This window comes from Plutella xylostella, chromosome 15 (genome assembly GCF_932276165.1).
Source record: "Plutella xylostella chromosome 15, ilPluXylo3.1, whole genome shotgun sequence".
Lineage (NCBI taxonomy): Eukaryota > Metazoa > Arthropoda > Insecta > Lepidoptera > Plutellidae > Plutella > Plutella xylostella.
The window spans coordinates 3,003,387-3,246,030 of record NC_063995.1 but is presented as its reverse complement, the minus strand read 5'-3'; the positions used below and the strand labels follow the sequence as shown (position 1 = coordinate 3,246,030).

General features: G+C 40.6%; 13 protein-coding genes and 1 long non-coding RNA gene across 17 annotated transcripts; 5 read left to right on the top strand and 9 right to left on the bottom strand.

The window, feature by feature from the left end:
• Positions 1–964: 964 nt before the first annotated feature.
• LOC105398554 (ZZ-type zinc finger-containing protein 3) lies at positions 965–2,282 on the bottom strand. The gene is made up of 2 exons (XM_011570673.3): positions 2,147–2,282; positions 965–1,978 (listed from the first exon to the last, which is right to left on the bottom strand). Exon 2 carries the CDS (start codon positions 1,968–1,970, stop codon positions 981–983), a length of 990 nt encoding a protein of 329 aa, XP_011568975.3. The 5' UTR covers positions 1,971–1,978; positions 2,147–2,282; the 3' UTR covers positions 965–980.
• Positions 2,283–9,912: 7,630 nt separating this feature from the next.
• On the top strand, positions 9,913–84,984 carry LOC105398608 (GTPase-activating Rap/Ran-GAP domain-like protein 3). The gene is made up of 24 exons (XM_038107839.2): positions 9,913–10,434; positions 45,274–45,343; positions 61,686–61,778; positions 62,537–62,618; positions 65,202–65,308; positions 68,492–68,611; positions 69,579–69,705; positions 69,823–69,921; positions 70,001–70,104; positions 71,376–71,481; positions 73,776–73,918; positions 74,595–74,717; positions 75,915–76,074; positions 76,596–76,736; positions 77,355–77,618; positions 77,833–77,936; positions 78,061–78,174; positions 78,265–78,373; positions 78,670–78,759; positions 79,072–79,193; positions 80,540–80,676; positions 81,148–81,287; positions 81,849–81,975; positions 82,369–84,984. The coding sequence occupies exons 1-24, from the start codon at positions 10,262–10,264 to the stop codon at positions 82,454–82,456; spliced, it is 2,943 nt and encodes a 980-aa protein (XP_037963767.2). The 5' UTR covers positions 9,913–10,261; the 3' UTR covers positions 82,457–84,984.
• Positions 84,985–91,097, bottom strand: LOC105398553. The gene is made up of 5 exons (XM_048625908.1): positions 89,349–91,097; positions 89,178–89,238; positions 88,833–88,957; positions 85,444–85,625; positions 84,985–85,193 (listed from the first exon to the last, which is right to left on the bottom strand). The coding sequence occupies exons 1-5, from the start codon at positions 90,974–90,976 to the stop codon at positions 85,093–85,095; spliced, it is 2,097 nt and encodes a 698-aa protein (XP_048481865.1). The 5' UTR covers positions 90,977–91,097; the 3' UTR covers positions 84,985–85,092.
• Positions 91,098–91,709: 612 nt separating this feature from the next.
• LOC105396385 (39S ribosomal protein L30, mitochondrial) lies at positions 91,710–92,988 on the top strand. The gene is made up of 3 exons (XM_011568380.3): positions 91,710–91,891; positions 92,405–92,531; positions 92,629–92,988. The coding sequence occupies exons 1-3, from the start codon at positions 91,779–91,781 to the stop codon at positions 92,923–92,925; spliced, it is 537 nt and encodes a 178-aa protein (XP_011566682.3). The 5' UTR covers positions 91,710–91,778; the 3' UTR covers positions 92,926–92,988.
• Positions 92,989–93,352: 364 nt separating this feature from the next.
• LOC105398607 lies at positions 93,353–94,120 on the bottom strand. Its single transcript, XM_011570751.3, has one exon. The coding sequence runs from the start codon at positions 94,042–94,044 to the stop codon at positions 93,400–93,402; it is 645 nt and encodes a 214-aa protein (XP_011569053.3). The 5' UTR covers positions 94,045–94,120; the 3' UTR covers positions 93,353–93,399.
• A 233-nt stretch (positions 94,121–94,353) lies between these two features.
• On the top strand, positions 94,354–94,960 carry LOC119691198. The gene is made up of 2 exons (XR_007267105.1): positions 94,354–94,490; positions 94,844–94,960. It is a non-coding gene; the product is annotated as an uncharacterized LOC119691198 (long non-coding RNA).
• A 4,052-nt stretch (positions 94,961–99,012) lies between these two features.
• On the bottom strand, positions 99,013–150,259 carry LOC105398606 (probable E3 ubiquitin-protein ligase HERC2). Its single transcript, XM_048626012.1, has 79 exons — positions 150,172–150,259; positions 149,715–149,812; positions 148,912–149,067; positions 148,659–148,761; positions 148,464–148,578; positions 148,028–148,256; positions 146,548–146,692; positions 145,961–146,058; positions 145,795–145,862; positions 145,520–145,683; positions 144,966–145,162; positions 144,517–144,733; positions 143,944–144,187; positions 143,486–143,656; positions 140,996–141,241; positions 140,548–140,710; positions 139,791–139,909; positions 139,345–139,520; positions 138,572–139,128; positions 138,368–138,492; positions 137,906–138,282; positions 137,660–137,826; positions 137,326–137,465; positions 136,786–136,972; positions 135,087–135,317; positions 134,014–134,132; positions 133,548–133,734; positions 132,725–132,876; positions 131,600–131,693; positions 131,130–131,281; positions 130,295–130,436; positions 129,699–129,821; positions 129,286–129,468; positions 128,925–129,023; positions 128,701–128,802; positions 128,508–128,623; positions 128,165–128,284; positions 126,951–127,019; positions 126,478–126,649; positions 125,553–125,648; positions 125,036–125,190; positions 124,677–124,889; positions 124,202–124,321; positions 123,831–123,935; positions 123,431–123,586; positions 120,206–120,367; positions 119,680–119,910; positions 119,306–119,429; positions 118,953–119,071; positions 118,502–118,657; positions 118,007–118,229; positions 117,057–117,196; positions 116,552–116,698; positions 114,981–115,094; positions 114,555–114,690; positions 113,883–114,035; positions 113,394–113,561; positions 113,064–113,161; positions 112,519–112,675; positions 112,065–112,234; positions 111,672–111,961; positions 111,093–111,313; positions 110,736–110,830; positions 110,500–110,606; positions 110,199–110,376; positions 109,843–109,966; positions 108,893–109,022; positions 107,167–107,273; positions 106,698–106,825; positions 106,213–106,362; positions 105,604–105,726; positions 105,103–105,313; positions 103,047–103,241; positions 101,678–101,850; positions 101,266–101,396; positions 100,738–100,901; positions 100,029–100,183; positions 99,629–99,741; positions 99,013–99,248 (listed from the first exon to the last, which is right to left on the bottom strand). The coding sequence occupies exons 2-79, from the start codon at positions 149,731–149,733 to the stop codon at positions 99,098–99,100; spliced, it is 12,333 nt and encodes a 4,110-aa protein (XP_048481969.1). The 5' UTR covers positions 149,734–149,812; positions 150,172–150,259; the 3' UTR covers positions 99,013–99,097.
• Positions 150,260–151,164: 905 nt separating this feature from the next.
• On the bottom strand, positions 151,165–151,926 carry LOC125489628 (E3 ubiquitin-protein ligase HERC2-like). The gene is made up of 2 exons (XM_048626011.1): positions 151,697–151,926; positions 151,165–151,420 (listed from the first exon to the last, which is right to left on the bottom strand). Exons 1-2 carry the CDS (start codon positions 151,909–151,911, stop codon positions 151,276–151,278), a joined length of 360 nt encoding a protein of 119 aa, XP_048481968.1. The 5' UTR covers positions 151,912–151,926; the 3' UTR covers positions 151,165–151,275.
• Positions 151,927–158,085: 6,159 nt separating this feature from the next.
• On the top strand, positions 158,086–171,459 carry LOC105397273 (cyclic AMP-dependent transcription factor ATF-6 alpha). 2 transcript variants are annotated; one of them, XM_038108250.2, is made up of 13 exons: positions 158,086–158,221; positions 158,736–158,931; positions 159,078–159,190; positions 159,283–159,392; positions 164,437–164,515; positions 164,634–164,884; positions 165,198–165,394; positions 165,708–165,858; positions 168,631–168,728; positions 168,851–168,942; positions 169,190–169,393; positions 169,680–170,048; positions 170,433–171,459. In XM_038108250.2, exons 1-13 carry the CDS (start codon positions 158,179–158,181, stop codon positions 170,783–170,785), a joined length of 2,256 nt encoding a protein of 751 aa, XP_037964178.2. In that variant the 5' UTR covers positions 158,086–158,178; the 3' UTR covers positions 170,786–171,459. The 2 variants fall into 2 exon arrangements, with proteins under 2 accessions (XP_037964178.2, XP_037964177.2); XM_038108249.2 differs by having other exon boundaries at positions 164,631–164,884.
• Positions 171,460–171,985: 526 nt separating this feature from the next.
• Positions 171,986–178,229, bottom strand: LOC105397275 (leucine-rich repeat-containing protein 57). 2 transcript variants are annotated; one of them, XM_011569290.3, is made up of 4 exons: positions 177,871–178,229; positions 174,233–174,376; positions 173,708–173,875; positions 171,986–173,063 (listed from the first exon to the last, which is right to left on the bottom strand). In XM_011569290.3, exons 1-4 carry the CDS (start codon positions 178,028–178,030, stop codon positions 172,900–172,902), a joined length of 636 nt encoding a protein of 211 aa, XP_011567592.1. In that variant the 5' UTR covers positions 178,031–178,229; the 3' UTR covers positions 171,986–172,899. The 2 variants fall into 2 exon arrangements, with proteins under 2 accessions (XP_011567592.1, XP_037964179.1); XM_038108251.2 differs by lacking the exon at positions 177,871–178,229 and adding an exon at positions 174,958–175,334.
• A 2,785-nt stretch (positions 178,230–181,014) lies between these two features.
• LOC105398604 (PDZ domain-containing protein 8) lies at positions 181,015–207,597 on the bottom strand. 2 transcript variants are annotated; one of them, XM_048626009.1, is made up of 17 exons: positions 207,237–207,597; positions 202,991–203,158; positions 200,707–200,889; positions 200,107–200,299; positions 199,307–199,404; positions 198,557–198,669; positions 196,479–196,644; positions 195,654–195,854; positions 193,212–193,301; positions 192,335–192,448; positions 191,354–191,967; positions 190,766–190,979; positions 190,237–190,342; positions 187,726–187,842; positions 182,563–182,686; positions 181,566–181,758; positions 181,015–181,194 (listed from the first exon to the last, which is right to left on the bottom strand). In XM_048626009.1, the coding sequence occupies exons 2-17, from the start codon at positions 203,138–203,140 to the stop codon at positions 181,030–181,032; spliced, it is 2,841 nt and encodes a 946-aa protein (XP_048481966.1). In that variant the 5' UTR covers positions 203,141–203,158; positions 207,237–207,597; the 3' UTR covers positions 181,015–181,029. The 2 variants fall into 2 exon arrangements, with proteins under 2 accessions (XP_048481966.1, XP_048481967.1); XM_048626010.1 differs by lacking the exons at positions 181,015–181,194; positions 181,566–181,758 and adding an exon at positions 187,238–187,303 and having other exon boundaries at positions 207,237–207,595.
• Positions 207,598–209,299: 1,702 nt separating this feature from the next.
• Positions 209,300–213,812, bottom strand: LOC105398548 (phosphoglycerate kinase). The gene is made up of 10 exons (XM_038108450.2): positions 213,653–213,812; positions 213,370–213,573; positions 212,739–212,965; positions 212,383–212,500; positions 212,124–212,262; positions 211,613–211,747; positions 211,026–211,147; positions 210,744–210,844; positions 210,282–210,380; positions 209,300–209,565 (listed from the first exon to the last, which is right to left on the bottom strand). The coding sequence occupies exons 1-10, from the start codon at positions 213,712–213,714 to the stop codon at positions 209,525–209,527; spliced, it is 1,248 nt and encodes a 415-aa protein (XP_037964378.2). The 5' UTR covers positions 213,715–213,812; the 3' UTR covers positions 209,300–209,524.
• A 499-nt stretch (positions 213,813–214,311) lies between these two features.
• On the top strand, positions 214,312–219,705 carry LOC105398547 (WD repeat-containing protein 5). Its single transcript, XM_011570667.3, has 8 exons — positions 214,312–214,656; positions 214,791–214,887; positions 215,444–215,589; positions 216,539–216,683; positions 217,002–217,104; positions 217,421–217,652; positions 218,078–218,280; positions 218,957–219,705. Exons 1-7 carry the CDS (start codon positions 214,528–214,530, stop codon positions 218,264–218,266), a joined length of 1,041 nt encoding a protein of 346 aa, XP_011568969.1. The 5' UTR covers positions 214,312–214,527; the 3' UTR covers positions 218,267–218,280; positions 218,957–219,705.
• Positions 219,706–221,783: 2,078 nt separating this feature from the next.
• Positions 221,784–228,116, bottom strand: LOC125489601. Its single transcript, XM_048625878.1, has 2 exons — positions 227,548–228,116; positions 221,784–227,167 (listed from the first exon to the last, which is right to left on the bottom strand). Exon 2 carries the CDS (start codon positions 227,082–227,084, stop codon positions 222,267–222,269), a length of 4,818 nt encoding a protein of 1,605 aa, XP_048481835.1. The 5' UTR covers positions 227,085–227,167; positions 227,548–228,116; the 3' UTR covers positions 221,784–222,266.
• Positions 228,117–242,644: the final 14,528 nt, after the last annotated feature.

Genomic DNA, 242,644 nt, shown 5'->3' with positions numbered 1-242,644 from the left:
TGTCCTCAGCTTTCCTCATCCAGCCACTTAGGTTGTCGGCCAATCGGGTACCTATGAGGTCAACAGAGGACACTATCTCAATACTCAATCTACTGGGTTTTACAATAAAATACCTATATATAAAATTCGCGAAAACAAAAACATTCTCCATAGTAAAAAGTCACGTGACCAACTAAGTTTCTATGGAAAATGTTTTTTTTTCACGAATTTTGAAATGCTGATTTCATTTTTGGGCTTAGATATAACATGCTGGTTTCGCCTTAGTATACCGTTTTTGCAGCACTTTGTATAGGTAATAAATTCACATTCGTACTGGTAGCTCAATCCCGGGCGATTGATGGCAATACTGATGGAGATCGTCCCGTTCCGAGCGGGTGCACGCTATCTCTGCAATCAACCAGACGCCACGCCTTTTGTCTGTACTACTGTTTTAATATACAGGCAATTGTTCAAAAATACACAAATCGTGGATTGGACTAAAAAAAATACGTGGATGAGTAATTTAAATACGAAGTTGGCAAACACTTACTTACTCGTTAATTACTAAGTATCTTACTAAACCTACATCAAAAATTTATCGTATTAATGTTATTATTTATAGAAACTTCGATTTATTTTTAGACATCATGAACTCTCCTCCCCTTCGACCCCAAGACGGTTTACGGCTAAGCGTTATGATAGGAGGCACCCCTATTCCACACAGCTGGGTATGATAGCGCTATTGGTGTCGTCCCGTGTGCAGTGTTCCGGCCCACTGGGCCTCAGCAGCGGCCGCGGCGCCCCCACGCCGCCCGCAGTCTATGCCAAGCCTCCCGACACTCATTGCTATCGGCAAATACGCAAATAATGCAAAAAAAAACAGATGAAAACGTAGTACAGATTAGAGTGTGATGTGACCAGTGCAGTGCTGTTGATATAATGTACCTTACCTATCTATGTCCAGTGTTCAGAAAAGTAAAACCAATTTATTTTATAAGTATTTATTGATATCTAACAGGAATTAGTTTCTCTGATGGCAGTAATTTCACAACACAGTCTGTACAGTAGTCGGTGCCAGCATTATCAGTCCATCTTGCACCAAGAAATTTAGTTTTTTGACAACCCACACACATCGTTTTTGTCTGCCACACGGGTGATTTCTCATCAAGTAGTCTTTGTTCTTTGGCGGCTTTCAATAACTCCAACATGGCTCTCTCTCCACTCTTTGATTCCATGGAGGATTTGCTCTCACACACCTCGCCGCTGCTGTCGTAGGGATCCTCCATCCTAACTGGGACATGTAACTGTGGGAAAAATGTAGATTTCTTGTAGAAAATACTTGATCTACTTCTATCTTTGGTCAAAAGACCTTTAGGAATTCTGCCTGGTATAGGGAGTCCTGCTTTTGCTAATTTGGCAAAGTACTTCTGTATTCTGCTCATGACTTGAGCCGGGGTCCGTGTGCCAAGTGCTTTAGCTATCTTTTTATACCTCCGAGCTTCAATAGGTTCTTCTGGATACTCTACTAGTAATTCTTCTAGTCGCTTTTGTTCTGCACAAGACCAGAGCTGATTAAATGTTTCAGGTTTGTTATCGGTAAATACCCGACCCCTCACTTTTGTGGTTGAATCAAAACTGTCATCACTACGTTTGATATCACCAAGATCTTCTGTTTCCAGAGTCGAGTCAATACCATATTGGTCCCAGTCAATTTTGGGCAAGTCTGCGATGGACTGCCTTGGTGGAAAGTTAACTTTGCTTTGTTGTAGATCTTGAACAAATTGAAGAGGGTCTTCTAGAGCTCTATTCTGTGCTTCGGCCAAGTCTTCCACATCTTTTAGGGCAGTAACTTTCTGTGCTTCCAACTTGACAATGTACTTGAGCAGTTTGCCGTAGTCGCTGTTGCCGCGCAGCGCGAGGTGATCTGTTTCAAAACAGAACTCATCTTCAGGTTCCTGAGGTAATTCGTCTTCCTGATTCATATCTTCCATTTTAGAACCTAAAAAAATATATTTTCAATGTAATTTTTCTACCGAAGTGATGTAAAGTAAATAAAGTTCTATTAAAATGATATCAAACGTGAAAGTAAGCATAAGTCCGAAGCGGCTCAGTGTAAAGATAAAAAATAAACTACACAGTGCACAACAGCAACACAAGAAATGCAAACCTGAATATCGCAGCTCGTCACTTGAAGGATGGTCCAGCCGGTAAGCATCTGAGTTATAGAATATTTACACAGTATTGTAGTGAATTAAGTTAATAATTACTTAAAATCAAAATTAAAGCAAACATTATCAATCAATCAATCAATCTTTGGTTGTGGCACTATGCCGTGTATAACATTATCAACAAAACATGAAAACAATAAATTGAAATGACAGTCGAAAGAACGTAAGTCAACTGTCATTGTCAAAAAAGTTCATGTTACGTTTGTTCGAATACCAATAACGCAGTTCAAAAATAATGATAACAAAAACGCAATAGGTCTAAATAATAAACCTTTATTAAAACTACTTATCTTAAAATAAGTCATCCACTCAAAAGTAGCCCAAAGAAATCGCTTTTTGCAATAAACTAGTCTATTGTACTATACTTCTTTTTTTTATTTCAATGTGATATAAAAACGCACAAGCGCTTCTACCACGCCATCTCTTGATTTCTTATTGTACTGCGTTTAAAGTAGTTTTAGATTAATCTAGATGGCGCTGTCTCTGTACTTAGTGAATGTGAAACAGTGCCATCTATGGTTTTCATCCCTGAAGTCATTGTAACTGAAGTAAACCACTGAAGGGTCGTAGCTGTGTAGCCGTAGCTCGTAGTAAACGCGTAGCCAACGCGTAGCATATTCGTAGCAATTTTTTCACTTGTTGTCAACAGATGATGTTAAAGTGCAATACTGAAAAAAATGCACAAAGTTGGTCTGAGGTATGAGGAAACAAGACTACAGTGCCACAAACTTATCTGTTCCGGTGACAGCTCACGTAAATGTGTAATATTTCTTCATTCTTTTAGATTTTAAGTTTGCCAGTAGTGGTAATTCGCTCTTGTAGTTTCAATAAACCCATCTAATCTATATCAATACATAATTCATTAGTAAATAATGAGATATGGATCAATTTAGTTCGCTCCCACCGGAACAGATAAGTTTGTGACACTGTACGGTTCTTTATAACGAACGTTGGGTCTGTTCACTCACATCATAGCCACAGACAACACAGCTGGCTCTTGAGATTCCATATTTGGAAAGTAGGTTCCTTGGAGATTTGAGGGTTCAACAATTAAAAAGGACGTTTTAAAATGCGGGGTGCATTATCTACACAAAGGGGCGTTAAACGAAGGTATACAGTTTGGGAAGACGATTAGATTAGTAAGACAATTTTGTTGAAAAGTTCATGCTTTCCTACGAATGAATTAACACGCTTCAGTATTTTTTTCTGAATTTTCCCACTAAATGGTTGAAATGGAGCGACAAAGTCTGTAAAGCGCCATAGTTACACCGGTACATGGCTTGTATTGTGCAGTTTATCGGGTCGCTGGTTACGAAAACAACAACGATTTCAAAATAGGTTATACCTACTTATACTTACTTAAGTAAAAAAAAAAAAACACGCACTCACGCCTTGTACTAATGTACTCCCTTGCGGGGTAGGCAGAGGTGCATTGCTGCACCCACTTTTCGCCAGAGTGTATGTTAGTCCCAATGTAATAGGGGGCGGGCCTATTGCCATTTTTACGGGCACATCCAAGACCCGAGAACAAATATCTGTGATTAAACAAATATCTGCCCCGGCCGGGAATCGAACCCGGGACCATCGGCTCAGTAGTCAGGGTCACTAACCACTACGCCATTCGGTCGTCTTACGTAGTACTTAAGTAGTAAATAACTATTGTACTAATAGTTTTTTTTTAGGAAAATCGATATTTAAGGTATTTATATTAACTGTGCTCCTACAAGCTGTTTTTTATGTTATCACTTGTAACCATAGGCCATTACTTTCCGTACCTACTTGCAAACTACAAAGGGAACAAAAACAAGCCATCATGTGTACAACATTTGAACCGCTGTCGATACTTCAAACGCAGTGGCTTGAGGAAATTGACGTAAATCAAGTTATTTCTTGAAGGCATGCAGTGTCCAAGCTCTTCAGCGGGAATTTTGGGATTAGACTTGGCGGGAGAAGTAGGTAGTTACCTATATTATGTGTTGTAGACATGAAAAAGGTAAGTACCTCAAGTACATTTAGGTAAAATTACGGGCTGTCTCTAACAAAGATGGAAGCAGCAGTTTTTCGTGCCATAAAATTTTACACACACACACTCACGCCTTGTACTAATGTACTCCCTTGCGGGGTAGGCAGAGGTGCATTGCTGCACCCACTTTTCGCCAGAGTGTTATGTTAGTCCCAATGTAATAGGGGGCGGGCCTATTGCCATTTTACGGGCACATCCAAGACCCGAGAACAAATATCTGTGTTTAAACAAATATCTGCCCCAGCCGGGAATCGAACCCGAGACCATCGGCTCAGTAGTCACCACTACACCATTCGGTCGTCTAAAATTTTAAGATATTTATTATACGCAATAGTAATAACATTCGAAAGCTAATCCGGTATCTAGAGTAGTATAATCATGAGAGACGTCTCATAACAGCTAGTGCTCGGCAGCAGCGCCCGCCTCCACGTGCATATATCTAAATAAACAGTGTTTGAGCGATGGCTTGAGGATTCCAAAAGTTTTATACCACATAGGCCATATAGGTTAGAATATGGGTATAATTCTGTTGTTGATAGAATATGTTTAAATACATACATTGTTCAGTAAAAAGGTGGCGAAGAAATAACAGTAGGTACGTGGTTGTTTTGGTGTTGTCGCGGTCATGGTCCTCTGGTCCCCAGGCGAGGCTGGCTGGTCGCCAAACTATGTGACCGAACTCCAAGTGAAATAGCTCACCGGATCGCTGCTAACGGTCCGTGTGGCAGGTACAGCTAGCAATACATTACGGAAAGTACGAATTAAGTTGTCCGTGCACCCCACTCGGTGATACGACAAGAAAAACTTAGGAAAACTTTTAAAAAGATTGCGATAAAAATACCAGGGTACAAAAAAAACTTTCTCTAACGGTTAAATATTAGGAATCACACATGTATACATTCCACGGTCTAACAAAACGTAGGTATGCATTGAGTAAAGTTGTCCGTTACCTATAAAGCACACTATAAGTATCTATAAGCCACACTCTCTGATGGTATTCACTTCTGTAAATACTAGTCGTACCTACCCGTACCACAAAATAGTTCGACTGTCTGAAACTTCTTCGAACTTTAGTTTAAGTGAATGTACCAATTAGCTAACTATGCAAAGCAAGTTCAGCCACTTAAGGCCAGGTTCGATTGCCCCGCGCCGTGTTGTGAACACCTCCATGTTTACAAACTCTATTATAAGTTGCTTTCACCTGTCAGGTGCACGAGAAGGGTTCGACAAATCCAATTTCGCAGAATGAAACTTTGACTAGAAGTTTTATAAACACTTTCATTTTAAATTGAAACCAATCGCCAGCGCTTGCTTGACATTTTAATATTATATTTGCATAACTTAATTAAACTTGAAACAAATCAATGGCGCACAGAATACAAGAGTAATTTGCGATGTTATTTTACATACGTACGTAGGTAGGTAGGTAACTATGTCCCATTTATGACATCGTACATGATCTAGAGATAAGACCCCTCTCACAAGATACCCATATATACTTATGCCAATTTAAAACTGGGATAGTTATATTAAAGTAGGGCACTGAATCAGAGCATATTCCAACCAAGTTCCAACAGAAGTTGCGGCTAGAATCAAATATTGGAATTAGTTTGATAATTGGATGGTATTCTTTTGCTACGTTCGAATTTAAAAAGGCTGTGAAAAAACCAGTGGCGGCTCTTGCAGTCTCTTGGACAGGTGCCAAGATAGCGGGCGCTCGTGAAATTTCATACAAGTAGACAGTAGACGGCGCGCCGGCTGCTTATCGCCCTCGCAAAAACTTATTAGCGCCCAGATACAAACTTGCACTTTACTCGAACAAACTAAGTACAACTTGGTGGTGTTTATTTTTTGTTTCCGACGTTGCTACTATTAGTCCTACCTATACAAACATTTGTAGGTAAGTGAGTATTGATATGCAGTGTTTGTTTATGGGACGTTAGCGGTCGAGTGGCCACACGATTGATTAAGCTGCCCAAGGCCAGAGCATGAATTGTTTGTTTATTGAACACCATTCAATAGTAAATTGTCCCTATTCAGGCTAGGCAAATAAAAAACCACATGAAGCATAAAAATAAAGGTGAAATTTGATGAGTTGCAGCTGTGCGGTAATCACTTCTCGATAACTCTATCGTCAACCTTTATTTGTTTATTGTTATGAGTAGAAAATTTTGCCTTTTCTACAAAATTATACGGCAATCATGATAGAACCTAAGTCGTTACGATAAAGCACATACTGACTTGAAGAAAATGAATAACAAAAGAATGGGTAAGCAATGGGTATGCCTGCTGGCAATACCCAATTTTGATTCGAAAAAAAAAATATCTTGCTAGAAAGATTCTAGAAATAATATAATGTATGGAGTTCTTCGCGCTATCATTACAGTGTGTTGTCAAGTGAGATATATAGATCAAAGCGGGAAGCTCGCAAGGGGTCGCCCGTGATCTCGCTATATTCTATATGGACTTTATGTTATGTTATATACGTTATTCAATTTGCAGTAAATACATATAGGTACGAAATAGTTCGCCACTGTAAAGAAAAGATACATCGGTATCTGTTATCGTAGAATTTTCAAAATATATTATTTTTCATGGTTATAAAATAGTATAAGTACCTAGATAATATTTATTATTAGTATCTGAGGGCGGCGGTTGTGGCCGCGTGAGCCGCCGGCCGGAGCTCAGTCTGTGGCCGGCATGTAAATGGGGCTAAATGTCTCATGCGGCTGCTGGCTTGACAAACCAGATGGATTACCTGAAACAGATCTTGTCGATAAAGTTGTTTGGAACCGTTCCCAGTTTGTTTAAGTTTTTCATGTTTGCAACTATGCTTATAGCTAGTCAAGCACATACTATAATAATTTAATTTAATAATAATAATTTTATTAATAATAATTTACTTAACACCTGTATATTGCTTCTCGGCATTTTGGCTAAGATCAAAGTGTAGTACTTATCTGTTCATTTCAACTTAACATCCTGTATAGTTTTATACAGAGAGTCTTACTGTACTACCACAAAAAAACTTTAAACACTGTTTAAAAAGGGTTTTTTTTTAAATAAATGATTATCACTCCACAGACTTTATGTCCGTGCCTTTTGAAGAGTGGTAATTTAACAAGTGTTTAAAACGAAATCTGACAAATTTTGTAGGCGTTTGACAGCGCTAAACACCTCTTAAATATATACCCCCTTATTCATAGACAAGTTACAAAACGTTTTAACTAAAAAACTGTTTTGTCCCTCTCGGACAAAGAACAATTTGTTCTTTGACAGAGAGAGACAAAACAGTTTATTAGTTAAAACGTATTGTAACTTTTCTATGAATAAGGGGGATACTGTCTAAGTTTTTGTGGTAAGGCCTATATTGTTTATAAATAATATCAAGCCAAGAGTGTTTAGAACAAAAGTAAACAATCACAAGAAACACGAACGATGTTCTCACCCGACGTATCCAGATGTCGTCACATGTCATGTTGTGTGTCCGAAATAACGAACCAATTACATGCGAGCGTCCGAGACCCGTCATTCACTGTCGCTACAGTTATACCATGTTATAACTAGGTACTCAGTTGTTCCATCAAATAGTTGCAAAACTTTATTATAAACTGTTTATTATAGCTGTTCCCGAGAGCTTTGCTTCGCCTTAAAAAGTTTTCCCATGGGAATTCCGGGATAAAAAGTAGCCTATGTTCTTTGTCAGGGTCTATATGGTCTACTTAATTTAATTCAAATCCGTTCAGTAGTTTTGGCGTGAAAGAGTAACAGACAGACACTACTTTCGCATTAAAAAATTAAGTTAGAATAATCGGAAAGGTGGTCACAACACTTTGAATAACTTACGTCTTACAACTAAAGGAAAATGCGGGAAAAACCAGAATCAAAAACTCGTACAGTGTAAAGCGGGCGCCCAAAACTTTCATCAATAAAACAAGATTGCAGTGCATGCGTAGAGGCTATATTAGAGTTTTCTGGCAAATTTCCCATGGAGGAAGTTGCACAGAGTGCGTTGACCTCTCTTCGCGGCCAAGTGTCTCTCACTCAGTAATACCTTCTTTACCTGTAGTTATTATTTATAGATAAAAAAAACCTATAGAAATAAGCTCAATAAAAGCTACATGAAGGTATGAAACATTTTTAAGAAGTAATTAAATAAGTAGGTAACTAGTGCATTTTTTTCTAATTATTGTTAAGATCCGATTAAAAGATTATTTGAGTTATCCATGAGCCTCCTGCTGGTAGAAATTGTTGAAGATATCATAAAACTTTAGTAAACTAAACTAAGTAGATTTTGAAATAACATTTTAGCTTTGTTATTTTTACCAACACTTGCACTGCAGCATTTCTTAATTAAACTCATGCACGTATCTGCATTCATCTTCTCTGCTCTTAGGATCGGCTTTGCTTCTTAATCCGGTTTTGGCAACGATTATAGAAGTTTATTTTCGCGTCCAAAGCTATGCAACTATGTTGCAAAATAATGAGAGTTGCATTGTACCAAGTTGCAATTTGAAATTCAAATTGGACAAAAATATCAAATCTTTTTGGTTTGCAAAGGTAGCACGCTATTTTTAATAAGACAAGTATACATTTTGTTTACCTCCTTTTATTGTACTGAAAAGAGTGGGGGCCCACAGGCACTTGCACCACGCTGCCAAAAGGCTGTCAAATTCCTCTTTGCCAAAAAATATGTACAATTGCACCCGTTAAACTTGGTTTATTTAAATTGCTTTGATAGTAAGTGAATATTCACAATATTTTTCGTCCTCGGTTTGATTTACGAACTTTTCCGTTTGTGGTACTTGTACCGAATTATAGGCAATCAAACCCCAACCCCCGAATGACAATGTTGACCATGTTTACACAACAAAAAGATTGAGTAATGAGGGCAACACCCAATTGTTTATGAGGCTGAAGGCTGGCCGTGCCGCCGGGTGGCGTCTCCATAGTTGCAGTAGTATAGCGTCCGGGGGCTCGCGCGGCGCCTCAGGCAGTCGCGGCGTGACGCCCGCGTGCGACGCATCTCAACCGCCCCTCGACGCCGCTCCACATTCGAACTGAAAAGGCGCGGGAAAAACCAAACCATAACCAATTATTTTCTTTCACGTTCCAATTTTAAACAAATGAATTTCCACTTTACAGTGATTGTTTGGATGTGCTAAAGTCCTATAGTAAACAGTTGCAGGCAGTTAACGAGTTTGCCCTATTTACTAATGCGATTCCTTCCCAGCGGCTTGACGTATCGCCGCGCACGTGAGGAAAACACGCGCCGTGCCGTGTTTTTCATTAATGCACTTTATGGAACTCGTGAAAATGCCACTTTTTCATCATAACAAGGTGTAAAATTACGTAAGATTAACGTTCATGTTTACTTACCACTAAAGAAGTGAACAATATTACAACGAAATAAATATATAAGGAACATTTAGATATATAATGCAGTATATTAAGCAGTACATTAGCGTCAGCGCACACCGAACTGCAAAATGCTCGCGCATGGTCGAGCAAACTTTAGAACGCATACTCGAACATTTACTAGAAAGCTCGAGCATGGTCGAGCATCAAGTTGGGACGTGTATTCAATTTTGAAATGTATGGAATTATCATAAGATTAATTTTTCAATGATTTCACAATATGCTCTGCTCTGCTCTGCTCTTGGTGTGCGCTGACCCTTATGCAGTAGATTTCAGTGTAAATTTATCTGTAATAAACTATGTCCCAAGTTAACCGATATACTTACTCTAAGTAAGGGCAGTGAGGCGTGAAACAAGACGGGACAGAATATGTAGTTGACGGCTTATTGGATTAAGCCTGGCTTCTCACTTCAAGCTATGCTAAGCATGCGCTTATAAGATAAGACTCTTCAAGTACAGCAACCAATAATGTGATCGTGGAAAAAAGCACCCGAAGATCTTAAATCTCCTTCATCATGTCGTCGCTTGACCAGTGGTAACATTTACCTTGAACCGTGGACATACAAGTGCAGTGTGCACGGCGGTGCAGTGGTAGGCCGGCGGCCTAGCACGGATGGTGTGCGATGGTGGCGCCATGCTGTGCCTGGAGTCGCTGATGGCGCGCTGGCGGGAGCGCGGCGGCGAGCGGGACAGCGAGGCCGAGCAGCGCGCTCGCTCGCACAGCCTCTGCTCCTCGACCGACGGCAGCCTGCTGCAGCTACTGCACCGGAGGGCCAGCAGCGCCATGTAAGATGCCATTCATTATGTCAGATGTTAAGGGCTAGTAGCACGAGGCGCATTTAAGACGTGACAAAAGTTTTGCAACGCGCTCACTCACATCGCGCAGCCTCAAGAACTAGTGCGACGGAGAACTTTTGTCATTTCTTAAATGCGCTCCGTGCTAGCCCTTCTGGTTGTGTTAGGATACTTGACCAATGGACAGGGTTCTTACACTGACTGAGGAAAGTAGACTATTGGGAACAATGACTATCGAGGAATAAGGATAATCAGGTTTGAAGACTAGCTGGACATCTTCTGTACTACCACAAAAAACTTTAAACACTGTTTAACTAGTGTTTAAAACGAAATTTGACAGATTTTGTAGGCGTTTGACAGCGCTAAACATCCGTTAGATACTGTCAAAGTTTTTGTGGTAAGGCCCTTTATATCCAGCAGTGGGCGATTATTAGACAGTATTTATTGTTAGTACCTAGACATTTGAACTGTAATTTTAGCAAGTGATTTTAAAAAAGTGATGCGCCATTTTTTATTTACATATCTCCAGAATAAGGAAATACAGCGATGAGAATTCCTCCGGAGAGCTATTTCCAGAGTCGAGGCAGGCCGTATGTCTCCATACTTTATGCAAATTCCGCAAGTTTGGAACTTGGTTTGCACTTGTGCCATTCTTTACTGTCTAGTCGCAAATTGTCGTCACGGAAATCTTAATAAACCACAAGTTTTATAAGTTTTACTTACTCACAGATTAGATATAGCCCGTCTACTGGATCACTTCACTAGGGACATTATAGCCTTCCTTCAATAATAAAGGTCTTATGGCATAATCTCCACGTTTAGAAATGGTACACAAAACACCCCTGTACGGTGTACGCATATCAGTTCCTAGAAATATCTGCCCTGGCCGGAATTCGCTCCTAATATGTGGAAGTATGGCAGTCACTGCGCACTGCACCCTACATGCTTCATGTTTTTTTTATCTTCACAACTGCCAAACTCCAAATATCGTTATACTTCTTTCATCCGAATGACCCAGTTAATAAAGGCTAAAGTGGGGCATTTTCGCAGCGCCAACAAACTTGCAAGTTGGCTTTAGTATGCCGATAGTTTATAGCTTCTGTTCTTTATTTACATATGCGCCTTGTCTATCATAGTCGCTATTAGTATTACTATGTTGGAAATAGGTTGAAGAGTTTTTGAGACACTTTGGCAATGAATATAAGTCTTAAGGAAATCTTGTTGCAAGAATCATTTATCAAACTATCAAGCCAAAGCAAATTTAAAATTATAAGAACTTATAGGTTCTTTATTTGATGCGAATATGCGATGCAAACGTACTCAACTATTTTTTTTGTTACATGCACAGACATAAATGGGTGAATTTCCCGCGGCCAAAAATTGCGTGGCATCAATGAAATCGGTACTAAAAAACCAAGTTATAATTTTCTAATATTTTTTTCCGGTTAAGTGAAATAGTTATCTATGTGTAGCACTAAATATTTTATTAATAGGATTAATGGATATTTTTAAAAAAAATATTAAACCCCCAAATCTTTCATTGCCGTGTCTGTCCCCACGTTACCACGTTTTGTACTATTCTTCATTGATGAAAAAATATTGAGTATTGATAGTTAAACTTAGTTTCATTTGATACCTTAATAGTTAAAGTATTGTTACGGAATACATTTATTGAAATATATAAAGAATATAATGTGGTGTATACCTAGTTATAAGATCTACTTAGTTACTAATACATATATTATCTACCTATACCTATACTATTCGTGCGCACGTATGTAACCTTATGACTAATAAATCAGTATCTACTCAGTACTCGCGGGTTTCACTCCTCTCCTCTAGCTACCTCCTTACATGGCGACCTCTGCCATTGGAGATGAACCTAACGCGCTAAGTGTGTGCGGACAATTAATTAAATAATGCAGATTAATTAAATATCAAGTAACCATGGGCAATACAGCTACAACTACGAGACCGCCTACAGAAAATCAAGGAATCAGTCGTCAGGATATTTTGACTCAAATTGGGCATACAAATACCATGATGCAGCACAACGTGGAAATCTTGGAGCATACGAGTCACATGAAGACATATATGTCAGGACTCCTTTATGCAGTGATTCTTCTTGGAGTATTCTTCATGATGCGCTACTTCGTGAAGTTCCTGAACCGGCGCATTGACCAGAGAGCAGCCGCGAGCGTGATGCAGATGAGGCGCATCGAGGCACCTTTGTCGGGTGTTAATACGGTATAAAAAATATGATGTGTTTAGTGCAGTGAATAAAAAATATATAAAAATAAGTGAATAGTGCGAATATAAAAAATCATAACGAACGTGACGCGATACGACAAATACGGACACTGGTATGAAAACAACTTCCATAATTATTGCGCTTCGAGCTAATGAACTCTATTCTTGAGACGTTTGAGAGACTTTGGTAATACTTATAGAGATATAACTATGTAATATTCATTATTATTGATCCTTAAATAACTATCGTAATTGCTTATAAAAATAAAAGTAAACTGCTATTATTCATTATTGATTAATCAAATTATATAAGGTATATTTTACTATGTAGCATACTCTAACAATAATATTATGATAATACGACTAAGAAAAATATATGAGGAATTAAAAGAGATACGTACTTACTTAATAAAAATAGGCTCAAGTAGGAGACAAGGACAGATATTAATTAAAAAATCTGAGGAATGTTCTATAATTCTTACACGATATAATAGCTTATTACAGGAATTAAGTAATTTAATTTTAGAAGGGAAATTAGATAAGAAAGACATTAGTTTATGCAACGAGTTGAGTTCTCAATTTCAAATATTATATAAAGAAGTACAAAGTTTGTGTCAAGTGGAGACGGAGGAATTTTCTTTATGTGAGGATTTTAAACAAGATAACAAAATGTCTTCTTTTGATTTAAAAGTGGCTTTGAATCTTTTACCTATAATGAACGATTGTGACACCATTACCAAGCAATTGATAGACGGTATAGAATACTATAATACTGTTTTAACCAAGAATGAATGTAAGAAAAACTGAATTCAGTTTGTTATTAAGAGCAGATTATCTCAAAATGCCAAGTTAAAGCTTTCTTCAGACTATAATTCAGTTGAGGAGCTTGTGAAAGACATGAAATGCCTTCTTTTACCACAAAAGTCAGCAATGGCCATACAAACTAAATTACAGAATATTAAGCAACACGAAAGGTCAATTGGTGACTATGGCAGGGAAATTTCTGATTTAATGAACGACTTGACGATTTCTCAAGCCAGCGGAAATTCGGAGTGCTATAATATTTTGAAACCGATTAATGAAAAATTTGCCATAAAGCGTTTTTCCGATGGCCTTAGAAATCGTAAGCTGAGCACAATTATTACAGCTAGGAACTATGAATTCCTTAAGGATGCCATCCAAGCTGCGCAGGACGAGGAAGTCTCTTCTTCTTCAGTAAATAATGGTGAAATACTAAGTTTTCAGAGGAATAACCAATCATTTTATAATTACAGAGGAAGGTCACAGTCTCAGGTAAGACAGCCCCATGCAGCTAATCCGTTTAGAGGACAAACAAGGAGTTTCTACAACAGTCAGTTTTCCCGACCCCAGCGACGGCCGTCCGGCTATGGCTACGGAGGAGGTGCGAGAGGTTCCTACGCCCCACGGGGTGCGCGAGCCCCGACGGCGGCGCGAGGAGCACCGCGAGGGAGCATGCGAGGTAGGTACTCTAATAATAATTATAATTATCGACAGAATAACGGACGTAATATCAGGATGATGTCAGCAGATGAAGCGGAAAGGAGAGAGCCAGAGGAAAATTACAATGAGTTTTTTCGTGAATAACTCAGACCATGTTATTTTTTCATGCAGTAACTCATTATTTGCGTCATTAAAAATTTTCCACAACGATTTTATATGGCTTGTTGATACAGGAGCATCGATTTCAGCTATCAAGTATAAACAATTGTTGGAACTTGGTATACCTTACCATAAAGAGACAAGTATTATAAGAGGTATCGGCGGCAATGTAGAAGCAATTGGATATGTTTACCTTACATTTATAGTGAAGGATGAGTTGTTCGAGCATAAGGTTTATATTTTCAACACGTTACCGTGTTCGGCCACAGGCATAATTGGTAACGACTTTCTAAACAAATACAAATCGGTCATTGATTATGAAAACAAAACTTTATCTTTGAGGACAGTCGACAACAAAAGTGTTTCAATTAAATTGACTTCAGATCAATATAAAAAATATATTGTACCATCGAGGTCAGAGAGTATTCACTACATCGAAACATATTTAAAAGAGGATATTTTAGTATGTACGGATGAAATTAGTGACGGAATTTTAATTGCAAGTACTATAGTTAGACCAAAAAACGGCAGAATTCCAGTTCAAATATTAAATACATCTGAAAAAACAATTTGTCTGAACGAAATAAATCCAAAATTAGTTCCATTAAAAAATTATGAAATGACAACATTCAGTAAATGTACTAGTTTTAATTCGGAAAGAGTTCATAAATTATTTAAGGAATTACATTTATCACATCTAAACAAGGAAGAACGGTTATCGATAGAACAGTTATGTGCTAAATATGCGGATATCTTTCATTTAAGCGGTGATAAATTGTCTACAACAAACTTATACGAACAATCCATTTCAATTAAACCAAACACACAACCAATTTTTGTAAAAAATTCTAGATTACCATACGCTCAAAGACAAGAACTAGAAAAACAAATTGAAAAATTATTGGATGATGATATTATAGAGCCAGCGTGCAGTGAGTGGTCTAGTCCGGTACTATTAGTTCCCAAAAAATCTGATAAAAATGGAGAAAAAAAGTGGCGTTTAGTTATTGACTATCGCAAACTAAATGAAAACATAGTGGATGATAAGTTTCCGCTACCTAATATTACGGAAATATTAGATTCTCTTTCTGGAGCGATATATTATACACATTTAGACCTTTATTCAGGCTACTACCAACTTAGCTTAAATAATGACAGTAGAAAGTACACAGCCTTTTGTCCAGGATACATACCACAATCTCAAAAAACAGTACAATCAAGCAGAAAAGTTTGTTCGGGACAGTACCAATTAAAAAGATTACCAATGGGACTTAAGACTTCGCCTAATGCTTTCAGTAGAATGATAACGCTAGCAATGTCAGGACTAAACTATAAAAAGTGTTTCGTTTATTTGGACGACCTTATTGTATTCGGAAGGAATTTAAATGACCATAATAAAAATTTATTAGATATTTACAATCGATTAAGAGAAGTGAATTTGAAGCTTAATCCGGCTAAATGCGAATTTCTCAAAAAAGAAATACTTTACCTAGGTCATTTAGTGACGGGTGATGGAATTTTACCAGATCCTGAAAAGATTAGAATTTTACAAGAATATCCAAAACCAAAAAACAGTGACGATGTAAAAAGATTCGTTGCGTTTGCAAACTATTACCGAAAATTCATACAAAATTTTGCTCAATTATCGTATCCCTTAAATCAGTTGTGTAAGAAAAACGTGCAATTTATTTGGAAAGAAGAACAAGAACAAGCATTTCAAAAATTAAAACAAGCACTTATGTCACCACCTGTACTTCAATATCCCAATTTTTCAGAGACAAATATATTTCAGTTGCAAACTGACGCTTCAGGCTTTGGATTAGGAGCGATTTTATCTAATGAAGACGGACGTCCTATTGCATATACTAGTAGAAGTCTTAACAAAGCCGAAATGAACTATCCTACTATCGAAAAGGAACTTTTGGCGATAGTGTGGGCAGTTAAGTACTTTCGACCCTATTTATACGGACGGAAATTCAACATTTACACAGATCATCGGCCGTTAGTGTACTTATTTAATATGAAAGATCCCTCAAGTAGATTATTAAAGTTTCGTATGGTATTAGACGAATATGATTTTACAGTAAATTACGTAAAAGGTTCCGAAAATGCAGCTGCAGACGCATTGTCGAGAATCAAATTAACATCTATGGAATTAAAGGAGATGAATGAAAGGGTTATGAATGTGATGACAAGGAAGCAACGAAAGGAGATGGAAGAAAGAGAAAAAATAAACACGGATTTGTCAAATTCATCAAATGACTTAGAAATAAGCATTAACAATGATGATAATCGGTCAGGCCAACCGAGAATTGTCGATATGCATACAAAACCAAAGGAATCAGTGGAGTTAAGTTTTATAACAAAAACTGAATTAAATAAACTATTTAAAAAGGAAGAAGAACTTAAAGAAAGTAAAACTTTTATATATGTTCCTAGGAAGAAAATATTATACATAAATCCTAATGCTCAATCGCAAATTACGCGAGACGAATTTGTGAGAGAATTAGAGATAGTTTGTGAGAAGTTAAACATTGAAAAGATATATTTTATAAAAAATAAAAGTAATAATAAATTTATAGAGAAGCTTATAAGTGGAATAAAACAAGTAAAAGTATGGAATGGTCCAACTTTTATAATATTGCCAGATGTAATAAAAATTGATAATAATGATGATAAGAAAGTTATTTTAAATGATTTTCACATACTACCCACAAGCGGACATGCAGGTGTAAGACGCATGTATAATAACATTAAAAAGTACTATTATTGGTCAGGGTTAGATGATGATATTAAGAAATATGTTAGGAAATGTGATAAATGCCAGAGAAATAAACATGACTTAAAAACGAAACAACCAATGGAAATAACGACAACTGCATCTTCAGCATTACAAAAGATTTACTTAGATCTTGTTGGTCCTTTAGATCGCGATATTAATAATTACAGCTATATACTGACACTACAGTGCGAATTAAGCAAATATGTCGAGGCGTACCCTTTGATAAACAAAAGTAGTAAAGAAGTAGCAAAAGCGTTTGTACAAAACTATATTCTTAGATTCGGAGTGCCCCAGGAAATAGTGACCGATAGAGGCACCGAGTTTATGGCGTCAACGATGAATGAGGTATGTAATTTACTTAATATTAACAAAATTAACTCAACAGCTTACCATCATCAGACATTGGGTGCTCTAGAGAACTCCCACAAGCACTTAGGAGCATATCTACGTAACCAAGCAGGTAATCATCTAGAGAGCTGGAGTGAATGGATTCAGTTCTGGTGCTTTTCTTACAATACGTCTGTACATTCAGAGAGCTGCTACACGCCTTATGAGTTGGTGTTCGGTAAGAAATGTAGTTTACCAAATAATTTATGTTATCAAATTGATCCTTTGTACTGCCACGATGATTACGCGAAAGAACTTAAATTTCGATTGCAAGTTTCAAATAAAGAGGCAAGAGATAATCTTCTCCAAAGTAAATTGAAAAGAAAAACGTACTATGATAGTTATACTAAACCTATTCATTATAAGCCTAACGATAAGATATTATTAAGAAAAGAAAACTGTAGTAAAATGGAAAGCTTATATAGTGGACCATATATAGTAATCGAAGATATATCACCTAATGTTAAGATATTAAATAAAGGTAAAATAGATACAGTCCATAAAAATAGGACAAAACTTTATATAGAGGAATAAGAAAAAAAAAAAATTATGTGTCTTAATTTTTTTTTAATATAATAAGGGAGATGTGGTGTATACCTAGTTATAAGATCTACTTAGTTACTAATACATATATTATCTACCTATACCTATACTATTCGTGCGCACGTATGTAACCTTATGACTAATAAATCAGTATCTACTCAGTACTCGCGGGTTTCACTCCTCTCCTCTAGCTACCTCCTTACAATAACGAACGGTAAGTGAAAATTCATGTGTCCCTGAACTTCTGTTCATCGCCGTGTCCTAAACATGATCAAGGCTATTGTTTTACCTATGAACTTGGGTGCCCCCCTCAGTACGCTAATCGTTTCTTACAAGTGTCGCCTAACTGCTCGACGTGGAAGGAGGTACATCGGTGCCCGCGTTTTTGCGCTATAGTGAAAATCAGTAAAAATTTTGGGGACTGGACATTTTTTCTTTCATTGCCGTGGATAGATATAACTTCTATAAAATTAAGTTTGTCTTCTAGAGTAAGCATTCAAAAGAAAGCTTTTTGAAAATATTTACCTTATAAAGTGTTTATTTCTTCGAATAGTTAATACTTTTTTAGTTATTTATATTTAATGCCTTGATTCTCATCGCCGTGCTTTCATTTCCGTGGCTTCCGTGGCCAATATTTGCTATGGCAATGAAAAAAAAGCCACGGCAATGAAAAAAATTTCATTGCCATGTCTTGTAAAATAATTTGTATTCATTGCCGTGGTTATGTTATTCATTTCCGTGGCCAGGTTATTCATTTCCGTGACTTATGTTTTCATCGCCGTGGTATGTATGATTAGGCAAAGTAACAATATCTTTTACCTGTAATACAGGTAATACCGATCACTGACATTACCTACAGAACTAGTCAAATTACCTCTTTTTGCAGTGCGTTAAAACGGGTGCGTATCGCGATGTATAAAAACGAAATATATAATATTACATTAATAATAACAATCACAACAATTTGTTTAAACACAGATATTTGTTCTCGGGTCTTTGATGTGCCCATAAAATGGCAATAGGCCCGCCCCCTATTACATAGTCATAGCTCAGTCGGGTAAGCGCCCGCTTCCCACTCCAATAATGCGGGTGCGAATTCCGGCGCTGACATGTACCAATGTGTTCCTTAAAATTTAAATACAATGTATACCATCGCTCTTACGGTGAAGGAAAACATCGTGAAGAACCCTGCATATCTACCTATAGATTTAGCACATCTAGATAATAATATGTGAACCCACCAACTCGCTGTGGACCAGCGTGGTGGGAAATGGTCCAAGCTTAGAAAGGCAGCAGCTTAGACCTTGGGGATATGCACATTGCACAAAGGTCCCATTCAAGAGAGCCAGATGCAGGTACTTACACCTCCCACAGATAGTAGAATAGAATAAAATAGAACATACATCTCTGCAGGAACTCATCTGGATGCTAAGTGGCCTTAATGCTGCTTGCAACGTGTAGGCCTCCGTATGAACTTGGGCAAGACAAAAGTCATGTAGAATGTTCACATAAAACCGGAGCCGGTGATCGTTCGTGAGACAACTATCGAAGTTGTGCAATAATATGACTACTTGAGGCAGACTATTCGGCTAGGCAGAAGCAACTTCGACAAGGAGGCTGAAAGGCGCATCCAACAGTCTTCAACCATTGCGCCCTGCCAGTTATGACATATGGTGCAGAGGGTTTTACCTTTTTTGGCCTAAGATTTATTTGCCTAATCTCGTATTGCATAGTAACGTTTGGTCAAAGTCTCGTTTCGCCGAAAATTGTATGGCATAAATCTCGTTTAGTAAAAAATTATTTCGGTATGGTCAAATCTCAAATAGCCTAACAATACTATGGCAGAGCTTATAAAAACTACTAATATTCATTTGGCTTTAACTTTGACGAAGCGTCTCCCTATATAGCGCAAACTAGTGCCTTGCATTAGGTATTTAATTTTCCGCTATGTGGGTAACGCTCCGCTCGGCTTCGCAATTATAATGGTCATTCACTTTCGATATTTTGATCATTCATTTTCGGGATGTAGGAGAAAAATACCACAATTTGTACATTTAAAACATACTGAATATAGTATTTATTAAGATAATATTAGGAGAAACAAGATTATACCAATACGAACAATTTGAGCAAACGAGACTTAGATGTTTCAAGTTTGTGCCAAAAGAGTTTTAGACGAAACGAGTCTTATGCCACATAAGTCTTGGCAAAGTGATGATTCTACCAAAAAAGTTTAGACCGAAGCGAACCGAGTTATGCGAAATGAGTTTAGGATAATAAAGATTAGGTGAGATGAGGGGAACCCGGTGCAGAGACCTGGACACTGATGGTGGGACTGGTCCACCGATTTAAAGTCACTCAGCGTGCTATGGAGAGAGCTATGCTTGGGGTTTCTCTAATGGATGGTATCAGAAAAGAAGTTATACGTCAGAGGACTAAGGTTACCAACATAGCTGTCAATATATGCAAGTATAGGCAGGTAGCCGGTAGTGGCTGGATTCGGAAGACCGAGGACCGAGTGTTGTGGCGCTCCTTGGGAGAGGCCTATGTCCAGCATTGGATGATTATAGGCTGATGATGATAACATGTACATTTCATATTATTATACCAATTAAAATATACTATGATTTAGCATAAAGTTCATAAAATATTCTATCATATCACATAATGTGTGTTAAATGAACAGAATACATATTGGGTATTATACCTTATAAAAATATAGATGTTAAAGGTAAGGTTTATTATATGTTGTGAACGTTATTAGTGTGAAATGAAACATTTTGTTTTATACGTCGCAATACGGACCCCACAATGCTACTTAGAGAATTCCATACTATATTCTTATTTTTTTATACATACTGTCGTTCTTTCTTTCCTTCCAATATCTATCCAAATATTTCTGCCATACATGCCTGTCTAAGTTTGCGTTTCCCTCACAGTCTTTTTTAAAAATTGCAGTGGATTGATTCTTTCATTTCCATTGTATACAGTTCTTTCATTGCCGTGGAAGTTTGTTTCATTGCCGTGGGCCTTTGTTTCATTGCCGTGGACGCTTGTTTCATTGCCGTGAACGCATGTTTCATCGCCGTGGCACGAAATTTTTAATCATCCGTATCTCGTTAAGTTTTTAAATTATCTGCTACCCATTTAGTAAGAACACTAACATTAACAAAAACTTTAATAAAAGCGTTTTACTAATATAAAAAACCTTAAGGGTCTGCAAGGGGTAATCGAGGGTTGGCATTGTCATAGAATTATGTAGTAAACGATGCTCTACAACCTTGAAAAAAATCACACAGGTAGTCGAAGAGTTTAGCTAGGTGCTGAATGATTCGAATTTAAGTAAATGCGTATGGATAACTGTAAATAAAATTCAGAATATCACGAAAAACCAGAAAATCACACCCCCGTATTGTAACAACTGTTTCGTAATTACTATGAATTTTCATATGATTTTTATCATATTATAAAGTTAAAGGCTTGGACTAGGCGCTAAATACCTTGTTTTTTAATAAACACACACTTATTTTGTGTAAATTAATCCCAAACTAGAGCAATTTTTTTCCCTCAAATCTTCATACAAATATCTATGGCGGCTTTCTGTGTTATAAAATCATAAACACAAGTGACGTTTGACTCAGTTGGCCGCTGGCCTCCAAAGAAGGGTCACGTCGGTTTAGGCAGCACTGACAGCTCGCGATCTTATCGTGTACAGATACAAAATCACTGCACATTGGTTGTCATTGCACTTTTTCAACTTTTAAGACACCAACATAATTTGATTTGAAATTGAGGAAGCATAATTCTTCCAGTATATTCAATACATTAAATTAAATTAGATAGTGTGCAATATTCTCGTGACATTACAGTCTCGTAAAGGTCTGATGAAGAGCAGGAATATAGCGAATGGATCTAAGTGATGACAATGACAAACGCACGAACATTAGGTTAGGGATCAAAAATACAGTCTCTTGGTGCTGGTTGAGGTATGGTCTCGTGAGGATCTGATGAGGCCAGTAACACGGTGGTGGCTCAATTTTATTTCAAAGATGTTAATAGCTAAAAGCATCGAGTTTGGGCTATTAAGTATGTTTTTCAGAGAGAGAGAAAGAGATTTTATTTTTCCTCTGTATGTGTTAGGTTTACTGGGTTTACTAAGTTCATTCTGTTAATGGCATCTAGTTGTTATGTGTTCATAAGTAATAATTATTTTTAACAAAATGCTGTTGTTTCTCCACGAAAATGTAAAAATAAAAATAAAATAAATAAAAATAAATTCGTAACGTAAAATTGTCAGTGACGGAATTTCTTCTATAAACAGTAGCCACAAAAAAAAACAAACGATAGATGGCGTGATTTGAAGATAAAGATACATTTATTCGACACATAGACAGCAACAACAAAAAAATACAGATTTAAAGAAAAGAAACACATACTTATACAAAACAACAAAGAAAAAAAAGGTTAGGTAAGTACACATCAAAATAACTGGAAAAAATATAAGCCCCAATTTACATGTGTGGGACAGGGAGTACCATAATATTTTTTTTGGGGTACTCCCCATCTATGCGAAATATCAGCTTGATATCTTTACCCGTTTCTGAGAAAAAGGGCGGTGACAGACAGTCAGTCAGACAGACGGACAACAAAGAGATCCTCTCTATTCTATTCTCTGTGGGGGTGTAAGTACCTGCACCTGGCTCTCTCGAGTGGAACCTTTGTGCATATCCCCAAGGTCTAAACTGCCTTGCTAAGCTTGGACCATTTCCCACCACGCTGGTCCACTGCGGGTTGGTGGGTTCACATATCTAGATGTGCTAAATCTAGATATGCAGGTTTCCTCACGATGTTTTCCTTCACCGTAAGAGCGATGGTATACATTGTACTTAAGTTAAAATAACTCATTGGTACATGTCAGCGCCGGGATTCGAACCCGCATCTCTTGATTGAGAAGCGGGCGCTTACCCGACTGAGCTACCACCGCAAAAAAAAAAAAAGAGATCCTATAACGGTTTCTTTTTTTCTTTTGACGTTCGAAACCCTAAAATTAAGTAAAAATTTTATGCTGCTACCAAAAAATGTACTTACAGGTATTGAAAAAGCGGTATATAGTACTAAACAAATTATAAACAAACAAAAAACCCGACTGCACGCTAAAAAGATGAAAACAAGTCCCAATGTTAATGGAAAGTATCGTAGGCGGGGACCAGCAGAAGGTTCACCATTTAGCTGAATGTTACTTAGAAAACGGCCTTGAGTGGCAGTCAAGTTTTTTTATTTGTAACTTTTTAGTTGTTTTTATTTTATGAAATTTTACGTCAGTAGTTCATGATCATTTTTTATTTCAATAATTTTGGTGTTGTTATTTAAATACCTTCAATATGCATATTTTTGTAATGTGAAAATCAAGCCTTTTCATTTGATACACGGCAAAGTTGAATTATTATTTTTTCGATCATCACGTTATGTCCTCTAGAGGGCGCTATGTACATTTTAATGGAACGTCACATAACCTATAACCATCGCGCCATCAATACGCTTCTAACAATACCTCATACATCAAAATCTATCAAGCCATTCAGGCTACAGGAGGGAACAAAGAAACAGACAAACATACATACATACAATCAAAAAACATTACCGTCCTCCTTCGGCAGTCAGGTAAAAAGGAGTAAGACAGGGGGTCATTCTGAACTTTTGCTCTACGAGTTTTGGAAATTAACAAAAAAAAACCTTTTTATAGAAACTTTGTTTGACCTGTGACTTTTTACCATGGAAAACGAATATTTTTTTTTCGCGAATTTGCAAATCTCGTAGAACAAAAGGTGTTCAGAATGAGCCCTTGAGTCATCCCCTTTTGGCTTAGTATAGCCCTTTTGCGACACTATGTATTTACTTTGCTTTGTCGTCGGGGTTCAGTTGGCTGGAGGATGCCCGAAACTTATTATCTACACTTTAATACTTGTAGTTACCTTTCTACAAGTAAATACCACATTTGTTAGAGAAAGCTAATCGGGTTCCGAGTATAGAGTATAGATTAATTTCTACTCTTTCCTGGTGCCTACCAGTGTAAGTAAGAATTATACTTACTTACCCTAAAATCACCCAAAATGTACTTGAACATAATTGTCAATAAAGTTGGCGAGTAAAAGTTTATCGACCCACTGTGCAAACTTACATGTGTGCGTGTCACTGCGTGTGCTGTGTGAAGAGCATTGAAAACCCAAAATTGGCGCGGCACGTCACCCTGTACGGGCCCTTAAGATAAAAAAGACCACGGAAATGAAGATTTTTTAGGACTTGTTGAAATCCACCCAAATACGTGAAATACACAGTGTATGACTACTAGGAATAAGGAAAACGTCTCCGTCCGCGACGAAGAAAGTTTCACTCAGTAGGCACCTACAACGGTCGTCGAAATTGTTAGTATAATAGTGTGCGGGTCCAATAGCTCACCTCGAAAGGTCGAAGCAATCTGTTGTAAAGCTATGTTTATGGCCGCGTGCCGCCGCGCCGCTAGATTTATGAATTCAGTTTTATGACACCTTTTGACCTGAAAACAACTTTGAGGAAACAATACCTGTAATTCTTTGCGGGGTTTCCTATATTTTACCTACCTTCAATGTTTAAATATTAATAGCTCGTAGTTGGTTTCAGCAGGAATAGGAGTTGTAATGAAACTACAAATTTTGAGTAATTTGTCAAGTTTATTGTCGGTATACATTAGATTTAATCAAGTTGTTCGCAGTTTTACGACTCATGGCTTGTCGATTGTGTACAAAACTGTAGAATGGCGTGTAGCAAATCGAGTGGAAATATGTGATTGAGCTCTTATTCACTATCGCTTTGGTTCATCTACCTCCACAATTTTAACTCAAAATAATATTAGAAAATAAAACATACATATAAAGCAGACATGTATCATGTGTCTATGATATTCAGTTTCATCAACTTTTCAACTTTCTTGTATGTTTTGGGAATCACCAGTAGATATATGGAGCTATAGGTACCTATATAACACTTTTTTACCCAGGACCCTCAATTAGTTCCCTGAAACGGAATAGACTAATTCGAATACATTAATTATGTTCAAGTTGTTACTGAATTACTTAAGAATAATATTACAATTATAAAAAAAATTGTTCATCCGATCTAAGCTAAAGACTAATCATAATTATGAAGGCGTTTTATAAAATTAACAGATATATATTGTATATATCAAAAAAATAGAAGCGTCCGTAGTCGAGCGGGCCTCAGTGATCGTAACTGATCGCTGAGGTTAAGCTACAACTGACACGGTCAGCCATTGGATGGGTGACCAATTTCAAGTGGTGCTTTTCTGGACGTTTCCGTGCTTCGGACGGCACGTTAAGCCGTGGGTCCCGGTTGCTGCTTCGGCAGCAGTCGTTAAGCCTAGTCAGAGGCCTTCGGGTGGCTTGAAAACATCTGACAGTCGGGTTGCCCACTTACCCGACAACTCTCTCAGCACAAGCTTGCTTGTGTTGGGGTCCACCAACCCGCACTTGGCCAGCGTGGTGGACTAGGCCTAAACCCTTTCTTCATTAGAAGGAGACCCGTGCCCCAGCACTGGGGACGTAATGGGTCGTGATGATATCAAAAAAATGATTTCAAGGTTTTTGGTTTTAGTTGAGTTGCGGTTTCGCTTGCTATTTTAGTCAGCAATCGGTGAAGTCTAAAGGGCAACGGTGGCGTGCTCGAGACGAACTATCCATCATGAAATGTTGCCTCGTACGTCTAGCTGCACGTTTTACAAATTCATAACCAATCCTTTACTAATGCCCCGGCCGTCCAGGTTCTGACAAAAATGAAAATATAAAAAAGGAAGTATGTAAGTTCTATAATTATTGGTTAATATTATTATTAATACTCGTATGCGCTATATTTAGAAAAAAAAATATACCTCATATACCTACTCTTATTTAAGCATATTTATTTTATTCTAAGGATTTGTACGAATACAAGCCATGACTGTGTCAAGCAAAGTCAAGCTGTATCAGCACCTTTATATATTTTAGTTTACACTTTGGTACTTTTATATATTAACAAAAATAATATTGAACATTAAAGAAAAATACTAAATAAACACTGGCGAAAAGTGGGTGCAGCAATGCACCTCTGCCTACCCCGCAAGGGAGTACATTAGTACAAGGTGTGAGTGTTTATATTTATATATATTTATTTACTAAATAAAATTGCCACAAAGTAGGTACCAGCTAGGATTCACGAATTTCATGATGATGGTTTGTATGTTCAGTGTGAAATACGAGAACGGGCGAACACAATCTACTCGTAACACAAAGACACCCGGCTTGGTGTAAGTACGTATATTCATATTATGTCACGTGTAAGTTTGACGGAGATCCCACGATCCCTACACCTGATATAAGCCAGACACAGGCCCACATAACTTCACTCCGCTATCTAGCTCATATGTTGCAAACTTTGGACTGCCTAAATATTCATGAACAACTGTAATACGTCTAAGGTATATAGTAAGGATGTGAAGTAAACAATAAAAGAAGTAACCGTAACATTCCATATTTTACGAAAACTTTTCACAACTCCAAGTTGAATAAATAATTTTAATAAGTTAAAATGTAAATTGAGTTACAGCTTACCAAAGTATTTTCATTAGAATTTAACAGTTGGGGTTAAATAACCATACAAAGTTTACATAAAGTAAATAACTTGGGTACATCGTTAGTCAATTGTTACAATAATTTAATAATAGAGAGAAAGTTTAATTATTTATATTAAAAATTAGAAGAAACAGTAAATTGTGCAATAGACAATAGTTTGTAGGCCCGCAATGCAAGTAGATCCACTTTGACCACATCCACTAACTGCCAGTTTCTATAACTCTATCTATCCATAACTGGTAGTTACTTTCATATGATTTTGACATAATCAAAAGTAACAATCTGTCAAAATCGTATGAAAGTAACTACCAGTTATGGATAGATAGAGTTATAGAAACTGGCAGTTAGAAGTGTTATATACAAATAGTCGGGTATGTCATATAGAGTTCCCATTTTAATTGGTAGAAGACGTTATTAATATTAAGGTATAGAAATATGGCAGTGTCATTTGAAGCACTAGCTTGTGTAACACCGTTTAATCTTCTATAACGACATCAAGCACTAAATTATCCTTTGTTAAAACTTTTAAATAGGATTGAAAAAGTTTTTCAACGGAGATCAGCGGAATAAGATGGCTTTAAAAAATACTTTAGTAGGATACTATTGGAGGGATTGGATTTAATTTCGTAGATATATTTATGTAGAGATATATTAAAATTAGTAGCAACTTTAAAGGTACCAATAAAAACCGTTTAAATTGTACCAATGAATAAATTTACAAATATTCTAACCTAACTAATTGAAAATAAAAGCTAGCTTGAAAAGTGAGGTGTTAATTGTCGATATATTTCTTATGCACGGACTCTATTAGTTTATGGTTTATGAGAAATGGAATAATAATATACTCCCAATACTTAGTCTCAATAATCCAATTCCAAAAAAAAAGTTACTACCATCGTTGTCGTTTAAAAAAACGCGTAAAACACTGTAATGGACAGTATTAAAAACTTTCTGACTGTTTTTCTCGCCTAATTAGACATTTTGGAAACAGAAACTTTTTGATAAATATGCTCGAGAGAACTACCTTCCTACGCAAAATAATTTTCACCAAGAAGTTAACTACACTGTCACTACAACTGTACAACTGATTTCTAAAAAATACTTACTTTACTAACCCGAATAACCTTTTTTATAACTTTTATATGCAGTTACACCGTTTCTGGAATTATTGTCCAAAAAAGAAGCAGACATTGTGGAGAACAGAAGTTACGATCAAAGGAATAGCTTTTCTTCTTTCTTTACGGTACAAGAAAATATTCCACTGGCAACCAAAAGTTAATTCCAAAGGTATCTCGTACCGTGCCTACTTACTTATATTCAAATATAATTTATTACATATAAAATGTATATTGTTATGAAAATATGACGTAATGAAAGCAATATTGTATTGTAATACTTATTTCATAAGAAATAATAATGTGATTTATATATTTTCATCTTTTATATATTTTAACTTTTCATTATATTTATTTAAGATGGCGCTTAAATTAAATTTTATAAGATGGTACATATAATAATAATTATTATTATTTATTTCGGATATCAAGATCCATATAAAAACACACACTATACAAAAAATAATAATAGTAATTTAAAGAACATAAAAATATTAAAAACTAACTAAATACCTACACCAAAACATACTAAACTAATAATTACAAAAGGCATGCAAGTAAAAACATAGTCAAAAAAAAAAAAACAAAAAAATAAAATAAAAACAAACAAAAATTATGTGTACATAGGCTGTCTAATCTGTGCAGTTAACTAAATTGGTTCATATATCATTAACTATTTACTAATAAATGATATAATTTATATGAAAGAAACTTATAAGTGCACCTACGAGTACAGCGTGTGGTCCGGAAGACAATAATGAAACTGTCATAGAGGCAATATTCACGTTCGCACAATGTACCCATCTATAAGCATAGTGCAATCAACCTAACAAACGATCATTATCAAGGTGTGCGGAGACAAAGCTAGATGACGTCAGTAGTTACGCGCCCGGAACCCAAAGGGGTTACTCTATATTACGAAAAACAAATTTTCGGAGCACTGATGTGCGAGCTATGACTCTATTTTGTTGTATTAAACGTGCCAATTGGACTACAGCTCGCGTTGGTTCGTTTTTCGTCAGTATAGAGTAACCCTGCAGATCGTTAATCATTAGGATCATCAGCGTGACGGCGACAGTTCCACAACACCCTCATCGGGAAGTTCAAATAATACGGCCTTCTCGGCAACCTCGTCACGGCACCTGGCTGGGACGGTGGCTACCAGCCGTGAAAGTACCTGATCAAAGCATTATTCCTTTTCTCGCCTCAAGAACGATAATCGGACTGGGTTTGCTGGTAGCTTTGCTACCGTAACTTTCGTACCTACCCTAATAACATATTATTAAACTAATAAAATAAATTAAAAACATATTATGATGGAAAAAAGTGTAATACTGAAATACTGGCTGATAAAAAACGGACTGTGTCCCGACTGGCGATGACAAAGTTTTTTTTATCACTGACCTTTATAGTTTGAAAACTTCTTGCTCGACTTGGTAACCTGATATTCGAGAAAACTGCATCTAGGGAAACTACGTACCTCGATCAGATAAATAGCCCAACTACCTATAAGTAACCTACATATAATACAATTTTATTATTATTCAATTAACGCGATTAATTATAATTTATGTTTATTGGTTTAAGGATTTTCCTACGTTTAAAGACTTACATAAAACCTACCGTAATTATTAGTTTCAAGCAGAAACTACGATACGTAATTTAAAAAAATGTATGTTACGAGTGTTGAACAAGTACTTAAGATGTTATTATAGGTTAGGTGTTTAGTGTACTTATAAGATTCGTTCAAAAACACGCTAACAACAAATTTAATTAAAAAATAATTCTTTTCACGGATCAACGTCAAGCGGCCGCGAACGGGAGGTTCACGGCACGTTACACTGAAAGAGGAAAAATAGCGGGAAAACACAGCGGAATGAAAAGCCTCCCTGTGGCGACGGCGGCGGCGGCGGCGGCAGCGCGCGCTTGGAATAATAACTGCCTACCTTCACGCCAGCGGCTGACGACGCATGAGATTCACGATAAGGCCTCCCCGAGTGACGTATCAATCACCTGTTCCTTGTGATCACCCGGCGCACCCTGGACAGCCAGTGAGTGACGGCAATCTCGCTGGCTAATCCTTTTAGCCCAGCTGCGGTGTTTGTCGCCGACACGATAAGAAGATGGGCTTTGCGTTCGTGATCGCGTTGTATGTAGGTATTACGTACTGGACAATGTTAATACTTAACGTACAGATCTTTTTTTTCATACAACGTATTGGTATACATTATGGCAATTTGTCGTAATGTGATATTGTTTATCGTATCAAAATATTAATTTTTAAGGCAATAACTACGTAATGCCATAACGTATTAGTCCCTGACAGCCTGATTAGCTAATCACCCTCATAACCTATCAGCTGCCAGTAACAATGTTATAGTTATCGCAATGGGGCGATGTGACTAGGTACTACAATTATGCAACTATCATAGCTGGGGGCTGGGGAGTCACAACAATAACGAATTTTCAGAGCGTTGCTGAGCTCAACACGACTCTACCTACCTCCTATAATATGGTCTGTGTGATAACTGCCCCCTTTCGTTCGTTTTTTATCAAGCTAAAGTAACCCCCCTGAACGCAGCAGTACGATTACGTAACTGGCGGGTCATTTAACAACAGTAATTATTAATAAGTATGCAGCAAATTAAGCACACACTTAATATAATAACACGATTCAGCTATGTAATGTGAGTATTGTTGGTATACATATATGTAAATCTCGTGGCTAACTGCGTCGGTCTGCATTCCCCACCCCCTAAATACATAATATATACTCGTATCTGAAAATCCACCAATTAGAAAATTTTCATATACTCACCGATATTCCCCACATTTTCCCAGACCTACATATTATAATACTTTAGGATTACAAGATTCACTGTCTTTGTTAAGAAAGTACCAAGGTAGGTTTGCTAGTAAATAAATATTGTATTTTAAATTATATACTTAAAGGCTATAGCGAAGCATGAAGTATAGGTACTTTTACTTAGCTCTAAACAAAACATTGGATTAATTAAAAGTGAGTTGCTGTCCGCGAAAATAAAATGAAAAATTTAGGCTGAAACACCTGCACAGTTTTAAAAAACTTTTACTGCTTTTCCTAATTCTTTCTTTAAGTTTGGCTTGCAATAAGAAAAAAACTCTTTATCATTATACATACCTTTAATAATGAGATGTTACCTGTAAGTACGTAGGTACTATGGAGAGCGTTTTTTTGAGAATTTCAACAATTCGTAGATCAAAAGTTGTTTAGGATAACCCCCTCAGACTCTCCTCAGTCATCCCTTTTCGGCTCACTATACCCCTTTTGCAACGCCCTGTGTACACTCACGAGCAATCAAAAAGATCCAGTGACATATAAGCGAAAAAAAACGTAAATACCGAAAACGTAAATATTTTGTTCAAGTTTTATATTAAATGTTTTCAAAATTGGGGCCAATTGGTGTCGGCATTTCATAAGTGGAACTATTTCATTGCTCGCGAGTACATATATATCCAATAATATACCTACATGTTAGTAAGTAACATGTAGGGTGAGGTGTCGTATGGCGGCATCCGTCACACAGCCCGCGGGGGTCGTAGCGCCACCGGACACCGGCGCGTATTGACTAATGTCTACTGCAGTCTCGTACCAAGGAAATGTATATTAGGGGGGTCACTCTATACTGACGAATGAGAGCTGTCGTGCAATCAACACGTTTAATAAAACGAGATAGAGACGTGGCTCGTGGACCAGCGCAGCGAAACTTAGTTTTTTTTCTTAGAGAGTGACCCCCCAGTGTCGTCTATGTACTATCCTTCATTGCAGCATCATCGTAAGAGTTAAATTTGATGTTATGTTTACAAGGATACGATTCACAGTACGTACCAAGTGATCACTCGCACACGGACCACAATTAGGTACTGCGTTCACCTTTTTTTGGTGATAATAGAATTTGCACAATTTATGTTGGTAAAATTGACTCTAGGAAACGATATTATTTTGAATACGTTCGTATATGTTAATCTTTAGACTCAAGCTAAGATTTCATATTCTTTGAATCGTTATGTCGAATGTATATAAGTGGGCCGAAAGTACCCTGTAATACCAAATAACATAGTCGATTCGTAGCCCACTTACAGTTTGACACAGTTCCACACCTATGCGTCGGTGACGCACGTCACCACGTCAACAACCACATAAATAATTCATGATGCACAAAAACGTATTACGAAGCCGAATCTAAAGTAATAAGGTGTTTTTGGGAAGTTTCCTCCAATAAAATGACATTATGTTTGATATAGAATGTGTATCGGAAATAACCAATTCCTCAAATTAACCTCTCTTCACCCAGGTTTGGAAATATTTTACTATAAATTGAACGAAATTTCTAAAATAGTTCTATATATTTTTTCTTGTATTCCTCATTTGACCTCGTTCGGATAGCCATAAGGATTTATGAGTATCGGCCATCATTCATAAAATGACATTTATGAACTAAAAAAATATCAGAATCTCGGAAAATCAGTCTCATTCATCTCAATGACAGAACTCGAAGTTTAAATAACCAGCCAAAATTGTTAATCTCTTTTTAAGCGAGCCTTAAAAATTATGAAAGTGTTTTTAAAAGAAAACGGCCAAGTGCGAGTTTAACTCGTGCAAGCAGTGATTATGGTAGTTACTTACTTTTTTCCAGAAAACATTTGTAGTATAACTTTATACTTCATGGTATTTGTATGGAATAATAACAGTTCGTTTTTATATGCAGTTTCGGAAAAAAGTGGCTGTGACATACGGATGGACAGACAGTAAGACTGACATGACGAATTGGCAAAAACAAACCACTAAAAATAGAATTTCCCAAAAGATACTATCCGCGTATACATGGAGGCATGTCACGGGAGCGGCGTTCGGTGTTCATTTATTATCTGTGGCTCGGGATCGTAAATGTAAAGTGCCCTATATATGAATACAATTTAGATAACATTCGGTTTTTTATTTATTTTACTATCAACCATTGTTCCACATCATAGTTTAATCGATAAGGCAGGCGTATATGTATCCCTGTCTCCAAAAAGTTTAGTTACATGTCCAAATAAAACCGTATTTTACTAAAATGGTAAACATTTACCGCGTGGTTCGATACGGCGATCAAGCGATTTGCCGGCACACCGCGATCTGATAAAATAATCCCGCATTGTTCCGCAAAATTGTCCTCAATAAACTACGAAATAATGGGGCCTCTTTGTGCCGTTCCATACTTAGTTATACCTTCAGGGTTCGCAATGTAACGACTCGACTGTCTCAACTTGGAGGGTGCCAACTACCGCAATGCGAGGCTAAATCAAGTCTCAACTTATAAACTGCTACATCCTCAAGTTTCATACTTTGTGTGAAAACTTTTGAGGTTGCTTTGATAAGCTTAACTAAATAATTACTCACTTGAGTTACTGTCGTATTATAGAGTTAATGTCAGCAGCCAGTTAGGAATTTAGTAGCCCCGTAAAAAGTATTTACACACATAGAACTCTTATCAACTATTGAGTATTGTAATAATTATTTAATATATTTTATTTCTTTCCTCAATTTACGTACGCTTACGCTTGCGTAAGCTTACGCAAGCGTAATCGCAGCCACTGGAAGTTAGCTCTATAAAACACAAAATACGAAAGTTTTGTTGAAGTCCTTCCTTCTAGCTTCTAGCCTAGTAATGGAATAACAATAGTTCCAAGGTACGAATAGTGGCTGAGCATTATGAGACCACTCGGTGACACTGTAAAATACAGATAGCTCCTTTGAAATACGACTGCACTTTACACTGATTCAGCCATTTCATTTCCAAGAAGGCGCTCTATAGCAATGCAGAGTAGGTACTTATAGCACTTCCATGTAGCAGCATTCCTTATTCCTTCGACATAAATCCTCGGCGTCGGTCGTGTAGTTTCAAATGTTGGGTGTGTCAGGTCCTACCGGAGAATTCTCGCATTTCGTATGCTATTGTAATGGAAACTTCGCCCTATCACGTAGTTTATACTTGGTGCTGATATTGCGCGATTTGTACATACAGGTTTATGGGTGTGTTGCCAAACTATCTAGATACAGGAGGACTATCGACAACTCTGAAAACGATGAGGCATTAAGGAAGTTATTTGAGGAATTGGGAAGATGATGATGATAAACGAAACATGTCTGATGAGCACATTAATTAAGTATTACTCGTAATTTATGAAAAATGTGCAATGACGATTATTATAAGATGTTAAAGTTCTAACCAATGTATCTGGGTCACGATCACGATTGTAGAGTCAACATTGAAGTGAAGATTACCGCAACAACGACTTAACAATGAGGCTCAGACGGCGGCGGCGGCTGTGTAGAAAACAATTACGCATTTTATTTATCCCCAGAGATTACATCAGCCGGCGCTCCTGTATCAAAGATAATGGGCGAGACGCGCAGGTAAATTGTTTTCCGTTGTCTAAACGTTCACTTGATGACTACAAAGTACAAACTCAGAAGAATGTTCCCGTAGGTCATTGAATCGATCGCTCTCGTTACGAATCCACTTTATTTTATCGCGAGGCCAAAATCCTTTTCCTTTCTAAAATGTTTTTTAATTTGCGCGGATTATTAAAGAAAGAAAATGGCTATCATCTTATAGCTAGACGCAGATGGCGTAAGGTTCAGTTTTCAAATAGATTCAGTAGTAATAGAATTGTTCGGTGACCGACGTGACGACTCTATTCCAGAAATTCATTTATTCAATTACCGGCTTGTAGCCGCGAGTTAAGCTTTGACTTAAAATGGTTTCCGGTGGGAATATTCGTCCTTCAATATATGTATTTATAAATATATTAATTAAAATTGTATCACCAAGTGTAGGGAAGCGAAAAATAGCTGAACCGATTCGTATTTTTTACCTATATAAAACTGTAGGTATTATTTGTGAGTGTATACTTTCTCTTATTTTCCTTTTTATGGATTTTGAGGAAAACTTTTCAGAAAAAGCTCTGTAACTTCTTGCCTCCTAATCTATCAGTATTCTTGGTATATAAATTCACACAAGTTCGTCCACTTCATCGTCATTCCACATGCCGTTTTGCAACGTTTACGTTTATGAAAATCCGTATGGTCCGATACGTACGATACCGATAGGTGGACACTTACCTAATATTTCAGTAGTCTCTGAACAATATTTATTTATTTATTTATTTGATACTTTATTGCACAAATATGAAATACTAGCTGTTCCCGCGCGCTTCGCTTCGCCTTAAAAAGTTTTCCCGTGGGAATTTCGGGATAAAAAGTAGCCTATGTTCTTTCCCAGGGTCTAGACCGTATGTATACCAAATTTCATTCAAATCCGTTCAGTAGTTTTGGCGTGAAAGAGTAACAGACAGACAGACAGACAGACAGACAGACACAGCTACTTTCGCATTTATAATATTAGTTAGGATAAGTGTACAAAAGGTGGACTTAATGCTAAAAGCATTTTCTACCAATATAATTTTCAAAAGAATTTTAGATGCGGTGCAGTGGTGGCAGGGTGGTGGTGTGCGGTGCCGTGCGGTGCCGCGACACACCGGGATCAATATCAATGGACGCTCTCTGAAACAAATTAAAACTTACTAACGATGTGCTGAAGCTCAAGCCAATATGTGTGTTGTTTTCAAACAATATTCTGTATGAAGTTCTGCTTCATATGTTCTGTTTAGTAGAACTACGCTTCTACTACAGTATCTGTAGGTGGTAACAGAGTTACTTTTTGTACCTAACTCAATTTTTTTTTTTGCGAAATAAATTGGTCGAATGGAAGACGGGTGATTCAAGAGCGATAACTTTCAACTTTCTTTTATATTTAAATTATATAAATCGGTATCGAAAATAGAGCTACTGAATTTGGAAATCAATTCACGTGCCACTTTTACTGCGTACTATTGTGAGAACAATTTAACGTAGCCGTTAGCAATAAATGTAAAAACAAATTTTGCGACATAAGTCGATAGCAAAATCGTTGGGCAGTTTCGTTTTTACAACGAATATAAATGTCGAAATTCGAATTCATTGCTTTTTGTGGTCTCGATATCAAAAGGGTCGTAAATATTAAGTACGCGACAAATTAAGTGTGGTTATTCACATTGAATGTTGTTTTATTGTGTTTCATTGGCTACTTAATGGTATGCTCCATTGGTATTTAAAAGGAAGGTGAAAATTATATTGACTTTTGTAGGTGTTCACTTTTCTATGTCATATATTATACTATTTGAATGTGCCCAAATTACTTACAAACGCATGAATCACTTTAGGTGTTTTTCACCTGAGAGGTAACTCAGGTCACTCTAACGGGGTGTTCAAGACTCTTCCACACTTGTACCTAAGTTGTAACATAATATTACAAAACTTTTCCGCCCGTGGCCGTGACATTACCCTGTATCAGTAGTACCGATAGTGTGTACTTATTTTCTTACGAAAACGATCGTTACGATCCAATCCGGATAGGGACGTGGTTATGAGACCACTTTGGTCAGTAGCCTGTGTCATGGGTATAGTCACATGACACGCATCTATTTACTTAAGAGCTTACATACCATCATTAAATCATACCTAGGTAATTCTCTCAAAACATACGTCATAAATACGTAGGTACTATAAGAAAGACAGTAGTCGGTAAAGATATTGTCCTTTACATATCCATGCGCTCAAATACTAGAGTTAATTTGTTATGTAAAATTGAACATTATTTCTTGGTGTACTTTATCAGTCTTTCTATCTCCCTACTAAATTCAAAGTGGAATTTGTAAATTTATACGACAAACAGTTCATGTCTGCAATAAAACGCAGCCATCCGCTTTAGCACGGCTAGTGTGTGGTTTTATATCGTTAACGCGACGCACGCGAGGTGATTATCACCACCGCCGCCGCCGCCGCCGCGCCGCGTCTGCCACCGTCCTCGCTCCTCACTCACGAGACCAACCACTTAGTAAATAGGTGTCATACTTGTTGTAAATTGAAAATACGATCTAATGAATTTGAGTAGTACTGAAATAAATTAATGATTAAACCTAAGTGTTCACCTATTGGTATCGTACGTATCGCATAAAACGGATTGCCATAAATGTATGAAGAAACGGCGTCGGAAATGCCGATGAAGTAGACGCACTTGTGTGAATTTCTATATAAAGAATACTGAATGCAATGAATCCGATGCTGAAAGGTGGATGGCGTATGACAAAAGGCTAATCAAAGATATTTTTAGTTATGAAGGTTTTTTGGCTTATTAGTAGAAATAAGTACTTGAATTCGCATTAAATACATTGATTTAATTTTCACATTAGATCGTTTAGGCCAAAACGTTGTCTCTACCTACATGTCCTACACACACACACTACAAACATACGTGGTCGCAGTCTGAGAGCTGTGATAACAACGTTCATTGAAACTGAAACTTTCGTGTTAGTTTATATTGAACACCTCGTCTATGCCGACGCCGGCGCCATTACAATAAGAACCAAACCTTTCTACCGATCTATTATCACAATACCTGATGTTTGGCTGAGATAAATAACTAATAGTTTGTGTATCGAGAATCGTATTCCATTTAGTGGTTTACCGGAGAGGAGATTGATATAATCATAAATAGTTACAGTTATATTATGAGCAGGACTCTTGTTCCATATGAAATTACTAGGTATTAAATTATCTTCTTAGCTATAATGTGTCGCCCTAAGTACCTATGTACTTCATGTTTATGTATTTCTCATTTCAGATTCTCATAAATATTTTGCCCAGTAGTTATTTACTAGTCATTTTTATACGATTGGCAACAAAACATGTACTCTATACGGTCTACTTATACAGGGTGTATTATGTACCTATGTATAGATAATATAATGATTACGTACATTAAACAATTATAAAATCTACGAGTAAGTTTACCTACATAATATATTTTATAAATAGAACTTTATTCAAAAAGCAGTTCCTATTTACATACTTTCGTTGTACATTGTGTACTCAAACCCATTTGTACAGACTCCAGGAGACCCTATTAACTGTGATCTCTGATCTCCTTGTTAGACTTATTGTCACAAACCTGTATTTTACTATGGAAAGGCATTTAGCATTGTCAATTTGTCACAATAATAATACTAAAAAGTCCCAGTACTGAACTGAAACAACACATATTAACTTTAATGCTGTCATAACAAGGGGAAAAGCCATGTAAATTGGCATCAAACAATGGAGGCAATCACAGCAGCAGCGTTTTGACAGCATATCATTAAATTTTTATGGCTTTGCAATATCAGTAAAGCAGTACCTGGAGCTGGTACAATATTTGTATTATTTCCGCGTATCAGATCTCAGTTCAAATACAAGTAGTATACATACAGGTGTCCCGTAATGGACCATTGCTTATCCATAGATTTTTAATTTGCCAAATTTACAGAACAAAAGTGGTTTAGTCTTTCCGATGATCCACTATTTACGAGACACTCTGTATAATTATGTAATATGTGTAATGTGTGTATGTGTAATAATGTATACTAAAATGTATACAAGTGTGGACCCATTTTAACAAATTAGCGATCGCATTGGAAACGCGTTACTGAGATGAGCACGGCTGCCCATTTATATTGCACAATACATGGATCGCTTCAAGTCGGTCTCTTCACTTTCCTCCTTCGCTCCCATTTCACAGTAGGTACATTTGAAACATTACACAGTTTCAAATGCAAACACTTAATAAAATCATTGGAATTTCTTAACAGTCGGCTATTAGGTGTAAATGTATACTTAAAATTTTGTACCGTTTCAAAACCAAACTCCAGAAACTGCCAATGAAATATTGACTTGTTTCAATTCTGAAGATATAAGGTACGTAGTTACAAAACTCTGTACATACGAGTATGTTTATGGAATCGCCTTCATCTTCATCATGACCCATTACGTCCCCACTGCTGGGGCACGGGTCTCCTTCCAATGAAGGATGGGTTATCGGGGAAATCACCTTTACTAAGTAGTAAATAAGCCCAATAAGTAAATACTTATTAGTGCTTATATTAATCTGAACTGAATATAACAACAATAATGTAAAGTTCCACTTGCCATTGATGTTCCATATCCTTACTAATATTATAAATGCGAAAGTAACTGTGTCTGTCTGTCTGTCTGTCTGTCTGTTACTCTTTCACGCCAAAACTACTGAACGGATTTGAATGAAATTTGGTATACATATGGTCTAGACCCTGGGAAAGAACATAGGCTACTTTTTATCCCGGAATTCCCACGGGAAAACTTATTAAGGCGAAGCGAAGCGCGCGGGAACAGCTAGTTAATAATAATAATAAGTTTATTTTACAAAAAGAACACAGTTACAATTAATGTACAATCAGAACAAACCGTAGGTATAGAGGTACAATGGCAGAGATTATACAGTAAAAATATATGGGGTAGTAATCCCTAAACTAGGCAGAGCCTGTAACTTTGGGGATATTACTATGTTACTGGAACTTTTTCATCGCTCGTGAGGGTAGCCGGTCACTCGAGCGTACTAACACTGTTACAGCACCTCAGTAGCTCTAAGTGCAGTGGCCATTAAACTATCTTCATCTCATCTCGCACTAAGTGCACGGTAATCGAGTAAACAAACTAGTTACTACGGTTAGTGCCCGTGCTGACCCTACTTAATGGAATAATTGATATTATATGCAACTATGCAACTTTAAACGCGTATGCATAGAACTTACAGAGGGTTTGTAGAAAGGTTTGAATATTGGCGTATTACGAATTGACTTGACAAAATAAAAAATCGGTTCGTATTAAGTATATATATAGGTACAAAGGATAGGAGGTTTGTATATATAATAGTTGTGTATATAACACAATAACACAAACTGTCCCTATAAATCTTAGTTTTGTGAATAGACTATAATATAAGCGCATTAGAAGAAACATAAAAGTTTAATTTTAACAGTGTCTGTTGCAATTAGGAGGTTTGGACCGCTGCTCAGCACATTGAAACATTTGGCACTGTTTGCTGGTCGCGGGTCATTATTGCTACATAGTCGTATCTACCATTTAACTACTGGCGAGAACGTTATGTCGCTGCTAACTGCGGATCCAGTAATATAAATATACTAAGTATAATAATATACTAATTACCTAATATTCACACTTACATTTTTCACTGAACTATCCTTTAATGGCGTATATTTATTATTTGTCTAAACACATATAGTTATATATATATTTTTATTATTTCTTAATAATAACCTTGAAAATATGGTACCCTGTATGCTTAATGCAAGTTTACCTAGTGTTTACTTATGAATCCGAAATGAAGTCTTATCAGTTTTGAGTTTGACCTCTGCATTCAGAATTAGGCCAAGGTTGACTATCTAGCAATCCACAAACCCTTTTGGTCGTCGGCTCCCAAATGATACTTATTACCATAGCGGCCGCCCGCCCGGCGGAATGATGTCATCATCCCCTTACTTTTTTATTTGAATCTTTATAGACCGCAAATAAAAGGCCCAAACCATTAAAATAAATAGCTGAAGCATTTAAAATTCCGAATAACTTCATTAAAATAGGTAGGTAATTGGTTTATTGCAATAATTATTATACTTTGGTACTAATCTAATTTTCTTTATCTTTTGTGACGGCCGGCTGGAACAGTCGACTGAAGTGTCCGTCTATTGTTCACGGATCATGGATGTGCCTACAAGATGGCAAAAGGTCGTCTATTGTATCGGAATGAACATAATAAACATACCAACATGGGTTAAAAAGAATACGAAGAGGGGTTGTTTACTACCGTATTAGAGTCTAAACAGAATAACCATAAAATAACACCAAAATCATTGTTTACGCTTTCAAACATTATCCCTACTTGCGAAAAGCAGGTCCACACTGGCTAAAACTGCACACCTGCACACACGCGGGTTGAGACCAACCTCATATGTTTAAGTCATGAATTTAAGTATATTTCTCACGTACAAAGCAAACCGCAATAAGGAAAAACAGTGCAAGATGAAATTTTCCGTTTAGAAATTACACCATCAAGAACAGATGGTGCACTAATTTCCTCCAAGTCTCGAGAGGCTTTGTCCCAGGACTTCTGCCTGGCCGCCCTCGCCGGTGACACACGAGGAATATCTGACGAATGAATGTGAACCTTATTGCATTGTTGTAAAGATTGTGTGTTGCGGATTTATCGTAGTTTGAACCTTGGTGACGTGAACTTAGTAAGAATTAAATGCCACGATAGAAGGGACGATAGAGTTTATAACAGTTATTTGTACCTACTTAACTAAAAAGTGCAAAATAAACTAATGGCCAAAACATCAATATAACTGAAAAACGTAAGGGTTTCGCACCGACTTACAAACCCTTCGTAAATTCTAAAAACATGGGGAGTAGGTAAATATATCGCCCGGATACAAAGTTTGAATAGAACGGTGTATATGAATGTTTCCTGCACATGAAACACAGTGGGTACATACAACAATACGAGCTAGCAAGTTCGGTGTAGCACACACCCGGCCGCGGTAATTACCGGGCCGAACTATTCCGGTCACTGACTGCGGGAATCAAATTAGTGCTCTTCCATTGTAAGTGCTCGCCCGTGCCGCTGCGGGGTGTCCCACGTGAAGCAATATTTGTCTGTTTGCCGTCGCGGCGTCGTCGCTTTGATCACTGAGCTTAGATCATCACTTTGCTGAAAAACGAGTCTGTTTGGGTGGTCTATTCAACTTCTGAATGAACAAATGATAAATAGGCTGGTAGCTGAAAAGAGACTCAGCTCGTCATTCTGAACATCGTTAGATTTACCACTTTTGAAAATTGGTCTGTAAATTATTCAACTTCCCTTATTAAAAAATTCACGTGAGATACAAAGAGTCTTTTTTAAGTTTTATATAATGTGTCCTTTCTTCTTTCACCTTACTATTTTACCCTCTATTAAAACACTTGACAAAAAATAGTTTTTATTAGGAACTAACATAGCAATAACCACATAATACCTACGCATAATATCGAGAAAAAAACCTGATGAACACACTGGTTTCGACATTCCGCTGGGTCGGGCAATTTCGAAAAGAGAGGTGTTCAAAGTAGCCGAGTCTGGGCGAGGGTCGATATTGAATTTAAGTGAAGTTAAGAGCCATCTGTCGAGAGCGCCGCAGTAAGCGATATTTGAAAAACCTGCCCTTAACTGAGAAAGGTCAATTTAGTAGAAACGAATAACAAGATGACATCAATTTCTTGACCTCATTAGTAGTATTGAAAATATTATATCGTTGAAAGAGGTAGGTATAAGTGATGTGTACCTATTTGGCTAAATATTACTTTCGAGTGTTGGGTGAGACCGTTTTACTGATAAATGACTTGCCCTCGTAGGCATGTTTTACTAAAGATAGCCAACATTCTAACTTAAGCTACTCGGGCGGTAAACCCATTATTTCAAGGCCATTTATTCCTGAACAGTGTTTTTCCGTAAAGCATCTACACAACAAGACTTTTCGTAAATGGTCGATAGGACGGTATATAATTGAGTGGATGAATATCAAACTGCCATATGTCACGTCCACGCAAAATTTGGGAAATGGAGGTTTTTGTTTTCTCTATTATTTAATGGTCATAGAACTTGCCCCGTGATTTAATCAGTTGACTTGTGACCTTAAGAATGTATTTTAATAAACAAATCCATTATAACACTCATAGAAAGGCGTAAAAGTTAATAAACAGATTGGACTTATAGCAGTTTGATATGCCCATACAAGACTTATGCTGTTTTGATATGAGTCATAAGGACTTATAGTTGTTTGAAAAGTACTAATATCATGGGCCGGACTCAGTAAGACTAATATAGTCTATATTCTATTAAATACAATGAAGTTAATCAACCAAAATTTATCGGTAGAAAAGTACCTACCTACCGTATTATATTCTACCCGATACGGCCCTGTGTTTACTACGAAAATGCTTTGTGATTGACACGTGGGTTGGAAAAAAGGGGTTTTAAACTTACTTCGCCATAGTTTTCTGTCGTTTTTTTGCTACACTCTTCAATCTGTTCCTTTTCCGAGCTTTATCAGGGTCCACAATCACAATTTCCTCAACATTTTCATTCGTATTCGTTATAAAACACTGGGAGCACACACCACAGCCTCGAAATTCTCACCAAGACTGACGCCATGTTGAAAAAATTACGCTCTGTGATTGGCCGGAATGGACTTGTGAAAATTTGTAATGCGAAACGGTTAGACTTAAAAGGATTTGAAAAAAACTTACTTTTTTAACGGCTTTTTTCTCATGGATGCCTTGCACTTATTGGAACTTGAAGGGCATAGGCAAACTGACATTTTAACGGAGAACACGACCAAATCAAAAAGTAAATTTTTCGGGTAGGTGGACATATGGCAGTTTGATATTCATCCACTCAATTATTTAGTAGTATACACATTTCTCAATTTAGTTCGTGAATGTTTTGAGGTACTTCGTTTTTTTTCAGTTATTAGAAAAGATGCCAGAAGAATACCTACCTAATAAAATTATACCACTTACTAGCGTGAATTTTAAAGGTACCTAGGTGCTTTATGATGGAGCAGTTCTCACAATCAAATTACCTCTTCTGCGTTCACGAGATGAAACTTTTATTTTTATCATTTACTACAGAAACGGGACACGTGTGTTGAAGTAGAAACTTAATGGTTCTAGGAAGAGTGTGTGGTGTTTGCTATTCATCTGCTCTCCACTGCACTGCTCTGTGGGAAATACAGACACAATTGCTTTGTAAATTCTCCCTCCTTCCCAGTACACCGACTATAAATGAGAAAAAAGGACCTTCAATCGAAGATTGCCTCTTATTTTGATTGAACATTTCCTTCTCAACCTTTCCTCAAACGTTGCAAACTTTTTAAGGTAAACGGAAGCAGATTTTCCTTATTAATATCTCGATTCTTATGCGCCATTGAATATGTCCTTATATTCTGATCCATGGTACTACCTAACTGCCTTTATGTTAGAATGTATGTGTAAATGTTCAAAAATACTGAAATGCTTACCTATGTCGTCATTTTCTACATCTAGATTTTTTAGAAACCTTGTAACAATTTACGAAAGAGCTAGTTAGACTTAATTAGTAATTAGGTACTCCAAGAAACAGCAACTTCAAATGAAATCAACGAACTAAATATGAAACTAGCAAAGGAAACTTGTGTTAGTCGCACGTTTGCTGTAAATTTAAATATCAGTAGGTAGGTATATTATAATATTCTTTAGTACCTATAAAAATAAATGAGAAATCTTTTAGAAAGCGCATAACTCTACAACACCTGGTCCAATTTTACAATTTTTTTTAAAAAGTTCGTTGTAATCTCAGGATGGTTTTAACAGGGAGAAAAAAATCTAATAAAACTCTAAAATAGCCAACGTCTTTTGGCTTGGTTTTTTCCATATTCTATTCTATTCTATTCTATTCTCTGTGGGGGTAACAGTACCTGCACCTGGCTCTCTCGAGTGGAACCTTTGTGCATATCCCCAAGGTCTAAACTGCCTTCCTAAGCTTGGACCATTTCCCACCACGCTGGTCCACTGCGGGTTGGTGGGTTCACATATCTAGATGTGCTAAATCTAGATATGCAGGTTTCCTCACGATGTTTTCCTTCACCGTAAGAGCGATGGTATACATTGTACTTAAATTCAGAAAAGAACTCATTGGTACATGTCAGCGCCGGGATTCGAACCCGCATCTCTGGCGTGAGAAGCAGGCGCTTACCCGACTGAGCTACCACCGCTCTTTTCCACCGGTTTTTTCCATACAAACGTTAAGATAAAAATTGAACTTGAAACCTGCGTAAGTACTTGGTATATCGTTGAATCTCATAAAAAAAACGCAGAATCGTAGATTCCTTCCTCAAAGTTTAAGCAATAATAACATGTTTGTCAAATATGTTATTCCATACGTCCTTGAATACTCAACCACTGTGTGTTTTTATTAGGGATCCGGAGTCAAACGGAAAAAAATACCCTTATAGTTCGGCCATGTCGCTCTGTTTGTCTGTTCGTCCGTATCTCAAATTATGTAATCTGAATAATTACCGTGACCGACGGTTGGATGATGAAGGCCGTAGCCAAAGAGTTGTGTAACTCCTCCATAAAGGCCATGTCCAATGGACGAATATGGGCTGATGATGAGGACGCCCTCCATGATTCTTCTATAAAATTCTATCCCATTATATATTTACCTACTAGTTCAGAGAACAGTATTTCACCTACCTTTAGCATTAAGAGTTAACCTATTGTTAAAATACTACCTATAGTGTTATGAATAAATATTATAGTTAGTGGCTACCTGTGAGGTAAAATAAAACACATGATGTCACTGTCAAAAAAATAATAACAGAGAGCATGTATTTTATCTCACTGGTAGCCACTAACCAGACATTGTGAAACAGGGCCTTATTCTATTCTGTGTGTTGTTGTCGGCAGATCGTCGGCGAGCGAGCTGATCGCGCGGCGCGGGGTGTTCTCCCGCCGGCAGTACGGCTCCGTCGAGCAGGTCAGTACAGTCAGTAGCCACCACCACATCCGTACATAGACTCCGCTACTGAATTTCAAAGTATGAAACTACGCTGACGTACGTAAGACGACCGAATGGCGTAGTGGTTAGTGACCTGACTACTGAGCCGATGGTCCCGGGTTCGATTCCCGGCTGGGGCAGATATTTGTTTAAACACAGATATTTGTTCTCGGGTCTTGGATGTGCCCGAAAAATGGCAATAGGCCCGCCCCCTATTACATTGGGACTACCATAACACTCTGGCGAAAAGTGGGTGCACCAATGCACCTCTGCCTACCCCGCAAGGGAGTACATTAGTACAAGGCGTGAGTGCGTGTGTGTGTGTGAAACTACGCTGATTTTGTTATTTATAAAGTTTATGATTCCGATGTACGTTAGTTCGAAAGTATGGAATTCCTCTATTTGTGAGGCGTAAAGTAACTATATGATTGCGATGTACGTTAGTTCGAAAATATGTGATTCCTCTGTTTGCAAGGCATAAAGTATATGATTAGGTAAGTAGAGGCTGTACAGGGTGTTGCAAAAGTGCAAAAAAGGTTTTTTTGCATTTTTTTGTTGCATTATAATTATTTCCATAATATTTCGGTCACGTCACTTGACTTTTGATAACCGATAAGCTCTATAGCGTTATCGAAGAAGACTTGAATTTCTACTATAACTTCTTTTGCAACGATGAAAGTAATGTAGTAAGCCAAAAAGGGGTCGCTTGGTTCAGCATTAGAAAAATTGCAATAATGGACAACATTTCAAAAAACTAAAGCTGCTATAAATCGAAAACCATTTCGAGATTTAGCTCTAAAGGCCACAAAAAAAATGTTTTTGTATTTTTTGGATGTATCATTTTCGAGAAAATCATAAAATAGTAAAAAAGTGCTGATGACGTCATGCATCAGGTGCGATGCATTTTGATGATCAAAGCCTATAGATTTAAAAACAAAGTAACTGTCACTTTCATTTTTGATTGACGTTGACGTTTTATCGTGACGTTGTTGTTTATTTGGGTCATTTTCATTAATTCTGTTCTGACACTTTCTGACTATTTTTTTATTTATTATTAAGAGATGACCTCTATATAATATGTCCCAGAGCATGCCACCGCCTACACAGCTGAAAAAATGCTTCTGCTTATTTTTTTACATGATAAGTACCTACTTTCCATCATCAGAAATATCAAGGTCATTTGAAAATGACCCATTTGTTGGTTGGCATGTAAACAAAGTTTAAATGTCACTTGTCAGTGTCATTTATGTTTTTTTGCAAGACTCAGGCAATAGACAAAAATAAAAATTTAGCCTAATATGTGATGTCACTTCCGGTTTCAAAATAATTAACTTTAAAGTTAAAAATAACATGCAAAAATTTATGTATATACAAAATAAAAAAATACGGGTCCCCTAATTTTCTATAAACTTTCCGAATAACTAATAAAAATATAGGGTAAAGAAAATGAAATGTTGTCCATTATGGACATATTCAGGTCAGGTCCTTTTTAGTGCATATACCTATATTATATCAAGCAATGAGAAATCACTACCACTGTATCATCATGTATAACATATGGTACTGTAGTACTCGTACCTACTAAGTACCGACAAGTTTCATTCACTAAAAGAGCAGTGAGCTAAATTGAATGCACATATCGATAAGTGGATTATGCCGCTAATGTAATGAGAGTCTGTTTGCCAACAGCTAGTAATGGTGTCTATTCGGTGCATGGATGCCATTAATTAGTAGTCAGGGGCCGTTCACACCGCGCCGCCGCCGCCGCCGCCGCCGCCGCCCGTGCAATCTGTACGTGCTAATTAACGAATAAACAACCTTATATTTACTGCAAATTACGGATTGATCCAATAACCAACGAATTAAGGCAGCCGGCTCAACGCGTTTCATAAAAAAAAGTCTGATGAAAAATACGATTGAACGGGATTTCGTTAAAGTTAAATTTAAATTTTATTATTTTTTTTTATATGATTAACCATTCGAATCCTACTGTAATATATTATTATAAACGGAAAAAGTTTGTGAGTATGTTTGTTTAATTTTGTATTTTATAAATTGAACCCGTTAAGTTACCCCAAGAAGGAAACCTTGGCTACGCGGGCTACGCCGTAGCACTAATTTTTTTATAGTAAGCTACGTGTGTTACGCCGTAGCCAATGTTTGATAAATTCCACTCTAAAATATTTAAAATACCGAATTTAAATTTAACCAATTGACCTAAAAATATACTAATAATGTTAACGGATCTGTATTTCGCGACATTTGCAACATTTTCTAATTCCGTAACGCAAGCTAAATATGTCACTGGTATAATGGTATTATGACCTACCGCTTATAGTTATTATGGTAAGCTGCTGACCGCTCTATTTAAAGATAAGGACGGAAAGTCAAACCCACGCACGCATGGGTTAGGCTAGTCAAAGTGTAAAATTAGATAGCCCTACGTTTATATGTAAACTATAATAATTAGTCCTTAAAGCTAAAATTATCATATTTTTTAAATAAATAGAAATACACTCATTTTACGAAACGAAATGAACTATGTAGATACATCCATCACGATGTATTCCTTTAAAGGATATTTTATTATTGCACTTAAATTGCTTGTTAATTTACAAACTTTATCGAATCAGAAGAGGATACTCGTACCTTTATTCTAAGCCACGGTGGCCATCTTTAAATAACACGATATTAAGCGAAGTCCTTTGTAACACCGCCCTGAATGTCTCAGTGACCAGGCAAGAGGTTCTGTCGACCCAATAGAACCTCCCAACGACCCTCACGGCCACCTAAATATCGAGACAATTAAAACCTTTGATATTTTATGCTCCCTTTGATACTAGACGTTGATGACGCCATGGTGTGTTAACGTCGTAAAGGATTAGGTCAATATTACAGGAATAACGTGTTGCTTCGTCAAAGGTCAAATTAATAAATATTTTATGGTAACACATGTTGTTGATTGAACTATGAGTGGCACATTAAGATAATATGATGTTTTTTGGTATACTTACACTGTATTACGCTGTTAGAGCTCTAAAACCAGCTGACTATTGTTCTATATATGTTATTATAGTTATCTCTATTCTCACAATAATATTGTTAGGGGTGGACTGTATTTGAAAGTCTCCTTCAGGTTTTCCAGTGTTCTTTATTGTTCGGCTTCTGTTTCCTGAATGACAATTTGCGTACCAAAATGGCCCTACTTAAGTACTCAGAATTGGTCACGCAACCGATAGCTGATAAGGTGAGATACTTAACTCTAACCAATGACATCAAAGTATAACAACTTACGAACTATGCTATACGAAACTATTACTTATACATGTTAAACTAATCTTATGCTAGGTTTTCGTCGTGAACATTCTCCCGCCGTCGCTATCTTGCGATTCTACTGGCAGCACGACGATCCTCTTCGTTGGTCGACGCAGCACGTGATTGTTGCTCGTAGTGATGTCGACGACTCGCACGATGTTGTCCTTCCTTCCTTGTAGACAGCTGTGACTCGTCCTCGGGGCCAGGTGTTGCGGGGGTTGTTGGAGTCGCACACGATGACTAGGTCGCTGATCCTCGGTTGGCTGCCGGTGCTGTGAGGCTCCCGCCGGTGTTGGAGTAGCGGTAGGTACTCCTGCATCCACCTCTGCAACCTGTTGAGCTTGCCTCCAGTGCTGTCGTGCTCTCCTGCTGTCGTGCATTCTTCCACGTGTTTCCGAGCGACACGACGGCGCAGCTCTCCTTTTCCTCGCCGGTCTTGGGTACTGGTTCCTTGTTCTCCGTGGGCCAGTGTTCTTCAGAATGCCGCAGGAACTCGGGCCGGTCGAAGTCGTGCGGCGTGGCTCGAGTTGCGTCATCGGCGACATTTTCGGCTGTAGGTACCCATCCCCACTCGTTTTTCTTCGTAGATTCTTCGATTTCAGTGAACCTGTGAGCGGTGAAGGTCTTGAATGTGCGTGGCTCAGCTCGTATCCACGCCAGCACCGTCCGTGAGTCGCTCCAGAACACTCTTCTCGTGATGTCTTCATAATCGTGTTCCGATCGAGTTGAGTTCTAGATGCGAGTCCCGAGTACCGCAGCCTGTAGTCCCAGCCGCGGTACTGACGTAGGCTTGATTGGTACGACTCTGTTCTTCGCCATGACCAGTGTGACCTTCACGCTGCCGTCTGCTCGTTGCATTCTCCAGTAGGCCGCCGCGGGCGGCGGTTTCGATGGCGGACGGTCCCCTCGTAGTAGCACCTCAGCCGGCGTCTTATGAGTTTTAAGACGAAAGCCGAGATTGTCTTCATGTACTTGCCACATGAGGCCGAGTGTCTTCTCTATTTCGCTCCCGCCGATGTCGATCGTAGCTATCTCGGCGTCGGTGATGAGATTGCATAGTCGTCGCTCGTTCGATGCCCATCCGCGTAGTTCGAAGCCCGCTCGTTGATGTATCTCGTCGACTGTCTTCGTGACGTGCTGGGCCTCCTCCACCGACGTGAAGCTTTGCAGGTAGTCGTCCATGTAGTGGTTCTTCTCGATTGCTCGGACGGCCACGGGGTGCGTGTCGGCGCAGTCTCTGGCGTTTCTATTCATGATGAACAGTGCCGTGCTCGGTGACGATGATTCGCCGAAGATGACGGACGTCATGCGGTACTCGTCCGGTGTACCCTCCCGCCGGTCGCCGCGCCAGAAGAAGCGCAGCGCGTCTCGTTCGCACTCCTTGATGCGTATCTGCATGAACATCTCCTTGATGTCCGCGCTGACTGCGTAGGGGTGCTGCCTGAACCGCATGACCACCCCAGGTAGTGACTGAAGCAGGTCGGGGCCGGTCAGCAGCATGTCGTTCAGGCTGCGTCCATGTGACTTCGCTGCGGCGTTGTGCACCAGTCTTATCTTCTTCTTCTCGGGGTTGCAGACGCCAAAGTGCGGCAGGTACCACGTTCTGTCTTGCATCGGGAGTGTGGTGGCGGGCTCGGCGTATCCGTACTTCAGCATATTCTCCATGCTCTCTTCATATTTCTTCTTGAGTTCTGGGTCACGGTCGAGCTTGCGTTCGAGGCTGCAGAGTCGTTTCAGTGCGTCTTGACGGTTGTTAGGTATTTTCTCATTTTCTCGTTTCCATAGCAACCGAGTTTCGAAGCGATCATCGGGCAGCCGGCGACTTTCCTCTTCCAGTTTTCTCGTGGCTTGCTCTTCTGGATCTGTCGTCGGCTTTCTTGCTTCGATGCCCAGGGACTCCAGCTCGAAGTAGTGCTTCATCATTTTCTCCATTGATTCTTCAGCGCTCGTGACGTGTCCGCAGAAGTTGATTGGTTTGCTCTGTGTGGTGCGGCAGCCGTGCAGTACCCAGCCGAGCTGTGTGCGAGATGCTACAGGCTGGTCGCGGCGGCCGTCTCGGACTTCCCTCGAGACAATTAAGTCCCAGTTGTCCTGGCCGATGAGTAGTTTCGGCGATGCCCCTTCGTAGGCAAGTTCTTCTTGAATGTCGCTCAGGTGGCTGCAGTCGTCGACTTCTTCTTTCTTCACCGTCTGAGTGATGAAGTCGAGCTTCTCGACTGTGCGTGCGTCTTCAAGCTTGAACTCTTCTTTTGTGTGCTTGCCCCGTATGGTGAAGTCGACTTTCTTGCTCTTGGAGTGTCGAACTTCTTTGCCGCTGACTCCTTGCACCCACATCGGATCCGTGGGGCCGTCGAGACCGAGAGAGTTGGCCACGTCCGCGTCGATCATCGTGATGGTGCTTCCCTCGTCGAATAGTGCGTAGGTATCAATACTGGAGTGAGGGCCAGTAAGTACCACGGGCGCTATTTTCAGGTAAGCGCGGCGACGCTCGCTGTTGTTCGCTGCGACGGTCGGTTTTTCTGTCGTGGACGCGGTGACCTCTTCGCGTTTGTCTTCTTTCTTGACTGCTTCGTCATGCAGGAGCTTGTGGCGGCTCAGTTTGCAGCCGGAGACACCGCAGGGCTTCGCTTTACATGAGAAGCGGCGATGTGTGCTACGTAGGCAGCGGAAGCACAGCTTGTTCTGTTTCGCTATTTCCCAGCGCTCGTCAGTCGTCTTCTCGGTGAACCTAGTGCATTCAGGTAACTTGTGAGCCTGTTTGCACATAGGGCAGCCGTCCTCTTCTTGCTTGTGCGTGTTCTCGGCAGCGTAGGTACGTTCCGTCGTCTTCTTCGCAGCTTTCTCCCTCGCACTCACGGGTGTAGGTGCAATGTTATGGATCTGCTCGAGCGCGGCGTATGGACCGCACTTGTCCGCTTCGTGGTTCAGGTAGGTAGAGAGCTTCTTCAGGTTCGCTTCTTCACCATGATGCGTGAAGTTGTACTCGTACCATTTGTCACGAAGAATCGGTGTGAGCTTTTCGATTACAGTGCGCTCGGTCTCCGGGTTGTAGAGGAAGTGCGGTTTCTTCAGTGCTTCGATCGTAGCTACGATGTTGGCCAGCTTGCACGCGAAGATGCACAGGTCACGTGGGCTCTCAGCTAACTTCGGAAGTTTCTTCACTTTGTCGAGCTCGTTGAGTATGAGTGCTTCTGGCCGCCCGAACCGTCGTTCCAAGCCCTGTATAATGACGACAGGGTTCGGATCGCTGATTAGTAGACAGCTGATGGCTTCGAGGGCGGCCCCACGCAGGCTTCTTCTCAGGCGGGCGACGTTTTCTATCTTCGTGAAGTACTTCTCGGTTTTATGGTAGGCCGCACGAAACGGTAGCCACTCGCTGCTGTTTCCGTTGAACGTAGGTAGCTCTTGAATGTACCGTGGCGGCTCTCTGTAGCCGCCGCCGCTCAGCACACTTTTCAATAGTGCGGCGAGCTGCGTGACGTCTTCTATAAGGATGGCGGGTGGAGACGAGTAAATGAGACAACGAGTAAGGTTCGACTAAGATATATTTGGATTACACGTGCGCACGATGAACTATAATAAGGATATAGATATAAGCTATAAGATATAGGTTCTGACATAACTTACCCATAACACCTACTACACAATAACACTATAATACCTATGTATCATATGAATATTTTTTTATACTTTTTTTTTTTTACTTAATTTAACTTAGTGTCCATACATGATTACGTTGATTTGAATATAGGTTGAATAGTATATTTTTAATTAATTAGAACACTTCACTAACACTGACAGGCCATATGGCTACCGAAGCCATTCACTTTGATCTCTTTGATATTATATTTTACACTCAATCTGCTAGGTTTTCGCCGTCATGTAGTTCCGTCGTTCCACGCGGACCCTGGGGACCTCAGACCTTGGAGACCCTCTGCATACGCAGCATCCCGGCGTCGACTCCTCTCTCCACTCTCTTATTGAAGCATTTGGCGCAATAGCGCACCACGATGACCGCAGACACCAACAAAAACATCAGCAATATAATCAGCATGCACCAAGATATTATGCCAATATGAATGTCCACACTATTTGTTGTTATATTATTATGATATCCGATTTGCGCCGTCACGGGGGTTTCCACTGGGGGTTTAGGGGTAGTATAGTAGTTACCCATTTTAATTTATTTTTACTGGTATATTGATCACACCACGACAATTTTTCCCGGCGAAAGTAACTTTATTACTGATTAAATCCATATTAATATTTCGCGCAAGCAGCTACACTTTGTTTTGATTCACGGTCGCCATATAAGGATGGCGGGTGGAGACGAGTAAATGAGACAACGAGTAAGGTTCGACTAAGATATATTTGGATTACACGTGCGCACGATGAACTATAATAAGGATATAGATATAAGCTATAAGATATAGGTATACAACTCTACACTTCACTCGACGACTTTTCTTGCTGACGTGCGGGAGGCGCGCGCTCTTCATACTGCGGCGCCTCGACGACCCGTGGCGGTTCCGTAGGTATCCACGGGGTGGGAGGGACCTGTGTCTGGCCCCTCACGGGGGACGAGCCTCTTGCCTGGCCCGCTGTGAGAGCGAGAGCAGGGGGCGGGGGCTTAGAGGATTGCTCCTGCACCCACTGCTCGATGCGCTCGCTCTTGTCGACGATGTCTTCATCTTCCTCGTCGGACGAGTCCTCCGCTTGTATCCCCATGAGCCTCACCTTCGCTAGTTCGGCGGCGGCTTGTGCTTCCTTCTTTTGCGCCTCGGCCAACAGCTCCCTAGCCTCCAATTCCGCGAGGAATCTCTTGCTTGGAGGCTTTGGAGTGATGTGACCGGGGCCGTAAGGTAGCTGGCTGCGATGTGACTTGACGCACCACAGTGACCACGCTCGTGTCTCGAGGTGGCGGCGTCGCAGGGCGCTTTGATCCGGTAGCGCTTGCGTTCGCCGCCGACGTGGTCGTGGCGGATGTCTCAGTCACACCGCTTCCCATAGTCGTCGTGGTGTTGCTCGTGCAGACCGTGCTTGATTCGGCGGTACTGGACTCTTCCTTCCGGCTACTGTGGCTTCTAGTAACCGGCATGTTCGTCCTTTATTCCCGTTTTCGGCTCTTCGATAGACCACTGTTCAGTAGGTCTGCCAATTTCTTCCTCTTATCTGGCTTCTCGAAGGTTCGATGTTTCTTCTGATCCGTCTCGAAGTTGACCAATGTTAGGGGTGGACTGTATTTGAAAGTCTCCTTCAGGTTTTCCAGTGTTCTTTATTGTTCGGCTTCTGTTTCCTGAATGACAATTTGCGTACCAAAATGGCCCTACTTAAGTACTCAGAATTGGTCACGCAACCGATAGCTGATAAGGTGAGATACTTAACTCTAACCAATGACATCAAAGTATAACAACTTACGAACTATGCTATACGAAACTATTACTTATACATGTTAAACTAATCTTATGCTAGGTTTTCGTCGTGAACAAATATTGATTCAAAAAGTCAGCTCAACATTTTTTCGGCGTCGAAACGTTAGATAAGGTCAGAGACAAGAACACCATTCCGCACGCAATTCAAATTAAGCCTTGCCCCCAGCACCTTAACCCAGATATTCGAGTGGTTACATAATACAACGTTTGCGACTTTAATTTAAAAGTCAAAATATAACGGTAATCGGACGCCACTTTCCGTTTCATCGCGCTATAAATCCATTAATCAAAACTTTATGTATTTCGGCTGAAATTAATTTTCCTCAAACAAAAGTATCGCTCACCCTTTGTATAAATAAAACAGGTTTTGTTACCTTGAATTGGTGTTTCGACGACCGACGCCGTGTATCCGAATGATTATATTTTGTAGTTTGCATAACTACCTATACATAGGGTGTGGTAGGTTATTGGCGGCTGACCCGTTGAAATGAGCAATCCGAATTTGGTGTGACATTTCGGTTCGTATTTCGACAGATTCACATCGGACGCAGTGAGAAGTATCTCTGGTGTAGAGAACACTGGCGGGATTTAGCAGGCAATAAGCGAGCTTCAGAGAGCTCCGTTAATCTTCGTAATAACTTCCGCTTACGTCGGCTGCCACACTTATTAACCTCCATCAAGCTAAGTTATTGACCTTTGAAACAAAAGGAGTAATTGCGTAGTGTACTTACATACATATGTGTATACCTGTGAAACATACAATAGGGAGACAACTAGTATTATTTTATTCTATGGCGTTTAGAAAATTAAGATTGTATTGTAGTGTCGTACATGAAGGCCGTAATTTATTGTCTCATTCACCTAATGTCTGGAGAAAGTAAACTACAGTACATCTTCGTACACACACATGTCTTCATTGTGTTAAGTCTACTTTTATAAATACTAGTACTACACACATACATCTAATTCAGACCCAAGTACATAATAATATCCATGAGAGTAAGTATTTTTTAAACGTATTGGTCAAACATTGCATTTTAAATTTCAAATGTAACTTACTACATAATAATGTTGTCCTTACAACTTGTTTACGCGGTTTCACTATTTACCAAGTTGTACTCATTAAGTGCTTTATGTGTTTTCGGAATGAGCTATAAAATGTGTTGCAATGTCTACAGTGTAGAGTGGTTAAATAACGCTGAGTTGCAGAAAGGGACTTTAAGCTAATGTCGACCTTAAATGTATTGATGCCTTGTTTTGACACTATACGGACAGAAAGAGACAGACATAGATTTAATGCCGACATTAGTTTAATGTACCTTTCTGCAACTCAGCGTTAGTCTTGACCGTTAATGGTTAATTAATGGTCATGATGCAAAAGGACGTTACGCAGAAAGGAATCGATTCACGACTTGGCCAAAATTTAGTTAAATTACTATAATGAAGCATACTAAAACCCACAGGAAACAAAATTTGTTTCACTTGTTTGGAAAACTATACTTTTTTGGGACTTTAAACGTGAATATCTCAGAACCAGGTTTATGTGATCCCCATTTATCGTGTCACTGTAAATGTTTTAACATTTCTACACAGTTTTTGGTACCTTAAGGACAAAAAAATTATAAACTAAAGTTAGTTGCGCTATTGGGATAGTTCGTTAGCAGTTTTTCACACTCTCAATTTGTTTGGGGCTTACTACTGACGGAACTGCAAACCCATATTTATACAGGTGATATTTTCCCGTAAGTATTTCAGGGTATGGAAGCTGAGTTTTGAATTACTGAGATGGCGTTAAAATTAAATTATCAGCTAAGGCAATGGATGCACCTATGGCTTATAATGGCTTTTCTTTCCGATCCAGCCTGGTCCAGCCCTTTACTGTTGAAAACGCAATGTATTATGTCTGTCTGGCTATCCCTAACATTGAGTAACATCAATTTAAAATCATTTTTCTAAAAATGATAATCGAGCTAATGCCTATTTTAGAACCTAGCAGCAACAACCTAGTACCTAGAATGTCGGTACAATTTACTTTTGTTTCCGGCAGAAACAGCATTTTTTGTCTTTCTCCCGTTACATCTAAGATGTAGGCATTATTTTCTTATTTCTAGGTTTTTACGACGACCGAATGGCGTAGTGGTTAGTGACCCTGACTACTGAGCCGAAGGCCCCGGGTTCGATTCCCGGCTGGGGCAGATATTTGTTTAAACACAGATATTTGTTCTCGGGTCTTGGATGTGCCCGTAAAAATGGCAATAGGCTCGCCCCCTATTACATTGGGACTAAACATAACACTGGCGAAAAGTGGGTGCAGCAATGCACCTCTGCCTACCCCGCAAGGGAGTACATTAGTGCAAGGCGTGAGTGAGTGTGTTCTAGGTTTTTAAAATGTTATATTATTTATTTTTGCAATCTGTCCCATTAAGTTGGCAGTGTAGGGGGCTGAAACTCTTTACATGGCTTTTACCATAATGTATTGACGGATTTATCCAATATATGTAACATATAATCTTAATACATAACAAAAAAAAACCGGAGTCATTCCCGAGATTTGATCCAGGAGTATACTCAATACTCAATACTCAATCTTTTATTGCATCCATAAGTAAGTTTTACAGGTGTTAAATACATTAAATTAAGAACTATATGGACCCTGTCGGGCACAGCAAATTAAAACTAATATAAAGGGTTTACAAATCTTCTTAGTATCTAATAACTAGGTATTACACATAAATTATAACAAAAATAGGTATTTACCTTACAAATTATATGTATAATAATTACTCGGCAGTATTTCATTGTCAGTCACCGAGTGATGAGGGTTGGGCCTAGGCGTAGGCTGTACCGCACTACTGTAGCTAATAACAACCACCTACGTAAAGGAAGGATCCAATCGGGTACGACTAAAGTCGGACTAGTCGGTACAATGCTCCTACATCCAGCACGTGTGATGAACAATTTTACCTCCTGCAAAATCGTGTTAAAAATGTAGAGGAAATATTTTGTCCGCTTTTGTTGCGTTTGATCGAACATCGGTAACCGCATTGTTTGTTCCGCCTTGTGTAATACCTGGCCAACATTGCAGTTAGGTTGGAATAGTTCTGGCACAGAATAAACGTTTTTCTTTTTTTTTCAAAATGTGTCATCATGTAATGAAAGTTCGAACATAACCAAATATATTGAATCTTCGAGTCGATGACTGATTAAATTCGATTCATTATAGCTGAGGGGGTAGTTAGTAGATATATTCGGTGACATGGGTCATACAACTGTCATGAAATTGCCCTTAATCTGGGAGGTCACTCTATATGACAAAAAACTAAGTTTCGGTGCTCTGCTGCTGCAAGACACGACTCTGTCTAGTTAAACTAAACGTGCCGATTGCAACACAGCTCTTGTTCATAGGTTTTTCGTCAATATAGAGTAACCCCCCTGGAGCCAGCTACACGGAACCTTCACAGAACGCGCTTTCAAAATTAGTCGGGGCCATCAAACTTGCAAGGGCACTTTAGGGTATTAAATCTCTAATTCTCTTGAGAATTAATTGAACTATTGGCTAACAGCTACAGAAGCACCGAAGTTCTTTTATAATTCAAGTGAATTAATTTATCAGCTTAAAGGGTTGGATTTTAATCAGTGGACACGCAAGCGGATAAAAGAATCCGAATAGGTAATAATAGGTATACTGAATGATTTCACAATTTTTTTTTTTTGACATAATGGTGATTAGATTAGATATAACGGTATAACATAACAGAAATTATCAACTTCATAAATTAAATAAGGAAGTGTTCATTGTCACTAACTTCAAACAACACTTGCAATATCGTTATGAGATGATGAATGATGATCAGTAGGTCTGAACTATTCATAATGTATAATGTCGAAGAAGCAGTGGCGGATTTACCTATAGGCCAAAAAGGCCAGTGCCTAGGGCGGCAGATTGAGAGGGGCGGCAAATTTGGCAAATCTGGGGCACGGCAGTTAATTTCGAAATTAAATGCCAAATTGAATTGTTAGTTTTATAGTTTAGGAGTTACGGTCGATCAAAGTTACTCCATTTTGTCACTCACTGACTCACTGACCAACTGACAAAAAGTTATGAGATCTCATAGAAGCCAAGTCCTATTCAAATTATTTTGTATTTATAAATCAACATTTAGTAATTTTATCATTAGTTTTCTTTATATTACAATTATAGTGTTTATCATGATGGTCACTACCGACTTACCGACTACACATGCTCTAATACAGTAATTAAGAATACTAATGTTTACGTATGCGGTTTGCGTAACCTAAAATGCCGTTTTATTTGTTTCATTGCCAAGGCACTGTAATTATAATGTAAAGAAAACTATTGATAAAATTACTAAATCTTGATTTATAACTACAAAATAATTTGAATAGGACTTGGCTTCTATGAGATCTCATAACTTATTACGATGGAAAGACTGCATCGAGAGACTTGGCTTTTTTTACATTTAATATTTTGGTGGGATAGCTTTTTTTAGTTTTTTTTTTAAATAACTATACGTGTACACAATCCATGTATAAATTACGATTATAAAATACGAAAACGATTAATAAACGCTTTGTAATATTTCGATTAAACCAGATTCTGGATCATAACATATCTTTGCTTCTGCGAAAACAGAATTTGGAGCATATTATTATTTATCCAAACTTGGATAGCACTTCGCATAGCACACCGCTGCACTGGTGACAAATTGTTCAGGTGAGACAAGCTTTTATTGCTTAAAACGGGTTAAAACTACCTACGATCTACTTGAAGTTAAGAAAAGCTTAATGCTTCTTCTTCTTTTGTGCAGAGAGTCAGAACTTATGAAAGACATTTCATACGAAAATATACCTAGTTAATGATGATGATTAGCTATGCAAATTTAAAATCTCGAAAGAAAATAATGTAAAACTTATTTGATCTCATTGTCTTTTTTGTATTGTTTTTAAACTGTGAAGTGCAATTTTTTTTTTTAACAAAAGCCATTTTTAATGACCACTCATTATTTTTAAGTTATGCCTTTCCCCATCGTATGATTAGTACATGCTGCTGTTTTTAACCTTCTACGCAAAAAGAGAGTGTTATAAGTTTGACGTGTCTGTCTCTGGCATCATAGCACCTGAACGAAAGAACCGATTTCAATATTCTTTTGTGTCACATCATCACATGTGTTCCACGGGAGAGTGTTCTTAGACAATATGTTTGCTGATAATCGATTGAGCCGTTTAAAAGTTACAGATGTTTTACGCTTTAAAGTGGGGTTTTTTTTATTTACCTGTCAAATTAGACTTGTTATGTCAACATTAAACTCTTTAGTAGATACATAGCGGGTTGCAAAAATTATCTAGTAGTCTGTCATTTAAGACAGAAATATCATCAAGTTCACTATCGTACTAATAACGGAATTAAACTAACGTATTGAATTTCAGAAGTCAGTAGGGGCGGCAAAATATTAATGGCCTACGGGCGGCAAATTTGTAAATCCGCCACTGCGAAGAAGCAAATATATAATAAATATTTTTGAAAAAACACGGATATAATGAGTAAGATATGGCTGCTAGAATGCCGGGAAATCAGACACAATAGAAATCAAATTATCTTCAAGCGCGATATCGCAACTTTGAGATGCAAAAGGTTAATAAAATTGTGTAAGTGCCTAATAGGAACTGAGTCTACCCCAGGCCACGTTGACTCGCTACAGAAGTCGGTTAATGAAGTAGCGACGCCGGCAGTGGACGGCAGAGCTGGTTAATTTATTCTTAATAAAAAAAATATAGCTCTCATTTTTATAGATTAAAATACTAATTTATATTCGTTATTAATTTTTAATTAAAATCAGTAAACCGTAGCGATCGAATATCGCATTTAGTAATCCTGAGCTGGTTTCCCAACTTTGTAATTTACTGAATCTTGAATGAATTTTAATATAGCTATAGGCTCGCTTTTTAGTTTAGCCCCTATTACACATTAGCAGTTACTTAAAACCGGTGTTCAGTGGATGCAAGTATGCAGCTCTGCCTACCAACTATTGCCTAGAGTGGTTTCGCCTGTTGTTGAAATTTAGTTAAATGTAGGAAAATATCGTTATGGTATTTCAAAATAAATATAGCTTAGGTAATTGCGTAAGTGTATTCTTAATTATGTATGTATGTTTAATTATGTATACATTACCTTCTTTCGAATGAAACCAGAGTCAATATTTTGAAATCATTATTGGCTTCAACTGAGCGGATCTGTTTCACATAAACGTTTATTTTTATAACGATGTACAGTGAAGGACACCTCAATTCTACTTAGCTCACCCAATTTTACTTAGTATTAAACTCTTAATTTCTTATTTATTTATAATCCATAAATGTTCGTCATCTTATTATTTTTTATAGACGTTGATTGGTTTTGAATTTCTGGAATAAGAAATAATTAATTTTATTGATTATTATTATTATCTAAATAACATTTAACACAAAACTTATAAGTAACTAGATAAAATTAAATAAGATTTTGAATTATATGTATCTAGTGTTGTCATCCGAATCAGCTACCGATAGGATTTGATTAACAGTCGTAACTTGCACCGCAGCACTGAAATAAAACTATCAAGCTCCATATTACTTTGTAACCTAGTTTTTTTTTGTTTTTTTTATATGTTTTGTGTTTTGGACGAAATATGTTTCTTTCTGTGTAGTTTTATTGTATTAGATATATACATCATGGAGTTTAACTTAACCTCAACTTCAACCTCAAATAAATCACTTTAGATATATACCTATACAAAATTGAATCTCAACTGTGATAAATCAGAATTATATATTCAAATTCCTCGATGAAACCCACAGGGAATCAATTATTCAGCTCAAAACTAAAATTCAATTTCAAATGTAAAAGTACTTGCTATGATTTAAATTTAATATTTAGCCTCTAATATTCGGACTTATCCATAACTTTAAAGTTTATTAAAAGGAGAATGGCCATTTCTCTATGGCGCCATTACCCATCGATCGCGATGCGACACGATCACAGGATTCGATACTATTTTCGAACCTACACAAACATATGGATAAAACAAATGTCATTTTTGGAACTGACAAATTTGCCTTACATTTTGACAGTGACACTTGACGATACTGTTCTTTTTCCATATGTTTGTATAGTTTCGAAATAGTATCGAATCCTGTGATCGCTGCACTGATGTGTAGCCCATGATTATAGTACATCCTGGTGTAAACTTTATTATTATGAGGCATGGGAGAACGAAGATGATGAAAGATCAAGTCTTTGTACTGACTAGATGTTTCCCTCATACTAAGTTTTTTTTTAAACGTGGTTTAGACTTTTTTTAATATTTATACATTCAGAAACCTTTATCATTGAATAAAAATAGGTTGGGTTAGTGGCTGCAAAGCGGGTCAGATTGGGCCATTCTCATTTTATCTTCACTTGGAATAGAATAGAATACTTCTTTATTGACTTTTCATTGATTAAACAGACCGCAAAATGTTAAACTGTGGAATGACCCAATATGGGCGATGACGTTGATGCCGTCCATTGGTTGCAGTTGTCGGGGGCCAGCGAGGGCGCGGGCGCGGTGGACGCCGTGGCGCGCCGGTACCGCCTCGAGAACGGAAACTCACTCGGGGAGAAAGATGAGGTCAGTACACTTTACATAATGTTCCCGTAGCAAGCCAAAATAATTAAAAGGACCACAGCTAGTCACTCTTTTACATATGTATGTATTTAGGTATGGCTTTAGTCGCTCAATATAGTTCGTATCAACTGGCGGTTTTGTGCAGATTCTCTGCACCGCTCTGAAATTTTATGTTTCAGCGAATCAGTAAACGAACACGAAAGTTCAGTATCAATGTCAATGAGATTTAAAACCAACCGTGCCACCACCAAAGCGTGCATGCTTCGTGCATGGGTGGTCTGATTCCTTTGGTAAATATTTAAATGCACAAAGTATTCAAAGTAACTAAAAGATGTATGAATTTGATTCCTTTGTAGGTAAACTTTATTGAAGCATTTAACCACTTTGACAATAAGTTGATTATGTGGTATAGTAACGCTATTGCAAACTAACTGATCTAGTTAACAAAAAATCTAGTTATGAATAGCAGGTGAGCAGTATGGTTTGAAATTTTAAAAACCTATAAGAGTTAATTGCTTAGTTCAAATATAGAGAATCTACATTTACAATGGACCTGTGAGGTTTCGCCACTTAAACTGTAAAACCATTATCACTATTCTTGAATATTGCATTATCATACACAAGGGAGCGATCACCCCGGGGTCAGCGGACCCTCAAAGGTGTAATTTCGAGAAGCTTACTGTTGCCCATTGTTTTTGTAATTTAATTTTTAACTTTGTTTTTCAGGATAATCATTAAAACACTTTTGTTTTGTTTTCCAGCTGTTTGGCCCGCCGAGCGCGCCCGTCCTTGAGAACCCCGAGTTCCAAACGAGATGGTACTTCAAATACTTTCTCGGAAAAAGTAAGTGTTTTATTGTAATACGTCGCCTTTGTTCGACGCAGCTTTGTGTAACTGTGTCGTGCTGTCTGCGGCATTATCATTTGTACAAAGGTGAGTAGTTCGAGCGGCACGCCGGATTTTCATACAAATGTTTCGGCACAAGTAAATGGAAATTACTTCACATTCGTTGGCGTAATCTTTCTTACCTAACTAGTTTACTACTAACAAAGTAATAAAATCTGAAAATTATGTAGATTAAACGAAATAAATAATTTGTAAGACATGTAAGTACTTACTTCCAAAAAAAGAACAACCTAAATATCTAGACCCAATATAATATTATTTTAATATCAGATATTGGCATATCATATCTTACGTAATGGATATATTCTGGTAATATTTGAGCTAATATATTATGTAAAAGCCATATGAAATAAGGATAAAATGTTGAGAGGCCGTCGGAAACATCCGGTAGAGATCATAATCTACCCTCCCTTGCCGAGCCGGCTCGTAAACACCTCAACAATACCGAGAAAACCGTATGATACGGGAAAACTGTATTCATTTAGATACTTAGGTATATAGACAATTTATAGAATACCTACATTTATATGCATTGCATATATCTAGACCGTACGTCTATTGTGTATGCAATGAAGTGTTTTAAGGCTAATTTAATTCCAAGTCAAGCCATCACGCTGCGCTACGGGAATCGATATTACCCGCTTGTTGGCTGATGCGAGGGATTACGAAGGAAACCAGGCCTAAGTTATTATTACCTATAATTCAATAAAGTAAAATAAATAAATAAGTGACATGTGATAGATGTACGCAGGGAAGATTTTATCATGAGCTCTAGAACAATAACAGCGACGCTTCATCATGAGTGTTTCATTAATAATTCATGTTTTAATCATCATTAAACTATTACGTTTTATGTGTGGCCCGGCCTTTACAATTAGCGAGTATCTAAGTAGTTAAAGGCATATATTAATTTAAGCTGCAATTAAAATGAAGTTAAACCAGCGGTGACCACGGGTCGCGGATAGCGGCGGTAATCGACCGCTGTCGAACTTACGTGAAATATTGTCGGAAGAGGCCACTTTTGGCTGAAATTTATCGATAAAATGGACATAAGACACTTTGTGGCAGAGCCGCGTTATATCAATTTATGGTAGTTCGATGGAATTGACCTATTTAACAACATTCTAGGAAATATCATCTATTAATTAGACGGGGAAATTATGTTGTTTAATTAGGTATAAAGTGGAATTATGGTACATAGATAATAATTACACCATTGCACATTGTAACAAATTATTTTTATTATGAACTCTATCACAGAATATCTGCGTGTTTGGAAATCAAACCAAGGAAATTCAGCGTTTCAGTTTAATAAAACCGCTGCTAAATCCAGTCGAGTATTTTGCCACCCTTTATTCATATCGATCTGACATTTAAATCAACACAATAGAATCAGTATCACTTTTTTCACTTCAGTGCGTCTAATCCTATTCATTTCCTCCTCTCTTGTATAAAGTCAACGTTCCGATCTCAACCTTACAATGGCTCAGACCGATACAAATACATTTTAATTCATTAGTGTCCCGCTGTATAGACATATTACAAAGTTTAATCGGCAGTTGGCTGATAGACAGAGAGCTCTCTTCTCTTCCGTATGGCCGTATGGCATGGCCATTGGCCATGGCTTTGATTTCAGTATATGCAAATTGTTAATGGTAGGGTGCTATGTGCATGTGCAATATGCGCATCTATTCATGTAAACGTATAAAGTCATGCGCCATTTGAACTTTATTTTATATTCGTTTGATTTCAAAGAAAGAATTCAAGTCGAGGGACAATGAAGTTACATAATAACCACACCGGTCTTGGTGATAAATCCATCCACAATGTATTTGGTAAATTCCATAGATTATAGCCGAGTAGTAGTGTTTAACGACGACCAGAAGGGCTAGCACGGGGCGCATTTAAGACGTGACAAAAGTTCTCCGTCGCGCTCAATCTTGAGGCAGCGCGATGTGAGTGAGCGCGATGCAAAACTCTTGTCACATCTTAAATGCGCCCTGTGCTAGCCTTTCAGCCTGTGTATGTTCGGTGTTATTTAGCTGAGTGTTGACACAGGCGTCCCGTCGGTAAGGAAGTGTTTGGGCCGCCCGCTTCTCGTTTGCGCTCACAATTCAACAAAACCATTGTACAATGAAACTACCAACATTGATCGACGCTAATACGATTAAATTGTTACTGGTCCCGTTTCGGAGCGAAATGTTTTGGTAGTAATAGTTCTAAGTACCTACTTACATATTATATTATTATTTCATCATAATGCGACATGTAAGAGGCAAACTTTTTTATTAGGTACAATAGATGTATAGGTAGGTACGGTGGCCTGCGCCTAAAAGTATACAGGCGGAGTTTTTAAAATAGCATTCTTTACTATTATAATATAATATAATAATAATTAAATAAAAAATCGGTTCATCCGTTTGGGAGCTACGCTACCTCAGACAGATACAAAGACCCTCTTTTTTATCGGGAGTATTAAAACCTGTAGCATGATTCAGCAACTCCTGTGTGTTGTTGCAGTGCACCAGAACTACATCGGCGTGGACGCGTCGCGCGAGCCGTACCTGCTGAGCGTGGTGCAGGAGGGCGGCGCCGGCCTGCTGCGCGCTATCCTTTTCAACAAGATGGTGAGCTACTGTGATGATTGAGCAAATGTTGCGAACGCAATACATTGCCTTTCAAGAGTAGGTGTACCGTCAGCGGCCGCGGCACGGGTCTGTTATCGACGTTGATAAACTCGTCTAATACGCGTTACACCAATCACATCGCCGTATTTGTGGCGAATCGCGATATATGGATGTTTATCTACGTCGGTATGGAACTTGTTAAGCGGCAGGGTGCACGAAAGGAGGCGTGTGAGTGACGTATCAACTGGAATCTAGCCTTTTTAGTGCTTGTTCGCGGTCGCGGCCACAAAATATCAAGCATAAGTATGATGTGATATTTTTAGAAATAACAGCTTTATACTAACAATGTATTCGTATTTATCTTATTCACATCGAAAGGTACATGTGATTGCTCCCGCTACCGCGACCGCGAGTTCACAAAGATCAAGCATTTACGTCCAGCGCACTATAGAGAGTCAGCTACTAAGGGCAGTCTGTCTGGGTAATTATTTCACTCATGAAAAACCCGTGACAAGCTCTAGTGTTTGTCACCGAAACGCTAAGAAGACAACAGTATCGATTCCCGCCTGTGACCTACATAATGTTTTATATATTTCGTCAACGTCAGGGACGCAGCAAGTCGCCTAAATGTAGTTTCGGCTCTAACTTAGAGTTAGAGACTTTTTATTGCTTTATTTATAGTACTGTAAACTAAGTTTGACGGGTTTTTGCATCGTTAAAAATAACTTTAACTGCAACTACATATCAGAGAAAATATTCGTATATACTTACTTCGTAGAGTTGTGTACGTTGTCTAAGAAACTTCTTCAAAATAGTTTCTGAATTCAATATATTTTGGCAAGGGTCGACAGTATACATTTAACCACATTATACATTCATATTTATGGAGTCTACTGTACGTTAAAAACTTGTTTTATTATTTGAGTCTGTATTGTTGTTTTATTCTCCTCGATGCTCTAAGTTCCTCGTGTCACGAAACTTCGGCAGGCATAATGTATGAAGCCGGGATGTGTGCTATAAACTATTTATTACAACATGTCGTGAGCCGCACTTCCTTTGGTTAAAGTTTCACTTCATTAGTGAAACTTGTACATCCTGTACGGTGATGAAACTAGCTTCACAATGTTTAACTACTATTTATCCTTCGCTAAGTTAAGTAGTTTTATAAATATTTATATTGAAAAGCAAAATGATTTGGTAAACAAGGAGAGTATAAATCGTAAGCAAAATCATAAATAATGTAGGCATAAAATATCTTCCAATCATTCTTTCCGAAGAGGCGGATAAAAATTATACTTGCTGAGGTATTTCAGCGGAAATTGGTAATTTCAGCATCAAATCAGCCGAGCAAATTTATGTTTCTGTTGAAGCATTTCTAATCTTAGTCAAATTGGAACACTCCGCTTTATAATATGTAGTCTTAAAAATATCAGCTATACTTAGCTCATTCAGCAAAAAAATATTGAAATGTTCAAATTATTTTATTTATTGTACAAGATAATAAATACCTTTTATCCTTTGTAGCGTTTGTTACCATCCATATACTTATATGAATTACATACTGAAATGGTCACGGAAGCAATAAATACCACTAGAGGCAGAAAAATGAGGTATCTATAATATGAATTCCGACTGAAGATTTAAGCATTTCATAAAAATACACGTTTCTACATCCGTCGTATCAAAACGAAACAGGAATTGCGTAGTTATGATTTTATAAAAAGACGAATATCAAAGGACAACTTTATTCTTTATTTGGATTTTCATGAAACTAGTTTCATATAAATTGGAGTTTCTTTTTATACAGCTCTGGTGGGATCAGTGTGAAGGAAATTAATGAGGAAAATCGTGACGGGTCTTTTTTCCTGAGTAGATACAGGCTGTTGCAACAATATCGATAGAAGTAGTTCGAGATTTATTTAATTCCTACATTCTTTTGCCACGATAAGTACCTATCTGAAACAAAATAGCAATTTCATGTAAAATAGGACATAAATATTACACCCACGCAACGAAATTACTTAATTAACTACAGCTGAGATTTAAGGCTAGGCCATCAGCCATCAGACGCACGCGAGTAACGTAGTCAATGTGGAATGTGTTTTATGTTCCTAAAGACCTCAATTTGCCTTTAACCAGTGAACGGAGCGTGATCACCGTTGTAAAAATGTTGAGAAAGAATTATGACTCTCTCTCTCTCTCTATACAATAATTCACACTTTCTGATTTTAAAAACCTCATCTCTGTGCCAAATAACCATATTTTTCCTGCAGTCGTTAAGGAAAACGTGAGCCAGAAGCAATTCTATGTATCAAGCTCGATAGGAGCCAGTGAATAGAGACTAATTTCGAACCTTTTACAGCTCAGCGAGAAACGGTATTCATTATGATCCTGTTCCTGTTGAATCATTCTTTTTCACACACACGCAGTCACAGATCGTAACACATAAATTTTAAAACAAGTGCCTAATCTAAATATAATTATGTATAAAAATTATCTCTGAGAAACCTCTGAAAATTAAACAAAACAAAATATTTTCGGCTCAAACATAACATGCCGTACAGATAGAATGGAATTTGAATGTGAATTTTGCCAGTGACGTTCCCTATGCGAGGTAATGCAAGCGACCGTACACTATACCTGTACAGTGTACAGACTGTACAGACATACTCAGCAACTTTTTACATAAAAAATATTCCACCCTGCAATTTGTACACTTTTAAATGAAACATATTTTTAAATTTCAATTATGTTTTTAGGCCATTATATCGGCATTACACTCCATCATCTTCCCATTATACTTGGGCCATTACAAACGTGCGTCTCACTTATGTTCACACTGATACGACTTTGCCGAAGTGCGAGCGAGAGGTCTGATAACATGTTTCATCATCATCACCCTCGTCCAGCAGCGCCCCGACACTCTGTCCTTGGCCTTCCTCATTCAGCTACTACCGGCCATTGTCTCTCCGGTCACTCTCTAAATCGGATTGACACGCAATAAAACAAGATAGAGCCGGGTAGCGCTGCAGATTTTCTTTCCCGAAGTTTCGGAGCGCTGCACTAACTATGCTCTATCACGTAAGCGTTCTCTCGCGTATTCGTTCTTGTTATTAAAGAGTGACCCCCTAGCTCGTACTGGCCTGTATTAAAGACTCCCACTGACCGTGTTGTGTCCACCAGGGGGCGCACAAGATCTCCCTGCCGCCGAGCGCGTGGTCCGGGCAGGCTGCGCGCCCCACCGTCAAGCAGATCCTGGCGCAGTTCCCCTCCATGGAGAAGGTGGATAAGGTGCCCAGGGAGGTACGGTACTTGTGTTGTAACTTGCTTTTTTGTCTTGATATTCATAAGTTAGTTAGAATTGTTATTTATATCTTAAAGGGCTGTTTCACAATATCTGAATAATGACTACCTGTGGGATAAAATACACTGTCTAAAACGTAAATACAGAGAGAGACAGCATGTCTTTTATCCCACAGGTAGACATTACCCAGACATTGTGAAACAGCCTCTTGTGTGCCAAATTTCAAAGTGTTACATAAAAACAACCGTCTATTTTTCAGCCATCAGAAATCAAATTAAAACCATTATCTATTTTTATATTCCTAGTTTAACTTTCAATATCTGCTCAGAAATAAACGCAACTTTGGTAAACTTTAGTAAAAAATGATTTAGGTTTTATGCTAAGCTAATCCCTTACTGCTTTGCACGAATTTGAAAAAGGTCACGACATTTTTTATATGAGTCAAGTGGCCCTTGAAATTACATTATATTCTGTACCTACTCCACTTGAGCCAAGTTTAAATAAGATTAGCATGATATGCTTTATGAAAGTATTTATACAAGTATGTACATAAAATGTTTGTTATTGATCAAAATGAAATCATACAATTATTTTTGTACAGACCTATCTTCTTTCCAATTTGCTGGTAAAACAACTGTTTGTAAATGATACGAGTACTTACATATTACTACTATATTTTCAATGCTATTTTTAATTGAGTACTATAGGATTTCAGATTTGATTTGGACTAAAATTATACCTGGTATCTAAAATATTATTGCCGCTCAGCAATGCTAAGTTAGCATTACGTGATTCGTTCGTAGCATCGTAGTATTACGTAGCACGTCGTAGCGGCGTCGTAGCCATTACGTAGCTTCGTAGCACGTCGTAGCCGCGAATGCAAAATGTCTGAAATTGGTTACGCAAATATTCTGAGTGACAAAGCGTGTCTTCCAAATCACATAATGCTTACATAATTGTTTTTAGATAACCTGTCCTGAGTTGCAGAAAGATATTTTATTATTAGAAGAACAGGAAGGCTCAGTAAATTTCAAAATAGGCGTGATGCTAATGAGCTCGCTACAGAAGACGGATGACGAGATGCTCTCCAACGGTGAGTGCGACCTTTAGCAAATCACGTTATTGATAATATTCATGAGGCACGGCGTTTAAATTTTTCATTATACACTTTTATACGAAAAGTTCATTCAAAGGTTGAAATAACTTTCAGAGAAGGGCGACGAGAAATGGGACCGATTTATATCGCTTTTGGGAGACAAAATTCGATTAAGAGGCTGGAACAGGTTTCGCGGAGGGCTCGACGTCAAAGGTAAAAAGTGGAAGCGTTTCATTCACTCACAAATCAGCGCGTCGTGGGCGGGTCAGTGACCGGAGTGTGTGTGTTGCAGGCGACATGACGGGCAGCCACTCCATCTACACCATGCACCAGGGACACGAGATCATGTTCCACGTCTCCACTATGCTGCCCTTCTCCAAGGACAACAAGCAACAGGTACACACATCACCCTCCTCGCATGTAGCCGCCGTGTGACACGTCACGAGTCACAATAATCACACTCATACGCATGTATCAATAAGTGTTGGCCTACGAGTACATTGTACTGTTTTATTTTACCATTAAGGGTGTTGATTTTAATAAGATTAATATCTAACTGGTTATGTACCATCATCAGCTTCCCGGGCTTTTTTAATTTGCAAATTATGAGTGAAAACTTTAAATTGGCTTTTTGTCACTTACTTTTTACTGCATATAATAAATAAATAAAAACATGGACTCATGGACACGGACAGCATTTCCCCAGCACCAATTACTACAACATGTCGTTGAAAATATATTTTCGTGTCAGCTATTTGCATATTGGAATTAAATTATAAATAAAAACTCATATTTTTGCTTGCTCTGCTTTATATCTCCTAATTACGCACGCACACATATAATTACACCTAAACATTTATATCACGAACCTTTGTTTACGTAAGCTGACTCATCTCATCTTACTTTCCGCAAAACTTTTTCATACGTATTACAAACATAATTATAACAGACTTCGTAAGTTGATAATGAATTCCTAACATGCTAAGTTCGACAACAACAGCACATAACTGGCGGGAAGCCCGCGGTTACTCGCAACATTATATTAAAGGCAAACTCTTGTTCGTGCCAGGGGGGGTCACTTTAGCTTACGATTAACCAAGTTTGGACGGTCTACTGCGCTAACAACGACTCTATCTCGTTGTGACATGACACTCTCATTCGTATGTTGTGAAGCTATATTATACAGTATGTTCTCTCATGAAGCGAGCGTCGACTCGACGTCACGTGGAGACACTCTCGGCTCATGTAAGCTTCATTGAATTAGCCACGCTGCGTGCCTGTCGCCGTCTTTTCATTTTCTTGATAGATTGCAAGAATATGGAGGTCGTTATAGATGAACAACTTTTGATTAAAACAAACGCGTAAGGGGCTCAAGGTCTCATTCTGTACAATCTTTGCTATACGACTCTTATCATACTTACTTTTTGTTGCTTTTACATAGAAACTTAGTCAATCACTTCAATATCTTATTATGGCGAATAGGAACAGTTTTTTTTTTCAAATTTCCAATAGCCGTACTAACCACATTATTTTGCTAACTTTATATTTTATTTTACTGAAAATTTCTCAACAAAAAAAACATATTCTTATGAAATTAAATAGTACACCACCATATGTAACCATCAGCAAAGTATTCTCTTACTCTACAACTCCACGACCGTCCCCAGCTGGAGAGGAAGCGGCACATCGGCAACGACATCGTCAACGTGGTGTTCACGGACGACTCCGTGCACAACACCTTCAACCCGCAGTGCGTCAAGAGCCACTTCACACGTATCCTTTACATAGCGGTTTTTGATTTATTGCAGGAAAATTTCATTATGCGCGCCATAATTATATGAAATGTGGCGACGCGCTTTGGGTAAAATTTCATGATTAATTAATGTCTTTACTGAAAATACTGTATATGTTTATATTTTAATTTGTTGAACGAATATTTAATAAAGTTTGCACATGAATAGATTTTTCATGTTAAATTTGGGTTTCAGAATATTTTTTATTTTTATTTTAAGGAAGTGGTACAGACAAAGGTGTATTCCTGGTATGCATATATCAGGAATACACGAGAGCCTCGCAAGCGGCGGGGGCGCGGCGGGGGCGGGGGGCGCTGAGCGACACCGGAAGTGGCGCGCGCGAGTGGATTTGCGCCCCATAGAGCGACCCTTTGTGCTCAAATGAAATACACAAGTATTTCATTACGCTCAGCAGTGTATTGTAAAAGGTTTCAAACTATTTTCTCGTCTGAAAATAATTAAAAGCGAATTTGATTGCGTTGGGCGTGTAACATGTTTTTAACATACATATTCAGAAATGAAATACCCTTTATTTCCAATGAAATACGGCATGTATTATGTTATAATCCGTTATACAGAACTCAACAAATTACAGTATTGTGCAAATTAATGTGAACACGAGTGAAAATTTGAAAAAAAGACATTTATTATTTCTAAAATAAAAAAACAGACATATATTAATACAATTTAAGTTATTTTAATAGAAAATGTGTCCTCCCTGGCTTTTATAACTTCTTCAACACGTTTTGGCATAGAATAGACATGATTTTAACAGTTTTCTGATATTTACTGGTCTAAAAAACTTGTATGGATTACAGCCTCAATCATTTTAGTTTTTCTTGTGCAATCCGTTTTCCGAAGTTTAACTTTCACGATGGCCCACTTATTTTCAATGGGATTAATTACCGGTGAGTTCTCTGGCCATCCAAAGGCATGATATCTTGTTGTCCTTGAAATATTTAAGCATAATCTTGGACATGTGGAATGGAGCCGAATTTTGTTGAAAAACTTATTGACCGTTAGCATCAACTTTTCTTAGTTTGGGGCTGTTTTTCTTATATAGGTACCGGATGACTTGTGCCCATCGAAGGGATGATGGACTCGCTAAAATACAGTGACTTGCTAGAACGGAGATTAGAAGTTGAACTAAGAAAATTTGAAGATAACGGTCAATAAGTTTTTCAACAAAATTCGGCTCCATTCCACATGTCCAAGATTATGTTTAAATATTTCAAGGACAACAAGATATCATGCCTTTGGATGGCCAGAGAACTCACCGGCACTTAATCCCAATGAAAATAAGTGGGCCATCGTGAAAGTTAGACTTCGGAAATCGGATTGCACAAGAAAAACTAAAATGATTGAGGCTGTAATCCATACAAGTTTTTTAGACCAGTAAATATCAGAAAACTGTTAAAATCATGTCGATTCTATTCCAAAACGTGTTGAAGAAGTTATAAAAGCCAGGGAGGACACATTTTCTATTAAAATAACTCAAATTGTATTAATATATCTCTGATTTTTTATTTTAGAACTACTAAATGTATTTTTTTCAAATTTTCATTCGTGTTCACATTAATTTGCACAATACTGTAACTTCCATTAAGATTGTATTGTTGCGATTGTGAAAATGGACAGAAATTCAAAAGGATTAATGGTTGCTTAGAAAGACTTTATCTCACAATCTTAATTAACAATGGCTGTCGACATTTTATAAATAACTTTAATTACTTAGTAACTAACTAGGTACTGGATAAGTTCGATAAGCAGTTAAATATTGTAATTGAAACAGCACTTTTATTAGAAAACTTTTGTATAGCAACAAACAATATTTAGTTTGCTTCAGAATGATGGAAATTACGAAAATGATTGCATGATTTTCTATTCGTATTTTGAATATTTTAATCAGCTCTCTGGATACAGTCTGATAAAATAAAACACTGCACAGTGATTTAAGTAGGTAGGTATATTTTATCAAGTAAGCATTATCGTCCCTTACCTCATGAATAGGTTTAATTTCAGGTTTTAGCACCAGACATAAATTCCCAATAACATAAATATTGTATGAAACTTAGGTAGGTACATAGGTAGGTACATTGCTATATGCGTTCAATTTAACCATAATTATAATGTAATGCCTATTGAAGTCATTCGAGCGCAAACAAACTGTGTTTTCGACACACGACAGCATGTAATACATGGCATACATGCTGTCGTGTGTCGAATGATTCACTAATTCAAAATTGATTGATTGATTTCCTGAACACGGCACAGACATATTCGCAGTAGTGTCGGAGGTGGAGGGTGAGGGGTACAGACTCAGCGTGTACAGTGACGACACTGTGCCTCCGTTCGGGCCCTCGCTGCCCTGTCCGCCGATCTTCAGTGACCCTCAGCTGTTCAGGGAGTTTTTACTGGTAAGCAAAAATTTCAGTATCCTCCGATAGCTGAGTTTTCAGCAGTAAATTTTCATTATTATGTACCTAACTCTACTTTTATTATATCTAGAAAGCAAGTAAATATTGGTTTTAGTTTCCAGTCACTTAAAGCTAATATCGGATTCATTTATAATGGTCTGCACTGTGTACAGATAAACAGGAGTTAATTTAGAAGGAAGCTCGGAATGTGCAAAGCTCATTCGTACCTAATTTAACGCACGAGTTATCTAAGGCGCTTGGGATTAGAGAGGCATCCGCATTATTTAGTACTTATAGGTACTATTAGTTGATACCTACATATTTGAGCGACCTTTATAATTTTTACATTCTTTTAATCTATGCCAAGAACATGGGCTTTATGACTTCATGACTTTAACAGATTTCCATGAAAAACTTTGCTAAGATCCCTTACACTTGCCTCACTTTGCAACTGCAACATAAACCAAACGGCGGCGGCGATGCGGCTCGCGACTTCCCACGTAGTAATCACCAAAGGGGTAGTCAGAGGTGACTGACGCACCCGCTTTTCGTTGTACATTTTCACTTACGTGAAAGATTGCGAGCCGTATCGCCGTTTAGAATGAGCACATGCACTTAGGGTACACATCTAAAAACAAAACTAAATCGATTTTACTGACACATCTGTCTTGTCCAGGTGAAGCTGATGAACGGCGAGAAGGCCGCGTTCCAGACGCCCACGTTCGCGCTGAAGCGGCAGCGCACGCTGGACACGCTCATCCGGGACATCTACGCCGAGCACTGCGCCGACCACAAGGTGGTGAGTGCAGGGCCAGCACAATGCACTTCTACCTTGTTTATGGGTTGACAACTTACCCGACAACTCACTCAGCACAAGCTTGTAGTGGGCTAGGCCTAAAACCCTTCTTTGGATGCAGATCCGTGCTCCAGTACTAGCGACGACGTGATCGGTTGTGTTGATGATGATGATATTTATTTATTATTGCAGCATGCGAAACAGATTTTTTCTAGTGCGCTTTGAAAGCCAATACTGGATTGGCCACCTCTGTTAATCTCAATTTACTAGACCTATTTCGTGTTATCAGACACATCCCTTGATTTTAGAGATAACTGTAAGCTTTTTATTTAAATATGTGCTCCGAGTGACTCCGACCGGGAATCGAACGACTATTATTATTTTCGATCGGCGGCGCTTTGACCACTTTCGTTCGGTGTTTGTGATTGCCTCGAATCTGCTTCGTTTATAACAGCACGCTTTCAAAATGCTACTAATGTTTGAATACAAGAGGAAGAACAACTTGTAAATCGGGTTTGGAGGTCTTGCGAGCTAGATGAAATAGTTATAATGGAAATCCTCTACAGTCCATAAACTCTCTCGCTATTATTCTAATCCACAGACTGCAGCCAGTGTTAGACTTATCTTATTATAAAAAAATATATATAGAGAACCTCCTCCTTTTTTTGAAGTCGGTTAAAAATAGATAATTATTAGCACCAAAAATACGAGATGTTTATGTATTTTATGTTCTTGACGCACATAATGCACCTAGGTACTTATACCTAATTGCTTTTATTTTGCGGGCTGAGATGACTGAAAATATTATACAGGATAATGCTTAATAGTTCTTTGTCATGTAATTTTAAAGGATCAGTCTGCGCGCGGAAGCGTCTTTTGTTCAATCAACAAAGGGAGGAATGTTGATACTCGCAATTTTATGATGGCTCGAGGCTTTTGAAATTAATTAAAATTGCTCTCGATGCCTACTCATGAAATAATTTCTGAGACATAACTAATTGAAATTTTAAGATTTCTTTGGATCAGCGTGTCGGTGACAAACATTAGAACCGAGAGGCTAGAGCTGGACCAGGGTTTGTCACCGTCGTTACAGATCGACGATTAACTAGTCAATTTAGTCGCAGCCCCTAACTGCCGTGTCTTGCAGATCATTATCACTATTCACGAACCTTCCCTAACAACAAAAGCTTCCCCCCTCAGCCGATGCTGTCGCGTCGCGCGCTGTCGGACGTGTGGTCGGGCGGCGCGGGCGCGGGGGGCGCGGGTGCGGCGCGCACGGAGCGCTTCCTGCACGTGGGGCAGGCGCTCAAACTGGACGCCGTGCTGCGGGGTGACGCGCCGACGAGTTTGGTGTCTACTGGTATGTGTGAATTGATTAGAAAACAAACACTAAGATAGCCATCGGCAGCGACCTAATCGGTTATTACGCTGGTGATGATGTCATCTGGTCTGCGGACGCTCGAATTACCGTCCAGCCCTAAAAGCAAGAGCCATATACAATACTTTGTCCCTAGTCTGTTGTAGAGGTATATGTCACCCAGACCAAATATGACATGATAATAATATGACTACCATCTCAAGGTGCTTGCCCAATACTAGAATAGAAGGAATGATCCTAATGTCATCACCCAAGTATAGTCTTCTATCGCATCTTGTAGTCCTATGGCACCCCAGAAATGCTATCCACTAACACTACGGATCTCGCTTTCACCTCTTCGGCACCACCTTTGAACAGATAATACACGGGAGCATTTTCTATCTTCTATCTGGCCTAGTCTAGGTTCCTAATCACAGTGAATCCTGCAGGGTCGGCACGGGAGCGTCTCTATCTTATATTTCCTCTAAATACTCTAGGTTCCTAATAAATGCTCTGTTACCCAGGGTCAGGCGGGTCCAGACGCGCGCCGTGGGAGGGGCGCGTGTGGCGCGCGGCGCCGCTGCCCGCCACGCCGGTCTGCGCCGAGCAGCTGTCTGAAGGCCGACTGCTGCTGTCTACTACGTCCAACACTTATATATTAGAAGGTATGCTGGTTCCGGTTCTTATTTGGTGTCTTTAAGGACACAATGTTGTGGATATATGAGCCTGATTGGTGTGCTGGTACGTCCATCCAATCGTAACGATAATTTTACTGCAGTCAGCTACACCTCGAAACTCCTTACTACTTGATCAATGCCATCGACATATCAGGCTGCTCGCCTAAGATTCGTTATTACTAATAATTTGTGACTGAAAATCTATTGTAGCCACGATCAAAATATTGTCTAATGTCGGTTATTATATGACTTACAGTATGTGTATTTTCATGTATTTCCATAGCATATGCTGAGCTGGTGCCGTTTTGACACTCTGGACAGCAACCTTTATTTGTTTTGTTTGTTCTGTATTAAGTATTCTCTTTATTTTGTTGTTGTTTCTTTTTCTTTTATTTGTCTTATTATTCTGTCTCAGTGTGTCAAATAAATGTATCTTTCTTTCTTTCTTTCTTTCTATTTTCATCCATGTTTTTTTTAAGACATTGCAATACAATGTTGTCGCGATCCATTGCTGCATTGGATCCATACGATAGTCGTCCAACGATAAATGTATTTATCATTACGATATAGTGGGAACGCTCCTTAATACCCGACGTTCTCTTGCAGAGAGCGGCACGACGCGGGTGGTGCTCCGCTGGGAGGGCTGCGTGCGCGCGGCGCGGGTGACCGAGCGCGCAGGACTCTTCCGCGTGGGCGCGCGGGTCACCCTGGGCGGCTCCACCACGGGCGGCGCGGGCGGCGCGGGCGTGTACGCGCTGCCGCTGCCCGAGCTGGCCGCCGGCGCCTGGGCCATGCGCCCGCTGCAGGACTGCAAGCACGCGAGACTGCCCAGGACTAAGACTGCGCACTGCTTTGATTTGCTTGAGACTGGTGAGTGGCGGTGTTACTGAATGGAGGTGCTAGGGTGAGGCCCCATTATAGCCCATTGCGTTGCCTCGATACAGCGGTCTAATGCGGCATGTCATAAAAATACATGGAAACCTACGCCGGGCCTCTTCCTTCTTAGCCCTTTCTGATAACTTACACGTGACTGCTCTAAAGTTTCCTTTCAACCTTACTAAACTAACTTACTTGTTTGTTGTAGAAGGCGGTAAGACGATATTGGCGATAGCGGTGGGGCGGCGCGTGCTGCTGCTCGCGGAGGAGGTCAAAGACTGCGAGATGGGCTTCGAGTTCACACATATCAGAGTACCGCATCTATTTTTATCATCTAAGTACCTACAGTTAATTTTTTTTTAAACTGGGTTATTTCCATGCAAGTTAGTTTATAAGTTATACCTACCAACTAAGACTAACAAACTGCTGTTTTCAGGATATACAGCTAAGCGAAACACCAATATTGGTAAAGCTGATGGAAGGCGAAGTAGGGTTTATGGTAGTAGGCTACAAACAGCATTGGGAGATTCTAGAATCCGGAACTGGACAGGTAAATATACAGACTCATGACCACTTTTCCAGCAAAGAACCCGTTGGTTAGCACAGAAACTTTATAAAAAGTTATTTGTAACATTTTCAGGCTGTAAAAAGGGCCGACAGTTCGGAGGAAAGTTCGAGAAGAGGGACGCTCGTGAATGCACTCCGGATAGGAGACGACCGCGACGGACAGATCGTTCTCTGTTACAATCGTAAGTACTTACCTATTATATTATACATTCCTTGATTACAATTAATTTATTTGTGCTATTCTTAAGCCCTTTAACATTGGCTAGCTAGGACTTCATTTTATACAGGGTATCCCATTAACCAATGCCATACCGGAGATGATACAAATCGGAACACGCTGTATGTACGATCTACCCATCGCAAGAAACTGCTGCAAGTAGCTTGAGTAAAACAATTGAAGTGCATACTTTATACATACTATTATGTAGGTACCCCACCGCCTACACTGACCAATGTAATGTAATTTACTTCGTTCTAGACACGTGTCACTTCGAGCGCTTGACGAGTAGAGGGCTGGAGAGCGACGCGGAATACGACTTCCACTGGACCACCGTGCCCGCGGCTGTTGGTAAGCACTAGCACTTTTACACTTTTATAAACAAGTCAGGTGTTCAGTATTCAAAAATCATTGATTTCCTTCGCCTCTTATCCAGTGTAACGTATACTCCAGTGAGTACAAATAGTATTATTCTTACTAGACCTGTAGGGTACTCTATACTATACTGACGTTAAACGAACGAACAAGAGCTGTGAGAGTGCAATCTGCAATCTGTGTTTAATAAAACGATATAGAGTCGTGGCTCGCGTAGCAGCGCCCCGTAACTTCAATTTTCGTCACATAGAGTGAACACCCTGCAACTATAGTAACCCTTGTTTCCAGTGTGTGCGTTTCCGTACATAATGGCGTTTGCGGAGGACCTGCTGGAGATCCGGCTGGTGGCCAACGGCTCGCTCGTGCACGCCGCCTGCATCCCCGGACTCAAAGTGCTGTGCGGGAAGCGGGTAACATAATTATAATCTATTTTTTGAGAAATAATTTAAGTCGTAGAAATTCCATAAATTACATTAATAATAATAATATATGGGGTCACCTCACACACGGCTATCTGACCCCAAGTTAGGCAGAGCCTGTAATATGGGTATCGGACAGCTGATAGGTATATCTAGTCTAGACAGATAAATATTATTCACATATCAACCCAAGACCCGAGTACAAATATCTGTCTTTCAACAAATATCTGTCCCGTGCGAGAATCGAACCCGGGACCTTCGGCACAGCAATTAGGGTCACTAACCACTACACCATTCAATCGTTTCGTCGACACTTAAAAGTAACGTTGCGATTAGAAGCGCACAAGTTTACCGCATTACTTACGGTACGCCGCTCTGCCTCGCCGACTCAATAAGTGAGTGTCCGACTGTCAACAAACTAGCCCCAAGGCAGCGAAATTGATCGCTACATTACGTAGCTCCGTGGGAGTTGAATAATGCGCCAACTGTGATTGCCCTAGGGCACCAAAGCATCGTTTATTTTTAGATTATTGTACCAAAACTAAGTTTATTCATTCAAACCCGGGACCTTCGGTACAAGAGCTATCAGAACTTTACTAACTACAAGCCATCAGTTAAAATTTATTACAATGGCGCAGTAATATAGTGCTACTAACTTACGTATTACAATAGGGCGACAGATTCAGGTTAGGTATCCATAAATTAACATAGGAAATAGATGTTATGTCCTAGCTAATCCAAGTTAGATCCCTACCGAGCTAATACAATCAACATACGTAGGTATATAATTATAACTTTTAGGTACTTATCCAGTGTAGGGTATACAATATACATAAATTATATCGTGAATGCTAGAACGAATCCCGTGCACTAACGACGACGGTATCCAATTAAACTACGATATTCGAAAGACAGCTTGTTGGCAAAGTTACCAACTTACGTTAAAAATAAACTTTTCACTTTGCGACCCAGTCGTGGCTAACCGTTTCTAGTTAACATTGTAGCCTGTGGTTGCTGTCTTTGATTTCCAAACACATTGAGGTTTTCTTCGATAAATTAAATTGCTCTTTGCTCTTTTAAGGGCCAGATAGACGTGCGGGTAAGTACGCGTACTTTTAGCTCAACGACCTTTTTCGCCCGTTTGCCACCTTAACACTTGGGTACTTCACAAACAAAAAAGTTCGTCGAGCTTTAAGTACGCGTACTTACTCATACGTCTATCTGGCCCTTAACATTTTCACGACTCTCTTTCTCCGAGTTACCTTTTACTATTTCCTTCTTTATGAGGAAGTTACATTATGTAACATGTAACTTATGTAATATTGTCCCTCCTACAGGACATATTCTACGTGGCATGCGCGCCGGAGTACGTGCCTCTCAGCCGCGACGTGAACCCGTGCCTGGGGCTGGAGTACGACCTGGTGCGCCAGATGAGCCGTCAGTACGCCGCCGACGACGAGGATAATGAGAACAGGTCAGCACTCACTGGTGGTTGTGCGCGATGTATGGCTCTAACTTGCGCAACCGGAATTAATACTGTAGATGGAGGTCTACTGCCTGCCCGCGTTATTGCAGATAAGGTCGGATGTTCCCGGACTTCCGCAACCGTAATTAAAAGTCTTGGTGAAGTCCACTGGACCGTGTTAGTACTGGGTTAGGTCGGATCTTTCCGAGATTGTGGAAGCCTCTGTTGTCATGGTGTGAAGTGGAAGGCAGTGAGTCAAATAAATAGTAAATCTGAATGCAAGTGAAAGAAAACCTTTGGAAACACACCGGTCAATATTAAATAATAAACTAAATCACCTGACTGCCATCAGCATCAGCTCGGATGGGCGCCAATAGTCCACTTTGTATGCGTTAGTTGCTCTGGCATATATGTAGATATGTGTGAAAGAAACCACCGTGTTGCATAGTGGATGCTAAAGATTCGTGTTTCCATTCCCAGGGGCGCTGCGGGCGGGGGCGCGCGCACGTCGGACACGGCGTCGGCATCCAGCCGCAGCAGCTCCGTGTCCTCCGAGCACGACAACATGCGCCCGCCGCTCACGCGCATGGCGCCCGTCAGCCCGCCCAGCTCGCCACAAGGTACCTGACTATACTTCTTCTTAAGGTGTAATCTACTATCGTAGGTCGCCTATCATTGTGGCCACTTTGCCCCGAGATTTTGCAGCCCGGAACAGCTCTATGGTGGATCATTCGGTGAGGATCTGTAGCCAGGTAACTATACCAATGACTTTCATATAAGTATATACGTCATCATCATCGACCAATCACGTCCCCACTGCTGAGGCACGGCTCTCCTTACAGGGAAGGGGTATTAGACCTAGTCCATGCACCAAGCGGGACCAGTGCGTATTGGTGGACCCTAACACAAAGCAAGCTTGTGCTGAGAGGGTTGACAGGTAAGTGTCTATCTGTCTGAAGTTTTCAAGATGCCAGGAAGCCTCAGACTAGGCTTTTACGTACGGGACCCTAACACAAAGCAAGCTTGTGCTGAGAGGTGTGACAGGCAAGTGTCTATCTGTCTGAAGTTTTCAAGATGCCAGAAAGCCTCAGACTAGGTTACGTACGTAATATTCTGTAATTATGATGAAATGCGGGTATATACCGTCTCAAGCTTTACAATGTTATATTACTTTATTCCAGTGCTTCCAGAGAACAGTTCCCGTTGCGTGCGCATCTACAAGATCCCGCAGAGCAACCTGAGCGCCGGCACGTACCAGCGCCAGTCCGTGTCCGCTGACCAGGTCGTCTCCTCCTTCTTCTCAGAAAGGTAAAACAAATGCAATAATACGGTTGAGATGTAGGTTACCTCCAAATAACAATAACGGAACGAACAATTTGGGCACGAGCAGGGTAACCTCAAATATACCTACGAAGCTACTGACTGCTCCAACGCCAGAAACTATGTAGTGTAGATACCTACTACTAAGATTTTATGCTGGCCCAGAAGTAAGGAGATGAATCACGAAATCCTCAATTCGATGTTAAATAATGTAGACGTTGGTAGCACAGAACCCCCTTTTCTATGTATAGATCGGCAACCTAACGACTATCTAGAAAAGTACAAGTAGGTAGTTATTATTGCTTCAGTTTAACGAAGAATCGAACTTTATTAGTCATTTTAACGATTAAGGGTTCAAATGTAAATATGGTGATATTTCAGGCCAAACAGCATACGGCAGAAGCTGGCAGAACTTCGGCTGGAGAGCAGGTCGCGCGGCGGCGGGGACACGCCCACCGACGACATATAAATATATGATTATATTAACAACCAGTATACATAATATACAATGGTAGACTAAGCGCGTGGTCTGAGAAACAAAGGTCTTGTTTTGCGATGTGTTATAATAACCCACATATTGCGCTCTTTCGCAGTTCGCAGCCTAGATATCCCGTTTTCACAGAAAATGCTAAGTAGTTTAATAAACTAAACGTAAGTATAATTATTTTTCCTTTAGGTACCTACAATAATTGTTATTCTAACAGATGTAGGCCTTTTCTTCTTAGACCATGATAAAACCTAAATGGTGCACAATTATATAACGAACGTGAGTAATATTACCCAAAATATATTTAATCATACTGTTGTTACGTAGATATTGAACTTTTTGAAGAGGTACAATTTACTCTCTATAAGATAAAGGTATCAAATTTTGTGGATGCCGCTTTTGGTAAACTTAATTTTAAAGTATAGATTGTTGTAGTGACTCGTAAATAAAGTTAAATGTTCTGATTGGTGTAAGATAAGAGTACTAACAGGCCAAATTCTGAATCAGTCACATGTTTAGGTTAGTGTAGGTAAAAAAAACTCTTTAAGTTTATTATACCTACATAATTATAATTTAGATTTCCACACTATCCCGTATAGTACCTACTTACCTAAAAGATAAATAGAAACACTTGAGTTTTTAATACAATGTAGATTGTTTGTGCAACTACCCAATGATGAATGACTCAGAAAGACCTAATGTGTTTAAATATGATATAAGTAAAAATAATAATAGTATAAAGCACAAAAATTATATAATTATTTTATAAAAAGAGACTAATAAGTTTGTTGAGCATTAGATTATGCATTGAGTTATACAATATTATTAATATACTAGGTACTTAATGCTCTTAATAGTTATGTACAGTAGGCCCCCTCTTTGCACTCGCTTCCACTTTATACTAAACTTAATGTGAGTAACAGAGCGCAATCAAAGGTGTGCAAATTTCGCTTCTACTAACTGTTACTTGTTAGGTCAAATTTAATTTATAGACAATTTATTATACATAATAACTATGTATAACTCTAGCTTATAAAGCAACCTGGAAGGAATTACTTTGCTATACTAGAGTTGAAAGCCGTTCTAGACAGGTTCGCGCCTCGTTACCCTTTTTATGCCCTGTACAAATCTCTATATTTACCATAGCTAATACTCATGTTTACATTTATTTATGCTTGCTTTACTTTTAAAATATTATAATTATAACATTTTAGAATCACGAAATCTTAGTACCTATTTACAGGTAGGCTAGGTATTCCATACATAATTATATCTATGTTTTAAAAATAGTACTAGTCATTTGGAAAGTCTCTTACAAGTAGTAGTGTGCGTGTACGATTTGCTTATATTTTATATACGATTGTTATTATTATGATATTAATTTATTAATCTCTAACGTTTACTGTAGTAGAACGAATGGAGAACATACAAGACACAAAAGTGATGTAAATAAATTTGTCTACATAGTAGTTTTAGAATTATAAAAAGATATACTATTATATTTGAATGTACTTTTCCTGAACTCAGAAAAGAAGTGCCATCCATTAATTTGTTTATCTTTCTAGATTTTAATAATTCATAAAACGATTAAACGTTTGCGATGCAAGAGAATTGAAACTTATCTAAGTGTGTATAATCAAAATCTATTGGCGTAATAGTTACTTATTGTTTAATGTGTATCCGTAAATGGAATTGTAAACTGAATTTTAGGAATTTCTTCTCTAGTAGCTATAAATTGATTAGTATTTAAGTTAATATGTAAGTACTTTTATTTGTTTACTCGTGTCCGACATGAGTTTAGAAAGGTGGAGCCACATAGGAGACGACTTACCAAAGAAAGAACCAAACTGATAGCATTTAAGAAATGTTCTAGATTCAGCACAGGCGTAGCAAGTGAGAACCCTCATGTATCAAATGCGTGTTAAGATACGTTTAGACGAAAACTATAAATATTTCCCGTACAGTGATATATATACGTTTGCAAATAATTATATTTTAGTCATTCTATAGAACGAAATGGAAGTACAAGTCATTGTGAGAAACATCTTATTTACCTCCGAGACAAATATATAAAGATGTTATATTTTAAAACAGACATATTTATTTTATTACGTTAGAAATGTGTGGTAAATGGTAATAGGCCTATCATAAGAAGAATATTTAATTAAACATTCTCATAATTGTGATAATGACTGAATGGGTTCTAATTCAGATCAAGAAGTATTATATAAATAAAATATATATAGATATAAATATAATACAGGGTTATAAATGGAATGGACATGAAAGTTTTTGTAAAGAATGATCAGAATTGACTTCCAAAGGGATCAAGAATGAACACCATTAAATGTAGCATATAGTTGTATGAGTAGTTGGTACTCAGTGGCTAAGATGGACTTGTCTAGATTCCAGTATAACTCTGTAACTAAATAATATACGAAACCAAATGTTCTGAAGAGATGTATGTAGTAGTTACTGTTATTTTATCTGAGGTTTAAAATAAATGTATGTTCGATTAAATAACATAATTTTATTTCGTAAAGTAATCTTATAAGATCCTTATGTCAATATCAATACAATACTTAGGTACATTATTTAACAAAGTAAGTATACAATACCTATAAAAGCTTGTGCTGCTGTTGTCTCTTCAACGCAGTGATGTCAAGGAACCGCGGCATCTCAGGGGAGGCCGTGGTCGTGGGAGGCACTGGGGTCATTCCTGGAACACATTCATAGATATAATCATTTATTTCTTCTTTTCTTTACGGTGACTAGTGACTACCCATGTCTAGCTCTTGTGTTTGTCACGGACACGATCCTTGTCTCTTATTTATAGAATACCTTATCGTTATACCTACTACAATGCTACACTCAATTACGTAAGTATTTGTAAAATTTGCAAAGCCTTACTAAGGTACCTCGACATAATAAGTCCCTTGTAGGTATATGGTAATATTTTCAATAACTACCTTGCAACAACTGATGCCGCTCCATATAGTTCCTAGTCGCGAAGGACATCTCCGCCTGCGCTCCCGGCCTGGCCGCGGCCTGCCTCGGCTGCAGGTACTTGGCGGCGAGCTGGTTCATGCGCGCGCTGGTGTCCACCGCCTGCTGCTGCTGGAGCCCCAGCGGGTCGTCGCCGAACTTCACCCTGGGGTTTAATAGCACTTTGTGTTAGGATTAAAAAGTTTAAAGTAGGGCGTGCAAAACCGGTTAACCGGTTAACCGGAAAACCGGTTAACCGGACAATATATCACGGTTTTTCATAACCGGTTTTGAGAGTTCAAAACCGGAAACCGAAAACCGGGTTTTCACCGATTTTGATCGTATTTTTATATACTTTTTTACATACATTAGAAGTTGAACCCATAAACTCTAAAAATAATAGAATTTGTATATCGGTTGGCACACTGATGGACACTAGATTAATGGTGAAACTCATAAAAAAGCACTAAAATATTGTATGGAAATTGAGTGACGATTTTCTGGTGCACATGCCGGCACTCTGCCTAGGCGCAGTAAAGCAAACACGACGTCAGTGACCGATGTGTGCGTTTTTGCTGTATGAAAACTTATTGCTGGGTGAAAAAAAGGTACTCTGGGTGCATATAATTATAACGTTGAAATCTGGCCCAATAAAGCACAACAAGGTGGTCTTCATACAAACTCTAGGTAAAACAGGACTGCATTGACCGTTGTTGAAAATATAATTAGGCCAAGTACGGGGACTGCATTCGACGTTATGGACTTTTTTCATGAAGTGTTGAGGACGTCAAATCAAATGCAGTCGTGTCCATCAATGAGTTAGGCTTTCTTTCGTTGCGTTGATGTGAAAAAATCTGTAATACATCAAAAAAACATTCATCATCTTACTGCTACTATAGAGTGGTCGTAAGAATCACACGATAAATGTTTTTTTTTCAAAATCTGCCTGTATGTTTAAAATATACAATTATTGATGATAACAGAACGACATAAAAACACCATTAAGGTGCCACACACTTTTTTTAGATGTGATAACAGTAAGTACTATGATAATTCTTATTTAACTTCCTCAAATGCCTACGATCCATCATAAAGATCCGATGGTCTGACCGAGTGCGTAACACCGAAGTTCTGCGACGGGCCAATGTTGGTGGCATTGAGGCCTATTTAATGCGTCGACAACTTCGGTGGTGCGGTCACGTATCGCGTATGGCGGAGGAGAGAGTGGCGAAGCGCATCTTTTATTCTGAACTAGAGGAGGGTAAGCGGAAACCTGCCCCCGTATTATGTAACTCCGAGTGGGGTTGGTTGGTATAAAATGGCTGACAACTTAGAGCATTATTAATTAATAACTTTTTACTGACTTATCTGATTTCACAAACGTTTATGTTGAATGTAAGGATATATTGGTAGGCTTCTTGCATATTTCTTTCACTAAGATTTTTGGTGTTTTCGGTTAATAAGTCTCTAAGTTGATACCAATTATCACCGGTTGCTAACTCTCAAAAAGTTACAAAATACGGGGGCTGGCGGACAACTCCTCCGATATAAAGATGTTTTTTTTTTTTTTTTTTTTTTTTTTTTTTTAATAAATGATTATCACTCCACAGACTTTATGTCCGTGCCTTTTGAAGAGTGGTAATTTTTATGAGATAGTTTTTAATTCTTTTATCTACTTTCTACTCGGTAAGGAAGTTTAGTTTATATATATTATCTTTTATATATATTTATTTTGTCTTTAGTTTATATATTCTTTCTTTTATATATATATTGTTCTTTTTCTCTTTTTTTTTTCACTGCTGGGGGAAAATCCACATGGACACCTGGGAAGAGGACCCAGGTAGTGTCGGGCGTTAACCGACTAAAAACCCCCAGCCGTGTATCTCATTATACAAGAAATGTCTTTTTTTTTTTTCCTTTTTTTTTTTTATTAATGGTTTTCAGAGTCACACTTACATTAGTAATGGCAACAAACTTAAGAAGGACAGGGCCAATGCCAGCTTTCTTCGGAGAACTTAGTAGACACCTGGCAATGGCTCGGCCCCTCAGTCGTTATAGGTCATGTTTTGCCTGATGTTAGTGTGTGACTCTGTTCTTAAAGATAACTTATTTTAATTGTTAGTTTTTATAATAATTATATAATAATCAATTTGGCCTATATTTTGCGCTCTTAACGAAAATTATATTTTATGTTTTATTCCGCCCCGTTATGCCTTCTTAACATTTCCCCAGAAAGTGCAATGACCTCTTCGTCTCGATTCTTAACTGCCATTTTTAGATTGTACTCGAGGATGCGTTTCTTTGGCGCTGTTATTGCCATTTTAGCGAGGTTGCCGATAGCGTCCTCGGTGTCATCCGCATAGTAGGTGCAGGTGGTGGTGTGCCTCGACAGCGCCACTACTGCGTGAATATATAAAGTGTATATAAAGATGATCAGAAGCGGCACATGAAAAGATGCAACATTGAGCCCTCTCGTTGGGAAGATTTGGCGGCACAACGGCCTGAATGGCGCAGGGTGGTGGCAAGGCGAGTACGCGAATTCGAGCTGCAGCGTAAAGCTGAATTAGACGCGAAACGCGACCAGCTAAAAGCTCGTCCACCTGCCGCCATCAACTATAATTATGTCGGCGGCGTACTCACATGCCCACACTGTGCAAGGGGGTTCGCCGCAAAGATCGGCTATATAAGCCATCTTAGGGCGCACGTGCGCCAACAGAACTAGGGGTCGAAGTGGTCGCCATGGCCGAAATCGGTCGGACCAATCAATTTGTCATATGGTTGATTAAAAATAGGTAAGTATATCATAAAAAATGTTTTATTCGTATTTTTTGTGGATATCTCTATCTAAGAATATGGGTTCCTTGTTTAATTAGTACTGTATGACAAAAAATATTTAAGTAATATCAAAACCGGCGAAAAACCGGTTACCCGGTTTTGAGGCTGAAAACCGAAAATTCAAAACCGGTTTTGAAAACCTTCCGGTTTTGCACGCCCTAGTTTAAAGTGTACGTCTGGTTAGTTTTGGTTTTGGCTAAGAAAAACTTTGAAACCTGCACGTTATATTTTAGATTTTAGAATAGAATAGTATAGAATAGAAATCATTTATTTTTAAAAGTGCTTCTTTACCCGAAATAAATCATATAAACATACATTTCGAACACACATACAAAAAATTATTGAATGGGTTTCTAGCTAAGCTATGATGATGCCATAGATTGGTAATCACTTAAGAGGCCGACTCAACAGGCGAGGAAATCGCGACGAGTTGACTCTATCCATGTACCTTCTATCGCGCGTTTTCCTCGCCTGTCTCGCCTTATAAATAACCGTTCTTTTTCAGTTGGCCACCAATACAGTAGGTAAGGCTACTTACCTCTTTGTCACACTAATGTTAGTCTTGTCAATCTGCATCTTCACGCACTGCTGCTTGGTGGTCCGGAACAGCGCGCTGGCGGACGACGGCATGTCCGAGTCCTGCAGCATTCCGTTCACGTGCGTCTGGAATACAAACACATTTGTATCATTACAAATTACAACTAGTCTTTGGGGGTGCAGGATGAAGGTTGCCAATTCTGATGGCAAGGTAAACAAGTGGACTACAGTGTAGCTACTGTAATTTATAATACCTATATTTATTTCTGATAATAACATTAAAATTTAATAATTATATATAAGTATATAAACTTGCTATATACTGTATGCACCAGCAAATATTTACCATAACTTTGTTGTAGTATGTCCATCCAACATTGGACTGCTCGTCACTTCCTGAATCAGAGCTGAAACAGCACATTTTATTACGTGAATAAGTAAATTAAATAACTTCTCTTATAAAATACTGCTCTACATTCAAAATATTCAAATAAGTAAAATTGAAACACAAACTTACTCGCTATAGTCTCTGACATCTAAGTACATTGTTTGTTCAGGTGATATAAGGGGTGTGGTTGCATTGTCAACTTGCACATTGTATAAGCTTATTTCGTTCAAAGCTTTCCCCTCATTCCTAATATCATTCTCTAGGAAGTCTTCAGCCTCCGAAGAGGAATGTCCAGGGGAATTATCCTCAGTGCTCTCTGGCCCTGTGTGGCTGTTCTTCTTCTGTATTCCATCAAGAAAGTTTTTGTTAACTTGCTGTTGCAACTCGGGTTCTTTTTCAACACTCGGCAATCTATTGCACTGGACGTAGGCATTCTGATGTGTTGTTTGTTTTGTGAACTCCTTGTTAATTACTGTTGATGTTCTTATCATTTCAAAACTGGTCATTACACCAATAGATATCTTATGATGATTATTCTCAACTGCTTGTAAAGCTATCTGTTCGGTAACATAATTCTGTATAGGATAAGAAGGCCTTGGATTGTTTGCATTTGAAATGAACTTGTCCACTTTCTCCTGCAGCAACTGCAGTTGTTCATTTTGCAGTTTTATAATCTTGAACAGGTCTGCTACAGTTGGTTCTCGTTTTTCTTTGGCAACACTAGAAGATTTTTCAATATCAAGGCAATCATCTTTTTTATTGTTCTCTAACTTTTGTATAGCCCATACTTTCTTTTCTAATGCATTATGAGGTGGTTCCATGTTATTATTATGAGTGGCAGTACAATGAGTGTTTTCTGGTCTCATCTCTTGTAATTTGCCTGTTTGGGACTGACATACACAATTCATGCAATAGTTTACTGAGCATGGACATTGCGTTAATACATTATTTTGCATAGGTGGTGTAACTTTCATGTTTTGGCACATATTGGTAACACATGGATAGGCAATTTCATTATTTATAGCATGGCAGTGATGGCTAAACTGATTATTTACATTCTGATGAACTGTAGAAATCATATTTTTAGGTAAAATAGCTTTTGGATCATGATTTGTGTTGTCAGTTGTTAATAGTTCAGCTTTTCTGGCTAATGGATTATTCTCTTTATTGAACCTTAAGTTAGAAAATTTCGTTTGTAAATAATTTACATTTGAACTCAAGTGTAAGTTGTCACGTCTTATAAAGAAACTGTTTTCTTTTGCTGTCATGCTAACAGTAGAGTCCTTCATGTTTTTATTTTCCAAAGCTGTAAGCACTTGCGGTGTGGCCATTACTCTATAGTTTGGAGAGCCTGCTGGCTTGGGTATCTGATCTTTTATTTCCACATAGTTGCTACAGGGAAGTACAGGTCTAGCCGGTAGCATCTTAGTGAATGCATTTTTTCTAGGTTCAAAGCTTGAAGCATCCAGCATACTCAAATCCAATTCATTGGATGGAAAAACAGTGGGTTCACTATGACGCTTAGGAGGAATAACTTTCAGTTTGTCAGATAACACATTTGGAGAGCTGTTGGAGTAATCAAACATAGCTATTGGATCAGACTTCATCTCCAATATTCTGGAATAAATATCTTCGTGAGTGCCAGCTGTAGTCGAGTCTCGAAGCTGACCTACAAAGGGTCGAGGAGAGTGGCATTCTTCTTCTTGCATAGTCAAGTTTTGGTAGTCATTAAATGTTTCAAACCGAACTTTCTTCATGAAGTATCACAAACTTTTCACGATTATAATAAAAATGTATTTCATTAAAATATTCTTACATAGTAAGTATATTTCGGATATTTTAATTGAGAGCTTGGAAGTACTGAGTATTATAATAATTGCCTTGAAATATAGGATTTAAAACTTTAATAAAGGTGTAGTAAACAATACAAATTCAAACATAAACTGCCTGCAATCACAGAGTAAATATTTTTGACATTGAAATAAATTTCTCTATATCCAGCGTGTTGGGGACCCTTCCACAGGGATCAGAGCTAGAAGGGCTATTTTATTTATAGTTTTATAGTTTTTTGTATAATATATAGGTAGTTTAAGTTGTAACATAGTGTATTATTTATTATTAGGCTTAAGTTATTATATGCAGTAATTGTACATTTTTAGTAAATAATTATAAAATTATACATCTTTAAAAAAAAAAACAAAAAAAAAAAAAAAAAAAAAAAATATCACAGACTATGAAGTTTTAATCACTACGTTAAAGGAACCGACACACTAGCGGACGCGGCTTATGGAAGCGGGCGCGGTGCGGCGCAGCTGTCAGCCGCGACTGATAGTGTATTGGCGCCTTAAATGATACTAGTTATAGATAGCAACGTCGCCCGCGTGTTGGGAACCCTCCCACAGGGACCAGGCTTAGAAGGTCTCTTCTACATATAGTTTTAGTTATGTACATAGGTTTAGTTTGTATAATAAAAAATAAAAAAAATTCTATTCTGTGGAAAATCATTTGCTTTAAATTTGAGGTTATGTTATTTTAATAAAGTTTCAAGAAACTGTAAAAATGAATCAACAATTGCTTAAAATATTTTCTCCGTTACACTTTTTCAAACGTTCTAAAGGTTACAGACATCCTGGAGGTGTTCGCTATCCCGGTGGAATTAAGTATTATCCAAGGTAATAAAAATACCCATATCATTGAATACTACTAGATTTTTCTTATAATTACCATTTATTTACAATGCAACTGTATATTTTTAGTTACATTTACCCTAAAATCACAAGATATGATAGTGACTGCACACTTTTTATTGTTAATCAGTTTAATTCCATTCTTTGTTATCGTGGTGTCAGTACTATAGGTAACTTCAATGTTAATTGGTGTCAATAAAATAGACAACACACACGCACTCACGCCTTGTACTAATGTACTCCCTTGCGGGGTAGGCAGAGGTGCATTGCTGCACCCACTTTTCGCCAGAGTGTTATGTTAGTCCCAATGTAATAGGGGGCGGGCCTATTGCCATTTAACGGGCACAACCAAGACCCGAGAACAAATATCTGTGTTTAAACAAATATCTGCCCCAGCCGGGAATCGAACCCGGGACCATCGGCTCAGTAGTCAGGGTCACTAACCACTACGCCATTAGGTCGTCAATAAAATAGATTATCCATTTATTTCATTTGCAGGGATGAAAATTATGTGGAACCAGATATTACACCTTCAAAACTCTTCAGAGTTGAGCGTATTAAGCCAGTGAAAAATAATTCATGGAGATTAAAAACCATTCTTAAAGAACTTAAGATTGATGAGGAGGTACAATTAAATTGATAACTACTGTTACCATTACCATTACCATTGAGGTTAACTGTATTGATGATGAGTGAACATAAAATTGATTCTGTTTTTACAGGAACGAGTCACAATTGTGAAGAATATACCAGAAGTAAATGCAAGATTGTGGAAGATAAAGCATTTGATAAAAGTTACACCAATTACATTTCCATATGGTGAACCTTCAAAAGATGACATAAAGCACACTTTATTGAAAGAAAATGGGGAATGTATTGTAATCAAACAATTGGAACCAAACCCAAAAGCAATTGAAGCATTGGATAAATTTGATTCAAATCCTAAAAAGATGGATTCAACAACAATTAAACTAGATTCAAGACTAAAATGGGTTAATCCATTGGGAGGTGGTTTCTAAGTAGATACATTTGTTGATAGCATGCAATTATTTAATAGATTAAAATACATTTATGAGTAGTAAGAGTTGAGTTTCCTTGTTAACTGGAGTGTTTACACTTGTAATGTGTGATGTGAGAAATGCATATTGACCACCATCAGTGACAGTAATTGAATTTTGGTATACTAGGTAAATGGAGTGTATCTCTATTGGCCAATAACAGAAAGATAGATAAATACATTATACACATTTCTTACATTGCACATCTACATCTGTATAGAAGGAACACAGTGTTAGTTTTGGAAAGAGTCCAATGTACTCACTGGTTTCCTTACAATCTATTCCTTAAAAAATCAGCAGGATGATTCCCAACCTCTGCTAGAGATAGCACTTGAAGAAGATACATATTAATAAAGGCATGAGGGTAATTAAAAGACCCAAAAAACTATTGTTATTACTACTTAGTTTATTTACATGACTTCATTTAACCTTAATCTAATCATCATCATTATCAATTTTCTTCTTGTACAACAAGTAATTAAAATGTTCTGGTGTTTTAAAGTAGTTCTCCAATATGATTGCATGCTTGTTGCCGAGAGAAAATCTGCCATCTCCCCAAGACACCACCCACGGCGGGTTCAATCTCTTGAAATCTTTCAAGTGAAATTCATGTAATTTTATTTTATTGTACATGTGGCCCTTGAACACTGCCATGTAGTTGTCGCCATCTTGGTACATGCGAATAACAAATCGAGACAATAGAATTTTAAGTGATGCATGAAAAAATATGTATGCTCCCAAGTATATGAGTGCTTCAACGGGAGTGTTGGCAATGACCACATCACCTCCAAGCAATAGAGGTTTGTCAATATCAGCCATGTCGAAATTCGCAATATAATAAACCCCTCCAGCAGTTACAGCTCCAGTGGAAACGGTCAAGAAAGTTGTTAAGTAGTTTAATGTTAAATCCATAGGGCTTTTGTATATCAACTTCCATCTTTTTGAAAGACCGTCTTTTTCTCTCCATCTATCCTGAATTTCCATGTACTTTATATGATGTGTTGAATATTCTGCCGCAGGAAATCTGATCGAGGATATCAGATGTCGTTGGAGTGGTTTAAAATATTTTAATGTATTCATTTTTTAAATTATCACAACTATGAAATGAAATGTTTTTATTTTGTTTTTGAGGTTATTACTATAAATTATAAACTGTCAAAGTGAAAAACAAAGTAAATAATACTTTTATAGTCTGTGGTGTACGGGTGCTCAGAATAATGGCGTGGTGGCGGTGTGATACTACTCGTTTCCTTGGAGAGTTCGTTGGGTTGCGCCTCGGTTGGGCGTCGTTGGGCCGGTCTGTACGCAGCTTAAGGCAAAATCACAGAGTAAAGAGTAGAGTTAAAGGAAAGGCAAAATACCATGTAGGTACCTACTCTGTGCAAAATACCAAACTTTGTAAAAAAATCTTTAAAATGGTTAAATTTTAAATAAACCTAATGGCGGGCGACGAGTTAGAAGATGACCCAAAATTAAAAGGTTTGTCAAGATATTTTAATGGAACAACAATAAGAGGCAGAGCTAATGTAAGTTCTAACTGAAAAATGCATTAACTACAACGAAGTTATTACAAGGTGTTATGTATGTGGATAATGAGGATGGATGATGGTAGAGAACCTCAAGAAAAAATGGAGAAAACATGATATTTTTTGTAAAAACCACCTTTAGGCTTAGCCAAACCAACCAAAATAACGATGGTAGGTACTTATATGAAACGGCAGAGAGATATCGAATCAATAATAATATACCTAGCCGGCAAGACTCTTGCCGCAAGATATTTATTGTTTGTTTTGTAGGTATTTGCCCTCCATGTTATAAGCAGAGCTACGCTATCGTATCTGCTAACCTAAGTAGGTAATTATTAAATTTATTTTTCCAGGTAGCCAAACTTACTTATGCTGTTTTTGCTATTATAATTGTTTACAATATTTTTAAACCAAAAAAGAAACACACTGTTGAGAATGAAAATTAAACGAAGAAAAACTGCAAATTAACATAAAAACATAAAGGTGAGATAATGCCTTAATGAATAAAAATACGATATGATAACGTACAGTAAAACTAACTATAAAGTCCTGAAAACGGAAGTGGATCCTTCGTATTTAATCGATGTAAGTAACTACGTATTTTATTTATTAAAGGACAAATCCGTTAAAAAGCCATGGCCAAACGGTATATTATTTTTTAAATGTACTATAGTTATGTAAGTAAATAACTGATAATGTTTAAAAGTCATTGCAAAATCGCACTCTTTAATGTCATACCCCATTTACACTCTCGCCTCAGCCCTCGCCTCCTCGCTCGCCTCGTCACTCGTGCGGAGGCGCGAATGTAAACACCCACTCGCGTGTGACGCGTGTGTGCGTGTTTCACTTTGAGCTAGCAACGATGGAAGACGTCGAAGTTTTAGCCGCAACAATAAAGAATTTATGTATTATCACCGATTACTTCGCCGTTTATGGACCGATTTTGAAAATTTTTTTTTTTATGTATTGGGTTGAGATCCCATGTGGTCCCATTTTTTTCAAATTTTGATTCCACCTCCAAGGGTGGGTAAAGGGTTAAAAACTAACTTAAATTTCCATTTTGGGTACCTATTAACCGATTGTAGTTAATGAAATTTAGAAAGTACATAGGTACTTACAGTGCTCCAAAATTGATAATGCGCATAGAAATCTTTGACAGTACGGTTGTTTTCGATTATGTGACACATGATATTGAATCCTATTTCTTTCGAAAAAGGTGCAAAATGCAAGTGTTTTTTTAAGGCTCTTACTATTAATGATTTGGGTGTGAAGATCTGCATGTGTATTATTAATTTTGGACAAGTGTACCTATATTTTTAACATTAAAAAAAATATGATGGTGACCTTGAGCTGATCTGATGATGGAAACGGAAGGTAGTCAAGGGAACTCCTCAACGGTAGGTATATAGCCACTACTTCGTGTTTACTACTGACTAGTAGGACTTATAGGTATCATTTGCTTCTTAATTTTGATTGTCAATTATTGCAAATAAACTAAGTATAAATAAGTAATAAAATAAAATAATGATAAAAAAAACGACTTCAAAAAACCACTAAAACGTAAGAAATAATTTAAGGTTTAGACATGGTTTAGACCTATTCTATGTGACAGTACTAATATATCTAAGCAGGTAAGTACTGCTTTTATTTCTTACGTTTTAGTGTTTTTTTATTATTATTATTTTATTGAAATATTTACTTATATGAAATTAAATGTTTCGTCTTGCGACCAATCCATTATACAACTGAGGAAAAAACACTACGTTATAATTATACGACGACGAACACAACCTGCGCGGCACGATGTAGAAGCCAGAATGAAGCGGACGCGAGAGTGTAAACACCCGCTCGCGTGCGACGCGAGCTCGACGCGAGCTCCTTTGACTCGTGCCCCAAAAACCGCTCCGGACGCGAGCGCTGCGAGTGGCGAGGCGAGCGAGGAGGCGAGCCACGAGCGTCTGTTCACACTCGCGCCTCGCCCCTCGCCTTGTCGCTCGCCTCGCCACTCGTGCGAGAGTGTAAATGGGGTATCAGGACTTTATAGTTGGACTGTAGGTAGGGTTGGAGTTGGAGGGTAGGAGGTGGAAGGAGATGCGGAGTGTAGGGAACGGAAGCAAATCGGTTATATGATTCCCATCCCCCAAGGGTGTTCCTAGGATAACAAATCTGAATAATTGTCTGCGTCTAATTTGTATGATGTTTGTATGAGACACCATGAAGATATCGGGTGCTTAGGACTCAGAATAATGAACTCACTCTACTAGAAGATATCACAGAGTACATTAATCTTTACTGTCAGTGTCATTGCATCAAAATGAACTGTCACTGTCACCTGTCACCTAGCATCTGTCATTCCATTCGACTATTAAATTTGGTGTTGCTGTGGAGTCGATTTGCCTATTACATAAGTTAAATTCTCCAGGTAATTAATTGCTAGTTCCCTAAACGTTTTGGTGGAATAAGTGCAAACCTCCCGCATATCTATTTCGTTAGATAAAGTCATGTTCACAATTTCAGACCATTAAATACTGACAAAGTCCTGAAATACATTTTCTCATCTACGCATTTACAGAATGGCCGGAGACAGTGCTGCAGATGCCGCGGCAGAGGCCCAGCTGAAGGGTCTGGCGAAGCACTTCAACAGTGTGACCAACAGAGGACGAGCAAATGTAAGTCGCTATTATGCACAGTTTTGAAGGTTATGTGAAGATGAATACTACTGATCGAAGATCCGGGAACTATCTGATGATGGTTAATCTATCAGTATAACCAATATATAGAATATTTACAATTTATGTACCACATCTGCCACCCACACATGTTTATTGGTTTTCACGCTGCATACAGCTTCACATACTTCGGATATGATGAATACCTACTTAGTTTGGAAATTATTTATGTCAAGATTATTTAGTAATATACTGTTTTTACTATATTTTCAGGTAGCCAAGGCAACATATGCATTCTTTGGAGTGGTCATCCTATACAATGTCCTGAAGCCCAAATCCAAGAAGTAAAATATACCTTTAGTTAAGTTGAACTTGTTCTAGCACCATATTTGTCTGAAAATCTTAATTTGTACAGTTACTTGATGATTTAGCAATATAATTACATCAGCATACATATCTTTTATTTATATTTGAATACAAGATTGAAATACAAAAAGCTTCAGTTTGTAAACATTTTTATTGATAAAAGAATACAGGTATACAGAAATAAATAGGTTCTTAATTTTAAAATGGACAAATCATTAAAAATATAGCTTACAATATTTGTATCAGATCTGATCATAGAGGCAGTCTTGAAAAATACATTTTGCAATTTGTGGTCAAAATACTCTTTGGAATAATATACTCAGGGTTGAGCTATACTGTAGTGTAGAGAGTAGGGTGAAGAGGAGCACTGTCCAAAATAGTTTTCCAATAGGGTGTAGAAGCTACTATGCCATATGGTATTTTGTGCAATATTATGGCTCTCAGTATAAAATTTAATTATAAATAATATGAAGCATTAGCACCTACAGAGCTGCAGCAATGAGATCTAACATTTAGTGAATACCTAATTGTAACATCAAAATCTATTAATCGCTTTCATAATCATAAAACAATACAACCTAGTGAATACATGAATTTTAATATCATACATATCCCATAATCAACATTCAATGACTAGCTTCTTCATATTTTGTTCTTAGTAAAATGCACCTTTCTTTAAAAAGTCTATCTAAAGCGAAGGCAATATGTAGATAATTCCATAGCCTCGTAATAATCACAGTTATTTCAAGCTCCGACCCAATATAACAATTATCCAACACTACATAACTCCAGCATGGTGTATAAATCTTTAACATCCTACTGTTAATACATTATTGGAATGTCGGCAGTGTACATACCTAATCGTTGTATACTCGTGATTGCCTAAACAATCGAGCCTAAGGCACTAGCCTGGCCAAACAAATGAACATCTACACTACGGATGGGATGCTACATGGCGCGGGAATAAGCGTCTAGCCTGTCTAATTTTACAGCTACGACACTGCGCAGTTGTCGTGTTTAAAATATTACTAGTAAAGAGTATAGATTTATTGCGTCACTTTATATTAATTTAAAATACTTTATCGCCAATTTCACTATCATGGAGTGGCGTTGTTGGTAAAATATAATATACCTATACTGAGTGTAAGCGTCTTTATACATTAACCATAACTCCAAAAATTAGACCCTCATGCCAAGGATTAGCTGTTTATTTATTTATACCATATTCATCATCATGCCTCGGGCTATGACACGAAATGCTTAGCGTGAGCCGTTAATTTTCAATAACGCGCGCGGATAACGAAACAACATGAAAATGGCAGCAGTTACATAAGTAGGAGTAGGAAGGAAGGACTTTATACAGAGCTACGAGAAGAGTAAGTTACAGCGTTATCAAGGAACATAGAGTGACAGCATCTGTCCGCCATCTCCATATTGTTGCATAATCGCGCCCTAAACTTGTAACGTCACAAATCTTACTTTTGGATCTCATTATCGCGTGTATTGACAGTTCTACCAGCCAGCCACTCGTTTCACCCGGGCCTGCAGGGTTGCTACGCAACAGGGCGTCTTCTACCGGGGGAAGGGGAAGGCGGGCGGCGGGCCCAGCGGCGTGGCGTCGGCGTCCGAGTCCGACTCCTCGCTGGACGCTCGCTCGGCCGCGCTCAGCGCCACGCGAGCGTACTCGTCCGTGTCTATGCTCTTGCAGAAGTGGATCGCGTATCTGGTAATAAACATATGATTATTTTAAGGTTGCCAATGTATATTATAGCCATTCCGAAGCTAATGATGAAATATTATAAGTTGATTTAGAAGTTTGGTAACTTTTCGTCATCATAAAGGTGGGTGTAACAGGTGTGACATGTTACACAGCGAGTATTCGTTCAGTCAGTACATAGTGTTACGGGGAAACAAGCGAGCAACAAGCCGATTTTAGAACACAGCGTTGCGTAACATGCTCGCTGGAAATGTTACATTACAGTCCGTAACGTTGATCAGTACCCACCTTTATGAATGGTCGTTGACAGTTTCCTTACCGATCATCGCAAACATTACTAGATTTCTATATGTGCAAGGTTCAAATGGGATAATTTGAGACATTACCTGAGTTTCTCTCTAAGCACGGCTTTGCTGGAGTAGCGCGGCATCTTGAGCAGGAAGAAACACGTGTAGCTCTCCGGCAAGAAGTTGTCCGGCGGGTGGTATTTATCCAGCACCTGGACATAAAAATATAGACTCATACAGGGTTCTAAAGTATTTCCTTGTCCTTCCTTTCCTTTTGATAAACTTGCATTGTTACACAATTTTTAGCCAGTTATAAGTGTAATAATGTAAGTAATAGCTGGCGGGCCTAGGACGATCAGGACGACCCTAAAGGTACCTAGCCGCTTGTGTTGGATCACAAAGGTTAAAAGGTTAATGTCAGAGAATTTACGCGCTCCTTGGAAGATGAAGATGCCACGGAACATAATTCGCTGATAAATTTGTTGAATAAACTAGTAACCTGCAGCACAAAGTCCCTCTGGCGCGGGTCCTGCGGCGCGCGCGGCAGCCTCGTGCGGCCCCACACGAAGCGCAGGAACAGCGCGCGCTCGGCGCCCGACAGCTCCTCCATCACCTCCCAGAACCACTGCACCAGCGGCGCCGTCGGCTCTATACCTGGAAGTAGACAATGGATTAATTAGCTCATAATTATCAGGTAAGAAACAGAGCTAGTAGGCAGTCATAAGGATACACAGGATTCGTACCACTACCTTATACAGGTCCGGCGGGGCATCGTGATACTCAGCGATTGACTGCCACCACGGTGATCGACCAGCTTTAGTGATTGTCACCGACACGCTAAAGCTGCGTACACACCGGGCCAACGAACGCCCAACGAACGCCAACGGTTATCCCAACGATGGATATTTATCATTCATAATACAGGGCGGATTGAAGCGACGAAGGCCAACGTTACCCGTTCGTTGGCCTTCGTTGGGCCGGTGTGTACGCAGAGTAAGATGAATAAGGGTACAGCGTAAACATTGTAGCGCCTGTACGTTTAGTACAGGTTTTGCAATTTATTAAAACAATAAAAGTTACTTCTGTCATGTGCATACATTATCTGTCAAAAGTTGCATGATAGTTTCCGCTAGAGGCACCACTTTGTATGCGAGAAAACGTTAAGACTAGACCCTCTGGGGGTAGCAGACCTACAGGTAGATAGGTACCTTTGTAGGAGGCGGAGGCGCGCAGGGCGTGGATAGGGATGTCCGGGGAGCCGCACACCATGGTCTCCAGCTCGGCGGCGGTGAACAGCGCCAGCAGCGGCGCCGGCACCACGCGCGACAGCCCGTCGCGCACCGCCAGCGCTTGCTCGTCGAACTCGTGTAGCCTGCGGAAGTTGGGACAAAGTTGTCACTTAGTTACTTCGAATGGTAAGTCAGATTAGCGGCAGTCGTTGAATGTCTAGATTACGCCGAACGTTTATAAGAAACAGGTGATAAGGCTTTCTCATGTACTTTATCATCATTACAAGTTACTCTTTTGTTTGTCGGCTACATTGACACCGTCCTAGTACAGCATCATATAACAAGTGCAGATAAAGAAACAAAATAAAAATGGAGCTCGTTACATCAGTGGGAGTATGGAGGAGTTCGGACGGCCGCCTTCTTCATATTTTTTTTATGTAGCCTTTTTTATATCATTATTTTATTCCCATGTTTCTTGTACAGGTTGTATCATACTACAGTACTGACCGGTAGTGCAGCGCGAGGCGCAGGTACTCGTCCTTGTTCTCGGGCGTGACGCGCTTGTGCCGCGTGGACAGCGGCACCTCGTGCCCAGCCGCCGACGGGATCGAGAACGGGAGGTCCAGGTTCTGCAACTCCTGTTGTAAGACATAATGTTACAGTTAGTATCAGGATCAGGTAAGAAGACTCAAATGAAACCATAGATAAGGGCCTGCGCGCGCTTGCACAGTTGCGGAATTTAAATGGTCACGCACTTAAAAATCGTGTCGCGACTGAGGTCATGGGCCCTAAGAGAGCATCCAAAATACCTCTACGCCGCAACCAATAGCGACCGAGCGAAACAGCACGCACCAATGACATCACTCGATTTTGACGCACCCTGCGTCCCACCCTCACCTCACATCATAAAAATACTCACCTTATTAGTGGGCGTCATGTCTCTAATACACAGCAGCGCGGGCAGGAAGTCCTTGTCGACCTCGGCCAGGTCCTGCGGGCGCAGCGCCTGCCCCGCCGCCTGCCGCCACACGCCCTCCGCTAGCGACAGCGACAGCGGGGAGCCCGTGCGGATCGCTATACCCATGAGGACACCTGTGGGGAAGAATGTGAGTTAATGTTATGTTGTAGTTATGCTTTTTATTGATCATCATAGGTACCTAACTATCAGGTTGACTTATAGCTAAATTATAAACCATGGCCGGTTGACAAATAAGGGTCTAGCAATGTGGGGTAGCCAGTAGCCAGCCGTTGTGTAGTTCTTCCACAACCAGGTATCACTTCAGTTGCGTCCAGATATTTTGCGTCATATCTATAGCAACGTACCCACTAAAGGAAGCCGAGTCACTCAGGCGAAGCGGCTTTTTATTTAATTCTTGGCAATCTATGCTTCTTCTGCATCGATACATGGACTACGTGGTTATAAATTATAATATTCCAGACCACTCACCTAAGAACCTGAAGCAGTTCAAATGCAGCTGCGAGTTAGCAGTAGGGTTCAGTAGGAAGGTGTCCCGGGAAGCGCCAGCGTCGCCGCGTCCGTTGGGCGTGGCCAGGAGTAGGGGCAGCGAGCCGTTCTGTAGTTCTTCACACATTTCATACCTCCAGCTATCTATGCCCAGGACTAAATTCTGACTAATAGGACTATCCGACGAACGCTCGGCAAGCCACGCCTTCTGGATCTGGACGCATCCTTCTACAAGGTCATGACATTCCAAACACCTCACCTAAGAACCTGAAGCAGTTGAGATGCAGCGGCGAGTTGGCAGTGGGGTGTAGCAGGAAGGTATCTCTGGAAGCTCCAGCGTCGCCGCGTCCGTTGGGCGTGGCAAGGAGTAGGGGTAACGAGCCGTTCTGTAGTTCCTCACACATCTCATACCACCTGCCATCTATTAAGCTCTATCCGATTGATTAGCAAGGCATCCCTCTTCTCTTATGGATCTAGTAGACGCACCTTTCCAAAATGGCTCGAACAATCTACATGGTCATGATATCCTTAACCACTCACCTAAGAACCTGAAGCAGTTGAGATGCAGCGGCGAGTTAGCAGTAGGGTTCAGTAGGAAGATGTCTCTGGAAGCACCAGCGTCGCCGCGTCCGTTGGGCGTGGCCAGGAGTAGGGGTAGCGAGCCGTTCTGTAGTTCCTCACACATCTCATACCTACTATATCTATGCCCAGGACTAAATTCTGCAGCCCTATAGCTAGGACTATTCGACGAAATCTTGGCAAGCCACGTCTTTTGGATCTGGATGCATATTTCTACATGACCATGATATTTCAAACCACTCACCTAGGAACCGGAAGCAGTTCAAATGCAGCGGCGAGTTGGCAGTGGGGTTCAGTAGGAAGGTGTCTCTGGAAGCGCCGGCGTCGCCGCGTCCGTTGGGGGTCGCCAGCAGTAGGGGTAGCGAGCCGTTCTGTAGTTCCTCACACATTTCGGCAATGCTTTCGCTATAGCCGCCGCCGCAGTCGTCCACGCTCTCACCTGAGAACAGACGGGGTTGAGGTGAGGAAATTGTTTATTATACAGGGTGTTGCAAAAAGGGTATACTAAGCAGAAACCTACGTGTGCAGCATGTTATATCTAATCCCGAAAATTCATTTAGATATAACATGCTGCACACGTAGGTTTCGGCCTAGTATACCCTTTTTGTAACACCCTGTAGACACATAGGAACAACACGACCTATCTTTGGTAGATACGCAGATTTTTTACAATCCAAAAACGCATTTTTTAAAGTGATGAAAGGTACAAAAGAGACATAAAGAGGTGAGGCAATCGCCGCATCCGTAGAATGTGGTCCAAGTAATTTGACCAGAAACCCAACAACTCAACCCACCGGCCAATTTAACCTTCCACACGCGGCTGGGCAGCAGCAGCGCGTCGGGCGTGAGGTGCGGCAGGCGCGCCACCATCTGGCCGAACACGGAGCGCATGCCGCCCGCCCCCGCCAGCCCCGCGCCGCCCCGCCGCGCGCGCCGCGCCGCCACGCGGGATAGTTCCACTACCCGTGCTATCATACGACTTTGTGACATAAAAATGGCGGAATAATCGGTGAACATACATTTAAAAAAAAACATACAGACGAATTGAGAACCTCCTCCTTTTTTCGAAGTCGGTTAAAAAGTAGCATTCCGTCAAGAATTTTCAAAAGTGATGAAAGTCACTAACACGTATATAAACAAAAAAGGCACTTGTGTCGTTCGTAGAATGCCCTCAAAATCAGTCCTACCCAAAAATCCAACAACTCAACCCACCAGCCAGCTTGACCTTCCACACGCGGCTGGGCAGCAGCAGCGCGTCGGGCGTGAGGTGCGGCAGGCGCGCCACCATCTGGCCGAACACGGAGCGCATGCCGCCCGCCCCCGCCAGCCCCGCGCCGCCCCGCGGCGCGCGCCGCGCCGCCACGCGGGATAGTTCCACGACAGGGCCGTTCTGGCGCTCGGTACTTTATACTATATGTATTGATAGCTGACAGTTACCTACTATCATACGACTTTGACACATAATAAGTAGCATTCTGTCAGGAATTTTCTATTGATAGCTGACAGTTACTATCCCACGACTTTGACACAGAAAAAGTAGCATTCTGTCAGGAATTTTCTATTGATAGCTGACAGTTACTATCATACGACTTTGACACTTAAAAATTAGCATTCTGTCAGGATTTTTCAAAAGTGATGAAAGTTACCAAAAGAAACGTAAAAAGAAACTCGTTGCGGTCGAAAAATGCGCTCAAAAGCAGTCTACCCAACAAGTAAACCCACCGGCCAGCTTGACCTTCCACACGCGGCTGGGCAGCAGCAGCGCGTCGGGCGTGAGGTGCGGCAGGCGCGCCACCATCTGGCCGAACACGGAGCGCATGCCGCCCGCCCCCGCCAGCCCCGCGCCGCGCCGCCACGCGGGACAGTTCCACGACAGGGCCGTGCTGGCGCTCGGGTCTTCAAAACTATACCTATTGATAGCTGACAGCTACTATCATACGACTTTGATACATAAAAAGTAGAATTTTGCCACCAAAACATATAAACAAAAGGCAAACTTCCAAACTTGTGTCGTTCGTAGAATGTGCGCAAAATCAGTCTACCCACAAACCCAACAACGCTGCTACTCGGGATAGTTCGACGACAGGGCCGTGCTGGCGCTCGGGACTTCAATACTACTGTATCTATTGATAGCTGACAGTTACTTTCATACGACGTTGACACATAAAAGTAACATTCTCTCAGGAATTATCAAAAGTGATGAAACGCACCAACATCATCATTTAAACAAAAGTCACTTGTGTGCGTTCGAAAAATGCGCTCAAAATCAGTCCACCCACAAACCCATCAACTCTACCCACCAGCCAGCTTGACCTTCCACACGCGGCTAGGCAGCAGCAGCGCGTCGGGCGTGAGGTGCGGCAGGCGCGCCACCATCTGGCCGAACACGGAGCGCATGCCGCCCGCCCCCGCCAGCCCCGCGCCGCCCCGCCGCGCGCGCCGCGCCGCCACGCGGGACAGTTCCACGACGGGGCCGTGCTGGCGCTCGCGGACCATTGTTGACATTATTGCCTAGGAAGGAAAAGTTAGATTAAATACATTTTGTAGTAATAAATCGTTTGAATAAAAAAATTGCACCGTTATAAAAGTATATATTTTTTGTATGATCGGACTTCCCCAAGGAGTGCCACAAAGATTCTGTCCTAACTCCTCCTCATTCAGCCAATACCGGCTACTTGTCTAATATTGTCGGACCAGAAGGCCGGAGGGTGCTTCACGCTACGCTTGCCTGTTCACAAATCCTAATAATTTCAGAGTTACAAAATCCGTGATCAGAAGCAGAAATAAATGTAATGACATACTTTTCTAAAGATGGTCTCCTTGATGTTGTAGAACATGAGGTTCCGCAGCTCGTCGAGCGGCCCGTCCAGCGACAGCAGCGGCAGCGTCGGCGCCACCAGCTCCGAGAAGTGGTGGAGAAGCACCTGCCAGGAAACATCGTGTTGAGTACGTGGCGGAATACGACATAGATTGAGGCTCAGTTTCACATTTGAATAAATCTACCTAAGCATGAACTTAAGACCTTCTCAACGATAGATCAGCCAATCACAGTGCTGTGTTCCATACTCAAACTCTACTTATCTTGACGTTCTCAACTCGAACCTCGTAGAGTTTTTGTAGTTGCAATCCTATGGCACCCCAGAGGTGCAGAGGGAGTCCACTAACGTCCGCCACCTCCACCTATCCAACTTTTGGCCTCGCTCCAGCTAACTCCAGCGGCTCGCAGCTCGTTTTCAACGCTTCGACGCCACAAGAGCGCATGCTATATCGCCACCTCGTATAGTGATATGTATAAGCGACGTTGATGTCCTAAAATTGCTCCTATCTCTGGAGTGGCAATATTGTGGACGATTTCATCTTCTCATGTTTGTACTATCAGGGACCCTTCAGTAGTACGAGACGTGACTCACCAGACGGTTGCAGTAGGCGGGCTGCGGCGCCTCCTGCAGCAGGTGGCACTCGAGCGGGGGCGCGGGCGGGGGGCGGGGCGCGCGCGGCGCCTCGATGCACAGAGCCACGGTGTGCGCGCTGCCGCAGGCCACCTTTATCACCCGTTTACCCTGTAATCGTATGAAGCATTATGTATTTGATCTACTAAACACAATAAAAAAAATATGTGACTATCTTCTTTGTATCATGTAGGTGACAAACACCAGAGATAGACTAGGGTTTTGTCACCGTGGTGAAGGTATCCCAAGCCAGAATATGCAAGACGTATACATAAGGAACAGCTGATATTCCGTGACTAGTCTGTCGAGAGTCTCAACTTCTTCATTCCCGCTACTCGTCCGAGGAGTCTGGGGCTGTCGCCAGGTATGTTGAGCTTTGGCCACAACTTACAATGTTTGTTATAATGGACATGAAGATGATTTGTACATTAACTGAAGGTTCCCACCTGTAATGCTACAAGCAGGCGGGGGCGCTGCGCGGCGAGCGTGGTGCCGTCACCAAGCTGTCCCTCATCATTATCGCCCCACGTGTACACCTCGCCACCTTCCGTGCACGCCACGCAGTGTAGGCTTCCTGGGGAATACATAGAGGTGGTATGAGGGCAGGATTTACTTGACACTGTATAGTGTGGCTGACAGTCACATGTTCCGGCCAAAAGTTTTCCTTTATGATCTTATACCAAGTTATTTTCCTGGTCCTACACAGCTTTATACAGGGTGCATTTCAAGAAAAACCATCATGAATATTGAAAGTGTTACATGTGGCATAAAGAAGGATGAGGGTATGATTTCCATGACGATCAGGCTGATAACATAAAAAAAAAGTTTTTAACAACGACCGGTCCCGGCCAAACGGTTCTCCAAGTCTTGCCAACTTATTTTCCGGTTTAGTTCCAAGTATATTGTGAGTGTTACCTGTGGCGATGGCGACGATGGGCTTCCCCTGCATGCCGGTGACGCGCATGGGGCGCCGCACGTGCTCGTAGCTGCCGTGCCCCAGCCGGTGGTAGTCGCCTTTACCCCTGCAGAAGACATAAGTGTTACATACACAGACTGAGATAAATGCACACTGGGGGTGATTTTAAAGGCAACAAGTTCAATTTGGAGTTATTAAAACACAACTTAACCTAACAAACGTTAAAAACAACCGATATTCAAAACTAAAAATCGCATAACTTTTGAACGGCTACGACTATTTTGATAAAAGAAAGCTCGGGGTTACATTATCTACCACCCATTTGAGAGGTACGCTACCACACACACGTTAAACTTATAACATCCTTATCATAAAAGTGATTTTATTTTTGACAACCCTAAAAGTCCAAACTTCAATTTAGGGTTGCCAAAACCCTCAAATCATTTTTTATAACATTCCACAGTATCGCACCAGGTATAGACGCTGCCGCACTGGCACAGCGCGACGGAGAACTGCGAGCCGCACTCCACCTTCACCACGCGCATGCCCTTCAGGCAGTCGATGCGCATGGGCAGCTTGCAGCCCTCTAACCCGCATGTATAGTCGAGCTACATCTAGATCCCATAGAGATACATAGAAACCAGTAGTGACGTTGTGACACGTCTTCTGCTGCAGTCGTACCTACACCATCTAATAGTATTCCACCAAATATGTAGCACACTTAAAGTCCAAACATCGATTTAAGCTGCGTACAGACCGGCCAAATGAACGCCAACGAACGGGTTTCGTTGAGCTTCGTTGCTGCAATCTGCCCCGTATTATGTAAGATAAATATCCATCGTTGGGCGTTCTTTGGGGCGGTCTGTACGCAGCTTTAGGGTAACACTTTTTAATAACATTCCACAGTATCTCACCAGGTATAGACGCTGCCGCACTGGCACAGCGCGACGGAGAACTGCGAGCCGCACTCCACCTTCACCACGCGCATGCCCTTCAGACAGTCGATGCGCATGGGCAGCTTGCAGCCTTCCTATCCGCATGTATAGATCCCATAAAGATACATAGACACCAGTAGTGACGTTGTGACACGTCTTCTGCTGCAGTCGTACACCACCAAATGGCACACTTAAAGTCTAAACATCGATTTAGGGTTGCCAAAAACCTGAAATACTGTTTTATAACATTACAGTATCAGTGACGGAGGCCATAGCGGTAGCTGAGTACAGGACGGCGTGGAACACTCTGGCGAAGGCCCTCTGTACCACCAGGGTACCTTAGGACAACAACAACAACAGTATCTCACCAGGTATAGACGCTGCCGCACTGGCACAGCGCGACGGAGAACTGCGAGCCGCACTCCACCTTCACCACGCGCATGCCCTTCAGGCAGTCGATGCGCATGGGCAGCTTGCAGCCCTCGGAGCCGCATGTATAGTCGAGCTACATCTTGATCCCATAGAGATACATAGACATAGTGACGTTGTGTTGTGACACGTATTCTGCTGCAGTTGTACACCACCAAATAGTATTCCACCAAATGGCACACTTAAAGTCAAAACATCGATTTAGGGTTGCCAAAAACCTGAAATACTTTTTCATAACACTCTACAGTATCAGTGACGGATGCCATAGCAGTAGCTGAGGACAGGACGGCGTAGCGCACTCTCGCGAAGGCCCTCTGTACCACCAAGGTACCTTAGGACAACAACAACAACAGTATCTCACCAGGTATAGACGCTGCCGCACTGGCACAGCGCGACGGAGAACTGCGAGCCGCACTCCACCTTCACCACGCGCATGCCCTTCAGGCACTCGATGCGCATGGGCAGCTTGCAACCTTCGGAGCCGCCGCGACCTGAGGGGTAGAGGGGGTTGATTACAACGTGGCTCGTTGGTGAGGATGTTAATCTTCTTACCGTCTCTAGACACAAACGTGTTTGATAACTGTCAAATGAGTCCTAATAAATTCACTATGTAAAGTACATAGCGCTGATGATAATTATACGCAACATTGCAACTGCCCATATCAGGGTGCCGCATTTTATTTTGCCTTTTGTATTTAATACTGATAGATACAAGTGGTCTTATTTCCACATCTAATTCAGCAACATAAATATGTGGGGACATCTCACACACGGCCATCCGACCCCAAGCTAGGCAGAACCTGTGTTATGGGTGTCGGACAGCTGATATATCTACACAAATACATAGATAGATAGATACTAAATATAAATATCAACACCCAAGACCCGAGTACAAATATCTGTCTTTAAACAAATATCTGCCCCAGCCGGGAATCGAACCCGGGACCTTCGGCATAGCAGTCAGGGCCACTAACCACTACGCCATTCGACCGTCTAAAAAAATGAAGTACAATTAGCAAATCATCCCAACGCACTAGCTTCTAATTTGCTACAGTACCCATCTAACCTGGCTCACAGACTCAAGAGAGCAAATGTGCTGCATTCCTAAAGGGGTACTCTGACATTGGTCAGATCTCTCTGAACGTCATTGATCTCTCCACAAATCTGATAAAAGTCTGGCGACTGATGGCAGATTTAATAGAAAAAAATAAAAGAATTCAGCAATATTTTGCACGGAACACCCAGTGCACACTAAACATCAAAATTCCTACAAACATACTCACAAAAGTACAAAAGTCTACGTACTCATACCTAGTTTCCCGTAGTCGCCGTCGCCCCACGACCACACGTTGTCGTCGTCGGTGATGCAGAGCGTCTGCGCGTCGCCCGAGCCGCAGGCCACGTCCACTACGCGGTACATGGCTAGTGCTTCCACCTGGAAGAACAAATGGATAATAAATATTGCACTGGAAAAACTAACTCAAGAATTAAAAAGGGGAACGATGGTGTTTTATATCCTTACTGAGCGTCCCTGCTACTGTATGTGCGAGTATTTTACGTCGTCAAAATGTGTGGCCTACTTTACCATATTCCACAATGGAGCCCTGCAAATTCCCTGGATATGGTGGAACTGAACTACGACCTATGAAAACATCAGCAATACCAACCATCTTCGGAGTAAGTTGGTCCTCAGAGTCACCATGGCCTAGGCGTCCGTAGCGCCCCTTGCCCCACGTATAAACACGCCCCCTGGCGGTGATGCACGCCGAGTGGGCGCCCCCGCACGCTATCCCCACCACGTCCAGTCCCGATAGAGCCGTGATCAGTTTGGGGCGGTCGTAGCTCCTGGAAAACATTGTTTAGTAAGTCAGAGTAAAAACGGGGCCAAAACTAAAACATCATATTTGACACCAAGTCATGTATTGTACACGTTTGTGGATGATATTTGTATATATTTGGATCACTCACACTCTATTGCCGTGTCCAAGTTTGCCGTCCTCGCCCTCTCCCCAACTGTACACTTCGCCATCAGCTGACAGAGCTAAGCAATGTTTGCCTCCAGAGTTGCAGGCCACCTGAAATCACAATAGGTACCGGTTAATTTTATACAGAAAACGGGAGTTAAATGTTTATAAAGCTGGGCGTTATAAATACTTTGAAGGATAAAGCACATTTAGCTGTACTCTTCTTCTTTTCTTTCTTACCTTAGTGATAAATACGTGTTGTATTGAGCTGAGTAGTGTTGGCTGGGAGACAGAGTCGATGCCACCAATACCCAACCTGCCGCCTGCGCCGTATCCTGTAAAATTTACTTTCAGTTATACGACTGTTGAAGTAACATTGAATTCTATGTCTTCAGAATGGCGCCAGTGTGATTAAACATTAATTAAAATTGATGATAAGTAGGTATGGGCTTGTGAATATCTAGGATATTAATAATTAAACAAAAAAAAAGTAAAGCTTATTTAAAGTTTATTTTACAAGCTGTGAAGAGTGCTCCATTGAGACTAGTGATGAGTTCACAGATTTCAGATGATCCAGAGCCAGCCAGCAGCACCTACCTGTGGCATACACGCGTCCGTCGGGCGTCACAGCGAACAGCGTCTGCTCGCCGCCCACCAGCAGCGCGGGCGACAGCGCGGCCAGGGCGGCGCACTGCGTGGGCGCGCGCACCTTGCCGCCCTCCACGCCGCCCAGCTGCCCGCGGTGGTTGTGGCCCCAGCCATACACGGAGCAAGCGCGGGACCCGCCGCCCCACCAGTTCGTCCACTCTTCTGGACGTCTGCGGATGAATTTAATTGTTATAAGTTTTATCCATAGAAGTAGAAAAAAAGGCGGAAGGAATAACGATAACTAAAAACTGAGGCACCCTAAGTAAGTCACTTTCATTGTTACGGTGAGCCCGACACACACACATTCACACTCAAAGTAAGTCAACTCAAGTTTGACACACTCTCATGTCGCCGCCATTATGGTGCCTCAGTGTTTTAGTTAGCGAGATTCCTTTCGCCTTTTTTCTACTTACATGGTTTTATCAACTAAATTAATGATTCACAATCAGGTGATAAAAGAAAAAGAGGGCGAAAGTTATCACATCAGTCTTTATTCTTGACGGACTCTAAATGCAAAAAACAACTTACTTGTTAACCCAATGCAGCAGCTGCTCATCATGCAACTTGGTGAACTTCACATTATCCTCCCACGCGTGCCTCGCGTCCACATTGATCTCCTCCGGGTTGTAAACTCCCAAGTCCGCCAGTCGCTTCCTGACTTCAATGATGAACGGTTGCGGCAGCGGCAGTCGTTGTGTGAGCGCGGTCGCCGTGCGCTGGCTGAGGCAGTACTTCTTGAACCACGCCCAACGGAGAGACTCCGGACCCGTGCAGAGGCGCGCGTCCATGCGGAGACTGCACGCTAACCATGCTAGTTCCTGGAGGTAAGGTATAGGGTTAATGGATAGGAAGGCTTGCTATATAAGTCCCTAAATATAATTACCAGCATATTTTTGTCTAGAAAGCCTAGTCAGCTTGTACCTTCAAGTAGCTGCTGTGGAGGAGGTGCGAGCCGGTGCGCAGCGCGGGCTCCTCCAGCTCGTACTGCGCGTGCAGCAGCGCCGGCAAGCGCTGCAGCGCCGCCGGGCTCACGGACGACGCGGAGACCACGCCGCGCAGCCGCCGCACGCACCACACGCGGGCCCGCCACGCTGAGGATAAAAAATATGTTAATCATTAAGAGCTCTTTTTTATTTTTAATTAAATGCTTCTCCACTGGAAGTTGGTGTTTTTTTTTTGGTGGTCACCTCTGCATACTCCTTTCCTATCTAAATCGTTGCCAATCACAAAAGCTGTTATACTCTAGCCACTCCGGTCCTTTATCTTATGTTGCGGTGCCACGACTTCCGCTGAACCGCCACAATCATTTCAGTGACTTATTTTCCGCAGTGAGCCCTGGTAGTTATGCAAAATGCAGCCTATATTATGTACTCACACAGAGTAGGCATCTGCGCGCATATAGCCAGCGCCTGCGCCAGCCGCGGCGCCAGCTGGTGGTCGCCGGAGATGGCGGCCAGCAGCGGCCCGTCCAGCAGCCGCCACGCCAGCTCCACCGACGGACGCGACAGCACGTAGCGGTCTGAGCCTATCTCCTGTTGGGGACGGTCATTAAGCGTGATTGCACGAAACATTTAAACGTATTTAAATATATGGCTGTCTTGCTCTGACACTATACGGTCAGAGCGAGCGAGCAATAGATTTAAGTACGTTTAAATGTTTCGCGCAAGTCACCCTAAATCTTAGTTAGGTTAGGCTAGCTTATCCGTAAGAAAATCTAAGTTTGACTGAGCTGAAAATAGGGAAATATGTTACAAAAGTTTTGTTGCAGCTCTTGAACTGAAAAGGCACATATTGAAACTTTATCGTTACGTGATCACTGTCAAATAACTCGCTTCTTACTCAACTAAATTCATGGCCTATAAGATTTACCGTAGGTATACATATAGAATTTTCATGGTATGGAAGCTATGGTGCACTTACCGCTACAGAGTTGTGAGGTAGTATCGGATGTGCCGTGAATCGCCAGCCCCATCCGTTTACAGACCCGTCACTCGTAAACCTCCAACGCAATTCGTCACCTGGTCAGAAAAATGTAAAGTTCGTTCATTGATGCTGTACATCTCATAAGTTTGATGTACTGCCCACTATAGTATAGTAAAAATATTTCTAATTAATAAAGGATTTGTGGATCACCGCTTCTTGTCTAAAAATACATAGGCATACAGCTAAGTGAGTTGGTGAATCATTCAATGAAATTTATTTTATTTAATGGATTATCAGTTTTCATGACCAAAGGGCCCTTTCTCTTACCATTAATGATCAACTCCTGCGCCCAATCGTTGGGCTCCCTGCCGGACCGCGACGCGACTATCCGCCCTGTCGCATCAGATATGGTAAGAGGGTCGTTCCGCCGCTCCGTTGAGCACCCCTGTTCGAACACCACGCGTAGCGACGACGCACCCGGGATCTTTACCACCCCTGTAGGTATGATGAAGGTTTGTTAGTTTGGTGATGATTAAGCTGGCACTTCCCGGGAAATAAGAGTTGAAAATGTATTCTGTCTGGTGGGCCACGGGAACGCGAATGGGTGTTTAACTGCAGATTTGAACGCAAGGCATTGGTTGAAACCCATTAGAGGAGTGGTGTGAGACGAGCGACGCCATTGAAGTGCTCTAAGAAAGTCGGTCGCTATAATCATGTGTATTGCATTATATGTAGATGTGTATTGACCTATTGACTGCTCGTATCATTCATTTATGAAAACCTTCTTCTCTTAAATTGCAACAGTGTAGTATTTACCTGAGATGTCAGTATCATCTGCGTAGGGGTGCGGGCTGTCGACGGTGACGGGCGGCGGGGGGGTGCGCCCCCCTCCCGCCGCCGCCTCCTCCAGCTCGCACACGCACACCTCTATCACCATGTCCGCTACCGCTGGCTTGGCGCTGCAGAGTGCTGTGGGGAAATAAGGACTGTTAGTAGTGGTACCTAAAGTGTGGACTGAAGGGTTTTAATTTATTATGAATAAATAATAATTTTACTTTTAATTTACCTACATAAAATTTGGAAAAGTTATGTCTTCACAAATACACACTCATACTCTGTTACATAATGTTTTAGTGCACTATCCATGTACAGTTCTACGGGATGTGAAATTATAGAGTATTTAGTCGTTCGTGCGTCCGACTCGCCCAGCTGAGACGTGAAGTGTGTGTATGTAGCGACATCTAGCGGTACAACTGTCTCTCACCCATGAGCACGTCCGTGATGACTCGCACGGCGTTGTTGGCGTCGGGCACGCGCCCAGCTGAGACGTGAAGTGTGTGTATGTAGCGCCATCTAGCGGTACAACTGTCTCTCACCCATGAGCACGTCCGTGATGACTCGCACGGCGTTGTTGGCGTCGGGCACGCGCCCAGCTGAGACGTGAAGTGTTTGTATGTAGCGCCATCTAGCAGTACAACTGTCTCTCACCCATGAGCACGTCCGTGATGACTCGCACGGCGTTGTTGGCGTCGGGCACGCGCCCGGCCGCGGCCAGCTTCAGCAGGTCCACCAGCGCGCGCGCGTCCGACTCGCCTAGTTGGGAGGTGAAGTCGTCTAGCGCCACCTGGTGGTTGAAGTGGGAAGTTTGTTAATGACGTCTACAAATTATTATTAGTAAAATCTACACATAGGTATTTTTAGCATGCGGATCCACTTCTGAATATGTAAAATAGCATTGATAAGGCTGTTTACGAATGTTAATTATGTTATATGTTATATGGGTCACTCAGCGAAGTAGGTGGATGATATTATTCGTGTGCCGTAAAAAGTTATAATTGACACAGAAAATATTGTCTTGCGAGCTGATAGTTTGAAAAGCAAAACGAACCATAATTCACTTCGTATGGAGGTTACCTTAGGCGCCTCAGGCTGCACAGTCATGGTGGCTGCAGCGACCGACACTGCGCTAGAACACATGACGGAGTGTCGCGACGATATGGAACCACTCATCGGCGTGCTGGCTCCACTCTGAAATAATACAGGCCACTATAATACATACAGAGCGTAATATTTAATAAAGGAAATCTGCAAACTGTTCTTAGGAAATACGATATAGATTTTAATGAGAACGAAATCTGGGTTTATATGTAGAAATGAATGTAATATTTTTTTAATTAGCTACGTATTCTGTATTATAAAAGAGCTTGCAACCGCAACGATGACGGACTAATCCTTTAACCACGTTCATAAACCACCGCCATTACGCTTACAACTAGAAGATCGAATCTTACAGGCAATGTGGCGCGGTCAGCGGGCGCCTCGCCGCCACCGGTCCTCGCGTCGGCCTCGCCGTCCTCGTCCTCAGTATCAGCGCGGATTGGCTAACTCTTTCACCATGTTCACAAACCTAAATCAATATTACACTAAAAACTAAAGTATAAACTAGAATCTTACAGGCAAGGTGGCGCGGTCAGCAGGCGCCTCACCGTCTTCGTCCTTAGTGTCGGCGCGGATTGGCTAATTCCTTCACCACATTCACAATCCAACATCACCATTACGCTAACAACTAGACGATCGAATCTTACAGGCAAAGTAGCGCGGTCAGCCGGCGTCTCTCCGCCGCCGGTCCTCGCGTCGGCCTCGCCGTCCTCATCCTCAATGTAGCGCGGATTGTCTAACCCTTTTACAACGTTCACAAACCTACATCAATATCACACTAAAACTATATCCCATTCCATGGAGAAAGACAACTGATACAAACAAAAACTACCCTTATTCGAATGTAATAATGGGTTCTGTCAGATGTCTTTCCCTGTGGAATGGGATATAGAAGATCGAATCTTACAGGTAAAGTAGCGCGGTCAGCGGGCGCCTCGCCGCCGCCGGTCCTCGCGTCGGCCTCGCCGTCCTCGTCCTCTGCGTCAGCGCAGATTGGCTAACCCTTTCACAACGTTCACAAACCTACCTCATTGGTTGTATGTGTTATGTTTAAGTGGAAAAATAAATGATTTATCTATCTATCTTTCTATATGAATATCAGATCAAAAACTAGAATCTTACAGGCAAAGTAGCGCGGTCCGCAGGCGCCTCGCCGCCGCCGGTCCTCGCGTCGGCCTCGCCGTCCTCGTCCTCAGTGGCAACGCAGATTGTCTAACCCTTTCACAACGTCCACAAACCTAAATCAATATCAGACTAAAAAACTAGAGTCTTACAGGCAAGGTCAGCCAGCGCCTCTCTTTTACCTTCCTCAGTGTAGCGCGGATTGGCTAATCCTTTCACCACGTTCACAAACCACTACCATTACACTAACAACAAGAAGAATCTTACAGGAAAGTAGCGCGGTCAGCCGGCGCCTCGCCGCCGGTCCTCGCGTCGGCCTCGCCGTCCTCGTCCTCAGTGTAGCGCTGCTTGACTAACCCTTTCACAACGTTCACAAACCTAAATCAACATCAGATTAAAAACTAGAGTATAAACTAGAATCTTACAGGCAGAGTAGCGCGGTCAGCAGGCGCCTCGCCGCCGCCGGTCCTCGCGTCGGTCTCGCCGTCCTCATCCTCTGTATCAGCGCAGACAGCCCGCCGGCCGCTCATCGCCTCGTGAGCGCGCACTGCTTCTATTAGTAGACAGCGGGCCTGGGGAATGGGAGAGAAGATGTATGTAACATTTCACATGATAAAAATGTGAAGGTATAATAACGCGTGAACGAAGAGCACAAAGCATGTCTGCATCAATATAGGACACAGCAGCATAGTATTTAAATCAGCCCAGGGGATGTCTGAAACTTTAAAACTTAAGACGCTGTTCTTACAAAACATGCCGCAATAGAGAAATAGCGACTGCGAGCAACATAGCGCACACGGCAAATGCGCGCGGCCGATGGGCCTTGACCATCGGTCTTTGTTCATTCCACCTGCAGCTTTGGCGGTCCTCCTAGTTCCTAGGGGATCTAATGAAGACTTATATGGTCATCCTACGTGAACAGAAGTGTACCTGTGTAATATGCAGCACGAGCAGTATGAGCGACAGCGCGTGCTGCGCCGCGGCCGGGGGCTCCAGCGCCAGCGCCGCCGCCGCCAGCGGGGGCCGCGGGCCCAGCGAGTCCTCTATCACGTTGTCGTCCGCGTACAGGCCTGGGGAAGAAGGTGATGTTAGTTATTCACTTGAGTTGTATGTATATGACTACGTCCGCACAGCTAGGAGGCTTGCTTAGCGCCTAGATTCTAACGACGCACTTAGCGAGTAGCTTAGTAAAACAAACGTTCTCAAATCTTTACGAGCGGCCGCATTAAGCTCTTTGCGCCTGGATAGTCGCTTAGCGTGTATCAGTGCGGCCATTCACGAAGATTCTGGACCGTTCGTTTTACGCAGCTGCTTGGTGACTCGCTAGGCGCTAAGCAAACCTCCTGCCTTAGAGTCGCTTCGTAGCTAAATTGCATAATATGAGATTCCGGAGGGGGTTTTCAGAGCTCGAAACACAGGATCTTCTGCTGCATATTCTTCAATATCCAATCTCACCCAGGCTATGCGCTCCAAGCGGGTCCCTGAGCGCGGGGAAGGGCAGCGGCGCGACGTGCGGCTGCGCCTCCAGCGGCGCACGCAGGGACCAGGCGGCCGAGTGCGAGGACCCGGCGGCGGCGCGGTGCACATCGACTGGCTAACTTCATAGCTAAATGTGAGACCCAGGGTTCTAGCTGAAAACCAGCGCTATGGTTTATCATACCACCAAGCTGAGCTAGAACCCGTTTCTGCACCGGGAAGCAACACCCTTGCTCATTTTCCTTTACCTTTTTTTTATTATTTGTTTTATATTTTATTTTTGTGTTGTTTCCGTGTGTGTGTGAAATAAATGTATTTTCTTTCTTTCTTTCTAGATTCCGAAGGGGGTTTTCAGAGCTGGAAACCCATGAGCTTCTACTGTATCCTCCAACACCCTGTCTCACCCAGGCTGTGTGCGCCGAGGGGGTCCTTGAGCGCGGGGAAGGGCAGCGGCGCGACGTGTGGCTGCGCCTCCAGCGGCGCGCGCAGGGACCACGCCGCCGAGTGTGAGGAGCCGGCGGCGGCGCGGTGCACGCCCTCCACGCCGGCGACTAGCGCTGGGCGCCGGTTGACACAGGTGGTGCCGTTGCCTTGCTGCCCGTGGTCGTTGTCGCCCCATGCCCACACCTGCAGGATACAAATTTAAAACGATTACTATAGGTACATAGGAGACCGATGGTAGAAAACACTTTTAAATCCCTTTGAAGGATTGGTGAGGAAAGGGTGGAATGCGCAACGCTGTATCATTAGTATGCCGTAGGTTTGCGCGCTATGCCGCTATTCACATTATCAATCGGTTCAAATTAAAATACGAACAATTAAAATGCGCAGATCGCCACCATTTTGATCTACATTATTTCTTTCTCTCACCATGATCATTAAGGTAGAGAAGAAGTCACCTGTAGGTCGCTAGTAACAGCGAGGCAATGCAATGCGCCGACCGCGACGTGTATGACGCGGCGTCCTCGGAGCGCCTCCACGAGCGTGGGACGCCGCACGTGCGAGTCGCACCCGTGGCCCAGACGGAAGTAGTCGCCTTTACCCCACGTCCACACCTGGTAAACAAATATGTGTGAATATAAAACATTGAATACATAAATACGTCGAAAATAGCTTACGGCGCCTATCTCAGCTATTGGAACACCCAGGCTTGCTTCTTCAGTTTACTTAAGGCTGGCTGGGCTTAAATTAAGGGGATATGTACGAAGGTTCCACGTACAGGAGCTTTGCCCCTCTCAGAATAAAATAGAATAGCTTAGTAGCTTACGGCTGCCAAACAATGAATTGATCTACAAAATTATGCTACATAATCTCAAATACATAAAAAAAGCTTTTTTAAATATAACATACCTCGCCATCCCGAGTCAGCGCTAGACTGAACTGCGCGCCACACTCCACTTGAACAACTCCAAGAGAATTCAGCCTCTCTATGTTCATGGGTACGGCACACCCGTCCGACCCGCCTCGGCCTGAAACCACACCACCTGCGTTACTTCGTCTTTGCCGCGCTCTTTTAGATATGACACTTTAGGTAATAGGCCGTGTCCCCAGTAGGCAACCTGTTAGCGACCAACTGAGTTTGCGGCGTATCGATTTAGTACGCAGTTTGCAGCGTTACGCGCGCTGACTATCTCAGTACCTCGCCGCTAACAGTTTGCCTAGTAGGGACACGGCCATAGGGTGTATAACAGGATTGTATGTACCCAATTTGCCGAAGTCGCCGTCGCCCCATGAGAAGACTTTCCCGCAGGCGGTGAGCGCGAGGGTCTGCGCGTCGCGGGAACCGCAGGCCACTTGGACTATGCGGTAGTTTTGTAGGGATTCCACCTAGGGAGAAAAAAATGGATTGGTTTATGTATTTACTATACTAAACAGACTTTAGCTTATATTTTGCCTGCTATCGATTAAAATCTAATCAGCAGCTGACAAAACGTGTATTTTAACTCAAACTTGTCTGGTAGAGATTGATAGAAGCCATAAGGCCGCCTTTTTGTACTGTTTTTAATTAAAAGTATAATCTTAGTTGTATTTCTCTGTCTTTGAAGCAAATAAACAGTATTGCAATTGTAAATCTCACCATCTTAGGCACAAGTTGCGTCGTATCATCCCCATGTCCCAATCTCCCGTACTCCCCTAGTCCCCACGTGTACAGATGTCCCCGGGCCGTCACGCACGCACTATGAGCCGACCCGCACGCTATGCCGACGACTCGCTCGCTAGCTAGAGACTCTATTAGACGCGGCGTTTCTAGCGTCTGTCGGTTGCCGTGCCCGAGTTTACCGTCTTCGCCTTCGCCCCAGGAGTACACCTGTCGAAAGATAACATAGTTGAAAAAAATATGAATTTTTTTAAGCATGAATCAATTTATTCGTGACTTTTAATGCCAGTTTCAATAACTCTCTATCGATAGCTGAACAGTTATTATCATACGAATTTGACACATAAAAAGTTGCATTCTGACAAAATCGTATTAAAGTAACTGTCAGCTAGATACATAGAGTTATTGAAACTGGCAGTTCGACAATCAGTGCGTGTTGGCTCGTGGTAGGGACACGTTGTTAATGTAGTTCATACTGTTCATATATAACAGTAGAAGAGGTTACCTTTCCGTCGGCGGTGAGTGCGAGCGCGTGCTTGCCGCCCGAGTGCACGGCGACGCGCCTCACGAGCGCGTGCGCGAGGTGCGTGTTGGCTCGTGGTAGGGACACGTTGTTACTGTGGCCGAGGCCTAGACGCCCGTTCGTGCCTTCGCCGCATGCGTATAGCTGAGGAGAAAGAGAATGTTGTTACAAAATCATTGCTATTTTTCTAGAACAATAGAGTTCCACTAGATTTCGTAACATAAAGGAGCGTAATTTCATTCAAGACAACAGAAGTCTTATGTTTAAAGATATTTAAAATTTTAATCAGGCAAAAGCAGCATGAAATGGCTTCCAGCCCTCTGAACCGACTATCTTGGCTAGGTAGCCGGCAGTCGTTGGAGCTGGAAACTTAATATAGTGTTGAGCTCCGCGGGTGATGTCTAGGTCCACCAATGAAAGATTTATGAAGCCTACATTAGTCCATTACCTTCCCGTCATGTGAAACAATGAAGAGCGTCTTGGAGCCGCCGGCGATGTGCACGGGTCGTAAGGCACTCAGCCCCGGCGACAGCACTGGCACCTTCACCTTCGAGCCCTTGACGCCGGCTAGCTGGTCCTTGTCGTTTAGACCCCACACGTACCAGCCAAACATAGTGTAGGATGGCCACCATACTATCTTGGTCAGGTAACCGGTAGTGGTTGGATGTGGAAGGCACACAGATTGTTGATCTCCTCAGGCAACCTCTGTGTCCAACAGTAGCAGATAGACTAAACCTCCATTACCTTCCCGTCATGCGACACTATGAAGAGCGTCTTGGAGCCGCCGGCGATGTGCACGGGTCGTAAGGCACTCAGCCCCGGCGATAGCACTGGCACCTTCACCTTCGAGCCCTTGACGCCGGCTAGCTGGTCCTTGTCGTTTAGGCCCCACACGTACAGCCAAACATAGCGTGGGATGGCCATCATATTATCTTGGACAAGTACGAGGGCTACACCGAAAAGATCGGGAATAGAATACTTAGGAATAAATTAGAGTGAAACCTTTTTGGTGTATCAAATGTAGTGTTTTTTCAAACATAATTCCATTTTCGAATTTTAAAAAAAGTAAAAAATAAAAGAGTATTGACCATTTGAATTTGACAAGTCGGTGTAAAAAATGGAGCTTACGCGGGAACATTTCCGTGCAATAATTTTTCACAACTTTCGTCGAGGTTTATCTCAAGAACAATGTCTCGCCGAGCTTGTTTCTATTTATAAACTTGAAGCACCAAGTAAAACGACTATATAGAATAGAAATCATTTATTTGACACACAGCAAAAAAAAATAAATGAAAAAACAAAAATACAGTAACTTTCAAAAACAGCTGAGTACTTATATATAAAGAACTTAAGTAATAATTAAATCAAACAAAAAAAAATATATGTACCAGTACAAAACATTGGACAATATGCTGCGTGTCAAAAAGGCACATCCACTCAGCTATTGCTGCGCCTTAGAGGAACTCGAAGGACACAGCACTGGTGTTTCAGTGGATGCCCAGCGTGACGCACGAAACAAATACAAATAATATTGACAAAAAAAACAGTTATTGCGCGAGCGACGCCGCAGCGTGATCACGTGTAGGTACTCCTGAAAACGGGATTTCGCACCGCCAGGGCAGAGAGGCCCGCCCAGCTGCGCTCGTCGCACGCGCACAGGTGCCAAATAGATATAACAAAATAGAAACAGAATAATTAAAAAAAAAACAAAACAAGACTTGACAATAACCTGTGATGCATTATTAATGGTGAGTGTGTGACAGATAATATCTTATAGGACTAAACCACTTTGCTATATACCTACCTACTTAGTTTAAACAAATACATACATATTTTGTACCTTGTGTGAAATTAAAATGTGAGTTAGTGAGTATAGTATAGTATGCCTATGTGTGAGTGTAATGTGCTAGAAAGTGTGTGTGTGTGTGTACCTAAGAATGAAATAACATATAAATATATTTTTAATTTACAGACTACCTATGGAGACAGTATTTATTATACAAATACATAAATAAAACCAATATATCGTTGGTATTCTGAGTTTCGCCGTGGACGTTCCTCTCTTACCACAGTCCCTTCTACTGGTCGGCCAAAAACAGCGGTAACACAAGATAACATCGATGCTGTACGCCAGTTAATAAAAGAAGATAGACATGTGACATACGAGCAGATTCGGGCTTCTCTCAGCATTGGTATGGCAGCCATTCAAACCATTTTACATGAAGAACTGGGTGTCAAGAAGTTAGTTTCGCGCTGGGTGCCCCACCGTTTGACCGAGGAACAAAAGTCGGCTCGTGTTAATTGGTGTCGATCTGCTCTGCAACGGTTCAATGGAGGCAGTTCAAATGCTGTCTACAATATCGTCTCTGGTGATGAATCGTGGATTTATTCATATGAGCCCGAAAGAAAACATCAATCGGCAGTTTGGGTCTTCGAAGGTGAGGTCAAGCCAACAAAAGTTATTCGCTCACGCAGCGTGTCGAAAAAAATGGTCGCTTCGTTTGTATCGAAAACTGGCCATGTGGCTACGATTCCATTACAAGAACAAAGGACGGTTACTGCTGATTGGTACACAACAGTTTGTTTGCCGGAAGTCGTAAGAGAACTTCGTAAAACTAACCCGAATCGTCGTATAATCCTTCACCACGATAATGCAAGCTCTCATACCGCTCGCAAAACAAGAACGTTTTTAAATATGGAAAACGTGGAGTTGATGGACCATCCTCCGTATAGCCCTGATCTGAGCCCCAATGATTATTTTACATTCCCAAGAATTAAAGATATGCTACGTGGTCAACGGTTTAGCGGCCCAGAAGAGGCGGTCGAAGCTTACAAATCAGCTGTTTTGACAGTATCCACTTCAGACTGGAATTACTGTTTCAATGATTGGTTTAATCGAATGAAAAAGTGCATTGAATGTCACGGAGACTACTTTGAAAAACAATAAAAGTAAATAATATTATGATATCTTTGTACTTTTTTCTATTCCCGATCATTTCGGTATCGCCCTCGTAACCGGTAGTGGTTGGATTTGTTAGGCTAAACACAGACTGTAGAGCTGCTCGGGCAAGCTTATGTCCAACAGTGGAATATAGTTGAAGCGTACATTACCTTCCCGTGGTGGCATGTGGAAGACCAATACAGAGTCCTAAGCCTCTCTGGCAACGTCTAATGCCAACAGTAGCAAATAGACTAAGCGTTCATTACCTTCCCGTCATGCGACACTATAAAGAGCGTCTTGGAGCCGCCGGCGATGTGCACGGGTCGTAAGGCGCTCAGCCCCGGAGACAGCACCGGCACCTTCACCTTCGAGCCCTTGACGCCTGCCAGCTGGTCCTTGTCGTTTAGGCCCCATACGTACACCTGGAATTCATGAGAAGGTTGAGAATCTCATAATGTATTTAGGGGTAAATGTATGTGTGAATGATAAGCGGTGATATTTTGTCACGCTTGTTGAAGATTTCATCGTTTTATGAACCTTAATTTTGTTGCGGGACAATATGAAGATAAAAGCAAAAATGGTTACAACAAGACCAATGCGCTTCTAATTTAGAAACAGGCCTAGTGAGAATAAACAGTATAAGAAGGTTAACTAGTTAAGTCTTACCTTTGGGCAATCGTTCGAAACGGCTGGCTGGTTGTTGTCGTTTGAGGATATTGTGGTTACGATGTTCTCCTTCTCCACCCAGTCTTCCGACACGAAATTCATGCTCTAAAAGTAAAATAATTAAAGATTTAGATTTTTTCTACAGTAGGTATGCATATTGTTAGTCAAGAGATCGACAGGCTAGCATGAGGCCAACCATAGAAGGGAAAATCTTTTAAAAAGAAACGAAAGTCTAAGTCTTGACTGGCAGAAAATGCTTTTAGCATTTAGTCCACCTGATTGTGCATTATTACTATAGTATATTGTGTAATAAAGTATAAATAAATAAATAAAAGTCGTTTTTTTAGGTAAGATAATTTTGTAAATATTACCTGCAACACGTCGGTGTAGAGCGGATTGGGTCGGAAGCCGTTGATGTACAGTCCGTGCACTCTGACATCGGCGTCGATGTTGCGGTTCTGCTTCAGCGTTATCTCGATGCAAGGGTAGTACTGGAACAATAATATTTCAATAAATAACTTTCGATAGCTCTGGCATTATATTGCTTCCTCAACAGTTCACAAACACAATTATCATTATGTCTTACTATCAACTGTACGGAATGCTGAGTCTACAGTAGCGTTCTAAGAACGAAACGTAAATAGATTGATCCTTGTATTAAAGGTTGTCTATCTATGCGCCCGCCTAAATTATCCAATAGACGCCGGCCCATACTTACCGTACCAGAGCGTCTCTAATAGCGTTCACACTGGACACATCTAACTGCGGAATGCCTAGACGCCGTCACCGAACTATATCCTGGATATTTTACCGTTACACCAGCATTAATTATGTTAAGATACTCACATGTTTACAATCTGCCAGTAGCTGTATCTGCGCCCGCTGCGCCCCGGCATCAGCGGGCGGCGCGGGGACGGCTGCCAGCGCCGCTAACGCCGCGTCGTCGAAGCTGGCGCCGGCCCGCACGGCGAGAGACGCCGGCCCGTGCGGCCCGCACGGCACGCCCAGCCCGAGGCGGCGCACGCGCACGCCCGAGCGCATCTCGATGCGGATCCAGTGCTGCGGAAAATAGCGACATTTATTATAAGCCAATATGTTGTGTACGAGTTTCTACGTCGATAAAGGAGCCGTACATCCGGGGTCTGACTTGACATAGAAATATGGCGCTACCCAATGTGATAAAGGAATATGTTGTCATTAGGTACCTGTCCAGTGCCGCTAGAGCTCTGCCAGTAAGTGTGCGGCTTCCCGTCCAGAAGCCTGATGGCACCGGCCTCCGGTCTGCACGACGACACCCGCGCCGCGCGAATAGCGTCCTGCCAGGATATGGCCGCGCCGCCCGCGCTCTCGCTCCATTCCGCTGTATTAGAGTGATGAATAGATCAGAGCTGATTTTTTAAGCTGGTGAAGGTGAACTAAATATTTTATGGGCGAATTTTCAATAGACCCTTTGATTACACCATTTCGGCTCATTACCCTTTTTAACAGCCTGTAGGTTCATAATAATTAGCACAATATGCAGGGTATTGCAAAAAGGGGTATACTAATCCGAAAGGGAGGAATCAGAGGGCCATGCTGATGAACATCTCTTTTTCAAAGACTTTTGAAAAATCTTTATTAAGAATGAAGAAAGATTAGAATGAACCCCTGTCACCAGCTTTCGGATTAGTATACCTTTTTTTGCAACATTTTGGTAACAAAAACACGATGTTGTAAACTCACACTGGTCAGTGACGAGTTCCATCTCGCTGACCTGGCCGGTCCAGCCCGGCTGCTGAGGGAAGTCCACCGTCAGGTCGCGCCCGCTGTTCGATATTCCTGCAGGGGGGAGGGGCAAACAATGCGGTTATTAACACACACATATTAGGGAGTTAGTTGAGTCAAGGGAGACTTTGATAGACGTGGTAGGTTTGGTATACGATTAGGGCAGGGGATATTTTATGTAGAACATAAGCAAGGAGGTATTCATTCATGATTCATGTAGGTATAGGAGTTATCGATTAAATTCAAAGTTAATTACTTTCAAGTTATTACTTGGTTTTCCGACAGATTGGTATCTTTCTACGATATCTAAAATGCCACAACAAAAAATAACACGACAATCCACGAGGTTGGTAATAAGTTTTAGAAAATACACATTTGTATCCAAACTGTTCAGTATCTTACTGAAAACAGTGCCGACGCTGTTGTGATCGATGCAGCCCCACCGGAGTCATCGGTAGACAGAGTTAATGAAAATGATAGTAAATCATTAGTAATCTTACCGACAACAGTGCCGACGCTGTTATGGTCGATGCAGCCCCACAAGGGCGCCCCACCGGAGTCATCGGTAGACAGAGTTATTGAACCTGGTAGTTAATCATTAATTATCTTACCGACAACAGTGCCAACACTATTATGATCGATGCAGCCCCACTTGGCGCGAAGGGCGCCCCACCGGAGTCATCGGTAGACAGAGTTATTGAATCTGGCAGTTAGGCCCCCCGCGCACTAGGCAGCCTGGCGCGCAGCCAGGGTTGCGGCAGCCAGTAAAACATATGACGTTGTATAGGAGCCCGCACACTAGCCACGAATTCCCATATATTTTACTGGCTGCCGCAGCCTGGCTGCCTAGTGCGCGGGGGGCCTTAAATATTCATAATCTTACCGACAACAGTCCCAACACTATTATGATCGATGCAGCCCCACTTGTAGCGCGGCTGCGTGACGGCGGCGCGCACGCGCACCACGTCGCCCGGCGCGAAGGGCGCCCCACCGGAGACCACTTCTGCGTTGGTGGCGCGCACCCCGGCCACCTTGCCGAGCCCGCGCCATTCCACCTGCGCAGGGAAAGGATTACTTATAATAATATATATAAGCCTCCTAATAAACTGACCACCGTTCCCAATCATGTGCTTCCTTCGGCCATTCAGGAACACTACACAGGCTACATTCAAAAAAAATATTATGTGAGGACTTTTCTCACACGACCATCCGACCCCTAGGCAGAGCTTGTAATATGGGTATTCGATATAATCTACACGGATACATAGATAGATACAAATTACATAAAAAGCAATAAGTAACAAGAAAACATTTGCTAGTATAAATTTAAGATGATAAAAGTTTGTAACAACTTACATGTAAAAATACGTTTTGTTTGATATCACGTTCTACTTTTTGTACTTGACCGACGTCGCCTAACGCCACCTGCAAATGAAATATTATATAAATATCTAACCTCTATACATAGCTTGCATAAATACCACTCATTTGGCTTGATTCATTCCACGTAACATCGTGGCGCGCCTTCAAACTTCGAACGGAAACGCTAGCTTATCTAAAGCCCCATCCACACGCTTGCTGTTTGTCACAAACACCGCAAACAGCAAACGAAACACCAACCACAATCACCCAACACAAACAGCCATCCACATGCTCGGCGAACGTTCATAACATTACGAATCGGCAAACACGGCGGACGACGAGCTATTACTTTCGGGTTGACATATTTTTATTAAGTATATAAATTAAAGCAAGAGAAAGAAAAAAGGAAAATAAAAGAAGAAAGCAAAGACGATGGTGGGATAATAAAAATACATAGAAATCGTACAATGTACTGCTTTATTTTGTTTTATATTTTTATATTGATAAGCCTCCAAAAATTACAGAATCGTAGGTGCTGATCAATCAGACATTTTTACGCTTTGCGCGCCAACAAAAAAGTGTAGCAAGTTGATACGTCCGCCTCCCGCAATGTCAGACGTGTGGATACGTAGCAAACTGTTTGCCAAACATCCTTTGATCTGGCAAGAAAAACCGACACCGATGCCGAACACTGCCCAACACAAACACAAACAGGCAAACAACGACAAACACCCATCCACACGTCCGTGCTTGCTGTTCGCTGTTGGCTGTTTGCCATTGTTTGCCAAGCGTGTGGATGGGGCTTAAGGAATCTTCATTATTGACAGCCCACAGTTTCATATAACAATCAGCTACAGCTGTTCTACACAAACCCTACCCCCCCTTCCCCTCCCCGCACTCACCCCCTCGTACGCCTTGCAGCAGCGCACGGTCATGCCGGGCGTGACCACGTCCGACACATACTCCTCCTCTAGCCTCCCCCTCCCCCCACTCACCCCCTCGTACGCCTTGCAGCAGCGCACGGTCATGCCGGGCGTGACCACGTCCGACACGTACTGCGCGTACTCCTCCTCTACCCTCCCCCCCTCCTCGCACTCACCCCTCGTACGCCTTGCAGCAGCGCACGGTCATGCCGGGCGTGACCACGTCCGACACGTACTGCGCGTACTCCTCCTCTACCCTGCCCTCCTCCCCCTCCCCCCACTCACCCCCTCATACGCCTTGCAGCAGCGCACGGTCATGCCGGGCGTGACCACGTCCGACACGTACTGCGCGTACTCATCCTCGGACGCGAAGCAGCTGCGCCACCGGTACGGCTGCGGCTGGTTCTGGAAATAGTAAGGGTACAGTTAAATTCACATGAGTAGACTAAGAGAGTAGGTATTTTTAGGTCCCCTTGGAGGTGCGGGGTAAAACTTATAAACATGATCGTAAGCCACTGTATTAGCTACGAGTACAGCTATTTGTTTATTTAATCTCCGAAAGCTTTTTTATCCGAGCACATATTATCGTTTTATTCACATAAATGCCACTACATATTAAGTTAGGTACCTTGTCTTGTTTGACTGACTGCGGTTTTATCTCAAAAACGGTGTCATCCATACCCTGCTGGGGCAGTTCTAGTAAGTACGCCACAAGCGATTCAACGGTCGGTTGTCCTTGGGCACCTGAAAATTACACGAATGTAAGAACCTTACTGAATAAATGATCAGAATTTTCACACAAAATCCACCATAACCATTACCTATAGATTGAACTGCTGCATAAACAGCGGTTCTTGAAAAGCCCATCTCAATCACTTGTTGGACTTCGCTAGAATTCGCCCAAGCGTTGAGGTCTTTCTTCGCTGCAAAGCACAAAGTACCGTTAATGAAAAACGAACCTTATGATGTGTGCGATTAATGGCGGAAAAAAATATATCACAATGCACAAGCTCATTAATTCATGGAATATGCAGTAAATACTTACATGGGACAGGCGAACTTGTAGATGGTCCAATAGATAGTTGCATTGTATTGCTTTTGTCTAGCATTGAATAATCGGGCGATTCGTTGTCTTTGTCATCGCCTGTAAATAAAAAAATAAAAATATATAAAACTATAATTCATAAAATTTACACTTTATACCTTTGCCGTTAAAAAATCCGAGAGTTTTATAAAGCGGATGAAGAATACGATCGGTAAACCCTCAAAAAACTATAAATTTATTTTCAAATAAAATTGACATTTATCATGAATGAATGAATTGATGAATTAACGCGCTAGCAGCCGCCGCAGCAGCGTGCCTCCTGTACCCTCGCTGTGTCTACACGACGACTGAGTGGACTCACCCTCCGCTCTACACTTGAGTGTCGCGTGGTGCGCGAGTTGCTGCGCCACGGCGAGCGCGGCGGCGGCGAGCTCGGCCGGGGTGTGCGCGGCCGACAGCGGGCTGGGCCGCGTCGCCACGCCTAGCAGCCGCCGCAGCAGCGTGCCCTCTGTGCCCTCGCTGCTGTCGCTGCGGTTCATTATACCTGGAAACCGTTCCAATGATAGAAACTAAACTAACGATACAATGCCAACACCTCCCCATGACACCATTCGGTCCATAAAAGCTAAAAAACCATAGGCCAATAAAGATGCTAGGGCGCCGTTGTAATGTTGTAGATACATGGGTGAAAATAAGTAATCATCATCATCACCAGGGCGTGTTGTCTTTTTACTTTAGTATGCATATGGTGATTTAGAATAGAATAAAACTTACCATTGTCCGGAGGCTGCATCAGAACCTTCCGTAGTCTCGTTCTGTTGGTGAGCAGCCCGCGCACGGCGCACAGCGTCAGTAGCTCCATCTGCTGTCTTCTCAACGTGTACACATCCACTTCCGCTGCGGAGGAAAAAAATATTAGTTTCGATACCGACTCATAATATCTTTAGAGAAACAGTACAGAGGTGCATCTTTGAACCCGTTGGCTGCTGCGACCACGACGATTGACAGATGGACAGTTGTATCTGGATGCGGTGGCATGATCTGAGCCGCTCGCTCTCCGCATTCATCATGCAGTAGTAGTGATTCACCGGGCAGGTGGCACGGGCGCGCGCCGGGCGGCGGCGGCGGCGCGCCCAGCAGCGCGGCGCACACGCGCAGCGCGCTCTCGCCGCCGCCCAGCGGGTGTGGGCGCCGCCCGCCCCCGCGTCGCTGCAGTAGTAGTGACTCACCGGGCAGGTGGCACGGGCGCGCGCCGGGCGGCGGCGGCGGCGCGCCCAGCAGCGCGGCGCACACGCGCAGCGCGCTCTCGCCGCCGCCCAGCGGGTGTGGGCGCCGCCCGCCCCCGCGTCGCTGCAGTAGTAGTGACTCACCGGGCAGGTGGCACGGGCGCGCGCCGGGCGGCGGCGGCGGCGCGCCCAGCAGCGCGGCGCACACGCGCAGCGCGCTCTCGCCGCCGCCCAACGGGTGTGGCAGCCGCTCGCTCTCCGCGTTCATCAGGCCTCCCATCTCCACCTGAAAATTTAATAGTTGACTTTCTCAATATGAACAGATGATAGACGAATATAATCAATGAGTGATAAATATTCAAAATAAATGTATAATTTGTCGCCAGCTTGACGCCGTGTAATGACGCGCAGTTACAATGGTTTTCCACGCAAACTCACGCTGCCCGCTTAGAGTAAAATACCATCAGCTAGCTAATCAATAAGTCGCCGGTCTATAGAAGACTACAACATTTGCATACACTACCTTGCTAACAGTATTATCATCATGCAGCAGCATAATCTTGGCTCGTGGAGTGAACTGCGTGACTATAGCCGGCCGCGACGGAGAGCCCTTCAGCACTCGCTGGCCGGTGCGCACTCGGAACTCGGCACCACCGACGACTTCTAGCGCTCCCGCTGATATCCATACTATCACCCCGCAAGCTTATCATTAAGGGGGGTCTACGCTAGACGAACCGAGCACGAGCGGAGCACGAGCCGAACACAATTCGTATAGTGTGGACCGACCTACAAGCCTCAAACGAGCGCGCTGCGAACATTTCGTTCATGCTCGGCTGCGTTCCGCCTGTTGTGAGTTTTTTGACGAACACAAAGGGTTTTGCTTCGCGCAAAACAGCGTTCGAGAACAGTGATCGTTGTAGGTGCGTTGTACGTCCACACTTGACACCGTGAACGACGAAACCGGTAGTAAATACGGTACCTTGCTAACAGTATTATCATCATGGAGCAGCATGATCTTGGCCCGTGGAGTGAACTGCGTGACTATAGCGGGTCGCGACGGCGAGCCCGTCAGCACTCGCTGGCCGATGCGCACTCGGAACTCGGCACCGCCGACGACTCCTAACGCTCCCGCTGGTGGCAAATAGAAAGTTTAATTAGAAGCTTTTTAAACACCCTGTATAGGGGAATGTTTGGCTGATGAGGAAGACTTGATAATGATGAGAGAAACTTGCCAAATGGTTTCTGGTAAAGAAGTACCACCAAGCCACCAACGCACCAACCAGGCAAGCCGTTTTTTACTGCATGAGGATAAAATGTCTTATAGGAAGATTTTCTAATGCCGACATTGTCCAGAAAATGGATAGAAGCGATTTCTGCCATTCTGTACTATTTGACCCCAACCAAAACAAGCAAATTTTAAATTATGTAGGTATCTTAGTATCCTCTTACCAACAAGACAGGCTTCTAGCGTCGGCGGTGCATGTTTAACAGTTTGGTCCGAGTCGTCACTAACTTGGGGCCACCAGTGCCAATCAGTAGCGATCTGTGGACAAGAGGTAGACAATTAGATAGGTAATATTGAAGAATAAACATGTTATTGAAATAGACATTGGTATTCTTAAGGTGGGTCTACGCTAGACGAACCGAGCACGAGCGGAGCTATTCAGGTTTCGTCGTTCACGGTGTCAAGTGTGGACGTACAACGAACCTACAACGATCACTGTCCTCGAACGCAAAGCAAAACCATTTGTGTTCGTCAAAAAACCGACAACATGCGGAACGCAAACGAGCACGAACGAAATGTTCGCAGCGCTCGAGGCTTGTAGGTCGGTCCACACTATACGAATTGTGTTCGGCTCGTGCTCCGCTCGTGATCGGTTCGTCTAGCGTAGACGCACCTTTAAAACACGACCAAGAAATGTATCATACAGATAGCACAGACATCGTAACTCACATAAAAAGGCGATGGCTGTTTAACACGAATAGATACATAGATTTTTTTTATTCTTACAGAAACAAAATAAAATACAAAACGTATTTTTACCTATGTATATACATAGGTAAAAAAATTGCGATCTTCTCGATCGAAGCGGTTTTCTCAAGACAACCTTTGGGTAGAAGGTTATTTAAAAACCCCTCACCATCTGCGCCGCTTGTCTTGTGTTGTCTCGCAGCAGCGCGGCGACGGGCGAGTGCCACTGCGGCGCGTCGTGCAGCTGCCTCATTAGCTGCAGCAGCGCGCCGCACGCCGCCCCGTGTAGCTGCCGCGGCCGCCAGCGCCATCTGTGTTCTGGAGACCGAGACTAGGCAAATGTAGTGTCGGACGCCCTCCAACTAGATGACGACTTGCGAAAGCTACAGATCGCATCCAGTGGCGTGATTTGAGAGATACCTACTTCCGAATGCTATAGGGCTGGCCGTCGCTGCAGCGCGCCATCTGTTGTCTCGAGTGGAGAGCGTGACTAGGCAAACGTCGTGTAAGACGCTTTCATCCAGTAGCGTGCTTTGAGAGATGTCTACAGTCCAGCAGTGGACAGCTATAGGCTGATGATGACGTATAACAAAATGTCTCACCATTTGTGCAGCAACTCGCAGCTTATCGAGCAGCAGCGCGGCGACGGGTGAGTGCCACTGCGGCGCGTCGTGCAGCTGCCTCATTAGCTGCACCAGCGCGCCGCAAACCGCGCCAGTGTAGCTAGCTGTTGCTGCTGCGCGCCATCTGTTGTCTGTGGATGAAGTTAATGGTTGTTGCGTCATCGTCTATTTAATAGCGAGTCGGTGACACGGGTCACTATAGACTGCGTCTGAGGTTTGTCACCGTGGTAAAAAGCCAGTCAGAATAGCGTGCAGCTAGCTGTCTGATGAGCTGCACCAGCGTGCCGCAAATCGTGCCAGTGGCCACCGCGCGCCATCTGTTGTCTGTGGACGGCGTTAATAGCGAGCAGCAAACAATCGTTTGTAATGTTCTCATGTTGTTATCAGCCATGCTGTTTACGTAGCCACTAGGAAGGTCTGTTTTTTACTATAGTACATATAGACAAGTAAAATACATATATTTGAAATCTGGACCCTGTTCAGTTGTAATATAGGTATCGATAGATGTCAATTTTAATCTTATTGTACATCGAGGTACATATAAGATGTTTTGTATTTTGATTACCCTTTGGTCTTAACACATAAACATACCTTTAACTACCAGCGATACTAGCAAATAAATCTACCGAGACTTTTCATGGTCCTTTCGATCCGGATAAGACCCAAATATCAATTTTGAAATGTAAATAGACACATAACTCAAAAATATACAAGTTACATTTGCGTCAAACTAAATTACATCAACTCTTATACACTTTAACGAAGATGAATAACAATAACTATTTAGAAGAAATATACTTACCAATTTCCTCCTCATCAGCCATAGGCGAGAACGCCTGCTGGTTGGGCCGGAGAGCGGGGTCCGACGGGTGCGTCTCCAGCCACAGCCGACCAATCAGAGCCAAGAGTTGCGAGCCGGCCGTGCGCCGCCACTCCTTGGGCCCGTTGTGCTCGAGTAGGATGCGGCGGAGGAACCAGATTATTTGGATCTGGGTCAAAGAAAATATTTTTTATATGAATGTGTTAGTAGGAGGGGTAGAGCTAATAGACCCCAGAGGAAGACCTCTCGGGGTGTAATATAGGACATTAGCAACATGTATATCGTACAGACTGAATGCCTCAGATCGTACTCATTAAATAAACTACTGGACTGTAAAATGCGACTAATAACTTTGTCATTTTTAAAATACACAGAAAAATAAAGTTTTTAAGGGCGTAAACTGTATAGAATATATTTAAAGATAACTCAACAATAAAGTAAAACTTACTTGCGTGTACATGACATCTTCAGTTATGAGTTTGTCCGGCGCAGAAATTATGCTGTAGCAGATCTCGAACCATTTATCCGTGCACAGTGTCTTTTTCATAGTCGAGCTTTGTGCACTTACTAAAACAAACAAGAATTCTTGTATGAATACATTGACAAGTTTCAAATTGCATTTACCACATTTAGAAAGGGGTAGATTCCTTCCTAATTATTTGCTTTTATAATATAGTAACAAAGGAGTGGGATTACTTTCTGTTTAAATTATACAAAGCACAAAACACATCATAACTAAATGCAGGTCACGTCCCCACGCTGTCCGCCATCATACTCTCATTCACCCACATTTTTATACACCTTCCTATCTTCAAAACAACAGTATACAAACTTCTCAAAAGCGCCCACGCCGTATGTTAATGCGGCGCGAACGCAATCGGCGAGACTGCCTCATTAGCGTGAGCCAGCGCGAGCAGCCGCCGCTGCAGCGCCGCCACGTTGCGCCGCGCCGCCGCGCCCACGCCGCACTTGGACCATCCATGTAGGATACTCTAGCTTCGAACTAACAAGAGCTGTCATACAGTCGAGAGCCGTGGAAAGCACTCAGAACCTTCCTTGTAAGCTACAGTGCGTCCTCAGCGCAGTCCAGCATCCGCGCTTCTTCCCGCACTGTTACATTCACTTCAGAATTTCACACACACTCACTCATTTCAATACAACTATCTTAAGAACAAAAGTAAGTATACATACTTCGTAATAGCGCCCAGGCGGTATGCTGATGCGGCGCAAACGCTAGCGGCGAGACGGCCCCATTAGCAGCGAGCAGCCGCCGCCACGTTGCGCCGCGCCGCCGCCCCCACGCCGCACTTGGAGCACCCAGGAGGGATAGTCTAGCTAGCTTGTCAAATATCGAACGAACAAGAGCTGTCATACAGTCGAGAGCTTTCGAAAGAGCAGCCGAACTCCAAGACTTCAGTTTTTCGTGAGCTGGAGTGATTTTCCCCTAGCACTATTATATTTACTCCAGAATTCCACACTCACTGAAATTTCCATACACCTATCTTAAAAACAACAGCTTACTTCTCAACAGCACCCAGGCGGTGTGCTGATGCGGCGCAAACGCAATCGGCGAGACGGCCCCATTAGCGTGCGCCAGCGCCAGCAGCCGCCGCTGCAGCGCCGCCACGTTACGCCGCGCCGCCGCCCCGACGCCGCACTTGGCGCGCCCTGCGCCTGCGCAGATCAGTCGGAGTAGGGTCCAGCACGCGCGCTTCGCCTCGCACACTGGCCAGTGCAGGTCTTGTACTTCCTCTGTGGAGGGGAATGTAAAGATAAGAGTTATATCAGTGGCTTAATTGTCTAAGGTAAATATGTGTGTAACAATCTAATCATAACAATGATGAAGAAAAATACATATAAGACACTCATCAAAGGCACTTAGACACTGAGTTGCAGAAAGGATCTTTAAGCTAATGTAATGAAAGAAACAGACATAGATTTAATGTCGACATTAGCTTAAAGTCCCTTTCTGCAACTCGGCAATAGCCGCTAGAGCTTTTTCCCATCATCATCCGCTGTTGGACTTATCCGAATTCTAGTAGAAATCCCACCCTGGTTTCCACTGATTGTTGCAGTCCTATGGCACCCCAGAGGTGCAGAGGGTCTCCACTAACGTGCGCCACTTCCGCCTATTTTCGGCTGTACTTTTGGCCTCGCTTCAGCTTAGTCCAGCGGCTCTCAGCTCGTTTTCGACGCTTCGGCGCCATGTTTGGACAGGGCGTCCCCGGGAGCGCTTGCCATTTGGTGGCCTCCAGTCAAAAGCTATAGTTGCGGCATTCGTAGCTCCTCTTCGTAGTGTGCCAAATCCATCTACACTTTCGTTTCGCAATTTCCTTGCCGATGGGAGATTGTCGGCACAGCTTCCACAGATCTTCGTTACGTCTTCGGCCTGAAAACGCGTTGGATCGACCTGAGGGACTTATTGACGAACACTTGCAGTTTGTTCGTCAGCCCTTCCGTCACTATCCACGTTTCGCAACCAAAGAGCAATACGGACTTCACGATGGAGTCGAAGAGGGAGATTTTTATCCGCCTTGTGAGCACATTCCACTGATTACACAGCATCTTTATCTACGTACGTCACTATATCATGATTTACGCTATAAGCGACAATCTAATGTAGAATTTACATAAACTATAGATGCTTCCGTATGTAGGTGTAGATACATATAAATTCCTCATCTCTCTACATCTCTTACCCGTCTCATCAGCAACGGTCTCTTGAACCGACGGCGGCGGCGACGGCGACCGCGCCAGCTTGAGGTCGTACTTGCCCTCCTTGCCCATGCGGTACGAGTTGGTCCCTCCGTTGTCCCACGCCACGCGCACCCAGCCGTCGTCGCCGAGCTCGCAAATGCATTGATAGCTGGATCCTTGAGGATCCTCCATCATTATCAGTCAGCAATCATCCCAAGTACAACCATCAGTAATCTCTTTCGTCGCCGAGCTCGCAAATGCACTGATAGCTGGATCCTTGATGATCCTCCATCATTATCAGTCAGCAGTCATCCCAAGTACAACATCATCAACATCATCAACCATCGCAGTAATCTCTTCCAAGACTAGCAAGAACTCAAAACAACACTATCTCGAGAACTCTTGTATTCCAACTATTCTAATGCGGATGCACTGCATCTTTATCTGTACGCACGTCACTATATCGCGACGTGCATTATAAGAGTTGTTTATCTACATAAAAACTACAATGTTTTCTTCTTACCAGTCTCCTCAGCAACAGTCTCTTGAACCGACGGCGGCGGCGACGGCGAGCGCGCCAGCTTGAGGTCGTACTTGCCCTCCTTGCCCATGCGGTACGAGTTGGTGCCGCCGTTGTCCCACGCCACGCGCACCCAGCCGTCGTCGCCGAGCTCGCCGATCACGCGGCCCTCGCCGCCCGGGACGCCGTCCTGGGGGAAATGAAACAGCTGGTAATACTCGCTTTATAATTTAGGTAGGCTATTTGGAATACGTCATTTTAAAATGGAATTTACAGAATATTTTAAAGGTTACCATTAGCATCGGAATGAGCCATTCTTCAACTTTGATGATACTCTAGCATATCAAAGGCAACTCCAACCCTACGCCTTGGTGAATGATTAAAAAAATCAAGATAAGACTCTTCTAAGCTACTGCTGTGACATATTTAAGCCCTAAATTAACCAAAAGAAATGTTTTGTTATACCTAGACTAGACTATGTTACTGAAAATAACTATTTTGTAATTTAAATACATATAAAAACAACACAAAGGGTATCATTACCTGATCCCCCCACTTCCAGTCTTTTCCTCTAACGACCCGGGTGCCTATCCTCATAAGCGATGCCAGCTCCGGTCCTGAGAGTGACGAACCGCGGGCGCGGGCGCCTAGCCTCTCATCCTCAAAGATTACCAGACTGTCCACTGAAATGATCATAGGAATTTTATCTTAATGAATTGTTAGGTAAATTAAGTTTAAAATTAAATTCAAAGTATCCCAGCTAGGCCCGCAGTATGTTTCTATACTCTTGGCCTCTTGTCACTATAGTCCTAACTCCTGTGCTGTGTCCTCTTTTTGTGAGGATAAATGAGGGGAAACGATTTAAAGAAATAATTACCTTTCTGTATGTAATACATGGCGATGAAGTTTTTGTGAATGGAAAAGTCGCCCCCGATTTGCTTCAGGAATGACATACAAGTACTCAGGGCGCCGCTGTTGATTATCTGCTCCAACTCCGGTCCTTGACAACCCTCCGTCAGCAGCGCCAGTAAACTTAGGATAAATCTGTAAGGCAAAGATATTCGTATCAATCCAATACCAATATCAGCATTCAAATATAATAACGTTATTGATTGGAATATACCTTGCGCGTCCCGGTTTCTTTACCAAGGCGTACACCCCAGCATTAACTCCCTTCTTCAACGGCAGTGCGTCAAACAACGGTGACACTTCGCCTTCTTTAACCCTGAGTTTGAACTCCTTTAGCACAAAATCCATCAGCATGGACCGCTCTCGCAATATCATGTACTTGGTGTATGGAATCACTGATTCTATGTCTCTACATGGGTTTGCTAAAGGGAGGGTGGGTTTGAGCGGAGTGGGCGGTCCAGAGTCGGCTAGAACTGCCCCGGTTATACCGCACATGGCAGCGTATTTGAGGTTTAAAGATAGAGATTGAGACGCGTGCAGCACTTGGTTTATCATCTTGTAGCCTCTCTGTCGCATATATGCTCTTTGTATCTGGAAAAAACAAACAGTTAAGTATTTGTTGTTTGTGTTTGATCAACTACAAATAAATCGTATAAGTTCATTTAAGTATACGAACCTGACAATACAGGGCCCGTCGAAGCGTGTCCATGTCACACGTTTTGTCGCTTAAAGCGAAGTCTATAATCGACGTCGTCAAATTATGCTGCTCTGCAGTCACTTCTTTTAACATCCATCCAATATCTGTAAGAAAACATACTTTATGTAGTACATACATGGCATTATAAATAAATATATAGATCCATTTGTAAATAAAACATACTTTTCACTTTCCCCTTGCTCCCGTGTTTAGCAAACCACGCGTTCACAAACTTATTCCTCTCAGAATTATCGTCGTCCTTTTCCGCATCAGACAATATGAGATCATTTTTAATATCGTCGGTATACAACGTGAACTGTTGCTCGCTTTCCATAGATTCTTTTAGTATAGAGTTATCAGTCATATCGTTTATTGAGCTAATTGAGATTTCGTTAGTAGGAGTCTTGTCGTCCATTTCTCTCTCCGTAATCTCTGAGATTTTGTGTTCGCCGCGCGTTGAGTCAGATCTCGCACCATCATAATTCGACGCGTTTTTGAGGTCCTTTTCCAGAGGTTTATCTTTGATTTTCAGCTTCATTATTTCGTTCACCTTGTCTTTGCCACTAATACTAACTTTGGAATGTTCTAATATGGATTGTTCGTCGGAGGCCCTTGACATGGAGTTGACGAGGGAAGACTTCAAGAGTAAGGCGTCTCCTTGCAAGGCACTGCCTGTGCCTCTAAGCATGCTTTTGCTCAGGCTATTTTGTCTGTTTCTGAGATCTTTTGTTATTTCAAAGCTAAAAACAAAATACGCCTTTAGTTACAACTAACATTCACATCAATACTATTACATCACTTCGTGTCTGATGGGAATTGGTCCAAGCTTAGAAACGCATTTTAGACCAAGCTAAAATATCTTTTTGTATGTATTATGTATACATATACCAAGAAGCTAGTCAGACGTAGTCACTTACACTCCGTAGATTAAATAATAGATCTGACATATATCTTACCACTTATTATTAAAATCCGGCGACTTGGCCGCCTTGATCATGCGCTGGAAGTGCGTCCTGGCGAGGGGCGGGCGGCGCGAGGGCGGGCGTTTCTTCAGCGCGGTGACTGCGGGCGACATGGCTGGCCTCACCTCGTGTAGTAGGAACCGGGCTCGCTCTAGTGGACTTGCACATACCTGAAGGAGAGGCAATGCATTGAGGGAATGGCTTTATTTAACATGGGGTTGAAGCTAGGTTTAGGTTTAGGTTAAACAGGCCCTACTGCGCGAGTCTGTTATCGAAGTTTAATACGCGTACTACTAATCGCAACGCCGTATTTATCACCAATCGCGATATAGCGATGTTTATCTACGGTAATAACGGACCCGTGCAGCGGGGTGATAGTGGAGTAATAATGAGAAAATTAACGCTAATCTAATCCTTGATGAAAAATTAAGGGTAATTACCTCCTTGTAGCTTCGAGATAGCTGCTGCCGCACCCTCATTACAGTCCACTTGGTTTGTTGCACAGCTTTTACGATATCCGCCATCGCTGGCGAAAGTTTGACGTCACCGCAGTCCATCTCTGAAATTGAATAAAGCCATTACCGATATAATTGCCTTAATACGGTCTTCAGCACTGTCAAGGAAGACATGGTTTAGTTTAGAGGGATTGTTCAGTTATCAAATAACTGTCATGTATTTACATAGATGTCACTATCCCGCAAACTACATCGCGGTATTAAGTTATCTTTTATGTTAATGACCCTTTGTAATATACCAATAAACGTTGCTTCTACTACCAGCAATCCGATCATAAGGCTACCAAGCCTTTTCATGGTCCTCCGAGCCGGATCCAGCGTTACGCGACGCCCCATGTTAAGGGCATCTGAGCTAAAGACGCTATTTTTGTCCCTCATTGGAACAATAAAGTCAAAGAAGCCCAAATTGAAATGTACGTCACAGCTGGCGTCGTCGGAGCCTAACGTCTATATTGATACAGTATGAAATGGAAAAAATGTATAAATTATTATATTAGGATTTCTTTTAATGTATATGGATGTAAATGTAAAAAACGAGTTAAATAAATCTTATCTTATATTATGTTACAGCTGCCACTATATCCGTCTAGCTCTAATACGACTCACCGGCGGAGGCGGTGGCGAGCGCGTGCTCCTTGAGCGGGTGCTCGGGGGCAGTGACACACCCTGTATCATGACTCACCGGCGGAGGCGGTGGCGAGCGCGTGCTCCTTCAGGCCGGCGTGGTGCAGCAGCGCGGCCAGCAGCGCGCGCCGCAGCTCCTCCAGCGGGTGCTCGGGGGGGAAGTGCGGCGCGCAGCCCTCGCGCCGCTCGCACGCCGTCCATAAGTGGATGGCTAGGGGGTCCTGAGAACATTTATGTGAGGTTTCAAACATTGAAATATTGCTACTCCACGGCTTATGTTCTGAGAAAGACGACCTGAGTCACCACCTTTCGGCTTAGTACTTATATCACCTTTGCAACTACCTGTATACTGTCCACCAACCCGCATTAGGCCAGCGTGGTGGACTAGGCCTTAAGCCCTTCCTTCATTGGAAGGAGACCCGTCCCCCAGCAGTGGGGACGTGATGGGTCGTGATGTGATGAACTACTTGTATACATAACAACAACATTATTCATCAAACACTTACAAGCAATTTGGGTTCAGCCAGCGCGTGCAACAGCGCGTCAGCCTTCGACGAGGCCGCAGCCACGTCCACCCTTTGCACTGGCTTCTGTATCGGCGGCCTGTGTCCTTTGCCTGGCAGTTGCTTCTTGATGACCATGGGGCGGGGCGGCATCTTGGGCACCTCCGTCGCCGGGCTGTGATTGGCTGATGAGGTGCCGCTGCGCGCTTCTGCTTTCTCTTCTTCAAACGGGTTTGGAGGGTTGCGGACCTGGAATGGAGGTTCATTAGTTATTGTCAAGAACAATAGTTTTAGTTACATTGGTGAGTAGTGATCGAGTAAGAATTCTTGAAATGGAAATACAGCGTATTTAATTAAATACAGCGCTGCCGGTGGCATGCGGTAGAAACCTATGGATCTAGATCGTTCTATTCTATGGTTGCCTTCAGTCCGTGTCTCAAGAAGGCGTCAGTGATATGCGGCCTTGCAGCTGCCTCTGCCATTTCCGCGTGCAGCGAAACTTCTAGATTGCTCTCCTATAGTACATATACCGGGTGATTGGAAAGTCGATGTATTCCTTTAAATGGGTTATAGACGAAGGCATTTCCAGTCGATTGAACCCCATAATGCATTATCCGAAAGTCAACAATTTCTGAGTTATTTAAGTTTCAAGTTTTTATAGTTTTTTGCCAAAATGTATGTTTTAAAACATTTTTTTTTAAATAATAACCATTTTTTTTATACTTTTTTTATTTTTTTGGATTAGTGACACCTTAGCCAACTAATTATAATCATTAAATGCGCAAAATTTAACTTAATTTAGACACAGTGCTTCAAAATAGATGAAATATTAAGAAAATGTTACGAAAGGTGAAAACAAAAATGGTGAATTAAAAAAGAATTTTATCTGAAAAAAATTCAGGCACTACAGCTTAAAAACATAGTCAATTTATAAGCTTTAAAATGACATATGCCAATCTAAAATCGATTAAGGTATGACCAAGATATAGCCAAAACAACCACATAGGCGGACAAATCTCAGTAGGGAAACGAACAAGATTAGTTCCAATTTTAAGGTAATAGCTCTTATAACTGGACTTTGTAGAGCTCTGAACCGTTTACTAATTATTGTTCTCCGATAGCACGTTTCCTCAGAAGTGTCCGTAGTCGAGCTGGCTTCAGTGATCGTAACTGATCACCGAGGTTAAGCTACAACTGGCACGGTCAGCCATTGGATGGGTGACAGATTTCAAGTGTTTTTTTCTGGACGCTTCCGTGCTTCGGACGGCACGTTAGGCCGTGGGACCCGGTTGCTGCTTCAGCAGCAGTCGTTAAGTCTAGTCAGAGGCCTTCAGGCGGCTCGAAAACATCTGATAGTCGGGTTGCCCACTTACCCGACAACTCTCTCAGCACAAGCTTGCTTGTGTTGGGGTCCACAAACCCGTACTAGGCCAGCGTGGTGGACTAGGCCTAAACGCTTCCTTCATTGGAAGGAGACCCGTGCCCCAGCAGTGGGGACGTGATGGGTCGATAATGATGATGATGATGACGGTTCCTCAAAAGCACAGATCGACGATAAGGTTGCTTCACCGAAATAATGCTTGTCCGATAACATGGTTAGCCTAAAGTACTTTCAGTAGGTTCAGAGTTCTACAAAGTCTAGTTACAGGAGTTTTTACCTTAAAATTGGAACAAATCTTGTTCGTTTCCATACTGAGATTTGTCCGCTTATGTGGTTGTTTTGGCTATATCTTGGTCACACCTTAATCGATTTTAGATTGGCATGTGTCATTTTAAAGCTTATAAATTGACATTTTTTTTAAGCTGTAGTGCCTGAATTTTTGTTTAGATAAAATTCTTTTTTAATTCAGCATTTTTGTTTTCACCTTTCGTAACATTTTCTTAATGTTTCACCTATTTTGAAGCACTGTGTCTAAATTAAGTTAAATTTTGCGCATTTAATGACTATAATTAGTAGGCTAAGGCGTTACTAATCCAAAACAATCAAAAAAGTATTAAAAAAATGGTTATTATTTTTAAAAAATTGTTTTAAAACATAAATTTTGGCAAAAACCTAAAAAAACTTAAAACTTAAATAACTCAGAAATGGTTGACTTTCGGATAATGCATTATGGGGTTCAATCAACTGGAAATGCCTTCGTCTATAACCCATTTAAAGGAATACATCGACTTACCAATCACCCTGTATATACTCTATGGTTACCTACCTTCAGTCCATGCCTCAAAAAGGCAGCAGTAGCATGCGGCCTCGCAGCCACCTCAGCCGGCTGAGCAGGGAGGGACTGGGCGAGGCGCGCGCCGCACGCTGATACGGCCAGCGTCAGTTCTATGTAGAATTGTAGATCATAGTCTATACTCTATGGTTATCTTCAGCCCGTGTCTCAAGAAGGCGACAATGTCATGCGGTCTTGCAGCTATATCTGCCATCTGCGCGTGCCGTGAATTTTCTAGATCGCTCCCCTATAGCACATATTATACTCTATGGTCACCTACCTTCAGTCCATGCCTCAAGAAGGCAGCAGTAGCATGCGGTCTCGCAGCCACCTCAGCCGGCTGAGCGGGGAGGGACTGCGCGAGGCGCGCGCCGCACGCAGATACGGCCAGCGTCAGTTGGAACGCGATCGACGACAGCATGTGGTACATCTTGACTATTGTTGGGTTCTCCTGTGAAACGTGAAACAATATTTAAGTATGTCATGGTGGATTTACCCTACGCTATTGTGTGATTCGTTGCAATATTTTTAATGATTTATTTTTGTTTAAATCTTTGATAGGATGAACACGAAATTCATGTAAAAGGTAAAAAAAGGTACTGCTGACGACACCAATCAAATCATTGCATTGCATTGCAAGATCAAAAAGTAGCAATCTAACATACTAGCACGTTTAATGGGAAAAAACAGTAATTTCAAAGGCATTTGCGAATCATTTTCCAAAACCAAACTACGCACCTCAATCTCCCCATCCTTCGGCAGATGCCTCGTGAACTCGCCCACACAGTTCTCCGTCAGCTTGGTCACATACGCCGAGTGCGGCAACATACTGAAGGCGAGGCTGGCGTCGTGGCCGCGGAACCGCGCCACTAGTTGCACGGTCTCCGCGCACTCGCACGCGAAGTTGGATATGTCGTACACGTAGCCGTTGAAGACTAGCCACGGTTCTGGGCCGTTTTTCGCGCGGTTGTTGAACTCGGCACTGCGGATAAAAGTATGCATGTAGTAAGGCTCAATTAAGTGAGTAGGGGCGAGACCCCATTGCTGCGGTGCAGTGCATACTTTTTATGTCATGTCCCAGAAAATATATGGAAACTGCACCAAACCTCAGCAATGGGGCCTCGCCCTCATATAGTGCTCTATGCGTTGCGCTAAGTACATTATTGCGTTATGTAAAGCTTTGCTTTTCAGGTTAAGTGGAAGGTTATTATTAATTTAAATATTGTAGACAGAGACACTCATCAACAATTAACCCGTAGCAGATAGTTTAGGAAACTAAATATATGGAGAGTAATGCCATAAAATACTCACGCAGTAATAACCCTCTTATGCTGCGGCTTAGGTTTAGCCATGCAGCCGGTCCACGCCAGTATGTCTGCCTCGCGCGGCGCCCCCTGAGGCAGCGCCGACGCCGCCAGGTCGCACATGCGAGCCAGCTCCAGCAGAGGAGCCGTGGCCAGCATGAGCACTGTGGGCGAACGGGTTGCGCAGGCGCATAGCCACGGGCCTAGCTCGGTGAGGACTCGACCTGGGGAATTGAGGATTGATTTAGCTGCCGTATTAACTGCCAAATAGTTTAGTAAGGATAACGCCTGACTAATACTTTAGTCCGCCCTAATTTAAAATAATAGAAATACAATCAGCAATACAGGAGTACACATCCACAATACGTAAACATACTGGACTATTCCTCTTGCAACAAGCGTCATAACTTTACTTTTTGATGCAGCGAGTTAAATCATTAAAACAAATGCACTCACCAACAACATCAGACATCATAATATTGCACAGCGTCTCCAACGTATCCTCTTCCATAAACTTGACGGCGTCTGCGAAGCCTCGTATCGTCGGGCCCACGTATGCTGCTAGCATCCTCACGTATAGTGTGAATAGTTTCCTGATCCCGCCGCGGGTAGGCAGCTCGCCACGGGTGGACATCGCTTCGCAGAATAATAGCCTGTAGGAGGAATTATTATTGTAGAAAAATATGTGTACAGGTTCTCAGCATACTAAGTTGGTGACCTTAGCATGAGGTGTTAAAAACGACGATATCCCAAATGAGGTGACATGAACTCCTTTTTTGCAACCACCTTTATTGGTTTCTTCATATAAGAACTCAACCTAAGTGAAACTTTGGCAGCACTATCGAGTGTGCCTTTCAGGTTCCGACTAATAAAATTACCGGTGAGAAAAAAATCCGACTGAAGCAACCAATTAGAACTGAGGAATCATAGGGGGTATATGGCGCCATCTGTAATTAGCTTTTAGTTTTTCTCCCCATTTAGCGCTAGATTAGGCAATATTTCATTCATACCTTTGGAATCGTATAAGCAGTACGCAACACGGGTTGACCGTCTTTAGGTCTATAGCGTAGACCTCCCTGAGGATCGCCTCTTCCTCCTTGCTCGGGGTTTCTTTCACTACGGCTTGCATCTGTTGCTGCGTTTGACTCGTCGTGTTCACGATCAACTGTTGTACCTGTAAAATAATCCTTTTGGTAATCACCTAAATCGAAGTCATGTTTGTCTTTTGTATAATATTAAGCCTCTTTGAAATCAAAGCAATGCCTATATGATTGTATTTGCTCACCAATGTCAGTAGAGGAACTGTGTCTGGTTTTTTCTTTGTATCTTTCTTCACTTTCGGTTCATATGTTTCTGTAACAAAGAAGGCATTATTTTTATAGTCATTCACCGAAGACCATAGGATATTTGTAAATATTGCATAAAGTAACGCATTACGATATTGAGTCTACCTTGAGTCGTAGCCACAACTGCCACTTCGGTCTGCTCATCAGCATCATCCTTCTTTGACACGCACTGTCCAGTCATTATGTCGATTTGATCATAATCCCTGAAAGAAAAAAATAGTTGTTTTTAACCACTTATAATGTAATTGCATATGAGCCTTCATTCCTGTGGGCCCGTTCATATATTCTCAGTATTTATAATTAATCTCTCTCTAGATACAAGTATGTTCAATAGTTATGTGTAATGGGTCGCCTGAGCCGTTTTCTATCGTTTTTCCGCATGTCAAAACAGTGGACGATCTCAGAATCTGCCTCAACACACACCGCTCACTATCGCGTGTCATGTGACTCACGTGTCCAGCAGCAGGTGCTTGCAGCAGTCGCAGTGGTTCTCCTGCAGCCCGAGGGTGACAGCCCGCCGCCGCCCAGCAGCTCCACACACACCGCTCACTATCACGTGTCATGTGACTCACGTGTCCAGCAGAAGGTGCTTGCAGCAGTCGCAGTGGTTCTCCTGCAGCGCGAGGGTGACAGCCCGCCGCCGCCCAGCAGCTCCACACACACCGCTCACTATCACGTGTCATGCGACTCACGTGTCCAGCAGCAGGTGCTTGCAGCAGTCGCAGTGGTTCTCCTGCAGCGCGAGGGTGAGCGCCGCGCGCAGCCCGCCGCCGCCCAGCAGCGACCACACCAGCAGCTCCACCATGAACCGCCCGCCCGCCGTCAGCTCGTGTGTGCCTGGATACATAACACAAAATTGAAATCATGTAGGTACATCTATCAACTATCTTGAACAAAATGGATAACTAAGATTAGTGTGTTAAGCTCGACTGACGGTGAGGCCCCATTCGTGCGTTGCGTCGCCGAAAGGAAAGGTCATAAAAATATTATGACGCAACGCACCTAATGGAGTCTCTTCCTGATTCAGTACCTCATTTTATATAAAATTCCCAATTTGATTTAACTCATTTTAATTTTGATTTAGCTTCTTTACGGACAAAAAGATACACAAATAGATCTAATGCTGACATTAGCTTTCTGCAACTAGGCACTAGTACCGCATTTTGTATAAAAAATCCTCCTGCCCAATAAATTATTGAGGTTCTTTCTTAATAAATATCAAATCTCACCTTTCCCCATAGGCAGTAGCGTCAGCAAATGCCGCGCCCGGACCTGCGGCGTCGGCATCAGCATGGGCCAGGCGGCCGCCAGCGTCTTGGCCGCGGCCGCCGCGCCCGCGCCTGCTCGCCCCTCCACTAGCACTATCAGTGATTGTAGCACGCCGTGCGTCCACGAGTTCGCTCATAAGAACTCGAATATTTTACATAAATTTTATAAGAAACTCCTGACCCAAAGATTAGACGCGCGACGTTGGTTTTAACTATCACAACCTGAATTTAAGATGTGACCAAAATTCTCCGTCGCGCTCGCTCTTGAGGCTGTGCGATGTGTCAAATGTGATGTGCAAAACTTTTGTCACGTCTTAATTGCGCCCCGTGCTAGCCTTTCAGAATGCTTAATTAATGTCACCTTTTCCCATGGGCAGTAGGGTCAGCAAATGCCGCGCGCGGACCTGCGGCGTCGGCATCAGCATGGGCCAGGCGGCCGCCAGCGTCTTCTTGGCCGCGGCTGCCGCGCCCGCGCCCGCTCGCCCCTCCACTAACACTATGAGTGATTGTAGCACGCCGTGCGTCCACGGGTTCTCTTGATATATAATAATATATATTTTCTTTACTTCTTACTTACCGCTTTTTTAGATACCTACCTAGATACATTTTACAAGAAACTCCTGACCTAATACTAGTGTACTGACCCCTTAGCATGAATTTTCATCGTGAACGTGAAATTACTCGATGAATTTTGTAGGGAAATTTTAGTTCTGCTACCAACCGCCAGGGGCGCTGTTCATATTTTCATACAAAATTACTCGATGAACTCTACTTCAGGTTCACGATGAAGATTCATGCTAAGGGGTCTGGGCCCTACTGAACCAATATCGCTTCTTATACCTACAAAAGATCCACTCCACCACGAAATATTTGAGTGCTTTTCTGAATAAATAACAAATCTCACCTTTTCCCATAGGCAGTAGCGTCAGCAAATGCCTGGCCCGGACCTGCGGCGTCGGCATCAGCATCGGCCAGGCGGCCGCCAGCGTCTTCTTGGCCGCGGCCGCCGCGCCCGCGCCCGCTCGCCCCTCCACTAGCACTATGAGTGATTGTAGCACGCCGTGCGTCCACGGGTTCGCTCGTAGGAACTCGTTGGTGACTGTCTTGCCGTGCGCGCATTGGTGGGCGTAGACCTGGGGGCAGCGGTGATTGGTGGGTTAGAGTTGTGGTAGCATTTGAAACTGTTTAAAGCGTAAAAAAGGAATAATTAAGTTATTAGGTTAATCATTTTAGAACTATTGAAGCACAGGCAGTGGTAGTGTACAACAATATTTATGAGCAATTTTGGGTAAACTATTTGAATTTTTGGGTTTGAGATGCCTAAAAAAGAACGTGCTCACCTGTAACCTCAATATGTTGAGACACGCAATACCTATGCATTCGTTCTCTGTAAGGACGGTTGCGTTCTTTGAGAGGCCTTGCTCTACAACCATTCTAAGAAGTTTATCTAGAAACCTGAAAATATTCATCGATCAAAACAATGTAGATGCCACAAAGAAGTTAAAATTTAATCTGATAAACTGTTTATATCTTACCTAAACGTGCAAATAGACAAATCTATAACAAATGGTAATGAGGGGGGTAAATTCCTAGGACATTCTTCACTCCAGACTAGAATTAGTGGACCACTGCTTATACCTGAAAAAAAAAACCACATGAATAAACTTTTTAAGGCATTGCAAAACTACATTATTCAAATTACGTATTTGTAATAGTCACGATAGGTTTCCTCAAAGACTAGAACCAAAAAACTAAAATAAATACAACGAAAAAACGTTCATATCTCACCCTGAATTTTAAATGACGGGCTTATAACAGCCAGCGGCTGCGGGATGGGCCGTACTATGTTGGCGCGCTCGTGCGTGCCCCACGCGTATAGCATGCCGTCCGCCGCCAGCGCCACCCCGTGCGACGCGCCCAGAGATAAACTTACTACCCGTATACCTGAAATGCGATATATATATGTAGTTATATAGGGTCCATGACCAGATATCATGTGTCTTGAATGATATTACATAATATGGTTAACATCTTCTGCGCTTGTTGCATTATGTATGAACGCTTCATAAGAGAGGATTTTGGGACTGGACGAATAGCGGCCGAGTAGCATGGCGTGCACCAATGGCGTCACGCGATTTTGACACACTCCTCCCTCTCCTCTAACGGGGCCGTAAGAGGCGTATATTTTAAACGATGGGCTTATAACTGCCAGCGGTTGCGGGATGGGCCGCACGATGTTGGCCCGCTCGTGCGTGCCCCACGCGTACAGTAAGCCTTCTGCCGTTAGCGCCACCCCGTGCGACGCGCCCAGAGATAAACTTACTACCCGTATACCTGCCACGAGGGAAAATATACGTTATTTAGTTTCTTAGGGTCGAAAACTTGATATCCTACGTGGACATCTTCTGCGCCTGTTGGATTTATGAACGCTTGATAAGAGAGGATTCGGCGACTTGACGAAAAGTGGTCGAGTAGCATAGCGCGCACCAATGGCGTCACGCGATTTTGACACACTTCACCCCTCCTCCAAATGTACCTAGAAAGCGTCTTCTGTTTAGTCGCTGAGATCTGGTGTGGTTGATTATGTTTACCTTGTAAAGCTTCCACCATCTTTGGTAATCGTATCGTCTCTACGTTGCCGTGGCCGAGTTGGTAGCCGTCTCCTCTGCCCCATGTGTACACTTGGCCTCTGGAAAACAAAACATAATTTAGTTTTGAAACTGCTAAACCGAAATAAATCATGGCTGGAATCACCTAGTAATTACAGATATTTTGATTGATAGTGGTGGAATCTTATCATATCGAACGTGAAGCTTATAGCATTATGATGCTTTAAAATTAAATAAAATATATCCTAAAATATAATAACAAGGCTCAATTTACACTGGCGCCGAGTTGACAATTTAGCTCTTTTCAAATTTGTGATGCCATATCTTTAACAAGGTCGCCGTCGTGAGTTCTAGAATTTCAAAAATACGAACTTTGAGTATCACAAACGTCGCTTCAACTCGACGCCACTGTAAATCCATCCTAACACAACAAACTCACCCATCAGTGAGCACGGCATGCCAGTGCTCCCCCGTGTAGACCCTGATCACCTTCAGTATGGACAGCGAGGCGAGCGTGCGCGCCGCCCTCCGAGTCATAGCATATCGAACGTGACGCTTATAGCTCACTGCATTACATACTAAAATATAATAATAAGGCGTAATTCACACTGGCGATGAGTCAAAACTTCATCCCTTTTCTACAGTAATTTGTGTTGCGAAATCTTTAACACGCTCACCATCGCAAGTTCTAGCACTTCAAAAATTCGTTATTTTTGCTACACAAATGTTGCTTTGACTCGGCGCCAGTGTAAATTCACCCTTACACAACAAACTCACCCATCAGTAAGCACGGCATGCCAGTGTTCCCCCGTGTAGACCCTGATCACTTTTAGTATGGACAGCGAGGCGAGCGTGCGCGGCGCGCCGCCCTCCGAGTCGCCGAACACTTGCACCGTGCCGTCTTGCGTGCAGACTAGTGTTTGACTCTCGCCCCAACCTGGAGAGGGGGATGTAGGATTAGGTGTTGATGTTTTAATGTGGTTTAATTTAAACTGACTGTAGATAGAGATCGTTTTATAATAATCTCGTAAGTTTGCTTGTGGGTTTTGTAGTAATTCGTTCCGGACCATTGTACCAACCATGTTATAATTTGAATATATAAAACAGCGTTGCGATGTTACATTGCTAAAACGTCTTCACACTCGCAAGTATTCCATAGAAGAGAGCGTGACGTCGCGCGTGCTGCGAGCTCGCATCGCGCCGATCCACAGTTTTGATTAGCCAAGAAATGCGTGGACGAGGGAGGTAGACTGTTGTACTAAGAAATGCCGGTCTTTTGATCAGATAACATACCCAGTGCCACGTCCACGACGCGGTCCACGGCGTGCGCGGTGTTGAGCGACACGAGCTGCGGCGTGAGGCAGTGCGCGCCGCGGCCCCACGTGTAGAGCGCGCCCGCGTGCACACTACGGACCATCAGGTAACATACCCAGTGCCACGTCCACGACGCGGTCCACGGCGTGCGCGGTGTTGAGCGACACGAGCTGCGGCGTGAGGCAGTGCGCGCCGCGGCCCCACGTGTAGAGCGCGCCCCGCGTGCACACTACGGACCATCAGGTAACATACCCAGTGCCACGTCCACGACGCGGTCCACGGCGTGCGCGGTGTTGAGCGACACGAGCTGCGGCGTGAGGCAGTGCGCGCCGCGGCCCCACGTGTAGAGCGCGCCCCGCGTGCTTATCACGGCACTGTTGACAGAAAAAAAACTTCATTTAATACTGCCTCGTAAATCCATAGCGGCACAAATGCCCATAGCTGTAAGATTAGTGAAATAAGAAGCTTTGAGGCATCTGAATTTCGCTGTCATTAGATTTTTTTTTGAAGTGCGGCTCTTATACGGAGCGGGGTCCACAAGCCGTCACTGCAGACAAACGAATGGAGTTCGATTCACTTCTTTGAAGTCCATAAATTTAACCTACCCGTAACATTAAAAGGAAAGGCGGGCAAATATACCCTTATATTACCTGGTAGCAGGTCCAGCGATGACCACCATGGCCTCGTGCGGCTGCAGCCCCAGCACGGGCGTGGCGGCGTCGCGCGGGGCCGTGTCCCCCAGCCCCAGCCGCCCGTCGTCCCCGCAGCCCCACGAGTACACGCAGCCCGCGCCCGACAGACACAGGTAGAGCCGCCCCGCGCCGTGGCACGCGATCTGGGTTATTAGCTTACTAGCTGTTCCCATGAGGTTCGCTTGGCCTTATAAAGTATTCCCGTGGGAATTCCGCGATAAAAAACAGCATATTAAAAAGTTGTCCCATGGGAATTCCGCGATAAAAATAGCATATTAAAAAGTTGTCCCATGGGAATTCCGCGATAAAAATAGCATATTAAAAAGTTTTCCCGTGGGAATACCGGGATAAAAAGTAGCCTATGCGTTAATCCAGGTTATCTGCTAACTCCATACCAAAATTCATTCAAATCGGTTCAGCTGTTTTGACGTGAAGAAGTAACAAACATACACACATACTCACAAACTTTCGCCTTTATAATATTAGCAGGATTACCTGGTAGCAGGTCCGGCTATGACCACCATGGCCTCGTGCGGCTGCAGCCCCGGCACGGGCGTGGCGGCGTCGCGCGGGGCCGTGTCCCCCAGCCCCAGCCGCCCGTCGTCCCCGCAGCCCCACGAGTACACGCAGCCCGCGCCCGACAGACACAGGTAGTGCCGGCCCAAGCCGTGGCACGCGATCTGGGGTATTAGCTTTACAGCTTACTAGAGCTTCGCTTCTCCTTAAAAAGTTTTCCCGTGGCAATTCCGGGATAAAAAGTAGCCTATGGATATCTGCTTACTCCATACCAAATTTCATTCAAATCGGTTGAGCCGTTTTGACGTGAAGAAGTAACAAACATACACACATACTCACAAACTGTCGCATTTATAATATTAGCAGGATTACCTAGTAGCTGGTCCGGCTATCACCACCATGGCCTCGTGCGGCTGCAGCCCCGGCACGGGCGTGGCGGCGTCGCGCGGGGCCGTGTCCCCCAGCCCCAGCCGCCCGTCGTCCCCGCAGCCCCACGAGTACACGCAGCCCGCGCCCGACAGACACAGGTAGTGCCGCCCCGCGCCGTGGCACGCGATCTGGGTTATTGGTGTGTTCTCTAGACCTGTTGGGTAGATGGGATGGGAGTTAGAATCAGTTGGACAGCTATTCTAAGGCACTGATGTTGTTTTAGAATCAAACATTTATGTATAAAATTGTCAATCCGAGGTCTCAACTATCCGTATTAAAATTGTTAGGTACTAATTTTTAAAATAACAAAGAGTAACAAATTCATACCTGGCACTAACTGAGGGCTCATAGTTTCATAAGGCAGAGCGTACACTACGCCATCTTGCGTCAACAGCAAGGCCTGTCTCTCCCCGCACGCGATCTGTTTCACTCTAACTGCGCCCAACGGAATGTGCCCGTTTCCCACACTTATCACTTCTTGCGCTGAATCTGTACACTGCAATGGAAAATACATTTATTTACTGCGCTGTACAAAATAAATAAGATTATGAAGATAATGGTTTGTCAATTTTCAAAATACATATTAAAATTATAAATTCAGTTTGTGGAATAAATAAAAAGAACAATTATTTAAGTTACTTTTCAATGCACCAACCAAAACAATCAGACATCATTAATTGATATGAATGAAAGCATTTTTTACCGTGGTGAATCCCTTCATTGGAGGTAACAATGGTGCTGCTAGTCTGTTGATATGGCACATGAGCGCTATGCCGGCCTGCCGGACCGCCATCAAGCCGTCGCCTGCTGGCAGCTCACATGATCTGAAAATGAATATTTGAGTTAGGTATATGAAGATTCGAACTATTTCATTATAGCGGTGGTGTTGTGAATGTTATACGTTTCAGAATAGTGTTTGATGAAGACCTAGATAAACATGGGCTTGGCCCTCGCGTTAAAGTATGTAAATATAACGAGCGCCACAAGACTCTATCCTTGGCCGTCCTCGTCCAGCCACTACCTTTCTAAGATCGTCGCCAATCAGTCTCCACCCTATATTTGTAGCTGAATACTTATGGACTTACTTGAGAAACTCCGCGGTGTGGTCAGTGTTGGTGTCCGCCACCCCCTCGTAGGCCTCCGAGCCGGCGGGAGCGCGCGGCGCGGGCACCCGGCCCATGCGCCGCAGGAACGGACCTATGGGACTCCACTAGACAGTCTTCTCCACCCTGTATCTATAGCTGAATACTGTAACATATGGACTTACTTGAGAAACTCCGCGGTGTGGTCAGTGTTGGTGTCCGCCACTCCCTCGTAGGCCTCCGAGCCGGCGGGCGCGCGCGGCGCGGGCACGCGCCCCATGCGCCGCAGGAACGGGCCTAGCGGCGCCACGCAGTCTTCTATCACCACCCTGTAGAGAATAACATTACATAAAGAGTTACGCCTTGTGTAGGCTGCAGATAAAGCGACAATCATGATAAGGTGTTACATATTATGAGGGAGTTCAAAGGATATTTACAGAGGTCTACAATTATTGGAGTGAGATAGAGCGTGATAGTCCTATTGTTTATTTATATGCATTATAGTTTATGATTGATTAGGGTCAGTGGTAACGATCATGAAGGCAAAAAGTAAAAAAACACGTTTTGACAGTTTAAATTTAGCACCATCAAAACTTTAAATTCTTGGGATGGAATTTCACTTGGTTTATGATTATGATAGAAGAGCGTATCTATGATTTAAGTTTGGATAGTGCTGGATAGTGCTAAAAACATGGTTTTTACTTTTAAAATCTGGAATTTCATCAGTGATGAGTTCTACCCTGTATATTTATAATAATTCACGGCACTCACTTGTTCTCCTCAATGCGTCTCTGCTTCTGCGGCAGCGACAGCAGCATGTCGGCCGCCTTCAGCAGCGCGGGCAGCTCGGCGCGCCGCGCGCACAGCTCCACCCACACGCACAGCGACGTGCGCCAGTCGCCTATAGGCACGTTGCAGCCTAGCTCGCTGAGGAGTAGAGGTAGAGGGACTAGTTTAGATTGGCGTATGATAGTAACCCGTAGGTACATTTTAAACATAGGTAGTTTTCAAACAACAGATTTTAATAAAAATATGGTGTTGTAACTAATTTCAAATTAGCATATCAGTAATAGGAGCTACGATAAACGAAATAAGTCAAGCTTATCAACTCAATTAAAACTATATTTCCCAATCAACTCACCCATTAACAACCTGATGCAGGAACTTAGCGGCACTATCCACCACCTCCGCCCAGATCTTCTGGCTGCGCGGCACAGTGCTCACATCCGCGCCCGCATACAGCGCCGCGTCCGGCAGCGCTCGCACCGCGTCCAGAGCGTCGCGGAGTAGAGCGGAACACACGTCTGCGTCCTCGCCGCATCGCCACGCGCGGCGGACTAGGGATAGGGCGAGGCGGAGGGCGGCGCGCGCGCCTACTCGGGCGAGGCCTAGTGTGCTGGGGGTAAAGGTAGTTGTAATCTTAAAACATGCCAGCTTCATACAGTAGGTAAAATATAATTATGTTTTGTTGTAATGTCTTTGTCATAGTTACATGCTCCTAATATAAACCAGGGATATGGGAAAGAGTGTAAATACTTAATATACATACATAATATTATGTACAAGGCGGGCGAGATAACTAGACACCTGGGTTAAATGACATTTGTCTTTAGTACTGAGTGCAAAAAAAGTAATATCGATATTACCAAAAATATTTATTTTCTTCCTCTTTGCTATCAGTATTTTTATAAATTAGCTGGGCTAAAAAAATAATAAACCTCGTCATACTGCGCAGTTTTAATGGAAATTTTGCGAGAACGTAAACACTACACGTCTGCGGATGCATCTGCACACGTACGCGAATGCATCCGCGGACGTGTAGTGGCGCCATAATATACATGTAGCGCTCCGATAATTGAAATTATTCTGGTTTTCTAAAAACCCGCATGCGAAAAACATACTTACCTGACTTTTGTTATATTGTAATAAAATTTATAAATATTTGTTTATACCTATAAGTATTCAAGTTGACCTACTTGTTAAAGTAGTAACAAAAAAGTATGCGATAAATAATATTTATTGTTAATCGTCTGATAATTCTTCGATAAAATTGCGACAGACTTTTGCTAACGCTACAAAAGGACGAGAGCGGGGCCTCGCGCGGGGAAGCGGGGGAGGGGTAGATTTTTGGGCCAGGTGTCTAGAAACTTTGCGCGGGTTGTAGTACTGAGATTTTTGTGATAAAATTTGGTGTTTCTAACTTATTATTTCGCCTTGCAATAGTACTTAGGAAACTTTATAGTGCTCAGAAAGAAAAAAAATGTTTCAGCTACCTTTCTGAATGATCAGGCATATCTTCAGCAGCACCAGCAACATCAGAAGACTTGTCCAGAGTGGCCACTGCACTGCTGAGCGTCAACTTAGAGCCACTCTCTTGTGCTGTTTTATTTTCTAACAAGTTTTTATTTTGCTCACTTAGTTTGTCGCCATATCTGCAACAAGAAAAAATATTATATTAAACAATACAATAATCTTTATTTGCACACCATAAAAAAACTTAAATCTAACTTAAATAACAGAGATGCACAAATGGCGGTCTTATCGCTAAAAGCGATCTCTTCCAGACAACCGTTGTAAGAAAAGAACTAAACATAGAAAAGGGCATAAATTTAAACAATGATATTTAAAAAAATTCAAATAAAATAATATAATTTTCTAAATCATAGTTGTCTTTACCTGATGACAGCCACAAGGTGTCTATGGTAGATGGCCATAAATGCCCGGACCTGGCATATGTAGGAGTTGGATGCCACTGCCTTTATTGCTCTCATCCTCTGGTCCCAGACCAGAGACTCCAGTAGAGATTGTAGACACTCTGGACCTGCCATAGAATTTTAGTGTAAGAAAAATATGTCTCTTGTCAAAAATATGTCTATTGTCATCTCAATAGAAAAAATATGTTTCTATTGAGAGTTGCATGCATGCCAATAATAAATCCAAGTTCCATATATTAGAGCATACATTCATAAGTGTACATAATTTAATTAAATATTTTATACAAAGAAGTTTTGTATTGATCCAACTTTGCAGACAATGACTCACACTCTAATAAGTGTGAGGTTATTCACACCAAGCTCACTCTAATACAGCCTTTGTTCTCACCCACTTACTACGGTCTTAACTACCCACTTTATTCAAATATTATATTACCAGGGGAAAGGGAGGCCTTTGCCCAGCAGTGGGAAAAAAGTAGGCAATATTTTTTTACCAGGATCTTGTTTCCACTTCAAGTCATCAATGACTTGTGAGGGTGCGGGTCGGGGTGCCAGGCGGCAGTGTCGTGCCAGGCGCAGCTGCTCGTCCTCTGCCAGCTCCGTGCATGGAGCACAGGCACAGCCTGAGTGCGGGCCACAGAGGCCATCGCAGCAGGTGCAGGTCAAAATCTAATAAAAAAAATAGTTTACAAAAACTTTGTTACTGACAGCTTGAATGAATATGGTTTCTTGTTTATTTTTATAGCAATTTTTCTAGCCACAGGATGGATATAACTAATTATGGTTACTATGTATTTTTTATTGCAGCATCCAGTAATTACTCACTCGTAAGCCGCAATAATATTTTCCGCTGTCCCCCAGTCTGGAAGTTACACCAGCGCTATTTACTAGGCCATTTCCGGCGCTGAAATACACTTCTCGGTCTAGCAGTAGACTATTGTACAACTCGAAGAGGACATCAGGATCTTGGAACGACTCTTGCAGGTCAGGATTTAGCCATTTGGAGTCTAAATGCAGTTGAGGGCGAAAAATATAATCTTCTTGATCGTCGCTGAAGAACATTTTCGCAATTCTCTATTTGAGGTCATTTAGTGAAAGCATGAATGTTTAATGGTAGAAATTAATTCACAAGCAACTTTACAACATAAAGTAGGTTATTCCATAATTTTTTCATTCTTTATCACTGTAAAATTCACGAAAAAACTAAAATTCGCAAATATTCGCTCAATGATCGAATCAAAATCGACAAACTCTGCATCGAAAAAAAATATAATTATGACTTTTCATCACAGATTAGCTGTTTCATTCACAGATCAAAAATTGGCTCACCTCACCTCACAACAAGCGCTAGGTCATTATTATTCTGAGCTCAGCATGGAGCAGCTGCAGAAGCACGCGGCTGACGAAGTGCAGCGCGCAGCTTAAATGAAATATGGGCCGGTCCCACTGGAAAATATGGCAATAGCAGCTTTTATGTTCATGTATGCATGATGGAATGAGATGAAAGCACAGCAGCAGCAGCAGGTGGTATACTCTGTGATGCCATTGTGTTGGTTGTATTTGACATATTGACATACCTCCCTCCCTCCCTCCCCCCCTCCCCTCATTCAATGTGATTCGTAGAGAGAAATGTGTTTGTGTTGTATTTTCCTAAGGTTTTCTTGTAAAATACAAGTAAATAAAGTATCAAGTATCACCAATGGAGGAAGAAATTTTCCTTGAAAATAAAGACTTTTTGTATGGTTAGTTAAATGTCCCATTTATTCATAATTTCAAAATATATTGATCCGGCTGTTTTTCATTATTTATAATCCATGCTTTTAAAGATACCAACGTGCCAAGTTAGTCACGACTCACGATTCATGCAGCTGCATAATGTTAATAACCCCTCTTTACTCCGGTTGTAATAATGCCCTTCAGAAAACTTTCAGTTCTGTTGCTTGATGAAACTACAAACAGCTGTATGTTTTGTAAATAAAGTATCTGCAATAAGTTCTTCGCAATTTCCGCTGTACATATTAAATTAATTACAATTATTATCATTCAAAAAGGTTTACGTTTACTAGACAATAGTTACAGGTTTTTTGGGATATTAATTTTAAAATTTCTATGTTCTCATTTAATATTTTTCTATTCAATATTATTCAGATTAGTTTTTTTTAGTAAGAAAACACCCTAAACTATACAGTTTCTTTTTCTATGTATTTTATTTTTAACTATGACTTCAACTAATATTGTAATGGATATTAATTTCAGGTGACAATATCCTAGACGAGTTAAGTAAAGAGTACCAATGGTCCTCACTCCTGGATGCAGCAGATGCTTCACCGAGTGAGATCCTGGCTGATGCAGCACCGGTGCTGGTGCCTCCCGTCTCTCCAGTGCTGAGCATCAAGTCATCTCCGACAGAGAGCAGCAGCTCTGACTCAGGCAGTGAAGATGACACTAAAAAGTAAGATATGGTTACCAAAATACTAGTTATTGTGTTTATAAATTGATAATAACAAACAGTGATATCATGTTATGTAATTTTTATTACTACAATACCATTTTACCATGTTTTGATGTTGGTTTACTAAATGAAATAATCCATTACAGCTCTAGTACAAACTCTGAGAGGCAGTCATCACAGTCCCCTGTGGAGTGGATCAATGATGAACCGCAAATTAAATTGAACTTAGAAGATATTGAAAAATTCATCCTCAAAAATGGTAATAATTCAATAAGCAAACAGATATTTATCTTGGTGCTCCTTTAATATCCTAGAAACTTTCCAAACTGTATGAATAACTTGCGCTTTCAGACGCTGTCAACTACAAAATACTATCAAATAATAAACCACTTACTAATGTGTGGCCATCAGAAAGAAAAGGCCCAGTTGTAGCCATTGAAAATGGAGTCATCAAAATTGAGGTAAATATCTTTTACACAAGCCTAGGTTTACTTGGCTTAAGGTTTAGGATTTCTCCATTAATCTTGGCTAAATATAAAAATGTGTATGAACATATTTCATTACTAATCTATGGTTAACTTTTTTTTTTTTTTTTTTTTTTCTTGTTGCATCTGCCATCAGTCGCCCGACTTTTATCAGATTTGTGGAAAGATCATTGACGTTCAGAGAGATCTGACCATTGTCAGAGTACCCCTTTATTAATGCAGCACATTTGCTCTCTTGAGCCTGTGAGTCAGGTTAGATGGGTCTAGCAAATTAGAAGCCAGTGAGTTGGGATGATTTGCCAGTCGGAGCTTGTATTTCATTTTATATGAAGCAATTTCTTCCTGTACTGTCGGTACCCCCAGGTAATCATGAACTTCACTTGTTTTTATAAACCAAGGTGGGTTACATATGGCTTTTAGGACATTGTTTTGAGCCCTTTGTAAGCACATTATGCTAGATTTGGCAGCTGACCCCCATAGAGGAATCCCATAAGTCCATATTGGTTTCAGGATGCTGTTGTATATGAGAAGTTTGTTGTCAACTGAAAGAACAGACCGTCGACCCAGCAGCCAGTATAAGTTCTTGAATTTTAAGTTCAGTTCATCCCTCTTTTTTTTTATGTGATTGCTCCAGGTTAATCGTGTGTCCAAGTGGAATCCAAGGTATTTCACAGAGTTGGAGTGGGGCAAAGTAGCATCGCCCAATCTGACACCAGGGCAGTCCCTTCTGTTGAGTGTGAACGTGATGTGGTTTGATTTTTGAGCACTTGCCTTTATGCGCCATTTCTTAAGCCAAATGTTTGTTTGGTCCAGCTGGAGTTGCAGATTTAGTGATGCAATTTCGGGTTCACGATCACAGGATAGGAATGCCGCGTCATCAGCATATGTGGCTATAGTTACTCTCGGAGTCTGGGGCATGTCCGAGGTGAAGATGTTGTAGAGAACTGGGCCCAAGACTGATCCCTGTGGGACACCTGCCTTACATTCATAGAGGCTTGATCTTGCTTCTTTTTGTTTGACTTGAAATAGTCTGTTACTGAGGTATGCTGATAAGATAGGATAGAATGAGTGAGGTAAGAGTGTCTTGATTTTGTACAAGAGACCTTTGTGCCAAACTCTGTCAAATGCTTGTTGAATGTCAATGAATGCAGCAGAGCAGTATTCCTTCTTCTCGAAGCATTGCCGAACCACGTTGTATACTCTGTGGACTTGTTCAATTGTGGCGTGCATTTTTCGGAATCCAAATTGGTGTTCTGGGATAATGTTTTCCTTAGCCAAGGTAGATGAAAGGCGATGAAGGAGAATTGTTTCCCACAACTTTGATAGTATCGGCGTCTGGCTGATAGGGCGATAAGAGTCGACTCTGTCGGTGGGCTTCCCATTTTTGTGAACTAGTATGATTTGAGATACCTTCCAAATACTCGGTACATGGTGAGTTCTAAAGATAGCATTGAATAGACATGCGAGGAATACAACACATCTTCTAGGCAGTTCTTTGATAATTCTAGGTGTGATTAGGTCGAACCCGGGTGCTTTATGGGTTTCCAGCTCTTTAATTCTACGATGGATTTCTCTCGGGGATGTAGGTTTCAATGGTAGGTCCAGTTGAAAGTCTTGATTTAGCACTTCATCTATCAGTGTATCTTCTTCCCCTTCGTTTGGCTGGAAGACTGACGCGAGATGTTTAGCAAATACTTCTGCTTTTTCACTATCGCTCCGGGCCCATGAGGTAGTTCCTGATCTTATTGGTGGAATTGCTATTTGGGGTTGATTCAGCCCTTTAGTGGCTTTCCACAGTGAATGTTCACCTTTACCATTGGCCGATAGCAAGGGCGTACCCAGGTAGGGGCAGGGGGGGGCAGCTGCCCCCCCCTAGAAGATAAAATAAACGTAAATTTTTGTGAACCTAGTTTCCGCTCTCGACGAGAAAATCAGAGCCATCTAGGATTAAAGCATATAATTTGGAGAAAATAACATCTACAGTATATGTAAGTGTATAGAGCTTCCACTATGTTATTGTATTTTAGACGTTTCCTTATGTCTGGTAAGTAAAGTTGGTTTTTTCTTTGCAGTCGTCAAATATGTATGGGATTTCTAATGTCCAAAAACCAATAATATTCTTGCATTTAAATATGACTAATATTGTTGCTGTAATGCACAAAAAAAACGCAAACTAGGTTTTAAATGTTTGTTATTCACCCAAATTTATTTTATCACCTTCAAAGTATGCTCCTTCCTTCAGAAACGATACACATACGCCAACGAATTATCCATTCATCACAACATTTTTTCAAACGCATATTTCAGAGTTGTGTTTAGTACTCGCGGCGATTTTTCCTTACATTTTCCGATTTTGTCTTCTATCGATTGAAAACAGTGCCTCGAAGTGGTAATTTGAGTTTTGGAAAAAAAGAAGCTAGAGCCGTGATACCTGGTTAATATGGTGGATGCTCGATGGTATTTGTTGAGTCTGTGCCCAAAAAATTATTCACAATGTTGATCCTTGTGCGAAGGCGCATTATCGCGGTGAAAATCTTTATAGATTTTTTTTCCACAAATCTGGCCTTCTTTGTCGAATTTGCTGTATTAAATTCTATATAACCCGCAAATAATATTCTTTTCCTACCGTTTGACTTTCTGGCAATAATTCCGAGTGCATAACACCACGATAGTCAAAGAAAACAGTCAACATGTCTTTGACTAACAATCGATGGAAGACAAAAAGGAAAAATCGCCGCGAGTACTAAACACGACTCTGGAAACAGCGTTTAAAAAATGTTGTGATGATTGGATAATTCGTTGGCGTATGTGTATCGTTTCTGAAGGAGCATAATTTGAAGGTGATAAAATAAATTTGGGTGAATAACAAACATTTAAAACCTAGTTTGTGTTTTTTTGTGCATTACAGCAACAATATTAGTCATATTTAAATGAAATAGTATTGTATGTCAAGCCAAGTTTCTGCCGCTTCTTTTAAGCTGACATTCGTTCAGATATGATCATAGTTTTACCAGGGTATTGAAATGAAGTGAAAATATTTTTTTTTGGCTCTCCTGAACATTTTGTCTCATGGTTCTTACTATGTTTTAAAATGGTACAGCCGAATAGTTTTTTTTTAAGCATAAAAAAATAAACATTATAACCGTAATGTTATGTTAATGTTATTAAAATTATGGTTCTCATTAGTTCTCTATCACATTTTTAACATCACGATTTTTCGTTTCTATATACCCGACCAAACATCATCTTGAAACAGGTATGAGCTGCCCCCCCCTAGCTGAAATCCTGGGTACGCCCTTGGCCGATAGACAGGTAACATAGTGATTGACGGTGGCATTTTTAGCTTCCTGTAGAATCTTCTTTAACTCACGAGATGCTTTATTTAGAGCTGCTTTATCGCTTGGGTGCCTTGAGGCGTGCCAAACTCTACGCAATCTGCGTTTATCTTGTATTTTGTTTTTAATATGAAGAGGGATATTCTGCTTAGGTATATTAGGCTTCTCCTCAGGTGAGCTTTTCCATGCTGCCACTTGGATAAGGTTAGTGATGTATGAGCATGCGGTTTCAACGTCTTCACTGGTTTTAAGGGGCATGTGCATGTCAATATTATCATTTATGTAATCTTGGAAGCTGTCCCAATCTGTATCCTTGTTACATAAAGTCTCGTTGTAGCCGACATTTATAACAGTTGAGCTCAGTGTTAGGATGGCAGGAGTGTGATCAGAGGATCCATCAAAACATGACTCGACAAGAGTATGAAGTTGACATATATTTCGACATATAAAGAAATCTAATAGATCAGGCTTTTTATTTGGGTCAGTTGGCCAGTACGTTGGTTCACCAGTAGATAAGGGTGTAAGATGATTTGAGTCCACACACTTCTTCAGCTCGCGTCCCCGAGTCGTGGTAGTACGGGATCCCCAGTAGGTGTTTTTTGAGTTGAAATCACCTCCAGCAATAAATCTGCTTCCCAGAGAATTTAAAAAGTCAGTGAATAGCTCCTCTTTAATTTTATGCTTGGGTGGACAATAAACTGCAGATAGGTTTAAGTAGTCCGAAGTATCTTCAATTCTAATGGATGTGGCTTGGATACTGTGTTTTTGATAGGGTTGGAGAGCATGGTGTTTGATGCTGGTCTTTATCAATATTGCGGTGCCGGCATGTGATGTACCATCAGGGTGGGGGGTGAAGTACGTTGAAAAGTTTTTAACATTGAATATTGTCTTATCTGTGACATGAGATTCAGATATAAGTATAACATCTAGTTTATTACTTTTGATGAGTAATTCTAATTCATTTCGGCTAGATACCAGCCCATTTATGTTCCACGTTGCTATTCGTAAAGATCCTATTTTGATAGTTGAGAGACGAGAGTGGTTATTGGTTATATGGTTAACTTTGATTACACAATGTGACCTTATGTACTTGCACAAGATTATCCATTCACGAATAGATTCACCAGCACTTTTATCGTCAATGAAAATTAATACTCAGTTTAGAACACGTAAGCCAAATTTGTTTCCACTTGAAGTCTTCAAAAATAATACTTCTTATTATAATCCTTTAGTAAGGATGCGTCGCACTTACAACACTTTATCCAATGAACATAACATAGATATATTTGACTCTAACCCATGTCGTTATCGACGATCTATTCTAAATATCCTCAACGATCATCAATAAAAATATCTTTTTTTGTAATTTAAATTTAGGTCATATAATATGTACTTATTACCTGTATTTACTTATTTGTTAAAATTTAATATTTAAGAACATGTTTCTAGTTTTAATCATGCTGTGTACACATGTTTTGGGTAATAATCTAGAACAAAATACTTTTTATAACACTTTTATTTATAATGATTGTAACCTGTTTTGTGTGCCTTAAAATAAAATAAAATAAAAAATTAGCAAAGTAGTGCCATGCCAGTGTGATCCCCTTTCACCATTTAATTCCCAACTCCCTTATATTAATTTAATAATAAATATTGTTCCTTATTCCTTTCACTTATTATTGCAGGGCATGAACCTAGAAGATTATAATGATACATTAATATCCGATGATTGTGTAGATACATCCAATTTAATTAATAGAAAAGGTAATTTTTAGAAATACTAATATTATTATGTTTGTGAGTTCTAACCAATACATCTAAATCCATATCAATATTTTTTATAATGTCATTGTTTTATACCTACATTTTATGCTTTCAGTAGATGAGCAGGTTCAAAATGCATTTTTTCGAGTTATCAATGAGAACTATACAAGCAATGGATGTGTTCCAAACTTAAAAACTAGGAGTGACCGGAGCAATGGAGCCCAAACAAAGCCTAATATACTTAAGAAGGCAACAGTACTAAAAAGTGGAACTGAATGCATTGTACTATCACAGAATCAAAATGCAAATTTACCTAAAATCGCCATATCCCCTTTGCCTTTATCCAATAAAACGGAAATTAAATTGCATGTAAGTATTATGACCAATCAGTTATTCAGAGAGATTTGGCGTCTTTTGGTAGCGGAGGCCAAGATCCACTTTGGGTCAACGAGCCATCAAGAGTGAGTGAGTGTGTGTTATTCACAGTAGTCTACTCCATTAGTAGCAATACACTTTTGTACCTTGTCAAACTTAGTAAATGCATATTCATTCATTCAAACATTACGATTTGTGAGTTTAACTAGGTACAAAATTAAATAGCAACTAACGAAACTGTATGTTTTATATAATAATTCGAATTGCACACTGCATAAAATAACCTTAAATTTATCTTATTCCACAGTCGTCGCCAGTCGCAAATACCTTAGTTATAAGCCCTAAGTCTGTGTTACCCCAAAGCAATAGTGTAAATGTACCAGTAGTACAAAACAATGTGATATCCCACGACGACGGCTCCCAGAGCCCGCCCTACGACCTGTCTCACCTCACTGAAACTGAAATAAAGGCATTTAAGAAGCAGCAGAGGATGATCAAAAACAGGTAAACAATATATCATAAAGTTAACCTTAGTTTTACAGCTCAGTATTTACAAACATTGGCATGCAAATTAAATTATTCATAAAAATTGGTTTGATTGAATTGATAAATTGATTTGATTAATTAATCAATATTTCAAGTATCATTTTGAACAAAAAACGCATTCAAAAAGATCTCCGACGGATGCGACACATAATGACTTCACTGACTGCCCCCTATCAACAAAAAACATAAAGAAACATATGCTATTCTATTACGCTTGAGAAGCCAAGTATCTCAGTATTCCACCAGATTCCAAAACAGTTGTAATTTCCAGAGAGTCGGCGTGCCAGTCGCGTCAGAAAAAGAAGGAATACGTGACGGCTTTAGAGCAGCAACTACTAGAGGCTCAGCAGGAGGTGGCGCGGCTGCGGCTCGAGAACAAACTGCTGAGAGATCAGTTGGATACGGGCGGCCGGAGTAGGAAGGTACAGTAAAGACATAATGTAATTTTTTTGCTTAGATATAACAATATGTTAGTTGCTGTAGGTTTCGGATTAGTATACCTTTTTTGCAACACCCTGTATAGCCTTCCTCTTCTGGAGGTGTGACGTAACATACCATAGGTGCCCGCTACGCTATCGTTCGTAAATGTAATATCACATGGACATGACCCACATATTTTTCCAACTAATTTAGACAATAATATTTACCCTAAACATTATGCACTAAAGGCGTGACATATAGCTGAACATAAAAGAGTAGAGAATCATTGAGGGCGTGGCAATCTAAGAAAGTGGCCACACTATTATAGTATAGAAAACGGACAAAAGTATCACGATACTTTAGCAGAAAAAAACAAAACGAGAAATGTTTCAAATATTTACTAATTATAAAATGCCACTTTTTGGGGAGGTTTATGTTAAAGAGAAGAAATAAGTAGGGGAGAGGGGGGCAGTCTTGAATGAATTTCATTAAATCAAATCAACTGTAACTTTTATTTCATTGTGTATTTCATAATGTTTTTTTGCACTGAAACACGTGTTGGTTATCCCATTATGTAATTACTATAGGAGAAAAGTGATAGTATCACACATCGATATTTTATTACAGTTTTTTCTTGCTCAGGAAAATAATAATAATAAATAATAATAAAAATCTTTATTCAGGAAAAAACGGTTTACAATAGTTTATAACTAAACTATAAACAAAGCATATGAGAGGTGTCTGCTACCATAGCTAGGCTCAAAATAAACCTGTGTTTATGGCACGCAGGCCCGTTCCTCTTTCGAGGTGAAAAGGTTAAAGTAGTGGCAGGCCTGTGTCACTCCGCGCGTGGGCGGCGTAGGCGCCAGCCTGGCGCTTGCCGCCTCGAGGGGGCAAATCTAGTCGGCTGCCGCAAGCGGAAGACGATACACGCGCGCGCTATTTGTTCCTATTTCGTAGTAGTTTATAAATGTCGTATTTAGGTATTTATTAAAATTTATGAATAGAAAAATGGACATAAAAAGAAAAAAAAAGCAGCAAAAAAATACTGTGCCGTATTTAATTGCTTAAATACGGATCGTGATCCAAATTTAATTTTTTTTAGATTACCAAAAGATGCTGACAGTTAAAACTAATCTTACTTAGTATTTTATTGATTTCTTCTACGTTCCTTATTTGAAATGAAATTAATCCGAACTACAAACCCTTTTTTTCTCCATGTTGAACAAAGTCTATTCCAATTTTTTTTTCGTTAAAGTATTAAATTTACAGACACAACTACCTTCAAAATGTATTAATGAATGAATCGATTATAAAATGTGCGCTGAGTGGGATTAGTGCTTAACGAAACTAACACGTTCTGTATCATAATATAAATTATATCCATAATATAAATTATAACGAAAAAAAACATGTTTTCACAAAATTAAATGTTTTAGGTACTTAGATTCATACATATTTTATGTACTTCAAAATATCTTAACTATGAAATTGTCATTGTTTTTACTGGTTATTTCCAATAGAAAAAAAGTTTGGAATAGCTTTGTATTCTAAATTCAAATTATTTTGTTTTAATATCATGACATTCTTTTTACAAACTCAGTCCGTTGCTTAGTAAACGTTGTAGTCTGTGGTGCTGAGGCAACCCTAAGGTGGCTTCTTTTTCAATCCGTATAACCACGTGTAACTTATTATGCACCGTAGTCAAGTGAAATAAGGCGCATATTCCCTCAAAAATAAATTGGTAGGTAAGTAAATAAAAACGTGTGCGGGTGGAGCGCGATCTAAATTAGATCTTATTGCTTATGGGATGGAGTCATATTTCTTTGATAGCCATTACGAAGATGGACTTCTGTACCTGGTACTAGTTATTATTCTGTGGTAGTGGTTACAATTCAAGAGAATTTAAACAATATTGAACTTTCAATAAAAATTAAATAAATTTAAAACTGTATTGAGTAAGGCTAAAACTAACATGCAATAAAAAATGGATAAAGTTCAAATGTGCCCCGGCAATTCTTCTAAAACTGTGTTTACCGATTTTCCTGGAACAAATTATTTAATTGGTTAGAAAAGCAGTTACTTGCAAATTATTATGTCTGGGGAATTTATACCGACTCTTACATATTTTTACAATAGGTACTCTAACACGGAGAGACCGACGACACCTACAGCTGTAAAACTTATCGATACCCTTTTTGAGTCGGGGGTTACTAAAAAAGTATCTAGACCTGATGTTTTAACAACAGTAGCATCCAGACCCTGATGTCATGTAACGTTTGACACTAGTATTTTCTAACCTCTATAAGAATAACAAATAAACATTGAAAGGCATTCTATTACATCAAAATAGTAGTTTTTTACAAGAAATATAAGCAATGTATGTTAATGGTTGGAAATTAAGAACCTACTCACCAGTATAAAACGCTGCTCTTTCATAAACATCGTATATATTGACCAATACTTCTCCAGCCTCATTCTCCGCCAAACATCGTAGGTAAACGCTGTAAATCATCTGTCTAGCTTCGCTGCGAATGGTTTTATTCATTTTCACCTCGTGAACAAACTCAACAATCCACAAAACTCCAAAATTAAGCAAAATTCGATTTGTTTATACAGGAACAGGGCGAGTTTGACATTCAAACCATAGAAACAGAGCACAAATCTCAAGTTTTTTTTATTGCCAGGTTTAAATCTGTTTAGTTCCAAAAACATTAATCTCTACTCTTTTGTGTTCAGCTATAAGTTATTTAATGACAATGGTGTTGTTTCAGGTGCCTCGGCTGAACCCGTCGTTTCTGTTACCAAAGAAGAATGTTGCAGTTCTCTTTGCCATGGTTTTTATGGTCTCACTTAATTTTAACTTCCTCGGGTAAGTAATTTTCTGTCTATCACTAACAAAATTATTTATCTAGTAAAACTTCAACCTGTTGTTGTTGATGTTTTCATTATGTTAGCTATTCCAATAGTTAACCATGTAATTACGTTTTTCAGGTGGAATAATGGTAGAATAGCTGCCCCATCCGCTCCACACAGGAGCACCAGGCATTTATTATGGAATGAAGATAGCCCAGAAGTTATTTCAGGTATTACATTATACTGTTATTATTGCTAGAATTCACTGTTTTTATTGCTAGAATTCACTGAAATATTAGCTGATTATACAGCAACTTTATGTACGGATGTCGGCATTTCGCCCAAATTGCAACAAGTTGCTGCCAATAGTAACACGATGCTGAAGAATGTCATAACATGATGCTGAAGGACATCCACCCACTAGGCTCCTTTATAGTCATTTAACTCCTTCTACTTATCCTTTATTTTTCTTAACAGACGACGAGCGACCAACAAACGCATCAACATTCCTCCCAGACTGCACTAACACGACATTCAGTGTCAACCCTCCTGGCATCAACAAGACGGAGAGCATCCGCATCGCCGGCGAGCTGAACCGCTGGATCGGCGGCGGGAAGACATTGAACTGGACCTACGACTCGCCACGGCGGAGACCCGTGCTCGGTGATGAGAAGATTAATGGTGAATAAACTATACTGTAATGAGTAATAAGAAGACATACACAATCGCGCCTTGAGCAAAATAATATATTACGTGAAGTTGCTTCATTGCTGCACCTACACTTTTCGCCAGTATCCTATGCTACTAAATAAACTATAGGTACAACTGATAAACTATACGCAGTAAAATAGTATACACAAGCACAAATAATATGTTACTTTGACTTTGATAAATCATCATGTCATTCAAATTAAATAATGTGCTGAATAATATATGTATCGATTTCATTTCTTCATTAAAATTACAGATGACATAATAGAGGTGTACAAGTCACTGTACAACAAACTGCACCTGGACACCAACATCATCGACTACCTGACGTCGCCGCGACACGGCAAGAGTATCCGCGGCAAGTCGCGACTACGCAGACTACGACGACAAAAGGACATAGACTTGGACTACGAAACTGTCTACCCGAAGCCTATGCCCAAAAGCGTCGACTTCGATATAGACTTTGGGGAGTGGAGCTCGCTGCTTCAAGCGCTGCATCGGCGTGATGATACGTTCTATATTGTGGGAGTGGGACAGGGAGAGCATCTGCTGTTGCCGGCCGTGTCGCACAACGACACGAGGCCGCCGAAGATGGCTCTGATACTGCCGGCTAAAACTGGCAATGGTGAGTTGTTTGCGCTTTTGTTGTTGTTAGTGACATTTGAAAATTCATCTTGACATAATTTACAGTTGTCGAAAGATGCTCGCTGGACTCGAGGACTTGTTATTTGACTACGGTACTGAATGCAATTCAAAAGCTAATCAAAAATATTTTTCTAGGTAGGGTTTTCCTAATACTTCATTGCTCAAAATATGTATGGCATAAAAGTGTACAAGAGGTGAACTTAACGCTAAAAGAATTTTATACCAGCCAACCTACAGGAGGTACAGGAAAACTAGTAGAAATGTGAATTTAGAGACTGTACTGGTAGAAAAAAACATAAGAACAACGGCATCACAACCGGCAATTGTTTTACATTGTCATAATGTGGCTTTCCTTTGTTTTCAGATTCAATGGCTCGAGACCACGTGACCCTCATGCAGATTGACTGCTCGGTGGTCAACACGACGCTGGTGCAACTCAAGTCCGACGCACTACCAGAGAGCTTGCGAAAAACCACTAACAAACAAAAAGAAGTAAGAGAAATTTACAACAAAACTAGAAAAGTCACAACTCTCTCAAATATGTCACAGAATATATCGAACTTTTCTGTGGATGAGTCACAAACGAGGAAAGTCGGACCGGTAGAGGAGACACACTTTGCAAAATATTTATATTCCAAGTCTGATAACGTTAATGGAGATACGGCGAAACATGTTCAAAAGTCTTTGACTAAAAATAAAGTCGGTGGAGCTCAATAGAAATACAAACAAAGAAAATTTATTTGGTACGACTTAAGAGTGTTTTAATAAAGGTAGCTAACTAAAAATATGTACGATGTTTGAAAACTTGAGCAATGTTAGCTGTAGAGATTGACTGACCAACCAGAAGATTCTTTAAAAAAAATTGTATAACCTGTGCGGATAATGGACGCATCTGTGAATGGCCGACGGAATCATATGCCATCTCACTCTTATCGTACCTCTCTCTATACTGCTAGTTATGTAATGGCCACCATATACTTTGTTCCATGTTTCTTTATCCGCATAGCACCTATACTGGTTACTGGGTGGAGTTAGTTAGGTTAGTAGTATGGAGTTACATGGAGTGGAAAAAGAGATTGTTACGGAACCCAATTATGAAGATACTTTACAAAATGCATTTTAATACTTATTGTAGACGCAATAACTTGGTGCAATACACTTAGGTCTAACTCGTATGGTCAAGGATAACCAAGAGTAACAAGTTTTAATACCGAAAGCAAGCTACCCATTCCTTGACTATTATCTAAATGTAAGATATTAACTATTTAGCTAGACTCGATGTTATAGATTAGATCTCACTATAAGTTTACGTTTTTAATTTAGTATGCTAGACTTCATTTTAACTTGGTTTAAAATTATTTTAGCGTGTTGCAAATCTTGTGTTGTAAGCCGAAAAGGGGTCAACCACTATATTTTATTAAGTATAATTATAATTGCAAGATATATTATTTTTATGTACAGAATTGGGTGGTCTTAAATTCAATTTCGTATCAATTAATTAGTATACGGGTAGAGTATTGGGTATGGGTCCCTTGAACTTAGACCCTACTTAGTACCCTTTCAGAGTAAAATTCTATTGTTACAACAGCCCATATTTTAAATTATAAATTAAATGCAATAGCATGAGCGTGAATCACTAAATGAACTTCTTAATATATTATTTCTTAAGAACTTTTATTATCATGTTTTCTATAAAATAAAAATATATGTAATTGAATTGACCATTTATTTTATTGACCAACCCTCCTCTACCGTACATTGTCTGGGAAAATGGTACAACTGTTCAGCTATTTCAATTAACTTAGTGTGGAGTTAGTTGGAAGGTGAGCAAAGATTTTCCGTATAACTGGATACTAATAAAGGCTGGCTGGGTGACATTTGTACCTTTCTCAGTGGAGCAAAGCAATAAAATAAAAGTTTTTCCGATCGCACCAAATGCTCTTTATTTCTTTTGTCAATAATTTGATTTAAAAACCATCAAAAGACTTAAATAACATCAAACAGGTAGAATGAAATTGGATTTAAACAATACTCTTTATCAGTCAATCAACCGTTCGTTAGGTAAGTATAGATACTGAATTTAACACAACATACCAATATTGATTATTAATACACACTACAATGACCTTTACTTTGGTCGGTATTGTAAAAAATATAGTAATTTGAAATTAATACACATTGAAATAAATTTTATACGTAGGTTATTCGCATGATAAAATCTGATTCCTGAACCTACACATTTTATTTTTCATTTTATTTATTTGAATACTCTCTCATAATAATCACTGAGACTTGCACACCTAACAGTCTTTGCAAGCTTGTAATTAAGTACATTAATCTTAATATCGCTACCCTAAGTTCCTTAAGAACTAAATATCGTTAGAAACACATTTCTGTACTCATAAAGATGGACTAGCACATTCAATATATTTCTGTTAGTACACAACCTAAGCATCTCACAAATTTTATTATATTCAATAAAAATCCAACAACCATAATATCATTTTGTAAATACTGATTAGAATGATTGAATTCATTTGGATTTAAGTACAAAAATACTTCAATTTAGAAAGCAATACACACAATATTAAATGAATAATAATCTCAATATGACAATACATAAAACATCATCTAAACATTATTCTATTCACAATATAGTTACAACTTAATCAGAGTCATGTCCATATATTGGTCTCTGTACAGAGATAAATCACAGCTAAGATAGGGCCAGACACAATTTATTTGTAAAAATCATTTGGCATTATATTGCACCAATCCCTGCAGGGTTACACCTGGCCCTGAATGCATAGTCTTCAATGATTGGTTAACGCTTAACCAATGAGATCCTCCCATTCTTCTGGTTCTCTCTCCGAGACAGAGACTGAAGGTCTGGAGAGTTGCTTGAGCTGCTCGTGTATTCTTGGGGGGATGGGGTTGTCACTGAGATCCACATACTCCAGGGCGCGAGATCTGGCCAGTCTGTCCACATCCACCTCTGTAAAGAAATACACAATTTATTAACATTGGTACTGTCATAGAATAATATGTACTGTGGAGGTAGAGGAGGTATGTAAGCCCGATGCATCATTCATGAGAAAAGTACAAAATATAGACTACTAGCTGTTCCCGCGCGCTTCGCTTCGCCTTAAATAGTTTTCCCGTGGGAATTCCGGGATAAAAAGTAGCCTATGTTCTTTCCCAGGGTCTGGACCGTATGTATACCAAATTTCATTCAAATCCGTTCAGTAGTTTTGGCGTGAAAGAGTAACAGACAGACAGACAGACACAGTTACTTTCGCATTTATAATATTAGTTAGGATAAATTGTGGTCAGAGTGGTCTGAATGCAATCTTTACTAACATCACCTTGCGCCTAGTAGGTACGAACTGAGCTTAACTGAGTTATACAATGTAAGTACAGTCAGCTTCGTAACTACCTATACACTTCTCTACTTTAGTGAATAGGCGGTTGACATGGTACAAAAGTGTACTTGCAACAACAAGAGCCACAAAATGACACTTTACCTGTCGTCACTATAAACAACAAAATCAAGTACAGTAAGGGGCAGAGAAACCTGACCCCCCTCAGAAGCATTGTTACTATGAGAGGGGGGTCAGGTTTATCTGCACCTGACCGTACCAATAATCTGATTGTGGTGGGCCAGCACGGTGTGCAGACTGGGGCACTGCGCCGCGATGGGGGGCAGCGACACGAAGCTGTTGTGCGAGATGTCCAGCCGCTGCAGACACGCCAGGGTGCACAGCTCGTCCGGCAGCCGCGCCATCTGGTTGTTTGACAGGTTCAGCTCTGGAATGAGGGGGTTTTTGATGAGTCATTTGCTGTTGTCGTTGTAGAAGCATCAGCAGTTTTCTTGCAGTTTTAGACCAGAATATTCCAACATCCAGAGTAGGAAATAAAACCTGATTTGTATTCTAACAATTCAGTTTAAAAAAACGTAAGGAATGCAATTTAAATTGTAGAAAAGCACTGTAAAGTCCCCAAATTAGAGTGTTATCAAAGACAAGTGTAGAGGGAAAATTTCGAAACAGTCTTGCAATTTGAATCAATCTGATATCTTTCTTGCACTCTTAATTCATTCATGCTATGAAAAGTATTTCTCTGTCAGTGAATTAAATAAATACATTATAGTTCCTAAATAGTTACCTGAGATTAAACTAAACTTGACTGCAAACTTGGGAGGTATTTTGGTGATGACGTTTCCGCTGAGATCACAGCTCTTGAGCTCTGTGTGTCGCATGAGGTGGTACACCGCATCTGGCACTTGCATCAACTGGCATTCTGATAAATCTGGAAGCAAAAATACATCTGTGTTAGTTAATTTGGTTAGAACAGCCATAAAGGAAAGAATGAATGCACATTACAAAGATGCTTTACATTCACTCCTCGAGTTGAAAGTTATCCTTGTATTATGAATTTTCTAAATAGTTTGTATTTTTGATTTCTCATGTAAAGTCCTCCTTATCTTCTTTTACTAGTATGTGGGAGATTATCCCTACATATTTGTATATCTGTAAGACCTAAGCCTTCAACTTTCAGACTGCATGTAGGAAGCTACAAATCCACTTAAACAAAATCGCAACAAACATACTAATAAAATACGGAAATGTAAAATGTGTCTAAAAAGATATTTAAGTGACTCACACATATCTTGTAAGCACATTTTCTATTTAGTTCATAAAATATGTTTGAAAAATTGAAAGCTTTTATTTATAAAGTAATAAGTAAATGAAAGAATTACAGCACAATGCACAGCAGTACAAGAAGTATGTTTTTGGAACTTATAGCATACAAATTAAAGTGCTGGATATCATATTACAAGACCATTACATCACGAATCTTGAATTAAGATAGAGTCATGAAAGTGTTACCTAAAGCCTGAGTCTCCTGTGCATCTTCACATCTTAAAACCACCCTTGTGACTGCAAGAGCCATGGTTTTTGTATATTCAAATCTGATTCACACAATAACTACGTCGCGGATACAAGCCACTAGAACACCTCACATAAAACTATTTTAACGTTCTTCGAAAGCTTGTTTAGCGGTAGAAGACTATTTATAGCTAGAATAGAGTTGCTAATCGCAAGCTTACTATCTAGGTACTACGCCAGAAAATTAGATTAGTTTTATTATGTTCAAAGCGTAGTTTTAATCATTAAATATTATCACTGTACTGGGAATATTAAGCTAAATACAAGTACCAACTTGGAATTTGCGAGTTTTCACACAAAGATATTAAAAATACGCTATAAAAATAAATAAACCTACGTAAACAAAACTAACTTTTCTGACTTTTACTTTTGTCAATTTGACAACGTATACGTCAGTGAAATAGCGAATCAGCTGATTAATTTCTACTCTGTGTAACAGTTTTCAAAGCGCGCGGGTCCGTAATCCTTGCTTCCAAGGAACATGAGTACCTATTTACCACTTCTCTAACGAGAGCTACGATTTTCGAGTTACCTCTGAATCTTCTAAACTGAATATTCTAACAATAGGTTGGCTATGAGTCCCTATAGGCACCCATTTCTGACCACTACCCTCGATGACATAAAAATGCAACGGTTGAAAAACGTTGGATTAAGGATAGAATCATTTATGGGGTGATCGTGATGATCAATAATGGAGGTGGAATTTGGGAGTCTCATACCATACCAAGGTATGTTTCTTGGCTCTTGGTCTAAACTTGAGTCTTTGAGTCCGAATAAAATTTAATGCATGCTTAGACATTGTATATAGGTCGCCTGTACTGTAAAACATGGCTCTTTGTGATAAGGCCGCCTAATGGAATATTGTTCCTAGTCTGTAAGGTAACTAACTTTAGGTACTTAAGTATCTTGTAAGTTTATTTTAGTGGTGCTCACTAAGGTTACGAGTTTTCTATTCTATTCGGACTATTTATCACTACTTACCCAATACGCCGTGTACCTAAATCAAAACTCTTAAATTTTACATGTAAGTTAAGTAAGCCTTACAGCTTCAACCTTACAACTTGAACCATGAATCACTGACATACGCAATGCGCGTGTAAGGAAGTGCCTAACTAAGCTTCAACTTCAACAGGCAGTGACCTTTCTTCGGCTTGTTTTGTCTATAAAAGGAATAAATTGATTCGTTAAGGCCAGCAAGTCGTGTGCCGGCGGTTCTTTTAGCTTGGTAACATTATATAGATGGAGAGATGTTCTAAATCAATCCTTAGTCTGTCAGTCCGTGTATCGACTCTTGCGCACGCTAGAGTTGCGTACGAAATGTCGCTTCCGCATGTTAGCTAATGCATTCTTTGTGCGCCTTATTTTAGTCTTCCGGGACTCCAGTGAGAATAATAGACAAGCTAGGTGGTGTATAAATTAATACAATAATACAATGTACCTCCTTAAGTAAAATTACTTTTACTTATTGATCAAACACCAATATCCACCTAAGTATTTAGGTAGGTAATTTATAGGTACCTATACCTACCTACCAGAGATATGTCAACTAAGCTACCTACTTATTAATTACGTTACAGTTGAAATTATGAATTTATTATACCTAGGTACAATAGGCGGTCTTATCGCTAAAACTTTTTTTGGTAACCAACTAACTAACTATCTTATTAAGTCTCACAATCGACAAGTTATCCCGATTAGCAAAAGCTGCCTAAATTAGGGATTTCACCTTTAGTAACGAGATCATAGTTATCACACTATAAGCAGCTAGGAAGGCATGATAACTAAAATCTAGAGATGATATTTCTTAAGACAGTCACTCAGTATTACATCAAATTGGGCCGGTGCAATCCTATTGCCTAACTAATTAAAGACATAGGTGTAAAATTAATCTAACGTAACAAAGGCCACTATGAGACGGTCGCGCTGGCTGATGGCCTTGCCAACTTTCGCAATAGCCGCGGACTATCACCGAGAAATCACTTTTTATGAGATTTTAACTTTGACAGCAACTAGGCACTTAAATATCTATGATTTACATTAACATAGTAGTCTATAAAATAGAATTAGCATATAACTAACTATATTCCAAATTAATAGGATGATGTTTTGGTTTAAGTGCCTAGTAGGTAGGTATACCTAGTTAATCTTCGCAGCGCTACATTTATCATGTTGTACGCAATACGCAATAGAGTGTTAGATACCTATGGCATAATAACAGTCGGTACTTAACGACATAGGTCTTCAAATTATTAGTGATTTTGCTGCAATACTTAGATGTGGTATATTTTCATTGACGATTCTCGAAGGGTAAGTCGTCCCTACCTATTTAATCTTCATACTATTAGGTAATTACCTACCTACTCATTCTTCCCCTTTACGGTAGGCAGCAGATACCAATATAAGTAATAAAGTCTAACATATCTTATCGCTAGCTAGCTATTGATTAAGCAACCTACTTTTATGCCCTTAATTTTATACAGAAGTTAGGTAGGTACCTTGGTAGTATCTGGCAGATCTTAGTTGGGTAGATTACCTAGATTTATTTACTATGAATAAATAAATACAATGACCAAAGTCACCTATATAACTAATACCTACGTACTTAGGTACCGTATAAATTTTAACAATAATCGTGCTGACTGGCAGTTAATATGTTTGGTTAATGTGGATGTGCTGTGTTTTGGAATTGCTACGTACACTTAGCTATCAGCATACAACCATTGTTCTGCGTCACAGTCACAATTAACATATTTTCAGGGCATTATCCTAGATGCAGAACCGAGATAAAGCACCGCTATCAGTAATCAGTGCCTTAGCACAGATGTGGTAATGTAATGTGACGTAGTTACTTACCTAGTTCTCTGTTCTCCTGTGCATCCTCGCAGCGGCCGACGACCCTGATGATGGCGCGGCCCGCCAGCCGCGCGCAGATCATCATGGCAGGAGCCCGCGCGTCCGGCGCCTCGGCCTCCGCCGGCAGCGGCGCACCATCGTACTCCTGGGGGGGCCTCATCACTGCACCACTGTACACTTAAGTCACTGCACAACTCCTTGTTCTGTCCAAAAGGTCACTAATCAGGATTTGCTCTCACTAACTAGTTAGCCTACTTAAATGCTTTCACAACCGGAAAAGTTGGGAAACTCAAGCACCGCTACTCCGAAACGCGAGGCGCCTTGGTCAACGAGTGACTTCTGCTAAATTCGAGCGCGGCGTTCACCGCTTGCCTTTATATCATCGCCAAAACAAAGAAGCGTGGTGCGGGACGGAGACGGCAACAACAACAAACATCTCTCCGGCCCGCTCTGTCTGCTGCGCAGTTGACGCATGTGGCTGGCTGCGGAAGCTCGCGGAAAATATACGACGGGAGAGTACCTATGACCTCCATCCTGATACAAAGGATCACTGCCGGGCTTCGTGCTTCAGTGGTTAAACAAATCAGATTTCAATTTCAGTCGGCCCTTTGTAACCATTGATTCCAATGGATCATTGTGTGATCTCCACAATCCGTTATCAGATTATCGCGGTCGAATAATCGTCTTTTGAACACGTTTTGTGTTATCGTATCGGCACAATGTGAAAGGATGCGCCCAACTGCTGACGGCCGAATTAAACTTTCCAGCCTAATTCCCAATGCTAACATTCAAGTGTTGCAATTTATTACGTCTACGTAGTTATTTTATACTGCAACGATGATGCACTTAATTATCAACTTTGATTAAAGTGGGCAATTAATTGATCGATAGATCATTTTCCTGTTTATCTAATAGGTTCCTCACACGATATTCATCACCTAGGTTGGCATTTTAGGTAACTAGGTAGGTACCTAGTGTAGTTAGGTGGTCGGTACTAACTACCTAGGTCTTGTAGATACTTTACGAAAATCTGAAAGTGTGAACAAATGAATAAACCATGGTAGTTAATTAATATTATTGCGACCTTGATTATTCGTGATCACCAATAAAGTGGTTAGTGCCACTGATTGTTTCATTGATTGTTACTATTACGGACTGTTAAACTAATTTAAGCGAGGTAGGTATGTACCACCCGCCTTTTTTACACATACCTACTTGCCTGGTGCCTGCACTTAATGACAACACGATCAGTGTTTCCTGCCGCAATTTTGTCTATTTCCTCTATTATATTTTATATTTAGTATTTTATCTTTATAATTTAATTAAGTAAACTGAAATAGTTAAATAAGAATCTATTAGTTAAGTATACTTGTATGTATCAGTTTTTTTACTAAATTGCTTACTAAGTAGGTAGGTACCTATAGGAGTTAAATAGTGATGGGACATCTCGTGACACCATTATAATAGAAGGGTCAGACAAGTGTCTTCCGCGTTAGCCAATTTTATTGCGTCAGACATATTCTTTGACGTCCATTATGTTGTGTTATGTCGTAGGAGCGATGAACGCACTAGATTTTAGACAGCGTTTGTGGCCAAAGTAAGACGCAGTCTTACGCGCCATAACCTTGAATCTAGGCCAAACACATACAGCACTGCACTACTCTAACTAAACGCGTGCTCCTATTTGTGTGGATTGTGTGTTTTGATGGATACTTAATATTATTATCTCTTCAACCCAAACTTAATCGACTTTAGGTGTTTACCTAACTACCTACAAGGTACTTTAGGTATTAAATGCTATCATTCAACAGGACCACGTACATACAGCTAGTTCTATCTGCACCAAACGGTACCACCGGGAGGATGCATTGGTTGAAGACCTTTGCTTCAGGATTTGTAGAATGGCATAAGAGAATAATATACGACAGAATACGAAGACATATATGTATAATAGGTAAGTATTCTATCGAAGACAGAAGATCCAATTTGAAACATCACGGTAGATGCTATTGAAGGTATTGCTATTAGAGTACCTACCTAACTATGAAGTACCGACCACTTAAAAGTTCAGCGCAAAAAGTGCGGAAATAATGACAGATCCTGCGCGCACGCATCTAAATGACGCACAAAATTTTCCGCACTGAAACGACCACTGACATTTCGCAGAAGTTTATTTTTCTCCGTCACCAAACTTGAGGTCGCTCCTTTGTGCTATTTCAGGAAAATTTGGACATTCGCCAGCTCTCTGTACGGACTTTCGACGCAGTTCAGTGCACTATTCCATCATTTCCAATACGATTTAATCAAATGTGAGTCATTTAGCGAAGCGATAAGGTATAATTTACATTATCTCGAGGACCTAGACTAGACTAGATAAGAAGGAGTACCTACGTACTTGAGCATCATTACTACTCATAGTTTTTTTGACAAAATCATTGTCACCGGAATTTGAGAATTTTCTTTGTTTAGATAAAATAATTTTCATCGTACCATATCGTAAGAGCATTTTAGAGAGCGTTTCATCAAATAAAACATCAGAAACAAACAAAAACAAACCTAATTCCAATGCAATAAATGTTTTGATTTTGATAGATCTACTAGTCGGTGAAACAGTCTTTAAGTTTCAATTTCAATGCCATAACAGAAGTCTTTAGCAGAGATTAATTATAACAGCGCCTAGTGAATAAGTAATTTATGTTGTTATTTGTTGTGTGTAGTATATTTAGGTTTATCTTTGTACCAACAACGCAACGCAAGTTGTTTACCTCCCTAATGTTTTGGAAAGTTTGTTATCTAGTTTTACGCAATGAAATACATATATCTCTGATTTGATCTAATTCTAGTAGCGACTCAAATTAATTTGTTTGTTTTGAAAAAGTGGTTTGAATACAAAATATTTTTTATTATCTACTACGCACACTTACTTAGGTACATACATTTAGTTATCATATTATGCTTTGTAAACACACCTAAATATATGCTTTATGTGGGTCTTCTCAAACGCTGTAGAGTCTTCAAAGTACCTTTGGTAGGCGGATTAAACCCGAGGACCCTCGACACAAAAGTCAAGTGCAAATTGTTAGTAAACGATCAACCAACACGTACCGTACCTATTACATGCTACTAATAAATAAAACACACCCATAGCAGTCAAAACATTTATTCCTTAGAGCTAACAGGCGCCGGGTCGGTGGACTGCGCCAGCTGGGCCGCGGCGCAGCAGTGCAGCATGAGGGCTGTCAGCGCGCAGGCGCGGGCGTCACCGTCCCCCCCGCCCCCCGCGCCGCCGTCGCACGAGGACAGCTCCTCGCGCACCGCTGATAGCTATGGGGGAGACAATGTGTCAGTGAGGGCTGAGGTAGATAAGTTTATGTAGAAGAGAAGACTTCTTCTTCTGCTGCCCATAACGGTCCACTGCTGGACCTAGGCCTCTGCCAAAGCACGAACAACGAGAAGATTGAAGAACCAAAACTGTACAAGTGAGTATGCCTGTCAATGATTTCTGGAGCTCCTGGGGTGCACCACGATAGGAGCCACCACGACTGACATTTCTGCTGGTATTTTATAATGTTTAGGTAAGTATATCTGGCGAACCATGGCCATGGCCCGACTGCCTAATTCTTTCACCATGCACCAACTCCAGTCCAAAATTTACCTCCGACACGCTAAGACCAAAAATACAGTCTCCAACTCACCATCTGATGTATAAGCGGCGGGTCGAGCCGGGCGGCCAGCTCGGGCGCCGCGTCGCGGGCGGCGGCCAGCAGCGCGTCGGGCGGCAGCGCGCTGCGCAGCGCCGGCTCCAGCAGCGCCGCCGCGCCGCCGCCGCCCAGCCACACCGCGCCGCTGTTTGAAAATGGATTCACCAGCGTGTCCAGGGATTGCTTCCTGTGGGGTGGATTGGTATTTTGTGAGCTAGAAGTGAGGTTAATTAAGAGATAGTTACTGAAATGTATCTAATTATCATTATCATCAAGCTAATTCAAAGATATATGACTCTTCCAAGGCATATTTGGATTGAAAGAACTTGTGAATGTACGTTGCTATCAGTGTTCCCAGATATAATCGCTGCTCCTTGTTGTGGTCCCCCGTCCTCCTTTACGACTCACTGGGCTACTACTGGTATCTCTAATATGCACTATATTAATCCCTTTCAAGGTGAAGTTGCCCCGGAGGCCAACAGTGAGTGCGACGGAGTCCTGTCCCTATCACATTCATCTCACCACCTAGCGGACTCAGGGGACTTGCTTAGCCTGTATGTTTAGCTTCTACGTTTCTTCTTGCACTAATCTACTACATAGGTATACTATACTACAACAGTTGCACCACAAACCTGGGCGTGTGGCTGGGCGACGGCGGCAGCGAGCGCGAGGCGGCGTTGCCCCGCGGCGCCGACAGCAAGTGCGCGGAGCCGGCGCGCCGCAGCCCCGCCACTAGCGCACTCATCTTAGCTAGCTTGCCAATATACTTACTAGCTTCTCCTGTACTAGACTACTAAGAAGCGTGTGACAAGCATCTTCAGGCACTAACATGGAGGTGACTCTGGTTTCAAGCCGCCCCCATGTCATGTGAGAACCTTGCTTTATCCTACTTGGCGCAGGTTATATATATAGCTTTTCATTGCCCTTGTTGGCGTAGGGTTGTAAATTTTTCATTGCCCTGCTGGTGGGTCATGCCACTGATGCCACTAACCTGGGCGTGTGGCTGGGCGACGGCGGCAGCGAGCGCGAGGCGGCGTTGCCCCGCGGCGCCGACAGCGAGTGCGCGGACCCGGCGCGCCGCAGCCCCGCCACTAGCGCACTCATCGCGCTGCCACCTGAGGGTTTGGGAGAGTTAGATGATGGACGTACAGTCGCGTTAGTAGTGAAGAGAGGTAACTATTCCACACTTGAGGCTCCGAAATAAAACCAATCTTAACAAACGTAAACGTAACGTAAAGTTTATTAATTAGGTCAAAAGTGTGGCGTAGATCTCTTCACCGCTAAGGCGAAGTTGGGGATTGTCAGGGGTCACTACACCTATTCATTGGTCAAGAGTTTGCTCGTTTTAATCTCATTAGGTAGGGTAAATCGTGGTATAACTGGCATGTGTCAGTAACTGGCACCTTGACTATAAAACTAAATATATTAAGCTTTTGGATATAGTAAGACCATCTTTGATGGGTTTACAGCAATCTCCAATTATTCATTGATATTATAGTTTAATTTTACGCCGCTAGGTGGGTATTTTCCGGCGCTGGAAATTATCTCAGTCAAAGCGGCGAAGATCGCCAAAAAAATGCACGTGCGTTAAGTTTTTCTTAAGGAGACACCAAAATTTTTATGGCATGTTTTCGCGAAAATAAATACGTTTTTGATAGTGTGACAATGACAAGGAAGTAGGGGAAGGTCTAAACAATATCATAATAGCCCGATTCACTGTAATTTTAGTTGCTTTCGAGTTATTTTTGAGGGTGCTAGTTACTGAAATGTAATTTATATCTTCACTTAGTAACTGGCACCCCCCTGCCAGTTACTAATATTTTGGGTTTTGTGATTTTAAGCTATTTTATACCTTCTATCGACAGAAAATACGATTTAAAGTGCACTGTAAAAACCCCCAGTGTCTAGGCAGCTTTGTTTCAATAACTGGCACGGGGCTGCCAGTTACTAATCTGCATACATTTTTTTACGCACCAATAACTGGCACTTACTGGTGCGGTAAACATTTCTTTCATGTTTCTTTTCAGAAAAATGACTAAAATCAAGGCAATATACAGTAGTCTGTAATTGTCCACTGCTGGACCTCTCACCAGCAGTGACACTGCACTCTGTTCTCGACCTTTCCCATCCAGCCACTACCGGTCAGCTTTATAAGGTCGTTGGTCCAGCTGGCCCGAAGGTATCCGCCGCTACCCTTGTCTGTTCGTGGTCTCCACTCTAGAGCGCGTTTGCCCCACTGGTCATCGGTTCTTCGGCAGCTATGGCCTGCCTAATGCCACTTGAGCATACAGAATTTAAGAGCTATATCGGTTACTCAAGTTCCCTTACGGATTACCTTATTTCTGATATGGTCCTTCAAAGAACGCCCGCTGATCGATTTTGAATCGGTGGACCAGTCCAACCTTCAGTGTCTACGTCTATGATCCATACGTCATCACCAGTAAGACGCATTGACTGAAGACCTTTGCCTTCAGGCATTTATGTGAAAATTTGTCAAATCTTCCCTTATGCAGTCCAATCCAGTAACACATATTTTGTTTTATGCACCTTACAGCTTCGTTTTCGAAGTTCCTTCTGCCTAGTCGAATAGACTGTCCAAGGTAGACATAATATACTGTTGCTGCATTAAGGCCGCTATGCATGTTACAACGAGGGAATTCCAGAACTGCCCAGGTCTAAATGGAATCAAAGGCTTTCTTATAGTCCTTGAAGAACTTGATAATTTTACCCAATGAGGACAAGTCATGTGTAAATAAACATCCTGTTTCAAAGAGGAAATTTAATGAAGGTGATGTAGTTTGGGTACGTTGGTACAGTTCGAGAAAAGGGGTTTGGAAAAAGGGAATTGTTAAAGAAATTTTAGGTAATAGAATGTACAGTGTGTATATAATAGATTATAATGAAGTATGTGTAAGACATATAGACCAGCTATTTAAGAGTGTAGCTAGCTGTGACTTAGATGTAAGTCAACCTTCATCATCGCCAGGGAGCTCGGTCATTGCTAATAGATCCGCCGAGTATCAATCAGTTTCCATGCCGTTGGCCTTACCATCTCCAACAGTGCACACCGAGGCTCTTGTGCCGAGCGCGGTCCCAGCCGACCCGCCCGTGGAACAAATAGTGGAGGAGGAGGGGCTTGTGGAGTGTTGTGAGCGAGGGATTTTGGATCCGAACACCTCAGATCATCCTGATCCGCCGTTAACACCTCCACTTCAGACTGATCGGCCGTTAACACCTACATCGCCACCTCGTATGTGTTTACGGCCCAGAAATAAGAATGTTAGTTATAAGTTTTAGCATAAGTCTTATTTTTAAATGTAGTTTTATTGTCATATAATTCTTTGTTAACATGTTTCTAAATTAGTGTGGAGGAGTGATGTGTATGTCGTGTACTCTGTGTAGACGTAGCACTGGCACGTTGCATCGTGCCCTCTATACTCTTTGGTAAGACCTTTATAGTCTATGGTCAAACTCTATGGTTTTCAGTAATAAAGCGCCAAGTCGAATTATACGGTCGGTTGTTTCATTGCAATTAATAATTAATCTATATTATAAATATCTATCAGTATCTCGATTTGTTGCATTCATATGGACCCACGATTCGTCGCATACTTGTACTGTCATTTTGTCGTAGAAGTCGACCATTACAACGGTGATTTTGAGTCTTACTGGTACAGAACCTGGACCTATACTATATACATTACCTAATATCAAATACATTATTGATTTTAGAGTACTTATTGACATAATTGCATGATTTTTTAAAAGGTGCCAGTTACTGAAACATCATGTGACAGTTACTAATTTTTACTGCCAGTTATTAGGTTTTTTGGGGGTAGTGGATATAAACTTCATTAAAATCGAATATTAATCATATATTTTTACCATTTATGCCTATAATTGTTCGTCATCTTATTGCCAGTAATTCAAGCCTACCAGTGCTTAAATCAGGCCAATACTTTATTTTTAATATATTTTTTTGTGTTGCTAGTCGCTTAAACTGCCAGTTACTAGTACTTTTACCCTACGATAAAACTAAGATATTGCGATCGATTGTGTTTTTAACCGACTTCAAAAAAAGGAGGAGGTTCTCAATTCGTCGGGATCTTTTTTTTTTTTTTTTTTATATTTTTTTTTATGTATGTTCACCGATTACTCCGCCGTTTATGAACCGATTTTGAAAATTCTTTTTTTGTTGTATTGGGTTGAGCTTCCAGGTGGTCCCATTTTTTTTTCAGAATTTTATCTCACCCCCAAGGGTGGGTAAAGGGGTAAAAACAGGGTATGAATTTCAATTTTGGGCACATATTAACCGATTCTAATGAAATTAAGAACGTAAATATAGTTCTTATAACAAAAAAATATGATGGTGACCTTGAGCTGATCTGATGATGGAAACGGAAGGCAGTCAGGGGAACTCCTCAACGGTATATAGCAACTACTTCGTGTTTAGGCTTGAATGATTCGTATTGATTAGTAGGACATTTTGGTATCATTTGCACCTTACTTTTGATTGAAAATTATTACAAATAAACTAAAAACTATTAAATAAAATAATAATTAAAAAAATTCAAAAACCGACTTCAAAAAACCACTAAAATGTAAGAAATAATTTAAGGTTTACAAAAATTCTACTCGTATGAGACAGTACAAATATACCTAAGCAGGAACTGTTCTTTTTTGAAGTTGGTGCCATATTTCTTCAGATTACTTTGTCACCGCACCAACATCAAAAAAGAACAGTTCCTGCTTAGGTATATTTGTACTGTCTCATACGAGTAGAATTTTTGTAAACCTTAAATTATTTCTTACATTTTAGTGGTTTTTTGAAGTCGGTTTTTGAATTTTTTTAATTAAAGTTATCGAGACATCAAGTTGATGATGAAACAAGCGCACTATAGTACCATGATTAGGCTACTGGTGGTGGTGGTCGGTATGGGGCAAGGCAGCGATTTCAAAGTGATGGTGAAATTAATGTAAAACTGTTTCGCGATGGCTAAAAGCAATTGATAGATGTCATCGCTCACTTAGAGAAAATATCGGACCCATGTCCAGTATTTGCTACTTAGTTTAATCAAAATAAAGTTAACATAGTTAATTAAATGTAGAGGCATAGAGCTAAACTGCTACCATGCAATTAGCAAATTTGACACACGGATCATTAATTTAATATATCAGGGACGGACTGAACTATTTCTTTTAATGATAATTAATTAATTCCTTTACCTACATTACAAATACAAGCGCAAAAATATAATTACAAATGATATGGAGTAAGTATTGTCTCTCAGAAGTGAGCAACAAGATGTAAGTTTATTTATCGTGTTTTGAAATTTGTTTGTTACTTTTTATAGTACTGTTAATTAGAGCATTTGATTGCGATAACATTTGTTATATTTATTTGTTAATGTTTTAAAACTAAATAAAACATACTGGAAGAGCTGATTTAAAGCCTTGTGATTACAAAATATAAAAAGGAGAAGGTAAAACAAGCGATAGCAGAAAAGCACTCTACAAGTGCAGAGAAAAAACATATGTAACTACCAACACACTAACTACTAGATAACAGTTTGGAAGGAAAATAGGTATATAGGTATAGTTTATAGGTATAGTTTTTGGTACATTTACTTATATTTTATCTTATTAGGAAAATTATTAAAACCTACGGGTCTCGTGTATGTGTCCAGAGGATATGAAAGCGTCTCCATACGATCAGCACTCGAATAATTCGTCTGTACACAAACAAAACAAATAAAACTTAATATAAACGTGCGAACAAAGAAATATTTCAAGCTTACTTTATATTAAGACAAAAAATTGCGTCGATACACTTTTGCGTACTAGGTATGTATTATTTGAATAGAACTAATATGCCATTGTATTCAAAGTTGATAAAAACTTTTCTCAAACAAGAAGTGAATAACAAATGAAGCTAGCTGGAACAGAGTCATGGCCATCATCTTGTGAACGAAAACGAAGACGACCTCATTCTGAGCGAATGCAACTCATTCGTACGTAACGTTATACATATTTTTCTTTTTCCACACAAGATACTGGCCACTTATAAGTTATTACAGATTTGGCAATTTATAAAAAGAGATTTATGCATAAGAGTTTCAAAAGAGTTCCAATAGCTGTTCGGTAGTTAACTGACCTTCTTCGTGGACGTCGAGTGAGTCTTTCCTTTCTGCCTCATCTTCGGAATCGGGGTCGATGATGGAGTCACAGTCCGTCGTGATCAGCTCTGGAGGAGACGAGGGTCCTGACAGATCTGTAGAATCAACATTACTTATACATATTAAATATGTCTGATATCTGAAGATGACCACTCTGATAAAAAAACCTAAGCTAATGAAAATAAGAGTGCTCTTTGGTATTTGTACACATTGCGCAGTTTCATGGTCTACTTGATGTAAGGTATGGCACAGGAACAAAAATGTTGTTCAGTTAAGTTGTAACTATGAGTTTGTGACCCCCTTTTGGCTTACTTCCAAAAGTACTCCTTACATAAACTCAATCATCATCCGCAAATTTGCGGTGGCCGAGCGTCATTTCCACAACATTAGACGATCATAAAACCTCAACCTAGTAAAAAAACTGAATCGGGCCGCTATCAACCAAATTATAATTGCTAAAAATAGCCAAAGTGGGACTCTAAATACCGGTTTCGGTACGATACCATGCGACACGTTCGAATGCAATTAGCTGTTTAGTAAAGTGGAGCATTCATTATGTTTCCGCGTGGCTGTGCAACCATCACGCAATGTTCGCGGCTAGAATGCTCGCGCTGCCGTAATATCACATTTTGATTTTATGAGTCGCACTTGGGAAATACCTCTTACTTGCGTATTGTGCGATGCTCATGTGGTGTGAACTTGACGAGAGTTAGGTCGAGATAGCATGCTTGCCTTGCTTACTTAATTAAGTACTTAGTTGGGTATTTAATAACTCAACTAAGTGCTATTTGTATAAGATCATTTCATGTAAGTACCCAAAGGTTGCCTGGAAGAGATTTTTAGCGATAAGGCAGTCAGTGTGCTTATTTTCGAACTTTACTTATAAAATTTTGTGTTTTACAATAATGTATATACCCAATGGTACCTATTGTAAATTATGCAGACATAAAAAATGGTTTCACGGCCAACATACTGGAGTAAAAACAAAGAAAAGTCGTGACCTCCCCGAACGAGAAGAGTTCCGTTAGCGCAAGGATTTAAAACTAAAATGTGCACAAAAGGAGGTTGGCGACCGTTTCGCGTTTTCACCAAATTGAGAATAAATTCAGCCCGGAAAATAAACGAGGATCAAACAGACACAAGACATAAACTTGTTGTTTTGAAGCGAAACGTAATTCTTTGTGTTTTAAATATTTTGGCATCCGCGCAAGTCCACGCGCGTATGCGAAGTAGAGCAAATAAACAGATTGTGATTTACCGCGTGTTTGACAGGATTTTCCATAAGTACCTATGTACCTACTTCTGTAATTCAGTTTTTCTTTAAATTATGCGAATTATTGCCTGCAGATTTCAGCACTATGAGATATTCAGTCAATATCTCAAAGTATCAAACACATACCCCCTTATTCATAGAAAAGTTACAATACTTTTTAACTAATAAACTGTTTTGTCCCTCTCTGTCAAAGAACAAATTGTTCTTTGTCGGAGAGGGACAAAACAGTTTATTAGTTAAAACGTTTTGTAACTTCTCTATGAATAAGGGGGTTACTTTCTATGTACGACATACTTAATTATGTATACTTGTATAGGAAATCATTAAATTTTATTTAGCCTTGAACTAATTTTGCTTAATCTTTATCTAACTGTTTTTAACGACATATTTATATACCTACATCGGGAAAATTCAAAAGACTAAGAACATTAGCGACGCGTTTATGACAATGACATAGAAACATTTGGCAATCACACCGGTCGTGTTGGAGGGAAACTGTGTCTTTACAGGAAACACAATTTCAGTGTTTACAAACAAAATGTATGTAAATATAACTCTACATCTGTTTCATTTCCTCTGCATCATAAAGTCGTACGTAAATTTTGGCACTTCTGGCATTTCGTTTGTTTATGCTTTTAAGGTTTATTTTTTTGGAAAGAGAGCTTTGTTAGTTATATATTAACTAAATCATCGTCATCGTTTGATATTATTAACTATCATTGGCTATAACGGATGCAGATAAAGAAACAATATGAAAATGTCGGACAGACTCTACTATCTCTCCCTGTTCGTAGCCTGTCAATACCCCTTGCTTCCAATACTCCCATACATAATATGTAGGTATCGGCAGCCATTTTCACATTGTTTCTTTATCCGCGCGTCTTATACCAAAAACACAGACAATATAATGAAAACAAAATAAGTGCTGGTTCCCACTATGTCTTCTGTCGGGAGGATTATTTCTCGTGTGTCGTAGTGGCAGAACATTTTTATAGAAAGCTGTTCACACTAAACCGACACCGATTTACCTACATATAAAATTCTGAAAAAAAATCGGACCAGCAGGGTGCTCAACCGAATACATAAAAAAAAGAATTTATAAAATCGGTGAACATACATAAAAAAATAGATCTTTTTTAAGTCGTTTTAATAAAATGCTCCCGATAAAAAAATCGACAGGTGACATAGTGCGAACGAGGAGTAAGAGTGTCCTCACCTCCGTCCTTGGGCACGCAGGGCGAGGTCTCCTGGCACTTGGTGACGCACTTCTTGTGGCAGCAGAGCCCGCAGTTGCGGCACTGCATCGCGTCTTTCAGCCAGATCTGGACAAACAACGAGTCAGATTTACTGAAGATATACATTTTAAGTTAGTTTAACGACTTCGCAACATTGTGAAAAGCTATAGCGTGTTTAATTTCGGAACGTAACGGACTGGATCCTCATCAAAGTTGATAATAAAAAGGAACAACATATACATATAATTTGTAAAGTATAGCATGAGCCCTGTGACTCAAATCCATATATTTTATTTGTCATTTTGTTAGTTTTCTAGGGAAAACCAACTACGTTTACCTGGCATAAATAAATGTCAATCAAACGTCAAATCACAGGGCTCATGCTATATTTTACAAATTATAGCTCATTCAATGCACAGAAGACGCTTTTACTCAGAAATGAAAGTAACATATAAAATGGTCTATGTGATTACATACAGCGGCTATGTGGCTAAGGTGCCTGAATCTCACCTTCTTATTACAAAAATCGCAATGCGTCGACCGATGGAAGTGCGTCCTGACAAAGTCATGCGCCGTGGTGGCTTTCTGCGTGAACTTGGGCGGCGGCGGCGTCTTGGGGGCGGCGCGCGCGCCGGTGGCGCCCTCCCACTCGCACCACACTAGTGCGTCGCCGAAACAGAGGCACGGCTCGAAGCCCGGGTGTGAGGCTAGCTTGTGACTCTTGCTGCGGAGGGAAAGCTGTTTGTAAGTCATGATTGCCTGGTACTTTTTTGGAGTGAATAGTTTCGTTGGCTTGTAAGTATTTGAATACATAGAGAGCATAGCTCATAAGGTAGTTATTGATTTACCAGTGTGGATAAAAAAATAGTATGAAAATCACAGACGGTGTCATGCTATTCCACTCTATATCGGTCTTATTGTGGGCGCCATATTAATACTGTCTCTATACCAGCTTCGAGTCGCATGTTAATAACAATACATGCAGGTAGAATTGGCGTACAATAAAGGAGGCCTATACCCAACAGTGGGCGATATAAGGCTGATGATGATGATGATGATGAGGTAAGTAGTATACTTATTTGAGGTTTAGAAACTTACCTAAACTTGATATCAACCTCAGGCGGTAAAAACTGGTACCGCTTCGTATGATGCGGCACAGTGGAATCTTGACACGCATTCAGCAGTACAGTGAGTGGAATATTCAGGTAGCCCAACAACACCTCTTCCTTTTCCCCCGGTACTGTCGCCCAGACGTTTATGTTCAAATATTTGTGGTTTTCATTTAGCTTAAACTCCGTTTCTTCGTCAAAGGGTATTATAGGTTTGAGCGGGACCGATTTAGTCCAGAACATTTGGCATATCTCTACATGTTCGCTCTGCCTGGGACCGCCAGTTTCAAAAACTTCTTGGTCTTCATCTAGAACAGACTCTGAAGACATGCGACATTCTGATGAGTCTGTCCTTATGATGGGTATGTCATGTTTATTCTTATTGGCTTGTTTCAGCGGTGTGTTTTCTCCTGAAGCGGGCGGTGTGCTGCCAGCTGAGCTGTCGGATGACTTGTTTTCGACAGAGCACCTTCGTTTCCGGAGGCCAAAGTTCCCTGGTCCCGGTTCTGGTTTGTTCGCGGGGCGGATGGTTTCGGTTTTGGGTTTGGCTTGGTCTGCATCCGGCTGCGGCTCGACGGATCTTGAAGGGGAGGAGTCGGATTCCTGGAATAAAATGAAATATTTTAATATCATATATACGTAGGCACTTTGTTGGCTGATAAATAGGTACGTAATTTAAATAGGTAGTTACTAAATAACCAATGGCTAAAATGCCAATTGTTTTAATAACCTACGACATAGAGATTAGCATCCATAGCTTATTGTTCTAGCATTAATTGTATAAGCTGTATAATAGAATAGAATAATATTTATTCAGAAAACTATAGGTAGTATTTTAAAAATAGGTCAAATCTTAATGCTAAAGGTAGGTGAAATACTGCTCTAAACTAGGAAATATCTGTGTATCTATAATTTGTGTTGTGATATTTTTATTTATTTTTTTCCAATATTTTAAGAGATAATTAGTTACCTGTAGGCTTCCCTTAGACCCCGCAGCCCTCATCCCCTGCAGCCGCACGCCCTCCATCACCTCGCTGACCCTCCGGAACGAGAAGTTGGACCGCAGCTTCTTGGGCTCAATGACCTCTTCCCACCACGGCTGGTATAGTTACACCTAAGTATTTTATAATTCATTACCTGTAGGCTTCCTTTAGACCCGACAGCTCGCATCCCCTCGACCACCTCCTTCCACCACGGCTGGCGTAGTAATACCTAAGTAATTAATAATTATTTACATGCAGGCTTCCCTTAGACCCCGCAGCGCGCATGCCCTGCAGGCGCACGCCCTCCATCACCTCGCTGACTCTCCGGAACGAGAAGTTGGACCGCAGCTTCTTGGGCTCAAGGACCTCTTCCTTCCACGGCTGGTATAATTACCCCTAAGTATTTAATAATTCATAATTATTTACCTGCAGGCTTCCCTTAGACCCGGCAGCCCTTATCCCCTGCAGCCGCACGCCCTCCATCACCTCGCTGACCCTCCGGAACGAGAAGTTGGACCGCAGCTTCTTGGGCTCCACCACCTCTTCTCACCACGGCTGGCATAACTACACCTATCATCATCATCAGCCTATAGCAGTCCACTGCTGGACGTAGGCCTCTCCCAAAGCACGCCATTGGATGCGATCTTTAGCTTTCCGCATCCAATCATAACCAGCCACCATTCGCAAGTCGTCACCCCATTTAGCCGAAGGGCGTCCCACACTACACCTAAGTATTTAATAATTAGTTACCTGCAGGCTTCCCTTAGACCCGGCAGCGCGCATCCCTTGCAATCTCACACCCTCCATCACCTCGCTGACCCTCCGGAACGAGAAGTTGGACCGCAGCTTCTTGGGCTCGACCACCTCTTCTCTTCGGGGCTGTGTGGTGGCGCCGCCGCGCCGCACGCGGACGGTCACGGCGCGGCGCTCGATCGCTCGGAGTAGCTTTCCCACCTGCCGAAATAGGGTTGCTGTTAACTAGTGGTTTCACCAATAAGAGGTTACTATGGAGCTTCCACTATGTTATTGCATTTTTGACGTTTCCTTATAAATAAAAATAAATAATAAATATGTGGGGACATCTCACACACGGCCATCCGACCCCAAGCTAGGCAGAGCCTGTGTTATGGGTATCGGACAGCTGATATATATGTCGCAGGCAACTGGTTTAATCTCCTGTTTGATTGAACCACTAGGCCGTTCATTGGATGGCGCTATTCAGTTGTATGACTGAAGGACAACTCGTCAAGTCGTTGATTGTAACGTTCGACGTCTTGACTGAACATCATTCAGCGAAGTCGTTGAATGGGATATAGTATAGCAACTTTGTAATGTCTGGTTAGGGTGAACATCACCAGACAAGAGTCAACAAAAAGACTATGTTACAAAGCTCTTATCTCACAAATTAACTAAACAATAACAATAAACGTACCTTCATATTGTTGTTCATAATTATCCAGTTTCGCCACTTTTTTTCTTTGAAACTATCCACCCGCTGCGTAATAATAGGTAAATCCATGTTGTCACACTATTTTAACACAAATAACGCACTTTAAAGCTAATTTATTTGCAAAAAACTAACAATATAGGTGCTTTTTGTGTCAGCTGTTAGCTGTTAGACGCCATATTTGTTTTATTCACCACCTGACTGATTTTAAGTCAGCTAACTAGTTGGACGTTTTGTGACGCTTGTACAATCAACGTTCGGCCTAGTCATACAACTGAACAGCGCCATCCAATGAACGGGCTAGTGGTTCAATCAAACAGTAGATTAAACCACTTGCCTGCGACATATATACACAAATACATAGATAGATACATATTAAATATAAATATCAACACCCAAGACCCGAGTACAAAAATTTGTCTTTAAACAAATATCGGCCCCAGCCGGGAATCGAACCCGGGACCTTCGGCATAGCAGTCAGGGCCGACTACCGCCGACCACCGCCAGATTACGAATGTCAAAAAACCAATAATATAATGGACAGAGTATACTTACTACTATCGGCGATAAGGCTACTTGAATCTCGAGTAAATACTTAAATATTGCTCTGAATAAAGAGGTAAAACGAAGTTTCAGAGCTCTGCTGCGCTAATCGCAACTTTATCTCGTAACTACATTAATCGTACCAATTTCATAACAGCTCCAAGAAACTTAGTATTTTTATCAAGTAGGAATAGACCTCATGCCAATGTTACAGCTACAGAACCAAATACAGTCACAGACGTTCCACTTACGAAACCCTCTTTTCTCCTAACCAAAGTATCGAAACGCTATTATTAAACAATTCCATACATTAATTTAACTCATTCATTCAATTCGATCATTTCATTAATTCATTACCCACCTGCGCAACATGAGTGACAGTCTTATGGTCCACGGCCAAAACCTGGTCCCCTCTCCTCAGGTCGGCCCTGTAGGCGGGGGACATCGGCACCACGGTGTCCACCAGCACGCCGCCCACCGCCTGGCAGCACACCAGGCCTAGCGACCCGGCGACCGGCGGCATGGTCACGTCTAGACCTTGCCATTAACTTTGAGAACTCAATTTCTTCTATTATGTAATGACAGGCAATGTAAACCCTCTATACCTAAGTAGGTACTCGTACTCGATTGTCCTATTTACTAAGTGTTTTGTGTAAAATAGTATCTATTTATACCTATACCTATCAATCAAATTTAACTGCGAAGAGATTGTAGTGACTCGTACACCCTGATAATTTAAAAACCAAAACTACAGACATCCAACCCACCTGAGCAACATGCGTGACAGTCTTATGGTCCACGGCCAGCACCTGGTCCCCTCTCCTCAGGTCGGCCCTGTAGGCGGGCGACATCGGCACCACGGTGTCCACCAGCACGCCGCCCACCGCCTGGCAGCACACCAGGCCTAACGACCCGGCGACTGGCGGCATGGTCACTTCTAGGCCCTCGCGACATACTAACTTTCAGATCTCAATTTCTTCTATATGTATTGCTAGGCAATGTAAACCCTCTATACCTAAGTAGGTACTCGTACACGATTGTCCTACTAATAACGACCCGGTGACCGGCGGTATCGTCACGTGTCTAGGCCCCCGCGACATAAACTCTCAGAATTAAATTTCTTCTATATGTATTGCCAGGCAATGTAAACCCTCTATACCTAAGTAACTCGGTACTCGTACTAGAATGTCTAACTAACTAAATGGTTTGTGTAAAATAGAATAGTATACCAATAAATCTAATTTAACTGCGAAGAGATTGTAGTGACCCATACATCCTGATAATAAAAAAACCATAACTACAGACAGCCAACCCACCTGAGCAACATGCGTAACAGTCTTATGGTCCACGGCCAGCACCTGGTCCCCTCTCCTCAGGTCGGCCCTGTAGGCGGGGGACATCGGCACCACGGTGTCCACCAGCACGCCGCCCACCGCCTGGCAGCACACCAGGCCTAACGACCCGGCGACCGGCGGCATGGTCACGTCTAGGACTAGCACGCCGCGCCGGAGGGATACCTGAGGGGTGGGAGGGATTAAGTTTTAATTAGGCACTATCAATGTGGTAGGGAGAGGTCTACATCTGCATAACATCCAGTAGTGAAAGATAATTTTGCCGCACACTACACCAGGCCTAAGGACCTGGCGATTCCTGATGGTGTGTAAGGGTTTTATTGATGCGAAGACTATCAGAAGATTAGAGTAGAAAATTTATTTTATCAGGTGGATTACCAACATAGAACTTCACTTGAAAACATATATTACAGATGGCAAGGCAACATAATCAAATCAATGAGAATCACCGTGAGGTGATGGCAGATGGTGCCACTATCGAAACATTTTGACATTTGTCTCATAGTTATTAACCACATGGGTATGTGTTACTAAGCACTTACCCATCCATGTGATTCCACAGCCAGCGCGGCCCTCACAGTCCCGTGCGGCGCTCCAACCTGCAGCCTCGTGACCTCTATCAGGCGCACGGTGAGCCAGCCTACCAGAGCTCCACGTCTAATGGTGTAGTTACTACCAACTAGCAACCTCATCTAGGTACATACATAGATAGCAGACGGTGCTACTACTATCGACACATTTATACCTTTATTCGTATAGTTATTAGTTAGTAAGCACATAGTCACATACCCATCCATGTGAATCCACAGCCAGCGCCGCCCGCACAGTCCCGTGCGGGGCTCCAACTTGAAGCCTCGTCACTTCAATCAGCCGCACGGTGAGCCGCCCTTGAGGCGCCGGCCCGTCGTCCGCGTCCGTGCTGCCCGGCTCGGACTTCGGGAAGAAGGGTTTGTATCTACCATGGAGAATATAGGACAGGTACATACCCATCCATGTGAGTCGACAGCCAGCGCCGCCCTCACAGCCCCGAGCGGCGCGCTCACCTACAGCCTCGTCACCTCTATCAGCCGCACCGTGAGCCGACCTATCACTACCATGGCTCTATGTGTACTGGCATATAACAACTTCATCTTAGTAAATGGCGCCACCGACGATATAGCTGAGATACAATCCCTTTCCTAAGCCTCAATTTTTATGACAGCTAAGCACATACCCATCCATGAGAGTCCACAGCCAGCGCCGCCCTCACAGTCCCGTGAGGCGCTCCAACCTGTAGCCTCGTGACCTCTATTAGGCGCACGGTGAGTCGCCCTTGAGGCGCCGGCCCGTCGTCCGCGTCCGTGCTGCCCGGCTCGGACTTCGGGAAGAAGGGCTTGTAGCTGTGGGTGGTTGGAGAGGGGTTGGTTAGTGTAGAGGCAGTGGTGATTGGGTGAAGGTACATAGTCGGTAGTTGTAGTTTGAAGGCCGAGGACAGAGCGTTGTAACGTAGTGGACAATTATTGGCTAATGATTGATGGTTCTTCCTATTCATAAAGTGTCAGTGACAAACACTAGAGCTGGAATATAGGGTTTTTCAAAGTGCTGACAGGATTGGTCACTTGTTTAGCTAGATTACCGTCAGTCGCTGATTGCCTAAGGAGCACCTTACGTAGGTACTTACAGTACAGTGCATCTGATGCCTAGGTAACTCGGGGTAGCTCTTCGTAGATCCATAATAATGACAATGATTATATGGACCAAATTTTTACATCAAAGTTCCAATCAACAGAAGTTACAATGCAAAACAAAACAGCATCAGTCACGTACCGTATTTGTTTATGTCAAAGCTCCAATAACCAGGAATTACAACGCAAAACAAAACACCATCAGTCACATTAGTCACGTACCGTATCTTGTAATGCGGCAGCGACGACGGCGCGGCGTATGTGCGCGGCGACCAGCGCGGCGAGGCGCGGCTTGAGCTGCCGGCCCTGGAACCTGCCGCGGACCTGCAGCTGCAGCCGCGGCGGCGGCTCGACTACTACTCCATGTCTCGACTACTACTCTCGTCTCAACAACTACTGACTCAATGTTCATGCCTCAGTGACGTTGTGGCCTTCTCTTATAGTGTGTCGGTGACAAATAACTAGAGCTGGAATATAGGGTTTGTCGCAACGGCGAAAGGATTGGTCAGTCAGATCAGTGTCAGTCGCGGACACTCCAGGAAGCGCCGTAAACGAAATGAAATGGGTGTACAAGGTACAATTGATACCTATATACATCATCCGGCGTATGACTAGTTACCTTAATGAACCAAATATCAAAGCACGTAGGATCATATAGATCATACTAGCTGTTCCCGCGAGCTTAAAAAGATTTCCCGTGGGAATTTCGGGAAAAAGTTGCCTATGTATGCAGGATGCCCGCTATAACTCCATACCGTTAAAATCCGTTGTCCGGCGTACCGTAAATCCGGCGTCTCGACTACTACTCAATGTCTCGACTACTACTCAATGTCTCGACTACTACTCAATGTCTCGACTACTACTCTCCTCTCGACAACTACTGTAGGCCTAGAAAGGAGCTTTGTGACGTTGTGGCCTTCTCTTATAGTGTGTCGGTGACTAATACTAGAGCTGGAATATAGGCTTTGCCATAGTGATGAAAGGATTGGTCAGACAGAACAGCGTCAGTAGCTGAGTGTACAGGGAGCGCCGTAAACGAAATGAAATTCTTAGGTACACAAGGTATACAGTTGATACCTATACATCAACCGGCGTGGCTCTTTCTGTGGATTATGATGACGATATGGACCAAATGTAATATCAAAGCTTAAATTAACAGCCAACGTAAAAGACAAAATTAACAAAACAGCATCAGCCACATACCGTATCTTATAATGCGGCAGCGTGTGCCGCTGCGCGACGGCGCGGCGTATGTGCGCGGCGACCAGCGCGGCGAGGCGCGGCTTGAGCTGCCGGCCCTGGAACCTGCCTCGGACCTGCAGCTGCAGGCGCGGCGTCTCGACTACTACTGAATGTCTCTACTACTACTGAATGTCTCGATTACTAGTCTCGTCTCGATAACTACTGCCTCAATCGGCCGGACGTAGGATCCTATAGATCATACTAGCTGTTCCCGCTAGCTTAAATAGATTTCCCGTGGGAATTTCGGGAAAAAGTAATGTATTCAGGATGCCCGCTAACTCCATACCAAATACATTAAAATCCGTTCAGGCGGTTTATATCTCCAATTAACAGAATGGCTAGTAGGCGCATTTAAGACGTGACAAGAGTTTTGCATCGCGCTCACTCACATTGCGCAGCCTCAAGAGCGAGCGCGAGGGAGAACTCTTGTCACGTCTTAATAGCGCGCTGTGCTACAGGGCCAGGAAGCGCCGTAAACTAAATGAAATGGGTATACAAGGTACAGTTGGCCCCATATACGAGTACATCACCCGCGTATGACTACCTAAATGAACCAAACATCAAAGCTGAACAAAACAAAACAGCATCAGCCACCTACCGTATCTTGTAATGCGGCAGCGTGTGGCGCTGCGCGACGGCGCGGCGTATGTGCGCGGCGACCAGCGCGGCGAGGCGCGGCTTGAGCTGCCGGCCCTGGAACCTGCCTCGGACCTGCAGCTGCAGCCGCGGCGGCGTCTCGAACGCAAGCGCCCAGTGCGTGTAGGGGAGACGGCGGAACATGACTCGGACGTTGCCGCTTAGACTCTCCACTGGGGAAGAGTAGAGGTGGGTTGGTTTAGACAGGGAGTCCTGGAGTTGCTGTATTTTTCAGAAGAAAAGCAGGAAGGTGAGCGCCCAGTGCGTGTAGGGGAGACGGCGGAACATCACGCGGACGTTGCCGCTTAGAGTCTCCACTGGGGAAATAGAGAGAGGTATATAAAGAGTAAGAACTAAGATGAAGCCGTAGCGGCGTCTGGAACGCTAGAACCCAGTGCGTGTAGGGGAGACGGCGGAACATGACACGGACGTTGCCGCTTAGACTCTCCACTGAAGTAGGATAGATGGGTTGCATAAGTTGCATTATTTGTACATATATAGGTTGCTGTGCCCGACAGGGTCCATGAAGTTCCTAATTTAATGTATTGAACATCTATAAAACTTAAAGAAGCAATAAACGAGTAATGTAATTTTTTAAATTTATCAGTAAATGATTGAAATTGAAGTATTGAGTTAATAAAGAGCATAGAATAGGCTTGAACAAAATGGATGCAAGTCGATGGCAAGAGAGTGTGTGTCGCAGATTCGAAATTTAGAGTACATGATTTGAAGAAGTTTATTTATACATCATATAACACTTAAACCTAAACCTGACTAAATTAACTAGTAGACAAAACTCACAATCACACACGATCACATTTAACTTACTCAGTCTCACATTCCATATCAACAAATTCATAGCAATCTCCACTCACCAGTAATAGAAATATTCGCTATCTTCCCCAGCAGCATCACCGCATCCACATCGATCCTGAAGTTGCCGTCATACGCCAGGTCGAACTTCAGGTCCAAGGACCGTAGCCTCGCGTTGTCCTCTTCCAACTCCCCTGTGACTACGCGCAGGTTCGTGATGCTGGGGAACTCGGAGCCCACTTCTAGTGAGCGCAGCTGTGGAGGAGTGGATGGGGATGGTTAAAGTTGTGGAGCGTCCTCCGTTAACGTTAATACATAGGTAGGCATTGAGGGTTCGATAGATATAGATTAAGAGGATACGAGTATGCGCCAATGACGCTAAGTTGGTAGGTACCTAGCATGGAAGTAGAAAAAACGGAAGGAATCTCGCTAACTAAACACTGAGGCACTCAAAGTAAGTCAGTTTCATTGTTACGACGAGCCCGCCACACACACATTCACACTCAAAGTAAGTCAGTCCGCCGACTCGCGCCAATCTCGTCACACCTACGCACCCACACAGTATGTCGCCGTCATTGCTGTGCCTTATTTTTTAGTTAGCTAGATTCCTTCCGTCTTTTTTTCTATTTCCATGGTACCTAGTATATTTTCATTAAAGATACCGTCAAACTCTCAAAGATCTTCCCGGACGAGGTCTTGGCGAGCAGTTCGGCCAGCTCGGTCGCCATGCGCCGGCGCAGCCAGCGCGTATCCGCCGTGCTCTGCTGGAAGATGAACTGCAGCATGGCGTTTAATGCGCCCTCTGGTGTGCAGCCGGCGCCTTTAGTTAACTCGTTGAGGATGTCCTGTGAGAGAGAGATGGGGTGATAAGTGGGAGCGGGATAGGTAATGGATTTTATGATTGCGTTCAGACCCTGTGAAGTGTACCGGCGGCGGCGCCCTTTGTCAATAGGTGTCAGGAAATTGACCTAGGTACCATGGGGTTTTTCATTAATAAAATTCCACCAAGTATTTTGTTTTACAATCCAATCATAGTTGCCGCAAACATACACTAAGTATCAGACAATTCATTCTACTCAATCCACACATACGTTGCTGACGTCACGAATGCCTTTCCTCAAGCAGCGCTATTCCAATAAACTTGTTGACATGCTGTACATGTTTATTCGTACGTTATACAGCGTGTTTACTCAGAGCGGGGTCAACAAGTAATTACGCGGCTGGCTCCGGCGGGACCCTTTCAACTTGTTATTAAGTTAGATTGAAAGTGCGTCCCACAGACCTACACCGCGGGGAGCGTAGTCGGTACGGTATTCAGAAGTGACGAGGATTTCCCAAGCGATCTTAGGAAATTGACTAATGTAGGTACTACATTTATAAGAAACTTAGGATTACGATGCAGATATTTTTTTTAAAAGCTATAGTGTGTCCTGGACAAATACTTTTGGTTTGCGGGTACGCTATAGGGAAGCGAAAGGGATATTTGAAGTCCCCAAATCTAATGATCACTATAGTTAGTAGGATACATGGTGTCCCACGGTGTCATCACATAGAGAGGGAAAGTAACATAAAATAATATTGTAGATAGTAAATTTTACTTCATTTTTATTTCCAGGATAAGGCTCTAGTAGCGCTTCCGCTGCCGCACGAACTAACATGATATTGAGCAAAATAATCAGGAAAACTAAGTCAATTATAAAGTTCATAAGTCTATCCGATGGTTTTCGCTCCTTCGTCACAACTTTAGCTTTATTCACTTATCTGATAACTCGATAAGTTAATAAGGTCACGTAAGTATATCCCTACGTATAATCAATAAAACCAGTCACCAAATCACTATCAACTTGAGTGAATTATTTATTAACAGAAGTGTAGAGCTTAGAATAGGCTCTATTATTTGAATATCTGACCATTTTTCAGCTTGAATAATTCGACAAACTCACGTTGAATTTCGTAGGAACAGAGAATTGGACAGTGCTTTTAATAGTAGTGCCTTCCGAATCATGTTATTCACATGTGATGTTTTATTATCCCTGCGATGTATACTGTGCAATGTTGCCTTAGGTAGAGATACTTTCTTATATCTTTTCCTTTTACCCGCATTCCCCACGGGAGAACCCCGGGTAGCGCCTTGCGACCCACAAATTGGAAATGACTGTTTTGCAAAATGAGGAATATACTTACCTACTAAATTGAGGTAGAGATACAAGTCTTCTACTAAGAGAAAACAAAAATTCAGGAACAGCTAGCGACATGAATTTTCATGTCTCTTCCCAGCGTGACAAAGGGGACGGTTGGTTGGATTGCTGCATACAGAATCTCTCTTGCATTCGCATAACAATGACACAAAGGAGAATGAAGAATGTTTTATATTTTTATGAATGCAATATCTGCAGTTTAAAAATGCAATTTCACTCTGCACAAAAGCGTCTTCAAAGCAGTGATAGAGGTCGTCCCGCGAATTCTGGTTATCCAAAATGAAAACCTACCAACTGACTATAAATTTAATAGAGAGTAGAGACTTTCATATCTAATACTTCTTACAGTCAGATCTAAGAAGGATAATTAATGAGTAGTCATTATTTATCGCACCGTCACGGAAGAACAATATATCCGGTAATCTGTATCATTTATTGACGCCCCTTTTAATGGTGGATCCATTACAAGGGGCATCAGGAAATGATACAACTTTACAAGCAATCTAGGGGGTAATCGATTCCTATTAACGCGACAGTATATTTTTATCACCTTTCCGAATTGATCGATCAGCAATTTTCTTCTCTCTGCGTATACGTATACGTATGTACTTACCTACTTATTTATTGTATTCCTATCTCGTTTTGTATAGAGGTAGTTAGAGATACTGAGATATTATTATGTACAACGCTGATACTAATTACACAGTCTTGATCTAAGGTCTCGTAAAAAAGTATCCCAATAACTCACCGCGGGCAGAGTGACAGGGACGGCCGGGTACTCCTCTCGCTTCCTCTTCTCGTACGGGTGCAAGTAGTGCGCCAGCAGCGCCAGCGGCACGACCAGCGCTGCTAGAGCCCCGAGCAGCGCGGCCAGCAGTAGCCATGACCAGTCCGGCATTCTGCGGCGGTGTACTAACTGCAGGTCAATGTATAATGGTTGGTGACTGTGAACGTCAAGAGGAGATGATGGTTAGCGGTGGGTAGATAGTGGACTGCTGGGGCTATCGTGTAACGGTTAATAGCAAATACAGATAGGCAAATATAGGGTTGGTAGACTTGGTAGTGTCGATTTAGAAACTAGCCATGCGTTAGTTAGAGAATTCTAATGGATGGATTCAGAACAGAAGATACGAAGCTTGTTTATGTCTCCAGATCATGTATACTTGATGATTGAAACCGATCCAATTTATTAATGATCAGAAGGCGAGTGTAGTTCTCAAGTGTCCTCTGTCTCTTTGATCCATCGTTGATACAGACACGAGAGGTTGCCTCCTCAGTTACCTGCCAAGTATCTGGATAACGAGCATATTGCTTACCGAGCCCGTTGTCATGACAACGCACGGATCTGCTCAAGTGCTCAACTCGAGAGCTCTTTCTTTTGTGCCCTTTTTTGCTGTTTTCAAGCAAATACTTTTGGGGTACGTCGCAAGTCATTGTGATGGACAAAACTTTATTTTAATAAGCGTTTCCATGAGTTTTAATTTCTAGTTACTAAATACTCGTAAACATACTTCCAAAAAATAAAATATCCGCTAGTAGCTAGAATAGCGAATATCGTTCTTCTCCCTACCGTGAATCGGTGATACAAACAAGAGCCAGGCTAAGATTTGTCACCATGGTAATGTTAAACCTGGACCGTGGTGAAGGCATTGCATTGGCCAGTCAGACTAGCGTCAGTTGTCTACTGCTTACTGGAGTGCACCGGACGGACTGATGTGCCTATACCTCTTCATATACGGGACCGGAAATGACACTCGCGGAGGCTGCTATCGTGTACCGAAGTTCTAGGAACTCTTTGGTAAGATTTAGGTTAATAAGGCCCATATATTGCTATCAATGTATGTAAGTATGGCAGGTTACCAAACCTATTACCTACACTATTTTTAGCACGATTTCCGGTTTCCAATAAACAAATTGTTTCGTGACAACTAAGTACTCTGAAACAAAAGCATTTATCTTTGAACACGTAACTTCAACATAAAAACGGTTTTATGAACGAAGGAAGTTATGTTAAGTCTTATCAGCATATTCACCTTCACCATAACTTACCACTGACTGACGTCAGTAATCGGTAGTTTAGCGAGTCGGTCCGTGAGGGACGGTAGGGGAACCCGGGGTAAGATGGGGTCACGGGGTAAGACGGGACCCCCAACATATATGCAAAACTATACATCTTAGGAATCTGAGTAATGAGCCAATAGAAAGGCTTAAATGATTGACCTTTAGTGCGCCAGTGACAGCAGGTGTGAGCGCATGCGTTTTTTGTGTAAGCTCAATTGTTTGTTTTTGCGTAGTGTCCATGTTATTTTTGACCGGTAGAAACAACGTCACAACACAGTAAGTAAAACAGTGGCATTTTTGGTAATTGTGTCTTTTTATTTAAGGTTTGGTACGCTTTGTTTAAATATGTGCAAAATCACTTTAACATTGAAAATATTTTTTTTATGAATTATTTTTATAAAAAATTTAACGTGGGGCAAGACGGGGTATTTTTGGAGGGGCAAGATAGGGTACGGATCTAGCTTGGTAAAGTTTTTTTTTTCTCCAACCCGATATTTGACATTGTAGAAGGGCTCTAAAAGGTCTACAGGGAAGTAGGCTAAAAAGACAAAGCAGATACTGCCTACGAAGAAGAATAACAACGAAGATGACTGTGTCTATCTCTACTTGAGGATATCAATAGTCCTACTTTAAATCTAAGGAAAAGTGGGTCGGATTTCAAAGGTGCAGGCGTTGGGCTCACACTGCAGGTGCTGGTGTTGACGATAAAATCACAGAAGAAGTGTTGTTTGTCTGTTTTGTGCCCCAAATAGAATACTTACCCCATCTTACCCCGTACATGGGGCAAGATGGTTTATTTCCCATTTTTTACATTTCTTAAAATAAGTCAATTGTAATGATTACGTATTTTGGCAAAACTTATGCCAAAGTGTTCGTCATTAAGTTCCTAATGAGCCATAAATAATTGATAACGTTGTGGTTATAAATACCTGTTGTTTTTTTAATTTTCCCTTAGCGACCCCGTCTTACCCCGGGTTCCCCTATATTTCTTTACGACTAGGGTATTAAGAACGGTTAAGAGCGTCTTAAGTTATGCTTCACAACAACTACAAGTCCGTTACTGTACCCCTTTAACCAATTTTACTGTGACGCAGATGGGCAGGTATACAGAACGTAGTAAGAGTTTATTATGCTACGAGTACCTAGTAGTTATATCAGCATTGAGTTTGATACTCTATATACATATAATCAAGATATAAAAATAAATATATTTTATCATATTGATTCCTGGATATTGGTAGTCTTTATACTACTTATGGATTGAAAAACTGAACTCCTTTAAGTCCTACCAATCTTTTTATTATATTGACGAAATTATGATTTCTAATAATATCTGATACTTAAATCTGAAAGGACCTAATACGGAAAGTAAATGACTAGGAAAAGGCAAGTTTACAACTTCAAAGCAAAGCAAGATAAAACTTGCGAACTTAGTTTAAATCGGTAGGTTCAGTCAGGCGTCTTTCCTTCGACTATTTTAGGTCAGCTGACCCCAATCGATGTTAAGACATTCCATAACTTCCGACTGGATAACATCAGATAGTAAAATCGATAGATAGTAGATACTACTTAATATGCTGAAAGTTACTTGAATTTAATGAACATTTAAATTGGAAATTACATCAAATGTGGCTTTTAAAATGAGGGAGAGCAAACGCGAGCTATAGTATTCATCGTGAGCTTGCAAATTGCATACAAAAAAGCATCATAAATAGGTTTCCTCAGTTAGAATTGGATGAAAGCCGTGAACACTTGAGGAAGTTTAGTTGCTCAGACCTATTGCAATTAAATTAGGTACCTAGATACCAGCCAGGTCGTACTAGTGCTAGCTGAAAATGGCGAAGGCAAAATATTTTAAGAGTTCAGAGGAAACAATTAACTAGGTAGGTAGTTAGTTTTGAAATTAACGGTAATTTTATGCTGCACGCTTTGTCGCAGAATTAAACTTGGTCTGACTGAAATTATGAAAATAAATGTCGGTTGGGTTTTAATTGGGTAGTAGCTTTAGCTGTATAAAATTTCATCTGTACTAGGTAAGTACCACAAAAAACTGTTTAAAACGAATTTTCACAGATTTTGTATGCGTTTGACAGCACTAAACATCTGTTAAATACTGTCTAAGTTTTTGTGGTAAGGCCCCATATGTTTTACGTAGATGACCAAAGGTACGCAAATAAGTCAATGGGTAAACGAATTATCTTATAAAGAACGTGAATAGACAGCCGTAGCGTGGGACACCGTCCTGTCCTCTCGAACAAAGATAGGTAGCTGGTAGACGGGATTAAGGCCTCCTTTGGCATCTTTATTCAGCAAAGGACACTTAGAGGCTAATGGCGATGATGACATATATATTATTTTTTCCCAGTGATTAGTTCCACCCACATCTACCCTCACAGCACAAAAACCATGGCAAGTTGTGTATTCGGCCTTTCGCATCCAGCACCTACGGTTAGGTTCCTCTGCCGAAGGTCGTCATCACACTATGAGGATGTACCCTATGCCATCACTGCTGTTCGTGACCTCCAATGAAGCAGCCGTCTACTCCAAGAGTTATCGGTTCGTCAGCAGATATGACATGTCCAACACAAATTCTATAGGTCCTAGGTTAGGATCAAGATAACTTTTCTCGTTATCTCATTTAATCAGAGAAACCAAGAGCTGACCAGTCTTACGGGCAGTAACTATCTTCGTTTGTGCATCTGCAGCATACTAAGTGTTTCGCTATATTAAATGTGTCATTATATTGCAGTTAACCAGACCTTTTCTCTGCTGGCTTGTAATCAGTCATAAGGAGTCAACAAAATTAAATCCAGCTCTTATCCCTTTAGCGCCGGAGCTCGGAGCCACTCGGCATATATAAAAACATAATGAGCGGCACTCATTTAAAACAAAACCGTGCTCATGCATGAATCATTAAAACAGATTGCACTTACCAGCTAAAGTACTAACTAACAACAACGGTTACTACAAACACTAAACAACAATTGACGCAAGGACATTTAGATTGATATTTAGAATGTCTTTTGTATTGAAGAGTTCATTCTTACGTCGGCCGGAAAGCCGGCGACGCTGCCCTCGCGGTTTCTCACATAATACTGGCACCTTTACATAGGAATTACCTTGATGATATTACCCCTAGCCCGGTCTGAGCATGCGCGGGGGTCCGCCAAATGGGGCAGCCGATCGTCCTATCACAACCTTATGATTGAGTGTCGTTATGGACCTCATTCCATCCACGATTGATATCGACACAGAATTTGTATCTGAGGGTTACAGCTTCATTATCTTTACTTATCTTTTAGTAATGGTTTGTTAGGGGTAAACGCAAGTCTAGAATTACATAATCAGTAGTTAATACTTAGAAACTTGGCTTAAACATATACCTACATAGTTATGACCCGTTTTGAGGTCACAGCCAGAGCGAGTAACGATGCAAAGTTTCAGTATCCTTTTTAGAGGAATCTGGAAACATTTGATATCAACCGTTGGGTACTATTGACCCCTAGGTCTTAGGACGCCTGCGCGGTGCCTATAAATCGATAAGTGGAACTATTGTTTATCACAGCAGCTGTCATATGAATTTGTTTTTCTTTGATGCGGGTCGCTTGTTCGCTCACAAAGACTTGTTGATGTCGTTTGTCTTTTAATCTCGGATACAGCGAGCGCTATGTATTTTTTATTACTAAGTTATTAACTACGCATTTTTTTACATCACAATTACTCAATAAAACGGGTAATTTACAATAACTAAGGATTATGTACTAACTAAGAAATCCTAATGTAGATTTCTATAAAACAAATTAAAAAAAATAGAATAAGTACTTACCTATATGTGTATGCAAGTAGGTGCTAGGGGCCTAAGCAGATGCCGATTGCCCTTGACACCGCAATCTGTGACTTCTGTAAGTGGGTATGTCCAAATTGGACCTTTGCCATGCGACCCTCGTGCGGCCTTCACTAAGGGAATCCCTGTGGAACGAACACTTGATGTGCACGTGTGTCGAACTGGATTCTATAAAGGGCAGCCATCATAGTAAAATTACCGTTGCAACTTAGTTTATCAACATTTTAAGTCAGAAAGAGGCATTGAATGGTTTTTAAAAAACCGCAAGCATATTTTTTTTTATTTTTCACAAAAAATAACATAACGTTTCTCGATCCTTAATATATAAGTACGTATACCTGGAGCTAGCTAAGATAGGCTCTTTCCAAATTAGTGCTTAGTTTACAATGGTCAGATAATCTGGGGAATATTTCTGATACTCTCAAATCTGTTACATGTCATGTTTGTGTTACAAAGTAACAGCAACCAATTTTATTGCTTAGATAAAAGCCGACAATTGAAAAATCTGTCCTAAAACACAACAGTTAAGTGCTACCTTTGTTCGTATTCTACATAAAATATTCATGAGATATAACGAAAGTGCTTGTAAGTTGATTTTCATGAAAGAATTTAATGACAGGCATTCTACGCCCTCGCAACCGAATGAATATAAGATTCGTGGAAAATTCATGGTTGAATACCTACTTTTAATAAGTACCTAATAAAATTTGTGATGGAACTTTTTTTAAATCTTTAACTTAACTTTTACTCTAAAACCACACTAGGTTCAATAAAAAAATATATGAATGCATACCCATATTTCAGCTCACGAATGTAATCCCATAAGTGGTAGTCAGGGTGACTCGGAAGTGAGTCACCGCTTTTTTCTGCACAGTGGCAATGCACTTAGGGAGCTCATCTGGAAACAACGTGTGCCTGTAGCCATATCACAAATAATTCGTGTTTTTTGTTTATGTGAACTGTTACAGTTCATTCTCATGCAAACGTTTTATAGGATGCGTTTTACATTCCTTTGATGTTTAGCTTCACTTGTAGCTTGTAGTAATGTAGGTAGACATCAGTAATCAGTTATTTCATATTCTCAGGGTTATTTTTTCTCGATTGATACTGAGTAGTGCTGTGGAATGTTGAAAAAAATCAAACAATTAAAAATAAATTATCACAACATTCTATACATTTATTTGTATGCAACAATTCAATCAGTTTATAATCTCACTTGATATTCTCAAAACATAGTTTATTCATATACGTACATCTATAGTTTACACAATAATATATTTTAAATAATTAACAGTAAATTTTGGTTTATACAACTTCTAATAATAAATATATGGGTTACTTATATTAATATTATGGATTTATATTCTACAATTATATTTAGGCATCTGAGAGAGCCGCTACTCCAGGCAGTACTTTTCCTGAAATATAATAAGTAAATATAATTATTTAATTGTAAACATATAACACGGTAATTATTCTACTTATTATAATTATATCAGGTATCTACTATAAATAACTAACTATAAGTACACAACATTTCCAATACATTACAAAATAATCAATAAATGAAAAAGATTTATATAAGTACTAATTATAAAAAGAAAATAAATAAAAACTTAACTCAAACATATTTCATTTATTACCGGTTTTGTTAGTTTTGCAAAGAACAAAAAGTTTTTTTTGGTGTACTTAAGAAACGTGCAAATAGCTGAATCTGAATCTTAATAAAAAAAGTTAAAACTTAGGAAGTTATAATTTGTAAAATATATCCTGAGTCCTATGACAGCTGTCAAATCTATAGTCATCATCATCATCAATCATTTGTTAGTTTTGAAGTGAAAATGTTAAAAACGTAAAAAAGTTAAAAGCACTCACCTATATGACTAGATTCCCCAAGTGTACGTAGGTACTGCGCGTGCCAAAAGGTTGATCAAATGATCAACTTTTGGTTCATACATTTAAGATTCGTTTTGACATTTAGTTCCGTCCATCTGTCATTATCAGTGTCAAGAATAATAATTCATCTTAATTCATATACAAATTTCGACATGCCCGGTTCTCATACAAATGAATGCATTTATGGCATCTAGTCATATAGGTCCGAGGTTAAGTTATGTATCGTCTGTGAACTCACCCTCGAGCAGCTCCAGCGAGGCACCGCCGCCGGTGGACACGTGCGACACCTTGTCCTCCGTGCCCCACTTGGCGCAGCACGTGGCCGTGTCGCCGCCACCTGGACAATATACAACCGCATTGTAATAGTGTGACGTCTGAATTTGAACTTCTACTATGCACAAATGAAATTTTCAACTGCACGCAGTTGTATGTGGCCAAATTCATAGAAAAATTTACAATATTTATAATTATGACATGACGCACAAAGCCAAACCTAAATAAGGAAATGGCTAGGAAGAAGACGAATAAGCCACTGATAACCGGCGCAAAGACTTTTGCTTCAGGTATTTTTTCCAGAAGGCCTTGTGAATTACGGGACTATAATCTTTACCGAACACTTGGATAATAACAAGGATAAGAGACCTATAGACAGAATAAATAGTAATTTTAGTGAGCCTCATTAGATATACTTAGTACTCACCAATAATAGTGATAGTTCCGTTGGCAGTAGCCTTCACGACTCCGTCCATGAGCGCGCGGGTGCCGCCAGCAAACTTCTCAAACTCAAACACTCCGGCCGGGCTGCAGACAAAAAATACTTGCATCTATTGGGTCTAAGATTTATCGTTCTCATTTAAATTGAGACTTTAGCTAGTCTTGGTGAAATTTTAACTTATAGTTGAAGTACATATTTATTTATACAGACATAATAAGGTAAAGTTGGATGTTGAATACGGCCAAAATAAAAATCATTTAAACTTACCCATTCCATACAATAACTTTGGCTCTCGCAATGGGATCAGCAAAGAGTTCCTGGGATTTAGGTCCAACATCGAGACCCATCCAGCCGTCGGGGATACCAGTCTCCACCGTCGCGGTGCCAGCCTGGCGAAAAAAACATTGTAAAAATATTTATTTATTTATTTATTTAATTCTTTATTGCACAGATATAAAATATATAGACTATGGGGTATTCCAAGGCAAACAAAAGGACCTCGAAAGGAGCCTCCCCAAATGACGTATTTAACTGTACTTTATTTATATACGTCCGACGCTCCCTGGGCAGTCAGCTACTGACGCGATGTATTTTCTGTCAATCGACCGTCCAACGGCGAACTGGCCGTCGTAGCACGGTTGCGGATTCATTCTGATGCTGAAGCAACACCGGTTCGTTACCGACGTAGGTAGATAAACGTCTCTATATCTCGATTGACCATAAATACGGCCATGTATTTGGTTTATCTACCTAATATAACCTAATCCTTTCACCATGGTGATCTACCATACCAATGAATGCCACAGAATTTAGATTATGATAATAGCATAGGTAGGTATATGCAATAAGCTTACTTCAGCATCTTCGGCGAACTTGTCGGCAGTGACGAAGTCGACCGGGAGGTGCACTTTGACATTGTTTTTCTCCGCCTTCTCCAGCAGCTTGGCCACAATCTTGGCGCCCTCCGCGTCGTACAGCGAGTTTCCAATCTGAAATAATGAAATAAATCATCAATAAATCAATCAAGATTTTTTACCGTTGGAACTGTAACATCAGACACAATAAAATTTATAATGTTATGTCACATCCAGAGTTGGCAGTGGGGTTCTAAAAGGGTAAGCAAACTAACGTTTCTACTGTGTTACATTAATTTTGCCTACATGATCTTGTTACGAATAGGATTTAGGAAAGAGAGGTACAAATTATTGCTTCACTTAAAATGGGTTGATTAATCATTAAGTACAGTAAGTACTAATTTCAATATTTTCAAAGCAATTCTAAACCAAATCTACTGCTCTCTAATCTTGCTAATCTTGTTAAAATAAACTTTAAGTATTTTGCAATTAATAATAAAAAGATACGCACCGCCATGCCTCTGCTCTCCTTGAGGAAGGTGTAGGCCATGCCGCCGCCGATGATCATCTCATTCACTTTGTCCAGAAGATTCTCAATCAGCTGGATCTTGTCCGCCACTTTAGCACCACCCAGGATTGCTAGGAATGGCCTGTGAAATTATAAATTTATTATATACATTTAAAAAAGGCTTTAGTAGACACAAACATACTATGAATTAATTCAAACAATAATAATATTATATTTTGTAATCTGGTATTAAAAAACTTACCTCTCTGGCTCGTGCAGTGCCTTGGCAAAGTATTGCAGCTCTTTCTTCAGCAGGAACCCGCTGGCTCTCTGCTCAAACCCTTCACCCATCATGGAGCTGTGTGCTCTGTGCGCGGTACCTGAAAAGACATTCATATTAGTAACTAATCAGAACTCAGGCTTATCCTAGTTTAAAAGAAATAACTATAACAGTGGAATAGTGTACTCAATGCACATTTCTTTTCTTTATCATACTGAACTCTTTGATGTATATGCAAGACAAGACCTGCTGAAATTTTGTAAGATAAGTAGCTGTAGCAGGGCTTCCGTCTAGCCCAAGATTGCAGGAGCAACATACAAAATAAATCACTTTCTTACCAAAAGCATCATTGATGTACACATCTCCGAGCTTCCTCAGACTGTCACGGAAAGCCTTAACCTTTTCCGGATCAGCTTTGACCTTAGCCCCAGTGGCATCTACACCCTTGCCTTCCTCTTCTACATGGAACCTGAGGTTCTCCAGCAAGATTACGGAGCCCACAGCGGGGTCGGCACATGCTGCCTCCACCTCTGCTCCCACACAGTCGGGCAGGAATGTGATGTCTCTAGAAGTTTCAGTAATTTGCTGTATTGGAGTAATTTTTAAAAATATAATTCTAAAACTTTTTTGAGTTGCTGATGTATTTATAACCTCTATCAATAGACAGTTTATGGCACTGACCTATATGACACCAGATTCCCCAAGTGTATTGTAATGCATCAAAAGGTTGATCATATGATCAACTTTTGGTTCATACCACATTCAATTAGTTCCATCCAGCTGTCATTATCAGGGTCGAAAATGATAATTGATATACAAAATTCAACACGCCCGGTCCTCATAGAAATTAATGCATTTGTGGTATCTAGTCATATAGGTCTGTGGTTTATGAACTGATAAAAATTATATGAAAAAGGTTATTTTTATAAAATTTTAAAATCTCAAAGTAGGTACCTATTCTAAGTGTACCTGTTTAATAGTTTTTTCAGCTCTTCGGCGACGGGTTGGAGTGTGTACTTCAGGTTGGGATTACCATCAGGCCTGCCCAAGTGAGACATCAGCACCACCGACTTAGCTCCTTGTTCAAGGGCATACTTCACCGAATCTAGTGCAGCTACTATTCTCTGGTTGTTGGTGATAACACCCTCTTTCAAAGGGACATTGAAATCCACCCTGAAAGAATAAATATGATAAGATATGGTAGTGGTTACAAAAAATTTATTTTAAGGATGAAAAAAAATATTTATCTTACCTCATTAACACACGCTTTCCAGAAAGGCTTAGGGCATCGATACTTAGTTTGTTTAGAGCCATATTTGCTTAATATTCGAGTTTTATTAAAAAATTAAGAATTTAAAACTTTGACTTTGCGGCTCCTCTAGAAATGTCAAATTTAACCTTGACGTAAGGAAGGGTCAAATATACTTGCCAGCTGAAAAATATTATATGTGCCCTGCCTACAATGGCGAAGTGATTATACGTACGAATTTTACCATAGACATCAAGTTATTATTTTTACCCGACTGCCGAAGGAGGAGGGTAATATTTTTTAGTACGAATGCATCATCTTGATGAAGCGTTTTATGACAGCTCTGAATTTTTTGAGTTGATTGTAGACAATGACAAGGACTTTTTTTGATTGTTGATTAAGGTAATGCAGTCGTGTTTTTCCAAGTGTTTTTCACAAACGCGCAACCAAAGAGTATATTATCGCGCGACTGCATCGCTACAATAAGTCATAATGGGTAAGTAATCCAACTGTCCCTTCTATACAAACCTGTTTACAAAAACTTTAATGTCTGCGGCTGCTCGACAAGCAAGTGGTTAGTAGTTTAGTACACTGGCAAATGAATAGGCCACCTTCTGCTTGGACCATAGACATTTATGACGTAATGGGAAGCGGGCGGGAGAAATTTATCATGTTGGCAGCACTGATTTCGCGAAATGCACGACGCCTCGGATTGGAATATTTCTTTGAAATTTTGTGATAAAAATTATAATAAATACAAGTGGCTATTGCATTATAAACTACCCCAAATCGTAGTAACTACTCACATAGACATTTCGTGATAATTAGTGACGGTGGGAAGTGACAAACAAAGAAGTGTAGTGCGTCGAAATTGAAACATGGTGCCGTTAGGACCCGGCCCGGGGCATCCTGCTGCACATCAACCGCACGGAGGGTCTTCCTCTAATTTATCGGGTCCTACATCACTCTCTCAAAGTGCTCCGCAGTCAAATAAATCTTCAGCAGCTGTAAGTACTTTACTGTTGGTCTATTTATTGCACAGTTTTACGTGAAGCTTGCCGCTTGCACATGTTTATGTAACTTCAACTTTTTGTTCGAGAACACGTGCGATTTGCCGCTAAATTTTGTATTTATTTTGCAGAAACCCAATTATACATTGAAATTCACCCTCGCTGGTCACACAAAGGCTGTATCGTCTGTCAAATTCAGTCCAAATGGAGAGTGGCTGGCCAGTTCTTGTAAGTATTGCTTCTAATAACTGAGATTTTAAGGTCATCATTGCTCAATAATTTCAATATTCACATTAACACCATAGCAACACACAATGCAATCTAAAATAACTACTAACTGTTACAACATGGTGGGCCATGGGTATCGGTACTATCAACCTTGAAAGTACTTTAATATTTAGTAGGTACATATAGGTGCCTTCCAAATAAACTTTTTTCCTAAAAAACACTGTGAATTATTACAATAGATAGGTACCTACTGTAATACTAATTACACTATGCTAGAAAATGATTTTTGTTGTAGGTACCTATTTGTATAGCTTTAAAATTTGATGTGTCAGTGGCCTTGGTCTGTCCATTGAAACTACTATTTGCAGTGAAGCAGCCATGTGATAAGATCCTATTACCAAAACTTGATAGCTTACCTTGAATTTATACAAATTTTATTACAATACCACATAATGCTTACTAGACACTTCCTACTAGATACATTTTGTATAAATAATAACATTGCATTCTCCTAATATCAGCTCATGCTAATTATTTCAATTTAAACTGATTTCAGCTGCCGACAAACTTATCAAAGTGTGGGGAGCGTACGATGGCAAGTTTGAGAAGACAATTGCAGGACACAAGATGGGAATCAGTGATGTGGCCTGGTCCTCCGACAGTAGACTGATAGTCAGTGCAAGTGATGATAAAACTTTAAAGGTAAGATTTTCATAAAAAAATTGACATGTTATACGGTATGTATAATTTTATGATAGTTTCCTCTAGAGGCGCCATTTTTTATGCAATAAAATGTAAACTGTAACTTGTACTAGACATGCATGTCCATATGAAGCCCTAAAATAGAAAGATATTAAATTTGAATGTACTGGTGGATAACAAAGTTGTATAACTAAACAACTCCAATGAAGCAGCAATCAGACAGTAAAGAAGCTTTAAATATTGTGACTTCAATTAATGAATTTTGGAATCATATTAGCCCTTTGTATACAGTCAACAAAAATCATCATCATCACTGATGTGAGTATGAACCAAATATTTCCTAAAATGTTGTCCATGACATGAATTAAATTTGTTATTCAAATAAGCCTAAGTAGTTCAGTAGAACAAATTCATTATTTTCTTTTTGAAGTTAAGTTATAACTGGTTTTTTCACACCAAAAACAAAATGAAAACCTTCAATCTTATAATAAATATAAGAATGAATTAGATTTGTAGGTATGTTTGTTTATGAAACTTATTACTAAACAAATTGTATCAGGATATTAAATTTTATTTATTGGTTGTATTGTTAACCATTTTTTTGAGTAGTGAGAATTATAAATAACTTTATAACAACTATTGACCTAACTATTTTCGAAAAGAATATGAATCACTAAAACACGAAAACCAACTAAAACCTAAGTATGAAATTGTTTTGAGGTAGTTGACCCTATTACAAGGAGTAAAACTTAGACTGATAAGAATATTTACTTTACAACAAGCTGATAAGATTGATGTATTACTTTCGTGGGAACAAGCTTTTAAATTTTGATAACAATAACAATCTTAAAATAAAGGCCAAAATAGTTGTATAGTTTTTATACTGCATTGCCTATTAATATTAATTTTTCTTCACCACACTTTAAAATTATGTATTTTTCTTTTACAGGTATGGGAATTAAGTTCAGGCAAATGTTTAAAGACTCTCAAGGGCCATAGTAATTACGTATTCTGCTGTAATTTCAACCCACAAAGTAACCTGATTGTGTCGGGCAGTTTTGACGAGAGTGTCAGGATATGGGACGTACGGACTGGTAAGCATTTTAATTTGTAATCTATCTGGTATGGCTCATGTTGTCAAAATAATACATCAAATCTGTATGAGATGGTCAGCTCTAAATACATAGACTTACATTACACTCATATAAGTGTCATAAAATTTGCAGCAAAATTTATAATTATAAAATTACCTCTAAATACATAGTAAATATTTATTCTAATTATTTGTACAATAAATAAACACCCTATATAAATAACCAGCCTATTGCACAGGCTATGATGTAATAAATAGCGAGCCTACACCTAATACCCAGGAACAAACATGTTTAAAACAATTACCGTTTTGTTTAAAGGTAAATGTTTAAAGACTCTGCCTGCACACTCAGATCCTGTGTCAGCCGTACATTTCAACAGGGATGGAAGTCTCATAGTTTCATCTAGTTATGACGGCTTATGGTATGTATCTTGGCTTTTATAATATGATTATATAATCATTTATCTTGACTAATTTACCAGAAAATACTTTTTTAAATCTCCTTGGAGTTACTTCTCTACTACTATCTGCCTGGAGGAATGTATCAAACAAATCGCGGTGTCATTGGTACTCTATGCCTCTGGGCTGCTACTTGTCTATTACGGACAGGACCCAGCAAAACTTCTCTTATAATTCGTTCATAAATACACTGCAGCCGTAATAATAGATTCATCGAACCCAAAGCTCCAATCTCCAATGTTTTATTAAATATTGCTAAAACATTATCACTATCCACAGTCGAATCTGGGACACAGCGTCGGGCCAGTGTTTGAAAACGCTGATCGACGACGACAACCCGCCGGTCTCCTTCGTGAAGTTCTCGCCCAACGGCAAGTACATCCTCGCGGCGACGCTGGACAACACTCTCAAACTGTGGGACTACAGCCGAGGGAAGTGCCTCAAGACTTACACCGGACATAAAAACGAGAAATACTGCATCTTTGCCAACTTCAGTGTTACTGGCGGAAAGGTAAGACGGTTTTTTTTTTGTGTAGTGTGATTGCCAGAGTTAGTTTGAAGGTCATGTAATGTGTCTCGTTACGGTAGATTGATGGTTGCCATCGCCATGATGACGCAATTTTGATGACTTTAGCACAAAGTTTATTTTAAGCACATTTTTTTGTGATCACAGCCTAATCTACAAAATACTGCGATACAGCTATTTCACGTATTTTTGAACTGGGTAATGGTATTGAAGAGATTTTTTATATCATGTGAATTTAATCAAGTAGATAAATTAGATAATTTAGTGTTTGCTGTATAAATTCTGCGTACAAGGACAAAATTAATATGAAAATTTCAAACGGACTGAATGTAAACACTACCAATGTTATTGAACTGAAACAAATGCTATTCTACCAAGACCTCACCTAACTCATCTCTCCTCGCCAACAGTGGATCGTGTCGGGCTCGGAGGACAACCTGGTGTACATCTGGAACCTGCAGTCGAAGGAGATCGTGCAGCGGCTGTCGGGCCACACGGACACGGTGCTGTGCACGGCGTGCCACCCCACCGAGAACATCGTCGCGTCCGCCGCGCTCGAGAACGACAAGACCATCAAGCTTTGGAAGAGCGATACTTAATACCCGTGTTTCTGGTGAGTACACACATACATTTGCTCACGAGTCTCACGGCTGTAATCTCCGAGGGTTCGTCAGAGGTGACTCGCAAGCGAGCAACCCGCTTTTCGCTGTTTTCCGTGCAGCGTTGACTGATTTTGATATTGATGGGGCGAACTCGCACAGGAAAGGGAGAGGGCGAAGAGCGACGCATCACTGATAGTCCATTTTAAACTTACGAAGACGCGAGACCGCAATCGCCAGTGACTGCCGCCGCCACAAACAAAACTCAACCATTTATTTAGACTCAAGTAAAATATATACTGTCACACACATGACCCTTATCTTCAAAATTCATTTATTTTCGTCACACGTCCGTAACTTGGGCGACAGTGTAGATTTAAAGATGACCCTCACGTCAGGGCATGGATTCTACAAAGAAATGTCCATATAACAACTAGATAACACTATTCATGCTTTTTGAAGATCCTATAACAATAAAAGTTCAAAGTAAATTGATGGTAGAATATTGGGTTCCTGAATCTCAACGCCCATTTAATAATATAGATAGATAGAATATTCTTTATTTGTACACAAGAACAGATTTCATAAAGCTTATATACAAACACATAGGTACAAAAAAGGCGGTCCTATCACTATAGCTAATATAATGTACATTATGATGAGTGCTAACGGTGTGAATGTTGTTCGCAGGCTACAATACGCCGCGGCGTCGCTGGGAACACGGCTCACTTCGCGGGCCGCAGTGCTCGCGGCTCCAGAATACTTACCGTTGATTGATACCAGAGTTTATGGTACGCGCAATGCCAACCAATTTTATTTTGTCTAGACTTAGTCAATCACAGTGACATTGTGTTAATTTTCGGTTGTATTTAAGGATTTTAATAGGGCTTAAATCAAAAGGTACCAACAGTTTAGGGGTGATAGTATTCAATGCGGAACTGGCCCGCGTCCATAAATGATTAATTGGAATGTTGTAAAATATACATTTTGTATGTTAAGATTTATAATTATGCTTTAACTATTGAGACAAAGATTCTTTGAGTGATGATGGATGTTTTTCGTATAATTCGTTAGCTGTAAGTCGTAAAGTTTGTTAGAGAATCTATATTTTTCTACATTTTTAATGTCTTAAAATATTGCATTGTTTGTGAATGGATAACATAGTACAAAATTTGAATCTTTATAAGTTCCGGTGCCGATCATATTTTGTATTATAAATGATGAGTAAAATACGCATTGTTTAATGGATACTATCTACCCCGCAGTTTTTGATTTTTAGCCTGTACATACGTTTGTATCTGACATACCTAATAAGGATACATCAAATATGAATTGTTTTTTTTAGCATTTATGTTTCGGTTAAGAATGCGTTTGTAAGAATTCAGCTTATAAATAAGAATAACTTTGTTGGATGCAATTAAAATTTAGTTATGTAAGAATTTATATATTTTATTTCCCAATATACCTACCTATGTAACAAATTTACTTTCAGACTTGTATATAGTAGTGATTAGCAAATATGTGGTAGGTTTAGAAAAGGAGTGGGATATGGGAGTAGCATTCGCCATAGCATTTGCCATAGTACCGTTAAAACTTTGATAAACAATAAACGAGCGAACGAAGATAGTGTCGGTGCAAAAGAAACGTCTTGTGACATACAGGGTGTAAATGGCATGCTCCCGAAAACTGAAACCACGTGATCTACCGGTCAAAATAAACAACTTTTCCCACGAAACATACCATCCAAAACAAAATCTCTCAAGAAAATCCCACACAGTAGGTATATAACTTTGTATGGGAAATCGAAATCGGTCGGTTTATTTCCCAGGGTATGTTTCTTGGAGAACGAACGTTGTTCAGTTTGAGCAGTAGATCACGTGGTTTCAGTTTTCGGGAGCATGTCATTTACATCCTATATACATATACACCTCACTTTCCAAGTGAGCTTCTATTTTGAATGAGTTCGGTTTGAAGATTTGTGAGTTTATACTCGATAAGTTGTTCTATGTGTGCAAATCAAACTGATCGATATGTCGCAGGCATCTGGTTTAATCTCCTGTTTGATTGAACCGCTAGCCCGTTCATTGGATGACGCTACTCAGTTGAATGACTAAAGAACAACTCGTCAAGTGGTTGACTGTAACGTCCAACGTCTTGACTGAACGTTATTCAGCGAAGTCGTTAAATGGGATATATTATAGCAACTTTGTAATGTCTGGTTAGGATGAACATGACCAGACAAGAGTCAACAAAAAGACTATTTTACAAAGCTCTCATCTCACAAATTAACTAAACTATAACAATAAACGTACCTTGATATTGTTGTTCATAATTTTCCATTTTCAGCACATTTTTTTTCTTTGAAACTATCCGCCGGCGGTGTAATAATAGGTAAATCCATGTTGTCACACTATTTTAACATAAATAACGCACTTTAAAGCTAATTTATTTGCAAAAAATAACAATACAAGTGCTTTTTGTGTCAGCTGTTCGCTGTTAGACGCCATATTTGTTTTATTCACCACCTGACTGATTTTAAGTCCGCTAACTAGTTGGACGTTTTGTGACGCTTGTACAATCAACGTTCGGCCTAGTCATACAACTGAATAGCGTCATCCAATGAACGGGCTAGCGGTTCAATCAAACAGGAGATTAAACCAGACGCCTGCGACATATACATAACGAAAGGGTTACTCGAGCATTCGATAGCTACTCGCAAGGTGTTCGTGCTACCAAATGGGTTGACAGCACTTTCGAATAGAATGCGAGTTCGAACACTCGCACTCGATTCTATTGTCGCGAATGCATAATAGCATTGCGATTAAAATCGTAGGGTTCACATAACTACAAATGTAAATAAAGTATTTAGTAGGTAGGCATATAATTATTTTCTTACCTTCCAATGAACATGTCTGGCTCTATCTGCTTCGCATACCTATATCAAATCTTACATACATAAAATCATTTCTTAAGAGGTTCGAATGTAGAACCTTATCTTTCTGGTGGGACCTCTGTGTCCCGGTAATGGCCTCCAAACCACCCCTTTCTGAGCCATTCCTCTGCCACCTAGTTCTCAGGTTTCTATAATAACATAATGATAAGAACTCACCGATGTTATCGTCCTTATACGGCTTGTAACTCACCACATCTCCTCCAAGAACCTCTTCTTTTTCTTTTCTTTCACCAGTAACAATCACCATTTTTTCCCTCCTATAACTTCTCTATTTATTTTTCTTAAACAGTGTTACCAACCTTACCAACTACTTATCCCTCACATTTCGTTTCTGCAAACTTATTTTAACTGGAATCGCGTTTCGCGACACTCCCAAAGGAACAGGGAAGAAACTATTATGTATTGTTATTGTTTAAAAAAGGTTTGATTATATTAAAATAGTTAATATTATTATTAGTAAGTTATTGAAATAAATTATTTATCTTTGACTAAATTCTTATTAATTTATTACCTACCTAAAGTTAATGAAAGGCCAAGAAATGTAATTCAATAACAACAAAAACATAGAATCATACGTGACATTTATTCATCAAGAATAAGAAAGTATACTATTCAATTACATATTATATACTTCTAATTATACTTAAAGTATACGATACATCGATACCTTTAAATAACTATAGTTGAATACAATTCACACATATTAAATTTACTAATTCCTTGGTCCATTGAGCAATCTTTTCTTTAGCTCGTCTTGCGGCGGCACGACTATTACTTCTCTGATCTCTAGGCTCTACTGTTTCTATTTCGGTGGGCATGTCAATGCTTCTCCCTTCCATCTCTGTTTCCTGAGTAGTTTTCAATGTTTCTGTTTCTTCCCTACAGTCTGATTCTGTCCTAGTAGATACATGTTCCTTTTCTATGTGTTCATGTTCTTCTATCTCCAATGGGAAAAGATGGGCAATGGATCTTATATATTCCTTGTCACCAACCTTAACTGTTGCTACTCTCACTTCATTGTCTCTTCCTCTATGAAGCAATATTATTTTACCTATCTTCCAAGTAGAAACGGTTATTGTTATCACCTTTGATCTGTACGACATCTCCAACCTTAGGTTTGGACTGGCTGACCACTCTGGGCTGTTTATGTCGTATTTGTGTTCTTTCCTTCAAAGCATTAAGATATTGGTTGATGAACATTTTTCTGAATTCATCTACAAGTTTGTGGCTTCTCTTCCATCCCTTTATTAGTAGTTCCTTTGTAATAGTATCTTCTCTGGATTCATATGGTACTTCCGAAGTTTGCATCAAACAGTCATTCATTCGAAGGAAGTCCAGGGGTTTCAATATATGTTCATGTTCAGCCCCAACATAGGTCAACGGTCTTGTGTTAAGTACCAACTCAATTTCTTTCACAATAGTTGACAGTTCGTTGTCTCTCAGCAAACGGCTATCTAACGATCTCTTCATACAATGTTTAACCAAGCCAACTAAGCGTTCATAGAAGCCACCATGCCAAGGTGCTAACTCTGGGATGAACTTCCACTGTAAGTTGTTGTCAATACAGTATGGTCCGGCCATGACTTCTGCTGTAAGCTTGAATTGAGCTGCATTGTCAGATATTATGAGACGTGGCAATCCTCGTTCTGCTATGAACCTTCTGAGTGCCAAGGTACACTGTTCCGCTGTAAGATCCTTCACTATTTCAAGATGAATTGCTCTCACAGCTAAACAGGTGTATAGGCATATCCATCTCTTTTCTGTTTGTCCTTTATCCGTGGTAACTAGAAGAGGTCCAAGATAGTCCAGGCCGATGAACGAAAACGCTGAAGTGAAGTTTACTCTTTCTTCTGGTAAGTCAGGCATCTGAGGTAGTCTGTAAGGACCTCCACCATATTTCCTGCACTGTAAACATCTCTTCAGTGCTTTTTGCACTTTACATCTCCCTTGTGGGATCCAATACTTTTCACGAATTAAAGAAAGAGTATGTGTTACTCCAACGTGATAGTTGTCCTTATGAATATTGGATATGATTTCTTCTGTCAGACTGGAATCTTTCGGTAGGAGGATGGGATATTTGCGGTCATAAGGCAGGTCAGTTAAGACTATCCTTCCTCTGCATCGGAGTAAGCCATTTTCATCTTTGAATACACCAAGGCTACGACTTAAATCAGTACTTTTTCCTGCACATTCCTGTGGGTAGTGTAATTTCTGTTCTTTCTTGATTTTAGCAGTAATATTGGTAATCGTTTCTTCACTTTGTTGCAATTGCAATGATTCTGGGTTTACATTTGCTTCATTTAACGTAGGTCCATCTTCATTTTCAGTAGACTCATTTTCAGGATATCCTTCTGACTGGGTCAGACCCTCCAAAGCACACAGGTTTTGTGTCATTGCCCAGTTATTCTTGTATTCTCTTTCATTCTTCAAAAATTGGGGTCCTTCAAACCATAGTTCTCTTTTTGCAGGTGTAAAGTCTGCAACTCTGGTTGCAATATCTGCTGGATTATCCGCTGATTTCACATACAAAACTTGCGTGTCTTGTTTATTTATTTCAGTAACTCTTCTTGAGATAAAAGGAGGTAATAGCTTTTCTGAGCGTAACCAGCTTATAACAACTTGACTATCAGTCCAAAGGTATTGTTTAGATATCGGTACTTCAGAGTGTTGTCTCACATATCTTAAAAGTCTGCTGCCAATAAGAGTACCCAATAGTTCCAACCTCGGAATTTGTAGATTATCTTGGTCTTTGAGTGGAGTCAGTTTTGACTTGGACATAAGCAGTCTTACTATCACTTTATCCTGTGATTCTGTTTTGATGTAGACAGCTGCCGCGTAGGCATCCTTGGATGCATCCGTAAAACAGTGTAACTCATGTACTGCGTTATCTTGTGTAGCGCCTATGTATCTTGGAATCTCAATATCTTGAGTTTGGTGTAGACTGCTTGCAATCCTATTCCACTCGTCTCTTAAGTCTTCTGGCAGTTTGGTGTCCCATTTAAGTTTTAATTTCCAAAGTCTCTGTAGATATTCCTTAGCTGGTAAAAGAAGAGGACTGCTAAATCCACAAGGATCGTAGATTGAGGCTATTTCTTGAAGAACATACCTTTTAGTCATATCTCTATCACAGTTACTTATCTGTGTTTTAAGCTTTAATGTATCTTCTAGTGTGTCCCACACAAGTCCTAACACCTTTGTGACTTCTTTGCCTTCAAGTAGATGTTCAGGTATTTCTTTTAGAAATTCTTTGTTATTTGAGTTCCATTGTCTCACGTTCATCGAGATTGTTTGAAGGGAAGCATGTATTTTTTGATACAATCCTGTAGCTTCATCTTGTTGTTTCGCTCCTAGTACAAGATTATCAACATATATCTTTTCTGCTACGTTCTTAAGTGTTTCATCTCCACATTTCAGAAAATGGCTCTTTATTGTTGCATTTAGTAGGAATGGACTGGATACTATTCCAAAGGGAACTCGACAAAATCGGTAGCATTGTAAGTTGTCTTCTGTTACTTCTTTTGTAGTATCTTTTACCCACAGGAATCTAGTGACGTCACGATCTTCGTTCTGAAGTCCTAGTTGTAGGAAGGCCTTCTCAATGTCTGCTAGGATTCCTATTTCATGTTGACGAAACCTCAAGATAAGTCCAGTTAAGTCTTCAAGCATCAATGGTCCTTTGTACATACATTCATTCAGGCTAGATTGTGTACTTTTAGACTTAGCTGATGCATCATAGACAATTCTCAGTTGAGTAGAGCTATCTTTCTTGACCACGCAGTGATGTGATAAGTAATGTATTGGATGTTGCACATTTTCAAAAGCATTCTTCACCTTTTCTATCACTCCAGATGACTCCTGTTCTTGAATGGTGTCATCATAAATGGCTAAAGTATTCTTATCCAATCTTCTTAATAGGCTGGTCAGTCTTCCTACAGCTAGACCATAGTTTGATGGTAGGTTTGGTGGATACTGGACCCACGGCCATTTGACATGATATCTGTTCTCTTCAAACGTAACTGTATTGTTGAAATTTCTTAAAGCTTCTTCTTCATTTGTAGTCTTTGGAGAATCCCTAATACCGATGGATTCCAACTCCCAAAGTTGTTTAATCTCTCCTTCCTTGATAGGTAAGTCCGGCTGAACAAAACCAAAGTTATCTGGCAGGTTAGTTTGCATGTAAGTTGCTACACTAAGAACATGTTCTTGATGAAAGGGAGATCTGCCACTGAAGACCCAACCGAAATCTGTTTCAATTAGATAAAGGTTTTCTTCAATGCTAAGTTTTCCATTTTTGATGAATGTGAAGTAATAGTCGTTGCCAATGAGAAGATTTATCTCACCGCCCATGGATCCATCATCTGAAGGAATTATTTCTTGACCAAATTGGTACTGTCTGAAATCAAAACATGATATCTGTTGAGTTATAAAGTTTACAACATTAACTATTACATATCTTGAGTGGCCGGAGTCACAAACTAATTCTATCTTAACTCTAGGACTCTCTAGCTTCTTAGGTTGCTCCAGACCAAAGGTGTAAATCATTAAGTGATCTGTTTCAATGATTTCTGGCACTATAGTCTTAGTTAGGTTTTTAGTGATGTACGACCTTTGGCTACCAGAATCTAGTAAAATTCTACATTTATGTAAAGTACCATCTTTACTTCTTACTTGAGCTATAGCAGTCTGTAGTACAGTACCTTTATTCTTCTCGCTGCGAGTCTGTAGTGTTGTACTTTTCTGGGCCATATTGCACAGTGCTCTATTATGTTTTCCGATTTCACCACAGTAGAAGCATCTTCTTCTTTCTTTGCAATCTCTTGCTGTGTGATTCTTTTTAAAGCAAACAAAACAACGTCCAATTATCTTCTTTTTCCTGTCTTCTACTGACACCACTTGCTTACAGTTGTCATTAAAATGTTCTCCATCACAGAAGATACAAGGTAAGCTTCTCTTCTTTCTCTTTGCAGGTGTGACTTTGGGTGTAGGGAATTTCCTCTTCACTGGATATTGTCTCTCCTCAGTAGTGTTTGTAAACGATAGTGTACTCAGCAAAGGTTTTGTTGTAGTGACACGAGCAGTAATCTGTTGTTCCAATAATTTTCTTATAGTATCAACACTTTGTTCTTCTACTTTTACTTTCATTTTCAATTCATAGATAATATCTTCAGGGTACTTGTTTAATATAATTCTTCTTAAATTATTGTGGTTAGTATCTTCTCCCAAAGCTTTTAAAATCCTGAGGTGTTTCTCTATTTCATTAAATACATTCATGCATTCATTTGGTGAATGAGCACTTTTGAGGTTAAGAAGCGCCTCGTAATGAGCATCAATGACCATCCCAGGCTTACCAAAACGATCTTTTAAAATATCAACTGCAATCTCATAGTTTTCATGAGTTATGTCTAAGCCTTCAATGGCCGCTAATGCCTCTTGGTCCAGGGATGCCATCAAATAACTGAACTTGTCAGCTTTGGTAAGTTTTTGGGTATCTACGCTGGATTTAAAACGGTCCCAGAATTCATTCCACTTCAGAGTGTCTCCATTGAAACGTGGTAACTCTAATTTTGGTAGTTTGGATGTTAATTGATCAACGTGTTGTACTGGTGGGTCACCATTGTTTTTGTTATCGAGGAGCTTTGCTTCTATTTGTATTTCTGTGTAAGTTCTGGATTCTTCTACTGTCAACTTATCCATATAAATATGGGTCTCCTTCATAAAAAGTTCATTGAGCAACTTGAGGTTGTAATAATCCACTGGTTCAGTCTCTCCTTTTTTTATTTTAGTAAGAATAGTCTCTACCTTACCTTTGACTATCTCTATTCGAGTTTTCCATGCTTCCGTCATCTTTGAGCCAATTTTTACCATCGGCAACTTGTCCTTGACAGTGCTGAAGTGTCACGACAGTAGCCTCTGATGTCTTCTCTGTCCTGGATACAATCAGGATCAGTCTGAAAGGTGATTGATAATGATCGAGTAAGTTCTCATAAAGATAGTACATTTATCTAGCCTTAAATGTTTTCATTCTAACAATTTGCGTCTCAAGTTTGTTGTTATAACTTAAAGTTACAACATGGATGTGATTACTGTTACTGTTCAATGAGGTATACATCGACAACATCCAAATAAAATTCTTAAAGTAAAAAAGGCAAGTACAAATTTGAGATAACCCACTAAACCTTTCAAATTTTATCATCATCACAGACCTCTTGAGTAGCGTACATGCTGCGTAGGTATCATCTAAATTCAAAATAGGAATCGCTAAAATCATTTTATGGGCAATGGCTACCATGTTCGATTATTATCAGGAATAAACTTAAAATCCACTCACCGATCGTATGTCCACAGCCAATAACAATAACGTAATTCACAAATACACTTTAATCGCATTGAATCATGGAAATGGCCTTCCTGACGTTTAAATTTATTGATTTTATCGATAAAACAAAGACGCCCATACGCCATTGATCAAGATGAGTTTGAGAAAAAAGTTTGTTTTGTAAGGTTGGTAATGGTAAAACTTTTTCAATAGTGATGTGCCACAAAAGGTTCATAATCGAAAATTGATTTGAATCGAAATCTATTGTTTTGAGATTCATTATTCTGGTGATGGTCCTTGGTAAATTTTCTATCTTGGATTAATATCTCTAAAATATTAATACCGGTCGGTAGTTACAATAAACCGAATTCTTACTCTGACATGACCACATTCTAAGGCTGTCTTCTCTGTTATTCTTTAGGATTCTACTCTACTCAGTTCATACTCTAAATAAACTGAGTGTAGAAACCTCTTGCATGCAAGTTAAATATACATATTTATTCTTTCTAATAATTGTCAGATAACATACACTTAACATTTTCTTCAAGTGAATGTTACAATCTGACCGCTCTCTTCTCTCTTTTGTGTTTGGCCTGACAACTCAGTCGTCTCTAGGTGAAGTAAGTAGGTAACACAAAAAAAAACAAAGTTTCGAAACCAACTCTATTTATTTAAGTTATTTAGTTTGTAAAATTGACGTTCATCAGAAAAATATATATTTATACGATGAATAAAAACATTTTGACTTTGACTTATTTGCCTTTTACAACTCAATATCTTAATCATAATCGAATCGTTACTGAAAAATAGTAGGAACAACTCTATTCCTCGCTTCTCTGTTTCGTAGATGGATCAGGCGGAACCGGATACAATGCGAACAGTTTGTAAAAATAAACTGTGTACTCGATGGTCTATGGTATATATATGTCGCAGGCAACTGGTTTAATCTCCTGTTTGATTGAACCACTAGCCCGTTCATTGGATGGCGGTATTCAGTTGTATGACTAAAGGACAACTCGTCAAGTCGTTGATTGTAACGTTCGACGTCTTGACTGAACGTCATTCAGCGAAGTCGTTGAATGGGATATAGTATAGCAACTTTGTAATGTTTGGTTAGGGTGAACATCACCAGACAAGAGTCAACAAAAAGACTATGTTACAAAGCTCTTATCTCACAAATTAACTAAACAATAACAATAAACGTACCTTCATATTGTTGTTCATAATTATCCAGTTTCGCCACTTTTTTTCTTTGAAACTATCCGCCCGCGGCGTAATAATAGGTAAATCCATGTTGTCACACTATTTTAACACAAATAACGCACTTTAAAGCTAATTTATTTGCAAAAAACTAACAATATAGGTGCTTTTTGTGTCAGCTGTTAGCGGTTAGACGCCATATTTGTTTTATTCACCACCCGGCTGATTTTAAGTCAGCTAACTAGTTGGACGTTTCGTGACGCTTGTACAATCAACGTTCGGCCTAGTCATACAACTGAACAGCGCCATCCAATGAACGGCCTAGTGGTTCAATCAAACAGGGGATTAAACCAGTTGCCTGCGACATATATACCATACCTAAGCTGTTTAGGAATCAAAATTACAAATCATTCACGCTTTACAAAAAAGTAAAAAGCTTATGAGAAAATCCCAGCATCTCCACCATGTCGCGAATGCATAATAGCATTGCGATTAAAATCGTAGGGTTCACATAACTACAAATGTAAATAAAGTATTTAGTAGGTAGGCATATAATTATTTTCTTACCTTCCAATGAACATGTCTGGCTCTATCTGCTTCGCATACCTATATCAAATCTTACATACATAAAATCATTTCTTAAGAGGTTCGAATGTAGAACCTTATCTTTCTGGTGGGACCTCTGTGTCCCGGTAATGGCCTCCAAACCACCCCTTTCTGAGCCATTCCTCTGCCACCTAGTTCTCAGGTTTCTATAATAACATAATGATAAGAACTCACCGATGTTATCGTCCTTATACGGCTTGTAACTCACCACATCTCCTCCAAGAACCTCTTCTTTTTCTTTTCTTTCACCAGTAACAATCACCATTTTTTCCCTCCTATAACTTCTCTATTTATTTTTCTTAAACAGTGTTACCAACCTTACCAACTACTTATCCCTCACATTTCGTTTCTGCAAACTTATTTTAACTGGAATCGCGTTTCGCGACATCTATACTTTAGCTCTGTTTTTCCGAATCGGGGTACTGACAAAAAAGAAACGAACGAGAGCTGCTGTGGAGCAATCGGCTCGTTTAATTAAACGAGATAGGGTCGAGACTCGCGCAGCACCCTCCGGAATCGCCTCGCCTCGAAAGGCATAGCTGTGATGATGCTTTTGCGATTTGATGATGACCGATTTTAGTTTGTTTTTTGTATATTATCAAAAATATTTTTTTTGATAATAGTTAATAAATTAGTATAACTATAACTAATTATTTTATTATTTTCGAATGAAAAAGCAGTCTAACTTTGCAGTCTAGGTAACTGTCGAAAAGTCAAAATATTATTGGGGCCTCTTAGTACGTTATAGCTTATAGCCTCCTCTGAAGAAACTCTAAAAATCTACCAACGTAATTTAACATTTTCATTTCAATTGCCTCTCTCCTCTCGTAAAAGTATTCCTATTCCAAATAAAATTATACTTATCGTTTTAGATAGCGATCGGTAAATTCTCTCTAACATCCTTATTTCAAGCCTCCCTATGCTCCCTATTTTAAGACGACCTGCGTTCTCACTCAGGGCGTACACTTTAATGGATTAGGTATAAAATATTGGCGATCATTATCCGATCTCCCAGAGGGCCGCCGCCGTTGCCGCCGCTCCTTCAAGCTATATATTCTACTAGCAGTTCCCGCGCGCTTCGCTTCGCCTTAAAAAGTTTTCCCGTGGGAATTCCGGGATAAAAAGTAGCCTATGTTCTTTCCCAGGGTCTAGACCGTATGTATACCAAATTTCATCCAAATCCGTCCAGTAGTTTTGGCGTGAAAGAGTAACAGACAGACAGACACAGTTACTTTCGCATATATAATACTAGCTGTTCCCGCGCGCATCGCTTCGCATTAAAAAGTTTTCCCGTGGGAAATCCGGGATAAAAAGTAGCCTATGTTCTTTCCTAGGGTCTAGACCATATGCATACCAAATTTCATTCAAATCCGTTCAGTAGTTTTGGCGTGAAAGAGTAACAGACAGACAGACAGACAGACAGACACAGTTACTTTCGCATTTATAATATTAGTTAGGATTAGGATTAGGATTAGTTAGGATTAACCATACGAGAGTATACTTAGGTACTACTGTATTTAATTTAAATGGGTAAGTATTTTTAATTCCAAATTTTGCTGAAACGGTGGCCATAAAATGATCTATGATCTAGTACGTGAAAATAAAATATTTTATTTCACGAAATAGGCGAGCAAGCTAACAGTATAGCTATTACCTACTTACAAAAAAACTTGACCCCTTTCAGATAGCATTGTTACTCTGACAGGGGTCAGTTTTCTTGGGGCCCGACCACCTATATTTTGTACTCACATCATGTTGGTAGCTATGTTAATAAAATATGAATCTATAACGTAATTGCTTGGTACGTAGTGGTATACTTATTAAGTAAGATAGAACTTGCTAACGTAAAAAATATTGCTCAACCGAGTAGCGGCGATGGGACGTGATGAGAATACTACCCTTCGCATTCATTTGTTTCACTCTGACGAAACTTTCCGCAACTTGAATTCTGTATTGTTTTAGATTATGTCGGAAACACTTCGCAATGGCAGGTAACGTTGCGATGGAATACTAAACGAACATGGACAAAATAATCAATCACTCAAGCACTGAAAAAGTTCCACTTTTAAAATACTTACCTAATAAACGGCGTCATTAAGCTTGTTTTTTTCCGTTTAGGACTCATTTGGTGCACTGTCACTGGAACTTTTTAATTGCTCGCGCGTGTATAAGTATCATACACCTCTCAGAAGACCAGGGTGTCAGCTAACTCCATAATAAATAACACACTTACACACACACATAACTCACAATTAAACTTTAGTAAGTATTAAAATATACTTAGGTTACTTACCTACAATGCGAGAGTGTTTTTGGAATCACACTTCCGCCGTAACTAACTAGGCGTTCAAAGTTACACGAACTGTACTTTTATTATAAAAAAAAAAAACCGGCCAAGTGCGAGTCGGGCTCGCGCACAAAGGGTTCCGTAGCAGCAAATCAAAATTACAGTTAAATCAACCTATCTCAAAAACTATAAGAGATACTTTGATCAAACCAAAAATCGTTGAAAGAGTTAATTAGCATGCATCACCTCTATTTTTTTTAGAATTTTATACCCCGTAGTTATAAAAATAGAGGGGGGGGACATACTTTTTACGACTTTGAGAGCTGATACCTCAAAAACCGTTCACTTTAAGAAAAATGTTTTTTAGAAAACTTTATATCATTTTAAAAGACCTTTCCATTGATACCCCACACGGGTATGTACATCGAAAAAAAAAATTTCATCCCTCAGTTACATGTATGGGGGGCCCCACCCCCAATTTTTTTTTTACTATTTATTGTCATATTTTTGTAGCGGTTCATACAACACATATTCCCATCAAATTTCATCACTGTAGTACTTATAGTTTCCGAGTAAATCGGCTGTGACAGACGGACAGACGGACAGACGGACAGACGGACATGACGAAACTATAAGGGTTCCGTTTTTGCCATTTTGGCTACGGAACCCTAAAAACGACATATAGAACTTGTAAACAATATAAAATATCAAGTTTAGGTGTGAAAATCTCTGCTCTCACACGGCCGCCGCGGGCGACGTCGTCTGGTTTTCCTGCAAAGTGTTAGTTCTCCGTTTGTTTGTAGCAATTGCAAGAATAGGTTCCTATTTATTTTAAATTTATATATTTATGTGTAGGTATTGTTTTATTGGTATCAGCGTAATTTGATTAATTATATTATTATATATGTAAGTAACTACTTACAATACCTACCTACACTATGATTATTGAATAACATACAAATAACTAAGTAGTCAAAGGATAGAAAGTATTGTCAATTCATATTACCTATACTATAGTAGAAGTACCTACTCATTAACCCACCTAACTTTTTTTACTAAGTTACTAAGTCACCGTTTGTGATTAATTTAGTTTGGCAATAATTAATTATAAGCAATTAATTTAATTTACCTTACTTGCTAAAAAAGACCAGTAAGTATTCTGTAAGTACAAGGGTCCTATACTGTTTCATCTCAGTCTTGTTTTGATTAGACGTAGGTTCCTACAAAATCCTAAAAACAAATGACTTATTATTATTATGTAGCTAAGTCGTCGAAATAACAAGGTTCCCGCCGCCGTCCAATCAGGCTACTCGCTTTATAAGTACCTACCACGTCACAAAGGATTTACATTTAATTCGTTAAAATTCCGTAGGTACTCCGTACAATGGGAAATTTTGGGAAATCGTGGCAACGAAAGATGTTATTGAAAGATCCTTTAACAAACTTACCTTTTAGATAAAGACAACAGAAAGTTTAGTGCGAGGGTTGTTTCGTTAGGCCCAGGGAGGTCACTCTATTATGACGAAATATGAAGTTTCGTAGCGCAGCTGTGCGAGCCAAGACTCTACTTCGTTGTATCGTTCGTGCTGGTTCCATGACAGCCCCCGTTCGTTCGTTTTTCGGCAGTATAGATAGAGTAACCCTCCAGCACCAATCTTCGGTTCCAGGTACTCCTTGAAATAAGATGATTTATACAGGGTGTCCCATGAGTCAACGTCATGCTGCTAGGAGGTGATACGATGACGATTTGTCATTCTAATAAAATTTTGTTCTTGGGGAATTCGCAAAAAACGCCTTCAAGTACTATAAAGTAACACTGAAGGTACACAGTGACTATGTTATACTTACCACTTTATACCTACTAGGTAAGTAGGTACCTACCTACCTACTTACTTTATTACGCTATTATAATTATCACAAAATTTACAAAAATAAATAACAGTTTTTTTCAAATTAACTCTTAAATTGCGGTCAGAAAACAGAATTAAAGCTCGGTTTGCAATGAAGGTAGTATAATTTTCACCACTTGCGTTGCAATTTGTAAGTTTAATAGCGGTCCGAGCCGCCGAGGCTATCAAACTACTCAGCTCACTCATTCTATGGTTTGTTAATGAGGAAAGTTCACTTTAATTAGTCACACGTAATTTATAAAAAATATGTGAGTACAGAAACAGCTATTCTTACTCATGTATACAATTATCATCACATCACACTGTTTTCTTTTTAACCGACTTCGAAAAAAGGAGGAGGTTCTCAATTCGTCTGTATGTATGTTTTCTTTATGTATGTTCACCGATTACAAGTTGGTGCCATATTTCTTCAGATTACTTTGTCACATGTTGGTGCAACATCAAAAAAGAACAGTACCTGCTTTTTGTACTGTCACCTAGGATTGGTCTAAACCTTAAAATATTTCTTACTTTATACTGTTTATTTAAGTCGGTTTTTTATTTAAAAAAAAATATAGTATTAAAATATAATGTGTGTTTTATCGTTATAGTTATATCGAGTGTTCTTCATTTTGATACTTAGAACGACCAAAGAGTTTCAGTAGGTAACCGATCAACCAAATGCACAACCTCCTTGCAGCGTTCGTTTGTCAAAGAAATGGAATACCTTTCTTGTTTTAAAAATAGAAGGAGTATGAACTGGTTGTGCTCGAATCGATGTTCAGTTAGTTTCTGGATTTTTTTACCGCGTTGCATTGCAGCGTCGCCACGGCTGCTTAGTTCCTAATGTACCTTTAGTGCTTACCTACAATAAAATAAAACAGAAATCTCAAGTTTATTTTATCAAAAAAAAAACTTTCTCCGTAGTAAACAGTCAAGTGACCAACAAAGTTTCTATGGAAATTGTAAAATGGTTTTTTTTTCGTAAATTTTCTGAACTTTTAGAACAAAGGTTGTTTAAAGTGACAAAAAAGACTATCTTTTTAACTTAAGATACCGCCCTAGACCAACTGTTTTATTATAATACGTCTTTTTGCAATACCCTGTATAACTTATATGAAGTGCAATGGTTCCAAATAAAGGTCTGGATGGTCACAAGCCAGCTCTCAACGCAGAGGCACGTTCCGGAATTGAATTAAATTATAAAAAAGTTCCAAGATCTTTAATAAACTGAAGTTTTTAATCTTCGTTTATTAATATATTTTTGCTCCTGGAATGAGTCGGTACCTCTTTGGTACGTGAGTAAAGTACTTACCTACCTAGTAAAAAGTACTTACTTTGTCTGCTATGATTATTTATATCGTGGGTCTGCTTTGTTCAACAGTGTCATAGTTTCCGCATCTTATGCAATACTTTGATTTGAGAGACCACCCAGAGTGAATATTTTATTGAAAAATAACAATACTAGGGAGCTAAATCTTTCTGAAAAAGTGTAAAAAAATACGAGCAATAATGTACTTTGGAGCTACAACATACTTGCTACGAGCTCGTAGCAATAGACTCGTAGCATGTAGTTCGTAGCAAGAAAGTTTGTAGCAAAAAGCTCGTAGCATGAAGCTCGCAGCATTATAGGAGAAAAAACCATTTCTACATTTTCTTATAAACCTAATTGCTTGAGCTCTAAAAAAATTCTGTTTCGTTATTGAAAAGGACAGTCCAGTATTTTGTGTAGCCCCTCAATTCCCACAGCACAAATATCAAAATTGTTATATCTCGTTGTAAGGAGAAGGAGAGCATAAAGGAACAAAAGTTACTTATATGGATTATGAATATAAATCACATACATAACGTATAACAGCAGTGAAAAAAATAAAAACATAAGTATTATTTCCCATCTGAAATATCTTGATATACTACAACCCACGCGCTACTCTATTCCAGTATTGTTCGATTCAATAGAATATAGATAATCATGCATCGAATGTTCCCATAAGTATACATTATGTATTTTTATTAACGTGCGATATTTTTGTTATGTTTCTGTTTTTTTACCAAGTGAAAGTCAACGCTTGTAATGCAACAAGCTTTATTCAATCTCAATGTTGTGAATTTTATGCAATACTAGCTGTTCCCGCGTGTTTCGCTTTGCTTTAAAAAAAAATCCGTGGGAATTCCGGGATAAAAAGTAGCCTATGTTCTTTCCCAAGGTCTAGACCATATGTATACCAAATTTCATTCAAATCCGTTCAGTAGTTTTGGCGTGAAAGAGTTACAGACAGACACAGTTACTTTCGCATTTATAATATTACTAGCTGACCCGGCGAACTTCATACCGCCTCTTACCCTATCCTACCCTACACTACACTACACTACCCTACACTACCCTACACTACCCTACACTACCCTACACTACCCTACACTACCCTACACTACCCTACACTACCCTACACTACCCTACACTACCCCACACTACCCCACACTACCTTACACTACCCTACCCTACCCTGCCCTACCCTGCCCTACCCTACACTACCCTACACTACCCTACACTACCCTACACTACCCTACACTACCCTACACTACCCTACACTACCCTACACTACCCTACACTACCCTACACTACCCTACACTACCCTACACTACCCTACACTACCCTACACTATCCTACACTACCCTACACTACCCTATAGTACCCTACACTACCCTACACTACCCTCCACTACCATACCCTACACTACACTACCCTACGGGAAGGTTTAAAAGGTAAGAAAGTACCTTTTAAACCTTCCCTGGACTTCCACGAATATTTCAAGACCAAAATTATCCAAATCGGTTCAGCCGTTCTCGAGTTTTAGCGAGACGAACGAACAGCAATTTTTATATATAAGATAATATATTAAGTTAGGATTTTGTGAAATCTTCAAGAGATCGGTATAAAAAGTAACATGATGTGATTTAATCGTGAGACACCAAAATACTCTTCACTTAATAAAGTTATAAAAATATTGGACTGTTCTCCTAGCGTACCTGAAACCAAATGAACCAGAATAGAGAAGCACCGATAGCTGTTCAAGGAAATCCATTAGTCTCATGCTACTATTAACGCAGCTCCTCGTATGTCTTTGTTTAATGCCAGATACACAATATCTGTATACACATGTAAAGGCCCCCTTTCACGGGCGTACCAATCCGGCTTTGTCGCTGGCGACAAGTCCGCGGACAAATCAGCGTGTGAATGGATAGGTGGGTGCGGCTCGCGGTACGGTGCGGCGCTCGCCGTCTGGGTTCGCGAGCGCCGCGAGAGAAATAGGTTATGTGCCTTGTGCAAGGCTCAATAAAGTTGACAATGGACTGGAGTGCAACTCGTGTTCGTGTAGTGTGTGGGCGATGACGGATTTGTCCGCGGATTGGTAAGGCTCGGGGTACGGCTCGCGGTGCGTCAAGTGAATAGGCTGCTTTACACTGATACATTCAATGGTGCGTCCTATTTGTGTGTGTGTTTTTTTACGTAATTATTACTCCACCCACCATAATTATTACACTCTCCATGTTTCGTATCATCAAACTCAGCATCTTTATACTATAATTATTAATTATCTTATTTGGTGATTTACTTACCCGTATATACTCGTATATAAACATAAATTATGTGTAAAATTTTATTTTCCTAGTGAAATATGCCATATGCATAATTGAATAGAAAAGGGGTGGTCGACTGGGGACATATTTTTTATTGTCTCCATCGAAGGTCTCCATACAACCATACATAGGTACCTACATTATGCTCACGAATGTAATCTCAGAAGGGGTAGTCAGAGGTGACCAGAAGAATCTAGATGTGCAAGTTTCCTCAAAATGCTTTCCCGATTATATGGTATATCTAATTGTAATTAAATTCCTTATTTCTAAATAATTCATTGGCACATAGCAGGATTCGAACCCACACGGCCTCACGAATAAGACCCGAGATCTTATCCGTTACGCCACCACGGCTCTTAACGTCTCCAATCCTTCCGATTTTCATTCAGCAAATAACAAATCCTTTTAAGTACCTAATTGATAACCAATAAGCTTCAGTAAATGATAAATCTCTCCAAATATTATTTTCCCCCATTAGTGAGGTATTCAATTTTACTAAAAGGAATGGGACACAGCTTCGGGCGACGCCATCGCCATTTCTAACTAATTAATTAGTTGCAATTTCTCGGAAATCAAAGCCTGCGTCTGTGTACTCAAGCGAGTGTCTTATCAAAGGAAATAATTTGCCAATATACCGACTCTGCTGATATAAGCTCCCTGTATATTCCCGGAAGTATTGGTTGTTGAAACTCCTGTATTTAGTAACAACAATATGTACATAGTGAATTTTAAAGATTAATTTGTAGTTGATTACCATTGTAATAAATTTAAATAAAGCTAAAGAAGATTGAATATTTTTTATTAGATCACAAGTTCTAATCAAGTTGTAAAGTTTGAAATTATATAAATCCTATGGCGCCTGGTACTCCCTTCCGGGATGGGTGCAACAGAATCATCTCGAGAGTACTACACAATATTTCACTTCAAATATACTAGATAATGTCGAGTGCTAGCGAATATTAAAAGAGCAAAAATCCAGCGCCAGAGTTAAATATTTAACGCTCGCTTTGATTTTGAATAAAAATGCACGTTACTCGAAAAATATTTGTTTTCGCCTGCCAGCGAGCAGATCGGACGGATCTGCCGTAATTCAAAATTGGAATGGGCGGTCACGATCCACTATGCGAGCTTCCGCCAAAGGATAATCGTTTAATTATTAAAAATATACCATTTGAAAGTAACTTTACCGAACGGTAAAGTTTGTTACGAACTCAGTAAGTATAAAATATTTATTTTACATTTTAAAATTTCTGTAAGTTATAGGAAATCTTTAGGCCTCATTGTGCTTTATCTACATAACACACAACACTGTAATGATGATAATAATAACTCGGGATATCTCTGGTAAAATAGAATTCAGATTTCAGATAGCTGATAAACCTACACAAATATAAATACCATAAACAAGGCAAATCACTATATTATACCAATATTTTTCAGCAACTTATTCATCACGTAGTTAGGAAATGTTTAATATGTAGGTAAAAGTACCTAAAATATAGCCAGGCCCTATTGAACTAAAGTTCCAAAAGTTGTGTCCGTTTGCACAATGGTAGGCGTTTTTCAATAGGTCTTGGAGGGTTACACTAGGCCCACAAAGATGGATCGAACGAGACCTGCCACGCGATCTGTACGTTTAACACAACGACATAGCGTCGTGGTTAGGTTAGTTATTGCTTCGAAACTTAGTTTTTTGTAAGAGTGGCCCTCCCCGAACTAAGTTTTGCCCTCAACACACAAAAGACTCCCCAACAGCTACAAGTTAGTAGAATTTCCTAAATAACTTACATGAGCGTATTGTTATGAGCAAACTTTAATGCGATGTAATCCGTTTTTCACCGCATTTGATGAACTCGCCTGAATATTCAAGTCAAGGGAACAAATTATGCTTATTTATACTGAAATCCACATGTTTACTGAAGTGTTCGGAAGAGATGGCATTCAGCGGTTAGGTTCATCAAAATGTTTCTTTGGCAGGTTTTCAGTAAAGACAATATTAAGTACCTATATACTTATTATTATATAGGTACTTACTAGAACTACGTACACAAAATTTTTACAACTCTAGGTACAACTTTGGCAACACTTAGTACTTACGTCGTTTTTGAACTAACTTGACTATGAATAAGAAGGAGCTGATGTTGTGATGAGTTATTGACAAAATTCATATTTTTTGACAAGTAAATAAAAAAAATCACCTAACAAAAATCGAGCTTCGAGGTAGAAAGTAAGAAAGTGAAGGAGAAACTGAAATGTACAGAGTAGGGAGTAATTTAGTGGGAATCCGAGTGAAAGGAGCTTGCATTCAAGAAGGTTCCGGTATTACCGTTAATCGCGCAGGAAATACGTGGAGGCACTTAAATACTTAGGTCGATTCTCTACGAGCGAACAGAAGACGAGCAACGGGAGTAAATCCTCTTTAGTTTCCACCTGCATGGCTTACCACACGTTTAGAATTTAAATATAGAATTTCCTCTCTGTCAAAGACATTGACATTGTTTTAATTTCTTTTTTTTGGTAGATAGTTTTGTTTTCTTAAATCTGTGCGGCCAGCATTCTTACGACTATTTCAGTGATCCTCTATGAAGTTCACTCTTTGTAGGCGAGTCATTGTTCTACGGGTGAAGCTATCAGTGTGTGGCGATAATGACCAAGGGCATCGCCGGCACGCGACTGCTAGATTACATCGCGGGGTTCCTTGGGGGTGCAATTTCCGTGCCATAGACCCAATACACCCCCCATAGACCGATACCCCCCACCCCTCACACCTGCCTATTCTGACGTTGCTAAACTGTTGCAACTCGATCTCGCACTTTGTAGCGGTTTATAACCGACTTTGTAGAGCTCAGAGTAATGGCGCTGTTAATAGCCAAGTTTATGGAATGTAGACAAATTAAAATTGTAAGCAACTTAGGTTGGTCATTATTGAATAATGTTGTTGTTAAATTAAACATACATAAATATATATTATGCTCACGTCTGTAATCCCCGAAGGAGTAGTCAGACGTTTTATGAAAAACCCTGAAATTCATGGTTATTTTATTTGGAAATGCATGAACTTGCATTAAGTAAAGATTTTATTATTATTTAACCTAGATATGAAATGTTTACTTTGGCACACAGTCGTAAAGTATTCCTATTACTTATTGTTATTATAAGCTAAAACATAAAATAATAACGAGTGTATTAAGTACTTATTGGTAAGCGAGTGATAAAAAATACTTACACCATAAACGTTATTGTTGCCTACCTATAATATAAAACGAATTTCGTCATATTGCGTTGCCGTTATTAACTTCACGTGGCTGTGTAAAAGAAGGATCAGATATTCTGATATGATTGATTAGTTAGGCGTATACTCGTAATGTAATTTATTAAAATTATTTTATAATGCATTTTTTTATCAAATAGGACGTGAATAAATAATGAGACAATTTCTAAATATTGTTATGATTGAATTTGGGGCTGGGTAGGTACTTGATTTTTACGTTATTGTATAATAAACAATTTAAAATATTAATATTTGTTTAAAACACTTTGAACTTAAAGAGAGCTTAACTTGCAACCATATTTTCCGTTTGTTTCGCGGCGTAATCGGCTTTTGATTATAGAGTTTGCTGTGGAAGGCTCAGGCTATCCATCACCTTCAATAATTTCATATCAAATTGTACATATACATAGGTCCATAAGCACAAAGGATTTGTTCACTAATGGAAACTAGCCATTTTAAATAACAATTTCATAAAATGTTATCCCGGATGTGTTCCGCCATAAAAGTAGACATATTAAAAACATTCTTCTTAAATCACTCTATCTATTTAAAAAAATGCATCAAAATCCGTTGTGTAGCTCAAAAGATTTAAGCATATATACAGGGTGTTAACTAGAATGCGTTTGAGCGGGAAATGGGGGTTAGTATTAGTCTAACCAAGCACGATTCTAAGAAAAAAAACATCAGAATCTCGAATATTTATGTTTAAAGTCTAAAGTAAAGTGGAAAGTTTTACCTTAATCAAAAACATGGTCACCCTACACAAACACATAACCAATGAGACATTCGATTGCAAAAGTTCTTACACACTGTTAATTTGTTATCAACTTCACTTTTCATAATTTATTTGATGTAACTATGATTGTAATTAATTACACAGTAGGTAATAACAATTATTAAATAAAATTGAAATTATTCATGTTGATTAATGACATACTAATCAACAATTAAACAGCTGATGTGCATAAAGTTTCATAGATCGTACAGAATATAATTTATGACTTTCTAGGAGCTCAGAACAATAATTAAACCTTTTTACTCAGAATAAGGTAAGCGTTTAGTATTCACCCTTGATACTCACCACGTTTTATTTTTCTTTTATTACCTAAAGATGCGTACAGACCGGCCCAACTAACGCCCACCGATGGACATTTATCATACATAATACAGGGGCAGATTGAGCAACGAAGGTCAACAAAACCCGTTCGTTGGCTTTCGTTTGGCCGGTCTGTACGCAGCTAAAGATAAAAGACCACAATGCATAACAGGATGATAACAGGGTCTACTTCAATGACGAATTGGTTTACTTACCCTCGTTCATCTCGATTTGTGTTGTGTACTTGCGATTGAGACGTCTTTAATGACGAATAGTACGGAAATCCTCATAATAAGTATGGCCTCACTTTGAATACCAGTAGAATAATAACAATCTCGCGTATCATAACCATCGAGTATTTATGATAGTCATTACCTTCTCTGTGGATCTAGTCTGTCAGTCAGTCATTGCTGTTTACTTGTTTACAATCATTTTTTACAATTATTACCTAAAAGGGAAAAGGTACCTACAATTCTATCTTTTGATTACCAAGCCTTGTTCCTCATCTCGTTTTATGTTGTGTTGTGCTGTGAATACGTATGACCTATGTTATGAAGCATAAAATGAAACTGTTCTGTATTCATAAAAGATAATTATTGTGTATCAATAAAGTGATACTTATGGAGTAAAATGAAATGCCTACAATGGATTGGGTACTTTGAGTGCCCAAAATCTCGGTAGGTACCTTGACGATGTGGCTCCAAGTGTGGTGCTGATGCACGCATACTTTTTTATTGACCTTGGCTTTGATTTTTTTGGCCTTGACCTTGGCTTTCAAGTTCATGGTCATTCTGTCAAACGTACCTAAACATAAATAGGGTGACTATGAAATTTTAAAATGAACTAAATAAAACTGTTTTATGTTGGTCAGCTTAAAGCAAATAAAATACGTTTTTTAATGTCTTATCGTGTTCAGTATCATCAGCTGTATCTACCATTTCCCGCTCCAACGCAATTAAGTTAACACTGTATATACCTACATAGATGACACACGTGAAAAGCGACTTTGCTTTATACCATGCATAATATATTGTGATTTTTTTCATATCGGAGGAAAGTAAAATAATTGTATATTATTACAAACTAAATATAATATACAAACAATAAACAGAAAGGCCACG

Coding starts and splice junctions, on each gene's coding strand:
- LOC105398554 (XM_011570673.3), bottom strand. CDS start 1,970: ATGGAAGATATGAATCAGGAAGACGAATTACCTCAGGAACCTGAAGAT.
- LOC105398608 (XM_038107839.2), top strand. CDS start 10,262: ATGGTGTGCGATGGTGGCGCCATGCTGTGCCTGGAGTCGCTGATGGCG. Junction 62,619..65,201: donor CAAATACTTTCTCGGAAAAA/GTAAGTGTTTTA, acceptor GTGTTGTTGCAG/TGCACCAGAACTACATCGGC. Junction 81,288..81,848: donor CCCGCCCAGCTCGCCACAAG/GTACCTGACTAT, acceptor ACTTTATTCCAG/TGCTTCCAGAGAACAGTTCC.
- LOC105398553 (XM_048625908.1), bottom strand. CDS start 90,976: ATGAAGAAAGTTCGGTTTGAAACATTTAATGACTACCAAAACTTGACT. Junction 88,958..89,177: donor CATACTACAACAAAGTTATG/GTAAATATTTGC, acceptor TTTGTATTCCAG/ACGCACGTGAACGGAATGCT. Junction 85,194..85,443: donor GCGGCATCAGTTGTTGCAAG/GTAGTTATTGAA, acceptor AATGTGTTCCAG/GAATGACCCCAGTGCCTCCC.
- LOC105396385 (XM_011568380.3), top strand. CDS start 91,779: ATGAATCAACAATTGCTTAAAATATTTTCTCCGTTACACTTTTTCAAA. Junction 91,892..92,404: donor GGAATTAAGTATTATCCAAG/GTAATAAAAATA, acceptor TTTCATTTGCAG/GGATGAAAATTATGTGGAAC. Junction 92,532..92,628: donor AACTTAAGATTGATGAGGAG/GTACAATTAAAT, acceptor CTGTTTTTACAG/GAACGAGTCACAATTGTGAA.
- LOC105398607 (XM_011570751.3), bottom strand. CDS start 94,044: ATGAATACATTAAAATATTTTAAACCACTCCAACGACATCTGATATCC.
- LOC105398606 (XM_048626012.1), bottom strand. Junction 128,803..128,924: donor TACAAGTTCGCCTGTCCCAT/GTAAGTATTTAC, acceptor TGTGCTTTGCAG/CGAAGAAAGACCTCAACGCT. Junction 111,314..111,671: donor CTGCTGCATTGGGTTAACAA/GTAAGTTGTTTT, acceptor ATTCATCCGCAG/ACGTCCAGAAGAGTGGACGA.
- LOC125489628 (XM_048626011.1), bottom strand. CDS start 151,911: ATGGGAACAGCTAGTAAGCTAATAACCCAGATCGCGTGCCACGGCGCG. Junction 151,421..151,696: donor ATCGCTGGACCTGCTACCAG/GTAATATAAGGG, acceptor TTCTGTCAACAG/TGCCGTGATAAGCACGCGGG.
- LOC105397273 (XM_038108249.2), top strand. CDS start 158,179: ATGGAGGAAGAAATTTTCCTTGAAAATAAAGACTTTTTGTATG. Junction 164,516..164,630: donor CAATTTAATTAATAGAAAAG/GTAATTTTTAGA, acceptor TTATGCTTTCAG/TAGATGAGCAGGTTCAAAAT. Junction 168,943..169,189: donor TAGCCCAGAAGTTATTTCAG/GTATTACATTAT, acceptor TTTTCTTAACAG/ACGACGAGCGACCAACAAAC.
- LOC105397275 (XM_011569290.3), bottom strand. CDS start 178,030: ATGAGGCCCCCCCAGGAGTACGATGGTGCGCCGCTGCCGGCGGAGGCC. Junction 173,876..174,232: donor CAAGTTTAGTTTAATCTCAG/GTAACTATTTAG, acceptor CCCTCATTCCAG/AGCTGAACCTGTCAAACAAC. Junction 173,064..173,707: donor CCACCACAATCAGATTATTG/GTACGGTCAGGT, acceptor ATTTCTTTACAG/AGGTGGATGTGGACAGACTG.
- LOC105398604 (XM_048626009.1), bottom strand. CDS start 203,140: ATGCCGGACTGGTCATGGCTACTGCTGGCCGCGCTGCTCGGGGCTCTA. Junction 195,855..196,478: donor CTGTGGATTCACATGGATGG/GTATGTGACTAT, acceptor CCCACCCCTCAG/GTATCCCTCCGGCGCGGCGT. Junction 181,195..181,565: donor CGCCGCTTATACATCAGATG/GTGAGTTGGAGA, acceptor TCTCCCCCATAG/CTATCAGCGGTGCGCGAGGA.
- LOC105398548 (XM_038108450.2), bottom strand. CDS start 213,714: ATGGCTCTAAACAAACTAAGTATCGATGCCCTAAGCCTTTCTGGAAAG. Junction 213,574..213,652: donor GGAAAGCGTGTGTTAATGAG/GTAAGATAAATA, acceptor TTATTCTTTCAG/GGTGGATTTCAATGTCCCTT. Junction 212,966..213,369: donor CTGAAAAAACTATTAAACAG/GTACACTTAGAA, acceptor TGAAACTTCTAG/AGACATCACATTCCTGCCCG.
- LOC105398547 (XM_011570667.3), top strand. CDS start 214,528: ATGGTGCCGTTAGGACCCGGCCCGGGGCATCCTGCTGCACATCAACCG. Junction 214,657..214,790: donor CAAATAAATCTTCAGCAGCT/GTAAGTACTTTA, acceptor TTTATTTTGCAG/AAACCCAATTATACATTGAA. Junction 215,590..216,538: donor GTGATGATAAAACTTTAAAG/GTAAGATTTTCA, acceptor TTTCTTTTACAG/GTATGGGAATTAAGTTCAGG.
- LOC125489601 (XM_048625878.1), bottom strand. CDS start 227,084: ATGGTAAAAATTGGCTCAAAGATGACGGAAGCATGGAAAACTCGAATA.